This window comes from Haemaphysalis longicornis, unplaced genomic scaffold, assembly GCF_048455015.1.
Source record: "Haemaphysalis longicornis isolate Haplotype H1 unplaced genomic scaffold, Haemaphysalis longicornis Haplotype H1 scaffold_12, whole genome shotgun sequence".
Taxonomy (NCBI): domain Eukaryota; kingdom Metazoa; phylum Arthropoda; class Arachnida; order Ixodida; family Ixodidae; genus Haemaphysalis; species Haemaphysalis longicornis.
The window spans coordinates 41,556,794-41,845,151 of record NW_027526225.1 but is presented as its reverse complement, the minus strand read 5'-3'; the positions used below and the strand labels follow the sequence as shown (position 1 = coordinate 41,845,151).

General features: G+C 48.1%; 1 protein-coding gene and 1 non-coding gene across 2 annotated transcripts; one reads left to right on the top strand and one right to left on the bottom strand.

Moving 5' to 3' along the window:
* Positions 1 to 55,572: 55,572 nt before the first annotated feature.
* Trnap-cgg (transfer RNA proline (anticodon CGG)) lies at positions 55,573 to 55,647 on the bottom strand. The gene is given in 2 exon segments: positions 55,573 to 55,607; positions 55,611 to 55,647. It is a non-coding gene; the product is annotated as a tRNA-Pro (tRNA).
* Positions 55,648 to 123,496: 67,849 nt separating this feature from the next.
* LOC144162580 (MAM and LDL-receptor class A domain-containing protein 1-like) lies at positions 123,497 to 269,091 on the top strand. The gene is made up of 19 exons (XM_077693173.1): positions 123,497 to 124,016; positions 148,439 to 148,484; positions 150,276 to 150,449; positions 151,379 to 151,603; positions 169,939 to 170,120; positions 178,000 to 178,117; positions 181,718 to 181,864; positions 182,610 to 182,693; positions 201,656 to 201,843; positions 206,146 to 206,230; positions 206,352 to 206,381; positions 219,996 to 220,136; positions 238,300 to 238,619; positions 244,723 to 244,807; positions 247,192 to 247,221; positions 250,333 to 250,509; positions 262,229 to 262,554; positions 265,668 to 265,743; positions 267,519 to 269,091. Exons 1-19 carry the CDS (start codon positions 123,642 to 123,644, stop codon positions 267,563 to 267,565), a joined length of 2,856 nt encoding a protein of 951 aa, XP_077549299.1. The 5' UTR covers positions 123,497 to 123,641; the 3' UTR covers positions 267,566 to 269,091.
* Positions 269,092 to 288,358: the final 19,267 nt, after the last annotated feature.

The following is a 288,358-nucleotide window of genomic DNA, read 5'->3' as shown; positions in this document are numbered from 1 at the left end:
TTTTTTACGTAGATACTCGAAATGGATTAGTCACTATCTTACGATTATCTTTAATGCATCACTAGAACAGAAACGCGTTCCAGATGACTGGTTAGTGGCAAAGGTTGTCCCAATTTTCAAATCTGGAGACCGGCAAAAAGTTGAAAATTATCGCCCTATTTCCATATCCTGCGTATGCTGTAAACTTCTCGAGCATGTCATCTCGAAGGCCATATACACCCACTTAGAAGGTAAAAAACTGTTGTACTCCAATCAACATGGATTTAGGCAAAATCTCTCGACCGTGACGCAACTGGTAGAAACAATTGATGATTTTGCGAGGGCTTTGAACGACAAACGGCAAATCGATTGTATTTTTCTTGACGTGTCCAAAGCTTTCGACAGAGTACCTCATTCAGACCTAATTGACAAGTTGGTATATTTTGGTGTAAACTACAATATCACACAATGGATTCGCGCATACCTAACAGGCAGAACTCAGTACGTAGAAATTGATGGTTCCAAATCAGAATTACTAGACGTCACATCAGGTGTTCCGCACGGGTCTGTGCTGGGACCAGTCCTACTTCTTGTTTATATAAATGATATTGCCCGAAATATCAACAAAGACATTAAAGTACGACTCTTTGCGGATGATTGCCTGCTTTACAAAGAAATTAACAATGAAAACGATTCAAAAATCCTTAATGACGCCCTCAAGGTTGTAGACTGCTGGTGTGAAACTTCAAAAATGAAAATCAACAAGGAAAAAACTGTTGTTTTTCGAGTAACAAATAAAAGAAAGCATGTTATTGCCTGTACCTACACCCTGGGATCCTCTACACTTGCCGCAGTGAATAGCCTTAAATACTTAGGAGTGACTATTGCTTGTGATATTAGTTGGAAGGAACATGTAAAAAAGATTTGTTCGACTACAGAAATTAAACTACGATTATTGCGTAGGAAGCTTAAGCTCGCCTCGAAGGACGCCAAATTACCTGCCTATCTATACTTGGTCAGACCGGCACTAGAATATACTAGTGTCGAATGGGATCCTTGTGAAACAGGGTTAATCAATATGCTTGAAAGAGTCCAACGAAGAGCAGCGCGATTTATTTTGTCTCGTTACTCTCGGACCCATTCTGTTACTGAAATGTTGAAGTTACTTAATTTAACCTCCCTAGCCGAGCGATGCCGCCTAGCTAGACTAAGGTTTCTCTTCTTACTCTCGAAAAATCATTTTAAAATAGACACCTCTCAATACTTAGTACCACTACGAGGCAGAACCCTAAGACGTACACATGAACAAATTTTCCGGATCTCGCAACTACACATTAATGCATACGCCAATTCATTTTTCCCCAGAACAATAAAAGAATGGAACGCACTACCAACAACCGTTATCCAGAGTGACTCTGTCACACAGTTAGAGGACAAATTGAAGCCAGTGATGTCCTAAGCAAGAAGTGCATTGTGAAAAAAAAAATTCTATCAAAATGGTTGTGTTCGTTTGCTTATAGATATTGCTGTTAGGTGTGCTCTGTTGTGCTTCTGCGGTGTTAAATTCATACATACAAATTCATGGTGACAATACGGATGTATAGTTTGTATGCACTCTGTTTAATGTATTTCCTTAATGTTCTTCGATTTGTGCTGTAACCCCACCCCTGTAACGGCCTCCGGGCAAACAGTATGCCTAAATAAAATAAAAATAAATAAATATAACTAAGCCACTTTTTGCTTTGCCTTCTGTTTGCTAAAAAGGGCAGTGTTAAATACGAGAAATGTTGTGCTGTGTTTTAAAAAAAGAACATTAGCGGCTCGAGTCCGCGCCCGAAGTGACAGAGCCGTAAGCGATTAGGTTCCTATACCTGGAGGTGCAGGAAAGCGCTGGTAACACGTGCCACCAGCAGATAAGTCGCGATGAAGACTCGGTGTAGAAACTTTCGTATCATCATCGCAGTTGCACCGATGACATGATCATCATCATGAGTGCCGATCATCATCACGCGGGTGGCTCGCTCGAGGTGCTTCGGCCTTCTCATTTTCGCCATTAAAGCTACCGATCTCCACGGCCGCCCCTCTCTGCATAGAATTCATTGTCCCATGGGCTTAGATTCCGCCATTGGTGCCGTGAAACCCGGGAATTGACGTTGGAGAGGACGAGCAGCAGGACCGCTACCTGGATGGCATCATTCGGAACGTCGAAGAAGGCCTCCACACTGGACACCATACCACACAGATGGATATAGCTATTTCTCAGAAGGGGATCGAATTCCTATTTCGACTGATCGAAAAGTTGGACGAGGATATTTATCTGGACACCACCGACGACCTCGTTCCAGCGGAGACATCCTAATAAGCAGCCTTCAACGACAGAATCGTACAAATTACGTCGGAGCATGGCTTTCGGTCGCGAGACCATCCGAGCGGTGAGTCTAGTATCACACCTTCTCAGACAAGCTCACCGCCTTCCGGGACCGTAGCCATGCAAGCGAAGCTACCAACCCTGAAATTGACCAAATTCGACTGAGATCGATGAAAATGGTTCCAATTCTGGACCTAGTTCGAGAGTACGATTCATACGAACCCCGAACTTAGACCTACGGAGAAAGTCCAGCACTTAATCAACCTTTTAACTGGAAAAGCTGCTTCCGCCATATCAGGAATGCCTCCGACATAGAAATGCTACAAGGACGCGGTAGCGCTATTGAAACAACGGTTCGGAGATAAGGCGCTCCTTGTACAAGATCACATGCAAGCCCTCATCGAATTAAAACCGGTCGCTTCATCCTCCGACGTACAGAGATTGCGCCGACTCTATGAGTCAGTTCAAGTTCATTGCCGAAGCCTAAACACCCTCGGAACCAGTCCTACAACGTACTGCGCTATGCTATAGTATACGAGAAATTCTGCTTCGCACGCTACCAAGAGATCTGGTACTTCTATTTCATCAGTGGTCGAAGGTTCCTATGACAAACACTCCGAATGACGATTCTTCGATACCAACTACCATCCGCGAGAGAAATTTCGAACAGCTTATGAAATTTCTGGGGCAAGAACTGGAATGCCGGGAAGCGATGGTGCCAACTACGTCAAGATACGAGCTCAGCTATGCGAATTCGGTGCAGCAACATGCAAGTCCCCAACTGCCTTTCGTAGCATGCCTCCACTGCGCAAGAAGTGGGACTAAGAAGTGCACCTTCTGTACTTCCTAACACGACGCAGCTTCTTGCTCCTCTCAATCCATAACATTAAAAGAGAAGAAGGCGGGTCATACTTGACAGGGACGCTGCTTCCATTGTTTGATGGGCATATTGCTAGGCAATGCAGGAGAAAAATCCCCTGCCAGCGCTGCTCGTGGTGGCACCCGTGTTTGTTGTGTTGCGAAGACCAAGGGAAGGAAGTTTCGCGAGAGCGTCACCATTACACCAATCCTGCTTATGTCGAAAACAAAAATCCGTGGTGCTCCGCCAAACGCTGACTGCCAACGTGTCAGGACCGACGAGGAAGTTCAATGGCAGAATTCTTCTCGATGGAGGCAGTCAACGAAGCTTGATCATGACAAATTTCCCTAAGAAGCTGGGTTGCGAGTCGGTCGGAAAGGAAACCCTCACCTTAGGAGTATTTGGGGAAAAGAAATCAGAGTGCCTTTCAATAGAGTGAGAGTACACCTGAAAAGCTTGACGACCTATTCTACCGTATTAACAATAGAAGCGCTTGAAGTGAAGTCATTTCAAACCAGTTGATTCTTTCTCCAGACGAAACTGTGATTGGAGTTTTGAGAGAAAAGATAATCGACACTACAAGTCTCGATAACAAAACATAATTGCGCAGCAAATGGGAGATGCGGACGAAGTAAAGGAAGGACACACACGGCGCACATAAAAGTCTTGAGCGTGAGTACGGGGACCAAAGCGACATCACTATCCTAATTGGATCAGATTTTTATTGGGATTTTGTTATAGGAAACATTCAAGCTTAGGACGTAAGTTTAGGATTGACCGTACAAGAACTAGTGAAGCAACCATTCCCAAGAGGAGAGCGTTGCTCCAACGTCGTAGCACTCCATACGCTCATTGAGCAGTCACAAGTGATTCCATCGCTTGAACCAGATTTAGAGATGAAAATAAAGTATTGAGACTAAAAACAAAGCATCGACTCATTGAGATTAATCCGTTATATCTGAACTTGATGAATGCATCTGGAGCCACGATTGCCTACACAAGGTTACCCCTCCCTGCAAAAAAGATGCAGACCTTCCGGACAACCTTCTAGTTTCCGAGGAAAGGCTCGACCACCTCTGTGATCCTACAGGCAAAGCGACATCCAAGAGACTGATAAAGTTGTGGAAAAGGCGAAAATGAACTTTGCAGAAAATTTGTTTGAGGCGGAGAAGGGTATACTCGCAAGAACTTCTCCCCCACAGCGAGAACCTTCAAAAGGCAACCACCAAGCTAAAAACATAATCAATTGTACTCGACAACGGTGACATGTATCCGCGCGTGTTTTCGACTCCGGTTCGCAACGATATATGCCACGAAAACAAATTTAGTTCCTAAGCACTTCGTGGGTTTCCGAATGGAGCGATGGTAAGCCGGAAAGTGCAGCACCTCGGCAACTGGAAGTGGACTGACCGCTCTTCTTAGTGGTCTGGGGAACATGTGGAAACTTCCGTATCATCCTCGTATTTGCGCCGAAGACATCATCATCATCGGTGCCGATCATCACGCGGGCGTCTCTCTCGAGCTGCTTCATCCTTTTTGCATTCGCCATTAAAGCTAACGATCTCCACGGTCGCCCCTCTCTGCGTGGAAGTCTTTTTCCCTTGGGCTCAGATTCCTTACTCGGCAAGGCGTAATTCGGGCAGCTCTAAATTAGATGCAACAAGGGTTTTATACTCTGCCATGTTGCAGAGAATAAGAAACTAATGCGAACAAGGTGAGACACATCCTGAGTGTTCAAGTACAAAGGTTGAAACTAAGCGGTGATCGGAAAATGCCTTTAGCACCAGCGACCAAAAAAGCTTCGACAGGCTGAGAAAAAATTAGTCCAAAGAGCTAAATTATTAGCCCGAGGGAAAGATGCGGCGGTTCTACTGCAGTGCGTTCATGAAGTGGCACATGGCGAGAGCAAAGTGACCAGAAGACGTGCAGTGCCCGTAGCGTTCTATGATCTCTAAAAATTGATATTTATGTCTATCTATGTAATGATATTCATTTGTATTGATATTGATATTCATGTCTATTGATATTGATATCCATGCCTATCTATATAAAAACGTTCCCAACAACGCGAAAAGAGATCGCACCGCTTACGCAACAACGCACAAAAATAAGTTCGTTGAGTGCGATAAACAGTTCTGTAGAATGTGCCGTTGTAATGAGAGAGCCAATACATTGGTAAGACGGGCATATGCCTCAACACTCCACTTAGAAAGCATAGCTATAACTTCCCCATCAATGCTGTCAGTGCGCTTGCATTTCTGATTTCAATGGGGATAAGAGTCATTTGTCGAGGGAGGCATAGGAGGGAGTGACAGTTCTTGGAGGCCTTCTGATATAATAATCGCTTCCGGCCTTTGCCATAACTAAAGCCGGAACAGAAAATTATATCACCAAGGCTTTGGTCGCACTTCCAGAAAAGCAAGGTCAATATGAGTGCGGAAATGCAGAGGAAATGAGAGTTTGAGAACTGAGTTTGAGTCTTCAAGGTTTTTTGTAATTGCTTTCATAGAAATTCAGTATCATTGAACACGAGTATACGCTTGGTTAATGAGAGAATGTGTTGCACGAACAAAGCAGGTAGTTTGCTCATCGCCGTGTGTGTTGGTAACGTGTGCCCTGTATTGAAAGTAGCCCGTGCAGTATTGAAAGATGCATCTGACACGGCCGCCCAGCAGACTATTAATCATAAATGCCTTCCTTTATCAGTACCATTGTGGATATATATGGCACATTATTTGACAGTCTTGTCACTCTCATTGCATCCCATAACATTACATGGCGCAAAAACAGGGACTAAGGAGGAACGCGCACACACAACACATTGCCGAAACTGTGTTGTGAGTACGTGTTTGTTCTTCGTCCCTATTTTTGCGACGTGTAATTTGCAAGCCTAATGTACCAACTCTTCCATATCAACCTTTGGTTCTCATAACGTAAGTTTTATGTTGGTTCTGTCGGTAACTAACTACAGCCACCATAACGCGATTGTTACTTTGAGGAATTACGGCAACAAAATGGAACTTCGCGGCCATTCCAGAGTGGGAATCGGTAGTGCTGTGAAATTTAAAAAAAAATGTAAAGGAAAACAAATCCGGCAAGGGGTGATTCTCAAGAATGGAAATACAATAAACTCGGGCTGTGTACAGCGCTTCTGACCTGTGGCCTAGGCAGGATTGCCCTTACATGAGACTGGACCAAAGAGAAACAACCCCATACATCTAACCGGATAACGACTGCGGCCAATTTGAAAAAGCCCGGCAAAATGAATAGAACAATTAAAAACAAAATTTTCAGCAGAGAGCGGGCACGTAACTTTTCATTGTCCCTCAATTTTGTGGTCTTCAACGGTACTGCAGAATGGCTAAAAGTAGTGCTTAGAGCAGACGTCGATGCCAGGTTAACTTCGTGCATTCATGCTTCGCCTGCTACTGAAAAAGCATTATTTGCAGGCATCATTGAATGTTAGGCCCGACTTGGTGTCCTCACCCATACCCCTCCCCGTAACAGCACAACTCGGAAATTTTTAAGAGGGCCGTGGGTTCCCCGTCACCCTTCTTGATCACACTGTCGGCTCTAATTTTGTGAGCATAAGCCTCGAAGGCACTTAGCGATGCTGCAAAACACCGGTCCGCACTTAATAAAAAAAAAAACAACGTAAAAGCGCACGGATGTCCAGCCTTCAATATACGGTGTAGCTGGACCTGTTTGAAGCGATGTTTTTTTCTATTTTGGCTGTTTCTAGAGTGCCGTCCGAAGTTCCATAAAATTCCACTATATGGATATCTATCGGGGTTTCTTAAAACGGATGCCGCGTCCGGCACTACATCGCCCTCCCCAACGTAACGTAAGGTTCCGTAACCTAGCAGAACTTAACAAACAGAAAGTTCGCTTTGAATACACCAGCACCTATTCCACGCCATGAAAATTATAAATTTGAAAATTGAAAAATTTAAGTAGAAAAGAGACGATGTTGAACCACCGTCCTTGGCATTAGGAAGTGAAAACGGAACCTCTGCCCTCCCACTTTTTTATACCATCGAAAACCATACGAATTTTATGCGCTCACGAGGCGAACTTTATAAGCAGTCTGTAAACATTCAAAGTTCAAGAAGGGGAACAAGTGAAAAATCCCAGCTACAAGTCCAGGAGGCACAGAGACGCATCAAGAAGGTAAAGCCATCTGAAGGTCTCACTTTGGTAAGTGTACACGCCCCGTATCACCTCACATTGCTTTCATTGAATGAGGCGGGTCCGGATGACGATCGATCGTGAGGCACTTTCACAAACTATACTGATTAGTCATAGTTTTGAGATGAATAACGTTGGCTCCTATGGCAGGCGCGCGGTTGCAGAAGGTCCCAAAAGATGGTGAGCGCTATGGAAACGCAGTGAAATGGAACTGCATTCCACGTGAAGAGTGGTTTAGTTCAAACAAATCTCGCTGGCCTCTTTATGGGTGCGATACGACAAAATCATAAAATTGTCGTTTTGACAACTGTATGGGGAGCGTTTGTAAGCAAGAACGAATTGGATATATCAACGGTCTGTATAATTATTGAGGGATGTGTAAAAACACGCAGTTTTCCAGAGAACTTGATTGTCCGTTTCAGGTGGGTGTTCTGAGAAAATGGTGTAAAACAGTGTTTATATACCTGAGTAAGTTACCTGTATCAACAAATACCACTTCAATATCTCAAATAGCCTGCGATAAAAAATAATTATCTGGAAACCTATTTCACAGGTCTGCACACTCTCCAGGCTGTAATTATTTAAGATTTCCGCAATAGTGAGCTCTTACAAAATAATGACAATGTGCTCATGAATTTGAACCCGTTTCCACCACCAGTTTGGCCTGGAGTTGGCATCACCTGTTAGGCCCTCTCGGCTCGTCAGGCATGTCATTCAAATACAATTTTTGCCCTTTCACGGGCGTCGTAGGGGAAATCCTTAAAATTGCTTTTTTTGCATTTGTAATTAGCAAATAAATGGCAAAAACTATTTTTATAAATTATTCAGCGGATTTTTTTTCTGTTGGCCGCTAAAAACACCAATTTCGCTCTGAGATTGGTTAGGGAAAATCCTAAACCTATACTGTGTAGACATTACTAAGGCCTACATAATGCCGCGAACCATACATTGGGTTTGTTTATTTGTGTTTTGCTTTTGCCGCCCGGCTGCGCCGGTCTGTGTTATCTCCGTGCCAAGGGAAGCGCGTGTTCCATTCCTTCTTTCTGTGCCGCATGTGTTATCTGTTGTGATAGGGAGAGCATTCCGATTTACGTGAACAGCCCGGAATAATCTTCTTGCATCTACAATGTTCTCGATGCGAATCGACGGTTCCAGAACCACGCGCGCTGAAAGATAAAAGGCCTGCTGAGCTGACGCCGGGGCATTCGATTCTTCGACGCTCGCCGACGCACGTACGTCACTTTGTTGACCGCTGCCTCGCCGCCTCTGTATTCTTTTCAGTTGTTAGGGGAGCACAAGTTCGCTCCAATAAACTTGTTTCTTTTCCAAACAACTGCGTCGTCCTTGGCTTCGTGACATCTGGTGGAGGTGCGGGGTACGCAGCCTTCATGCCCACTACAACCTCTGGAAGCCGCCAAGCCAGTCCAACAAGAGCCAGCCTCCGCGTGGAAGATTTACCACCCGAGTTTGGTCTACTACCGGAGAAGACGAAGAAGAAAAACGTCGCAACCAGCACCATGCTCAACCAAGCCAATCCTCCTGTCGTTCTGCAGCAGCCACGGGAACCGCCATCATTCCGAGGAGCCCCCGCAGAAGACCCAGAAGAATGGTTGGAGAAACTGGAGCGCGTCCGGAAATTCAACAGGTGGGACGACGCAGAAACGTTCCGGCATGTTTTCTTTTACTTGGAAGATTCGGCTCGCACTTGGTTCGAAAACCACGAGAGCTCCTTGACAAACTGGGCTCAGTTCAAAAGCGAGTTCACTAAGACCTTCACTACCGTCGTGCGGAAAGAAAGAGCCGCCCTTTTGTTGGAAACGCGCACGCAACACCCCAATGAAGGCGTCTTGATCTTCGTTGAGGAGATGAAGCAGCTATTTCGCCGCGCGGATCCCGAAATGACGGAAGAAAAGAAATTGCGGTTCTTAATGCGCGGAGTGAAGGAGGAACTGTTTGCCGGACTTGTCCGAAATCCGCCCAAAACCGTCGCCGAATTCGTTACCGAAGCTAGCACCATTGAGAAAGCCCTCGAGATGCGTGCTAAGCAGTATGACCGCAACTTTGTTGGCGCGGCCAATGCGAACGACTTTGGCAGCACGCGGATCCCGGCCGACAGCCTACGCGAGACTATCCGCGAAATAGTGAGGGAGGAGCTGCGGAAACTGCTCCCGACGCCGCCGCAACCACAAGTCGCTTCTCTTACCGACGTCATTAGAGAAGAAGTGCAGCAAGCGCTGGGAACTTCAACGGCGCCAGTACCACCTCGCGAGCCGCATGCCATGACCTACGCAGCTGCTGTACATCGGCCTCGCCCACCTGCACCCTATCGTCACGAGGCTCCGTACCGTCGTCCCCTTTTGCCGGCCAGACCACCTGCGGCGCAACCCCCTGCCCCAAGGAAGACCGACGTGTGGCGAACGTCCGACAATCGTCCGCTGTGCTACCACTGCGGAGAGGCCGACCACGTCTACCGTCGCTGCCCCTACAGGAGGCTCGGTTTGCGAGGGTTCTCCGTCGACGCACCCCGCCCCCGAACTGGCCAGCGCCCATCGGAGATCGAACAGTACCTGTCCAACACCTGCCGTCGACCAGCCCGTTTCAACCGTTCGCCGTCGCCGTACCCATACCAATCGCCGAACCGCCGTAGCAACGCTGACTTCGCCCGTGGAAGGTCCCCCAGCCCACGCGGGGGAAACTAAAAGCAGCAACTTCTGGAGGTGAAGTTGCTCTACGGCGAAAAACTGGAAACCCTCCAACGACGCAAGGACGCGGTGAAGACAATGATTCACGACATGCCCTCATCAAGACGACCCCACCTAACCCTGACGAGACTCCCGAACACGACGACAGCTATACGCCGCGACGCGTACCCGACCTGACCGAGACGTCCGCTGAGAAGACGACGACAACGACGACGCACAGTGCCCGACCGCCAACACGCACAAGCCGAGATACGACGCCCCGACGAACCCGGAACTCGAGGAAGACTGCGTCTGACGTCAAGGTGTCCATCGACGGCATTGACGTAGTCGCCCTCGTAGACACGGGAGCTGACTATTCGGTAATGAGCGGACCATTTGCGTCTAAACTGAAGAAAGTTATGACCAGATGGGATGGTCCGCACATACGCACAGCAGGAGGCCACCTCGTGACGCCAAGTGGAACGTGCACATCGCGCGTCACCATAGACGGCACAACGTACCCTGCGGTGTTCGTCGTTTTGCCCAACTGCTCCCGCGACGTAATTCTCGGAATGGACTTTTTGACCGACAACGGCGCAATAATCGATCTGCAGACGAAGTCGATAACTTTTTCCTGCGACCACTCCATGACGACGGAATCGAACCCCGAACACCGTGCAGCTGTAAGGATCGCCGATGATCACGTCACCCTGCCACCCCGCGCAAGCTTGATGATCACCGTCCACTGTGAAGGTGCTGCTCCCGACGTCGACGCTATCGTGGAGAGTGACCAAAGGTTGCTTCTTGACCGCGGTGTGTCTGTCGCAAGAGGCATTGCACGGTTTAAGCAGCGCAAAGCCCACGTTTTGGTCACCAATTTCACCGAGGAGTACCAACATTTAAACAAGGGCGCTGCAATTGCGTTCGTCGAAGAAATGCAACAAGCAAGTGACGTGTTAGCAGTCGCCGACCTTGAACGCGCACCCGACGATACCTTCAAGCTTCCGCACCTCTTCGACGTGAATCCGGCGCTACCGCAAGATGAAAGAAACAAGTTATTGGCTTTGCTGCGTCGCTACAGCGAGTGTTTTTCGTCGAACTCAAAGTTACGTCAAACACCTCTGGCGAAGCACCGGATAATAACCGAGGATGGAGCACGACCTACCCGACAGTCACCGTACCGCGTCTCTTCACACGAGCGTGAAGCCATCCGGACTCAAGTCGACGACATGCTCAACGGCGACATTATACAGCCATCGAAAAGTCCGTGGGCTGCGCCGGTCGTACTCGTGAAGAAAAAAGACGGCACACTGAGGTTCTGCGTTGACTACCGGCGATTGAACAAGATCACCAAAAAGGACGTGTACCCCCTGCCACGAATCGACGACGCCCTCGACCACCTCTGCCATGCGAGGTACTTCTCATCGATGGATCTGAAGACAGGCTACTGGCAAATTGAAGTGGACGAGAGAGATCGAGAGAAGACTGCATTCATAACCCCGGATGGCCTATACGAGTTCAAGGTGATGCCGTTTGGGCTATGCACGGCACCAGCAACGTTCCAAAGAGTCATGGACACTGTGCTAGCTGGCCTGAAGTGGCACACCTGCCTCGTATACCTCGACGACGTTGTGGTATTCTCTAGAACTTTCGACGAACACCTCGCAAGGTTGCAGTCTGTACTCGAGGCCATCCGTACGTCGGGGTTAACGCTGAAGCCTGAAAAGTGCCGCTTCGCGTACGAGGAACTGAAGTTTTTGGGCCATGTCGTCAACGCCGCGGGAGTCCTGCCTGACCCGTCGAAAACTTCAGCCATAGCGAACTTCCCAAGGCCGAAAGATAAGAAGGGCGTGCGCAGGTTTCTTGGACTGTGCGCATACTACCGGCGCTTCGTCGCAAACTTCGCACGCATTGCAGAGCCGCTCACGCGCTTGAGGAAAGACAGCACCCCTTTCAGCTGGGAAGACGACCAAGAAAAGGCATTCTGCGAGCTGCAAAAACATCTGCAAAGCCCGCCCGTGCTCGCTCATTTCGACGAAAACGCCGACACGGAAATACACACGGACGCCAGTGATATAGGCTTGGGTGCCGTCCTTGTCCAAAAACAAAGAGGGTGCGAAAACGTAATCGCCTATGCCAGCCGTGGTCTGTCGAAGGAGGAGAAAAACTACTCTGCCTCCGAAAAAGAGTGCTTGGCTATTATATGGGCCATTTCAAAATTTCGCCCATACGTGTATGGCAGACCGTTCAAGGTTGTAACAGACCACCATGCGCTGTGTTGGCTCGCCAATTTGAAGGACCCCTCTGGCCGTCTTGGGCGGTGGAGCTTGCGCCTGCAGGAGTTCGACGTTACAGTCGTTTATAAATCCGGCAGGAAACACTCCGACGCCGACTGCCTGTCCCGCGCCCCCGTCGACCCACCACCAGAAGACTCTGATGAAGACAGCGCGTTCTTCGGGATCGTGACGGAGAGCGACCTAGCCGCCCAGCAGCGTGCCGACCCCGACTTACGCGTCATAATCGAGTACCTCGAGGGATGCAACGTTGTCGTTCCTAGGACCTTCAAACGCAGCTTACCAGCATTCAGCCTGAGAAACTCCGTCCTCGTGAAGAAGAATTTCAGCCCTGGAACAAGAGCGAATTACCTTCTCGTCATCCCCGCGGACCTTCGTGACGAAATTTTGGAAGCGTGCCACGACGACCCGTCTTCCGGACATCTCGGCACAGCCCGCACTATTGGAAAAATCAAGGCGAGGTACTACTGGCCCGGCCTTACCTTTGACGTCACCCACTACGTCCGGAGCTGCCGTGACTGCCAGCGACGAAAAACACCGCCGACAAGACCCGCCGGACTTCTGCAACCGATCGCCGTCCCAGCGAGACCATTTCAACAGATTGGAATGGACCTTTTAGGCCCGTTCCCTACGTCACGATCACAGAACAAGTGGATTGTTGGAGCGACAGACTACATGACGCGCTACGCAGAGACCGCCGCTCTTCCGAGGGGGACTGCACAAGAAGTGGCAAAGTTCTTTATAAGCCAAGTTGTGCTGCGACATGGAGCCCCGGAAGTCCTAATCACAGACCGCGGAACGGCATTTACTGCGGAGCTGATGCAAGGAGTATTACGCTACAGCAACACGGATCACCGAAGAACGACGGCGTACCACCCCCAAACGAACGGACTAACGGAACGTCTGAACAAGACGATTGCGGATATGCTGTCCATGTACGTCGACGTTGAACATAAGACTTGGGACGAAGTCCTCCCGTATGTCACGTTTGCGTACAATACAGCGACGCAGGAAACTACGCAGATGACACCGTTCGAGCTTGTCTACGGAAGACGACCGACTACGATGCTCGACGCCATGCTTCCGCATCTAGAAGACGACGACCTCAACGCCGACGTCCAAGGATACCTTCAACGTGCGGAGGAGGCCCGCCAGCTCGCTCGAGTTCGTATAAAGGACCAGCAGCTGGTGGATGCCGGCCGCTACAACCTCCGACGCCGAGACGCCGAGTACCAACCAGGGGATCGTGTGTGGGTTTGGACTCCCATCCGACGACGCGGACTGAGTGAGAAACTTCTGCGACGGTATTTCGGACCCTACCAGATTCTGCGACGTGTTGGCCAACTTACCTACGAAGTGATCCCCGATGGTGACTCCGGCACATCACGACGACGTACGCGGCCCGAAGTCGTCCACGTGGTTTGCTTAAAACCTTTCTACGGACGATGACGAACTTTTATTTTTATTTTCGGACTGTCGCTTATGTTAGCATCGGGTCGATGCACTCTTAGAGGGGGGGTAATGCCGCGAACCATACATTGGGTTTGTTTATTTGTGTTTTGCTTTTGCCGCCCGGCTGCGCCGGTCTGTGTTATCTCCGTGCCAAGGGAAGCGCGTGTTCCATTCCTTCTTTCTGTGCCGCATGTGTTATCTGTTGTGATAGGGAGAGCATTCCGATTTACGTGAACAGCCCGGAATAATCTTCTTGCATCTACAATGTTCTCGATGCGAATCGACGGTTCCAGAACCACGCGCGCTGAAAGATAAAAGGCCTGCTGAGCAGACGCCGGGGCATTCGATTCTGCGACGCTCGCCGACGCACGTACAGTGCGCGTCAGGCTTGTCTAGGGCAAACGAGCGCACGGCTCCGGAGCGTGCTAGCGACATCTGCTGATAGCCGCTTGGTTAGAGATAGCTTGCCATTGCGCGTGCGCGGATCTCGGGCAGGGTCGGGCCGGTCGTTGTTTCGCATATGCCACTCTAATTCGCAGAAGCCACCACCCACGAGGGGCGCTCATCTTCCAAAGTGCCAGCCGTGAGCGGTGACAGGCCAGATGGACGCGTCGTTTGACGCCGTGCTACGTCACCGCGGGCAGTCACGTATCTTCTGAATCACACGCGTACCAAAAGAAAATGACGCAACAAGAATGCACTGGAGTGCTTTCGGTCGAACCTTTTCTGCGATTACGTGACTTCCTGGTGTGATAATGCCCAGCTTCAAGTTATGCGCTTATCTCCGGTGCCACCACTTACGCCTGGCACTGCTGCACAAAAGCGCACCTAGCGGGCGAGGGCGTCTGCAAATTTGAGAGGCCCAAGCTAAATGACAACCCGCCCGAGCGTGTCCGAGATCCACGCACGCGCAAAGGCAAGCTATCTCTAACCCAGCGGCTATCAGCAGACGTCGCCAGCATGCTTCGAAGCCGCGCGTTCGCTTGCCCTAGACAAGCCTGACGCGCACTGTACGTCACTTTGTTGACCGCTGCCTCGCCGCCTCTGTATTCTTTTCAGTTGTTAGGGGAGCACAAGTTCGCTCCAATAAACTTGTTTCTTTTCCAAACAACTGCGTCGTCCTTGGCTTCGTGACAATATATCAGCCAAAAGCGCTTCGGTACGTGAACGGATGAGTAAGATAATCACCAATTTACGAAAACACAATTTCCCCTTTCCCTCGGCTAGGGTCACAATTTCGAAAAATCCCGCCTTAGAGAGCCCCGACGCCATGATCAAATATACTATCGAAATTTCAACTCCCTAGGTGTAGCAGTTTTGGCTGGGCGTTGATTAGTCAGTGAGTGAGTCAGTTAGCCGGGAAATTCTCTTTAAAGGTGTAGATTCTCTCCCCAATCGCGATTGCGTGAGGCCCAGTGCTAAGAGAAACCCCGAAGTACTGGTGTTCTTCACAACCCCATATATGTCCTCGAAAAACCCAGTACCGGGCAACCCACCGGCCGAGCCGAAATCGTTTTGACTTTTCAAGATTTTAGGGAACGCCAGACCAACAGGCAACGCAGCGGACATTTTTTGCCTTTGCTTTGTTTTTGACCCTGTTTTTTCTGGCTTGATTTTGTTCATGGAGAAAATAATCTCTCCGTGAAACATGGTGCTCGCTCGACAAGGTGCCGTCGCTTAGCCAATCGGCTACTGTCGTCTCAGACAACCCGAAAGAAGCGTAGTGCTGTGCAGCTAAAACAAGGATAGTGCACACAGCACCAACAACAGTACGCACTAGTTCATCTATATTTACGTATATTTTTGTAACTTACACTGTTTATCCCACCATTCTTACTGCTATAAAAAGAATGTGCCCCAAATTTAAACTCAAATACCTCGTTCGGCGAGTTTATAGGCTCTGCCTAATTTGCGTTTGCTTTTGCCGGCCTTGGTCAATCGCAGAGGTGGTGCGCATGACATCATGGGTTCTGTCACTTCTGTGTTTTGAAATGAGCTAGTGGATCGCATGACCATTCCCTTTTTTCCTAATTATATAGCTTATTTACATGACGTTTACGTTAAGAATGGTGTCAGCATGATTCTAATGAGGCAATCTTTTGAATGAACCAGACTTGTGTTATGCATGCATGTCCCCTTTACAGGAACCCAAGTAGCACTTATTCTCCGTGAACGGCAACAACGAACCGCGCCAACATTTACAGCGCGCCACAAGCGTAACGCACACCACAGCAACCATCAGCGCACAAACAATTGTTTGTGAGAAAATACAACAGCACCCCACAACTTTTTCTAAACGTATTTGGTGTACTCTCGCAGCTACGAGCCCACTGGAACGCTCCTGCAGGCTGAGCCCGGACGTTGACGCAGACCAGGGCGACCGGGTATTCACAAATTACTTGACTGCCGGGAAGCCGAGAAGTTATCATTGGCACTTTCAGTTCGTCAATATTGAGGTAACTTTTGGCGTCGCCAGAAGGGGGTGTGGTAATTTAGGCGGTGATTCCCTTTACGTCCGAAACTTCAGAAGACAGGGGGGGCGGGGGGGGTTAAGCAGCGGAGCTGTTGTACCTGGTCGTAATGTGTAGCCCGTAACCCGTAACGCGTGACACGAGAAAAATATCAAGAAAATGCCGAGCGCTCGTGAGCGTGTGCCCCACGGCGACGACCGAGCGTCCCCGGCATGCGGAGTGGCTGTAGAAAAAAACAAGAACTTGTGAAAACCCCGAGCAGCGACAAAATTCCGGGGAGCGAGAAAATGCCGAGCGCTCGTGAGCGCGTGCCTCGATGAATATGACGATGACTACGATTAGCTCAGTGCAAAGCGACGACGGAACATGTAAATAAACAGGTTAAGATTCTACAAATGCGTGGTGATGTGTCTACTGCCCACGTAAAATCAAATCCTGCAGCTTCGCTATGGTTCAAGCCTTGCGCGACTTAGTGCAGGTTTCCCCAGTTTTCGTTTTTAGGACGATAGATCTGCGCAAAGAACACAAAAGAGCCGATGATCGCACGGCGCGTGGATCTCAAGCGTATCGGAAACATGGAACACTTCCAGCCCATACCGGTTTGTTCGAGTGGATTCTTTTTCACCATTTCGTCTAACTTGAACAGGCAGGATATTTTCTTGGCAAGGAGTGTGAACTCTTATAACAGCGCCCTCTCTTCGTACAGTTTGAACTGAGCAGCGACACGAAGCCTGCTCGGGCTTTCATGCCTTCCCGGGCATTCACTATGGATGGCACTGGATTGGGTTGTGTGGTTTGACTCGCGGAATCCCCCATCTCGTTTGGGACTGCGGTGCACTGGATCGGCTTCGTGCAAAATATTGTCCCGCCTGGGTCCATCTCCAATGAGGACTGGATCAGGCCACGTGATCGGCTCCAAGCTACGTTGGCCGCGTTGTGGCACTTAGTTTGTGAGGCAGCCATTGCCGGACATTATTACCCCCTTCTTTAGCCCTGCGGCCTAGAGCCATCCCAAATAAAAATATTTGTCGTCTGAGTTTTGCAGGCACATAATAAAGTTTATTCCACTCCACTCTGTCTGTCGGACTCGCCGAAGCTACACATGGGCGATAAGGCGCGCCGTAGTGGAGGGCGCCGTATTAATTTTGACCACCTGGTGATCTTGAACGTGCACGGAAATCTCGACACAAGGGTGTTTTCGCTTTCCGCTTCCACCAGAAAAGCAGCCACCGCGGCCGGGACAGAACCCGTATCCTTGGACTCCGCAGCACAACGCTACAGCTTCCGAGGCACCACAGCGAGTTGGCTTTCACACGGCAATTCCGTGACCAGCACTTTCTGAAAGCGGCATCACTACAGAAGAGGGAATAGATAGAGCTTTCCCCCCCCCCCCCCCCCCCCCCTTAGTTGCTCATTTTACCTTCCTTTAATGGGCGCCTCTAAATGCGTATGACTCGTTCCCGCACGACTTGACTCGAGCGCGTGATCAAACTCACAAGTTTGTACTGGTGAGAAAAGGACTCATGTGTACAAAACTAACGAGTGCTATTCGCGGCTGCATATACTCGTAAGTACAGTATTCGCGAGTACTCTAATTGTGAGTGCTGTACTCGCGAGTACATGTACCCGTCTGTACTAACTCGTGATCGTGCTCACTTTCTTTCTGGGTCTGTACTCAGTCATCATTATATTTTTGGCGCAACAATTTGGCGGCCGCTACACTGGTTTGGGGGCGGCTTCGTAAACGTTCGAACGATTGGAAGACTGAAGACTGAAAGAAAGCGGAGGATAGCTTCGTGATATTGTAAGGGGTAAGGCGGTTTACGGAGGCGGCATGAGACGGTCCTCCGGAAGTGTGAAGAGGAGGGGAGTATGCCGAGCCCGCCCCAAACACGTGTCTGTAAACTACCCTCGGCGTCTTGTGGCGCCAGTGAAAGGAAACGCAAAATCAGACGTATTGGAAAGGAAGCGTCTTGGTCTTGCAACTTCACAAAAAGCTTAGAAGCCCAGCAAGCGCTGCATGCGTCATGTTCTTCTGTCCTTCGCGTCCTTCGCTGTCTTCCTCGTTGTTTGGCTCATCCGAACCACGTGACCTTTGCGCGGGAGAGGTTCAAACACGATGTACAAAACATGCTCGGCAGCGCCGACGCAATGTAGCACGCTCCGCTGTGCTGTGGCTGATCACGCGATCACTTGCTGAGAAACAGCCGCTACGCCCCTTGACCGATAAGACTGCAGTTTGAGCTGCTAACAAGTTTTTCATTATAGAGTATTGTAGCCGTCAGGCATTTTTTTTGTCTGGTTCTGTACTTTCTCATCATCGTACTCACTCGTGAGTTAAGAGTACAAATGATAGTACGCACGAGTGACTACGCCGACGTGTGAACACAAACAACGAACACAACCAGCGACATGCCCGTTTCAGCTGCGAAGCGTTCTCTTGGAAGGAAAACGTGCGTAAAAGGCGCTTACTTCCACTCAACGATCCTTGAATACGAATGTTGTGGCCGAAACCGCACACTCGGCTTTACTTCATTCGCCAAGCAACGAGAGACAGCGTCCCTTGCTATATACAAGCGGGAACGGGGAGGAATTGTTTCGCCGGGCTGTACTTTCTGCCAAGCGAGCTCGGGGTGCGGAGCGAAGCACTATTTTCTATGAGAAACCCACGCAAGGGCGATGTACGCACACGGGAACAAAGTACGGGAGGTATACCCACGGCTGCTTGCGGATGCGGGGTTGGCATACCGTGGGCCTCAGGAGGGAAGTGGGTAGAGATGGGGAAAGGAAGGCGAGATATAGACTCGAAGCTAAGCAGTTTGCTAGGAGAGGCGTACGCGCGCACTACTTGGAATCTCTTCGAGCGAGAAACGCGGCAATCCTATCAGCTTCCGCCACGTTTCCCGCTCAGGCTGTGCTCAGAAACTGCGGCGCTTGCGGAAGTTTCTGAGTTGCGGAAGAAATCTCTGCAGAATTATAGAGGTGGTATGTGATATTGCGACTGGCTCAGAAGGGAAGAATATCGGAAAGAGTAAAACGGCGATGCATTGCAAAATACCAGCTTGAACAGATACCGTTCACTGAGGACCAAGAACATCAAAACAGGAAGCAGTTACTGTTTTTATTTTCCTTTCCGAGTATCCATCACATCTTACCTTCCTTTATTAAGCATTGCGGATCTGCTGCCGCTTTCGTTTCGAGATATACGCGGCAAACAGAGATTCATTCCGACGTTTGTAAAGTGCTGTGGTTATTTTTCGTGACGTTCCCCCATTTTTATGCTTACAGTAAACAGGACCGGGAAAAATCGGCATAGGGGTAATCTCATATAAAAAAGAGCTTCACAACAGCTTGTTAAGTACAGCTGAATTACCCAGGGCAACTCCATGACACAAGTGGTTAATGTCAGATATTGACTGAAACAAACCTTTACTGAGGTAGAAAAATCAGCCCAGCTTCACTTGCGTAACGTGCCCAACACAAATGATTCTAAGTTCCTCCTCTTCACCAACGCTTTCATGAACAGCTTTGTGGAGCCCTGTAATGAGTGGTGAGTATCTCTGGTGTGGCCATTGGCATGGGAGGCGGGGAGCGAAGGCGCTTCTCTAGAAATAGGGATGGTGGATCGCTCAGTCCAAACGCCGTCATGACTAGGTATCGGCCAATTCCTGCTTCTAGGTGGAGCCAGATATTGACATGCTTTGCAAAATTCTACTTAAAATGCATTCATTTCGATCGGAACTACCCCAAACTTTTACAACAGAAATAAATCGAGTAAAGTGACTTTGTTGTAACAAAGACTTACTGTATCGAGCTGCAAAACCTTGTTGGACCGAATCATACCTGATAAAAAATTGCAGACTATGCCTGTGATACAAACTGTACCATCACCTACATTTGAAAGAAAATTTATTCGTGCGCCTAACTTCTCAGTTGAGCGATGCGACCATGTAAAAAATGTTTACCCTTAATGTCACAGCCGTTCTTACCCTTCTCCATTTCTTCTCTTTTGCAAACTTAGTACACTGAAACCGCCTTTTAACGCCGGCAGGTCCAATGGTTAACGTAACGATTTCCCAGCTGTACTCACCGGTAAAAATGAAACGGCTGGCAGTGTATAACTTGGACCCTTTGCTCTCAAACAAACTTGTTCTAAATGACGCTCTGCTCGTCGTTTGTAACTCGTGCTCCCTACCTATCTGGCTGTTTGGATATTACATTTTGAGCTATCTAAAAACGTACAACCACATCTTGGTCTCTTTCCATTGCCCTTGTAATGCTGTGCTGTGCGTAGCACTGCTTCCTCTAATTTGATTCGGTTCTGAGGGTTACGCGCAACAAACTAACTACCTACCAACATAACTAACTAACTAACTAACTAACTCACTAATACCTAACTATCTAACTAACGAACTAACTAAATTAATTACTAACAAAAATACTCAACCACCTGACTAACTAACCTACTAACTAACTAACCCACTACTTACCATCCTAAGAAACAAGCTATCAGACTGAATAACTAGCTAACAAAATTTACTCGTTCATTTTATCGGGTTAACTGTATTTTCCTTTATTGGGCCTGTGTTAGGAAACCGTAGAAAATTCACGCTAAGATTCCAAGTGGTACAGTCGAGACTAGTTTTTTTTTACATTCTTCAAGTTCACCCTTTTTAGTGGAAATTTAGGCGGAATGCTGTGAAACCACCATCCTCCTCCCTTTTCAAGCAGGCTATTGAGCCAAAATGCTTGTACACTAGCATTAGGCGGCAGCGCTGTGCGGTGACCGGATTTAAACAAAAAGGCTTCCGTAGGGTAATTGAACCCACACAGCATCCACCGCACACTGGTTTCTCCCACCGCATCGGCAGTTACAAGTTTGTAGACGCATCCTGCGACGCGTTTTCAGCTTTCTTCTAGCAGTAGTGAAGAAGTGCATCAAGTGCTTATAAATACGGTGTTACAAAGTATCCCAGATAATAATTACTGCTTTATGATCAGCGTATCTTAATATCTATTTCGAAAGATATTTCTTGCTTTCCCGGTGTTGGCCGTTTTTGATTGCTCGAATAGCGTACATATAGTGAATTCGTGGCTATTGGTCGGCTTCCGATCAGCTGAAACCGTGAACGCATTTGATATCTATGTTAAAGAAAATCGCAACCAAATCAAAGAAGCTACTGGAAGCCGTATGCTGGGACGAGCAAATCAGGCAGTGCAGCTCTGCGATAACGGTAGTTTTCGCAGTGCTCGAACGGAGGAAAAAGTGGATGCTTTTATCAGAACAATTGCGGTCCCTTTGAAGTGAAGCGTTCTATGTCTTGCTGACGGCGTACGCCCCGTCGAAAACGCACTGCAGAAGAGCCAGTTTCAAATAATGGGAGGGCATTTTATGATGATGAGGCCACAAGGAAATAAATAATTTGCGTGCGCCTCTCTCGACGTGAGACAGGACCGCAGCTGCATCCGCGCAGTTCGCACGCAGAAGCGTTACCATTGTTCACAGAGTCGACTCGCCCTCGATTGCGAAATGCGCCGGAAAGGGGGAAAATGCCGAAGAAGATCGCACCTCCACGAGACTGACGAAACTTGGAAAGAGGGAGGCAAGCGGAAACGCAGTCAACGCCAGGAGGAGCCTGTTCTTTTCCCGCGAAGAGCGCCATCTTTGAAAAAAAAAAAAATGCGGCATGCACACACACAGCTGGCTGGCGCCGCATCTTTTCAAAGTGCTACGAGTTGTGCCGCGCCTCCGCCAGATGGCGCCACGGGTCCCGCGACCGAGAGAAGAAGCAGTGAAACATCCCCCTCGCGAGGGGCACGATCAAATGCAGAGCATTTCCGGGGGCGCACGACGTTAAGTAGTTTGCGTTACGTTAATGTTGTTGCACTTGTGGCAACTGCTGACGAGAGAGCGCTCGTCAGCAGTAATTTAAATGAGTCAATGATATAAGGCGCGTTCGTAGCGTCCCATTCTGTGTCGGCTTTGTGGCGCAGTGGGTAGAGCACCATGTTCATTGCGTTCCGCCCGCAGGGTCGAGGGATCGAAACCCGGCGCCGGATAGTATTTTTTTATATAGTAGGGAGGTGCGGACTACGGACGTCAACGCGGGTGACATCGTGAGTTACTGAAATGCTCTGCATTTAAAATAGGATGCTTCCCTTGGTCGGATTTCAACATCGGTCTCTCGCGTTCTGAAGCCGACGTCAATGCGATCGCGCCATTTTGATTGAATCACTCCTACGTCTAACGACAACGATGGTCGGATGCAAAACTTTCTTGGTGCAAAATGAAATGGCAACAACTCAAAGACACTGCCGCCTAAAGGGAAAGTCGAAACTAAAGGGAAAGTCGAAAAGTCAAAGTCCAAGCTCAACGAGTCAACCCCAAACTCAGGTAACAACCAAGAAATCGCTCAGAAGAAAGTTTCGCGTTCGACCATTGTCGTCGTGAGACGGAGACGTGCTACGTTTTAACAGCAGAGCCGTTTCAAGTTTTAGTTCCGCCGTGCAGCGATAGGAGAAAAAAATTCAAGACAAAATACCGAGCTCACGCAAGCGAGCGCCTCGTGACGAGCATCCGGCATCGGGCAGGCTAGCGCGTGGGCTTGAGCCCCGTATGGAAATCGCAGAAATACCAAGAAATATACCGAGCTCATGTGAGCGTGCGCCTCGGGAGGAGCGCCAGCGTGGGCCAGCTCGACCTTCGGGAACACTCTGCCCAACGATCGTGCCGTGATTGCTTGCATACCGTTCTTCTCGGCAGTTCACGTACGTTCGCGCCTGAAGTTGGAAACACAGACGCCGAGTTCGCACTCACACCCCGAGTGGGCGACGAGGTTCGAGCGCCTGCTAACGCGGTCCACCTTGCAAGAGATGTGAAAGCTTGCGGACAAAACGATCCGGTCACGACAGTAATGGAGAACTTCAGCGGCAAGTTGCGATTTTTACGTGATGTGCAACAGCCGAGTCTCTGATGAAGGGACAGGAACCGCCAGCTGGGCTGTTTTTCCAGCCTTCCACCACTGGTGCAAGCGGCTGCAATTTCTAAAAAATATAATAGTGTCTTTTTTTTGGAAACACTACGACAAATTTAGCACGTTATACCTGCATCCGTGTAAAATAATTTCACATATGCACATCAAAGAATGGTAGCAGCGCGTTGGAGGTTAAACGGCCCACTCTCATTTAATTTTAATGCGGAGTAATCGCTCACACGTTACTTTGGGGAAACCCCGGAGCCCACAGATCGTTCCATTAAAAACGGTGATAGGGACCTCTCGTTTATGTTCATAAAAGCCTAAACTACCGGTGCAGTCATGTCCTCTGAGTAATTCGCTTGGGTGAAGCAGTAAAGCTGACCTAAAGCAGTCTTGGCGTGAAGCTCGATTTCTATAAAGCTAGCTTTCGCCGTTGTGACTTGCCGTAAGGCCTACTGAAGATAAATGAACTTGGAGCTACTACCTCCATACCAGACAGCAGAGGAAGGTCAAGAATAAGCGCTAATAATCCGGTTCCACCGAGACAGGTTAGTCACAAAAAATAAAGCAGTTCAGCTATACGTGAAAGCCATCAAGTGAGGAGCAGTGATTTGCCAAAGGGGATGTGGTGTCCTCTGCAGACTAGTTTCTGTATCAACCTGGTATTGATACTGAAAGTAATCAAGCGAAGGGCACCGCATCCCCTGAGATGGCTCATACAGATACGATTGATTGAGGTGTACGTATTTTTAAGTTGATAATGCATAAGTGATAGATTTTTTTATTATTCTAAATTATGGCGTACTTATTTTCGGCCTCCGGGGCAACGGCGCAGCGCATATATTACCCCGAACACTTTGCATATGAGTAACGTGTGACTGCATGGTGCACTGGAATTGACATCGGCTAACTCACGCGAGGGACCCAGATTCGATCCCGAACAGGGGAACGGTGAACTTTTTGAGGCATCTGATTGGGTGCGTGACGCCTCGTCACTGTAACGTTGGCGAGGTACCGTGACCCCGGAAGCCTGCCCCCTAAAGTGATCCGCAGTAAACACCGACTTACTTAAGTTACTACAGGTACGCCCGATGCAAATCGTCACCGGCCTACCTCACCCTTACCAGAAAAGAGGCAGTGACGTAGCGACAGCTGCGGACATGCTCACTGCAAAGTCCTATTTTCTCTCAATCTCTGTTCTCAAGATATTTACCGAAAGCTCAACACTCGGCTGAAACCTCAGCAGACCCGTTTCGGATGACATCGCCTTGCCATGAGCTGCAAAAAAAGTGCAACTAACGCTAATAGCAATGCAGATATCAATACACTCATAAAGTACAATATAAAGACAAGCGAGTGACGGGAGACTGTTCTTCACAGCGTCACCCCGAAGCTATCCACTCACAGCTGCCTTTATATCCGATTGCCGCCGTGGGGATTCACGACACTTTTACGTGAATCCGCTAGGATCCACGAAAAACCCATCTCGGGAATTTAATGACGCTATCTCTCTCTCTTAAGGGTTTCATGACATTAGATTCATGGTTGCACAAAACTCATCGAAATGAATGGGGCGACATAACCGGGTGACATAACTCTGCGAGAAGTGTTGTCCACGCACTCTAACGATGTAAGAGAAAGCTAACCTGCCCGTGGTGTTTTGTGTCTAAAACCAGAGACCGTAGAATATTTGTGTCGGCGAAGGGAACAGAAGCTTCCGGTTGATTTTGTGTAACCCCAGCTTTTTTGAAGCAACACTTCCTTTTCACCAAGGACCCGATGCAAAAAATAACGCTCCCTTTCTGATTGCGTCTGATTTGACACTTATACGGTTTTCGCCCTACATGGACAAGCAACGTCGAATGTAAAATACTACTCCTGCTAGATTTTAAGCGTTCCGTACGGTCACGCACGTGCTGCTCTCACGATGTGCGTAGAAACTGAGTGCCAGTGTGCACTCCTCGAAAAGCCATACACAAGTTTAAATACAGCAAGGAGAATATTGACGATCGCTGGAAATGGTCACGTGCTGGCGCCGCGACCATTCTACTGCCATGTGTGTAAAACAAGGGCTATGATGATTTATATCCTAGTTCGGGAAGCAGCAACGCGCATCTGGGTTGCCTTTGTTTCGTCCATTCGTTGTTTGGGGCTCAAAGAAAGCAGTCGGTCTAATCCCTGACAAAACTTTAACAAGACGTGGTAGAGCAGCGGTGGTAACGACCTTCCGTAAGCAACTTCAATACAAAGGCGTTGCTGATACTACGAGGCACAGTGAGGAACACTGCTGGAACCACAACGGCCACAGGCGATACACCGAAACGTAAGACAAATGACACTTGGACTACCATCTAGTGCAGCTGTCCTGCAAATGCGGGCGCAATGTCTGCTCATTGAGTTTTTTGTGTGGGCACACGAAAGGATTATCCGTAGGACAAGTAACAGGGACAATGAATACAGCAAAAGTACTGCGGTTTTGATGCCGTTATGTTCATTTTATTTAGAGTCTTGTTGTGACGTGCAAAAGGCTGAATTATCGAAGGCTGCAAGTATACAAAGATATGTCCGAAAAGTTCGGGGGTGATTTAAAGCAAGAAAACGGAACAAAGGAAAGAAAAGAAAGGAAGGGAACGAAATTACTTCGCTTTATATACATAAGGGTTCTGGCTCAAACTTTAGAGAGGGATAAAGTAATGAGTGTTGGGCAATGTTATAAGGAAGGTTTCAAGTGTTTGAAGCCTGCACCACCGTCGTGTTCACACCAGGAATAACCAAGAATAGCCAATAGAAGCGGCCTAGTGTGCAAATTCAATAAATGACATGGCCGAGCATTCAACTTCAGTGAAAAGAGACATTTGTGCAGAAACATGGCGCAGGGCGAAACGCCTTGCGTGTCGTCCCTGCACACGTGCATTTTTTAGTCAAATCGTTTTTTCCACTTCTTCAGTCGCCGCATTTGCACACTTAGCCACTACTATTGGCCATTCATAGGCATTCTGGTAATGACACCCTCCGGGAACTTAGAGTGCAGGCAAAAATAATGTTTATATTTTAAAAAAAGTTCTATGGTGGCCACATTCACTTCCGCATGATGAGCGAATAAATGTCTGTACTCTTCTGTCGCAGAAGCTTCCGCGAGTCACCGAATTAGTGCACTGAACGGAGAAACCGTGCTTCCTTAAGAACGCCCTCTGCAACGTTGCCTTACGTTTTCACACCATCTTACCTTCACATTTCGCCTGTCTCCGGGCAAGCTTCAAAATGAATGATGCTTGCCTGTGTATTTGGACCACCCTGTCATTGTTAAAGTGATACGTTTTTTTGTACATTCGTGCGAGCTCACGAAAGTTTAGTTCTTGAATCGGCGAAGCTTGCATAAAGAAATACGTTTACGGATTTTGTTGCATATCAAGAAATGCAAAACGAGTCCAAGTTGTCCGGTGCAGAAAATACTAATGACGAGGTGGCTTTCCTGGGGTATAAAAGTTGTCCCGCACTCAATTTCTGGCGGCACAACTCAGCTACGATATTAAGCACCATCTAGCCGACGTTCTGGCCCTTCTGTGAGAATATGCCCAGGAACGACGACGCAAAGAACCAAGACGCGTCAATATGTCACGTTCGCGCGTAATCTTGCAGACGAGGCAATGTGGTCAGTTCTGGACGCCACGAAGCAGCCATTCCGCCTCTGCTGTTTCCAAGCGCCGTGAAGTAATGCGGGAGCGGGAGCCCGAAACCCGTCGCGGGTTTACCGCAGCTGTTGCCACAATATCACGACAATAGTCAGGAAGCAATGTGTCGTGGCGTTGACAGAAAAACGGAAATGTTTCCTTCCACCTCACTTCCCTTGGGGACAACCAAGACGGCGGAAGGAACCACAGCGTCCAGCTTTAACGGCCAGCTGCGACCACCGTTTATATTACGCTCGCTTCGCGGGAGTTTATCTAGCATTCCTTAGGAAACACCTTTGTCGTCACTGAACGGGCTGGCGCAACCAAGTTTTCCGCAACAGAAGACTGAGATTTGTCGCTTCCGGGACAGTTATAACACAGCGTGAAAGCACGGACCAATCGATATAGCTGCTTTTCCGCAACTTCTCGCCTCTAAACAGCCGAAGTCTGTATTGAGGGGGCGGCAGCTGGAGAAGCAGCGATTAGTCTTCGGTCTGAGGCGTTAGAAACAAAATCGAAGTTTGGCTTTTTTGATGGTGTAAAGTAAAACGGTTGGCGTGACTTGGCTTTATCTAAAGGGGCTCGTGCTGGCGTAGCCAGCAGAACCTGCAATGAAGAATGAAAAGACCGAGTGAAGATGGTATGCGGCACGTGATGGTGTACTCAGGGGCATCGAAGCCGCACAGTCTATTTATCTATGTATTCAAACATACCTTACAGGCCCTGCAGGGTGTTGGGTGAGGAGGATTTGCACGAGAAGTTTTTAAAAATTACCAATGAACGTTATACAATTCCTAAATGTTTCAGTACACCTTCAGCAAGTCAATTTAAAAATTGGCACGTTTTTAAATGCAAAGAAGAGCAGTCACAGCAGGCAATTATACAATACGAAATAACACGCACCAAAAATATTGCAAACGCCAAAGAAGAAACATCGTGCAAGTAATAAGTAAAAGAAGAGTGAAAGATAATGCACCTGCGCAAAACCTCACAAGTATACCTGAGTACGAAAGATGATACGAGTGAAGGCAAGTTGTTGACAAATATTACGAAAAGTAAGGCAGCGAGAACGCGGCTTTGCGGAACACTGAAAATTGCAGAAAAAAGCGGCGAACTAATTTTATTAGCGACCGTGAACCATTCATGCATGGAAAAGTAGTTACGAAGCTGTGACAACATTAGAGAATGTAGTCGGAGGGCGGGTAACTTATAAATTAGGCGGCAATGAGCCACATGATGTGTTGCTCTTATATTGATAGGAAACACGCCACAGAATCAGTTCAAAGAACGCACATTGCAAACTAAAAAATAATGCTTCTGCTCGTGCAGAGGTTGAGATGGCGCTAAAATACGCTATGAATGGCGAACATGCAATCCTAATGTATGACTGTCATAAAACGAGCGTGCTTACCAACAAAACTGCAGCTCTATGGCTGCATTGTATTGATTGATTTGCTCAGATGCCATCGCTGGTTAGCTATCGACATATACGAATTTCAAGCCCGTGTTACTGTCTCTGCAGGTCAACTCAGTTTCCCTCTGGACGTATATCAGCGCAATATCCATGGATGGGAAGCTCTTCTCGTCTGCCGCCACCCTCCTAAAATTGTTCTCTGCGATTGCAGACGTGGCGTGGGCCTGAGCACAATTTAGCGCTGGGTACCCTTATATTTTCCAAATTAAAATTTCTCAAAGGTTCCCAAAAGAATCTTGTGCTGTAAGATGGCGGCTAACGCTCCGCCCACCACCATATGGAAAAGAAAAACTTCATTGTTTTAATCGTTTTGGATTATTCATTGCAGGTGTATTGTTTAATTATCGTGGTATGATGTATGTCTTTCTTAATCTATTGTGTTGTTCATAATTGCATGACTGGATGAAAATGTTTTGTATGAGCGGGAAAACCACACCTGTGAAATCTTAGAAACCGAAATATTATACATCAAAATATTCAATATAACAATGGTGCTGTTATGCACAGTTGAGAAGACTAGCTATAAACACATTACAGATTAGCATGAAGCCAAATATTTCCCCGTACATAGAGAGGCGCGTCATCCTTAATACTGCGCTACCCGCCGAATGTGAATGTTGGATTTGTTTCCAGATCCCATGGATACGGGAGAAGGTGTGCCGCGATTACGTTGGAGCACACACCGAGGTTCTAAGCCTAACAGGCTTTGGAACGTCATCTGTATGTAAGAGCAGCATTGGAGAGAACGTTCGGTGAAAAATGGGGAGAATAGAACTAGCGGCGTTTCAAGCGCTCATTTCCAGATCATAGCGAGAGCGAGGAGCGGCCCATTGTGTGATTCTAGGTTATTTTTGGTTTTTCGAGGTGATAGCAGGTATGAAGAAGTGAGCCAGCCTGGAGAAAGAAGAACGAAGAAGATCATGTTTATCGCGGAACAAGATTGCATATAGCGTGTTGTTGCTCCCCTCCAGAAAAAATTACACCAGGTTGTACGCCGACCCTAAATTTAGTCTCTATTCACTTCGCGTCTTCCCCATGTAGGCTAAGCGGCAGAACTTGTGAACGGTCGTAAACTGGTTATTTCTCGTGGTATATCATTCGTGTCCACCCGCAGCAAGAGGTCTTTGCGTTAAAAAAAAGGGCGTGTTCTACGGGCTCTACACGAAGCAGGGCGCCCTATATCAGCTTGTACAGCAATAAGTGTCCGGGTTCTTGCCGCTGCCAGCGAAGCTGACCACGCAGCAGCGCGCTGTGGTTCTTGCTCTTCGGTTGGAAGGAAACCATCCAGCCTGAACTCTAAGCCGCTACCCTCCAGCTTTTCGTGGGAAACAGAATTGGCGTCTAAAACGGTGGTGCGCCTCGTCTGTTCGTTATTTCTTGAAGTCCAACACATGTGGAGTGAAGTAGGAGGAATGCTGCCTGGCGGCAGTTTAGGGCAGCTTATAGAATACGCCCAGCAGTCGCTCGAAGTGCTTTTGTTACCTTTATTCACCTTCCGGCTTATTTTCGCGCGAAGGGGACTAGAGGACAGAATTGAGTTTGAGTTTCTTCCTTTTTAAAGAATTTATGTATACCTAAAAATACTGCCTTGGTTGGACCTAGCGAGTTGATCGTGGGATGGTAACGCTATGCATTCGTTTCTGTTATGCGCATAACTGAGAGCAACAATGCAATAAAGCACTTTACTGCATTGTTTGTCGACATTTGCGCAGTTATTTTCAAATTGGGATAGAAAACTTTTCCGGCACGGAAAATATTTTCATCCGTATTTGGGATAGCAAATAGGTCGTTTGTATTTAAAAAACAAGGACAACCAGAACAAACTCGCCTTTCCGAACTTTTGATGTAGTTCTAACCTTCCAAGGTGGCTCGTAGCAATGGCTCACCAGGGTATGCCGTGACCTCTTAGCATGTACCAGTACAGAGGTTTTCGGCTGGGGCAGTTGTGAACTATCCGTGTTTGTTTCCGTGGCAATTGCTATTCCTAAAAAATTCCTAATATATAGTCCCAGAACTGGTTCGGTGCAAATGTAGATAGCAGGAGACACCTAAATGCGCCATGAAGGTGAAAGACAAGTTTGTTTATATGTAAAAAAAAAACTAGGCTTCAGTACGTTACTCAGATCTATTCCAGCACCAACACAGGATTCTCAACCGGAAAACCGCAGGAAGTGTTGAAAAACTTTCAAATTTTCCGGGCAGGAAGGGTGTCGTATGGGCCGCCAGAAAAACAATTTTCAGTGTGTCAACTGCATCTCAGCGGTCGAGCGATGCGACCAAACGGATCCAGAGGTGTCACTAAAATCGCCGAGTCACGTGTGTTAGCGATGGGTTAAATTCGGCGGCCTTCAACCGCAGAAACAAGATTCTGTGACGTCGTAGAAAAGCTGCAGGAAGGTGGCTAGGCAATCGCCACTGGTTTATATGTTTTCATAATATCTCCATTGTTTTTGGAAGTATACGACAAGGTTTATATCATACTTATCGGGACAGGGCAGTCCTTCTAATCCACCAAGCTTTTATTTTGTCTTCATGGCCCTTTTAAATAGAGCGAGCGCATGGAGGACGTCTGAAGAGCTCTTTCCGACCTTGTATGGTGCAAGCAGCTGGTAGTAAAAAATAATCCGGTGTGTAGAATTGCGGTGGCCCGTATATTAGCCCTCGTTTATACAACTGTATTTTCTCCTTTCCACGTCTATTTGGTGAACAAGATAATCGGGCCCAACACAATTAAAACACTGGAGGACCTATTTGCGGTTCTTTCAGACTGCGCGCGAGTCCTCTCCCTTTTTCTGGCGAACATGAGGTTCGACTTGATGCGCCGAGTCCCTCCGACTTTGGAAGCCCTTCAGACGGCGGTTTTCTGACGTCCATAGCACACCATGCAAACAGCGGTTAGCGATAAAGCCATCTCAGTGCCTGTAGCTGCTTTTGCTCGCCTCTCGAATTGGCACCTAATCGCTCCCGCACAGATTCCATCTCTTTTTGCCGCCTAATCGGGTCAGCACTAGCCTGTGATTATGTATTGGGTGACCAGACATCCCGCTTTGGCCGGGACAGTCCCGTTTTTGATGTGCGGTTCTACCGTCCCGTCTTTTTGTTTCAATAGCACTTATGTCCCGTTTTTGCAATACGGCATACTTTCCAAACTAACGCCAAGCAAGATGATAAAAATAAAAATGTGCCGACTCGTGTATTTTATAAATATGACCTTGAGTACTTATAAATATTTACCGAGTGAGTAAACTTTACATCTCAAAGCCTTCGAAGAGCATTGAATATTTTGAAGAGAAGTAGGCTTCCCCCAAAATCAGACACCAGACCACTGCAAACCGCACCGGATCGGCACAACAAGAGCAGAACACCTTGCCTAAGAGAATTCCCCGGAAGCATTCCAACCGAAGATGGCAAGGAGGATACCCGGGCCGGAGTACAACTGCGGCGTAGAACTGCGGGAAGGTTTCATATATGCAGATTAGAGGAGGAGAGGGACGGGGTGTTCAGAGACAGGCGCGGGGTGCGGACACGGCAGGAAGCATCGACCCTCGCTGTGTGTAGTGTGTAGGCTCAACGTAGCCGAAGGAAATAAATCTGGTTTTGTTTTAAGTCCCCAACGTCATTTAACGACCCATTATTCTTGACAGACCGCTTTGAAGTTTCTTTGCTAAGACGAATTTGAAGAAGCATTATTTCGCCACAGGATCATTGTCAAGCGAATCACGGAAACAATCTAGAAAATTGGAATTCTTCAGGTATTTCGGTCTCCTACACATGGGTGCTAATATTTAAAGAGATGGCGATAGGTGTTGTACGCTGGGCTGAGATTTCTGGCCTCGACAGACGGGTGCTGCGTTTTCCTAAAACCACAGCTCTAGAGCAGCGCGTTTTTTTTTTCATATTATGGACTTGGACATCAACCTGCTTTCAATATTGCGTGCCATGTATCTTGTGCGGCTGAACTTTGTGTACAATTTGGAATAATTTTACAACCGAGAGTCTTGCGGCATAAAGTCGTTTCTAAAAAATTAATCGCCGGCAAAGTACACCCGATCGAACACCTCTCTTCCAATCTCACCTTGGGTCTTTTGTACACCTTCTCCCTCCCCCCCTCCTCCTTCTGGCGTGTCCCGTTTTGTGATCACTGGCGTGTCCCGTTTTGTGATTAGAGGAATGTGATCACTCTAATGATGCGTCGTGTGCACGCGGGCAGTGGGCGGGTCAAAGCCGGTCGACGTGCACCTTGGACGGAAGCAGTGGTTAAAGTGCCTTAAATCCAGTGCCGCCGTACAGTTTGAAGATACTCTTTGACAGGTCCGACGTTGGCGAGCTTTGCAAGTGACGCCATTTGGGGTGAAAGTGCTGAACGGTCTCGGACGCATCGTGTTCTGCGAGGCCGCTTCCCAAGTGACGGTATCGCGTAAGCTGTCCTTTCAAGATATGCTCGCTGCAGCTAGTACAGGCTACAGAGTTACGCTGTGGGCCAGATAGCGAATGACCTAAAATGGCAGCGCCAACGTATGTGTACACCCCCCCCCCCCCCTGTACGGGGGATACGGCAGTATAAACAGGAAGCCTAGCAATAATTCGAACGCAGCGCCACCACGTCAATGCCGTTTCCGGTTCTTGCGCTCTGTGCCCGCCGATGATGGAATTCCCCCGTACCTTGCTCACCTAATAAAAAATCGCGGTGGCCCTAGTGAGAAAAAAGCCGAGAGATTTGAATTGTGCAATTTAGTTTTGGTCTAGGAAAGGCGGCAACAAAATAGTCGAGGGAGAGAGAGAAACAACTTTATTGATACACAGGGATCAGGTGAGGGAGGGGGGGGGGGGGCAGTTCAGAGGGCCGACGTGACCGCCAGGGCCCGGGTGGTAACCAAGTCTTGACTCGATGCCTCGGGGTCACGCAGCGCCTGCTCCCAGAGGGAGGGGGAAGGAAGGGGGGAAAGGGATCTGCTGGGCACTCTGACAAGGAATGATAGTGCGGGTTGGGGCCCCGCAGGCAAGGCGTGTTGGGGAGTCAAAAAGGTGTGGGTGGCTGTGAATGAGCTGAGTGCGGTGGAGGAAGGTGTGGGTCTGGAGGACGCGCAGGCAGTGAGCTGCGTCTAGGGTGAGTTGGGGATGTGGTGGAGGGTACTGGCGGCGGGGGAGGCGGTAGGGAAGGGTGATGTCCCTGTAATGCAAGAGCCAGGCGGGGCTACCGAAAGGGGCACCGCGTGTAGGCGTAGATGAAGCGGTGGCCCGGTGTGCTAGTTCACGAGCTCGATACGTTCGCCACCTCATTAGCGCCTACGCCTGTGAGGGCTGGAGTCCACAACAGGCACACGGTGTCGGTTGGGGGATGGGTGGTCAGAATTTGCAGGGCTTGTGGGGAGATGTTGTCCCGGAGAAAATGGTGGATGGGTGTCTGCGAGTCGGAAAGGACGTAGAGGGGGGTGCGGCGCTGGGAAAGCGCGAGGGCAATAGCCGCCTCCCCCGCCGTCATGGTGTTAGAGGTTGGAATGGTGGCAGTGCTGTACGGTGAGGGGAGTGATGCCCGATGACTGCAACGCAGTGCGCGGGGCGGTTGGGGTACGGAGCGGCGTCGGTGTAGAGGGTGTGTGACGCTGGGGGGTATTTGTGGGAGTTGGCGACTGCTCTGGCATGCCGGCGAACTGCATGGTAGGTAGTAGGATGCATGTGTCTAGGGAGACGGCGGACTTTAATGTGTGTGCGGATGTGAGCCGAATGGGGGTGGGAGGGGTAGGGAGTGTGGGGGCGCGTGGTGTTAATAGCTTGTAGGATGTAGTGCCCTGTGGGAGACGAGGCTAGCTGCGTGCGTTCCGACGTGTGGTGAGCGTCTAGATGCTCTCTGATGGTATTGTGGATGCCTATTGCTAAGAATCAGTCATTCGGGGTATAGGGAGGAAGGAGTAGTGCATGGCTATACGCTTTCCGCAAAAGGGAATCAAGTGTGTTAAGTTGGGTGGGTGTGAGACGAAGGTAATGGAGGCGATACATCAGTCGGTTATCGAGAAGGCTGTGCGCGAGCCGTAGACGATCCTGCTCATTGAGGCCGTGCTGTTTGTTGGAGATACGGCGGATGATGTGTGTAGTCTGCGTGGTGTATCGTTTAATGTATTGGAGGGTGGGCACTGGGGAGCGGTTGGGGGTAAGAGTAAGCCCCAGGACGCGGAGTTGCGAGACGTGGGGGACTGGGGTAGAGTGGATGTAAAGCTGTATAGGAGGGCTCGGTGGTGGTTTGGAGTGGGGCGGGGTGAATATGAGAACGGCGGGTTTTTGGGGAGAGCAGCTAAGAGCGAAGGGCTCGATTTGGTGGAGAACTGTGTTGAGGCGAAGTTCCAGAGTTGGCTCAGTATGGTAGTCGGGGCCTGAGTGCACCCAGAGGTTAGTAATGTCATTTGCATAAAGCCTCCTGCGGAGAGTGGGAATGGTGAGGAGGGTGCGGGCAAGAGGTATGCGTGTTATATTAAAAAGCATGGGGGACAGAACAGCACTTTGCGGGGTGCCTATGTTTGGCATGGTGAAAGGAGCTGACTGTGTTTGTCCGAGGCGTATGTGCGGGCAGAGGGGAAGTTGTATACATAGTGGTAGAAATGGGTGCCTAAGTTGTAGCGTGAGACGGCTTCTAAGATGCTGTGGTTTTGGATGTTGTCGACGGCCTTTTGGAGATCAAGAGAGAGGAGCTACGTGTGATCGCGTTGGGGTGGCTGAAGATGGAAGTCGTGGTGTAGTTGAAGGAGAGCTTTGCGACATGCTTTAAGCTCTACAAACAGACGAACCCAAGAAAGAGGCGGTGGCGGAGGCTCTACTGCAAAAACTGAAGGGCAGCGCCAAAAGAAAAAAAACGCGGATACGGAAGTGCACAGCAACAAACCTGAAGTTGTATCATATGTACACAAGGTGTCACATAACCTAAAATGGTTGCAAATCGGCATGGTGTTCCACTGGTTTTTTGGCGCCAAACAAGCTAGCGCAGCTTTGCCCATGCACAACCAAGCCGGCAAGGAAAAAGGCTGGTTGCTCAAAGAAACATGCCACTCCGTATGTGCAGTGCGCAAAAGAAGTAGTGTACGAGATTCTGCTGAAATGCGGCAGGTCGTACATAGGGCAAACTGGCCGCTGCTTTAATGACTGGTTAAGGAAGCATGCGTAAAATGTAAAGAAACTTGATGGGGCCCACCTTTCGTGTCACTTCAATAAATGCACAACGTGGGAGCCGATGTTTCGCCAGGCGAACGTTCTAGGCAGAAGCCGGGACCAAACAGACCGTGAACTTTTAGAGGCCTATCACATACAGAAAAAAGCAGGCGACTGTGTTAGTGACACGTCTATATCTCTGTGTGCCAGCGAGGAGAGTTGGTTTGACACCACCCTTCCGCAGCCTCCTACATTGGTTAGTGAAGTTCTGCGCACACCTCTTCTGCGCATCTTGCTTCGTTATTTTCCTATAATTTCGTTGCCCGTCATGACAATAAAGTAGTTGTTAGTAGCGCCGGTCCCGTCCTCTTCCTTGTGCTCGTCCATTTGTAGCGCTAAAGCCATGTCGCAAAGTTCGCACCAACTCGCCAAGCAGCGAGTCCTCCTGTTGAAGAAGAGCGTCTCGGGTGGAGAGGTTCGCGCGAAAGACAAGCATGTTAGGTGGGTAGGCCTGCCTACTCTCTAGGTATGAGTTCATTCTGGTTTGGAGAACGTGTTCGAAGAGCTTGTCCAGGCAGAATGTAAGGGAAATGGGGCGGAAGTTGTGGATGGATGGGGGTTTGCCAGGTTTAGGTATAAGTGTGATATTGGACTGTTTCCAGGCAGGCGGAAGGGTGTGGTGTTTCCAATGGTGGTTGAATAGTTGTACGAGACGTTCTGTGGCGTTTCTGTAAGGTGGCGTAGAAGAGTGTTAGTGATTGGATCAGGGCCCGGCGCAGTGTTGCGTTGGAGTACTTGGACTGCGGTATGGAGTTCGGAATATGTGATAGGGGCATCAAGCTGTGAGTTGGGGGCGCCAGTGTAGTTGGGGGACTCGGTGGAATGAGAGGAGAGGGGTGGTATGTATGGATCCTTGAGGGAGGCACAGAGGGTGTCAGGGGGTAATTAGGATTCATGGATGATTTGAGGGGTGCGGTGGCGGATTGGATTTTGCTGGTAGCGGGGTCTAGTAGAGAGCAAAGTATACACCAAGTCTTCTTGGTAGAGAGTTGGCCAAGCATGTCATCACAGGTGTTATTCCAGTGATTTCGAGACAGGGTGGCCGCGTGCGCTTCGATTTTGGTGCGAAGGGTGGTGAGCTTTAGTTTAAGTTTTCAGCGGTGTTTGTGTTTCCGCCAAAGGCGTTCAACAATAGTGTAGGCTTCCCAGATATTGCGGACGTGGGTGTCGGCGTATTCAGAGGGTGATGTGCGGTCGAGAGTTTTTGCTGCGTTTCTTTGGCAGTAAGAAGTTGGGATGCCCAGTTCATGAGTTCCTCGTCGGAGGTGTTGGTGGGTGGACGATGGCATGCCGTGCGGAAGAGATCCCAATCACTGTGTGTAGGGCGAGGGTGGTGGGGGTTTGTGGGGTGCCTTTGACAGGGAGTTGAGTTTCGATAAGGAAATGATCGCTACCTAATGTGTGGGTGGTGGGAGTAGCGGTGATTGTAGGAAGGTGGCACTGAAGGTCAATTGAGGGGTGGTGTTGCGCTGGACACTATTGCCTATGCGAGTAGGGAAGGACGGGTCGGTGTGGAAGGTAAGATGAAGGGTGTGGACCAAGTCCGACAAAAGGCGACCTTTACGGGAGGAGAGGGAATAGCCCCATTCAGTGTATGGGGCATTGAAGTAGCCCACAATGTATGGGGGTTCCGTTTGGCTTCAAGGATAGCTTGGCGAAGAGGTATTTAAGGGATATGTGTTTGGTTTTGGGGGCCTGCATATGTTGAGGACATAGAGAGTACTAGGAGCAGTCCTGGGGAGAAGGAGGGTGGTGAGGAGGTGAGGAATTGGGGACGTAAAAGTGTTGTGCTGTGCTGTGAGGTTACCTTGCACAAGTTTGGCTATTTGGGGAAATTCAGTGGGGGAGTCGGTGGCGTGGTGTTTGAGTTCGGCAGGATGGTTGGTTTCCTCGAGGGTAATTAGGGCAGGGGGTGTTCCGTGTTGTCAATGGGGGCCTGTAGGTGTTCCTGCTTTGTTCGGGAGCCTCGGCAATTCTATTGCCAGATGTGAAAGGGGTTGGAGGTCTGGGTCACGTTCGGAAGAAGAGGATGGGGTGGGTGGGAGTGGAACCGTGTGTGGTGCGGTCATTTGCATCCGTTGGAGAACTCGGTGAAGGTCATGTACTGTGGTATGCATAGTTTGGATTTTGGCTTCGGTGTACAGGTGGTGAGAGTTGAAGGCCGATTCTATTTCCGAGTGAAGTGAGGTGATGGCAGAGAAAGTGGGTGAGGATGAGGGTGAGTGCGAGTCAGGATGCGAGGGGGTGCTCGTCTCTTTGCAGAGGACGGAATGGGGGACTGGGGGTCTCAGGAAAGTGGCGGTGGCGGGGTGGGGGGTGATAAAGTTGTTGTTTGAGCAGTCGATTCTCAGAGGCCAGACGCTCATTCACAGCGCGTAGGAGAGTGACTGTTTGGCGAAGCTGTTGCATTTCCGGCCGCATTTGCCTCATCTTGGTCTGCCAGTTTGTGTCGGGGGGAGGGGGAAGTGGGGTGGGGAGTAGCGATGCGCTCACCTGACACTGGACGACTTTGCTGTAGGTCCGTGGCCTGGTCTGGTCTGGGGTGGGGTGGTGGTGGAGGCGGTGAGGGTCTTCAGCGGTAAGCGCCGATGTTGAAAGCACTTGAGGCAGCCAATTTCTCCGGTGCGGTGGCCCTCGCCACAGAGGATGCAAGTGGAGCGACAGGGGTGGTTGGGGGCAGTGTCCATGACCCCGCAAATGGCGCAGTGAGGGCGAGGGGAGAGGTTGGGACAGACATCATTGCGGTGGCCGGCTGACCAGCAGGCCATGCAGACTTCGTCTTGTGCTTGTACGGGTAGCACTGCAGTGTGGCGGCGGCACGGTAGCGCACCCACAAGGGCACATGAGGGCCAAGAAAGAGGACCTGCACGGCGCCAGTGCCTTTCATTCGGCGGGCGTCGAGAATGGTGATGGTTGGATTGTGACGAGTGAGGCTCTCCATAATAAGAGGCTCAGGATCTTCTGCGGGGATTTGGAAGATGGCTCCAAAGGTTGCTGTGCTCAGTGGTGGTATATGGTTCTGGAATGGGTAGGTGGTACTGTGCCATTGCAGGGAGGCAAGTTGGAGGTATTGTTCCGCACGGGATTCAAATGCCATGCTGGCCACAATGAAATTATATCGGATATTGACCCGGATTTGGTCGTTTGGGTTGTTGGTTAGGTGAGTTTGCATGAATACGGCGTCGGCAAGGAGGGTGGCGTTTTCCTTGCTCAGGTCAAGGCCGCCTTGCGGGCGCATGACGGTTCTGTTGTCGTCAGTGGGGGAGGATGCCTTCACGCCGAATGGTTGGTTCTGCTTGTTTTGTTGGCGCTTCGGCTTGCGTTCTAGAAAGGTGGCTTCACTAGATGGTGGCGGCTCTTTGGAGGCTGCCGCGGAAATGCGGGCGTGGATAGTGCGCAGTCCGGGCTCTGGCCAAATATCGGTGTCAATCTTGTCGCCTTCCACCATATATTGCACCCCGCAGACGTGACGAGGACGGAGGTGTTGTCGGCTTGGAGCGGTTGGTCGGCCGTTGCACGGGCTTCGAAGGCAGGAGCGGCGCCGGAGGGGTGTTTAAATCGCCCGCCAGCTCATGGAGCGTAAGCGGCATGGGCGCACTCATGCTGGTGCGTTGAACGGAGCGCCCCGCCGTTGCACAAAGGTTTGGTGCGGGTCGGCCGAAGTGGCGCATTCCTCGTCAAAGTTAGGGCTGGCCGAAAGATAGGTGGGGTCAGGACGAAGATAGGGATAGAATAACTTACAGGGCGTGTTGGGGCGCAATCTCAGTGTCAAAATGTTCTACACAATACGTGGCGTGTGGTGGAACGCACGGGTGCTGTACACAGGAGGTTGGATAGGCTGAAGATGTGAGTTGTCGCGGAGCTGATGCGATTGTGTCTGGTCCAGTCGAAGACTAGCGCCTCCCACAAAATATTCGGACGGCCAAGTAAAGACGCACGCAGTTCCATAACTACACGGTACACTATTATATGTCGTTTGCAAATCTCCAACGTATTTGTGTCATGCGTTGCCATGTGTTGTGGTTCGTGGGCACGTCTCCTTTCTGCAAAGCAAGCATATCTTATGAGCCCCAGCGCGTTGTGTAGAGACGGTTTGTAAAGATGATAGACTTTCTAGGGCTGCTTAAACGCGCCAACATTGATCTGTCTCTCTGTCTGTGACTCGATTCAGCCACAAGGCCAAAGTGAAACAGCAGCTGCGCAATAGTCTTTTATACCCACAGTCAAATGTAAACGTCTAAGACCGGTGGCAATGTTCATACTTGTCAGCATTGTTGAACAAGAACAAGGGATTACGCAAATATAAGGCAGAAAATAAATTAATGAGTGATATTGGCAGGGATCTTTAATAAAAAATTCATGGATGCTTGGATTTTGATATAGTACATCCACTCCAGTAAAAGGATTCACTCCGTCGAATGGTGTCGCCCGCACCATTATATCTCCTGACGGCTATTTCAGAAACCAAACGGCCACAGTAACGAAAGGTTCCACTAAATACGTTCCGCGTTCCTCTTGGAACGCGCATGGAGATGGGCAACGTTGTTCTATGAACGCGCGAGTAGGGTGCCTGTATCCACTGGCGTCTCCCTCGTGCGGCAGCCCCAGCATCGATGCACCCGGACTGGAGCAGTGGAACGCGGTAAATTTAAATTGACTCGAGCCGATCTTGGGAGGAGGGCGACGGAAGAGGAAGAGCATGAGAGGTGAGCGGGAAAGAGAAGAGAAACATTTACTCGCCAGGGGTGCCAGTCAACTATCGTCTTTTGACGACATTCGCAGAGAAAGGAGCAGATACACGGCCAGATACGCGGCCAGAAGAGGGGAGGGCTATAGCAGCGGGAGGGAATACAAAAACGTGAATTCTGACTCAGAATACTAGAGGAAAACTGGTCAATACAAGGGGACAAAAGAGAGGATAAAAAATCCGAGCCAGCTTGCACAACGGAGCAACCTGATGTCTCAGAAGAGCAATGTTTTTCTTACTAGGCTTACTTCGACCTCTCCCGGAATTCTCGCTCAGAACGGCCGCTCGCGCCACTCAGGGATCGAGAGAACTGGCGCTGAAAGTTCTGTATGGCCTTCCTGGTATGCGGAGTCGTTTTGTCGACAGCGCTGATCTCTCAAACGCAACCTTGCACGCACCCGTTAGGAGTCCTAGGCTCCTCATCGTGGGTTATTCTCCCCTCGCAGCACGGCGTGCTTCCTGAAGCCGTCTCTCCTGTGGCGTCCTGATCTTCTTTGGTGCCCCCATCCCAGAAGTGCGCTGCCAGTCGTTGGAGATGGTTCTTTCGCCGCCAAATAGTCACGAGAAAGACGCATTTCCTTATTGAAGGAGCTTCTTTCAAAGCGAAGGTGGACGTAAAATAACCAGATGGAAGCAGCAGCCAACACATTTGAGCAGGACGACCCGCTGGCATTTTAAACCGAGAGAGAGAGAGAGAGAGAGAGAGAGAGAGAGAGAGAGAGAGAGAGAGAGAGAGAGAGAGAGAGAGAGAGAGAGAGAGAGAGAGAGAGAGAGAGAGAGAATGACCTAGAGAACATTTTATTTATTAAGCTCAAAAGTTGGCGGTGGTATCAACTGCCGGAGTATCGGCTTTATTAGGATGGAATGTGACGGCAGCAGCGGACGACAGGTGGGGCGCATGTTTCTGTTCATTGGCCGCGCAATGACTTCTGATTTGGGGTTATAGGCTGTTTATTCACTCAATGCTAAGTTTGTAATCTACAATTTTGTGTAGTGGGTGCATTAGCCCTCCTTACACCCGATTCCTCGCCAATTCCGCTCTTGGGCGCATGCCACGTTGCAAGGAACATCACAAGCCACACGATGACCCGCGCTCGAGATTTTCGTGATAGATTTTTAGCGTATGGACGGCGCAACCAAGAGTTTAACAGGTTCGCCGTTAAAATTTAAACAGAACAGTAAGTGTTGAGCTCCATGTAATAGGGAGATAACTTCAGTAGACGACATCCTGGGCAATGCTAGGAGGAAAATGATGTTTGGCTGGCTAGTGAAACTTACGACATTCACATGGTGGTCCACCTTATTAACAAAAGTCTAGAGAGACGGAACGGCAGGCAGCAGCACAGAGAAAACGATGCTGCGAAATTCTGGTGTAAAGAAGCGGCTTGTCAGACGCAAGTTGAGAGCGCTTCGAAAGCAATTGCAGGGACTTTCATCGTGGTGCGCTCGTCAACTGGTTGATGAGAATTGATTACTTTAATATAACACAAGTTGATGGGGACCGGTTCGCGTTAAATGGTAATTAGCAGTACCTCACGGTATCAGCAAGGCTAAGATATCAAACAAATGACTGTTTTTCCAAAATGCCCGAAGCAACCATCTTGTCTTTTTAGTAAATTATCTTCCAGATTTTTCGCTCTTTCGCTGTATTCTCCGGACGTAAGAGGCAAGAACATTCATTTGGGAAAGACTCATGAAGCAAAAGCTCTTGTCAAGACATTAGTTACTGCAGCTGCTTTGCGACGGAATAATTATTATTCTAAATAAGCAGTATTATTCTAAATGCTATTGGCATATTTAGCATCTTATACACCTAATAAAGCACATTTAGCCCAAAATTTAGGAAAGAAACTGGCATGATTTTTCCACGCTCAGCCGTTAAAATGCGCCAGAGAGTAAAATGACAACTTAAGGAAGAACAAAACCTTTCTTTTACCTTATCAATCTCGAGCGAATGTCCCATATGTCATGCGGAATAAGCTGTCATTTTGGAGCATATAAACGTGCAAGTACGCCCCCTCAAATTTAAGCATTTATGGAAAACAATTGACGGCTCCATGCAATCTTGTTGTTTTAAAAAAGGCCTACACGCAGAAAATATACGTACAGCTGTGTTGGGCAAACTGCTCGAGACCCACCGACGTCCTCACATGTCATAGATATGGTATTCAACTGCCAACGAACATATGCTGTGAAAATGCCTTCGAAGCTGCGCTTTACATGTCCGACATGTGACAGAACTCAGACCGCTCTCATACTGTTCTATCAGTATTAGATCGACCAAACGGTCAAAACGACCGTATTTGCAAAGCTGTTGTGTTGTTTTGCGGCCTTCAGGAGTCACACCAATGGGCAAATCGATCATTACATGGTAATTTCTAAGGAGGAACACTCCTTAATTTAATGCACAAGCTCCCATTCCCTTTTAGATGCGACGCATCTCTTGCTCTGAGGCATGTCCCTCTTGCGTCGGCGTAGTCCGGCGTCCGCACGCCAGCTGCGCATGCGCGGCTGTCCTCCCGTCTACTCTCCGACAGCTGTGCGCGCAACGCTCTCACTCCGTCTCATTATCATAAACAACAGCTGTGTGCGCGCGCTTCGCTCGCTTCGCTCCGCTCCTGTCGCGCAAGTGTGCGCACGCACGACTCTCCTCCGTTGTCTCCTCTCCTTCAGGCGCTGTGAATATAAAGCGGGTAGCGCGCTGCGGCGGTTCAGTCAGCGCTCGCTCTCGTTCGACTTCGCGTCACTTTGCTTGACAACTGCGTGCTTGACTTGATTCTTCCGATGAAGACGTGATGGAAGCGACGGTCCCTTCAGCGAGTGGTGTGACACAATTCAATACCAGCGTCACTCCAAACGAACCCCCGATGCGTCGCATCACACCAGGGTTCCCTCGCGGGAACATGGGCGTAATTTTACTTTTTCTTAGCTTTCTTTTCCGCCCTTTACTTTTCACGGCCGCGTCCACATTTTTACGGAGAATAAATGTGTGAGAATCAATCAGAAAATGGCACAGCAAAAAGCGCGCATTTCAAACGTTATCGGCACTGACAGTACGTTTGCAAGTGTGCGCTTGCACCTGCATTGGCATGACAAAATGGTCGATCTTTAAACAGCTGGAACTGTTCACGCTCCCTTATTTCAACAACTTCTGGGAACAAGCAAGTCGGTAATACGTCATAGGTAGTCGTAAAGCGCACCAAAAATAGACAAAGGACGTCGCATACAAAGAAAGGTGCTCCAACATTTACTCTAAAATAAACGAGGATGGATGTTAATGTACTGACCAGGGGAAAAATCCAAACTTGGCCTCGTCCGTATAGAACAGGAAAAGATACAAAAATCTATCTTGGTAAACAATCTGAAACATAAAATATTGACGCGAAAACACATTGAAACGAAGAGAGATTGAAATATGGATGTAATAAACGATGTAACTGCCAACATTGCTATTTCTTGATGGTCCCCCGTGTAAATCTGCACAAGCGGGATGTAGGCGTACAATGTGTGGCCCTGATTGTCAGAAAGAGATTCAATTTCCTTTTGGGACCCACCCACGGGAGGGAACGTTCCCACGTATCGTCGCCGTGAGGCAGAGACTCTCCGTTTGAGCTTCAATTAAGGTGAAAAGGAAGGGAACTGAGAAAAGCGTAGAGACATCCCCCCCCCTCACCCCCTAAAAACTCCTCCACCACCCCCAAAAAAACTAAGTGTATAAAAGCTTGCCCGGTGCAGCACACCTAAGGAACCAAACATTAAAGACGAATATAGAGCAGCACCTACAGAGTTGATGAAATGGAATGCAATGTAAGGATTCAGGTCTATAGGCAGCTAGGCAAGAAGGAAAGTTTTTATAGGCGTGAAAAAAACAAGAACAAAAGCAAATAAATGTAGTGGAACATACGCTTTAAAAGAATAAAAATGGCGTGATTCCGAACGTGTCTCTTGTTTCCGATAAATGTATAATCAAGAGAGGAAAAGCCGTTGTCATAAATGTCGTTTGGGCACGCCTACTTTACGAAGCCTGGTTGCCAGAAATTTAAAAAATCCTAACTATGTGTCGTAAAGTGGTGCTTTTGTTGGCTTATTGCGTTCTTCATTGTTTTTTGTAACACACTAAACTTTTTTACACCCTTTTGGCCAAAAAAGGTGTAAAATAATTGAAAAAAGGGTGTTGGGAGGCCCTTACACCCTTTTTCTTGAATCTCCACACCCTTTTTCGTAGCTCTCCACCTTTTTCGCGTGAAAAAAAGGGTGTTGACCAACGTCAACACCCTTTTATTTGGAAGGGTGTTGAAAGGGTGAGGAAAAGGTGTTCAGCTCTTCATTGATTGAGGCCATGCATGCAATATAATTTCAAAAATACACCCCATTGCACCATCCTCCCAACCTCGTCAAAAATGTTCAGAAGCAAAAAAAAAAAAGCTGCCAAATTCAATAAAAAGCAGCGGCAGCACCGACGTTGAAACAAGAAAAAATATCAGCCCTTGCTTATTACGACATCGACAGAATAACACTACCCCTCCCACTTTTTGTTTTCTACAGCCTTCCACGGAGCACAGCACAACCTTGAACTGTGACATTTGTATCATCATTCCGTCGTTCCCTGTTCTTCTCCTGCCCCACCAGCACAATCATAGCCCCCTCTGACAACAGTCATTCTCGTCGCTCAGTGGAGTTATAACGTATTAGCAATTACAATTTTATTCCATTCTTATTGTTAGCGACCGTAAATATTGTGTACAAATGCAATAAACAGACCACCTAGTTTCTCCTGCAGAAACAACTTTGGAGAACAAGGCAGATATCAAAAGAAAACAAAAGTTGGGGAGGGAGGGGCATGAAATCGGGCGCTAAATAAACAGGCGCCAAATAATAATACGATTACTTACAGTAGAACACTGCCAAATTTCATTGCGCAGTGTTATCTTACTATCTGCTGCTTTTTTTAATGTTCAAATCGAGCGCCAAAAGCTTCAGTTCGCGTTTTGTGTTTGTAAACTTTAAATATCTAAGCTTCTTTATTATAATACACACAATAAATAATAAACTTAAAGATTATGTTATATTCAGTAAAAGATGCAATTATTTATTGTTGTCGTTTTAATTTGTTTACGCAACTCCCTGCCAACGGCCGACACCCTGAGTACGGCGCGCGGCGGCGTGGCCGGATTCCGGAACAGATACCCCGTGACCCGTCTTTCATAGATTGTTTACTGTGGTGTGCGACCGTGCGGTTAAACAAGCGCAGTTATTATGTTTAATTGGACACCTCGTCGTCTTCGGTTATGTCTGTCGGGTTCGACTTCGCGATGAAGTATTTGAGAACAACTTTGCCACCTGAAGACGGCTAATTAAGTTTGGCGCTTGCCCCTGAACGTCGCTCGCTCCTATGCGTGGTCTCTGTCAGGTAAGCTGTCTCGTCACATTTGCCGCCTTTCTTGTCACTAGATGTCGTTTGTAGCTGTCATCGCCGCTTTAAGGATTCGTTAACAGGAGCCCGCGTGTGTGAATTGTTTGACTGAACTGGCTAGGTTGAACCTAGAGGGCTTGTCTCTAGAAAGGCGATGTGCGAAAGAACATTGTGGTGCTTGCATTGAGCGCTGAACGCACTGGCGCTCTGTAACGCAGTGGCGCTCAGTAACTCAGTAACGTTTCCCATTCCGCAGCACTATATTTAACAGCTTCAGAGTTCACCACTGCGAACCACGTCTTACGCGTAGTTTATCAGAACACGGGCGGCTACTTGTGCGGCGCAGCGTTTACGGCTTCGTTAATCACCGCTGTCGTTTGTGCCGTGTTGTAAATTGCGAGGGAAAATCGTTTGCGAGCGAACGTGCGCGCCTCGCAAGCTTCGTTGCGTTTGCGGCGAGCCACCTCACCATGTGTACGGTGCCGCTGTACGCGGGTATTGATTTTGGCTGAATGTTGTGTTGCCCGAGTTGTAACATTCGTGCACCCAATAATTTCCATTCTTGCCTGAGTGGTAATCATGTGTCATCCTGTTTTAGACCTCTGGACGGTCTGAGCACATCACGTCCCTCCATTCAACCGGACAAGAGCCACAACCATTGTCAACAGTGTTTGGCCGCCAGAACGTAAGTTTTCAAACAGTTTTGGTAGCACAGTGGGCTACCATACTTGAATAATGTTCGATCACTTGAATGTACAAGTTCTCGCCCCCGTAACAATTATTGGTGTTTCATGCATAACCTAATATGTAGCTGCTAAATGGCAACCTTTATTGTTAATTTCGGAAAACTCAGTTTCACCCAAAATCATAATGTGGGCATAGCAGTTAATCACCATGTATACGAATTTCCTGGTGTTAGTCATGTTTACGATGAAGCCATATTTCTTAGGTGGTGACACAAACATTAATCTGGAGCACTCCACTACGGCGCCCCTCAGTGTCTGTGTAGCGTCGTCGCGTTAAACCTAATAATCAATCATATATAACGAGAACAATTGGGCGGTACTGTAACAGTCTTATGGCGCTACTCGACCCAAAACAGGCGGGGGCAACTGAAGAAATAAAGCACGCGGGCAATTCCCATTGCATTTTTTTAAACAGCGGAGATGTTGTTGCTGGCCCCAAGTTCGCCGTTGCAGAAAAAAATACCAAGAAAATGCCGAGCACTCGTGAGTGCGTGCCTCGCGGCGACTGTGGAGTCCCCGGCTCGCGCAGTGGCTTTAGGAAAAAATGTGGGCGAATGGCGATCGCAGAAGACGAAACAGGGCGCACCTGCGAGCGATGCGGACAACTACGGACACCAAGAACGGGTGACATCGTGAGTTAAAGAAATGCTCTGCATTTAAAAGACGCCTCATTTGGTGGTCAACGTGGGATTAAAAAACAAAAAAATTCAAGGTGATATCAGTTGAAAACGTTCATACACTAACCTCGCAGTATGAAGCGTTGAAAAGCGAAATCCAGAGCGAGACCACAAAAAGATCCAGATTCCAGATCCAGCACTCTTCCAGTCAACAGACGGACACCTACTAAGGTAATAGGACGATGGAATTATATCAACTGGGAATCTACCTTGTAACAGTTGCAAAGGCACTGCCGCGCATTGCCGGCCTAGCAAACTATATATTGCAGCGGCGATAACCAAACATCCCCCTCGCGAGGGGCACGATCAAATGCACAGCATTTCCGAGGGGGTGCGCCGGCAAGTCGTATCTCTTGATCGCGGGACCCGTGTCGCCATCTTTTGGAAGCGCGGGACAACTTGTGGCGCTTTCGAAACAAACGAGAAATGAGTGAAGGATATAAGGCGCGTTCGGTGCAACGAAATCTGTGTCGGTTTCGTGGCTCGGTCGGTTGTGCGCCGGGCACCTTGCGTTCCGCCCGCGGCGTCATGGGTTCGAAACCGGGCGCCGGAAACTGTTATTTCTTCCTGGCTGCGGACTACGGCAAGGCGCGCCTGCGGACTACGACAAGGCGCGCATGCGGACTACGACAGCGCACGCCAACGCCGCGTGACATTGTGAGTTACTAAAATGCTATGCATTTAAAATGTTATTACCTTTGTAGTTGAGTCTTCGATAAAGCCTTACCAGTTCTGTTTTCAGCTATTTTCTGGATGTTTATCATGTGAATTGACAGTCCTTGCAGTCCACTTTTTCAAATAGTTAATGTAACTGCCTCTACCATTTACAGAGGCCTGATTGGGGTTCTGAAGGCTGCGATTTACGCACGCTAGTGCTGTACCGCCAATAAAGAAACATCCTTCCACAAAGAAAAAGATTTGAAAGTGTAAAGTATCAGCTGCATTATTCTTAACTGGAACATGCTAATTGCAAGGCCAGGGGCTTTTCCTGAAAGCACTGTGGATGTTATGAGAGAGGAAAACCACTCAAACACATCTGCTAAGGCCGTTGCTGCTCCAAGATGCGTGCAAGCATTGAGTCTTCTGAGCAATACATTACACCCTTTTTTTTAAACAACCGACGTGCATGCTGAACGTACTCCTGATTGTGCATGTGCCAGGCGCGTAGCCAGGAATTTTTTTCCGGGGGGAGGGGCTGAAGGTGCATGGTCGACCAAAAGATGGGACGGGGAAATATGTAGGCAAGGCATCTTGCGCGTTGTTTTGGAAACGAAGCTTGAAATAACTGACTTTAACATGCAATTTGTGTATGCTCAATGCTAACTGTAAAGCCCACCTTAAGGAGCTTAGATGGTGATGATCATGATGATCACCGAAATTGCCGTTCGCTGGTCTGTGGGCACACCACGGGCGATTCATTCGTCCACAGAGCAGGTGGTTAGGCGGACCCACGCTCGTGAGCGTGATCATGAGTGCGCTCGTGAGTGACGCGCGGTCCCTGAAGTTCGTCGGGCGGAAGTGCAGGCCAACACTGGGTGTTTACTATCAAGATTCGCGTGTTTTAGATTTTCCTTTAGAAAAGGGACTATGAAGTTTTCTTGTCAGCTATGAAGTACAGTCGAGCACGATTTGAAGGTTATCGCGCCAGCATCGAGCGGCCAAGCGGGCCACCAGCCCATGGTTTCGTTTCGGAACCATGAAAATCGAGATTTCGCACTCTTTGCTCCCTTGTTGGCTGTTCCATGATACAACAATGGCCCGCACGACTGACTTGCCACCCTTTGGGTTTCAAGCTGTACATTCGTTGTTATCAAGCACAGACTTGGACTTGGTTGCCCTTTATCTACGGTGACGATAACGAAACTTGCATGGAATATTTGCTAAAGCTGGTGTTCTTTCTGCTTCGTTTGAAAGAGTAGCTTTCCCGCGACAACCTTCGAATCGCAGTGGACTGTACATGCGGCGCATTCGTGTATTATGGCGGTGAAGCTAGCAAACGTGCGTCTTCGTCCTTAAAGGAGCCATGAAGAGAAAACACAAGTTTGGTTCATTCGAAAGATTGCCTCGTTAGAACCATAACGACACCACTTATAACGCAAACTTCGCTCAAATAAGCTACATAATTAGGAAAAAAGGAAATGATCACGCGACCCACCAGCTCATTTTCCGCAACAGAACCTATGATGTCACTCGAGAATGCTCTGCGATTTGCGGAGGCCGGCAAAAGCAAACGCATGTTAGGCAGGGCTTACAGTTTGCATAGCGAGCTAAATGCCCGTGAAACATACTGCACATTCTTTTTATGACAAAGAACGGTGGAGTAAACGGTTGAAGTTCCGAACGAACACGCAAGCGTGTATGCCAATCCGTACGAAACTACCGCCAGCCGAACTCGACATCTCGCCGTCGCCACCATCGCGCAGACGAATTTTCGGGTTCAAGGCTCTTCGGGGCCAACGAACCGTCCCAGCACGCACAGCCGTGACCTTGCTTGGTATCATAATCCCTTCACAGGAGGTTGGCCGTCATATCGCCAACCAGGAAAGGTAAAAATAGCAACAAGGGGAGTAAGGAACACAGAGCAGCAACGAGATAGTGCCACTCGTCGCACAGGTTTCGGTATGGAGGTCGTGTTGGCTTGCTGCTGTCGTTATGAGCTCGTTTACAGTTTACAACCACTGAAAACTTCAGTTTGTTCGAGCACTTTACAATGAAATTTCGTTGCTGTGTTTTGAAATGCCCATGTAGTACGGGCAAATCGTCGAGGGAGTGCGACATCCCCGCCGGTGAGATCTCCTTTCATGTGCTGCCCAACGACGAATCTCGGCGAAGCAAGTGGCTATGTTTTGTGAACTTTGCAAACGGATGAGAAAGAGAGCTAAAGGAAGTACGAGTGTGCTCGCTTCATTTCCGAGGAAGTGATTACGGCAGGGACCCGGACATGGTGGCGCTCGTCGCCGACTTCGTCAAATCGCCGCCAAAGCGCTCTGACCTTGGGGAAAAAAATTGCCGTACACACCGCGCATTGACGCTCAAATCTTTCTGGTCGGAGCAGAGAGCTCGAGCGAACAGCTTTCCATACACGACACCGGCCAACTGGCATAAGCGATACTGCTACTAAAATTGAAAATACGGCACATACGTACCAGTCTGTATTCATCCGTCGCGACGGGGCTGACGAGGCAGCGGTGCCGATGGCTGGGCGTTCGTCTGTTGTGGCTATCGCGGAATGGTCGCTTTCCCGTCCACCGCGTATCCCACAACTCTTGCCGCTCGTGCACTTAGAAGCATTGAGCGTTCAAGTGGTGTAAGGTTGTTAAATGCAAGCCCGAGCTCCTCGGCGAGAGTTTTGTTCTCCGGATCAGGTGATTCCATGACTAGGGCTGCGGGTGCACTAGGTTTTACTAGTATTTTTAAAATGGCCGCCGTCTCGGTCGACTCCCGCGTGTGGGTGCTATATGGAGTCTACATACTAAGTATATGTTTCATGGACCGGCTCGTATGACGCCATTGTTCACATGACGAAATGTGCAATTTTAGCGGGAGATTTAAAAGTTTGGCTTAAATTGCCTTATTTCTCAGTGAATAAAGCATCATTTGCTTCCGGAAAAGCGCTTGGGGTACTATGAAACACCTAATCTTTCGAATAAAACAAACTTTTGTTTTCTCTTGATGGCTCCTTTAAGTAATCGCCTTTTGTTATTTTTTGTGCTAGTAACGTGAGTAGTGAACTTGCGCTAAGCGGAACACCTTATTGCACTGCTGTTGAATGTTGAGCTTGTTGCACGTTTCTTATTAAATTTCGTTATTTCTATCTGTTAAATTGAAACAGACATGGCTTCAGTAAAATTCCGGTTAAGCAAATACAGAATGCTGATTCTAAAGGGAGGTCAAGGAAAGAGTGGAATAGTGCCAAAAAAACAAAGCTCCGCAATAAGGATAATTGTGTAGTTTTGTTGATGTGGAGGAAATACAAGATGGGCAGAGCAATGCTTTTTATGCAGCAGAAATTATGGAACTGCAATAGTCAATGAAATGCGATGTCGGTAGAAAAATAAACATATCAAGGATTGATAGTTGACTGAACAAAATACAGCGACATGCTCTGTCATGTGATTATCCTTTGTATCAGTGTAAAGACAAGGAATGACACGCTCCCGACCACATGTAAGCCTATATGAGGCTTTTTCTGCTGTTTTGCCATTCCCCGGCCGTGCTGTTCCGCCAGTGAAACAGTGGGGCTGTTTCGATCGGCTCGCGGCAGGTTCCCGGCGCTTGTCGGTGTATCCGGCGCGAAATGCAGCCGGGCTGTATATATTGACAGGTACAGCATCTGGAGCGGGCGCATGGATCAGACGTTGACATTGCCCTTGTTGTCAGCTTTATATGAGCAAGAATGTCCTTAAAACTGCAGGTTCCGCGCCTGCAGGTGACTTTAGGCGGTTTTTCAGGCTGCTTAAACTGCACCCCAGCCTTGGCATAAAACATTATGGGAGGGGCACCCCTACCTTCGGCTACGCCCTTGGCGTGTGCTTATTCTTTCTTCCATCCACCACATTCGGGTCGTCACGTTGATTTGGGAATGCTGGAATCCAGCATATGCTGGCAAGATACGAGAGCTTGAACACAACCCACTTGCCCGCAATGAGTTTTCAAAGATCTCCACCACCTGAAGGTACTGAAGTGAGATGTAAGCATTGCCTGAAAACCATACCAGATGAGGGTACCTACTCATAATTATGTATCTTTCTCGCCCATTTACGTGTTTTGAACGAAAAAAGTGCCATTTAAAGGTGACACGTCGTTATCTGCCAATTTCTGATGCCTGATTAAGTTTGTGGGCATTAATTTAGCAGCTTGCTCACATGTCTAACGTGTATGTGTGCTTGTTAGGAGTGAAGTAGGTAAAAATTGAAAGGTTTGATTGCAGTTGTGCATAGATTACCTACATTGTTTTCATTCCTAGAAAAGAAAAATTGAGGTAACCCTGCCAATTGTTCGGCATTGCTGCATTTTATTATGCTTGTATGATTCGTAGAACCTGCAGGAGTTCAGCTGCTTGTTAAAGGAGAAATAAACAGTGGTACAAAAAGAAGAGCATCTACTAAATAAAAATCTTCACAATCGCAGGATGCCAACGGTCCACCTACCAACTTGCGTCCTGCATTGTTTCTGCTGGCTGGAGCGGCGCATGGAGCATTTTTCAGCTTCTCGAAGTTTGTGATCAAGCGCTGCCCCAAGTGAAGGATGCCGCAGAGGGATCTTCTGTTTTAATTTTAATGCCACAATTTCATGTGCTGAGCACTTACTCGTAAGGCATTTTAAATATTCATCATCCCAGAGGGTATGTTACCTTCGTCTTGGGTGGAATGTGGCTGCAATCAGGTTATTTGTGACAGAAACAAGTGAACCATGTGGTGAGAGTCATTGAGGCCTTGTTGATTGCGCACGCATGCTTCTGAAATAACATTTTCATTCAGCTGAATACTTTCTAAATATTACAATATGTGTTCAAAATATAATAAAAGTCATGATTAGTTGTACTACAGTGCAGGAAAGAAATGCCAGCATATGTTTTAAGAGCCTCTGATATTTCAGGTCATTGGCTGGTGAGCAATAAAACAGAACTGAAAATTGTTTAAAGTGAAATCAATTATTTGTTCTCACCAGTGCATGACCCGTAGTAAAAGCTATCTGGTCTCCCAATTTCAAATGAGACAGGAAATGCCAAAAAAATAAGGAAATAAACAAGACAGCTTGCTACAATAAACCAATTCAAAGAATTGCTCAATGTCTAAAGTGGTGATTCAGGCGGGTTAGTTCGGTGTTGATGAAATACAAGCAGGCACTCGCCTGGTCAAAAACAAATAAACAAATAAAGACGTTTTGGGGCCCCTACTGGTCCCTTGATCACAATGAAAGGGGGGTGAAAGGTCGCGATTATTTATAGGTTCGGTGTCGCAGAGTGCGCATGTATATCTTGGGGAGATTACCCCGCGACCGGTTAATCGTGTTTTTAGTTGGTTGAATATGCACTGATTCTAAAAGTAGTCGTGTCGACAGGCGCTTCTCTGATGCGATTATGCATGCGGAATCCCAATCGATGATTGATTGATTGATTGTGGGGTTTAACGCGCCGACGCAACGTAGGCGATGAGGCGCGCCGTAGTGGAGGGCTCCGGATTAATTTTGACCACCTGGGGATCTTTAACGTGCGCCGAAATCTCGTACACACGGGCGTTTTTGCTTTTCGCCTCCATCAGAAAAGCGGCCGCCGCGGCCGGGAATCGAACCCGCAACCTCGTGCTCAGCAGCGCAACGCCTTAGCCACTGAGCCACCGCGGCGGGTTCCCAATCGATGACATGGTCAGTAGCCAGGTGATGATCCGTCAAGGCATTTCAGCTTGCATTGCCTTTTTTGACATCGTTCTGGTGCTATTGAATTCTTCTTTTAAAAATTTCCAGTTTCACCTGTAGGATGCGTTGCAATCCTTGCATGGAATTTTGTAGGCAACTCCGGGGAATCTTGATTTTTCTAAAGGGTCCTTCACGCATACCAGCTTCGGCTTAAGCCTGTTCGTTGGCACGTGTGCAATTTTAATGCCATATGTGCCAAACACCCTTGCAAGAGCTTCACTGATGTCTTGCGTGTAGGGGACGGCAGTGCGTTTTTGCCTGTCTTCTTGAGGAACCCTTTCGGAGGAGCAACTGAAGCCCGCAATTGTTGCGTCCTCACAAGCTTTGAAAGGTAGCCGTTGCTGCGAAGGTCCTTCCTTACCACGGCTAGCTCTTGCTTGCGTAGACCAGGCTCAGAGCAGATTCGTGATGCGCGTGAGAAGAGTGCAGCGGTGGCGGAGCGTTTTTGACCTATAGTCTAACCCCAGGTATCTACCCGTGCTGGTCGGCTTTCGATAGACACTGGTTGTAAATCCTTTGGCCGACCGTTTCAGAAGTACGTCGAGGAAGGCGATCTGTCCATTATTTTCCTGTTCCATGGTAAACTGGATGCTTGGAACACAAGAGTTTAGATGCTCAATTAAAGGCATTACGTCTCGGCGGTGGATCACACAAAAACAGTCGTCTACGTAGCAGACAAAATTCTTGGGGCCGTCTTGTACAAGCATAGCGCAGAATTTTCTAGAGCCTCTAAGGCAATATTCGCACAGACTGCTGAAACGGAAGCTCCCATCACTGTTCCAAACCGCTGCTTGTAACATTGTACATTGAAAACAAAACGTGTTCTGCAGGCCAAATTCCAGGCAAAATTACGCGGTCCGGAGTTGCAAGGATCTACTCGAGAACGATGTATCTCGGCCTTCATGGTCGACAATTGAGACGCAAAACTTATATCGTCTCCTGGAATTTGGCCTGCAGAACACATATTTTGTTTTCAGCGGACACTATTACAAGCAGCGGTTTCGAACAGCGATGTGAGCTTCCATTTCAGTAGTCTGTGCGAATATTGCCTTAGAGGCTATAGAAAATTCTGCGCTATGCTCGTACAAGACGGCCCCAAGATCTTTGTCTGCTACGTAGACGACTGTTTTTGTGTGATCCACCGCCGAGACGTAATGCCTTTATTTGAGCATCTAAACTCTTGTGTTCCAAGCATCCAGTTCACCACGGAACAAGAAAATAATGGACAGATCGCCTTCCTCGACATACTTGTGAGATGGTCGGCCAAAGGATTTACAACCAGTGTGTATCGAAAGCCGACCCACACGGGTATACCTGGGTTTCGACTCTGCGCATCCTATAGGCCAAAAACGCTCTGTCGCCGCTGCACTCTTCTCACGCGCATCACGAATCTGCTCTGAGCCTGGTCTGTGCAAGCAAGAGCTAGCCGTGGTAAGGAAGGACCTTTGCAGCAACGGCTACCCTTCAAAGCTTGTGAGGACGCAACAATTGCGGGCTTCAGTGTCCTCCCCCGAAAGGGTTCCTGAAGAATACAGGCAAAACTGCGCTGCCGTCCCCTACACGCAAGGCATCAGTGAAGCTCTTGCAAGGGTGTTTGGCACATATGGCGTTAAAATTGCACACGTGCCAACGAACAGGCTTAATCAGAAGCTGGTATGCGTGAAAGACCCTTTAGAAAAATCAAGATTCCCAGAGTTGCCTACAAAATTCCATGCAAGGATTGCAACGCATCCTACATAGGTAAAATCGAGATCATGACGGAATCCTGTCTGGCCGGAAGGGTACATTAGAAACGAAAAAGAGACGCCGACCAGTCCAAACAAAACGTACTGACGTTTCGGCTTCCAGCACGGAAGCCTTGTTGTGTGAAGGAAAGTTTGACATCCACCTAAATGCAGCCATACGGCTGCAAATGAAAGCTATACAGCTTTCTCAGAAACTTCGAAGTTGAAGAAAAATACGTCCTGGTCCAGGATTCGAACCCGGGACCACTGCTTTAACCGGAGCAGTCGCTCTACCAACTGAGCTAACCAGGAGGCTAGTCGTTAGTAGCGCGAAAGCAAATTGATCAACAACTCGAAGTGAGGACAGGTGTTAATCGACCAGATTTAGGGGAAATCCCCAAGGTGGAGTAAGTTTCTGTGAAGGAAAGTTTGCAGCCGTATGGCTGCATTTAGGTGGATGTCAAACTTTCCTTCACAGAAACTTACTCCACCTTGGGGATTTCCCCTAAATCTGGTCGATTAAGCCTTGTTCACAATAAATGCATCACCAGAAGTGGGTCGTTTAAGTGGGCTTGAATAATGGCTGCAAAGAGCGTGCGTAGATCGGGTTTAGATTTCAGTCGTTACGATTGACCGTGTTAGATGTGGTCTGAATGATTAGCGATTCCAGATGTAGCCGTGATGCGGTCACTTTTTCTGTAGCGACGATTCTTGCATTGTCCCAATCAATTTTGTGGTCATTCACGACGACGTGTTCGGCTAAAGCATTGTTGCGGATGCTTTTATTCTTTACGTTACATGCATGCTGCTGCAGACGATTCTTATAATTTCCTGATTCCCTGATATACACGCCGCTGCAGTCTGCACAAGGTATCTCGTATACCACACCGGGGAAGCGCTCCTTGGGCAAGCGGTCCTTGACTCTCACGAGCTCACGGCGCATCTTTTTGGCTGGAACGTGGGCCACCTGTCGAAGTTCCTGCACCAAGTTATGGCTCCGCTTGTCGGTAAAGGGACCACTCACGTTCGTAATTCTTTCGATTTTGTCGAGAAGACTCGCAACACCGTGATCGAGACAGACGACTTGATGGTGTCCTTCGACGTGAAGTCCCTTTTCACGAGCATTCCGATTGACCTGGCTGTCAACGTATGCACCGCTGCTCTCGAGGCTGATGAGACGTTGCCCGGGAGATCACCGATGGATGTGCCAGAGCTACGCAGGCTTCTAGATTTTTGCCTGAACAATATGTACTTCGTCTTTATGGGCCATTTTTACAAGCAAAGGCAGGGGACTCCAATGGGTGCCGCTATTTCGGTCACGGCGGCGAACCTGACCATGGAAGCGCTGGAAGCACGCGTGCTAGCCTCCTTTGCCCCTCAACCAAAAGTGTTCTTGCGTTATGTCGACGATTGTTTCTGCGTCGTTCAGAAAAACGCGGCGAACAGCTTGCTGGCCCACCTCAGCAGTATGGAACGTGCCATTCAGTTCACGTCAGAAGAGGAGGCCGATGGCAAACTTCCCTTCCTGGACGTCCTCGTGTCTCGGCAGGGCCAGAGGCTACGTTTCAGCGTATACCGCAAGGAAACGCACACAGGCCGCTACCTGAACTTCAACTCCGTGCACCCCGCTTCCCACAAGAGGGCTGTTGTTGGCACGCTACTGCAGCGTGCGAAAAGATTGTGCTCGAAGCCCGAGGATGCGGCGATGGACACGGCAAAGGGGTGGGACGACCTGGCTAGCTGCGGTTACCCGAGGCACTTTATAAATGCAACGGAAAGCCAACTGACCCGACGGGGACAGCTGGACGTGCCTCCTGCCCCGATGAAGCGAGCTCCTGTGCCCTACTTTCAAGGAACAAGTGAATGTTTGGCACGTGTCCTACGGGAATGTGACGTGCAGGTGGCCCACGTTCCAGCCAAAAAGATGCGCCATGAGCTCGTGAGAGTCAAGGACCGCTTGCCCAAGGAGCGCTTCCCCGGTGTGGTATACGAGATACCTTGTGCAGACTGCAGCGGCGTGTATATCGGGGAATCAGGAAATTATAAGAATCGTCTGCAGAAGCATGCTCGTCACGCAAAGAATAAAAGCATCCGCAACAATGCTTTAGCCAAACACGCCGTTGTGAGTGACCACAAGATTGATTGGGACAATGCAAGAATCGTCGCTACAGAAAAAGTGACCGCATCACGGCTACATCTGGAATCACTAATCATTCAGACCACATCTAACACAGTCCATCGTAACGACTGAAATCTAAACCCGATCTACGCACGCTCTTTGCAGCCATTATTCAAGCCCACTTAAACGACCCACTTCTGGTGATGCATTTATTGTGAACAAGGCTTCCGTGCTGGAAGCCGAAACGTCAGTACGTTTTGTTTGGACTGGTCGGCGTCTCTATTTCGTTCCTAATCCTACGTAGGTGAAACTGGAAATTTTTAAAAGAATTCAATAGCACCAGAACGATGTCAAAAAAAGGCAATGCAAGCTGAAATGCCTTGGCGGATCATCACCTGGCTACTGACCACGTCATCGATTTGGATTCCGCAACTATAATCACATCAGAGAAGCGCCTGTCGACACGACTACTTTTAGAATCAGTGCATATTCAACCAACTAAAAGCGTGATTAACCGGTCGCGGGGTAATCTCCCTGAGATATACATGCACACTCTGCGCCACCGAACCTATAAATAATCGCGACCTTTCACCCCGTTTCATTGTGATGAAGGGACCAGTAGGGGCCCCAAAACGTCTTTATTTGTTTATTTGTTTTTGACCAGGCGAGTGCCTGCTTGTATTTCATCAATAACTCACCCTCCCCTGACGAGTTTTCGTCGAACCTTGGACTCTGTTAGGTGTAAGTGGGTTTACACAGCCAACTTGTGGGGATGTACATAAGCTCTTAACAAATGAGCTGCGTGGTGGCTATGCACTAGCCATGGTTTTTATTAGTTGCCTTGATGAATATGATCTTCTGTCGCAGTGTTTTAGGTAGCTCACTCGCACATTATTCCTTTGTTTTTAGGACATTGTGGAGTGTCCAATGATTTTTCGTTTTATTTCTGATTTTTATTGCAACTGTAAATATATCAGGAGTCCCGTAATGAGTTTCTGGCAGTAATAGAGCACTAATGTGTGCATGAAGGCAGCCTATATAAAAAAATTGGCTGCCTTGCTTTTGCTCAGAGGGGCCATGCAGACAACACACAAGTTTCGTTCATTCGACAGATTGCCTCGTTAGAATCATACTGACACCATTTTTAACGCGCACTTCACTCGAATAAGCTATATAATTAGGAAAAATGGAATGGCCATGCGACGCACTAGCTCATTTCCCACAGCAGTATCTATGATGTCATATGTCCCCAGCTGTACGATTGGCTGAGGCCAGCAAAAGCAAACGCAAATGGGGCAGGCCTTATAAACATACCGAATGAGCTATTTGCGCTTAAATGTAATGCATATTCATTTTACAGCCGTAAAAATGGTGCAGTAAACAATGAAAGTTACGAAAATACGCGTAAACATACAAGTATCGATGTGCACTGTTGTTGGTACGGCGTGCACTATGCTTGTTTTAGCTGGACAGCACTACGCCGCTTTGGAGTTGGCTTGCACGGCACTGGCCGATTGGCATAGGCGATGTTGTCTTACGTGACCCTGTTTGTCGAGGATACCCCATGTTTCACAAAACCATTACTTTCTACAGTAACGAAAACAAGCCAGGTGCAGACGCAATCAAAAACAAAGCAATGGCAAACAACGGTTCGTGGATGAGTATGGTAGCTCCACCTGGGAGGACTGATGGCTAGCAAGGCTGCAGACCCGAGTGACGCAGTAGTTTGTTTGATTACACGCACTTATGGCTTCATTGCTGACATCCCAAAAACACACGATATGGTGGCAGAATGAGACTTTTAACCTAAATTAATTTCTCAGTGAATGCAGCATCATTTGCTGCCGGTCACGTGGTGGGGGCACTTATAAAACAGGAAATATGTCGAACGAAACGAAATTCTATGTTGTCCCAATGGCCCCTTTAATGCACTGTATTGTATTTTTGGTTGCTGTAGTGATGTCACCATGAAGGAACCGCAGTAGACAAAGTTAATGTCAGCGCTTTACCATGCATTTTTTTGTGTTTGATGGAAACAAATATAATACTCTAACCAAGGACTTTATCCAAAGCGTTCCCCGTTTCGGAACCTACTTGGCTCCGTCATTAGAACTGTCTATGTTTGACCAAGAGTAATACAGTCTACGCCAGTTACAACGGACCCTCTGAATCCAGAAAAAAACGTCCGCTGTAGCCGAAGTATGCAGTATCCGACGTGGGGGGGGGGGGGGGGGGGGGGGCTATGAGCCCTACAGTGGGTACTTTGACCGATATTGCATGCATAGTACATACACTTTGTTCTTTCTACATGCCTGCAGCACCTCTGCACAGTGTTCGCGCGAGGGCAAAGAATCGCGTGAACACCGTTTCCAAAACTTAGCACCGGCACTTCGAAAAGGCCTAGCGCATGTGGTCAAGCGTGTAAAGACGCAAGATGAGCTGAGCAAATAAAGCAAGAATATAACTAGGCGCAATTAAAAACCAGCTATAAAACATCAGTCGTGCCCATCAGCATTGGCGAGGCTCTTTTAAATCCCCTCACGACGAGGAAGGTTTTCCCGAAACCGTTCGTCAAACAAATCGGATCGCTGCCTGACGTTCCCTCAAGGCAGATTCCACATTTTTAGCGATTTTATTCTGGTCATTGAAACAGATGTAATGAAATAATCTGATGACGGTCAGCTGTAAAATCGAAAGTTAGACCAGTTGGACTGCGCACGGTTACCGGCAGATTGCACACAATGGATGGGGAACAACCCCTACTTGAGGCATTTCTTACCTTTTTCACCGAACGGAACGGGAACGGTGCATGCGTGGGAATAATAAAAGCCGAACTTCACTGAACCCAAGTTTTTTATTACATAAAAAAACTGACGAGGGCAGACTTGCCTCCGAGTGCACCACTTCGAGTATTCGATTGCCCTGTGTTCAATCTCACCGGAGTCGCGTTTATCCGCAGCGGCCTTGTTCTTGACGGTACAGCGGACACTGTGCTTAGGCCTGTACTTCTGGTGATGTCACCCTGTTTTTCCTCGTGTTCAACAGCGTTAATTACGATTAATTTACCCGACAGTGAAATCAGCTACCCTGCCGCTCATGCCGCTGGTCGCACAAAAAAAAAAGCCACTGGCTTGGCTTGGCTACGCCAACGACCCGGCTGCCAGCAATGTTGCCAGACATAATAGTTTTCTTGCGAAAATAAATGAAAAAGCACACCGGGCGCCGTCCCCGCGGAAGTCCGCTATAAACGTTCAGTCGAAACAATTTTCGCCTAACATTTAGTCTGTTGTAGCCGATAGTCTGCTCTAGCCGGGTCCGTTGTGAGCGGAGTGGACTCCATTTAAAATGCATGGGTACCAGACAAACCAACAGAAATGGTCTGTTGTAACCGAAAGTCCGTTGTTGCCGGATCCACTGTAACGAGCGCAGACCGTAGTTCTACATATAAACAATTTTTTTGTTTGCTGCAGCGGATCAGAGGCTAGGGCACAAATAGGGGGTAGGACAGCTAGATATCTGTTCATCTTTCGCCGGCTTGCTTGGGTGTGACAACTGTATCTAGTTGTCAATTCCAATTTGTTGTGGTCAGTTTTTCTCAACTAAATTGTAGCTTTTTTAAAGTATATGGTATGTTTTTGTGGGCCTAAAGGGTTGCCTCATTGCATGTTTGGCCTATGTAGCGTTGAAAGCGGATATTTTGCTTCAAAGTGGAATGTCGGCCTAGCATCATGGTCCTTTGGTTGCTGCTCACTTTCATTCATGCCATTATTTTTTATATTATCACTTAAAATTAAAAGTTAACCAATCTGCTGTCATTTTAATTTTGTCACCTGCTTTATACTTTCTTTTTTTTCAACTGTCTGTAAGGAGTGACAATTCGTCTTTTTATGATACCAAGGCATCGGACTGTGCTAGTTGGTACATGTTTGAATGGATGAAAAACCAGCGGAAAACACAGGGTACGGAAGAGAACGACGGGATAAGCTTGTCCCGTTGTTCTCTTTTAACTGTGTCCTGTGTTTACCGCTGGTTTTTCATCCATTCAATTTTCATGAATTTGTTGAACAGTGATCAGTTTAAGTGCTCAAGCAATTTTTGGCTTGAAGGTTCCCTGTAGCATTTATATAAGTGCTCTCTGCTCTTTTTTTACCCAAGACCTAATGAGATTGTCTTTTGTAGACATGAAGTTGAAATAAATGTTTGTTTGCATTGCTTTGCATATTTTGAAAGAATTGCTTGCTCACTTTCTTTCAACCCTGTTTCTTAATCCTGCTTAAAGCATTTTTCCATGTTTATTTTTTTTCAGAACCAGGAAGCGTGCTCATCCTCGGTTCTTGCTGAAGCACCAGTATCTGTACTTCACACGTGAGCTTTGAACACGCAGTAATTATGGTATGAAACATTTTACCAGTATTAGCTTGCTTTGTAGATGTCAAAGCTCTCGACAGTGTAGTACATTGTCTGGTGTAGTGCACAATCTCTCTATAACAGCACCCGCTGGGTGCTGTTGTAGAGAATAATTTTGTGGCTATAATACTTGAGATTATTTTAAAATGTACATCAAATACTAGTAAGAATAGCTCTCTAAATTGGTGGCCATTTTCCTGGTGGAGGCAGAAAGTGAAAATGCCCATGTGTGGAGATTTAAGTCCACAATAAATATCCCAAAGTTGCCAAAGCTAATCCAGAGCCCTCCTCGTGGTGCACTTAATATCCCATGTGCAGCTTTGTGTAAAAACAGCCAGAAATGTATGATCAATTTAAATTGATTTTAATGTTTCTAAATGCAAGTATTCTAAGTTTAAGCTGCCTTATTTAGTAAAATATTTTCTAACAATTGCATAGCTAAAAAGCTTTCATTGGTTATGCACCTTCTCAGCGAAACAAAAATGTCATTAAGAAAAGCAGAAAAAACCTAACTATGGAAAGTAGCAACACTAAAGCTACTAATAAAAAGATGCTAAACGTTTTATCGATAATATTGCTGATTTTACTTCTAGTCAACTCTAAAAAGGGCTATAGACGGGTTTGATGGTTCCCATGACGCACCTCGTAATACTAGACGAAACTAATGGGCACTGGCTGTTGGCTTTTCATTTGCAGCATCGAAAAATGACCCCACACCCACCAGCAGGGACATAATGCAAGGCACCATGCACAAGCTAGACTCATGACAAAATACTGCTATAACAACAATGTCATCACATTTCAACCAGGGAACTCATATGCATTGTTCTGTGATGTTTACAGTTCTTGGTATTGCTATGTGGGGTCATTTTTCATGAAGCAAAAAGAATAATGTAAAATAAAATAAGTGGCAGTGGGGACCCAACTTTTATGGGTAGAATAAAGCCACAGTAAGTAGGGAAGTATACATATTGTATTTGGTCTGCCTTAATATTGAGCTTTTCTGTTCAGCTCAAGAATAAGGCACTAAACATTGCGAGTAGCTACCGTGATTGGAAGTTTGATGCAGTGCTGAGAAGCCAAGGGTTTTAAGGTTCGAAGAACTTTTGTGCAGTTGATCTGTTGCACGCCTACTTGCTTTCACTGCATAACATCTTTATGCTGTGCAGTGAAGCTCGAAGGATGTGCGCTGCAGTTTAGCAAAATGAACATAAAATTGAATTTTTAACACCGTTTCGAATAATCAACATCCTCTAATGATACAACTTCTGTACTGCGATTTGGCTGTAATATTAGACTTTATAAATGGATGTTTCAAAAATCGGTGGGTCAAAAAGTTCAAGTAAATTATCAGCTGACATTGAGCTTTAATGGAATGTCTCATAGAACGGAGCTTGGAAAGCACGAATGTTTCATACCGTAATTGTGTGTCATACTGTGCCATATGTGGCTGCACACCTGCAGCGCCATTTGTGAACCGAGGATGATGCACCCTTTTTGTACCCCTTTAGGTGGGTGCTTTTGCAGGAAAAGCTCCTACCTATGATATTTTGGGCAGAAAAGGGTGCTCCTGCGGCGAAAGAATCCAAGCACCCTAAAGGGTGGGCTTGGATTCTGGCGGTACTTGTCCGTGCTAAGCGCATGATATGGTTCGGACATTCCAAGCTCTAGCCCGCCGAACGCAAAGTAATGCCTTGACTCCAACGCGAGTGCTTTTAATAACAACTTTGATGACACCACTGTTGAGAATCAGTTGAAACGGAGCAGGCGACGCACGTCGGTGTTATATTTTTCTTCGGCGTGCGGCCACAGTGGCACGAGCCGCGCGATCAGCCATGTTGTGGCTATTTCAGTGTTGCCAAACGAAGAAATTGACAGCTAAACTTTTCAATGAATACTGGCTATAGGATGGGTCAAAGATAAATGTTCTTTATAATTCAGACTGCTGTGTCCACCTCATTGCATTCGGAGGGAAGGAAGTTCATAATTGCTTGTATCTTAATATTTGGTATGTGCTTGGCTGTAAAGTTTTAAGGGAAGTTGCCAAAATGTTTATTAATAGACACCTCAATCATAGTTTATGGTTGTGAATTAGTTTTAGTCTCAGGATTCATGCACAGAATTTTGCAAACATTCTTGTTTCTTTTTTTTGTGTTGCAACATTTACTGTCGATTGTAAAAGTTTGTCCGGAAAACGTGGTTTCATTCGGCTTGAGTCTCAAGATTTTTGACACAAAAGAAATTTTGCAATTTATGGTCAATAGAACTTATAAATGTGATTGTCTGCCTTTTAAAAAAGTTGTGACGACAAATACCAATACAAGTTCTCTACGGGTGCACATCACATGGGATATTGTTTTTGGAAGCTACCACCAGAAAACATGATTGCAATTGCAGTGGGGGTCCAGTTCTGTCTAGTTGTATCACTTGAATGCTAATGTGTAGTGAGCACACTGATAACGGTTTTCAGTGGTCCCTCTAGTGCACCAATGTTGTGATCGTCACGAGCATGAAATTGTAAAGTTCTATTATTTCTTCTTTTTTGGTTCAGACTACTACGTTTTTTTTGTGTGTGTCATGTCAAGTTAACCGATATTTCAAGATATCCGAGTTTGATGCCACGAGGGATCACTGTATATATAACTTAAAATTGTGCCATTAGTCATAAATTGCCGCATTTCATTTACTTACAGAGCCTCCAGACATACACCTGTCGCCATGAATTGCATTAGGACACCATGGTGATAGGTCGCAAGCCTCCAAGGCTATGGTGATGACATGCGCAACACCATGGTACTGCGCATGCCATCACCTTTAAATAACGGTGTGAGGATGCTCAACACCCTTTATTTAGGGTGTTGAGCGTCCTCACCACCCTTTAAGGGTGTTGAGCGTCCTCACCACCCTTTAAGGGTGTTGAGCATCCTCAACACCTTTTTTTTGTTCTTACACCCTTTTTTCGTCCGTACACCCTTTTTTTGCGAAAGCACCTTTTAAAGGTGTTAGCCATGGGACAAGGATTTTACACCCTTTTCGGCCAAAAAGGGTGTAAAAAAGTTTAGTATGAAGAACAGAACAATCATTTCCACTGCAGCACGCCGTACTCCCCTGAAATTGTATAGTAGTGCCAGCTCTTTTTTCGTTGTTGTTTTAGTTTTTGGTTTGCCTAATTGCTGTACTTCATCCCTAGAACCACACAGTGAGACAGGTTTTATCCCGTCCCGGGGGCAATTCAGATTCTTGTTTCTCGTTTTTGTAATTTACGGCACCCAAAGAAGAGCGGGAGATTTCTCTGTGGATAGAGAAGTGACGTCATTGTTCAAGAACTCGTGGTCCTGGCTAGCACTCGAATCTATTCTTATTTGGATTCCGTGCCACGGTGGCAGCATAAAGTTTCATTGCATCCTTTACTGGTGCGTGCGCTGTAAGATGTACCACTGCGTACGCCTTGTGGATCGATTTGAGAATACGTGTCAAATATTCTGTGAGACTCCTTGCAGCGTAAAACACAAAGAAAGTTGTGTACTTATAAAAAAAATACATTTATTGGCAAAATCTACGTTGAGCTTTCGCCTTGCCTACAAAGAAGTAACTGCTGCATGTGAATATGAAAAACGATTCGTCATTTCTGGGTCACAGCCATGTATACCTATTATGTCTCAGGTTTTCTGAGGTATTCTTGAGCCATCTTATTCGCATGCAAGTTCAGTTACAATTTAAAAATTCCGCCGCAACAGAATAATTGAAACCGTGCATGAACAGAAACCGCGAAGCTTCAAACACGATCTCTGGACATGTAAAAGAGTGACAATATGCCATTAATGGTCATCGGTGAACCCTAAACAACCTAGAAAAAAAGAAACACGCTTTTGATTAGCGTTGTCCTATGAATAATATTTTGTAATTACGACTGCTTGTTTTACCAGAAGGTGCAAAGACATTCGAATCACTTTTCTTTCAGAATACAATTGTTATGGTCAGAACCACAGCTACCACTAGTGACTGCTTTCTTGCAGTGTTGCAGCTCAACACTGCAAGTTAGCTTTTATTTCATGTTGATTAACATAATAGCAAAGGGTAGAGAAGAAAATGTACATACCACTATCACGCAAGGTCCGAAAACCTTGCACAAGAGTCGGCAGTACATATCGGGAGCATTGTATGTACAAATTTGTATAACATTGCATGAATCTATCAGAGTAAAAGAAAGCTTTCTTAGCTACATCCTTTAAACGGATACCCCAAGCTACTTCAGGAACTTGCGACCAGAGCAGCAATGATGGAACGTAGGTCACAATCGTCCTATATAACGCACGCTGCAATGGTTCCAGCTAATCATGTCCCTTTAATAACAGGCCCCCTAATGAGGCCACTGGTGCAACAAGAACCGTTTAGAGGTAAAAGCAAGCCAAACACAATTTGGACTGACCCCCGCAGGTGACTGTACGGGGTCCAGAGCAACCAACGCAGGACACGGAGTACCCCAAGGTCACCTGTGGGCTGTGTAACTCAACGTATGAATATTAACCGGATCCAACTAGTGACACGACAAAAATTGGCCCACACCACGGGTCTCAACAAAGTGTCTGCAAGGATCGAATAGATTCGCACTGGCGGCAGAGAAACTGTAAAAGGTTAAATTTCTGCAACAGGTTAGTGCTGCCTGTACAAGCTTTGTTTCGCGAAGGATCCATGGTTTTGGGGTGAGTTTGATTGGAACACTGCATCTATTTTCTCGACAGCAACACAAAACAATGCTCCGATACATATTCTAGCTTAACATCCACCAATGGCTTCCGGTTTTGTCTTATTCCGCAAATGTTATAATTGTGCAATAAAAACTTAGAGCCACACCCACGCAAAGGAACGAGGATCATTAAGAATCTTTAGAGAGAGAAGGTCGTTCAAATTTACCCACCCGTTCAAGAGCGACAGCCTGAATTAACCTCATAGGAACACGGAATGATCGATACACGTAATGAGAACTGGGCTTAATTATTTTTCTTTCTCTTATTTTCGGCCACATCACTAGTAACGGGAAAGAAAATGCATTCAAAGCTACGAAAGGGTTCTTGAAGGGAATAAATTACTGTCTCATGTGTGTTTTTGTTTTGGTGAGTTCAAGAATCTCAGCCTTTTTAATCAGTGACGATGCTTCCAATTTTCTCCCCCCGGAAGAATTTACACTCAGCGCCACAGGGGCACCGCACATTAATCCCCCCTTCCTCATTAGCATGCTGCTGGGTCCGTTCTTCCTAAAGCCCCTTGGCGATTCTTTTGGGAGTTCTCCGTATGCTGGCCATATTAACTTTCCTTTAGAGCTCTGACTCTTCTTGGTTAGTCTTATACGGGGTTTTTCTTGTTCACGAAGCACAAGCTACAGTTAAGATATCGAAGGATTTTCAGCGCATTTTTTATGTATGAAGAACACTGTCACAGTTGCGAAGGGCTTCGGCGTTGCTGGAAAAGTTTCAAGTAAATAATGCAATCGTCATAATCTGCTAATGCATCTTTCTCATACCTCCCTCCGCCACTTCATGAAACACACTCGCTAACAGTTTTTACATGCTTGCTTGTGCGTAAAACTAAATAGATTGGAATATATTTATTGCATTGAATCCTCACGGAAAGTCTACTTTGGGTTCCGAGCACAGGTGTTGGTAAGTTCCACGTAGTCAATTTTGCTGCTTTTAAAGCAAAGCTTTTACCTCTACCCGCCAAGGGTTCTTTTGAGATTGTTGGTGTCAACAATAAACTCCCGCGAACAAATAAAAGAAATTTCTGGAGCCCCGCCAGGAATCTAACCTGAAACGATTAGAGTAACGGAGTGAGAGTCCGCTGTCTCGCCGATGGAGCTACGCGCCCATGCGGAGACGTGGAAGACAGGCAGTGGAGTCACCAAGCATATCTGCGGGTTTAGCCACTACGTTCTCGCTGAATGTCACGTGATAGCTTCACGCGACCTCTCCGGCCGCTGTGCGCTCTGCCCACGGAACGTGTAGCAGCCGTGTGCGCGCCTTGCGCATACGCTAGGAGTTACAAAAATAAAAACAAGCTGACATCAATGCACGGCATCTCACTTCTCCTCCGTCTCAGCCGCCGGTCTCGTCACCTCCATCGGCGGCAGCAGAGCATGTATAGTTGGTCGTGCGGCAGAGGCGGAGAAGTGAGATAGTCTAACACCAGATTTGGGCTTCCTTTAATTTTATAAAAAAAGCATTTCCACCCATCTGCTTCACCAATTCAACTGAACGAACCACCGATCGTGAATCATGCATTGATTTGACCTTAGCAAAGAATATCTCTGTGAAGTAATAAAGGGTGTGGTTAAGTGCATTTTACTTGTCTCTGGTTTCGCTATTTGCAGAGCCACGTGAATGAATTTACGTGACATAGCATGGGCAATCGTTGTGGGTGTCGTTTACAGCTTTGTTTTTCAACCACATTCACAGGGTGAACTGGAGCGGATGTTTTTTTTTTTTAATTTTCGGGATTTTTATCGTTTCTCAACACCTGAAAACAAAAATGGTGTGGCCGTTTACGTCAGTGTCTAAATTCGCATGTGCTAAAAGAAACAACAGCGGTAGAAATTACGACACCAGACAGGCAAATCGAACAATGGCTGGCCAACTCAAAAGCGCCTTTCCTTTCCTCCTTGCCGCATGTTTCTTCCACTGCAGGGCTGCATTTTGCGGAGACCAAATATATATTTCCATCTGGGTGGCACATAGTCCATCAGGTTGTTGCAGCAGCTGAAAAAGTCCGTTCAATGCGCTAACAGCTTTGAAGCGAAGATTTCTGTCTCACTCAAGGCGTACATCGCGTCGTAACGTACTTCAGGAAAGTCAACTTTCGCTGACGACGATAACGACCGTGGTTGAAATGAGAGTGAAACAAACGCTTACCCTGATCGGAATCAAAGCTGAGCGTCTAGCGTTATGCAGTCGACGTCTCTCCGTTTGCTCCATCGCGTCGTCATCAAGGCAGCGTGGATTTGGAGAGTGGTACGTGGACGAGCAAAGGAGGGAAAAAAAAGATGCGCCCCTCCGTCCAACGACGATGATAGTAGAAGACGAAGTTTTTATTCTTGCGAAATAAAATGGCGAAGGCTCAAAGTCAAAGCTCAACGAGTCATAGTCGAAACCGTTTACGAGTCGAAGTCTAAACTCAGCCGGCATCCCAGGAATTCTTCCCAACAATGCTTCGCGTTCGACCATCGTCGTCGTGAGACGGAGGGGTGCAGGACATTTTTTAAAGGCGACAGTACAAATCAGGTCAACATGCATAGGGAAGGAAAAATGGAAGCTGAACACGAAAATACGAACCAGAACACAGAAAGAGCGCGATTTCTTACCTTGCAAATAAAATGACGCGTGCCTTAGGTACGAAATCAAACTTGTAAAGTGTGGCTTTCCAAATGTACTAATAGCATGTCATTATGTGACCCCAACGACCAGTATTCTCCAATTGTGCGTGTTCAGGTTCACAATTTTGTTTTCGCATTTTATTTGTCAACGACAATACAAGTGCCATCAGAAGTAACTGGAACACCTGATCTGTGGTCGCACCGCATAGGAGCGCCCTGTAGCTGCCCCGAAGGTAAACGAAAGGACGAGAACACGCTTGCGCGCCTGCCAACGGCGATAGCACGTCACCTCTCAAACCACTTCTTTTAACCTAGATACGAGCGTTTTCGCAGCGTTCTGCTCTCGGCGATGGCGCTGTATAGGATAGCGTAATCGTAGGATAGCGTAGAATCGCGTTATCGTCTAATACGATAACGCTATCGTGTTTCACGTATAAAGGTGAAATCTAAGCGTCGTTAAGTTTATAAGGTGAGTGAAGGGGGATATGGTATGGTATCATGATATGGACATTTATTTCTTACTGCAGCCCAACTAATGGGGAGGCGTGAAAGGGGAACCCTCATTCCTGTTCCTCATAAACGACAAAAAAGAATACGGAGCGTCGAGCGTCGGACGAAGGTATTCGCTTCGTCCCTCTTAACAGCGGAGCTTGTTTATAGGTTCCCACTTTCAGTCGGTGATGCCCGTTACGCCAGGCGAAGGTACCCCGGTGGGCCTTGAGATGGCGCCATCGCCTCTACGGCGGTTCCATCAGGAGCTCGACACCCATAGGGACCAGAAACAGGAATGCCCTTTGAGCCCAATACTGTTTGTGCTTTACATGGCAGGGTTAGAAGAAAATATGGAAGAAAATCAACTAGGGTTCACCCTACCGTATATTCTGCAAGGCGAAGTGGTAAAACAGCGTATCCAAGGAATCTTTCACACAGACGACATTGTTCTTTTAGTTGATAGCCAGACCGATATGCACCCGCCGCGGTGGCTCAGTGGCTAAGGCATTGCGCTGCTGAGCACGAGGTCGCGGGTTCGATTCCCGGCCGTGGCGGCCGCTTTTCTGATGGAGCCGAAAAGCAAAAACGCCCGTGTGTACGAGATTTCGGCGCACGATAAAGATCCCCAGGTGGTCAAAATTAATCCGGAGCCCTCCACTACGGCGCGCCTCATCGCCTGCGTTGCGTCGGCGCGTTAAACCCCACAACCAATCAATCAGACCGATATGCAACGGCCCATAAATATTACCCGCCAGGAAGCCACCGACCTAGGGTTACATTTTAGCGCAGAAAAATCTGGAATAATGTTTTTTTAATCCCACTACCACTGACGCAGTGTCTATCGAGCATGGCGAATTACCCAGAGTGAAGCAATATAAATATATGGGAGTGTGGATAAACGTAGGGCATAACTTTTTAAGAAGTCGCGAGGAGCAACTTCAGGGTAAGGGAAAGCGAAACGCATCTATAATGAAGCATTGAGCTCTGGGGGTGGTATAACATTTATGAAAGAGGGAGAGGAATGTGGAAAGGAGTAAAGGTTCCGGGTCTCACATTGGGAATGCTGTACTCTGCTTAAAATCAGACGTTCGGCCAGGCCATGAAGTGAACCAGAGAACAGTAGGCCGCTTGGCCTTGGGCGCGCACGGAAAAACAACTAACGAAGCAGTGCAGGGAGACGTGGACAGGGAGTCGTTTGAAGTTCGAGAAGCGCCGAGTACAATATATTTTGAAAGGGGGGTTGAGAACAATGGATCAACGTAGGTGGGCAGCTAAGGTTTTTAGGTACCTATACTTGAAAAACGTGGACACGCCATGGTTACGGAAGACTAGAGGGCTAACGGTGAAATACGGAAACAGCAATGGAGAACCCAAAACAGCGCAGGTAACCAAAAAAGAGGCAAGGCAGGTAGAAACGGATAAATGGAGAAACAAATGGAAGCTAAAACATCGTTAGAGATGCACAGGGCTGAGAAGTTGGACATCAGAAAGGAAAATTTCTACGATAATTGCCAGGGCAGGGCTTTGCTTTTTTGAGGCTAGAGCAGGTTGCTTGCGAACTAAGAGCTTTGTGGGGAAGTATTCACAAAATGATGGGGTATGCGTGTTTTGCGGAAAAGAAACAGAAATTATGCGGAACATAGTGTTAGAACGCGAGGGTATCCACCCAATTCTACCCTAGGGAAATATTCGGCTTCCAGATGCCCTAGGACTTAAGGGTAGCACAGGGGAAGTTAACTTTCAGGCGGTCGAGACAACGAAAAGAAGATTGGAATGCTGGTGGACGAAAAGCAGAGGGGAATAATGCCTAGGACACCTACTACCTGTAACAGGAAAAAAGTATTTCGTGCCTAATATGTTTTTTGTGCCTGCCCTAAGCAAAGGTAGTATTAAAGCAAGATTATAAAATATAGGCATATCAGCCCTTTTTTATAAGATGACACGTCATCACCCCGCTACCATGGGGAAAGCAATAGCAATCATCATCATCATCATCATTATGTCATCATCAGCATCAGCATCGCTGCAGTGCAAGATCTCGACATGCGGCGCGTCCACCTCCCGCCCAATATATGCGCTGAAGAACGACCAGACCGGACATACAGTCCGTAGATGATACTACGTACATACGAGTACGTACAGTTATTTGCAAACGAATTGCGAACACAAAAATATCAACCAGAAAAGGCAAAATTCAAATAAAGTGCTCATTTCGGTCTAATAATGGCGCTCTATCCGTATACTTGGAAAGCCAGGTTTCCCAACTTTGTTTTTTCAACTAAGCCAGGCGTCATTTTGACCTGCATGGATGGAAATCCCGCGATTTGTGTGTTCTGATTCATAGTTCAGTGTCCGCATTTCATTTGTCCGTGGGTAAACACACGGCGGCGAGTGGCGTTGTGAGCCCCCCGCTCGCAAGAAGGAGGGACCCGTCAGCGTGCTGAAGTGAGCGCGGCTGTTGAAGCCCAATTCACAGGCGTGGAACTGTCTATAATTTTTTAGATCAAGACCAATACATGAGAAGCTAGTTCATTAGAACTTCATTCATTAAACGTCTTTGTATTTAGAACCCTACGATGTGGTCCAGACAAGCTCAATTGAAGCATATGCATGAAAAAGTCAGTACAGCCGAACGCGAGAAGTACGAACTTCGAACTTTTAATATTTCTTACTTAGGGACACTCACAACGCCGGTGATTGGCGCCTGGTACACAGCCAGAGAAACGTACCCGCTGCCCATAGACGAGGCTGTGTCGTCTTTGTGCTTAGAGGAGAACGGCGAGAGCTGGTCTGGCCCCTAAAACCGATAAATAGCCAACGACGGATGTTTTCAAGAACGTATTCTTTCGGACTTCCTCTATGTGGACGCGTGTACACTTGTTTGGGGTGCGCCGACAGGTGAGGGCATCGTATCTCGGGCCTTAAGTGGAGAATCTGTCGCTACCAGTGAAGATGACAAGCCCGAGCATGAAATCCCCACGGAACTACGCTTGCCGCGCCAGATTGGGAAATTATGCCAACATTTTTTTGCTTAACTCTCGCTGCTTCTAGGCAGCTAGACAGATGCTTTTGAAGGAACCACTCATCTCTTCTATTGGGCAACACACTTGGGTTACACCAAAAGGGATATATTTGTACAACTGTGTTAAACCTTAGCTTTCTGCTTCAGTTTGCAATAATTGCAAACAATACACACGTACTGGGGAATGGGGGTTTTAACGAAATGACTTTAATTTCGCAGCCTTATTTTTTCTGGTAATGAATCATCATTTTAACGTTGTAGGGAAGTATACAATGAATGATTTAGCTTTTGCCCTTGCATGTGGGTACGTGCCAAAAAAAATATAGAAGACATCATCATCAGCCCTCTCATTGTCATTGCGGCCATCCGCTCGGTTGTAATAACCGGGTGAAATGCCGACCACCTCTTTTAGTGGGGAGCCTCTTGGAGGCTCGGGGTGCCGCCGTCTCCTGTCGACGTCGCATCATGTAGTCCCGCTACACACTCGTTTGGTACACCGTAACACTCTTTTTCCAACGCCTCGCGCTAAAACGTAACACATACTAAAAGAACATACCAGGATACTCGTTTTCCAACTCCTTGCACTAGAACGTTTCATCTCCGTGGGTATAAACGTGTACTAAGAGAACACACCTGGACACTCGTTTTGCGGCGCTTCAGGCTAGAAAGCTTCGTGCTTCAAAGACACGGGACTTTTACGGCAAAGTTGTATAGCTCTACTCGCCAGCTGTGTCATCTCCGTGGGCGAAAACGCCAAGGTGCCAAGGATACAATTTTTCTTGCAGTGCATGCAGTGGGCATGCTTCGCCCCTCCTCAGGTTTTACGTGAGTAGAGATGGCCCGGGTTTTTTAAGTTTCGAAGGAGAAAGGGAGGCCTTTCATTACATCCTCCCGCTGGAGCAAAAAAGAGCTGGCTGGCGCCTACAAGGACAGAATACAGATTCCAGAAACAAACTTTTTCAAGCATTAGGTTGTCGAATAGCGCTACCTCTTCGAAATCGCAATGTGCTGATTATATGTTTCCCTTTAGTTCAGTATAACTATCCATAATTCGAACAGTGATGCCTCGCAATCTGAATTAACGAGCTATTGTTTATTGCATTAGCAAAACGGGATGCCAGATCACTATCCACTCTGTGCACGGAAGCAAGTGATGATGTCTGGGCACAGGTGCGAATATTTGATAAATAATTTGGTTCCGCAATTCTGACACGGGCTTTGTTCTACAATTAAAACCTTGGTGCCTTCGTCACAATAAGGGGGGGGGGGGGGGTTCTCTTGCCTTTATAGCTTAGTTCGTGGACTTCCCTCTCTTAAGCGAGCGACGCCAAAAAGCCAGTAAGGTAGCGAGCGACAGCGACCCCAACGAGTTCTTTGTGAGACGTGGTCTCAAGGACCACCAGGGATTAGCGAGCCTCTTTGTGACTGCCGTAATTCTTATTTTCATATTGTGCTCGCGGCCCCCAATGCGCTCCACCAAAAATTCTCAATTTAGAACGACGTTCGCTTCAACTCGCTGACCTCTTGACACGGGCTTAGCAATATCAACCTCGAGGGATAATAAGCTCCCCATGTCCTCCATACTAGTCAGTTCAGAGCTTCATTACGCGCGCGCATCTCGCCTCATCAGCCTGTTATTATGGAAGTAATTGCTTCGCAAAGCATTATTAGTACGATGATTAACTCTTCCGAGAGAGTGATCTGACTGCGTGCGATTATTTTACGTGTTCTTACGTGGCCCAATATTATGGGATTTTTAGTGAGGTCGTTCAGGCGCGTTTTCTATGAATGTTTTTTTTTTTTTCATTTCTACGTCCGTCCACTTTCTTTGAAATGGGGTCCCTATGTTAAAATTTTTGATACAGTGCTGGAATTCCTCATCTAGAAGTATTAATGTTGATAGGCCTAACTCTGAGAAGGAGAATGAATTAATGCTTATTTCACGAGCGCTGGTGCTGCTGTTAGGCATCCGCCCTGTGGGGAGGCGTCCCTAGTCCGGGATGCCTTGGCCTTGGCTGGCAGAGCAGGCCCTCTTCTCCAGTATGCCCTGGGTCCGAGGGTCCGGACTATGAAAAAAAAAAAAAACAATTTAGCACAGGTGCTATTATGTGCAGGGGACCAACGTCAAATCATAAGCGTTATCCCCTACGCCAGCACATGACTATGCCACTCAACCGTAAGCTTGTTCTCCGGAAGTAACATTTAAGCAAATTCCTATAGTCACCGCAACCATAAGCATAATAAATACTTCGAAGCGCACGCGGGACGCCATGAAATGATACAAGGAGGCCCTGGCTCCATTGACGTTCACTTTGCACGTTCCATAAACCGGTGACTGCACGATCACCGACTGTTTTGCCTTGAAGTGCAATTGTGTGCTCGTTTACAGCGCGTCTTCGGCTTGGAAAGCAACTTATCACTATGCAGACTTGGTGTAACTCCATTCAATCTCGGCGCATTTTTTTATTAAAAGGACCCCGCAACACTTTTCAGAACTTTTGTGTAAATCCTAAAGGCTTTCACACTTCAGTGAATAAGCAGATCCAGTACTTACAGGGGGGGGGGGGGGGGGGGTCACGAAGTACCTCAGCCCAAAATTACTTATCTACGCCCGTCACATAACTTAGAAACGTGCCCAAAAAATTTTTCTGTCTTTCCACGTATTGCCGTTCTCCGAGGGCCTGAATTACGTTACAGGGTGATGTAGCGGCCATTGACCGGATTCCTTGCAGTTGCAGCAGTGAACGCCTTCGCTCGCCACTTTACAAAAGTCGCCACAAAAGCAAAGCAAAAACAGAAGGTGCCTCAGATGCGACGAGCAAATCACTCAGTGCCGCTCTTTACTGCTGATAACTATATTTTTAACAATGCTTCCAGACTTGAAGGAAAGAGTGAAAGTGTTTATCGGAATTGTTGCAGAGTCCCTTTAGTATAATGAACATAGTTGTAAGCACGTGCGCGGAAGGGGGATTTTAACGGAGAATGTGATAATCCTTTGGCCCTGGGGAAAAATTTCATGGCACGTCATTATGGGGGGGGGTAAGGTTACATTTTTATATCCTTCCTCATGATGTACTCTTCACTAACTGGTGCATGGCACGCCCCGAACTAGCAGAATGTAATTATTAATGAATGGAGAGCCAGCAAGAGAAAGAGACACAGAGAGAGAAAGAGAATAAAATAAAATAATTAACCCATTGGAGCCTCGTAGGTGGCTTCCTCACGTATGCTGTTGATGCACACGCTGCATTAACAACCCTTTCGACCAGCTTACGCTGGCCCCCCCCGGGGGGGGGGGGGGGGGGGGGGAGGGGGGAGGAGGAGGGGTGGGAGGGAGCTCATGGGAGGGATAAGGATTGGGACGGGAAAGCGAAGCTTGGCCGCCGCCTTCCACATTTTAATAGAGGGTCCTGGGGCCTCGAAAAAGGAGCACTGCTGGGGGAAATAGGGAGGAGCGAAAATGTTACTTCTGGTGGGTTGGGGGAACGTGTTCGTCTTAAGGGCACGCAAGAGTCGCTCCATCTCTCTTGGGAGTTGTTCGCGTACTGTTCAGGCAATGTTGTCGCCCTAGTCTACAGTGCTGCGTATTCGGTGGTAACTCATCACTGAAAAAAAAATTCTGCAGAAATTCAGACCTATCTACTATGGCTTGGAATTCTTATGCCGCTTGTCTTGAGCGTGAGTTTTTTGCAGCCAATGTTCTTTGTTTTTACAATCGTGTCCGAACAATTACCTCCATTTAGGCTGATATGACGATTTGAAGTGGAACTTACGCAAAATATGCAATATTGTGGAAATTCGATGCCTTGAACGTTTTGCCATTTTCAGTCTTTTTTTATATTTTTCTCATGTTTTTTTATTTTGAAACTTTAATCCCGCCAATTATCTCCATTTACGTTATTGTAACGATTCGAGTGGAATTTTCGCGAAATCTCCAATATTATGGAAATGCAGGGCGTTACACGTTTCACCATTTCCCGTATTTCTTTTGTATTTTTCTTATTTTTCAGTTTTTCACAATTTCGTACTACCAGTTATTTCCATGACTATAGCAATTACAGCGGCAATTTTCCGCGATATCTGCATTATTGTGGAAAAGCACGGCGTTACACGGTCCTGGCTGTGGGGGTACTCGGCAAAGAATGCTACGCATTAATAGTATTACCAGAGCCCTTCAATGCTTTTCTGGTCACGAAACTTCTCCGTAAGGCTATGGGAGAGCTTCATATGGGGACCGAAGCTCCCGCGCGGTGGCGCTAAAAGTCCGGTGAAGGCGGCTTGGACGGTGGCGGCCGCATTTGCAGTGCGTTGGAGCGCGGGCTTGCTGGTGCTTGTTGTGTGATAAAGCTTTCTGCACTAATCACGAAGGGCAAACTACGTGAACTGTCATGCCTCTGACGTGCTGTGTACCTGATTGACGCTCTGGCTATCGGAGTACGACGGAAAAGGCTTCGCTGTTCTGCCTCCCAAGCGACCGCGAACAACGCGACAGGTGGAAGCGAGCCATTCACTCGACAGGAGACGGACGCTTTCAGCTTCGAGTGGAAGGCCGTTCGTGTGTGCGAGAAACATTTCGAGCCTACGGACATTATTCGAGCCGACGAGTTCAAAATAAGTGGGCAATCTGTGCTTCTGCAGTGCGAGAAGCTCAAGCTCCGAGTCGATGCCATACCCCGCGGGTATTTGAAAACCTGCCGGCGTATTTTACGAAGCCCAAGCCACGGTCGCGCTCACAACGAGAAAATCCGTCTGCAAAATGTCGTCGCGTTAAGCGCTGAACAACGATGGGACTGCAGCTACTGTGATTTTGGTTATCCAGTCAGACATTTTGAATTTGGAAAGCGGAGCATGGCTATCTTTGCCTGCATGCCGTAATTACCCGATTCTAACGCGCACCTTTTTTTCGGAAAAATAGGTCGAAAAATCGCATGCGCGTTAGAATCGGATACGAAACCGAAACTGCCGAAACAACGGAAATTTCGTCTCGCCCATCGCCATCTCCAGATGGCGCCAAAGCTTTTAGCAACAATTTTTCGGACGCAGGAAGCATAGGCGCCCAGGCTTTTCTATCGGCGTTCACACAAATCGTCAAATCGTTCCACTTGCGCACTTGATAACAGCAATGGCAGCAGCGGCTCTCGCGCGTTCAAAACGAGTGGTCGGCTGAAGCGAGCGCCTCTAGAGAAGTTCGCAGGATGGGCGTGCGAGGCGTGGGCCACGATCCCATCGATCATGGTTGAACGTTCGTTATGAAGTGTGGCATCGCGAACGCGCTTGACGGCACCAATGACGAGATGTTGCGGTCAGCGGAGAGCGACGATGAGGGAGATGGGTGAGATTACTTCGAGAAATAAATCGCCCGTTTATCTCGCATTCGTTTTTCTTGCTCACAAAGTTCCGTGCGCGTTACAATCGGAAGTTAAAGTTTTTTCGTTTTTTTGTGCCAGGAAAATAGGGTGCGCGTTAGAATGGGGGGCGCGTTAGAATCGGGTAATTACGGTATATATATATTTTTAACTTGACCGCTGTGTTTGCCCAGGGGCTAAGGCGTTGTGCTGATAAGTCCAAGGACGAGGGTTCCCAGCCGCTTTTCTGATGGAGGCGAAAAGAGAAAACGCTTGTGTGTTCGAGATTTCGGCGCAAGTTTAAGATACATGAGTGGTTAAAATTAATCTGGAGTGCTACACTACGGCGCGCGCCTCATTGCCGGTGTAGCGTCGGCACGTTAAACCTCATAATCAATCAATCAATGTTTTTTTACTTGCAGTTTGGGTGGGACGGGTGTGACAGGCACTGAGCGGCCGAGTTTTTATCTGTTGACACCCTATTCCTATGAGGACAGCAGAGAAAGTCGCTCAAGGCTGTGGCATTTACTCCTACCTTGGCCCCTCCGCGCGCCCATTATGCTGCTTCCATTTTGTGAGCGTTTTTTTTTTCTGCTGTCCACGCTCACTTTCCGCATCTGGAATATTTTTTTACATTACATAAAATAAATACATAAACATAAAATAGCGCAAGCACAGCGCTAACCCAACGTGCTGTATGTTTGCACACCTATTTGCTCAGCGCAGCATGTCGCCCAGGGCTGAATACACATTTAATGCTGGCACTAGGTAACTCAAATCATGCAGGCGGCTGCAAAGGCCAGTCGAAAATTGAAAACGTCAGATGTCCGCCTTCTCAAAGCGAGGACGTAGCGGTTCCTGTCGCAACGAACGAACACTGCAACATATACGCCTCAGTAACACCCGCGGTCTTGCCTCAACTTCACAGCTCAGCTACGCGACAACTGACTCAAAAACATGCACACTTCGCTCGCGTGTTTCCAAGTGGAAATGAAGAGCAGATGAAAGTAGGCGCGTTGCCGACGGAGAAACAGCCGGTCCGCAAGCGTCGTCGCCCGCCGGCGACGCCTTCACTTTAACAGGGGCGATCCTAGCGGCAGCTTTTGTCCCTGAATGAAACTTCGGCCCTAGCTTCGTGACCAGAAAAACATTGAAGGACTCTGGTATTTCGATCATCAGAGCCAGCGGCACTCATATTGATCTTCCATAAAGCGAGTCTTCTCAAGCGACGTGCAGAACTCTAAACGAGCTGGTTAGCGACAGTGATGAATGAGCGAAGAGTAATGTGCAATCGGGCGCCATTGCCCTTCTTGAACCATCTAAAGTTGTGCTATGTAATAGCGAGAGCGTAATAATGATGTTGATTATGATGAGAGCGTAATCTGGTAGTAGGCTCTGCACCAACTACTTATCAACGGTTGTCTTTACGGCTCCCTCGTCTGCAGGCAAAGCATTGCGACCGCGGGGAGAGGGATTCTTCACTTGCTGAAGTTGAAACGTTGCTAGAGTGCTGAAAGTACGAGTTTTTGATTGCTTATATAGATTGGGTAACAACCTCCTTGTTTTTAATTATATTATTTTAGGAGACGTGATCGTCCCAAGCATTCGAGTAAATCAAAAGATGGCGCTTTTAATCTTTTTAATGGAGAAGCGGCATCCTCACTAGTTTGTTTCGCCTAGCGATAAAGGTCTAGCAGGCCGCTGAAATACTCTACGAGCACGTAGGGACCACTATCAATCTGCGGTATTTATTTTTCTTTGAATAAGTTTATTAAAAGTATTTAAATCCATTCTCGTCTTTTCGCACACTAATATATAGCTTGAGACTATGTTTAGAAATAAAAATATTAGCACAGAAAAGATGAGAGAAGAAGCCTCAATAAAAACAGTAATTGCATTGAGGTGCAGTGACATATACTGGGCAGTATACGCAGACGAGCCGTGCGCAGAACTTAACAAGACCAATCAGGCTAAGGACGGGTGGAATCAAACAATCTCATTTCACACTCGTAAAGAGAGGAGGATATGCCGTTAACGAAATTCCTTTTTTTTTGTCTCTGCACGGTATGCCTGCTTCCGTTGGGATTATTGGGTTTATCGCGCCGTAACTACAACTGGGCAATCAGGCTTTTTTTGGATTACTACACATCACCTGGATACTTTTTTAGGTGCGTCGAAATAAGGCCACACAGGAATTTCGGCTTTTTGCCTGCATCAACACAGATAATGACCGATCCTGAGCCCACTAAGTTCCAATGCACTGTGTCAACGAGAACTGATTATCTCCCAACAAACTGTCACGTATCAGTACACCTTTGAGAACCTCGAGCATTTTGGTGGTTTTAAAGCTAGGCTTTGTAGGCCTCAGTGGAGGCGACCTTGCCCCGAAACGCGCTACAAGAAAGTCAATTTGATTGATTGTAAGGTTTAACGCGGCGACGCAACGCAGGCGATGAGGCGCGCCGTAGTGGAGGGCTCCGGATTAATTTTGACCACCTGGGGATTTTTAACGTGCGCCGAAATCTCGTACACACGGGCGTTTTGGCTTTTCACCTCCATCAGAAAAGTGGCCGCCGCGGCCAAGAATCGAACCCGCGACCTCGGGCTCAGCAGCGCAACGCCTTAGCCACTGAGCCACCGCGGCGGGTGCAAGAAAGTCAACCTTTTGTGCAGATGATGATGATCGTGTCGTGAGTGAAGTGAAAGATGGTTGCAACGCGGAACCTCGTCTGGACGAAAGCCAATGTGTCCCAAGTGCAAAGTCAAGAACCGAAATCAACATCGTTCCGTCCAAAACGCCCTGCAGGAAATCCAACTTACACAATTGGTTTCCAAAAAGGTACATCAAGTGCCTAAGAAAAAAATTCAGGGAAACTTGCACTCACGCGCAAGATTTGAATGGCGAAGCTGTGAGCATTGCCAGACACTTATTTAAGTTTTAGTATAATTGTTTATTTGCATAGTTACAGTGGTAGTAACCGTCGCCATATTCATTGAAAAGGTCGGCGTCTTCCGCGCAGTGACTGGTGTATGCAACGTCATCCTCAACATTGTAGAATTCCACCACATCTTCGTCATCGACTTGAGGCAGCCGTGCAGGGCTCTTCAAGACGTCTCTGGAAGGATTGGCACACTCGTAGCCGTGTCTCTAAGCACCCATATTGGCTTGTAGAGAGTTCAGCGGCCGCGGCAACCTGTCCCAAGGAGGGTGTCTTTTAAAATGTAGCATTAGTGCTGAAGCTTTTTTTTTTTTTTTTACCTTTGCGGAGCGCTTAAAGACAGCTGTGCAGTTTTTTTCTTGCTAGAGTCACCGCGCGAGCCCGGAACTCGGCGGTCGCGGTGAGACAGGCGCTCACAAGCGCTCTCGTTTTCTCCCTCCTCGAGGTTTTTGCCGTTTTTTCTTTTCTAATGCCACTTTGCGTGCCGGAGACGCTCGGCGGTCGTCGCTGGGCACGTGCCCATTAGCGCTCGGCATTTACTTGGTATTTGTTCGTCCAACGGCGAAATTACGGCTTGTAACTGTGAAGAGAATTTATTATAAAACCACATATCAGCACGCAGTGACTAGTGGTAACAGCGCTGCCCGAAAGAAAAACAAAATCCAATCAGTTTCCAAATACTCCGGGCAGTCAACACTTTGCACAACAAATGTCTATGGTGGTAAAACAAGCTACTCTAAAATCAATCCATAAAAAGTTCACATGCATTCTCAGAAAGAGTTCATAAACTCATTGAAAGTCAATACGGCACAATAGTGATGCTCAGGATGTTGTTCCTGGCCACTATAAAACGCGTGAACCAGCGTAACAGGAAGGCTTCTTCGCCTAGAACTGCCAACTCATTTTCCAAGTGACTTTTAAGGATTGACCGCGCACGCCACAACAATGGAAACATGCATTAAAGAACGCTTCCCCTGGTCGGAATCGATCGTTGGCCCCTCGGCATAGAAGCCGATATTTCTCCGATTGCGCCTGTCTGACACAGTGGAAGCGATTCGGATTTTGGACTTTGGCTTTGACTCTGGTTTCCCGGGAAAAGCCTCCCGTTTTAACCACCTTTCTCTTAAAAGGAGGCTTTGATTTTTTTTCCTCCCTAGTCGAATTGTTTCACTGATGAGAAATGGTTGGGGTGTTATAGATGCACCCTATGGAACGCCCGACCTTCTGTGTGCCATGGACATTGGTGGGTATTGATGGCGATGAATTGTAACCGATTTTCTAGAAAAGCCTTCCAACCAGTAAATGGCGCTGCATCAATTCTCCCTGCAGCGATTACACATTTTACTGCTTTCCTGAAAAATGGCCGAGAACCTAACTCCTAATGGTTCCTTTTTCCACCGGCTTGGAAATAACAAACAGCTTGAGGGAAGGATGACAAACGAGCAGGCGTCAAACGTTAAGCCACCTGGCACTCAAAGCGGTTTTTAAGGTGGCGTTCAGAAGTACATAAATAACTTCACAAGATATGAAGAAATAATTGCAAGAAACTGGGAACGAAAACGGAGCAAACAAAGTGGAGTAGGCAACAACTAAAAGAATTCATGCGTAGCGTTCACGCTCATCATTTTCCAGGTTCCAACTTCACGCGTACGTTATGGCTTATTTATGCCGCATTATCGTACTTTGTTTATCTTTTCGCTTGTAAAATGACGTTAGTTCTTTATTCCAACAAAATTCCTCCTTCCACGCTATACTGTAGTGTCTGTCTTTAGGTGCGCTTTCGAACAGGATGCTGTGCCTCAAGAAAAAGAAAGCTAGACGCAGCAGGAGCCTGCGGAAGGTTTTCGTCTATTTATCACTACCTTCCGGGCGAGGAAAGTTTTGAAGCTCACCTGTCTTCGTATATATGAAAACTGAGCGCTCGCTAGATGAGAAAAAATCTTTGCATTTAGAGTAATGGTTTCTGGAGCTCCTCAACCCGAAAGTGGGGTCGTCGGTTTTTGTGATGCGTTTTATGGTGTTTTATGGCGTTTAATGGTGTTTTTTGTGTGTTTGAGAGCCATGTACAAAAACATTGCCCTGTAAAATCCGATTAACCATTGAAAAAGATGGCAAAATTGCTCTAAGGCACGATGGTGTTGTGGACTTTCAATACGTGCAGTACAAATTGTTACATTAAGTAATCATTAGGAAGCTCACATTAAGTTATAAGACCCCTATACCCCCACAGCCGATTATATGCAGCGTTTCTAAGTGTATAAACGAAAGCCTGATGTTCAGGACACAAGAATAACATATCATTCGCCAAGAAGAGTTGGATGAGCAGGAATTGCCGGAGTAAACTTTACTGATGGAAGCCTTGGGTGCTGATGTCTGGGCACCCGCCTGGTAGGGGCTCTCCTCTAGTACGGCATACTCTGGCCTTTGCTGGCCACACGGACCCTCTCAACCAGGCTACAGTGGGAGAAGAAGGCAAAGCTGGTCAGCTGTGTCACCTGCTTGTATATAGGTTGAGGGTTCGGAGTACGGGACAAGGTTTGTTGACGCCCTCATATTTCCTATGGTAGAGGGGGCTAGGCTGTAGGCAATGTTTGCAAACGGCGAGGGGAACGGCAGGGTACAATACATGGAGTAGGGTATTGGGAAGGGGGGAGGGGGGGTCAGAGCTTGTCTGCAGTCGTCGGTAGGAAACAATAAATTTGTATCTTGCCAACCATGATTCTGCATTTGTATTGCTAAAAATTGATACCAGGTAATAATAAACAAGAGGAAGATTTTACTTGCGATTGTTTATTCCTCTCTCAGCCACTGAGTGGTTTTGAACCTGTAAAAGACATTCATTGCAACGAATATTTTTTTTTTGCTTCACTCCTGCATTGTCTCCAAAGACGACATTCTTTCTTCGGCTTCCAAAACGAAACAATTTAGTCTGTTCATCAGTTTGTCTCCGAAGGATTTTTTCTGGCTTTTCTGTAACTTAAGAACAATAAACAAAATATCCCCTTCGTTTTGTTGCACTACCAATAAAATTGGTGAACGCTCAACAGCACTTTCTAGTAGCGTCGGAAAGCCCTGTGCAGAGCGGGATCTCAAACAACACAGCCTTCGTAAGTGAACACGAGGATGAGTAGAGGCATAATTAGGTTCACATCGATCACGCTTTCTGCGCGAGAAGATTGAGTGAAACAAATAAGATCGTTTCGGCTACTCGAAAGGGAGGGCGCTATAGCTGCACGCAAAAATAGGTACTCGTGAGATTCCCTTTGCCAGATTCACAAACTTGCAGAAAGACGTGTTTACAATTCCAGAGGATTCCCTGCTATGGTTTATTATCATACGAAAGCAAGGCTTCATCTATTCAATGTGCTGCTTTCCAGGTGTTCAATACAGGTAGCTCTCTAGTTAGGCTGAACATCTATAATACGGAGCAGTACTTCGTGCAGTTGTTGTTTTGAAAGAAACAAAACGTGTGTTCAAATACCAGCTTTCCCAATTTAGTTCCCAGCTTTACATTTATTCCTTTAATCGTGAAAATAGTTTATTGATGCCGTGGTAACGCGACGCACACTTCAGTACAGCGTAGGCCGTGCATGTGGTTACAACCTAAATGAACCCGCCCGTTTTGTAGCGCATGAAAGGGCTGGACCATTTTCCTATATATTCCTCTATTCCTCAGGCGGAATGGTTTGCGTCGAAACAGACTGTTATAGCGTGCACATAAGTCAACAGAATCTACAGGTTTTGTTGAGGACATCTATATTTGATGGTATCTTGCCTATTTTCCAGAACACAAAAAAGCAGTCGTTATGGTGACGGTTGAGAGAGAGTGTTTCCGACACTTGACTCCCTCTAATAATTTTGGGAGGCGGACTTCTCTGTGCTCTATTGACTAAAAACTGTGACCTATAGTCACTGTGCAGTAAAGTAAGATATTTTCGTTTCACGTTTTTTTGTTATTATTAGATTTTCTTCGTCGACAATTGTTGACAATTCTTGACACGTGCCTTATTTTAGTACTTCTCCGGTGGCCACCCAAATTTTTTAAATGTTATGCAGGATTGGTTTAAATTTGGGATTGGTTGGTTCATAATTCAAACGTGGCAGCGGCAGTCTAACAATTGCAGCCTCACCGAGAACGCTGACGTTGCCTAAATCGCTTTGATAGGATTAGGTGTCGAATATTAGAAAGGAACCGAACGTGGGGGAAGTCTTTGCGTAGTCAAATACATGCACTCTAAGATAGGTGTATCTGGTTTGACGGCATAAAGCCAAAGCAACCTAGCATCAAACATTAAAACACAGAGTACAAGGGGGATGGAAGTCACATAATCCGAAAAACGTACACATGCTGCTACTACTGCAAAGAAAAAAACCTCCTGGAGCCTTACCAATTTTAGACGCTTTGGTAAAGACAGTAAAAACTCGCCAGAACGAAATGCCGACAAATAACACAGCATTTAAAACAAGATTGCCGCAGTGCTTAACCAGGTTATGTGCAAATGAGGAAAGAAATCGTGCAATAAATGTTTTTACAGTGCCGTGAGAAACTGTAAACTTTTTTTTGGTGTGTTTGTCTTAAGACAGCAGCTGATTCTGCCAAAAAAGCAGTGTTTGAAGTACAAGATGGAGATGTTCTTTAAAAAGCTTGATTTTCCTAAAATCTGTCTAAATGTACTTGCTGCACGCCATGTGCTGTCTGTAGATATTTTCAAGACACTCCTAACCACGTACACGCCTCCTTTATCGGCACTTTGGCGCACCAACACTAGAGCTGATCGCAGTGGTTGTCCTCCGGACGTGCAATTTCTGTGCCGGCTCAACTCTCAGCAAGTGGACCACGCATATATTTCTTAACACATTTTCATACTAGAATATCGCTTTCCCAGAACCAGCCGGCACTTTTTGCACAATCAGAAGGGCTGAAACTTCCGCTGGTTGGTACATAACTTTGAAGGTAAGGGGCAGCGCTAGAGACGGGACGAAACGAATACGAGAGAAACACTCGCGAAAAACACGAGACAAACAAGGTGGACGTGTTTGTCTCGTTTCCGTTTCGTTCCATTTGTACCGTCGCCCCTTGCCCTTAAAGTATTGTACAATGTTCGCGAACCTAATGTCCCATTGTATCAGAAAATATCTGATGTACTTATTCCATTTGCAATCGTCACAAAATGTCGTGAGGTATGACTGGTATACTAGGGGATGTAAGGACGTGAAAGCAACTTACATCATAGTGTTCGGTACCACTGGCGTTTGAGTAAAGGAGGCTCACTAAGCCCCTGCGACAAAGTTTTACGGCCAGAAATCAAAATCAGGTTTACCGACCCCTTTGTTTGGCGACAGTGATTTCGGACAACGTCTTGGTGCTCGTGCCGAATAACTCTACCACCTTGAGGTCGCAGCAGAAATCGCTTCACGCTCGTTAGTAGAAACGCGTGGTGACCCGCCGCGGTGGCTCAGTGGCTAAGGCGTTGCGCTGCTCAGCACGAGGTCACGGGTTCGATTCCCGGCCGTGGCGGCCGTTTTTCTGATGAAGGCGAAAAGCAAAAACGCCCGTGTGTTCGAGATTTCGGCGCACGTTAAAGATCCCCAGGTGGTCAAAATTAATCCGTAGCCCTCCACTATGGCGCGCCTCATCGCCTGCGTTGCGTCGGCGCGTTAAACACCACAATCAATCAAGCAAACGCGTGGTGGTAGTGATGGTGGCGGTGGTGTTTATTACCGGATGGACCTAGCCTTGCGTGGTATGTCAGCAGTTGCTCCCCCGATCAACACCTTTTTACCTGTATGCGCGGGAAATCCCCAGGAGTCACAGGGGCTTGTGCTCTTTAAAAACCAGAGGATCAGCCGCGTAATGTCGGCACTCGTGAGCCCATGGGCTTTACTGGGAAAATGGCATCGTTGTCATCGTCCATAGAGGCATGCGGAGCGGCTCTCTTTCGAAGTTTTCCAAGCAAAGCTATCCGCTCCGTCGCATGCTCTCGGCAGTCAATACGTAAAAGGGCTACGGCTTAGCTAACATTGGCTAGGCATAGCAGAAGCTTGGCTTAGACTGGTTGTGTCTTGGTTCCGCTTTGTTAAGCTTTGATGTAGCTGCATTGCCGACGATGGCTCAAGGTCGTTCGGCCCCGTGCAACGTTCACAGGAGGAGGCCCGGCCTTGCTTTCATTCTTGGCGAACGCGGCGTTCCTGTTTCACGGCGAACGCTGCGAAAGATGAGTCACATATCTCGAGATGAACCTGCGGCGCATGCGTGGAAGGCGGCTGCTTTGGTCGGCTGCCGATCATCCGAGCGGCCGCTCCCGTAGCGGCCGCCGCCGCAAAGTCGCAAAGCTACTTTAAACGGGTCATTGTGCGCAGCGCCGACAGGGGTCCCGGCGAATCAGACGATTCGCTGCGAGCAGTATTGCGCCGTGGGCGTGTCTCCGGTCAAAAGGTTAACTTCCGCATCCTCCGCGAAACCGCTAGACGAAAGGGTTAAACCTTCGCTCAAAAATGTCCCATGTCACCTGTCACACTACGGGAAGTCGAAGCGAAGATGGAAAGTCTAATGACGCGACCAGCGACCGCTTTCGAAGCACACCGCTAGATCGCTCTAGAGGAGCTGCTCGTGGCATAAAACGCGCTGCTGCGGAGGGCTACAACAACCTTGTATTCCTTATTGAGGGAGGTAATCTTGAGACACACAGAAGGTTTTCTTCCTTGCGACCATCACAAAGGGCGCTTCCGTCAGTGCAAGCAACCCAGCAACTTAGGATTCAGGAGCATAACGCCGTCACCAGAAAGCCACTTAGCATGAATGGTTAGGACTCTTTTCGAGAAATATATGAATCCCGTATGTGCCATGAATAAACATCTGTGTGAGAAGGCGGTTTCTATTTCAGCATAACGTAACGCACGTCCTTTCTCTAACGAAAAAAAAGTCCCTACGCCTGAATTTCAGGCAGTATATACAGACAGCTCTATTATCTTCCGGTTAAAAGTATTGCCATTGTTTTCTGTTATAAGCCGAGGAACTGTCCGCGAGTTAGACTTCCGCTGATGTCTTTTCTTAGGCGGAAGGTCTAAAAAACGCGAAAAGCGGCCGTGGTGGTAGTTGTCGACGGCGTCAATCCGAATAGTACCAAAATGGCCACTGCTGTCAAGAGAAAACAAATTCTAGTCGTGTGTTATTTGAACTCCGGTGGACAGAGCAGCCTCCAGACGTGCTAACCACAGGACCAACAAGGCATACTGCCAGAATGCAACTAGAATTTTCCCGATGCGTGTGCCGTGACATGTGCACCTGGCAGAACGTGCGTAGAGCGGCTGCGCGCCGAGGAGAGTTCTGATTCTGGAAAAGCTACCAGTCTGCTTGCCGTGGTATTTCGGGTCAAAAGACAAAGGAGCTAAAGAAAAGTAAGCGATGCCAACACGATGTAGAAGTATTTGGTTATCGCTATGCTTTCGCCGTCGAAGCACTTAAAGGGACTTTTCAACACTGCCTATCAACGCTTTCCCTCTTTTCTTCACTTCTGGAACCACTCTGATAGCTACAGTTGTTGCTTCCCTGTGGCGGCACTGCATTATTTGCACGTTGAAGCTGATGCGCGTTCTCTTCCCGCTTTGATTTTGTATCATTTTTTTTAAAGTGGCTATCGAATGCGTTTAATCGGTGCATCTGAAAGAAGGCCGGAAAATCGCCGCTACACCGCTATGATGATATAATTCGAGCGCTCGAAGAACAGCAACACCGGGAAAGAGAAAAAATTTCGGGGGCAAGTTTCTAAGACATCCGATCACACATAAAGAGCAATATTTGGATGAGGTACTTCCTGACCCCTTATTATAAGTAGTGAGCGAGTCTGTTGACTACGTTCTGAAAGCATCTATGATATGAGGGTGTTGCAAGGTCCCTTAGGCACACTTGAGTTTCCGAGGAAGCCTTTGGGGATGCTCGCTAATTTGAAGATACAAACATTATTTGCAGTATCTCTTCGGACCAATGGACCCGCCGCAGTGGCTCAGTGGCTAAGGCGTTGCGCTGCTGAGCACAAGTTCGCGGGTTCGATTCCCGGCCGCGGCGGCAGCTTTTCTGATGGAGGAAAAAAACAAAAACGCCCGTGTGTACGTGATTTCGGCGCACGTTAAAGAACCCCAGGTGGTCAAAATTAATCCGGAGCCCTCCACTACGGCGCGTCTCAGCGCCGGCGTTGCATCGGCGCGTTAAACCCTACAATCAATCAATCAATCAATCAATCATTTCTTCGGACCACTGGTGGGTAAATATTACCCTGTAATTTTTTCCTGTACCCTACTTTGTAAAATCAGGTGGCTACGTGCACGCATATACTACCCGCGAACGCCTGACAAAGATGGCTGTGCCTGTGCTCTTTTTCCCGTGGTCGGATTTGTTCGCACCTTCTAGGTTTTTTTTACATATACCAGCTAACGCGAGCTTCGTTTCATAGCACTGCTTAGCGTATTCCTTTGCCACTAAGGTTAAAGAGTTTTTTTTTACCACGATTGGACACAAAACGCATCCTCTGGAATAATAGAAAAGCGTTTCTCACGGCGGGACACCCGTGAAGCATCTCTTGGCCGCCTAAGCACTACGCACTTTGGCAACGTATGAAGCTATGTGCCCTGAAGGAGAAATCGCACTCGTAGGAACCCAAACACGTGCAAGGTGCAGTCACTGGCGGAAACGCATTAGTGGGATTGCCGAAATCCTCGTCGCCTAAAGGATGAGCAGCCCGAAAGCGAAGCGTTGAGTCGCATCCACGCGGTGGCTTCGCGAATCTTGCCGTCGCTGCTACAAGCCCATCTCACCGCCTCCACGGCTTCCAGCAGAACTCTCCAGAGAAACATTCACTTCACGCTCGCATTGCACCTCATCCATCACCATTTCCTCGTTGCTTCAGCTCTGCAACCACTGCTAGGTGCGACATAAGAAAAACGGAGTGTTTGTGGGGACCAACAATGCCCTTGACATTGCTACCTTTTCCTATTAGGTTTTTTAAGATCTTATAAAGTATCAAGTGCTCTGTAATCGATGAAATCCGCACGGAGAAGTCTTTTGCACAGCTCAGACCATGGGATATTTTTCTTAGGGAAGATTCCGTTCCTTTGTGGCTGCAAGTCCGGCATTTGATGTGCGGACCCAGTGCCATCTACGGCTTTGTTTGGAAAGCTTCTTCCATTCTTTCATCCAACTGCTACAACAGATCCGATGTTCTGTGTCAGTGACCTAAGGCTAGGATGGTGGGTTTTGGGGAGGACGTCCCGAATTCGATCCCTGCAATGTTAATATTTGTTTCCACGAACCATAATTTTTTATTGCAAAAGGTTCTCTTAGCTCAATTCTGCGCCGCATTTTGAGAAATAATAGAAGTGTGGTATTTTTGAGATCGGCTTTGAAGTGAGGCGGGTCATATCAATACCTTTAATTGACGTTTTGAATCGCACCAAAATTGCCAGGTTTGTAAGTGCTTACATATATCTTTGAACAGATATCACTCCGCTTCGTCCGCGCAGATTTATTCCCGTAGCTGCTGCCACCTATCGGTCGAGAGCATATGCGCATGCGTTGGCAATCGCTTATCACGTTTTTAGGGGCGAAGCTCCTTAAGTCATGGGTCTATCCATCCATTGTGTCTCGTGGTACGTGACCGCCGCATGCTTTCGGAGATGTCGCAAAGTGGGCCGCGTTGCACGCGCAAGAACCGGCAGCGCAAACTCGGCACCGGGAGCGCGAGCTTGTCTGTGTTCGCCAACGGAGGCGCGAGCGCACGTGCACTGCGAGGGGGAGATCACGCAAGAGATCACGCCACGAACGCAGGCAGTCGTTCTCGGAGATCGAACGAGACGTAAGGACCTTTCCTCGTTTCCTCTCGTCTTGTTCGGGCACAAGTTCGCCCTAAATAAAACGTCTTTCTTTACAGTTGTGTCCCATCCTACGTGACAAATTGTGGTGGAGGTGCGTGGTAGTCCTCGATGGCGCGGGGTCTTTCACCAGGTCTGGGCCTGGGAGCATTGACTCCGAAAATAAAAGTTGATTTGTACAATGTACGCACACAGTCTTACGTCTTTCTTAATGATGTAATGGGTGAACTTTCACGGGAGAGTTCCGGTTACCGATGATCTCCCCCTCTCGAGCTTCGCCCCACTTATCATCATTCATTCCGTGGATATGGCGTGATTTTTGTTTAGAGTGACTCACAGCATTCAGCGTTAGGTAGGCACTGCACCCTCTCAGCTGACACTATTAAGGAGCCCGTCCATGCATTTTCACCGGTGTGAGGTTGCCTGGTGTTGGGCGTTTTTAGGTGTAAACACGTTAAGAAATGTTTGCCGCTGGACGTACAATGCGCTTAACGCTGCTTGATAAGTCATTAGTCTTATTTTACGCGGCACTATTGATAAGCCCAACGAAGACGATGGCCCATAGTTAGGGTCTTTTGTTTTCGGGTTTTAATTTTTTTGATATCAAGGGGTTAAAAATGTGGTGCTTTTTTCAAAAAAATAATCGGGAATAAATTGTTTTTTGATTAGAATTCCATAAATCGTTTTTTTTTGGAGTTACATCTTCAGATGTGCTGAGCAATACACTATTTTTATCAGAGGTGTCACGAGCTTTTGTAATGCGTTAAAACTGGTGTTTGTGTCAAACTGGTAATCGGTGGGCATCAGGGTTTTTCTGGCAAATACTCTCTGAAATGTGGCCTTTATTTGGAAGTGAATCTAGCGATCGCACTAATGGGCAGTGGTAATTCGTTAGAAATTAAACATTTTGTTCACAAAAAAAAAACTGGTCATAGATTTTTTTATGCATCCTTGTTTACATTGGTTACCATCGGACACCGCAACATGGCGGTCTCTGATCGAGACCGGTCCGATAGTTGAACGCACCTCAGCCGGGAGAAAGTTCTCTCGACATCACAGCTTCCGTTAGCTAGGTACAGCAACGTCAGTGCAGCATTTGCCAGACTTAAATAACGAGAGGTAGAGTCACGCCAACACTCGATGAGTTCGACAGCTGTGTTGTTGTAATGTGCACTCGCGACTTCCATGGTTGCGTCAGGCACTGTAACCTCATAGCCGCATTCCTCGGCGTGCTCTGTCGTCACGTGTATTTCAATGCCGTCTTCGTCGCTCGAGATGGACGATTCATTCTCTTGAGCCGAATGCGCCAGAAGATCGCGGTGCGGTCTTTTTTCCGTTGCACTGCTGTCTGAGTGGTTCGAAGAGCCTCTCCTTGCGTGGCAGTTGCAATGAGCGGTGCGGCTTCTCCCATAGAGTTGCTTGTTTTTGATGCGAAGCATCTCATGGTCGGGGCTATGTCCCTTCTTCCACCGTGCGGCGTCCACACCACCACTGCGCATGTTCGCCTTGCTGAACGCCCGGTGGTGTCTTACCCTTTAAGGGCTCGTGGAGCGACAGTGTTGCCGGTGTCTTACTGGGCTGGCGCGAGACGAGCACGCTTCCCCTTTAAGGGCTCCTAGAGCGACAGTGTTGCCGGTGTCTTCCTGGGCCGGAACGAGACGAGCACGCTTCACGCGCCTTCAACGTTTCATCGTCATCGGCGGCGGCGTGCGTCGGCGAGTCTCGGAGGGCCGTGAATACAAGCAGCCCACAACCATCCGGGGAAAGTGCATGGACCTCATCTTCAGCAACTTTAGTGTTCATTCACTACAACAGCCCTTGATTTTACATTTCACAGACCATAAGGCGGTCATAATTACAGCGAAACGCCAACCACAGCTCGACGACACCTACGTTGAACATGATGATGATAATTGATAATGCCTAAATAAAGACAAACTCATACCACATACAACATCTCTCTCTCTGTCTCTCTCTCTTTATTGCCTCGCCACTCTAACACCCCCCCCCCCATCAATAAAATTACACCCTCTTCCCGTAGGGGTGCTCTGAGAAGTATGCGAAGCAGCCATGGGGTCAACGCAATTTCCCATTTCGTAGTTCCGGTAAGTGAAAAGTTTCGTAGTTACCATGGAAACCAAATGGTAAAAATAACTGTAGCTACGTACCTCAACCTAACGGAAACGACGAACTGAAAACTAATGGGCGCTTGAATCGACCCCATGGCTGCTTCGCATACTACTCAGGGTTCCCCTACGAGAAGATGGTGTAATTTTTTAAATGCAGAGCATTTCAGTAACTCACGATGTCACCCGCGTTGGCGTCCGTAGTCCGCATCGCTCGTAGTCCGCATCGCTCCCCCTACACTATATAAAGAAATAATACTTACCGGCGCCAGGTTTCGATCCCACGACTCTGCAGGCGGAACGCAAGGTGCACGTCGCTCTAACCACTGCGCCACAAAGCCGACACAGAGTACAAGGTTACGAACGCGCATTATATCCTTGACTCATTCAGCCGTCGGCCACAGGAGCGCCCTCTCCCCCGCGTCCTCCTCGCCTTCTCTGCGCTCGCAACACCCTCTCTCGCCGCGTTCGGTTCGCGCGCAAGAACAGGTGGGGGCGCTCGCATCGCGCTCTCTCGCCGCGGTCGGTTCGCGCTTAAACCACATATGTCGTTCGTGCGCTCTCCGGTCGCTAACATCTGTGGCGTGATCGTGACGTCAACATCACGCGTTCGTGTGGTGGCGCGATTTCGGCGCTATAACACTCTCTCGCGAGGAGCATTGGATTGGATTCGATTGGATTGGCTTGGATTGGCTTGGCTTGGATTGGCTTGGATTTGGATTGGATTAAAGTGGATTGTGTTGGATTGTGTTGCGTCATAGCCGCTCCACGTTGCGTCATAGCCGCGGCAGGGGGTTCACGGCACGTTTCACGTTTCACCATCGACTTCATCGACAATGTCTACGCTGGAAGACAACAATTACAACAACAACAACAACCAATACGTAATCCATACGACTTGCAGGCGCGCAACCCGCGGAAATGCTCTGCATGTGATCGTGCCCCTCGCGAGGGGGATGTTTGCAGAATGCGTCGACGCGGGCGACGACTGGATGGGAAACTTTTCCTCGAGCCTTCGCGCCCACCAATTGTGGTGGGGCCCTTCACCGCACGCCTCAGAGCTCGCGCCAGGAGTTGCTTCGAGATGGGCACGTGCTTTCCGTTCTTGTTGCAGTGGTAACCGCGGCGGCATTTCTGCTTGAATCGGCGTCACATGTTGTTGTCCGTAGTCAGCAGATGGCGGTGCTGTCGAAGCAACCTGACCGGCGGTCGTCCGCGGCGGTTCCATGGTGTAGGCTTAGCGAAGCCGTCGCCGGCGGCGAAAGAGGGTCAGTAAAACTGCCTTGAAACACGCTACCTGGTCGAGTGTCACCTCGATAGGCTCCTGGTGCAATGGCGAAAAGGATGAAACGTAGTACTGGAAGCAGGCGGAATGGTTTGCAACTGGTTGTAACGTGTATGACGGTGACGGTGTTGACACCGGAGGAGCCTACCAGGTTCAACAGCGGCGTAAACGTAAGCAACTAAATCCTAATTCTCAACCTCGCCTGGAAACGTATGTCCTCGTCATACGCCCGCGCGCCCACGAGAATCTCACCACTTTACCAACTAAGGACCTCCACTTCGCCCTCATTTCCGTAGCACCCTCAGAAAAAGTAACAAAACCCAAGACGTACGGAGTTCATCCTGCGTCGAACACAATCACGGTGCTGGTCCATGACAAAAAATCACGCCATATCCACGGAATGAATGATGATAAGTGGGGCGAAGCTCGAGAGGGAGAGATCATCGGTAACCGTAACTCTCCCGTGAAAGTTCGCCCATTACGTCATTAAGAAAGACGTAAGACTGTGTGCGTACATTGTACAAATCAACTTTTATTTTCGGAGTCAATGCTCCCAGGCCCAGACCTGGTGAAAGACCCCGCGCCATCGAGGACTACCCCGCACCTCTACCACAATTTGTCACGTAGGATGGGACACAACGGTAAAGAAAGAACTTTTATTTAGGGCGAACTTGTGCCCGAACAAGACGAGAGGAAACGAGCAAAGGTCCTTGCGTCTATTTCGATCTCCGAGAACGACTGCCTGCGTTCGTGGAGTGATCTCTTGCGTGATCTCCCCCTCGCAGTGCACGTGCGCTCGCGCCTCCGTTGGCGAACACAGACAAGCTCGCGCTCCCGGTGCCGAGTTTGCGCTGCCGGTTGCAGCCGGTTCTTGCGCGTGCAACGCGGCCCACTTTGCGATATCTCCGAAAGCATGCGGCGGTCACGTACCACGAGACACAAGGAATGGACAGACCCATGACTTAAGGAGCTTCGCCCCTAAAAACAAGCCGATGCCCTACTGAAACTGACGAATCTCGAAATTCGGGGTGAGCAGATTGCTGTGCAGGTCTAGCAGGCTCCTGGACGAGAAATGTGCAGTGGAGTGATCTATAATATCTACTGCAGAGAAAGCAAGGCTGAAATCAAGGCGGCGCTGTCGTGCAACCGTCAGCGAATACTTGACGCACGCCCAATGGGCAGTCCTGGAGCATGCCTGTTGACGTTTGAGAGGCGACGCCCGCCTAGATCGGTGATTTATTACGGCCGCATTTCCCGAGTCACGCTCTACGAACCCAAATCGGTCGTACGCAGTCGCTGTCACCGGTTCGGCCACAAGAAAGACGTGTGCCCTCACCAGGAAGTGTGCGACACATGCGGCAAGAACCACGAAAATGGTACTACTGCCGTCACTAAATGCAAGGAAGCAAATATATTGACCTGCCGCAACAATAACAAGGAGCGACATGTGCACGTGGCTACCGACCCAAAATTTCCGACTGAAATTAAGGCTGATGCTGAACTAGCCGCAAAACGCCGACCGCGGTCACAAACCCGAGGGAAGAGATACGGGCCCCTTTGATCACCGAGCGGTGGCAGAACACCCGGACAATGCGATGCGGAGTTAGCAGATCATGCCTCGCAAGAGCGTACCACTACAGCGCTGTCATCGTCAGCAAATGGCGCAGCGCACGGACGGCAGCAACGTTCGAGCTACTCTCAACCGGCGCATGTTGAGCGTAAACGGCACGTTTCCTACGCCGCGGCGGCCACAACACCCATCCAGTTCGAAGAGACTGCAAAGACATCAAGTAGTGCTACAAAGGAACAACCTCTGCTGAAGGGCATCCTGCAAGAGGAAGCCACTATTCAAGCCGAGTTGAAAAAGCTCGCGCAAGAAGCAGATGGCCTTTGACGACGACTTGAAGAAACGGAAGCGCGGCATACCACCCTCCTCAAGCGACCACGCGCTGCACGGCGGTAACAGCCGCACACCGGGCGACCACCTGCAAAGAGGGATTCCGCGGCGACGATGCAACCAATGGCCCTGTCACAGCTGATTCATCAACTGTTTCAACCACTGCTTCAAGCACAAGAAAAACACTACCAAGCATAAGAGCAACATTTCCGGCGTCAACATGAACTCGTTCAGCGGCTTGTCGAGTCCCGCGCTTAGCTACGCTGCCTTGTACCTGCCACCCGGCATTCACCCCCACCTGTTGTTCGTGAGACTATCAGGAACTGGCTACGTGACCTTTGATCCATCTACGGACTCCACAAAGACTGTTAACTGGACATGGCTCCGCCACTTATTGTGCAATGAACTGTCGCGGACTACTCCGTAAAATCTCTGCTTTTAGGCTCTACCTTCAGTCCCTCCCGCACCTTCCGTCTATCATACTCCTTCAGGAAACCCACGGTGTATAAAACATTTCAGGGTACGATCCATTCATACAGCCCAGTATACCGACTCCCCGCGATCCCAATCCTCGCGCCTATGTTGTAATATATGTCCTCCGTACATTACCAACTCACCAAGTAGATATTTGCGCATAGGACTCGACCACATCAGAATCGGTCCTTACTCTCACTCAATTTCCTGGGTGCTCTGAGCCACTACTTGTCATGAATTTGTATTGGCTTCCCAAGGTGAGATCCGCTTTGGGGTGGTTAGGTGAGCTCCTCCGCTCCTACCGCGATCATGTTGTTTTTTGGGCTGGGGATTTTAACGATCCACATTCATCAGGTCCACCCTTAAGGTGGGTCGCTCAGCAACTAAGATTCTCTGTGCTTGATGACCTAACCAGTCCCACACGACAAGGCAATAGCTGCCAAAGAGGTACGGCTCCCGATCGGATTTCGGCGATAGGCTTACCTTCGGGTATATGGGAGTCGAAGGTAATTCTCTAGGCAGTGATAATCAGATTATTCACACAACTGTACCCTTGAATGGTGCTTCAATTCCGTCACCTAGAAGTGCTCGCCTTACTAATTCGATTGGTTTACGAGACTCCATCGACACGGCTGCGATATGTGATTTAAATACCTGGAATTCCGCAATTATTGACGCCTCTCGACAGCACACCAAGCTTATTGCTCGCTCTGACACACTTAAGGCAGTTGATGCGCACCTCCTACGCATTTGTGATCAGCGCCATGCGTTTATGCGCCGATGGAAGCGGAATAAGCGCAATCGCTCCCACAAAGCACGCATCAGTGCACTCACAATCCAGGCTCTAGAATATGCGCGCACTCTTGAAACATCAAACTGGCTGTCCTTCTGTGGCTCTCTGCGTGGCCCACTGCATAGGACTCGAATTTGGCTACTTATCCGTTTGTCTGGACAGGCACGACGATCCACGCACATTACATCGTTGCGGCTGCAGACAGGTGTATACCCTTGGCTGATATGGCTGGCAAAGTTCAAGCTTCTTTCTTTCCTTTTCCTTCTTTGCCTCCTCCGCCACCTCCTGTCACTTGTCCCACTCAAGAACCCATTGACGCAGAATTTACGTTTGCTGAACTGCGCGCAGCACTCACCGCTTGCAAACGACACACAACACCAGGACCGGACATGATTGCATACTCCCCCTTGAGGAACCTTCCGGACCGCGCTCTAGAAATTCTTCTACATTTCATCAATGAAGCATGGCGAACAGGCTGTATTTCCCCTGAGTGGATGACGCCTAACATCCGCCCCATCGCCAAACCAGGCAAATCACTTGGTTTGAACAGTCTACGCCCAATTTCACTAATGTCCTGTGCTGGAAAACTGATGGAGCGTATGGTCCTGCATCGTCTCACCTGCCTTCTCGAATATAGCCAATTGTTTGACTACTGGGCTGTGACTGGGTTCCGCGCACACCGGTCAACACAGGATACAATGCTGCGAATCCAACAAGAGGTGTACGCATATCCGAGTGCAGCCCAACTTAGAGAAATCGTGAGCCTAGACTTCCAAAAGGCGTTTGATGCAGTTTCTCACCCTGCCATTCTTGAGCGAATCCGGATACTTACGCCTAGCTCCCGACTGTACAACTACAGTCACAATTTTCTGACCAGACGACTTCATTCTGGTGTTAGGTGACTACCGCCAAACCCCCTCGACCACTACAAGGGCGTTCCTCAGAGATCTGTCATTTCCCCTACTCTCTTCAATTTAGCACTTCGGTCCCTGCCTCCTCTGCTTTATTCCATTCCTGATCTCTCCTTTGGACTGTACGCTGACAATATAACCCTGTGGTGTTCTACAGGCAGCCCAGCTCAACTGTCCGACACACTTAAGGGTGGCATTGATACTGTGGCTCTTTCGGGTCAAGCGTAGGTCTCACACCTTCTCCGCAGAAGTCTGAGTACCTCGTGGTCACTGACGAGCGTTTGCGGGCTAAAGCTAGCGACAAACGTTCTCAAGTAGAACTCACGATTGTACAGATATTTATTTTGCTTTCAGAACCCCGGAATTTGGGGTATTTCTTTTGTGGGTTTTCAATTAGGTTTATCGACAACAACAACAATGACAGCTGTGTTTGTGCCGGGGACTGCTTGCAGCAAGTACTGGTTGAGAACGGCTTGACCGTCATCCAATAATTGTGCAGATGAATACTTTGAAAAGGTACATTCCTTGGGAAATCAGGTTTTACCCGATTGTGATGAAGCATGTTGCGGGAAGATAAATTCGCGTAAAATCAGGTTTTACCCGAAAACGAATGACCGTGCACATACTCATCGACGTGTGTTTACCGACGCTCACGCGCGGTATTTTTGTGTAGGTCCGTGCTACGCAGAGAGATGGTAAGACGCGGGTATTCGATGGCCTATTGTTACGCTTTGGTATTTAAAGGGGCCATGAAGAGAAAATACAAGTTCGATTCATTAAAAAGGCTGTTTTTTTTTCATAAGAACAACGCCCCTTTTTTCACAAACTTTAAATATTCGAGATAATAAAAAAAACATGTTCAACATTGAAACTCCCTGTCCACTTTGCCGGAACGTTTCTATGACGTCATAGAATGTTGTTCGTGTGATTGGCGTACGCCGACCTGAACCACCATTAAAAATAATGAGTCAAAAATAGTGGGTCCTCTAGTTCCGCTTCGTCGCATGACTTGAAAGCTCACACGCAGTTAACATACCAATAAAAGATGTTTTTGAGCGGGTCCACAACACCTCCCGCCTGCCGATATTTCGTCACTATTGCTCGAAATTTGAAAGTCGTTCATTATCACTTGCGTTTTCTCAATTTAAAAATGGACACAGTCACATAAGAGCGTGGGTACTGTTAGTTACGTAGTGCGCACATTGTGCCTCAAATGTGCCTCAGTTTTCTTCGCGCTCAGAAATGGGGACATGTACTTCAACTTTATTTCACATTTTTTCCTGTTACAGAACAAAGTAGAAAAAATGTTGGACAGGAACAAAAAGCTACAGCAAAGTAGCTTGACGGGGTTCCTACCCATTTCTTGGCATCGAGGAAAACAAGCAAAGATTTAAAAAAGAGCATAAAATACACGTGGGCGGCATGTTGCATTGTCAATAATATTCATAAAAACACCAAAAACATTCATTTTAAAAATGTAGAGGAGCACACGTATGATAGAACAATCTTACCTAGTTTACATTTCACATATACCAAGAAGGTGTACATACTGGGAAACGAGAAACATACTGGGAACGAGAAATAAATTTTTTTTTCACTAAATATACACGTATTAACAAGGCATCAACGAAATTCTTTCACGAACATAGATTTAATAGACATAATCTAAGTCATGAAAGATTGAACAAGAGATACTGCGCAAACATGCAATTTGCAAAAAAACAAAACAAAAACGTAATTATTTATTTTGCAGTGTAAGATATCTTTTTAACTCTTTTTTTTTTGTAATAGTGCACAAATCGATTTCCTGGCGTTGAAGGTGTTCTAAGTAAGTGGGCATGCAGTGCTCTAGTCTATCGAAACCGTGGTTTGTGCGAGAAAAAGGTAATAACCATGAGTGTCTGTACCTAACATTATATTGGTATTCATGAGGCGTCCTGAGATTACATAATTTTAAGAAAAGTTCATTTTTACATTTTAAACTGTGCTTATATTTCATGATTAGATTAAACTGAAAACTGTGTTGCAGGGAAAGCACGTTTAGCGTTTGGAATAACTCGGCCGTGTGCGCGTCATAAGAAGCGTTTGCGATGTGGCGGATGGCCTTTTTTTGCAGTAAAACAAGCTTGTTAATGTTGTTTTGTGATGTGTTTCCCCATACCAGGTTGCAGTAATTCATGTGAGGTGCAAACATAGAGTTGTAAAGTAACAGTTTAACTTTGGATGGAAGTACCTGCCGAAATTTACATAGGACACCGCATGCCTTTGACAATCGTTTAGCCACATGATCGACTTGTGTATTCCAGTTCAAGTGCTGATGAAAAATCACTCCCAATGTCTTCACCTCCTGCACAACTTCTATGTTTTCTGATCCTAAGTGTAAACTGAGGTTACGATTCACTATGTTCTGTACAGGTGTAAATAAAACAGCTTTTGTTTTGGATCAATTTATTTCCAAGCAATTTATTTCAGTCCACTTTAATATTTCTAGTAATTCAATATTAGCTGCGTAAGTGAGATCGTGAACATTTGTGGACTGAAGGAGGAGGGTAGTGTCATCTGCATACATAATACACTCGGCATTTTTATTCTTCTTGGTTATATCATTTACGTAAATATTAAAGAGTTAAATTAAAAATTAACGACCAGTATGGTCCCAGTATGCTACCCTGAGGAACTCCGGATGTTATTTCTAATAAGGAGGAGTGATTTTCATCAATTACGACACACTGCTTCCTATGGTTTAGGTACGACATTAAAAGCCCAAGTGAAATACCGCGGAAACCATAATGTTCAAGTTTAACAGCTAGTATTGTGTGATGATTCTATCGAAGGCCTTCGAGAAGTCAATATATACACCCGGGTAAGAAGCTTATTTTCGAAACCGCTAAGGATAAATTCTTTTTGTGTTAATAACGGCATTTCGGTACACATACCGCTACGAAAACCAAACTGTTTTGGGGATAATAAAGAGTGTTTCTGGCAAAAACATGAGACACGTTTGAATATAATTTTTTCTAGACCTTTAGAGATGACAGGTAATAGTGATATCGGCCTGTAATTTGAGAAACTGTTTCTGTCCCCGGATTTAAATATTACAGTTACTATTGCGCGTTGCATATTTGTCGGAAAAGTACCCGTAGATAGACGAAGGTTAAAAATAAACGAAAGTACTGGTGACAAGATGTCAAGGCTATATTTAATGGGCCTGATTTCTATATCGCCAGCAGATTTGGTAGCTTGGAACGGATATATATATACTTCTTTTTGCCGAGTGGTTTCAACTTTTGGCCGGAAGGCTGAATCTAGGGGCAGACAGGCATGCAGGCAGAGAGAAAAAAGGGGGCCGAGGACTGAGCCTTGCGGTACGCCAGACGCTACCGTGGTTGTGCGCTACTGACGTCCGGCGACGGTGGTGAACTGGGAGCGATCTATTAAAAACACCAGAATCCCGGGACGCTCGCCGCCGAGTCTGTACACAAAGCAGCCGCGTCGGCGGATTGCCTCGAAAGTGCGTCATCCCTATTTCCATATCCATATTTGGGTCATCCATATTTCCCGCGCTTTCGAGGCGCTTTTTCAAAGAAAGTGCTACGAGTTGTGCCGCGCATCCGCCAGATGGCGCCACGGGTCCCGCGACCGAGAGAAGACGCAGTGAAACATCCCCTCGTGAGGGGCACGATCAAATGCATTTCCGATCAGAGGGGCACGATCAGAGCATTTCCGGGGGCGCACGACGTTAAGTAGTTTGCGTTACGTTAATGTTGTTGCACTTGTGGCAACTGCTGACGAGAGAGCGCTCGTCAGCAGTAATTTGAATGTGTCAACTATATAAGGCGCGTTCGTAGCGTCCCATTCTGTGTCGGCTTTGTGGCGCAGTGGGTAGAGCACCATGTACACTGCGTTCCACCCGCAGGGTCGAGGGATCGAAACCGGCGCCCGGCGCACGATTAAGCATGCCCCGTACATAGCTTCACAGTAGTGCCGGATGGTCACGTAATGGCACAGTAACCACGAGGAAGCCAGGACGCGCTGTGGCGTGGCTCTGCTGCGGCCACTCCTGCTAAAACGAAACGGTTCATTGATTGTGGGGGTTTAACGCGCAAACGTACAGTGGGTCTTTAAGGCGCGCCGTAATGGAGGGATCCGTATTAATTAACACCACCTCGGAGTCTTTACCATGCGGCCAAATCTTGACGCAGAGACGTTTTCGCTTTTCGCCTCCATCAGAAACGCCGCCATTTCGACGGGTTTGTGTACGCATTTTTAGGCTCATCAGCACAACACCTTAGCGACTGAGCCACCGCGTCCGGTTCTAAAACAAAACAAAAGCCAGCCAATCTCCTCACGCCGCAGTCGTAGGAAGGACGCTGGAATGGGCTGGCCTGGCACTACGCTCAACTATACTCTTTCAGGCTAACGTTCATGAGCCAGTGCCACCAGCTTGACGTACTTTGGGCTTCACATTTCTCGGCACGCTGTTAGCATCTTGGTTTGGCCTACTAAACGTCAAGAGCACCTACAAGCTATAGCCGAGGGTTTCCGTCGTTTTGATGGTCAGAAAAAGAAAAGACGCGGAGAAATAGGATGATAATGGTGATGAACAGAGCGCCAGTTGTATTCAAGCACGCACGAGGCGAACAAGGGCACGTTGTTGCCACCCTCACACGCAAAAAGACCACGAACGACACAAAGCGAAACTTGCTCCATTTCAGACTTGCATAAAGAAAAACACGTCACCCACGCCGCTTCGGCGCAAGTGGCGAAAATGGCGGACGTCGTTAAAGCGTTATGGAATCTCAAGTGGTATATCACGCCGAACCCAGGTGGAGCCTGAGAAGGAGGTAAAAGCCGGACGTAAATACATGGCAATACAAAACACTCATTACGGTAGTAACCACAAAAGTCAACGCAGAAAGGGTACACGAACGCTAAGCACTCATCCTTTTCAGCCGCCTCCAAGTCGCTGATAGCTGCGTCACATCAAAGTCATATCATCTGTTTCCTAATGGCTTCACAAACGTCGAACTGATGGGAGCACTTTCAGTTTTTTTGGTAACATTTTTCTTGGCCAGTCTTGCCGCAGCTAGGAGACCGTAACACAGCTTGCAGCACAGAGCTAAATAAAGAAGAAAAAATAGGACCACCCCATGTAAAGCAGTTCTTTTGGTTTCGTTATGTTTGCGTGAGACGTGAGATAGAGGCAAAGAAAGAAAAACAGAGAAGGCGAAAATAAGAAACTAATGCTGCGGTACAATATGTTTACTTGCTTACTACGTCTTAAATGAAAGTCTTTGACCTGAGGTTCGACTTGTATGTATAATCGTGTGGTGGAGCACTGCTTCCTGTTCTCTTAACATACTGCCTAGCTTTGCATCCAACCTCGCAAGTGCCTGCTTTGAGAGCACAGACCCTCCCAGCCATTGCAGTTGACTTGCCAACTACAAGCCTATTAAGAAAAGGCGATATTAAATGCTGCTACGCCCTTTGTCTACGTGTCTTGTCACAACCAAATCTAAGTTCAAGCTCGGGTTTAAAGCGCAGGTTGTAAATGACATCATGTGCATAAGCAGTATTCTGAATGTTCACGTTCAATTGCATTAAGTGTACATACGAAATGATACGAACGGACAGGGACGAGGCGCAATCCGTTAGTGTCCTTTCGTTTGTACACTTAGCGCAAGTGAACATAAAGAACCACCAACTAGCCCCATTCTACGTCCTTTTGAGTATTCTGAACACCATAAGTGCCCGTTTTGTAGAAGAGTTGAACGCGCTCTCGTCCATACCACTGAAATCTTGCGCCACTACACGTGATTGGCCGCGGGTGTTATAATCGAGAAAAGTCCTAGTTCCTAACGTACTGGTCCGTTAAATATTACAATTAGTTTTAAAGCCCCAAGTTGCGTTTCTAGAAATGAACCTGGGAATCTCACGGCACAAGTTCTTTTCTTTATCGCTCTCGACTACTGTGTTGTTAATATTTCATTTGATTAATTATCGGGTTTAACGCGCCTATGCTACTCAGGCGATGAAGCGCGCCGTAGTAGAGCTCCCCAGATTAATTTTGACCACCTGGCGTCTCTTAACGTGTGCCAAATTTTAGAATACGCGGGCGTTTTCAATTTCGCCTCAATCAGAAAAGCGGCCGCTGCGGCCGGGAAGCAGCCGCCACGTTGTGGTTAATAGTGCTGCTGGCTTAACATGCAACCATGCACAAAGATACCCACGAGCATCCATCTCTCCCTGGGACGGTGACACAGGCCACGAATATTACATCATATATTCAGTCCAGCTAACAATACAGGGCTCTTTTGTAATTCTAGAACTACAGCGAAATCCCGTTATTGCGAACCAGAGATCAATATTTTTTTCATATTGACGAACATTTTGAAAATCCCCTACCAGATCCCCATTATTTCTATGTAAAAATATTTCACTACTACGAACTTCGGAACACCGATTATTTCAGAATAACGTGTGGAATTTTATCATCCTTATATGAAACAACACTTCAAAATAACGAATTCCGAGTGTACGATATTACTCGTGTTGGTGTGAAGTTGGGCATGTGCAACTATCATCCGCATACTAAATGCGCGTTAGCTCGATCGCCATCGACTCGCTCGGGGAGTCTTGCCGCCATGCTAGCCAGTGGCGGCGAGAAGACAGGGAAGAATGCGATGCATGGGATGAAGTCGCAGAAAAGCTCGCCGTGAACGCTGCAGTCACCTTTGAAGATCACGTGCCGTGCGACGATGAAGCATGCACGTGTGCTGAAATGACGACTGAAGACATCGTCAACATCGTTCGTCGCGATGACGGAACCAGCGACGACGACGACGCTGAGACAGGGCCCGCAAGCCAAGGAGAAGCCGTGTCTTACGCCGATGTTTTGCAGTGCGTAGCAAAAATCCGCACTTTTCTTAGGAGGTGCACCAATGCCACCGAGGCAGTGCACAAGAACGTGGGCAGCTTATAATCGTTCGTCGTGCAGCAGTTCAGTGATACACGTCAGGCAAAGATAACCGATTTCTTCAAATAAGCGTGCACCCAGACCCGCGTTAGAGGCTAACGCGATTGTGCACGTGTTCCCAGTAATGGTAGGTAGATGCTTTTGTTACGTTTACAATTTTTACCGCGCGTTTTTTAAGTGCGAATGCACTTTATAAGCGACCCTGAATTCCGGCGACCGTCCGTCCACATAGCAACAGCTGCGGGTGCGCGCGCTCCTCGTCTTCCTTGGCAACGGGGGGAGATGGGAACGCGCTGCCTGGCCGCTGACATGGCACATACCCACGTGAGGGATAGGCCAGGAATCGAGCATGAGAAGGGCTAATGCACCCGCTTAAAGGAGTACTGACACGAAATTTCAAAGCTGAGATCCGCTCTAGCAATCAAGTACAACGACAACACAAATAGCTACGCCACGTGACGTCATCGATAACACCGGCAGGTGCTGATGTGTAAATAAATACTGTGGCACTTTACTTGTGTGTGTGTGTGTGTGTGTGTGTGTGTGTGTGTGTGTGTGCGTGCGTGCGTGCGTGCGTGCGTGTGTGTGTGTGTGTGTGTGTGTGTGTGAGTGTGAGTGAGTGAGTGAGTGAGTGAGTGAGTGAGTGAGTGAGTGAGTGAGTGAGTGAGTGAGTGAGTGAGTGAGTGAGTGAGTGAGTGAGTGAGTGAGTGAGTGAGTGAGTGAGTGAGTGAGTGAGTGAGTGAGTGAGTGAGTGATTTCGAACATACACTTACTCGAACATACCCTCTCGAACATACACTTTAATTCACCAAGATTTCCAGAGAGGGACTAACGGGGTGTGTGAATCCCCACTTGATCACGCGGGGTGTTAAATGCAACTAACGGGCGAATGCCAACACAGTTCAACATAACTCCCCCCCATAGCATCACCCGTGCATTCGCACTTCCCCATGCTCCCCTTCGGGGAAATGCGGGTGAATTTTTTTAATTTTCACTACAACGAATATTCAAAATAACGGACTATTTTTAGCGGTTCCTTAAAATTCGTTGTATCGAGATTTCACTCTATGGTTTGCCTATATTACATGAAAGAACATGATTTTACTACGATGCGCAAAAATCCCGTGCCCAAGGTGCACAATGTGGGTCACCGCAAAAATAATCATGTAAGGAAGCGCTCAGCCACATTTCTCAAAGAATGTGCTCTAAAAAAACTAATGCAGATGAAATTACAAGTAGTTCGATTCTGCGCTCGGCGGAATTCGAACCAGGGTCTTCTGAATCCAAGACGAATAAGGAGTCCTTGCACCCCCAGAGCTGGATGATCCTAGCCGACTATACTGGTCTCAAGGTGAACGGCTCGTGCACTTTGAATTAAAAACTTGTGGCGATGACATGCACTCAGTAACGCAGAACAAATGTCGGAATGGTTAGTAAACAAGTACTAATAGGGTGCAGAAAAGCACGTTGCTGCTGTTAGCCTATATTCACAACTAACGAGGGCAATTGGCGAAGTCTCTCAGCCGTGGTAGCCAACACAGCTGGGAAACGGCGCGAAAGAAAATGCTGACGTTGGAAAAGATACGCACGTATCCCAATGGTGATACACACGTATCACCATTGTTGCGGAATGGGCAGCCCCATTTCATTCCAAATCCATTACGAGGAGTTAAGGCTTTCCGCCATTCCCTACCTTTCAATTCCGCGGAATGCCAAAATTTTACCCACTCCCATTCCAGGAATTTCCGGGAAGTTCAATTCCATTCCTGTAATTCTTAAACGTAGAACGTACCTCCTGGTACCTGTACCAAGTTTCCTATGACTGCAACATAGAGGTGGCATTTTCGGACGCGTTGAGAACTGGAAAAATATGCATGCACGCCGCCAATGTCGAGGGATGGTAGCAGCTTGGTGACACATCATGCAGAAAAACCGCCTTTCTAATTCACAAAGGGCCAGAATTCCATAATCCTATTATCATATATACATGATCAGCATGTTGTAGGCTTGCTCTTGCGCGGCACTGGAGGAAGAATCTATTATTTGATAATATATATTATTTGGAAGAAGGGGATCTAATGTCGCTGGTGTGGGAAGAGGGGTAGTAGATAACGTAGGCACGTACTAAATCACGAGCGCCAGGCCGCTAGCAATGGCGAACTGCGCTAATGTGACTAGGTGCTGAGGCTGTTGGAGCATGTTTTCATGCACAGCTTCAGTAACAGAATGTTGAAAAACGCTACCGTGTCGATCAAAATGAACAGCGGAGCAGTGCAAAATAGGATGTTTCATTTTAGCTTCACACACGGAGTGATAATAAGTGCATACGCGGGTGGCAGTGGCGTCCCCTGGACGCAGGTGCAGGTGGTGGCCCGGAGGGGGTATGGACACGTAGCCAGGGGTTACACGATCTTGCTAGCTCACAATCTGTGGTTGTATCTACTCATCGCTGGCCTCCCTGACAAAGATCTACGCGGCCGCGCCTATGCGCACTCGTCGTCCGGCGGCCAGTTTGAAATTGCGTAAGTACTACACTACATCCAGTTCCTTCACTCCAAGAGGCTGAAACGCATCACTCCTCCCTCATCTTTACGCCTTACCCCTCAGCCGACCTCAAGAAATATTTGTCGATATACTAGTTGTCAGCATGGCCATAGCCGGCAGTTGCTGACCAGTAGAGGATGAATAAAAAGAATAGGTTTGCTTGTTTTGTTTTGCGCAGCCTGTCACTTGTGATCTGGATATGCGCTTTGCGTATTATCACACTAGGCCCAATACACTGCAGTAGCTAACTCACAGGCGCGTCGTCCTCATCTTGCTCACCTCTACACGCACTCGTAATCCTTAGCTTTTCCGAGCCCTTACGGGGATTTGCTAGGGAGACAGAGCGACGGACAGCCGGGAACCGTATCGTCAAGAGACACTGCAGTTCTGCATTCACCGAGTGATAGTCTCCGCCTCTTGCTGATTAACATAATTTTGCTTTCTGGTTGTCTTCACACTAACATAACTCTTTGTTCAGCGCAGGACATTATTAAAACCCCTCTCGTTACTGGGGCAAAAGTTGGCACATTTTCTGCGTGTGTCCCTGAGGCTCATGCAACGCAGTAAACAATGCCTGCCGCGAGCCCTCAGCGGACGGTTTCGGAGGAAACTTGCGCTTGGTTTTAAAGACGATAGTCTTTCTTGGTCTACTTAAACCCAGAAATTTTGGTCAGTCTGTATGTCTATCTGTACGTCTGTCCGTCCGTCTGTCTGTAACTCGATTCAGCCACCCGGCCAAAGTAAAATGCTTACTGCGCAATAGTCTTATATCATCATCATCACCAGCCTATCTACGCCCACTGCAGGGCACAACTTTATATACTCTTATATATTAGGTTGTGAATATTATATATATTCACCGACCGAATATTATATATATTCACAACCGAATATTATATATATTCGGTTGCGAGTCTTATATACTCACAACCGAATGTAAACGCCTTGTCAACTTTGTTAAACAAGAACAAGACATTACGCAAATATAAGACAGGAAATTAGTACACAAGGAATATTTACAGTGTTCCTTTATAAAAATTCCTGGATGCTTGGTTTTTCAATAGAAAATGATATTGTACATCTATTGCAGAATAATGCGTACCGCCTGCTGTTGCCCGCGCCACCTCCTGGCAGCATGTGAGAAATCACGCGGCAACAGCAAAGAAAGGTTCCACTAGCTAGGCTTCACGTTCTGATTGGAACGCACGTGGAGCACGGCAACGCGGTTCTATAAACCTTGAAGTCGGCCGCCTCGATTCACGCGCGTCTCCGCCATACGGCAGCGCTGGCATCAAGAAACCGCGCCTGTAGCACTGGAACAAGGTAAATTCAAATCGCCTTGAGCTAACATTTAGTGTGTTTACCTTGGGATGAGAGCGACGGAACAGGAACAGCATGAGAGGTGAGCGGCAAAGAGAAGGGAGCATTTCCTTGGCTAATGTCTACAAACACTCTCGTCTTTTGACGACATTTTCAACGAAAGGAGCAGATACGCGGGCAATTTTTGTTGTGCGTTCGTTTGGTGGGGACTTCGGTGCACACTGGGGTGTCACAGGCAACCAGTTCGTGCACATGACTGCCCGAGAGTGTCTCTCACATCCTCCCATAAGTTCCGCAGACCCGCCCCCACAGGACAAAACTACCGCAAATCAAAGTTCATCAGCTGTCGACGTCAGCCGTCAATAATACCCCTACGGATTTCCCCACAACCTTAAAACCCCTCCCTACACAAGAGGTTATTGCAAAGTACGCAAACTGTGCTGGTTCAAGCACAAGCTTAGCTGAGTTGTAGATCCAATCTGAAAATCGACGCAGTTGAAAATCTGAAAATCGACACCTAAAAATCCAGCGCATTTAATTCCCAATTCATTCCGGGCAAAAGTGCCTAATTCCATCCCATTCAATTCTTAGAAGTATTATCGCCATTCCATTTCCATTCAAATCCGGGGTCGCGGAAAGGTAGAAGGGATCCGGTGTCATTGCAATTCTGGAGTGCTACCTCCGCAACACTGCTACTCACTACGTCGCTGAACCCGCCGCCATATACGTGGAACATTTTAAACAAATTTTGTCGATGTCCTACGGCCGGGTATGGGCTCTGAACCGTTTACATCAATCACAGCAGTTCACGATGGTGTCTCCAAAAAATATGGGCATATTTGTTCCACACTTGGAAATAATATTTTGCACTCACTACGTCATAGAACTTGCTGGATTGTCGACAATTGACAGCTTCTTCCGCTCACGGCAACCTGGGTAGCCTCGAGAAGCGTCTTGTGGAGGTAATTGTCTTTAGGTGTTCTCGTGTTTTCGGCACTATTTGTTGCTGCTTGAGGGTGAGCAAATACACAACTATTTTGTATCTTTTCGCAGCACAACACGTCTTCGCAGGGATCGACAGACCTTCGCGTATAGTCCGCGTGGTATTAAAAAAATGTAAGAGGTTGGTAAAATAAGTGAATCGGTATTTGGATAGGCTACTATTTATATTTCTGCCGCAATTGTTTCAAGTTATTTTATGTTACTGATTTTTTTATTTCTGTATTTTCTTCAAACGCACTTCAAAACTCCAAATTATAAAAAGACTATCGTTATTTCATAACTGCTTTGTACCAGCATCCGTATATTGTTTAGACGCGTTGGTGAGTTCCTTCGGCCCCCGCTCTAAGATGAGCGACGACCTCGGATCGGGGGACCGACGGTTTCCCTGACGGTACTTCCATTGCCAGTTCGGGCTTCTAGCTCACCGTTAAACTTCCAGATGACCAGAAGAAACAGTTCTGTTCTTCTTCTTGTTCTTCAACTTCTTGTTGTAAATAAAAATTGAATTAAATTGAATTGAACTGAAAGTTTCTCTTTCATGAAGAAAACCGTGCAGAGACTGGTGCGTAGCCCCAAACTCAAACACCCGAGATAAGGTTCCTCACAAAGAAAAGTGCGAACGCGTAAAGTGTATTTAAAGTGATATAATAATGCCGGCAAACGCACTTTGAGGCGGTGCTAAACAAGCATGCAACAAACCGCTATTTAAGAGAGCTTGATATAACGGCGCGTTTCCTGAAGAGTAAGCGTATTTTTCACGCTGAACTTTATTACGTCGCTCCACTTAACAAAGAGTTATGCCCACGAAAAACGCAGGCTAATAATTTATTTCAGGTGCGTGCTGTTAGGAAAAGGATCCAGGTTGTCACCAAGACCGAAACATTTGTCTTCATTCAACTGTTTCGCTATAGAGCTCAAGTTTTCCATCTTTGTTAGTATATTATGGCGAGAATGTGACGTTACTGTTCCGGAAATATTTCACCAGCGGCGCAATATTTGGATCCAGACTGCGAAGCAAACGGGACCATGCAGAATGGCCATTATTAAACAAAACATACTAGGCAGTTTTGGATACTTTTTCTGTCATTTTTGTTAAATAATAGTAAAGTCTGAATGTGAAGTCCTCAATAATATCTAGTTATTTGAAAGACAAGTGGCCGCGTACATTCGAGCCCTTCGTCAGCAGCACCGGATTCTGAATTTTATCACAGTGCAGCTGAACTGGCAAAAATATTTTAAGTCTTGGCGCTGTTATACAAAAGGCACAAGACGAGGCAAACACGCTGAAAACACCGCCCCTTTTCCCTCTTTACCCGCGTAGGGTCAGCTGTCGCTGAAATTGATCACACCACAAACAAACTAGTAATCCGTAGGCTGTCAACAACATATAAATCTTCAACTATAGACACTCTTATCCACGTAAATCCAGCTGAGACCTAAAGGAAACGTCTTGGGATGGGCGCCTTTCTCGCAGTAAAACGTTTGCTCCTTCCGTCCGCTGCGTAAGCCAGCCCCTGAGATAACTCATGGAGCATGGTTTTGTAACAGTTCCATAGACAAACAGCGCGTAAATTGTAACCCAAAGGTACCCTTCATCGGAAAGGAATTTGCATAAATTCTATATTTCGGCTTTGTAGATGGACTGTCGGGAATGTCAAACAATATATGAAGTCTGGGTTTATTTTAAAGCCACAAACTGCGTTTTAGTTTCAGCCCTCTGGAAAGTTTACGTAGAAAACGTTTTACTTCATTTCTGGCTTAATTTGGTCCTACATGGCAATGTTTAGATTTGGACCGAAAATATGATGGTCGGTCCACAAAGGGTAGCTCGAAACATTCATTCATTTGAACGGAGGAGGGTGAAAGGGACGGTGCTGCATCCCGGTTAAGTCGAGGAGAGAGGTGGCAGAAAATGGTTTACAAGGTGATTCTGGCCATTCTGATGGGAGTGCATGAAAGCTTAAATCCCGGGGTCTATAGACCTTGTGGTTTCATCTTATAGACACTATACGGTTTGCTCGTTTGTTTCCTTTAAGGCCACTGTGAACGGGGGCTCGTGTAACCGACCGGAAATGGCAAGGGAAGTAAAATCAGCTACTGGAACTTTGGCTATCTGTCTCATTGCAACCAGAACTGTGTTCAAGTCCGGGATTGAACCGGTGGTTGCAAATGAAATGTGATGTAATTTTGCAGTGCTCCGAGCAGCATAAATGCACGATTTGCAGAACCTTTCAATACGCTCTCCTCTGTACCACGGAAGTCTCGCGGACAGCGCTTTAGTTGACCGTTGGCCTTACGATAAAAAAAAACACCATTCTGTCTAACCGGCAGTTCCTTCACCGTCACTGAGGGAGAATTGAAGTCGTGTGTCAAATCGCCACGACTCATTTCTAGAGATGAACCTGGAATACTATCGGCACAAATGCCTTTCTCTATCGCAATCGGCCACTGTGTTCGTAATAGAGCTGCTGGTCTAACTGTCAACCGTGCGCAATGATGGCCGTAAGCAGCCATTGTCTGCAGGAACCGCAACAGATACCCGGATCTTAACTTCTATATTGCATTTCACTTCCGAAGCACTGTTATGCCTCCTGAGCCGGTAAATATACACATTTTAACGTGAAATCATTAGTTACCTATGTTCGGCAAACATCCGGCGTCTAAGGTGCACAAAACAACCGACCCCAGAAATGATAAAAACATGATCAAGGATGGTTTGAAGCGATGCAACATTTACGAAGGAAGCCGAAATGAACAAAGTAACTACTTGAGCGGATAAGAAGAAAGAGGCAATTTTTCGCTCGGCGAGATTCGAAGCAAGTTCCTCAGGGATGCGAGACGAGCACGGAGCCCTTGAACGACACCGGCTCCATGTTCTTACCTGACTACAGTAAAACTAAAAGCGAGTGGGTTGATTCCTTCCACTTAGAAGCGCGCGTTGAAGACGTTCTCGGTAGCACAGGAAAATTTAAAGTGCGGTTAGTACACAAGCTCAAATACGAGTGTAGATTAAGAGGTTGCCGCTCTTAGGGTACATTAAAAATGGCAATTGGACGACGCTCTTACTTGCGGCTGCCCACAGATACAAACACATCGCATCAGAGTAGAAGAAAAGCAAACTTCGAACAAGGTAGAAACCACGATTGTTGCCAACGTTTCAGCAAAGAGACTTGCCTTCGTCAGATCCAGAGAGTAGTTAATCAGAGGATACCTGCATACCCCTGGGAATGCGTGAACCACTGTAGGCCCGACATCATCACAGTGCGCAGAATGAACGCGCTGCATTCTATGCTACCGTGGTTCCAAACATTTATCGATTCGGTGTTTCCGGTGATGGAATCTGAAATGCTAACATGAACCACAGCTGTGAACCAACGCAGCGCAGAAGATACCAGCATATTTGTACCCCAATTAAAAAACTAAACCCGTTCCACTCAATGTGGAAACTGTCGGAAGTGCAGAGCAGTGATTCGCCGTAATGGGCTGTAGCGCCGTTGTCCACTCACTGCTACCACCCAATGCAATTCCAATTTCCCGCCTTCGCAGATCTTGCGTGCCACTGCATTAAACTGATTTAGCGGGAGTTCTGTTCTTTTTGTGCTTGCGTATCCTTCCGCACGTGCCGGCGTTGCAATGCCCCTTTTTTTTCGCTTGCTATTGTAAAAACCAACCCAACGAGCGTTCCTAACTAAATAAACGCGGGCGCTGCCGGTTAATTACGTACATTTTGCCTGAAATGTACCGGCATTTTTCTTTGCGCTAAACAACGGGGAGATGTATGGCAAGCGCCAGCGGTTCACGAGTTCCGAACGCTTGTGACTATACAAACCGCTTGGCGTTGGAAGCCTCTGGGTTACGCCAGTTACGCCGCGACGACAGCCGCTACGACGGAATGCCGTGGGGCTCTACTTGGGTCCAGCGAGTGAGCTACGACGTCAAGGCTACCGCTTAAACTGCTCTGCGGTTAAAAAAGATTTCTCACGAATCCCGTCTTAGTGAGTGCTCAGGTGTAGTGGATGTGCGTATTACCTTTTTTCTCCTGACTGCAAGTAGAATCGATTCAACAAGCGCCTTATTGCTGTAACTGTATTTCATGCCCTCGTATTTCTTACACGTATTCCTCGAGTCGGAGGGTGGCCAAATGCGTATTGCCGCGGACAATGAATTGGGTTTGTTTATTTATGTTTGGTTTTACCGCCCGGCTGCCCCGGTCTGCATTATCTGTGTGCCAAGTGAATTGCGTGTTCCATTCTTTATTTTTATGCCGCACGTTTTATATCTTCTGATAGGGAGAGCGTTTCGAACTAACGTCAACAGCCTAGAATAATGTTCTTTGGTGTTAAGTGTTCTGGATAAAATTCGACGGTTCAAGAAACACTCGCGTTCAAAGACAAATGCCCACAGATCAGACGGGTCGGCATTCTATTCGCCGACACTCGCTTGCGCACGTAACTTTGTTGACTGCTGCTGCGGCGCCTGTGTATTCTTTGAGTCGTTAGGCGAGCACGAGTTCGCTTCAATAAACTTGTTTTTCCTTCAAGCCAACTGCGTCATCTTTGGCTTCATGACAGTATCTATCTTGGGTATTTCCGCGGCCAGACACTCCTTCGCTGTGCCCAAGAGATCGCCCCGTACAGTGAGGGTAGCAATAAAGAAAACCCAGAGAGCCGTTAAAAAAATGGAATGGTATTCCAATAGCTTATTTCGATTCTGCGTAAATCATTTTCCAATAACTTATGTCACTGTTTGTCTAATCATTTCTGTTGTCTTCAAGCGCACTTCTAGAGCGCACATTATTTCACATCTATTGTCCACCAGTATCACCTGGTGTGTTGATGCATTGGCGAGCTCGTTCCGCCCACGCTTGACGTTGAGCGACGACTTCAAATCGGGATACCGACGTTGTTCCCGACGGTGCTTTCGTTGCCAGTTCGTGCTTCTAGCTCACCATTCAACTTCCAGATGACCATACCACATATCTCTTTTCTTCTCATTTCTCTTTCGGAAAAAAAAAAATGAGCTGAAACTGCCGCGCAGCGCGGTGCCCGCACGCGTGAGAGAAGATGTTTCAAAATGATGTGCGCCAACGCGTAAAATGCATTTAAAGTGACATTTCTGCCACGAATGCACTTTCGGGGGTGCGCTGAGTAAGGCTGCAATGAAGGTGTTTAGGAGAGCTTGATATAGGGGTGCATTTTCTTAAGAAAGCGCATTTTTCACGCTGAACTTTATTACCTAGCCCCACTTTAGGAAGAGTTATCTCCACGAAGAAAGCAAGCTAGTAGTTTATTTCAGGTCCGTGAATGAAGGCATTTTTCTTCATTCATCTGTTTCGCTCTAAAGCTCAAGTTTGCCCGGTTTGTGGGGTAACGGCTGCCAGAATTTCACGTTACTGAGCCGGAAATATTTCAAGAGCACCCCAATATTTTCTCCACAAAGTGAAGCAGACAGAACTCTTGTGGGTGACGCTTGGTGCTTCTGATGTCATGGCCATTATTAATAAAAAAATGCCAGGTAGTTTTGCCTCATATTCCCTCTCATTCTCGGTAAAGAAACAGAAATAATCAATACGGAGCCCCCAAATATATATTGTTATTAGAAAGACTCACGGCCGGCTTATTCTGAGCCCTTCGTAAGGAGCGTAACACCTTTCAGTCTCACGACAACTGAAAAGGAAAAAAATTCTTTTTCCAGATCCTTGCTCAACCATCTTGGCGCTTACACAAAAGTGACAGACACACGCAGAGGAACCCTCGCTGAAAATAAACCCCCCGCCTATAACCTTCGTAGGATCAGCTGCAGCTGAATTTGAAGAACAAGGTGTTGAAAGAGGGTGGAATAGGTGTACAGCTGCAAAAAAAACGAAAAAATAGCGCCAATCCTCCCTGTGAATGTGGTTGGAAAGCAAAGCTGCAAACGGAACCCACAGCAATTACCCATGTGACGTCCCTTAAATTCAGTCACGTCGCTCTACAAAGAATGGCCGAGACGGTGAGGAGGACGAGAAGGAGAAGGAGAAGAAAGAGAACGAGGAGCATGAGGAGGAGGATGATGTACTGCTTTTCAGATTTCTGAACGGCCCAGAGTGCGGCCCAGGGGCGTGGTTCTTTCTTAACTGGAGCCCGTATGCAGTTCGTGCCGCCTGTGCTGTCCAGCAACTGAAGCGGGGAGGCAGAAAGGGGCTGGAACACAGCATCTCCCATTTCTCTTGTTGGGTAGTTGACGGAAAGAGAGGAGGGTGCTCAGGGCTAAAGGCGCACGCCCCGATTATGTGGCAGAGTGTTCCTGCTTCTGAGCAGTATTTACATTCAGCATCGTAGCGATTCGGGTGCATTAAGTGCAGAGGCATTGGGTGTGGGAAAGAGCTGGATTGTATGTGCCGTAGGGCAGTTTGTTTTTCTCTGGAAAGATCAAGGTAAGGCAAAGGTATGGTCTGTCTCCGACGGCGATAATTCTGGGTTATGTCCCTGAGAAAGACAGGCGGGTGACTGTCCTCGTGCAGCTCCATAGCACGGGGGTGAAAGCGCAAGCTTGTTGGTGGCCGTATTCCTTGCCCTTCCTTCCTTCATTCCTTGCCCTTCCTTGTCCTCCCTTGCCGTATTCCTTGCCCTTCCTTGTCCAGATGAGCTGAATGGAACTGTTTGGGAAGTGGGTTTTTAACACGCGCAGTGCACGTCGGGACATCCAACTCGACTGGTAATTCCGGTAGGCTTGTTGGGAATCAGTTACTACCTTCCGAAGCACTGGTTGAGTGAGAGCCAAGGGGATGGCTTCCTCTTCTGCTGCCTTCATGTCTTATGACTTGAGTGGGGTACACGCAAGAAGGTTGGATCCGGAGGTAGCCACGATGATGGCGTACCACAGCCCTTGATGTTGGGTGGTGCCAGTGTAGATAACTGCATGATCCCCACAGAGGGTGGTGCCCGTGCTTGTCGGCGGCCCTCGCCGTGTGAGGGGTTTATATTTCTAAGCGAAGGGAGCATCTTTAGCTCTTGTCACCAAGAGTGCGGGAGTACATCAAGCGGAGTGGCATTCCGTGCTACCCAGCCAATCTGGTGAAGGATGCGGCGACCCACTGCTGTTCTGCTCATTCGGAGCTTCTGGTTAGAAAGATGGCCCTCTATCAGCTCTTCCACGTACTGTGGGGCCCCGTGCTGAGCAGCCTCTCTGTGGACGCTGTCGCGAAATTCGGGTCCCTCCATGGCTGTCTTTTTTTTTGCTCGCCATATTGGGACCGAGCGGGGGGATGCCGGCGTAGTAGGAATGTCTTCACCGCCATTTCGGCCCACGGGCCAGTGGGACATGTGTTTCGGCGAGAGAGGGGCGAGGGTGCCGCGGCCAACGGAGGTCCCACCCGCTTGGTTCTCGGAAGACGCGCTGTCCGAAAGACTGTGTGCTCGGTGCAGTGCTGGGTTCACGACTCGCGGGGAGGAGGAAATGAGAAGTGGCGGTGGAAGGGCGTCCGGTTGTGACGCGGCGGCCGGTTCTGAGGGCTGAGGTGTAGGCCCGCGTGCGACGACAGCGGCGACTTCAGGCCACGAGAATTCCCCTCGAGGAGGGGACTGTGCGGGGCCCAGGTGAACCCGAATTGCGTCGCCGATCAACGGGACTCACCGCAGACGACCGGCGGACCGGCGCATCTTCCCCGGCGAGAGACCGCCGACCAAACCGAGCTAAGACATCCTCCCCTTCTCCGCTCTTCTGCAGACTCTAAAATCGCCCTCTCTATTATCGTCCTCCTGTACGTAGACTGCGCGGACTTGATTATCTTCCTTTCTTAGTGTACCTTGTTGTGTGAACGGGTGTGTGTGTGTGTGTGTCTAGCGGGCCTATTGTTAGAGTAGTTGGGGGAAGCTTCCCAGCCCGCCTATTGTCCGCCTTACTCCTCCCCTCATGTTACTGTCGCCTGTTTCTTAAGCCGAGCTTCGTTTTCTTTCTCTGTATTACCCTCTGTGTCAGTCTGTATTTCCTGTGCGTGTGGAGGAAGTAAATGTGTTTTGTTTAAAACAGTTATCCCGTGCCCCGTCTCGTGCCTCACACCAGCGGCTAAACAGGCGTGCACCTATCGCCGGTTAGCAGGTCCGAACCACATTTTCGAATTCGCATGTAGGGGGGATTTGTTTGTCACTCCTCCCGTCCGAGACATGGGCCCCTAAATTACCTCGTTTAATTTTGTGACAGACGCACTCAGGGGAAGACCAATGGCCTGCTCAACCACCTCTTTAATTATTATATAAAGCATCTTTATGTCCTTTTTGCCGAGAAGACAGGGGGTTGACATAAGTGATTCTCGAGAGGTCAAAAGCTTCAATTAATCGAAAGGTATCGGATTCCTTGAGACTTCGGTTCTTCGTGGCAACTCGCCATATCGCGTGTATGATTTCATTGATGCTGTGTTTGAGGCGCTGCGCATATACAGGGTGTCCCAGCTATCATCCACGAAGATTTAAAAAAAGAGAAATTGCGTAACTCAAAGAAAACCTAGTGCATAATGTTTGCAGTACTGTGAAGAAGCGGAGAGTAATTTTTTCGTTAATGAGACTTAATTAATTAATGGTAATTAAATATATCTCGAGCAATACAGTCCTAATCACTAAATTGTCAATGAGGCACTTGTAGGTAACCACAAGGGGCATCTAACTGCGCTATTTTCAGCGACGAACTAATTGCGTACTCATTTATTCTGACTGATAAAGGAAACCCGCGAAATATGAAAAATACCACGTGACGACGCTTACGCGCGCATTGTAAAGCAGCGTCCCCAAACAAAGCTGATTGAAAGCAACTGCTTCGCGTGTTACCCGCCCGAAGAGACAACGCATCACCTTGATAATAGCATGCATGGAAGGAGCAGCAGCAGCAAGATTCGCGGGACGCGTGTGCAGATAAGGAACAAACTCGGTCGCGATTTCTTCTTTCTTTCTTTTGTCTATTTCATTCTGGCTAACTCAGAGGCAGCCTGTTTGAGGGCGTTGCTTTACGGTGCGCGCGGAGGCGCCGTCACGTGGTATTTACTTTAGGGGGTCGCAAAGTACCTCAGCCAAAAATTACTGCTCTATGCCCACCAGATAGCTTGGAAGCTCGATCAAAAGATTTTTCTCTCTTTCCCGGTCTTGACGTTCTTCGACGGCCCGAATTACGTAACTGACGCCATGTAGCGGCGGTTGGCCAGTTTTCCTTCAGTTGCAGCAATGAACGCTTTTCGATAGCAACTTTAAAAATCAAGCCACAAAAACAAAGCAGAAATGAAAACGTATCTGGTGGGACGAGCAAATCACGCAGTGCCGCTCCGTGCTAGCGATAACTACATGTAGCTTTCGCAGTGCTTCCAGACGCGAAAGAAAGAGTGAAAACGCTTATCAAAAGTGTTGCAGGGTCCCTTTAAAGGGACACTGAAGTGATATATAAACATTGCGGGATTACCAGCGCAAATTGTAGTCCGGAGTCCCCAGGCCATGTTTCGACCACTCTGGGTGCGTTTTGAGCGATTTTATTTAGTAGAAAAATTAATTCGAAAATGCTGTCCTCCTCTCTTTACGATCGCCCATTTTCTGTGGAGTTTTTGTGTGACGTCGGGAGGAGCCGACCTTGCAATTGGCTGCGCTACTGCATGGCTCCCCGGCCTTCAGACAGTCAGTCGGGCCAGCGTTTCGTCCGCCGGCCGCTGACAGGTCGTCGCAATTCATTCGCTGAGTTGAAACGAAGCCAGGACACGTTTGTGAATGGAAGAATGTGCCTTTCTTTACTTGGTTAGTTCGTACACTGTATCTAGCTCCAAGTCAAGGTCGCTTCACACAAGCGCTGCACAAGCGCACATGCGATGCTTCGCTGACTGGTACGCCAGTAGGACAATATAAGGCCTCTTGAAGGCGGGAGAAGAGTCAGCGAAGTCAATATAGGTACTAAGGAAATAAAATCAACTGATATTTTTACCGTACAGCGTAAAACTAGGGTGCGGAAAGCACTTTTTTGCGCTGGGCGAACAAGCACAGCGGCCAGCAGCACGACTACGCATCTGCGAAAGCTTTTCCGGCTAAGAAATGCAATTGCTAGACGTGAGATATTGTGGAAACTTGGGGGATGCTTACTGCACTAGCGCAAAACAACAAATAGTCACCTAGGCTGCTTGGAATGCTAAAACTAAATAAAAGTGTAAACTGGTTATACATTATATACCTTATATTTCCAAGGTCGGCAGCGCTCGCCCGTGGCCGAGTGCTTTGGAGCGCTAGGTATACGTCAGCGCAAGTGTTTAGCAAGTCGCAAGTTTGAATCCCCGCGGGTACGTGCTTTTTTTTTATAAGTTAACTTTTCCGTTTTCCGCGATGTTTTCTATACTGCGTACACCTTTTTTGGGCCACAACGTTCATTCCTTCATGAACTAGTTCACGGAACGCGCGCAGGCTGGCACTGGCGCGCTAGCGAGTTCTCGTTGGCGTGTTGTCGTCATAAGCACCGACTGCTTGCGGGCAGTGGGAAGACCAGAATCAGCAGACCCTTGGCCTGGTGCGAACACGCTTTTTACTATACAGGCATGAGTGAGGCAAGCTCCAAATATAGGGGAAAAGCGCATGGCATTTGAGCGTCTGCGGGGACGAGGAGGGCATTCATGCACTGCGTAGGCCTCGGCTAGTGAATGCTACGATTCCAAGCCGTCCTGGGAGGCTTATCTTATGCATTTTACAGCCGACAACATGGCAGAACCGCGGTACGATGATTACTGAGAAATTGAGAATGCCCATCCAACAACGCCATTGGTTGTGTTTTACAGGACCGAAACCGAAACCGAAACTTGTTCGATTGCTAACCTCGGGCATCGTCCAATCACGGTGCCGCCTCCTCCCAACGTCACAGCCTTAGTTTGTGCGGCCGCCGCAAACCGGGCGTGGTAGTTTTTCTTCTTTCGCGGTTTGTAAAATATTTACCGATTTGTCAACCGGATAAAGGATGAAAAATACATGTGCTAATTTGAGCCAGTCTACGCAGTGCAAGCAAAAACGGGAGCTTGACAAATTCACTTCAGTGTCCCTTTAAGCGACGGTTGTTTTTGGCTGTTCTGGCGTGCTTCGCGTCCAGTGCGCGCTTCCTTCGCACGGCTTGAGTAAATTGTTTGACAGCACCTCTTGGGTAACCCGGACGCGACGGAATTAGGTGGTCGTACGCCAAAGATACATTAGGATTCGTTTGCAGGCTGGGAAAACAACATGTAGGGACCACTTACAGGCATCCGGCCGCTAGCGGTACACTACCTTTTGCGCACTGCTTGCCACGAATTGGACCACGTTTCCTAAATTGGTGAATACCAATACGGTTGTGTTTTAACAGGTATTACAAAAGGCGAAAGGAGCAACTGGTTCTAATAACTAGCGATTATAAGAGTTCCCTCAGCTTTTTCACAGTTCTCAAACTTACTGAACTGACTAGTTTAAATCGGTATAAATGGGAATCACTAAGCTCATATTCCGAACTGTTTCGGCGTCCGGGCTAGTGTTGCGCGGTGGTGTAGCCCCGAGCTAGCACATGAGGATGGCTAGGTTCCGCTGTCTCAGCCTTCGATAGACACTCCTCTCCGTTTTCTCAATCTTCCGACTCACGGCCGGCCTACAGTGGCGTCGTCGTCCGCCGCTCCAGTACGGCCGTGGCCGACGCTCCTGCATTCGGGACGCCGCCCCGCAAATTACAGGTAAGCGCCGGCAGAATCTCTGGTTTCGCTCTTTCTAGCGCCGTTCAAGAGACGTCGCATGGGCATTTGTTGTGGTTGTCGTTTAAAGCTTTGCTTTCCAACCACCTGCACAGCGTGGATAGTATCCAATTTTTTTTTTTTGCACAGCACATTTTTTAGTGAAATAAGTAGCCTTAGTATTCAATAGCTCAGAGTGCAGGCCTAATGCACCCGAGCTTCTAGAAACTCTGCGTCGAATTTCCTTGTGGTAGTTGAGGTCGGCCCTCAAACTTTATCTAACAGCTGAATTTGACATGTGACCTTTTCTACAATCCTTTTTATACCTACACAAAACAGAATGCTTCCTGCGCACCTACTTTGCTTCCGATTTATTTATATGTACCTTCAAACTTACTGCCTCGCTATTGAATGCATGTCCCGAAGACTATTTCGCACGTGTTTTCCAAACAGAGGGTATTTACGAACTGTTGTTCGTAAATACCAATTGGCTGAAATAAATTGATTTAAAGTTGACATTTCGGCGTTTCGGTTTGACAAGATTAATAGATAAACAGTACAGATGAGACGCTGAAAGAAGGACGGCTAAAATTGGAGCACCCGCACTCCTATGTGTCTAGCCCACGACCAACTTGTCTAGCCTTACTTCGAAACCCGTCTCGGCTGCGCTGTTTTCACTATTAACTCTCCTAAATATCACCTAATAAGCCGTGTCACTGTATCTTTTCCAGACATGTTGCATATAATTTTGACGAGATGGTGTCTCCTTGTCTTACGTCTCTGTTTTCTGACCTCCGTGGAATTTCGAGGTTTTCTGCGGATTTTCTCGAGCGTTTGTCCTCGGCTGGCTCGCTGACATCACCTCGCCTGGGGAACTTCAAGCGGCAATTCGGATCCGGTTTTCACTTTTACGACAACGGGCCCGTTTTCGCTATCGATACAGGCACTAGGCTTAGCACGCTAAGGAGCAAGAAGCACGGAGAAAGCGGGCGGCGGGCGTTCACTCACTCGGTTCCTAGGGGCAACGTTGGGATTCGTGGCTTCTCGAACCACGGGCACCGGCGCTACGACTATCGGAGTCCGTGATTTCGAGACGGCCTCGAGCGACTCGGATATGCTTGCTGCCACACGGGGAAATACAGACTTCGCTTGCTTAAAGAGCTCCATCTTGCTTCAAGGGCTCATTTTATTGAGACACTTAATTCGACCATCTTGGTGCATTCCTATGGATGTTCCCCTCCGGCATTCTTCTGGACGCGGCCACACGTACTAAAAGGAGGCTCGGTGCCCCGCTTTCAGGACTGGGCGGCCAAACGGGCCAGCCGCAAGCCGGACGCAACCGCGTTGCCGCTCTCTCTCTGCATCACCGTTGATACAATTTTATTCATGAAAACATGCGGCTGCCACTGACGACGACGAAAGCGTGACACACGGGGCAGGAAGCAAACCCTTTTCGTCGCGCTCTCATTTCTGTGCGACTTCTTTGTCTCGTGTCGCGCGCGTCCGGCCCTTTGTCCGGCGCGCGTAGTTTCCACCTGCCGCAAATTAGGAGCTCGTCCCGTCGCGTCACCTGCGAGGTCACTCCATCTGGCCGCGCAACCAGGGGAGCTGGTCCACTCGGCCCGTATTTGTCGCCGCATGGGGAACCTGCACCCAAACCTGCGTGCATGCAGCTCCGGCAGCGCAATTTGTTCCGGCTAACAAACGGAGTACGGTAACGTGCTCGGATAGCGACTGACCAAGAATGTTCGTGCTCATCATCAGCTTCAGCGCCTGCTGCTGCGTGGTGCCGGCTGAAGACCCGGGTTGTGGGTTCGAGGTACCCGGAGATGACGTCACCCAAAGCATAGGAGCCGTCGTGCAGCGGCTCCCGGGAACCGAACAGGCGACCAAGCTACCGAGCAGGGCCACGCATGCCGAAACTTATCGGCGAGTGCAAAATGGAAGTAGCGTCACTGTAACCACGACTGAATTACTGCTGCAGGAGATTGGGACCACTGTGACGTCACTGCTCGAAAACCGGGAATCTGTGGTCCTATCGCTGGCCACTACGGAAGAGTCCACGTCGCCGGTACCCGAGAAGCCGCTGCCCAGTGCCACGTTAGAAAGGGACTTCCTGGTAAGTGCGTGTACCTGGGGTCCAATCAATTCCGAAAGATATACTTAGAGCGAAAACGAGAGAAATCGAAATAAACTACAACCGTTCTATTTCTACCTCAGCAGTATTTAGGTAAGACTCGCTTACACTAACAGCTGTTTTCAGATTCACTTCTTCGATAAATTTAGGCCGCGAATTCACGAGGTTTGCGCAAAAGGCGTGCTCTTGTCATTTAAATATTTTTAGCCGACACTTGCCCATATGAACCAGCCGAGCGGATGTTCTTCTACATAATAACTTGAGTGTTTGAAAATATTTAGAAGCAATATAATATAGCCTAACGCTCAGTGAATATGTGAAAGCTGTTAAATCGTTTGCGCTCATTCTTAAAACTGGTGTTTTTACCGAAACCTTATCTGAAATAAAAGCGATGCGAGTTCATGGAGAATACTTTCCTGCGAACCACAGGTTATCAACAGCTGCGCAGTATGTCATTCCATTCCTTGGCATTCTGACCTTCGGAGCTTGCAACTTGACATCGACGCAGTTCAGCTGTTTTGTTTAACATGACTAACCTTGAAAATACTGAATGCTTGGACATTTTATGCAGATTTCAAGAGTAATCCCTGTCTGTCCGCTCGTTGCGCGCGATGAGTCGCCCCTTTGCCGCATATGCGACAATGCTGTTTTCGAAATGCTGCAAACCCACCCCGGTGGCTCAGTGGCTAAGGCGTTGAGCTGCTGAGCAGGAGGACGTGGGTTCGACTCTCGGCCGCTTTTCTGACGGAGACGAAAAGGAAAAAACACCCGTGCGTACGACATTCCGGCGCACGTTAAAGATCGCCAGGTGGTCAAAATTAATCCGGAGCCCTCCGCCACGGCGCGCCTCAACGCCTGAGTTGCGTCGACGCGTTAAACCCTACAATCAATCAATCAATCAATCAATCAATCAATCAATCAATCAATCAATCAATCAATCAATCAATCAATCAATCAATCAATCAATCAATCAATCAATCAATCAATCAATCAATCAATCAATCAAACGCTGCAAGGCCTCCATATTTTGATTTTACACTCGGTATGTTATTCATAAAAAGGTTTTCCCAGAGGTGTATTGTGTCGCTGGAGTGTCGGCTTTATTGGGGCTCGGTGTATAAAGAGGTATGTCATTGAGGACCCGTTGGTTACCAAACTTTATTATGTGACGTCTTTTTGACAGCAGAAAATTATCTTCCCAATAGAGCATGTCCGTAAGGCGGGACGCTGACTCTAAAAGGGTCTCGGGTATGCCGCTGGTTAAATTCACGACGCGATGAGATCATGAATGACCCTATCGAAATAGATCGGACTGCTGATGATCGAAGCGATGATCGCTGAAACGATGACTCGCTGCCTCGGTGGCCGGCGGCACTTAGACGATGACGGTCCTTTCCAAGCAAACGCAAAACGTACAAAATGTACACTTTATTTGCACTACGTATTCACAACTCTGAAAGCTCATGATCTCATAAAAGAGGTCGGACAAGGATCGCGTCGAGCGAGACACGCCACTCTCAACCTCTCCTCTTAAAAACATCCAACTCTTCGGATTTACCACCAAAACCCCACCACAAAATAACGTCGCAATTTGAGAGTCAGGATGGCTCATTGATTAATCTACACTAGGTCACTCATCGGCCACAGTGGCCAACAATGCTAGGTGGGTACAAAATAGTCACGTGACCTTCTTTCTTACTCTTGTACCGAAACCCGAAGGTTTTACGCAAAACACAAATATACAACAAAATAAAAACCAACTAAACAAAAGCAAAGTTGTCGAAAGCCATCGGCTACCGGGCGGCTCGTCTTAAAGTATTGTACATACCATGCGCGCTTATAATTGTGCCCCGCACCGCCAAAATTCCGTTGCTTTGTAAGCGCGTCGAGCACATAACAATGCCTGGTCGCTTGCCCATTGACGCATCCCGGCCACCGAGGCGCCAGTGCCAGACGTGGAGCGAATGGTAGCTTCGCCGAGTAGCTTTGAGCAGTGCAACTGTCGTAGACGGTACGTCTGGTGCCTTCTTCCTATCGTTGACCCTTTGACTGACTTTCAGCTCCCGTCCGCTTCGGTCTTTCTCATGGCGGTAATCGCGGTCGTCAAAAATTTCAACGGTCCCCCTCCGCCGGTCTCCAGTCGAACTAGAGGAAAGCCTCCTTCAAAAGCTTACATCGCTTTAAGTATTCTGGGGAGACCGACGCATTTGTATACGTCCTCACCCGGCCCGCTCGTCCGGTGACCACGAAAGCGTCACGAACGAAAAAGAAGACTCCGCGGTTTCTCCTCACGCCCCTAGCACCCACGTCACCTCGGCCGGTGTGAAAACAAACGGTATAGGCAAACACGCTACACCAAAAGAAAGATTCTGAGTTGCCGGGCGGTATTAATTAAGTGAGGTGCGCGAACTTAACACCGCTGCTTCGGGGTTCGGTGTAGGCATCTATTAAACGCCATAAAGCTTTCGTATTTTATATGACCTCTTACATGACCACTCAAAAATGCATTTATTTGCAGAGCATTAGTGTGAAGGAGTGTTGTGGAATTTAAAGAGACTTCCTGCACTGTGCTTCATCAGACTACTGAAAATGCCATGAAGGGTGTTCATTTAAAGACATTGGGGCATAGAGTTTTATACTAATATATACTAGAGAAAAATCTGGCGCCACTGTCTCGGGCAGCTGCGCTTCGGCGAGCGTTCCGTCATGTACTGAGCAGGCACGTTCCACTTGTCCTTGGCATGGCTCACGAACAGGCTGAAAAGTTGGCTCTGGCTGCAAAAAAGGAACAATATTACTATAGGAGGTTCATAAAATTTGTTTGGTCATTATAAAATTGAACCTCCAAACATAATAATTTGTCAGTGATTATGTAGAAGCTTCATGCACGATGAACACGAACATTTTTTTACCTTTTTTGTTGATCGTGGCTTCGAGATACGAAAGAAGCCATATAGCTAGCTAAGCCAAGTAGGTGAGGAACGTCCCTAGCAGTAACGGTGCCATCCATGGTGGCCAGCGACTGCAGCGACAGATTTCCCTCTAGTGTATATTAGTATGAAACTCTATGCTTGGGGCCGTAGAGTCTCTTACAATATACACTAGAGAAGAATCTGGCGCTAGCGTCTATGCGGCTCACATCAAGGCCGTCTGTGTCGTCAAGGCCCGCCATTATACATTGCGCTCGCCTTAGTTTCATCATTGGCTTGGATTGAAACGTTTTAGTGACCGCCAATTTAAACAAAGTGCCACAAAAACGCGAAGAATAGTGTGCAATTATGTAAGTGGAAAATAAAAACAGGCTGTTTTAAAACTAAGGAGAAAGGAAGTAAAACGTATTTTTGTCAGAACGGTTGTGCCTGCTATTCCGCATGCCAGGGTTGTAGTTACGAACAAGTTTATTATTTGCTGGGGAAAACTCATTAGAGACTCTGATTTTATTAATTTTACCATTATTGCAAATGATAAGTTGCTTGAAGAGTTTGGAAAGTTCTTTGAGCGTGCCTACTAAGACGTTGCCTTCGTGGTGAAACGGTGCACCGACCGCCAACTAGTTTAACAAAAAAAACGTGGCGTTAAAGAGTCGTGCACGATGACAAGATCGGACGTATACAAGCGCCCCTACCTGTAGTATCCCCGTGGTCGTATCTTGTCTTCGTCGAAGTACGTTTTAGATGCGAAGCATCTCTTGCTCTCGGCTCCGTCGTCCGTCGTCCGTCCTTCCGCACCTCTCTCCGTGCACTATAAAAAAAAAGAAATAGTTCGCGTCGCCAGGTTTCGATCCCACGACTCTGGCCGCAACGGGAGGAACGTGGCGCTCTTCACACTACGGTACGAAACCGCTTTTTTTTTCTTTAATACATGGAAATTTTAGAGAGAAGTCAGCCGAGACATTGACACACAATATAAACACTAACAGACAGCAAAGGGTATGCACGTCAGTCTAACAATGGTCGGCACCAATTCAAAACTCAGGCAAGCAAACGCACGCATCCAAAAGATGCAGCCACTCTGGTGGATCACTCTGCGCAACATAAACGCGAGGGGAGCAACTGCTACGAACGCGCCTTATGTCCTTGACTCGTTCAAAGTACGTCAAGAAGCTACTGATACAACGAAGGCACGCAAATCTGAACGTCAACGGAAACGACGAACTGAAAACTTCAGAGGAGGATGTTGAATTTCCCGTGGGAAAGCTGTGGCGGGAAGCGCCACGCGCCTTGCAGCTCAACCAGAGAAGAGGACGAAGAGGGCGGGCAGCGGGGTAGGAGCTTGACCACGCAATAAAGAAAGACGAGAACCAGGAGGTGTTCGTTCAGGTAACGCCGGTGTCGGTCTCTTCATTGTCTCTACATTTCTCTACATTTCTCTGTCTCTACTTGGGGGTTTACACTATGTTCTCATTCGTGCTTCGATAAATAAAACAACATAACGGCAACACAATGGAACCTACACGGAACCGCTATGATGCTTCGCATCCTCATCATGGTTCCCCACGGGAAGATGGTGTAATTTTAAGTGCGAATGCACTTTATAAGCGACCCTGAATTCCGTTGACCGCCGTCCGTCCACATAGCAACAGCTGCGGGTGCGCGCGCTCCTCGTCTTCCTTGGCAACGGGGGGAGATGGGCGCGCGCTGCCTGGCCGCTGACATGGCACATACCCACGTGGGGGATTGGCCAGGAATCGGGCGTGAGAAGGGCTAATGCACCCGCTTAAAGGAGTACTGACACGAAATTTCAAAGCTGAGATCCGCTCTAGCAATCAAGTACAACGACAACACAAATAGGTGTCTGTGCATGACACATACCCACGTGGGGGATTGGCCAGGAATCGGGCGTGAGAAGGACTAATGCACCCGCTTAAAGGAGTACTGACACGAAATTTCAAAGCTGAGATCCGCTCTAGCAATCAAGTACAACGACAACACAAATAGGTGTCTGTGAATAAATGCATCTTTCTTTCTTTGTAGTTGTGTGTGTTTGTGTGATCTCTCTTTCGCGAACATTACCGAACCGCGCAAATTCAACTCGTGCATTCGCACTTTCACATTCTTCCCCTCGGGGAAATGCGGGGAAATTTGTTTGTTTATTCTTTTCGTCGACTGCAAATTTCGTGGTGGCATACTACCGGCTCAGTCATGCGTCTTTCGACTGCGGCATGAGCAATGTCGGGTGCGATCACGCACTGCCTGCTGTTTTACCGAAAACGGCTACCACAGAACAGGGAGCACTTCGGCTTCCTTGTAGCTCGTAGACGTGTAATACATAGTGAAGAATGCAAATCCCAAAATCGGTTAAGAATCCAATTTTCATGTCAAGCCCTAGCCAAAAAGGGGAGGTCTTCCCATGAACCCCCACGACGACATGGCTTACAAGGCGCAGTTTCCTCTCTAGTATACTTACTAAGAAACTCTATGTTTGGGCCCTTCCTACTTTCTTATCATGCTACTTATATGACCTGGAACAATGACTTTCCAATATCATGTGGGTGTAGCAGCGCCCCAAATTTACTAGATGGGCTCTATGTATGGCACGTCTGATAATACATTCTATTGACTATTGGCACTTTGGACGGCCTGAAAATACTTTTACTTTGTTCATTTTCTCACGTTAAGATTGCTTTCTAGGGTTATCACTGCCTGCATAACGAGGCGCTTGGGGTAAAGGGCCTCTGCAACAATTCCGATAAGCGCTTTCACTCTTTCGTTCACGCCTGGAAGCACTACGAAAGTTATGGTTATCGGTAGCACTGTGTGGTACGGCGGGATTTGATCGTCGCAGCAGATACGCCTTCCGTTTCTGATTTGCTTTTGTGGCTTCTGTTTTAAAGTGGCTTTCGAATGCGTTCATTGCTGCGACTTAACGAAAGCCGGCCAATAGTCGTTACACCGCTCTAACAAGAAATTACAGCGGTCGAAGAACGCCAAGACGGGGAAAGACAGAATGATCTATTGAACAAGTTTCTACGTTATCTGCTGGTTATAGAGCAGTGGTCTTTTGGCTGAGGTGCTTTGCGACCCCCTAATCTAGGAACTGGATGGGATAGTTTACCGCGTTTAGGAGATTTCCTTTAAGTTCTAAGCCAAGTACGCTGGCCTTCATTTACATCAGGAACAAATTTAGAGGAACATATTAGTTTTCGATCAACTGACTGTTCCTTCTGTTGTTTTTAAAGCACAACATAACAAGGTCTGCCCAATCAGGAGACCTTGCGTTTTTCTCTGTAATCGAATCCGACTTTCAATGAATCCACTGCCACCTGGTGCGCCTTAGGCAATACTGAATAACTTAACGCCTTGGCCTTTGGTACATATATTCCAAATATCTTTCTATTTAAGCGTCCAGCCTTCGGAAACCTTGCACGAAATGATAATGTTTCCTCTTAACAGGATATGCAGGGTGTCCCAGCTATCATGCACCAAGATTTAAAAAAAGAGGATAGGCGTAACTCGAGGAAAACCAAGTGCATATTGTTTGCAGTACTGTGGAGAACTGGGCAGCAATTTTTTCCCAAAGAGACCTAACTAATTGATTGTAATTATTATCTGACTCGAGAAGTAGTGTCTTAATCATTTAAGTGTCAATGAGGCATTTGTAGGTACTCAAGAGGGACATCTAACTGCGGTATTTTCAGCGACGAACTAATTGCGTACTCATTTATTCTGATTGATAAAGAAAACCCTCGAAATATAAAAAAATACCACGTGATGGCACCTCCGCGCATATCGTAAAGCAATGCCCTCAAACAGGCTGTCTTTGAGTTAGCCAGAATGAAAGAAACAATGAAAGAAAGAATAAATCGCGACCGGGTTTGTGCCTTATCTGCACACGTGCCCCGCGAATTTTTTTGTTGCTTCTCCTTCCAGGCATGCCATTATCAATGTGATGCATTGTCTCTTCAGGCGGGTGACAGGCGAAGCAGTTGCTTTCAATTAGCTTATTAGGGGACGCTGCTTTACAATGCACGCGGAAGCGCCGTCACATGGTATTTTTCATATTTCGCGGGTTTTCTTTATCCGTCATAATAAATGAGTACCCATGCTTTGTCGCCAAAAATACCGCAGTTAGAAGCCCCTCGTGAGTACCTACAAGTGCCTCATTGACACTTCATTGATTAGGACAGTAATTCTAGAGTTAGAGAACTAATTGCAATTCATTTATAGGTATCACTAACAAAAAATACTGTCTGCTTCTCCACAGTACTGCGAACATTACGCTCTAGGTTTTCTTCGAGTAACGCCAGTGCTCTTTTTTTAAATCTTGGTGCATGATAGCTGGGACACCCTGTATACTCCCTTAGCTCTCCTTTTCAAACCTACTCATATTCTACTGCCAATTATGACGTTTTCATTCACTGTACTGTTCCTTCCCACTCGGCGATGATATAGACAAAGTTAGGCGTCGACTCGGTCATTCGGTTCTTATCACTTAGCCATTATGCGCTAACCACGTCAGAGCCCCAGAAGGTGCTGCAGAAAAGAGTGCTAATTTCCACGAGCCCCCGTATGGTCGGGCTTTACGGGGGTATTTCATTCATTCATGTCAGCCTAAACTCTTGACGTGTCTGTCATCCCTACGAACTATGTCCGTCGGGAGGAGCAGAGAAAGCACAACCACCCATTTTCCAGAGCTCCGAGCTCCTGAGTATCCCAGCTATTCGCATCGTCCTGACAGTCAATATCCGCCATCGTCGCTTTAAAGGCCATCCAGCTATGATTAGGAAGCTGGGTCTTTTTTTTTTAGGGTACAGGCGACAAAAGTCTCCATCTTGCCGAGTCTTTGGCTAGCACTTTGTCAATTTTCGCTGAGGAATTCTTTTCGTGATCCTTGATTCCTTTTATTGCGGTTTCAGTTTCCTGAGGCCGTGATGTTGCTCTCACCGCTGTTGATATTTCTTGGGGAGACATGCGGATGTTTAAAGAAACCTGTGCTTATGTATGTCGGCGTCGCCAGCCTCAGGAGAACAGTGCCAAGGACTGGTTCCGCAGCCAGAGTGCCAGCAACCATACACGACGTGGACAAACTCAAAAAAGGTCCGCTTGGGCATTCAGTTGAAAGCATGATAGAAAAAGACACCAATTTGTTGTGGAGAACATGTCCTTAGATATGCTTCTATTGCCTTGAGTTTGCCATTTAATGATAATTGCGGGTGAAATTGTCGTGTGGTCAGGTGTGGTTTCCCGCTCAGGCTAGTGAAGCTCAACTCTGGTCGCTATCGAGGGTTCGTTTCTGAGATTGGGAGAGTTGAGTTCGAGGGCATGCAGTCAGAGTTTCGTCGTGAATCGGAGTCAGGGGATCTCTGTCGGCTACTTTCTGCATGAAGTCTCGTCCATTAATGCTTTATCTACGCAGATTCAGTGAAGAGAGCTGAGATATTTAATGGCATGTTCTCCAGCTTTTATTTTTTTTGTTTATTTATAAAATAGAGGAGGCATTGTGTGGGGCGGGTGGCATGTTATCAATAATGACAAAAAATGGTTCACATCAGGCTTACCACCACACCTAACATGATACTTACAATGGGTTACCAAAGTAGGCTATTAAACTAGAGGAGCCCCCAGAAAAAGAGAAAAACAACAGGTAGAAGAGCACAACACTGAAAGAAATCAAATGACCCATACAATAGAGGAAGAAAAAGGATGAGCTCCAAATCATTGTTACATTGGTAAACAAACGTTGATGTCAATAAAATTTGTCGCATGAAGGGCGCAAAAGGTAAATTGTTCCACTCGAGACCGTCCGCGAAACAAACAAAAACTTCACGATTTCTTGTGGAGAAATATGGAGACAACCCAAGCGCATGTGAAGGACGAACACCCCGAGTTAACACGGGACTAATGTAGAGATCGAATATAGTGAGAAGTTCCACTACACTAATTGATAGAAAATTTCGGCAGCGAGATTTACTTCTTTGCCCTAATTTTGGAGCAGCATTTCTTACAATTAACGCAGACATGGAATCGGTTCGCCCGTGCTTGCCGTAAATATAGTGGTCTGGTTATCCAGAAATTTTCTCAAGAGAACCAATGTTCATTTTCTTCCGGAGATTTCGAAATGCACGAGCGTTTTCAAGTTTTGCTCTTTTATTACTAGTGTATGCTAAGTACGAACGTTTTGAGGGTGCATCCGTGAGTTTGTGTCGCAATAAGCCATTCTTAGACAAAGTGGCAACGCATACATTGTTGATACTAGTGTCGAATTTAAGGTAATATTTGGTGGTTTGTCACAAAAATATTACAAATTTTCAGCGGGTGTTTCTTCCTAGTAATACGAAGAATTTCTTAACTTTCGATTTGCATGTCAGACATTCTCCTCGAAGAAAACATGTTGTCTAATGCGGAATTCAAGGCAAGCTGATTTTCGATGCCATTAATTTCATTCAAAAGGGTGCAGTCGTCTGCAAAAAGGCGCGTTTATATGGTGTTATTTGCTACATTACCGATGACATTACAAAGATTAGAAACATTAAAATCCTAGCACAGTTGCCCGGTCGATGCCAGATGTGAATTGAGGAGCTTCAGACGTACTTCTGTTATCGACATATGTGGTAGTCCAAGCAATCAGGACGGTTAAACGCCCATTTGTTGTATCTTTTCGATTAGTTTGTTATGCAAAACAGGATAAAACGTTGTGCTTACATATAAAAAACTGGTTCACATATTCTGCGTTTTCGAAAACCCAAGAGAACCGGTGGACAACTGTAACTAATTGTATGGGGGTCGGGAACTCAATGAGAAACACATGCTAGAACGGAGAGGGGATTAGATGCGCATCCAATCCAAAAAAATTGCGTTATGAACGTGGCAACGATATGCTCAACAACCTACAAAACGATGTTGCAGATGCAGCTCTGTAGCTGTGAATTAAGAAAGTGTCGGATTTGGGGTAATAGATGCAACACGAGCAATACTAAAATGAGATAGCAAAGTGGTCGATTGAATGGAAGACTGAAATAAAATTAAATCTGTGTTCCTCTCCGGAGTGAAAGCTGTCGGACGTGCAGAGCTGTAATTTGCCATAATGCGCTGTGGCGCCGTTATCCGCTCACTGCTACCACCCATCACGCTCTTCACCTCCCTGTCTCACTCAACTCTTGATGAATCGAAGAGAGGTTTGCTTAATGCAATTTAAATTTCCCGCCTTCGCACTGCTCGCATGCCTGCCTGGAAAAGCGTGAGGGGTATCTTGTAAGTACCGGTGCCTTACGGCGCACTCTAGAACGCGTCCTTTTTGGAGGCCACTTTTTTAGCTTACTATTGTAAAAACCAACCTAATGGGCGTTCCTATCAAATGTGCGCGGATGATGTCGGTTATATACACAGATTTTTTCCTGAAATCTTCCTGCAGTTTTCTGTGAGCTAAACCACGGGGAGATGTATTACAAGCGCCAGCGGTTCAAGAGATTCTAACCGTTATATATATATATATATATATATATATATATATATATATATATATATATATATATATATATATACAGAAAGATAGGGCAGCAGTCTACAACGCCAAAGGAGGCATAGGGGTGTGGTTAGGCTCCTATGCCTCCTTTGGCGTTGTAGACTGCTGCCCTATCTTTCTGTATTTCCTCAACGAGCCCCTCATTTCCTTACTATATATATATATACATATATACATATATATATATACCGCTCGCTTACGAGCCCTCGGTCTGGGTCCGTTAAGCCGTAACGCCTTGGGGCTCTACTTGGGTCCGCTATCTCGCTGCGCCGCCTGATTCCGGCAGTCACTTGGCAGCTGTTACAGTGAACGAGCTACGACTACAAGGCGGGTACCTAAAGAAAGGCGGGGTGCTCACCTCAGTTGCACCGTAGCACAGATGAAATGCGTTCAGCGGTATACTGCAATCGAGCTCCTGTGTGGACGTGCTTTTATTCGCACTAGCATATCTAAAACACTGCCGTGCGCGGCTATGCTAACATCACGACAGGCAGATACTGCGTCACACGTTCCTAACTGGTGATATGAAAATACGCTTTGTAATTAAAGTTATTCGCCATGACTTGGACGGGTCAATTTCAAGCAATTGTAGGAAATTTCGGTAACGCTTTCTCGCAGTTTAATGTAGTTCCAGAATATTTTTGGTTCACTCCGTATTAAGTTTAAACACTCAAAGAATGCATATGCTCAGCAGTACAAGCTGGAAACCTGGGACTAATGGCCACGAAAGCCTGGTACAGGTCCCAGCCCCTTCGCAGCACGTGCATTTTTAAACGGAGGAAACATTGCGCTACATGCATTTTGTAGAGATAAAATACAGATTAAGCATCTCGAAACAAACACACGGAAATGATAGCACGCATTCGTCAAGTTACACAGTACAGAAAAAGCAAAGTAAAAACGCAGTACAGGCTTGCTAACAGTCTTAGCTGTACATGCAGTGATCGACTGTGCAGTTCAGTTTTCGGGGATCGCTTTTTCCTTGAAAGAGGCACACGCTGCCCCCCATCATATCGGGCGACTTCCACCTCACGGTCATTCATTCGACTGTCATCAGCTGCGATTTAATCGGTATATAGCAGAGCATCGTAGACTTCTTGGTGGGGGTAGTTGGTACCTCTAGGAACCTTGTTGCAGCGTCGACGTACCAATCCTATGTTGCCGTTCTTCAATGAGCATCCGCAATGCCGTCGATCAAGCGCCCTTCATCACACCCGCCGCTGTGGCAGCGGCCGCCACGCAAGCAGCTCCCGCCACTCGGGAAAACTACGGCTAAAGAAGCTAGTGGCTTGAATTGCCCTCGACGGGTTAGGCCCAACCGTCGATTCAGAGGTTGTAAGTTCGTTTTGTAGGGCTGTGGTGTCCCAATAGGGCCCTAATTTTCGCTTCCAGGGGACGAGGAACTGTTTATGAAGACGAGGAGAAAAAATGGCTGACGAGTGCTATACTGCCTATTGCGAAATTTGTGCGCAGTGAGAGCTGCTGTCTTCTGGGTCGCGGCGCTCAGCTGCTGCGTCTCAGGAGAGAGAGAGAGAGAGAGAGAGAGAGAGAGAGAGAGAGAGAGAGAGAGAGAGAGAGAGAGAGAGAGAGAGAGAGAGAGAGAGAGAGAGAGAGAGAGAGAGAGAGAGAGAAGGGAGGCAGGGAAGGAGGGAGGGAGAGAAAGAGAGAGCGAGAGAGAAAGAGAGAGAGGTAAATAAACTGTATTGCGATGCGTAGTTAGGAGGTGGCAGTGACCGGCAGTTGCAGCTTGCCGGTGACCAAGGCAGCCCGTTTCGTCACTATTCTGCATCTGCGGGTCGGAGCTACCCAGCGCCGCCTCCCATTGCTCGGTGGTGCGGATAATGGGAAGGGATCTTTGGTATAAGCCCACATGGTATGAATTATGGAGTATTTCAAGCAACATGCGGGCTAGTTGGGGGGTTCATACAGGCTGGGGTGAATTAGGCGCAGTTTGGCGCGGCAGGGCAAAGTGTTTGAATTAGGTGCCATAAGCGTTCTTCAGAGTGAGAGAGGGTAGGGTCAGCTGGCGGAAATAGGCGGCGGGCGAGGTGGTAAAGCTCAGTTATTTCCGGATAGCTAAGCAAGTTGTCTCGAGCTGATCGTGCTCCGTGTAAAGGGACGAGGCTTGGGCCTGCTCGGACAGTGAGTTCTGGAGCTGCTTCGTCGGCTGCCTCATTGCACCCCAGTCCTGTATGGGCAGGAGACCAGATAAGCTCCACGGCGTCTGTAGGTGATTTTAAACAAAAATGTGGAGCGCCTGAGGAGAGATGGTACCTCTGGCAAAGTTTTGAATGGTCATTTTTGAATCAGCGATGATGATTGTGGGGTTGGCCGTAAGGTGATTGCCGCTTTCTCCGCCGTTTCCGGATGACGGTGCGTATTGTGGGGGATCTTAGGGGTGGGGAATGAATGAATGAATGAATGTGCTTTATATAAAGTAAGCACGAAGCCCTTTGGGGGGAAAGGAGGTAAGTAGGGAGGGAATGAAGAGGGATCCCACTAAAGTTCATTGCTGGATCATAGGTCCCTTTATGGGCATCTTTGTTCTTGGGGCCCGCCTAAAAACACATGGTCAGGCCCACTCTATATTGCTTTGTAAAGACCACTCTCTAATGGGTGTCGGCCTGTTGCTCCGAGTAAGGATGCGTTACTTCGGAGTAGCTGTAAGAGCGCGTGAGCGTCAGATGGCAGTGGCCACTTATCAAGCAGGGCGGCTCTGCCCTTGTCGAATGTCGTACAGTGCCATAATAAATGATACAGGTTAGGTGTTGTAGCCTGCCTACAAAAAGTACAAGTGGGTGCCGATAAGGGGAAAGTGGCACTGTTATACCATTTTCGGGTTACGTTGGGGGTATATGCCGCGTTTGCGTAGGCCTTGTTAATAAAAATTTCTGTAGTTTGTTCTGAATATTGCTGCCACAGCGTACGCGTCGTGATGCCTGTAGTCTGTCGCGTCTACGTAAAGCGTGGTCGGCTTAATGGGGCATTTCTCAGTCAAGGGCCGTGCTTGCTGTTGCCTGCGTGTCTTGTTATGCACTGGGTTCATATTGCGTGGGAGATGGCGCATTCAGAGGCGCGCGGGACTGCTTGGGGGATGGGAAATTTGGGATCAGCGATTAGCGGAGCTCGAAAATTTAATGTATGCATGATCTGTCGACCAGTGGGTGTTGTCGATAAGCGTTTAAGTGGATTGAGTTTATGGGCCTCCACTATTTCTTCTGTAGTGTTGTAGATGCGCAGCCGTTCCAGTCTGGCAATGGGAGTGCTGTGGGGTAACGGCAATGCCGTCTTGTATATCCGGCAAATGAGACAATTAATTTATGCCAACTCTGCTTGAGAGGGATTGAGGTATGGCAGAGAATACGCAATGCGGCCTATTACAAATGCCTTTATAAGGCGGATTCTCTACGCTTCTTTAAGGCCTCTGTGGCGAGCTGTAATCCTACGTAATATGCCTATGGTTTGAGTTACTTGGGATTCTAATTGCGTTATAAAGGAGTTGTTCGCGCGGTCGCACTGGAGAGTAAGACTTCCAATTTTAATGCTAGGCACCTCCAACACTTCCCCGTTCCCAACGTGAACTTTTATACTGGGAGGCCTTTTTTAACCCGATTTAGCTGGAAGGTCAACAAGTTGTGGTCTATGTGGGGGGCATTCTAATCCGACATTGGCAGCTTCGTCAGCGATGATTCGGGCACCCGTTTGTAGGGTGTCTTCGATTTGGCCGTCGCTGCCCCATGATACCACAGGGTAGTACCTTTGGCGTAGGTGCTGTGTTGTAAATGGGGAACCTGCGCAAGTAGCCGAGGGATGTTTACCAGAGCACGGTTTAAAAGAAGTGGAGACAGAACAGGAGATTAAGTCTCACGCTGCAGAGCTGGCGAATGCACAGCGGGGTGAATTCTGTTATCAGATGCGGGGTAATCTTAGCATGCGTCGCACCCGGGCCATGAAGGCTAAGGCGTTGCGCTGCTGAGCACGAGGTCGCGGGTTCTATTCCCGACCGCGGCGGCCGGTTTTGCGATAAGGGAAAAGCAAAAACGTCCATGTGTACGAGAATACGGCGCACGTTAAAGATACCCAGGTGGCCAAAACTAATCCGTAGCCCTCCACTACAGCGCGCCTCATCGCCTGTGGTGCGTCGGTGCGTTCAACCCCGCAATCAATCAATCAAAAACGGCACATCACCATCGCCTAACACAAATAATCAAGATGTGCATCTCCAATTGCTCCACGACGTAATCATCCACCTTTAATGGTCGATGCAGCGGCCATACTAGCACTAGACCTCACTAAAGCATTTGATAGAGTACCCCACTCACCTATACTTATGCTGTATTCGGGTGGTCGCTCAGATACTCCGACTCGGAGTACGCCGATGTGCCGCTTATTCCAATCCGAGCAAGAGTCACCACAACCGAACGCGTACCCGATCATCGAGCAGCACGCGACCGTGGCGCCGTCGCGCGGCCAACACGGCAACTGCAAACAGCCAGACTGGCCTATGCAGCCTAGGTGTTTCAATAAATTTCGGCCATGGAGGAAAGAAAAGATTAGGAGAGGCCCTGACGTCACATTTGTGAAGCCGAGTCCCGCCATTACTTGAGCCCACGGAGCCCAGCACTCTATCCCATCATCCTTTGCTATCTCCGGTTTGATTTGACTAACATGGCGTCGCCCTGCCCTCCCGCTTCGAAGCGAAAACAGCTTCGTCGCTAATTCCTCGGTGCGATGTCATGTTCTAAGCTGTTGATTTCGCCTTCAATTTGCCTATTCTAACCCTCACCCGAAGTTTCAATCGAAAAACGGCCTTCGTTTTTGTGATAGAAGGACGATTTTTCAGCTCTTAAGCCTGGCAAAGTAGCGTTTGTCGTCGTCATAGCAACAGGCTCGCGGGATGGCGAACGCAGACGACGGGAGCATTGTTTGGGGTGGTACATCACTGCGGTCTTTGCGCGCTACGTCTCAGCAGCGATAAATTTCACTTCACTTCACAACGAAGAAACACACAGTGAGCAAAGAATGAACTGTGGCACTTGCCAACGCTGAGCTGGATAATTAGCTGGAAGTGCTGGATAATGTCCCGGTACGAGACTAGAGCGTCCCGGAAGCTGGGGGTGCCGTGGGTAGAGCCAAAAGAAGGGCCTGCTCGGGTGACAAGAGCTCGAGCTATACGGTGGGCCGCTTCATTGGCTTCTGTTCCCGTGTGGGCCGGGGTCCACAGCAGAGCCACGGGGTGGGGTGGTGTTCTGCGGGAGAGAATTTTGAGGGCGAGTGGGGAGATTAGCCCTGCAGAGAAGCTGCGAATTGCCGACTGAGAATCCTAAAGGACAACTCTGGGTGTGGGAGACTGTCCTAGGGCGAGGGAGATAGCCGCCTCCTCCGCAGCGGTAGCTCATGTTGTATGTATCGTGAGTGCGTCCAAGGGAGGGCTGTCGAGCGATAAAATGACGGTTGTGGCGAAAGCCGGCTTATCGTGGTAGCTAGCTGCGTCGACGTATAAATGATGCTGGGAGGGAGGGAGTGTGCGCTGCAGATGTCTAGCCCTGGCCAGTCGGCGGTCGGCGTGGTGGTGGTGGTGGTGCATATTGCGAGGCAGTGGGCGTACATGCAAGAGTTGGCGTAACGTAGTGGGAATAAGGGAGGCCATAGGTGAGGGGAAAGGGGAGGTAAGGTGGGCCGCTGCGAGAAGGGCGCGGCCGGGATGCGTGCGCGATAGTCTGGCTATCTGGGCTGTGCGGTGGGCTTCGATGATTTCATCGACGGTGTTGTGAATGCCCAGGGCTCGATGAAAGCGCCGCTGCGCCCGGCGTATGAGTTAAGGCCGCCTCCGACGGCGGAGTTTTCAAACTGGCCTAATCTAAAAACGTTGGTCGTAGCGACTGCGCTGGTTTGCAAGCGTAGCGAGGCAGCCACATACCAAACGCCTTAAAAATTTGTCCGTTCTATTCGCCCACATTTGGCCGCCGCAGTTGTAAACAAGTATGCAACATTGTCCATGGGCTCAAGAAAAATGACATCACTTCCTCCACACTTTTCGCAATGCATTGGGATGCTAGGGGCCTCTCTTGAGTATTCTTTCCTCCATGATTTCGGCCTTCCAGATCGGACGCATTAGCTGCAAGCCAAAGTTGCGGACTTATTCCTGCCATTTGAACACAGGAAGCGGTGCGGTGAAGAGTTCGGCGAACTTTTTCGCGTAAACGTGCGAGTCGTCGTCGTCTGAGCTTATGACGTTCTCGGCGTCGATTTCGAGCTGCAGAAGCCGCGGACACGGTTCCCCTACACTCAATAGGCGTCTCCGTTTCCACATGATGCGGAGATGCCTTCAGTAATAGCACCAGAAGCAAAAACGTCGAAATACTCCCACAACAAACCGCTGGCTAGGCCTCAGCGAACGCCACCGACTAGGCAGGCGAGCGGGCGCGCCGCGGCGGCCTGGGTGACGGGGACCCGATCGCCTCCGGATTTCGGCGGCGCTCCCACTTCGGAGTCGGAGCAGTCGGAGGCGCTCGGAGTGGAGTGCGACGCTCTGAGACGACCAACCGAACATGCATCGAGCGCTCGATTTCGACCACCCGAACACCGAGACTCTTTCCGGAGTGCTCCAGAGCGCTCTAAAACGACCACCCGAATACACCATTAGCAACTCGGAATCACTAGCTCCGGGATCCCGCACGTACAATTAAGTCAAAAACCTCTTAAGGGCTCGAACGGCAATATTCCAGATAGGTGACATCGCCTGGGACGCCGTAACTCTTGCCTCTATATTCGTCTCGGGAGAGAGAGAGAGAGAGAGAGAGAGAGACAAAACTTTATTAAACCGAGCTTGTCTTTAGCGTGAGAAGTTGGTGGTCGTTGTTATCAGCCCAACGACGACCGAGGTGGCCCTTGCGATCAGGGAGGTCTGCACCTCCCTGTCGTGGGATGCCAGTGCTTCTCTCCACTGCTCAGCTGTGGTGATTCGGGGATAGGGGTTTTGGGGGCAGGCCCACAGAATGTGGGGTAGGCCCTGGGGCTGTACAGAGGGTGCAGTTCGGGGATGGGACTTGTGTTGGGTGGATTAGGTGCAGGCGAGTTGGGTGTGGGTATGTGTTTGTTTGTATGAGCCTCCAGTCTTGCTCTTGGGCTGTTGTGAGATCCGGGTGCGGGGGTGCTAGCTTTCGGCGGCACAGGCGGTAATGTTCCGTAGCCTAATATCGGTATAGTTAAGAAGACTTTGCCCCAGAGACAGTCTCCTTAACTATACCGATATTACGGAACATTACCGCCTGTGCCGCCGAAAGCTAGCACCCCCGCACCCGGAACTCACAACAGCCCAAGAGCAAGACTGGAGGCTCATACAAACAAACACATACCCACACCCAAAGTGATCGCACGATGAGCGAACGCGCGGCGGGGCGCTCCACTCCGCTGTTATCTCACAGCGCGTGGCCGCCGCCGGAAGAGAGGAGAGAGAAAGAGCTTATTTTGTGCAGTGTTTCTCCTGATAGAATCACAATGGTAGGGCCCTCGAGTCCTGTGATTGCGTTTGCCGAGGTGTTGCTTTCACTGCCCGGTCCGTGCGCCATTTGTGGCATGTGGATGCGGGTTGAGCAGGGTTGCCTCCCATTGGGCCGTGGATCTGTTGTTTGGTGTGATGCCCTTCATGTTCAGATTTTTTGCGGAGTACAACGTCGGGTAGAGTAAATCTTCCGTGTGATCGCAGTGCTGGCAATGCGGCGTTGTGTAGATGTCCGGGTGGTACGGTTGCGGGAACTCGAAGTGTGTTCGTATGAAGCTGTCGGAGTAACACCTCCTCCGTTCTTGTGAGCGAGGGATGTAGAGCCGGAAATCTCCTCCCGAACCTCTGTTCTAGCAGTATTCCTCTACTAAAGGTGGTACGAAATGAAGGGGGTGAAGGCGATCGGCTGGCTCCGTGCTTGGGGCAACCAGCGGGGGTGAACGCCCGGAATAAAGAATCGCGGCCTACGCGTGCGGGGTGACGTTCCCTCCAGGTCTTCCCGCTATGATCCGGAAACCATATGAGCTGTGCAACTTCAGGAGGATTATTCGCAATTATGCGAAAGGCCTGGTGACATACCCTGCCTCTGATAAAATTTCCGCAAGCCTCTTGGGGATCGGTCATTATTATTGCGAGAGGACGGGCAGGGAGGCCAGGGCGACGGCCACCTCTCCCGAGCGAATCTTGATGGATGCCATTGCTGTGGGGTTTACCGCTGGACGAGCAAGCTGCTGCTGTGGTTACACCATTGGTGGGGCGAGCCCCGTCTAAGTAGATTGTAGCAGGGTGGGAGTCCCATGTTTTGGATAAATATTGGGCTTGAAGTGTTCTGCGTGCTTGATCGTCTTCCCGTTGCATGTCTCTAGGTGGGGGGTGACAGGCGTGAATGGGTTGTCTTTTTTTCCCATTTCCCAGGGAATGTCGAACCGATCTTGTACCTTGGTCGTGGTGGTTATGTTCAGTCCGTTTAAGATGGATCTGCCTGTTTCCGTCCTCGTGAGGCACACTCGTTGCCCGATTCTTTGTGCATTTGCGATCGCTTTCGTGGTATTGTGGGCTCGAAGATCCATTAGGCGCTCGTAGACACTGGTAGGCCCAAATATTGTTTGATGCACTTACGGAGAGCTCGCTCTAGTCTGTCCTCCTGAGACGAACACGCTTCACGCGCCTTCGGTGTTTCATCGTCGTCGGCAGCGGCATGCGTCGGCGAGTCTCGGCGGGCCGTGATTACAAGCAGCGCACAACCATCCGGGAACGTGCATCGACCTCATCTTCAGCAACTTTAGGGTTGATCCACTACAACAGCCCTTGACTTTACATTTCACAGACCATAAGGCCGTCATATTCAAAGCGGAACGCCAACTACAGCTCGACTTCCGCTACGTTTAACATGGTGATTGTGCTCAAATAAAGACAAACTCATACCACGTGCAACGTCTCTCTCTCTCTCTCTCTCTCTCTCTCTTTAATGCCTCTTCACTCTAACACCCCCACCCCCCTCCAATAAAATTACACCATCTTCCCGTAGGGGAACTCTGAGTAGTATGTGAAACAGCCATGGGGTAAACGCAATTTCCCATTTCGTAGTTCCGGTAAGTGAAAGGTGTGTAGTTACCATGGAAACCAAACCGTAAATATAACGGTAGCTACGTACTTCAACCTGACGGAAAAGGTGAACTGAAAACTAATCGACCCCAACTTGAATCGACCCCAATCGACCCCAACTTGAAAAACTTGAATCGACCCCATGGCTGCTTCGCATGCTACTCAGGGTTCTCCTTCGGGAAAATGGTGTAATCTGTTTTAAGTGCAATGCACTTCTTAAGCGACCCTGAACCTGCGTCCACCGGCGATGTCCGCGCACGTGGAGATGGGCGCGCGCAGCCTGGCCGCTGACAAGGCACATACCCACGTGGGGGATTGGCCGGGAATCTCCTCGTCTTCCTTGGCAACGGGGGGAGATGGGCGCACGCTGCCTGGCCGCTGACATGACACATACCCACGTGGGGGATTGGCCAAGAATCGGGCGTGAGAAGGGCTAATGCACCTGCTTAAAGGAGTACTGACACGAAATTTCAAAGCTGAGATCCGCTCTAGCAATCAAGTACAACGACAACACAAATAGGTGTCTGTGAATAAATGCATCTTTCTTTCTTTGTAGTTGTGTGTGTGTGTGTGATCTCTCTTTCGCGAACATTACCGAACCGCGCAAATTCAACTCGTGCATTCGCACTTTCACATTCTTCCCCTCGGGGAAATGCGGGGAATTTTTATTGTGTGGTTTTTGGAGGTCACTCACCTGATCATGCGGGCTACCTGATTGGCCGCCGCTATAAGGCGACTCACCGCTTTGGTGTTGTGCGCCATGTTGGAAAAGTGTACGCCGAGGACACGGATTTATTGCGTGTTGGGGATAGGTATTAAATCCACCTGCAGTTTTATCGGGTCTTGTTTTTGGTATTTGGGCTTTTTGGGCTGGGGTACCAGTAGATCCGACAGATCCGGAGCAGACTCCAGGACGCGGGATCGAGCGAAGGTCTGCTCAATTTCTGTCGCTTGCTGGAAGGTGTCCTCTATGTCTGCCCTGGTTGCTTGATTTGACCATATGGCGATGCAGACCGCGTACATGTTGTGACGAATGCCAGGCCCGTGGTTTAGTCTGGGCGGCAGATCCTCCATCGCCAAGTTGAAGAGCACTGCCGCCGAGCATGTTGCAAATCATCTTTGAACCTCCCGCGCAAATGTCACGTGTTTCGATTGAGCCACGCAACGAGAAGGACGCGAATCATATCCGCCGTTTGCCTCATTCACTGTTCAGCACTCCCTCCTAATTGCTGTAGTGCGCTGAGGCAGCACTTGTGGGCTCTCTCGACGGCAGCGATGGTAAGCCTCTGCGTCGAAGGCATGAACTGCGTCTCAGGAAGTGGACATACGTCATCTTCGATTGCATGACGGTACGCGCTGCTGTAGCGTCATCGCGCAGCGCGTCGCCACCGCCCAGCATGTCTCTCTGCCTCCCGCTCTCACTTTCGCCATGCGTTGCCACCGTGGAGCGTCTCGTGCGGAGTCAGCTTGCGGCCGTCTCCCTCACACTTGGCAAGAGGTCAGGCGTGCGAAAATTAGTTCGCCAAAGGGAAATCTCCAGAGCCGATGTGAAATTGTCTAGGGCATGTTCCGCCTATGCTGCATTTGCTGGGGCGATGCGAGTGCGTTGCCCGGTACGGCCTCACCTCTTGCTGTTATTTTGAACGGTTTATTAGTTTAGTAGAAACCACTTATTGATAGATGCCACAGGAGAAAAGAGAACAGATGGGTTCACGAAAAATAACCTCTTGCTGCGTGTGCAACTCTAACTTGCAGCCCTGCCTGGGCCAGGAAGTTGTTACCGCATAGGGGAAAGAGCATATATATTTATTTATTTTATTTATTTTACAATACTGCAGGCCAAAAATTTCACCCAAGCAGGAGTGGGTACAACGTGGAATGCACGACATTATTCACATAAAGAAGCTTACACATGAATAAATGTTTGTCCTCAAAATTTAGTAGGAGAAATGCTTTTCTAACTCAGTGACGAAATTAGAACAAAGAAATAATTGCGTAGGAAGTGAATTCCATTCTTCAGTTGTTTGAGGGAAGAAGCTGTACTTGTAGCTTTTTGTTTTATCGAAGATTGGAGCCAATGATTGCTGGTGATTGTGACGAGTCCTACGCGTTGCGAGAGGAATTACATAATCGGGTATCTTTAATTTAATTTTTCCTGAGAGGCAATTGTGTAAGAATGCAAAACGACTATTTATCTTTAATTTAATTTTTCCTGAGAGACAATTGTGTAAGACTGCAAAACGACTGTTTTTTGACGAGTTTCCAAGGTATGAACGTGATTATCATGCATTAACTGGTCCTTCATTTTGTACTTTTCAAATATAGATCTCACGGATTTGCGGTTGACTCGTTCTAGTCTAATTTTATTTTTTTCGTATGTGGGTTCCATATTACCGCTGCATATTCTAGTTAACTCCTTACAAAAGTATTATAACTAAAATCTTAGCACTGGCCGGGGCGCTTGTGAGTTTTCTTCTGAAAAAATATAGCTTGCGCATTGCAGACGGGTAGGTTTTCGAGATATGAGCTAACCATTTTAAATCACTTGTGAATGTGACGCCAAGGTATTTGTAATCTGTGGCCTCAGGAATAATACGATCTTGAATTTTATGAAATATGTGCTCGGTACCTCTTTTATGGTTTTGCGATCTGTACAGTTTTTTCCCTGTTCAATTCCATGCCCCATTTTTCACAGCACCTGTCAATAGCACAAACAGCATCTTTTAGTGAACGATGATCATCTGGGGATAAAACCTGTTTAAGAACAACACAGTCATCCTCGAAAAACCGCAATGAAACGCCTACCGGAAAAAAAGAAGCCAAATCATTCACGTAAATAAAAATACAATGGTCCAAGTACGCCTCCTTGTGGAACTCCAGAGGAAACACCACACTCATTTCAAAAACAATTACGAACATCAACGAACTGTTTTATATTCATAAGATAAACTTGTACCAATCGTAAGACAGAGAAGGGAATAGATTCTTGTTTGCGGAGCAGTTTTACATGAGGTACCTTATCAAAAGCTTTGCTAAAATCCATTAAAATAACGTCAGCCTGACCAGATGCATCAAGAATACGCATTAAATAATTTACGGACGACAATACAAACATATCTGTTAAAAACCGGATAGCTGTTCTGCATTGCGCCTTAAAATGAAGTTTGGGATGTCATCTGGCCCAGCTGACGTTTTAGGATCCGCGTTCAATAAACATGGTAAGAACTCCTTCGTGCGTTATTTCAATTTGCTCATCGGAGACATCACAAGAGGGTACTATGTCATATTCGTTTACTTCCGCAAATACACTCCGAAAGGCGGAGTTAAAATGTTCCGCGATTTTGCGTGAATCACTTATTATGCCATTATATTTCATTTTGTCTATTTCTTCATGTCGTTCCCTTAGGTGTCCCCAGAATTTTACAGGACTAGATTTGAGAAAATCGGCTAAAGTGGGGGAAAATATGTCTCTGGGGCAGTGTTAATTTTCTTTTACAATTCTCTTTGAAGCTTGGCAATCATTTCGTTAGATACTCTATGCTTTTTCCTAAGTCGTTTTAACTTGCGTTTTGCATGAACAATATCACTGTTAATCCAGGGGTTTAAACGCCATTTGTAAATTTTTCTGTTAGGCACAAAATTTTTACTGCAATGCAGCACTGCCTTGGGAAACTGTTGCCAGGACCCTTCAACAGTTCCGTCAATATTTACCAGATTCTCATCAAGGTAGTCAATAATAGCAACATCATCTACACGTTTGTAATCTCCAATAACCGAGTTTTTGGGGACCTTTTATCCTGGATTGCGGGTTTTTTCTATGAGAAAAAAGATTCGCTTAGAATACGATATACCTGACTCTAGTGCAGGACGTCCCCCTGTAAATGATTAACTGACAAAGAGAAGGTCTAAGATGGCACTTTCGCGTTTGTTTTCACGTCCTAATTGTAAAATATTAGGAGCAAACGTGATATCAAGGAGTATGTTACAAAAGAACGAGTTAATTCCACTGAAGTATTTCCAACCTACTGACGGGAAAATAAAATCACCTGTTAGGATGATAGTTTTGTTTTTAAACTTAAAACGGTGGTCATGCAACTTGTTCATAAGACTGACCTCAGCATCTGGTGCACGTAAACTGCACATACAAAAAATGTAGCTGCATAAAATTAACCTTTAATGAACCCCTTTGCTTTCCCGCTCACCTCTCAAGCTGTTCCTGATCTGTCGCGCTCATCCGAAGGTAAACATTGTAAAGGTTTGCTCAAGGCGATTTGAATTTACCGCGTTCTACTGCTACAGGCCGGGTTCAAAAATGTAGCTGCATAGAAGTTAACAGGTGTCGATGCAAACAGGCAACAACGTAAAACAACTTAGATAAAAAAGTAACTCTGTCTGCGCACCTTCATTGCCAGTTTTCGATATGCCGCTCTCCCTTTTGCATGGCTACGTGAAATGACCGTTGCGCCGCACTCGTCTCTCTCTAAGTACCTTTCTTGTCCCGCCTCTGCTGTATTAGGGATAATTTTTCCAGTTTCCTGTGGTTTTACTTCAACATATTGCATATTTTAATTTGGCCTTGTGCAGGAAATAATGAAGTGTTTGTAGCGAGCGACCATGCGTGCCTGCATTCATGTTTTCTCTGGGTTCCATGCTGGTTGCGCTGCTGTATTTCTATCTTTCTAAGCTCTTATACGTTGGCCAAATACCCTTGCAATAATTGTCAACTTATAGAGATATGCGAAACATATTTCCGTTCGCAAAGTGCGAAATGTTTTAAATGGTTTTTGTGCTGTTTCTGCTCACTCGAACTACCATTTTTTTTCTCTATGTTCAGCAACGGGAAAAGCGGCAAGATGAAGAGGAAGAAGAAGAAGTGGAAAGTACGTGTTTTTTTTTTCAATTACCGCCGTATTGACACGTGAGCGTCGATACTAGGAGTTTCCTCTCTGTGTTTCAGTTACTACTGAAAGCCCATTTGCCCCTGTTAGTGTCTAGTTGCTGTAAGTCCATATAGAAATGTGCGTTAAGAAATATCAGGTCAGGAGCGTAATACAACATAACCTTTCGCTCTTTTTGCAAAGTATATGACCGCGTATGCTAGCGAGCATCGAAAAAGCCGTCATATCGACATGAGGTTTACTCCAGCACGGCAAAAGAGGTGTCTCAACACGTTGTAAGTGCGTAGCATTGTAGTGATATAAGGCATGCAGATCCCATTGAAGGAGTACAGTCCCGCACTATCGGGTGAATCTTTTCGAATGATGTGGCACCTTTGGGGTGCCAGGGAAAATACAGCTGTTTTATTTGTCATGCCGGATGCCGTTAAAAACTTGTGTTCTCTAAAAAAAGTAAAATCATGCTCTTTAGCTATTGGATCATGGTGCGTAGAACGCGTCATGAACAATGGATGAGCATGACGACCCTTCACAACAAAACGGCGTCACCCTTAGCTTAAGGTCTTCCGGCGCTGTTATAAACCCGCAACTTACACTCAACCATCCCTTCCTCTAGAGTATAAAATTGATATAAAACGCCCGCTAGTTATTCTTAAGGCTAGTGAATTCGCAGCCGAGGGTACCGAAACAACGTCGTTGACCATATAGGGCCTTGTGGGGAGCCGTGGGGGGCTGTGTCACCGTTCCCGTTTGGGTGGATCTACGCAGAGATTAAAGGAAAAGCGACACAGCCATGAAGGGGTGAAAACAGATAACCGTTTAGTTTAACTAATAATAGTTTAAACTGCGCCGACTCCCTCACCGGTACCGTAAACGGGGTAGCGTCGGTGCTCGTCCGGCTCCATGATCCAGGAGCGTGTCAGCAGCGTGTTAAGTGGGTGGCTCGGACCGGTCCGGGGAGGCCGGATCCCATGTTCTCGCGGGAGGAGCACGATCGGCGCTGGACCAGGGACTCGAGCTCTCCAGCTGGGGAACGTGTACTTCGCTGGGCTGACGAGGTGATCACGGAATGCAGGATTCCGAGCCAAGAGGTCAAACGAGTGAAAAGATCCAACGCGCAAAGGTCCAATATTGATTCTCTTAACTTGTTGGATCTGTTGACTCGTTGGGCCATCTTCCCTCGGCTGCCACGTGACTATTGGACCTTTCTACTCGTACCGTTTGACCAGAAGGGGGAGTGCAGCTGTGGGCCCGCTTGTCCGTGTTTGTGGAAGGTAAAGGGTGCGGCGTTCCTACCCGTCTCGCTCTCGGGCCGGACTGCAGAAGCACGCCATCGGATAACTCCTACGGCGGCTTCCTCCGTCGAGATCGCTTAGCGTCGGGTGGAGAAGGCGACGCGGGGGCTTGTTCCGGCGCCTTGTTATACCGTCCCCGGGTTGCGGGGAGAGAAGGGTTGGCGCACTGGGAACAAAAGAGGGTCCGGCCTGTCATTGCTTGCTTCCTGCACGTACGTCACCTTCACCAGCTCTGCGGGCGCTTCATGGACAGCTTGGACCCTTCCCCGTGAAGGACGTTCATTGCACGCACGCGGTATGGTACGAACGGTGGCACCAGTGGCAACATACAAACATTACAGCCTGTTGTCCCCTCGTTTCTGAAGAAAGTGCTCAATAGGATGAACGGATTGACTGAAATTACGTTTGCTGCAGGTGTGATAAAGTGTTGGCTGTTGATGAAGGCAAACGCTGTGCTGCTGTCCCCTGGTCCAACATGCAGAGTTTATCGCCAAGCCGGAGCCGTGCGATTTCGGTCAGGCTGAGGAGCTGAGCATCTGCGACTGGACCAACTACTTCAACGCGACGCCCAAGATGGCGTGGAAGGCCGGAAAGGGAGATACGGCTCTCTGGCTCGGTGGACCGCGTACAGATCACACGCTCAACACTGGCGAAGGTACGCATCGTTGCCTCCTCCGTAAAAAGGAAACACGCAATTGAGGTAGATGATGGAAGAAACATACTAGAAAAATGCTGAAGCAGAAAAAAGCATATGGCTGCGCAAAAGGGGAAACGAATAATATTTGGAGTCAAATCTAACAAAACTGAAGGTGGAGTTCATTGAACGCTGGTTTTTCTTCGTAGGCACCTGTAGAGTGAAGAGCTAAAAAAAAATCGCCTTTGTTCATTTGTGAAGGCAAATATATTTTTATACAGACTGTAGAGATATGAGACGATTAGCACTCACGCGGATGAATTTGTGAGAACCATTTTGTCCACATAACGGTCTCAAATATTCTCTAATGTGCGGAACACGGCCGATTTATGACAGCAAAATGCCGCGTATGTGAATACTTACAGCTATAACATATCCCGTATGGATACAAAGAGCCCTAAAGCTTTACAACACTTGTGCCAATATTAGCGCCCACTCCTGTTAATTTAAGGCGTTTCATTACGGACTGGAAGAGAAGAATTGCGAATATTCCAGACAGGTTGGAAGAAGTGATTACCTTTGCCTCACAATTATTCGGGCGAAGACACTATTTGTATTTTTATACCATAGTGTATGTCATCAACCACTAAATCCAAACTCGCGGATCCCTGACTAAATATTTTGGCCCCCGGACGACGGCCTTATCTTATTACCGTAACTGTCCAAACTCTGGCCAAGCTGCGTTTATTCCTTCACACTTTTGTGGATGAGGTTCGAATGCTAGATGCTTGCGAGCCAGGGTACCAAACCGAGATCCGTCTTTCACTCTTCTATTATAAGCAGTGGTCGGCCGGCACTGATAGTGTACTTATGTCCGAGCGTGTAGTACTTACTGCGAGAAAACCATGGGTCGTGTGCGTGAAGGTCAGCCGGCCAGTCCTGCTTTCCAGGGGGCTACATCTTCTTCGAGACGTCGTACCACGAGCGGCCGGGTCCGAGCATCGCTAGTGGCGCACCCGCTGACACTTCGGCGGCGGCCGGTGCATCCGACGGGGCTGTGGCTGCCGGTGGCACAGCGGAGACCCCCGCACCTACTGCGACCACCAGGATGCCGGCCCCGCGGCACTATCAGTACGAGTCGGTCGTCCTTGCCACGAGGAACATCACGCCCACGGGTGAGCGCCTGCGGGAAGAGAACCCCCCCCCCCCCCACCCCCCCACCCATGGGTGCAGTCCCAGAGTACCGGAGGACTCCCAAAATACGCTGTAGCCGCGTATTCTAAGCTCACGATTTAAATATCTGCTAGTTGCTACCAACCTCCACACAGGCCGATGACGTTGAGGCGCACTTGAATGGAAAAGTTTAGGTCGTCGGCTGGTGCCTGACGGCCTTGTTGCTTCAAGCTCAGGAAACAGTTATCGCGCAATGCGTAAGTTAACGGTATGTTTATGCTTTCCGCGTAGTTTTTTTTTCCAGTTTTATTTAGTGCAGCGCATGGGCTCCGCACGAGCCAACAATGTGACACAACCTATTTGTTTATACTAGTGGTAGTATCTTCCTCTACTGTATGGGCTAGTGCAGGATCGGAGCAACACCTAAGATATCTAGCGCTAGTTACTTTAAAGTTTTAGGTAATAAATGGGTGAACAAAACAGCAGAAGGATAAAACGTACTCATGACTGCAATGCAATTAGAAGACTCACAAAGGATAAAACAAAGTTTTAGCTACAACTATTAAGAAAGAAAGATTAAGACGTGCTATTTAACAGAGAACCGTCAACTTTTTAAAAATATACGCTATTGTTGGCTGATAACAAGTTGGCAAAATTATTACAACGAGAAAATAAAAAATGGCGAATTTCGGCGAGCCACTGGAAAATATTTTTTTCTATTCGTCGTGTTTCTTTTCTGTGCTCGTCTACAAATACTGAGTGATGAAACTATTACTTCCTACTTTTAGGCCACCATGCATGAGCTGAGACGGTGTTGGAGGCGGGAAACTTAAGCACGGTAACCGACAGCTAGGGAATCAGCTTTTCTTAGTACCCGCCGCGGTGGCTCAGTGGCTAAGGCGTTGCGCTTCTGAGCACGAGGTCGCGGGTTCGATTCCCGGCCGCGGCGGCCACTTTTCTGATGGAGGCAAAAAGCAAAAACGCCCGTGTGTACGAGATTTCGGCACACAGAAAAGATCCCCAGGTGGTCGAAATTAATACGGAGCCCGCCACTACGGCCTGCCTCAGCGCCTGCGTTGCGTCGGCGCGTTAAACCCTCCAATCAAATCGAATGAGATCAGCTCTTCTTAGTAATTTATGAGGGAGTCGTAACCATTATAATTACGGAACATAAAACGAACGGTTGTCTGTTCATTCCTTTCTAAATGAGCAATAAGCTGTTTTATGCGTGGAAGCCATCAATTTGTTCTATATTCAGGAATAGGTTGGGTGGGTTTTTTTTCTGAGAGAGCAAGTTTGCACCAGCTGCGATGCCGTTGATCTTTAGTGTGCATATCTGAGGTTAATTTGGAGAGTGCTCCAATAAAATGGGCAGCCATTTCACTCTTGGAAGACGGATGTCCAGCGAAGCGGTTTAGCAGACAACGTGACACAGAATTGAGCCAAAATAAATGAACACATTTAATTTTTAAATATATATATATTTTCTTCTCAGTTTATTGGTTTATTATATGTATTATGTTACTGACTAAGAGGTTAGCAAAATTTCAACACGTAGTGCTTAACTGCGGATGTTAGGTGGCAGCCGCACGTGTTGTTGGTGTGCATGGAGGTAACTTACATTCAAGCTGCCTAGTGGTCCTTGGGAAAATTTTATTGTGGGCTCGCAGAGCGCAGAGTAATTTTAGGAGATACAAGACCATGCTTAGATACCACTGTGAAGGCACTGCAACGGCGCTTGACTGAAAGCTTGTCACGTTTGGGGAAGGACTGGTTTAAGATCTTAAAGAAAGCTAATGTCGGAAACTTGACAAACGCCTCCGGTTATAAAGAGTCTTTGTAGCAAAGCAAAAGTTAACTAGGTCGCCTCTGACTTCTTCAAAAATAAAGGCAATATACAGAATAAACATCAAGACGAACACTACCTTCATTTTAAAGAAGCCATGCAGACAAAAAGCCAAATTTGTGTTTTCTTATGAGCGTTTATTTTGCCACATGGCATAGATAAGAGGTATGACTTGATAATGACAAAAGTTGATTAAATGAACATCAAAACGTTGGCTTCATTGATGAATTCTAGGAGGGAACGTTGAAGGAGCCATGTATTCATGCGGCGTACGCGGATGCTTCGTCTACGCCGAGGCCCGTCGTCGCAAGATGTCGCAGTCTCGCCGTAGGCAAGGCGAGGCAAGACCACAGCAAGTGGTGTATATCGGCTATTGCATCCCTGCGGTAGCAAAACTGGGCAACCTGGGATTGTAAAACAATGTCAAAAGTGTGTGTTTTTTGAAAGTTTTGGTGTTTTATAGTACCCCAGGGCTTGTCCAGCAGCAAACGGTGCTTTAATCACTGAGAAATCAAACAATTTAAGCCATACTTCTTATTCTCCCGCTAAATCGTGTGTTTCGTGACGGCTGCGATAAAATATCCAGGAAAAGTACCAACGCGAACGTGAGAATGCGGACTACGGCTGCGGGGAACAGCGAAACGCTGTGTTTGCTGTCAGTTCTCGGAGGAGGTGCCACCACACCGCTCAGGGCCTATGTCATCCCTCGCTTTGTTTTTGACCGTATTTGTACCTGCATAGTGTTTGTTACGGTTGATAGTAGTCGTTTCCTGAAACATTAGGTATGCTCGACAAAAAAAAAATGGGCCCATCTCCCCGCGAGGGGGACTCGAGTAAATGCGTCGCTAGGGGGTGGGTGTATTGCGGTAACGTTTAGTGTTTGGGGGTTTGGTGCTATCACGTGTACACCACGCAGCTATCACGCCGCTAGCACGCTGCTGAGTCGCCAACGCACGCCGCTGACGACGTAGTTTGGATGAGTCAAGGATATAAGGCGCGTTCGTAGCCTATCATTCTGTGTCGGTTTTGTTGCGCAGTGGGAAGAGCACCATGTACCTCGCGTTCCGCCCACAGGTAGTGAATGCGTTGTATCAGCAGCTTCTTGACGTGGTTTGAATGAGTCAAGGATATAAGGCGTGTTCGTAGCCTTTCATTCTGTGTCGGCTTTGTGGCGCAGTGGGTAGAGCACCACGTACCTTGCGTTCCGCCCGCAGGGTCGTGGGATCGAAACCAGGCGCCGGTAACTGTTATTTCTTTTTATAGTGTAGGGGGAGGCTGGCTGCTGCGACGCCGACGCACGGGTGACATCGTGAGTTATACAAATGCTCTGCATTTAAAAGAGTCACGGAAGACAATAGACAGTTTTAGCTGGCCGTTTTTGACGGTGAGCTCCGCTCTGATAGCAAGCGGGAGCTCCATTACGCATGCGTGGCGCACTCCGGTGCAAGCAGCCTTAGCGGAGCGTGACCCCGCTGCGCCCGCCAGGCTCTCTAAGTTGGCCGTCACGGCAGCTGACGGCCAACTTTATGATGAATAGCTTAAAGTCCAAGAGTATGTGCCTGAAGGGTGGGCATGGGTAGAACAACAGACCACGCTGAAAGAATATTTCAACGACAACGCCATCCGGTAGATCCGGTGGGGGCTTTGTATTAACTCCTGCTGTCTTGTGTTGTATGGTTTTTGTATGTCGAATTGCGGCTATAATAAAAACGAAATGAAGCAATCGGGTAGATGCCGGCTGCATAACGTGAGGGACGCAGGTTTAATACCGGCCACTGAAGCGCTTTTTTTCTTTCTCTGCAGCCACGATCATTCATCGTCATCGTTAGAGAAAGTTGGCATTCGTGCGGGTCGGTATCGCGCTACAGACACCATCAGGGACGCCACTAAAGCTTCGCTTTAAAATCTCGTGGCCCATGCGAAACCTCGACAGCATTTCTTCAAAGTTACGCTGACTAGATATCATATTACCTGCGTCTTCTGTTTGAAAAATCTTTAAGGGATACTTTAGTACCTCTGGGCTGCCGCGACGCGAACGTTGTTCCGATTTATAAAAGTGGAAAATAGCAGTCTATAATGAAATGTAGACCTTTCTCACTAATACTTGGGGGTTGTAAAGTATTGGCGCATATGATTGGTGGACACATTCTTAACTTTTTCGAAAAAACGATTTGCCATGCCCATTTCACCACGGCTTCCGATATGTCCGGTCGACAGTGACTCAATTATCCGAAATTGCCCGTAACCTTTGCGGGAATATGGATCAGTGCAAACAGGTAGACGTTGGATTTATTGAATTTGTGAAGGCATTCGACAAGGTTCCGCATCATAAACTGGTTTACAAATTGCGGAGGCCAGGAATTAGTGCGACTACTTTATCGTGGATCAAGGCGTATTTTAAAATCGTTGTCATAATCGGGACAAGCGTATCCGAATAGTGCGAATTTCTGTCTGGAGTGCCACAGCACTCCGTTATAGGACCGTTATTGTTCCCACTGTGTATTTATGATATTCCTGCCATTGTTAACCCATCGGTTAGGATGAAACTTTTTGCGCACGATTGCTTAATTTAATCTCGTGCGCTTCGCCCTAACGATCCCAACAGATTGAAGAGATGCCTGCAAGCATTAAATTTGTGGTGTCAACGCTATGGCATGGACATAAATTATACAAAATACTTCATTTACGCACCCAACAAGAAAGCGGAATGTTCTAAGATTTGAATATAATATAGAAGAAGTGCCTTGACCGAGGTACATAGCTTCCAGTACTTAGGGGTGACGGTGAAGCAACATCTTGACTGGCATATTTATATAGAAAATACCTGCACCAAAGCACATCGAAAGCGCTGCTTTCTTATCCGGAAGTTGCCAAACGCGGCTGAAGAAATCAAATTGATTGCCTGCAAGATGTTCATGCGGGGAATATGCTAATGTTGTATGCAGCCACATGACAAGGGTATAAAAAAGAAGGTAGAAAAAATACAGCGAATCGCAGCGCATTCTAGGTATCGCCGTACCTACTGGGTTACAGGTTTGCAGGCGGGTTTTAACTGCCGCAAAGCAGAAGAAGAAAGCAACGGCTGAAATGTTTGTTCAGATTATGCATGGACCAATAAAAGTAAAGAACTCTATAAGAAAGTACCTCTAAGACTCTAAGCAAAGAAAGATAAAGCACCTCTAAGCAAAGCTGTTTACCTCTACCCCCAACGGCTTCATCTCCGTGGGCAAAAACGCCATGAATACGCTTATTCAGTGCACGCTTCGCCCCACCCCAAGTCTCATATTAGTGGACGTGGCCCAGGAATTTTTAAAAGAGGTATGGTCTTCGCCAACGGTACGCCTTCGAAGTGATTACGAGCGGGAGGATTATGAATAATAACACATGACGGCGGGTACGTGACGTATATAAAGTCAAGAAGGCGGCTTTCGCTTTCGCCACAAGCAGCAGATCACATGTCAATGAGGCGTAAAAGCTTCGCTCGCTTGAACCCAGAGAGATGCCCAGTGAAAGCAGACGAACCACGCTTCCCCAGAAAGGGGTGCAGCCAACCGTGAAAACAGCAGCGCCGCTGCCGGCCCGTTCATTTGAGACCGCTCGTTATAGTTTCACCTGGGCATGGGCTGCGGGAAGTGAATGCTCTATTTCCGGTTCTTTCAGTTGCGGCCCGCAGCGCCGTTGTTTGTTGTGCTTACCTTTCGTTTTGTGTCTGGCATTCTGTGGGGTAGGTTTTATTGTGAACACCCCGCTGCAGATCTTTCGGTGCTAGCCTTCCACGCCCTGTGCGTGGTTGAACTCGCACGCGACGACGCCGGGGGTGAAAACAGTGGGGCAAGTACGACGCACACACACACACACGCACGCGCTCACACTCGTACACATGCGCGCACAAACAAACAAAAAATAACAAATCATCTTTCTTAGGAGGAAGATGGTTAAAACGTGGAACTTTCTCCCACGCAACCTGAGGCAAATTACAAAATACAAGCTGCTTCGACCGTGTCGGAATGGCGCAAAAGGGTTGACGTCGGCATCGAAAGGCGAAAGACCCGTGTATGTTCGATTCCTACCACGGGACGCGTTTTCATTTTTCTTCACTTCACACATGAAAAAACGCCCGTAGGGGCCGCGTCACGCATACATGCCTCCCATCGGCTACCGCCTCGATTGCTATATCGACCGGTAATTTCCAGTTATCGCGGTAAAACCTGTGCCACGAGCATTGCCACATCACGTGGATCACCTGTACCCCACCCACAAGAGGATCTGTACTCCTTCTGGTCAGCAATCACCCTTTGAAAATCTAGCCACGCCGCTCACCTCGCTAGGCCTATCAGGCCTAGCTGGCAAGACCAGGCTGCGTCGCGCTCTTGGCACGCGCTCTGCTTCCGGGATCTGCGCCGACAGCACATCTAGCGCAACGTACGCAGCCTCTTTCAAGCACTGTGACACCAGCTTCAGACGAAGCAGCATTTGACCCCCTCAGCGGACGCTCGTTGCCATGCGACCACCCCTGGGAGACAAGTACTGCGATCAAGCCAGCCCTCAAGAACCCCAACCCGCCGAGTACGCCTCAAGTATGCCCTGAACGCAGCAACCAGCCTGCCGCTTCCTGTGGGCAACTCATCCCTGAATGCACTCCAGTCTACAAGATCATTATTCGCCCGCGCTAGGGCCTTTGGGTCGGAGATTGGACCCCTAACCAAAGAACCAACAGCCTGCAAGTTCCAGCAACATACCAGCCGTGCATTTTTACTCCCAAGCCACTGTAAAATACCACGCCCAAAACAGCCTCATTGCGGTAAGTGCTCCCAATGAAGCCGTCGTTAACGGCCTCCGTTTCCTTGCTGCTGTCCAATTCGGCTCTGCAATATATGAAGTTCCGGCCAACATGAAGACTGCTCCGGGTACTTCCCGGGGCGTTGCACAGGGCGTCACCCCAGGCACCACTCCGCATGAACTCCACATGGTCATCCGTATCGCTGGACCATACATCTTGGACATCAGAATGCTGGGAAAGTCGCCTGCAGCCCTTAATTCTTTCAACGGGCCTCACGTTCCCTTCTATGTGAGGGCGTGCAGTGCTTTAACTCGCTGTCGCTCTTACGGCAATACGTATCAGTGCTGTGCTCAGTGCAGCGAACTTGGTCACCGTCAAGACATCTGTCCCGATCCCCACAGGAACATTTGCACACAGTGCCACACTCCGAACCCTGCTCCGACCCATGACTGTGTCCCCCATCAGCAAATTCTGTGGACTTACTCACACTACCGCCAGAGAAAAGTGCAGACGCAAGCGGAAGCCATCACCCTCACCTGCTTTCCGAAACGTCGTCACCCAACCCCTACCTGCACCCCCTCCGTTTACGCAAGCTAACTACCCTAGACTGGCTCCCGCTGCCTTAACAAACATGAGCTGGTCAGCATTTGTCTCTCCTCCCCTCACGACTGCTCCGCCACAAAATACTACTCCAACTACCACCCACGCAACCAACACCACGTCACTAGAACCTGAAGCAGTAACCACCCGCCGAGAAAAAAATGCACGCCTTAAAAATCAGCTTTATCAACAAACAGACCGGGTTAATGCATTGCGAACCCAAATCACCTAACTGAGTGAACTCATCATGAAAAACAACACTTCCAATTCATTTGTAACATTTGTAACATCTATGGGATGCCGGCGCAGGGCTACTAAAACACTGGAAAAACACCGTACTGATCGAAAACTAAAGCAACGCCTTGATGGCTTAACAAAGGAAGGAGCCGAGTAGGCCGCACACCTAAGCAGACTGAATGTGAATCAATTCGGTGACAAGCTGCAAAGTAGGCTTGGGACCCGCAAAACATGGCATATTATCCGCACTCTCATGTTCTCACGAAAACGAATCCAAGTACAGCTCATCAACTTCTTCGCCTCGTCCGTAATTACCTGGCTGGGAACAAGAGGTAGGCCACGACCCCACGCAACGCTATGCAAGCTCCCACTCTCACTCCCTTCCCTCCCTTTCGTGTACACATGACAACCTACCCCAATTGGACGCTATCCGAATCCGAATGCATCCTTCACAAACTCACGCGCAATACCACACCTGGCAAAGAAAAGATACCAAATAAACTCCTCAGACACCTTGACCATGTAAACGTTGATAACCTTCTGGACCACCTCAATGCGCAATGGAAACAAGGAACTATCCCCACAGAATAGAAACACGCAGACATAACCCTTATACTTAAGCCCAACAGACCTCTCAAGTTGGACAATCTCCGTCCCATCTCCTCACTTCTTGCCTGGGAACATTCTTTGGACACCTCGTTCACGACTGCATCTCTGGATACCTAAGATAACCACCACTTCTCCGCCACAGTTTGGTTTCCATCCCTACACCTCACAACGCAAGACATACTTATATGTCTAAAAGAAGACATTTTCGACAAGCTTATTTCTCACAATAGCTATACAATCCTGACACTTGATATTATGGATGCATTTGATAATTGTGTCCCGCAAAGCCATACTCGCCGGAATAAATTCGACAAACTGCGGACAACATACATACAACTATGTAAAGCATTCTCAACAAATCCTACAGCTACGGTACGGTGGGTTTAAGTCAGCTGCGCACTGCCCCTTGTCCTACACGACCACAAGGCACGCCCTAAGGATCGGTAATTTTCCTCCTTCTGTTCAACCTGGCAATGAAAGATCACCTCCGGTGCTGCAAGCCCTTCCGTACCTCAAACACGCCATTTATGGGGATGCTGTGACATTATGGACTTCCACTGGCTCCATTGGACAACAGCAAGACACATTACAACAAGCTGTCCACATCATTGAAGACTACATGCAACCAAGCGATCTGACATTTGCACAAGAAAAATCATCAATTTCTGACTTTCACAAAACGGACATCGCAGTGCCTCAAGGATAAAATTCCTCTTCTAATAGTTACCTTAAACGGACAAGCAATCTCCCATGCTTCTCAACTTCGCATATTAGATATCAATATTCCACAAGACTGCTCCGGGTGATAAACAATCTTAACAATATGAGTTACCGCGCCCAGTAACACAGCTAACACACCTTCTACATCGAACAGCACAAAGGAGACACAGCCTTGAAGAACATGACACCACAAGACTCATTCTCATCAACCTCATGGAAAGCGCAGATGTCTAACTGGGCTGATGCAAGGAAACAATACGCACCCTTTCACGTTATTGATCCCAAGTGCACCTTCAGAATGCCACCTGGGCTTAGAAAGCACAAAAAAGCCATTCTTCATTGGCTGTGCTTGAATGTGGCCTACACGGGACATTACCTGTACCAAATCCAGCAGGCATCCTGACCTCTCTATTCTACGTGGGACTGACGAGAAGACATTGATCGTGTTATATGCATAGGTTCAAAGTACACCATGCACAGACAGAAACTCATATTAACTTTGTTGATTGATTGATTGTAGGGTTTAACGCGCCGACACAACGACGACGATGAGGCGCGCCGTAGTGGGGGGCTCCGGATTAATTTTGACCACCTGGGGATCTTTATCGTGCGACGAAATCTCGTACACACGGGCGTTTTTGCTTTTCGCCTCCATCAGAAAAGCGGCCGCCGCGGCCGGGAATGAAACCCGCGACCATATTAACTTTGTGCAGGCAGCTTGGTGCGGGACTTGGGCTGAGGGCTATTTTGGGTCCTTGGTCGGGTACCAGTCAGGCTAAACAAGCAATCAAAGAGCTCTTGGATCTACTTCGGAGCCCAGAACTGGACAATGTTTTGGAATTGAAAATTTTGGGTGCATCAAATGACATGCTTTCGTTTTCACATTTTTTTATTTTTTGTTTTTCTTCTCTCATCTAACGTAGAAAGCCAACGCGATGCTAGCCTTCATTAAAGTTGTTCTCTCTCCCTCCCTCTCTAACAAGTCGCATCAGGTACGGAACACCATACCTAATCCTCAAGACTGCAGAAATCAAGAAACTCGACACTCTAATCCGCCAAACATACAAGACAGCACTAAGCCTTCCTTATACTACAGAGACCAAGCAATTACTCCAATTGGGCCTCCGCAATGCATGGCAAGAGCTCATCGAAGTTCACAAAGTCACGCAACTTCGTCTGCTCACCCTCACCCCAACTGGCCGCAACCTGCTCACCACACTCGGCTATTCAGCCCACCATATAATCGCTTGCACTTACAAAGCCTCGTCACCTATCTCAAACTGCAGTACACTCCCACATGCCAGCCACATGACAGTTTTGTCCAAACAAGAAAACTCTCTACCACATTCCCGTAGAATGCTCCAACACCCCCCAACCCAACCACCACTCCCCGACATCACCACACAGCAGTGGATGGAGTTTCTGGCCAGCTGCGACCCCTCTACCCCAGCGCATGCTGGTAGAGTGGGCAACGCGAGCGGTTCACCTGCAAAGCATTCTTGACTGGAGACGCCTCTCACCGGCCGGTCCGCCCCAATATTGCACTTGCTGTCTTGAATAAAGTTTATTCAATGAGTCATTTCACCTATGACCGTCATAGTCAGAGAAATTTGGCTTTTCTGCAGTGCGTCTTGGGACAACGCCTCTATAAGCCATGCATACAAATCTTCTATTTAACGCACGCACGAGCCGATAGAACTCCAAAGTTCACCAAGGCACCATAAGAAGGCCAAAATATGATGCACCTGCCGCAACCCAGCACTTCCCGGCTTCCCCCATGGCGAATGCGTAATTTCAGGGGGCGAAAGGATGCACCGATATGAGAAAGCCATTCCGAGGGGCAACTAAAGCCAGATTAGGACAACATATAATTACAGCCCCCACCCGCCCCCCTCCTTCAACCGTCGTTAGCGTTTTGGTGGCGCGGCGCAACTCAACAAAAAAATAGGCACCATTCAACGCGGTGGAGGTGGTCGGACTGCGAAGATGTAAACGACACCCTCAAAGGTTACCCTTGCGGCGTCACTTGAATTCACGCACGTGGCTCTAGAAAGAATGAAACAAAAGACTTTGCCGGTAGTTACCTTGGATTCGTGGGAGTGGCGTCCCGAACGCAGCAGCGTCGCCAGCCATAAAACGGAGAGTAGCGTCTTACGAAAGGTGAGGAGGGAGGCGGCACGCGCGGCTATGACGTTCTTATCACTACCTCCCGCTCACTCCTGAGTCGTGTGTCACCTCCAAAAAGCGCCCTCCCCCTTCTCAGATGCTGAATCCAAACCATCGTCTGTCTCCCCGTCTCTACTGTCTCCACGAGTGGGCGCTGCTTATTCGCAAGACGACGGGCTCTCGCTTCTTTTCTCTATGTGGGGGCGAGGTTCTATCCCTGGCAGTGCCAGTAGTTTGTGTATCCTGAGATGTTTATGTCGCCAGTAGTAACCCGGGAGTTTTCTCTTGACGAGGGCACAAAAGTTTTCTTGGCTAGTTGGAGGTATACTGCTTCACAGGAAAAAGAAAACACTCAACCGCACTTCACTGCGCTTCCCGATCCTCTAAGGAAGGTAGGATGAGGCAAGCTGTGCCCTCGGAAATGCGAAAAATTCGTTTTCCCAGACGCGGGAGAAAAGCAAGAAACGCGCCTCTTTCATAGTGTTTCTAATAAATGTTCCTGTATACGTTCAAATCTCGCTACTACAAACCCCACAGGAACATATTTATGAAATTTACGAATATTTTAAGAATCCTCGAGAGATTGCGTATATTTCCAATGTAAGAATATTTCAGAACACGAATTTAAACATACCGAATATTTCAGAATAACGCACGTAATTTATTCTCCCAATTGTTATGAAGGAGCACCTGTACTACGAATTCAGCTAAACGTAACGTCAGCGCAACACTCGCGTGAAACAAAACCGCTATTTCTCTGTGCATTCACCTAGTACAGTAGGTATCATCACCCGCATGTCGACGGCCAACAGCTAGCGCCATCACAAAGTTGTGGTTTATTGTGCAGTATCCTAGGAGGCATTCCCGCGGTTTCCTCTTTTCTTTCTCTATCTGTTGGGTGTCAGTGGCGGGTCGGTCGGCCTTCGCGCTAACCACGTGTGCGCGCAGGCATTTCTTTGTTTTTGGGAATTTTGCTGTGAAGCTCGCGCGACATCCAAACATGAATGCAGCTAGCGCCAAAGCAAAGGAAGAAGGGAGAGCAGTCTTCATTTTCAGTGAATATTACGACGCGAAGGAAGACGGCTGTGGTTCACCGAACACAGCAGATGAGGTAGTGTCAAACATTTCTGTTTCCGTGACCACGAACAAAGTACGCACTTTCATCGCTCGGTGCAATGACGCACCGATCAGGTTTTGCCCAAGGTGGAATGTGTAGAGGCATTCCTAATCGGTCGTGCGTACTTCACCCGCCAGAAGAAAATAAGTAATTTTTTCAAATAAAGAAGCCTTAAAGGAGCCATGAAGAGAAAACACAAGTTTGGTTCATTCGAAAGATTGCCTCGTTAGAACCATAACGACACCACTTATAACGCAAACTTCGCTCAAATAAGCTACATAATTAGGAAAAAAGGAAATGACCATGCGACCCACTAGCTCATTTTCCGCAACAGAACCTATGATGTCACTCGAGAATGCTCTGCGATTGGCGGGGGCCGGCAAAAGCAAACGTATGTTAGGCAGGGCTTACAGTTTGCATAGCGAGCTAAATGCCCCGTGAAACATACTGCACATTCTTTTTATGACAAAGAACGATGGAGTAAACGGTTGAAGTTCCGAACGAACACGCAAGCGTGTGCGCCAATGAGTACGAAACTACCGCCGGCCGAGCTCGACATCTCGCCGTCGCCACCGTCGCGCAGACGAATTTTCGGGTACAGGGCTCTTCGGGGCCAACGAACCGTCCCAGCACGCACAGCCGCGACCTTGCTTGGTATCGTAATCCCTTCACAGGAGGTTGGCCGTCATATCGCCAACCAACAAAGGTAAAAATAGAAACAAGGGGAGTAAGGAACACAGAGCAGCAACGAGATAGTGCCACTCGTCGCACAGGTTTCGGTATGGAGGTCGTGTTGGCTTGCTGCTGTCGTTACGAGCTCGTTTGCAGTTTACAACCACTGAAAACTTCAGTTTGTTCGAGTACTTTACAATGAAATTTCGTTGCTGTGTTTTGAAATGCCCATGTAGTACGGGCAAATCGTCGAGAGAGTGCGACATCCCCGCCGGTGAGATCTCCTTTCATGTGCAGCCCAACGACGAACCTCGGCGAAGCAAGTGCCTACGTTTTGTGAACTTTGCAAACGGAGGAGAAAGAGAGCTAAAGAAGTACGAGTGTGCTCGCTTCATTTCCGAGGAAGTGATTACGGCAGGGACCCGGACATGCTGGCGCTCGTCGCCGACTTCGTCAAATCGCTCTGACCTTGGGGAAACAAATGCCGTAAACACCGCGCATTGACGCTCGTATCTTTCTGGTCGAAGCAGAGAGCTCGCGCGAACGGCTTTCCATACACGACACCGGCCAACTGGCATAAGTGATACTGCTACTGAAATTGAACTATTATTAACCGTAATCAAAATACGGCACATACGTACCAGTCTCTATTCGTCCGTCGCGACGGGGCTGACGAGGCAGCGGTGCCGACGGCTGGGCGTTCGTCTGTTGTGGCTATCGCGGAATGGTCGCTTTCCCGTCCACCGCGTATCTCACAACTCTTGCCGCTCGTGCACTTATAAGCATTGAGCGTTCAAGTGGTGTGAGGTTGTTAAATGCAAGCCCGAGCTCCTCGGCGAGAGTTTTGTTCTCCGGATCAGGCGATTCCGTGACTAGGGCTGCGGGTGCACTAGGTTTTACTAGTATTTTTAAAATGGCCGCCGTCTCGGTCAACTCCCGCGTGTGGGTGCTATATGGAGTCGACATACTAAGTATCTATTTCATGGACCGGCTCGTATGACGCCATTGTTCACGTGACGAAATGTGCAATTTTAGCGGGAGATTTAAAATGTTGGCTTAAATTGCCTTATTTCTCAGTGAATAAAGCATCATTTGCTTCCGCGAAAGCGCTTGGGGTACTATGAAACACGTAATCTTTCGAATAAAACAAACTTTTGTTTTCTGTTCATGGCTCCTTTAAAGAGAGCGGAACGTTTTTATTTGAAACTATTCCTGTCTGCACACGCGCCTACTGCTGACGTGCGTCGTTTTGATTCCTAGGTTTGAGCACGGTCTTATAAACGCCAGTTTTTCATTGCAACGATATTTCCAAGTAACGAACAATTTTCCCCGGTCCCGCGTGATTTTCTTATATAGCTGTATGTGGCTGTATCTGGTGAGTTAAGATATTCTAAAAGTCGTGAAATTTTCGAGTTCTCTGTACATAATCGAAACTACCAAACACCACGACTGACGGGACGCAAGTAAGAAGAAGCAGAAACTTGCGCGGGCTAACAACCAAATGTTTTTTATTGATTCGGTGCACCGGCTTTATACGAGCGACGCAAACCGTACACAAAAAGAAAGAACGAAATAAAAGAGGGCGGAGGGAGCAGTAGAGTGATAAAGCACACACCGGGCAATGAGAGTAAACACGTCCCGGTTCAAAAGATATGCGATCTCTGTCACGTGAAGCGAGACAATGCTCATCACCGCACTGTGGCACAAAAAGCCACGTGAATCTCTCGTACCCATTGGTTTCGGTAGGGACATATGATGTGACTTTTTTCAAACCTCGTGAAGCAGCTGCATCCATGGCAGTGCGTAGCAAGGTGGCTGCCAAGAGATCCTCTGAGCAAGTTTGCATGTTCACGCGGGCGGTCATTAATGCAACTGCCTGTCTGCACAATGTAGCACGGTTTGTAAGACACCGCCATTAATTAATTTCATCCAGATAATACAAAAGAAGCTAATCGTCAACACACTGAAAACATTCAAAGATTTAAAGATTCAAAGATTTTATTTCCTCAGAAGTACGAGGAGGCAGGCTGGGACTAAAGGCTACAAATTCTGACCGAGGCCCCAGCCCCCTTTGGTACGGTACAATGGAGAAGCAAAATCAAACAAGCTGGAAATTCTAATGTTTGAGTTATAAAACTACAAGCAACATATAGAGGAGACGACATTGAAGAACAATATGGGAAAGGTACAGTAAAGTACATTACAGACAAAAGAGTAAAGTAAAACAAATTGCAAGCGGACAATCAGGGTAGAGCTATGATTGAGTTGTAAGATGGACACAACTACAAAACCTGGGCATTAAAAAAGTCTAAACAACATCCACAGTTCTAGCCATTGAAGCAGATATTCTGATTCAAGAGGTAATCTTTCGTTTGTGTTGTAAATATGTTTCTCCTGCATTTAAAATCAATGTAGTCTCCAACTTTGTTGACTATATCGGTGCGTTGAAACAGAAAAGACTGCCTGCCGTAGCTTGTTCGCAATTTCGGTGTATGTATTTTGGCACACCTAAAATAGTATATACTGCTAGTGTAGTTATGTTTGCCGTGGAGATTTCCTTTGTGTATAACTTGTAAAAGCTGCATATAATAAATTTGGTCAGCCGTAAGCATACCATACTGAACATATAGTGGACCCGTTCTAAGTCGGCATAGTGCCCATGAACATTGGAAATAGAGAGAGAACTCTTTTCTGTAAGACGATAAGCCGTTTGTAATTTGTTTTGTTTGTTGTTCCTCACGCTAATATTCCGTAGAAAAAACTAGAATAGACAAGAGCTGTTTTCAACCAAAGCGGTAGCAAACCTTTCAATCGGTTGAGAACGCCAATATTTTTTGAAATTTCTTTGCAATAAGTGTTCTATATGAGGCTTCCAAGATAATTCTTAATGAAATCATAGTCCTAAGAACTTCTCGTCTTTCACTTAGCTGATCATATTGCCCCGATATTCAATATGAATGCCTTCATCTATCTTCTTATTAATTGGTCGAAAAAGATATAGGTAGTCTTCGATGCGTTTAGCTGTAAGTTATTTTCGTGCAGCCACTTTGACAACATCTCTAAATATCTATTTACTTCATACTGAAATTCTGTTATACTGCTACCGGTGAAAAATACCCTCATATCATCTGCATACATGGCTATCTTGGGTGTAGAAGGAATGTTTGGAATATCATTCACATATATTAGGAATAACAACGGTCCTAGCTTTGACCCTTGCGGAACACCCTGTTCTATTGGCAATAACTCCGATGAAATACCGTTAAATTCAACAAATTGCTCCATATCACCTAAATAGCTCCTTAATTGGTCAGCCGCTATTCCGCGTATTCATAATTTTTTAGTTTTCTTAGCAATATTTCATGATTGATAGCGTCAAATGCTTTTGATCCCCTCCCACTTTCCCCAATGTTTGCGGTGCTGTTCGCGGTGCATCGCTGTTGCCTTGCTTGGATTGTATTATTCACGCGGCTGAGCACTACCCGGGTATTGAGCGGAGCTGGCTTGTCAGTGACCTCGTTCATTGCCCTCCGTGCCTTGGTGCCCAGGGATCCATTCCAGAAAAACGTGTGTGGGCATGAGGTTGCATATCATTGGTGGTAAAGTTTCGCCACCTGTTTCCATGGATCATTACAAGCCTGGCGTGGTTCCCCTTTTTATGGCAATCAGTGTCGCAAAAACGCTATTCGTTACAAGGAAACGGGAACATCTGAATGGGCACACCCCCTCCCTCCTCCCCTCCATGTTGCCTTATTGCCAACAGTACGAATCAGCGGACCTTCACAACATCACGTATGCGTGAAGTCACTTCGCGTCGAGCGACAGGAATTGTTCCACCAAGTCCCTCCAGACACAGACACTCTAGACTCTCTGTATTACGACAAATAATTTCTGAAAGCAATAGGCAACTATCATATACGCGGTGGTCTTGCGAGATTAGTGTATTCAGGAGGGGTGGGGGGAATACCCATTTGGAGAAGAGCGTTAGCACCACGAGAATGACGATAATTAGTGATCACACAGCCATTAGGGTACGTTCATTGCAGATGAAGTGTTGTCACCCGTTCATGGTGTATCGTCATAGTGACAGGTAAAGTGTAACTACAACTTACTACGTAGCAGGTTATAAGATTCACTGTACACCGCTGTACGCGTAAGTGGCGGGGAGTGCATTGCTGGGGTGTGCGGCTGCTCGATTTTAACGTGACTCTTATAACAACCACCCACACAATCCAGTTTGGATGTCATTGTAACGAGACCGCCTCAGAAATTCTTTCTTCATCTTGACGAAGGATTTTAGTTTTCGTTCTATGATGCACAGCATAACAAGACTTGCAGATTTATTTCCCCCAAAACACGCAATTTCCGTACTTCTCGCCCCAAGTGGTGAGTGGTGAAGAGTTTATTGCGCAGACCATAGAGGCCTGCGAAAACCTGCTTCATTATTCTCTTGCGTATTCGCACACTTGCTTGGGATAGTACACTTACTTCGTCTGCCAACATGCGCCCACAAAGCCAAATGTATAGTGTGCTAGCGTCATAACATCTTTGCAGCTGCCGGAAACATCGTTAGTTCTGCTTTAGAAGCTTCTATGGTATCACCCCAACTTCACGAAGTATTACACTGATGCAAGGGCTATAATTGTTATTCCCCTTATATTCCCCTTATTCTCTTGTTGCCCTTATTTCCCTTGTCCCACTTATTCCCCTTATTCCCCTTATTTTGAGGAAGGTAAAGGCAAGCATGCGAAACTGTTGTAAATAACAATTTTCAGTAAGGCGTTGTATATTGTTGCAGGACGAAAGCGATTGGCTATTTCTTTCCGTTTTTAAGCAATACGAAGGTAAAGGGCAGCTTAAGTTCTGTCTGGTGACGCTATAAATGCAACTACAAAAATTAACCACCGCGAGCAATATTTTTTCTCAACATAGTCTTGAAGACACTGCTGAATCTTGCAAAAGATAGGAACGTGTTTTCGACCATAATAAGCCAGTATTACTAAGTTCAAGGAGCTTAGGCCACAGTATAAATTCTGTGTGATTGAACGCTTTGCCGCCGTTTCCAGCAAAAAAGCTCAATTCGCGCGAAAGAGTAGTTCCCTTGTCTATTTAAAGAATTTCATTTTCTCCCCGAGACAACTCTGGGGGCGGTGGTGTGGGCGTCAAGAAACAGCAGATGGGACAATTCATTATCTTTTTTTCCTCGTCCCTCTTTGGGAAGGCTCTGTTTTTATTTTAGTTAGCGTAGCCGCAATGGCCAAGCCGGCCTTCATAATATATCTCATTTACATTAAGAAGAACTGCGAGTTAGGCGTGTTGGTATAGGTTCATGATTTGTACCGCGCAAACAAAACTCGGACAGCGTTCCGTTGTGTGTCCTAACTTGTCCGAGTTTTGTCTGCGCGGTAGCCATCATGAGCTCATTTACACCTACACTATTGCGTGTTGTGGGTCTTTGCAGTCGTCCTTTACAGGCTACTCGCAAGAGTGGCCCAAACAGTAGCGATAGCTTCCCCTATCAATAAAGTTGAGAATTTCTGCGAATGCAAAGCGTTGTTCTCCCTTCTCTGGCCACTGCAACGTTCGCCAGGTCCGCAGGGCTTCTGCGTGAGCTTCTTCTACGCGCTTGAAGGGCTGAGCGTGGACCGGCTGAAGGTGGTGATCATGGATGCCGAGACGCAGGAGAACATCACCGTATGGGAGAGCCAGGACAACTACGATGGTCGATGGACCAAGGGCGAGGTGGCCTACACTTATGGAGACATACACCAGGTGCGTGCAGTGCTTGTAGCAGGTACAAAATGCCCGCTGCATTGATGTCCCAGATTTCGCTGTTTGCTGACGAACGGCTGACTGAATGCAAGCTGCGTGCAAGCGTTACGCCGCAAGTCTTATGCAAGTCTTACGCATTTGTGGTACGTTAACAAACTGCCACTCGCTAAAAAGAGGAAAAAAATTGACCACATCTTTCCGCGGGGGGAAACCATGGGGTGATGCGACGCATCTGGGCGGTGCTTGTTACGGTTGCGCCGACCATCGCGGTAGCAGACCTGTTAGTCTCCATTCAAATCATCGGTGGTCATCGGTGGTCATCGGAGCGGCGGCGGTGGAGCGACTGAGCGTAGCGGCGCAGTTATCGCATTTATATGTACCGCGCGTTAACGGTGAGGGGAATGAGAGAGAGCAGCGCATGCGCATGTGCACGTAGCGCATGTGCACGAGCAGCGCATGCGCACGTAGCAGGTCAGATGTTTGACAGGAAGAATGGCCCAGCTATCGCAATCCATGGTGCAAAAAAGGTGCCGTGGAAATTCGGGGTGGCATCGCAAACCACCCCCACTCCTGCGGGCATAAGAGTGCTCAGGTACGATGCCCTAACATGGTGAAGCCAACGTAGTGCAAGATATGATGTGCGTAGCCTCTCATGCAATGACACGAGAGTGACGGGTGCTTTCTCAGGCGGGTTAAAACCATGACCACCCTTTGCTTCTGGCTATACACCATTTCTGGAGATCAATTGTCGCTCTTCCAGGTGCAGCGGGAGTCCGCTTAGCCGGGGTGGAAGGCGTACGGTAACCAATGATTGAACCGGGGTGCAGATTTTGTCCCCCTAACGGAAAGCGCACACCTGACATTTACCGGAACGAATTTTGGCCGTTTGCTCTCTCCTAATTTCTTCGAAGAAACACTGAAATTCTTTGTAAAATGACCAGATGATGGCAACAAGGACACAAGTTGGCTCGTATAATTGGTTAAAGGTGATGCTTGGGCGAGTTGGTGTTCCATTATCTTGAATTCCCAGCGCAAATAAGAAACGAGGACGATAGGACACGACGCACAGCGCCTGTTCGTCGAGCTCTCCCTATCGTCCTCGTTTTTTGTCTGGGCTGTGAATTCAAGATTAAGGCTCGTATAAGCTGAGTTAGCGTAGCGCGGGTTTGATTTATAACAGTCCTGATAACCACATCGCTCGGGGTTTTTCTATGCACGGTTAGCTCATCCATGCAGGAATATTTTGCGTGTCTTCTGGTGACTGCATTTCAGAGCGTTTTGTACAGAGATCTGTCAAAATATTTATTTCACTAGCAGCAGATATTTTTTACCGCCTTTCCCTAATCTGTAATGAATTTTTACCCACTGACTTCTTCAGAAGCCCATGTGCCCAAATAGACGTCGTAATGTTCCTGCGTTCCAGTTGGAAACACTCTCAGCTTGCTGTTGCATCAGTACTAGATACAAGTTTCATCGCATTGAGACGGATTCGAGAGAGAAACAGAAAAAGATGCCCCTTCGACAACCTACTGACAGTTTGTTGGAAGAGAGCCACAGTCTGTGTAAATTAAGTTTTATTATAATGGTGCGGCGAACGTGACAGGGAGACGAGCTGAGAAGCGTCTGAACTCTATGCCGAGCTCCCAAAAACTGGGGCCCCGTTTTATTCCGCGCTCGTAGCGTTCGTGGCTGCTTGCTCACCGGCGACGCGTGGCCTGCTCTCATTGGTTGTCGCTCAGCCCCAGCGCCATCACCGCTGGAGTGCTGCCACAATGGATACGTTTAAGTGTATGTAGGAAACTGTGTTGATGCACGGCCATTCAAAGTATTTACTAGAAAGAAACCAACTCTTCGTGCTTATAGGAAAGTGGGGCCAAGTCGCAGATGGGTTCCTTGTGCCGGAGATTACACTCTTTCCAAGTGGTCGCTGTGATGCGGAATGTTTTTTGAAATCAGTCCCAACGTAACTCAAGGAACTTTTCATTCATGCGCTTTTGGGGTTGTCTGCGCCATACCAATTATCGGCTTATGAAACTTCATTCTCATCAGCACCGGAAGAAAGGAACGCGATAGAACTGCATTCACGCCTCGTAGTGCTGGTGTCATGTTTTTTACCCCGCTAAATTCTCGTGCCTCTTTCGGCTGTTCATCACAGTGAAGCAAATACATCCACAACTTCAGTGGTCCATAAAATATTCACATGTGAATTCTAAACACGACGCCCGCATTCTTAAAAATAACTTTGGGAGGTTTGACGTAACGCTACTAAGACGCTTGGAAATTCCTGATGGCGCTTGGGCAGGGGTTGACAATAAATAACCCGATTCTTGAGGGCTGGGCTGTGCATCGTACTTTCTACCTACACACAGTAATAATAAATCTGCCATCATATACCGGTTAGTTACTTCACAATAAGCAAGAGCAAAAGCTCAAAAACGCGTCAAGGTGGATGGCTGTCGCAGTGGAGCCGTGGAGTCTTCGCCGGCGAAACTCCATGGCGAGTAAAGTGTCTGTACGGCGTCGGTTCAAGACTGTATCGCGTGTTCGCAATTAGACACCAGCATCAGTGGTGGCCGACACCTATTGCGAATAATGGTAAGCTTTTGACACTCTCAAAAGATGCAATACGCGTTGGTAGCACTGGCATACGCGTAGCCCTTTATTGGCGGTGGTCAGGGCAGGCGGCTTTTATCGTTTTGATGCTTCCACCACTTCCACAACCCGATAATATCTTGTTGCGTGGTGTAGCCACATCGCACATTATTCATGAAAACTTGCACTCCTCGAGACAGCCCTTGGGTACCGGGTCGTAGCGAGACAGTTTTATCCACGACGTTGCTCTTCTAATCCCTTTATTTTCATGGCTGTGAAGTAGAACCATTAGGGTTGACTGCCTGGGTTTTCGGGCGGAGATTGAGCTGTGTCTTGCTTTTCAGCACAAATGAGCCGTCCAGTTCCCAGAGTAGCCGGTGTCACCCGGCAGCCACTTGATGATGATTCAGATGGCGGTCGGAGTGTTCATCCGCGTGCCTTTTTATTTCTTGAGCTCTGCTGTAACGTTTCGGTAGTCCTTTCAACGAACTCTGCAACACTTCTTATAAACGCTTTCACCTTTTCGTTCCCGCCTGGAAGCACTACGAAAGCTATAGTAATCACAAGCGCTAAGCGGCACTGCGTTAATTTGTTCGTCGCAGCAGATCGCAGTTCCGTTTCTGCTTTGCTTTTGTGGTTTTTAAAGTAAAGCTTTCTAGCTCTACCTGCCAATGGTTCTGTCGTGGCGTGCGGGACCAGAAACTCCCAACGCGGCTGGGGATGGGAAGGCTGCTTTTCACTCACGGAACACAGTGTAGATGGCGCGGTGGTAAGGCACTATTACCCAGCGTTGCCCGCCTGCAATTGACTGCTCGCATCGGCGGGTGGTTCGGCGGTAGGGCTTTGTCGTCTGCTTTAGCGACAGTTGTTTTCGGCCTCTTTTGACGCTGTTTCGGTTCCATCGGGTGCTTTCTTCGCACAGCTTGATTAACTTTCTCGACAGCACCTGCTGTGCAACCCAGACCCGACGGAATTAGGTGAGCGAACGGCAAAGATACGTTAAGAATTTGTTTGCGAGGTGCGAAAACAAAATGTAGAGACTACATACAGGCATCTGGCCGCTCGATAAATCTATACGTTTTGCGTACTGCTTGCCACGAATGGGACTTTATTTCCTAAATTGGTGAATACCCATTCGGTTGTGGTTTAAGAGGTATTACAAAATGCGAAAGGAGCAACTGGATCTGATAAAAAGCCATTATAACAGTTTCTTCAGCTTTCTCGCAATTCTCAAACTTGCTAAACTAACTAGTTTAAATCTATGGAATCACTAAGCTCACATGCCGAATTGTTTCGGTGTCTGCGCATGTGTCACGCGGTGCTGTAACCACAAAGCTAGCACATCCGGATGGCTAGGTTCTGCTGTCTCAACATTCGAAAGGCGCTCCGCTCCCTTAACTTTCCACCGACGCGCGGCCGGGCTACAGCGGCGGCGTCCGCCGCTCTTGCCTTGCCGGGCCGGATGCTCCTGCGTTCGGGACTTCGCTCCGGCGAATTCAAGGTAACGGCTGGGAGAGTCTCTGGTTTCACTCTTTGTAGAGCGACGTATGCAAATTCAAGTGACGCCTCTTGGGCAATTGTTGTGGGTGTCGTTTAAAGCTCTGCTTTCCGACCCCCTCGGCAGCGTGGATTGGAGGCAATTTTTTCAGTGGCTGTTATGCGTGCAATGATGCAACTGAAAAAATTCCGACCAATAGCCGCTACACGGCTGTAATAACGTAAGTCTAGCCCTATAAGAACTCCAAGACGGGAAACGAAGAAACTTTGTCGGCAAGTTCTAAGTTTATCTAATCGGTATAGAGCGAAAGTTTCTGGCGGAGGCACTTTGTGACCCCCACTCTAAGTACTGCATCTGTTGGTTCAGTGTGTTCTGAAAGCGTTAGGGACTTTGAAAACAATTGAAATGCATGTTGCTGGGTCTCTTTCTCGTTTCAAATTTCCATAGCGCTGATCGAGGAAATGTTCAGTTCTTTGATTTCTCCTGACTTGAGGCTGTCGCCAGTTTGCTTTTCGAGTGTCTTCCAGGATGCCACGAGGTTCTGTGTTGCTGCAGGCCCTTTGCTTTGTTAAAGGGTACTAAAGGGTGGAAACAAGTTGACCTGCGTTGGTAGAGTACAATGCCGTGAATCTAAATACACCACTCGTGCTAGCAGAAGAGGTTTAATAAAACAGAAAACGCCAGAAACGTGAAAACAATGGGGCGAAGCGCCGTAGGCTTTTCAGTACTATGGTTTTGTGACGTAACAAGAGTGTTCAACAGTGAGAGCTCATTGGAGAAGCATCTATCGATGTTTTCCCGAAGTAAACAGTTTCGAAGTGGTTGAGCACATTAAATAAACATCAATCAAAGCTTTTAGTGAGCTCATCGCATCCAAATAATTGCCGTGGGTGAGCTTTGGTTAGCCCTGGTTGATAGCGAAAGCTTCACTGCCCTGGCTGGGCCCATTGTCGGGTGTGGTCGAAATGACATTTTGCAGTGATTTACAGACATGGTTGCAATAAGATCACTGCTTGTTTATCATCATCGTACAGCCTCGCCACTGTACGAGCTACCACAGCTGGATCTTCATCTTCCCACATCGCACACGGCTCTGCGCCGTACGTCACTTCCTGGACTTCCTTTGTGGCGCGCTTATCGCTGAGGTGGCGGCCTCCTCGCCGTCTTCCGCCAGGTGGTGACACAGGTTCCGCGCACGTCTCCGTTCCCTCCTCGCCTATCTCTCTCTCCCTGCCACCTATCGCTCCCCGCCATTGGGCCGCTGCTCCATGCCATGCGCTCCACAAGGTAGCGACTCGGGTTCCCCGCAAGGCTCTGTCTTCTTCCTGCCTCTGTTTGTTCATTTAGCGCAATTTTCGTAATTCATATAGCCCCAACTAGCCCAACAGCACATTTTACTCCGTTCCCTCTGCGCCTATCCCTTGGCAGAAGGGTTGCAAGCTGGACTGGGTGGTAAGACATATTCTTGGATGAAACTAGCGGGAACCTAAACAAAGACGAAGGAAGTGGAGCACAAGGTGTTTCAATGTGCGTTTGAGACAGCATGAATTGTCAATAAAGGGCTCCCATCATCCCACCTTTATTCACATATTGCTAAGTGCAGCGGATGTAAACCTAATTTTCCTGTCATAGACATTTTATTTAGGCCCGTGAACCAACGCCCCGTGAAATTATGGAGGCGTTCCGCGTAGCAGAAAGAGAACATAAGTGTGTCAGACAAGTAAGTGTGTGTCTTCATCCCAAAGAGATTGCACATCTGGGTGGGCCTTGACTGAAGCCGATGTTTATCTAGTTGCGTTATCACCATGGCTTTTGTTGAGTTGTTTTGCTCATGCGCAGTGTTCTTCATTGTTTAGGGTTAAGTGTTTACATTCCCCTTTCTTTATTTTAAACTTTACTTTTTAGATCATCGTCTACCCTTGTGTTCCGTTCCGTTGTCTTTGTTTAGGTTCGCGTTGGTTTCATCCAAGATTAAGCCTATTTGTCCCCTGGCGCCTATCTCTACCCGACATCGGGCCGCTGCTCCGTGCCCGGCGCTTGCTGAAGGGGGTGTGGTTTCACCTCTAGCTCTGAGAGCCAAAAGTGGTCAGCCCGCGAAGATGGCCCGAGGTAGCGTAGTGTAGCTTTCGCTACAAAACGTAGACTACAGATTTTATGCACTGCGAGGAAGGCAGCTTCGTTCGTTATTCAGTCAGTCCTCATGCTTTTAGTTTCGTTTAGAAAGGTGTTGGTGCGCAATTAGCGAGGTCAATAATAACCTACGACGATGAGCGTCCGAGCTTCTCCAAGTAATATACCCGGAAGGGAGCAGCCAGCTCCGTTCATTAGAAGCGGTACAAGGAACAAAGTGGCTTCTAACCTTCTAATCTCCCATTCTCCGCGCGCGGTTGAGGAGTAAGAGAAGGAGTATAGCACTTTATTTAAATGTTGCTACCCGTAAAGCACGCCCGGTTCGAACATATTGACCCGTGAAGTGAATTTACGGCACGTGGTAAGCTGACCGATCCTCCTGTTCGTCTCAGGCCGCCGTTGATAATCCGTAAAGCGTGCGTCACTGTCATTGTTATGTTTCAGCCATCGGGGAATGTAGGAAACGACGATTGCCGACACGGCTTCCGTGAAGATTGCTGATTTCGCGACAGGCTCGCGCCGAACTAGAGAACCTAATATGAGATGGCTTTGATCGCCAGACGAGGTTAAGGCACCGTTGTGAACGCTGCCAGGCGGGGGCGCGGGACGCAGCGCTTGATATTCTAACGGCACTTGCCTCGCTGTGGCACTTCACGCTCGCAGCTGCCTCGATGGGGTCTGGGACGCGGCAGTAGGCAAACACGCGGGCAGCTCGAACATCTAAACGCGTTTCTCATTCCGCCGTGAAAAATCACAAAAGCCCACGCCAGCCTCCTTGGCCAGAAAAACGTTGCCGTAGCAGGCCATCGCTTGGAGGCCTAAAAGCTACCGATGCCAGCGTTTGCGCTCTAGACCACCCCGGGGCTTCGCTGCTATTTTGTGGTGCAATGATTACGTCCCGAAAAAATGAAAGGGAAGCGGCTGCGGGAAATGCCGGCTTCGTTTTCCTATTCCCCAGCGTCGCTCGTCGATCAGAAGCCGAGAGAGCTTGGAAACTTCTGATCCCTCGCTTGAAACAAAATTTCACTCAGCCTTTAGTGTGCCTTTCAAGGACACTTTTGTTTTCCGCTCCCATATTTTCACCAGAAGCTGTCATCGCCCTCGTCGTACTGTGGGAGAGCCGGACGGAGGAGCCGGCAGCAACAGGGCGATGTTGGGTTCTTGTCTTCACCCTGTCTTGCTCTTGCACTGTTTTCAATTCTGCAAACTACTCACATTCGCTGTTTTCATTAGAGGGACGGTGCTTAGCAGTTGCCGTAGAATGCAAGCCCTGAATGCACGTCATTCCCTTCTTACACACTTCATAGGCTTAATCTGGTGTCTAGTTAACTATGCGCAAGGATTTACGGCGTCATTTCTAGCGGGGATGTAGACAAGCTGCCTATGTTTAAAGGTGATTTTGCGTGAATTATGCTTTTCCCGCATGCGACGCACGCGCCGTATGCGCTTTAGGTTTCTGCAGTCGTCGCATTGATTGTTAAAAGTCAATGCGCCTTCGTTGCGCTCTCCAGGCTGTGTTCCCTTTCGTTTCTGCTCAGTATGGGCGAAACCTGAGCTTTGATTTGTCTGACTCCTTTGGTTGGCTTTTTATGCTACCCAACTAAGAAAATGATTGGTCAGCCACAACATACCCATCTCTCCTGCTGTTTGCAATGGCAGGTATGGTTCGAGGCGGTGCCCAAAGGACGCGGTGACCCGGCGCGCAAATTTCGCGGCTACATCGCCCTGGACGACATCTTATTCGACAGGATGGAGGAAGCCGGCGATAACTGCCTGGGTATGTGCCGCAAAATGATCGTGTTCACTCATTTCTTCGCTATGATTTAAACAGTATGATCACCCGTTGTACATTATTACGCTTCCACCTCATTTAGAGTGAGTTATTGAAACTTGCTCTTCTTCGTTCGCAACGGATCAGTAAAAAGAGCACACCGCTATTGCTAATACAATGCAGACATCACAGTTACACTGTTTAATGTGTACGCATTCTTCACCGGAACAGCAAACAGAAGGTTCTTCGGGTACCTTACCTAAAAACGGGTTCTGGGCAAGAATATTCCGTAACCGCCGTATATTGAACATAAATTTATGAGCCAACGACGTTTGTCGAGATATAACGCAGGGTCCAAGCGGCTACAGCATCAAGGGATGTCGTAGCTCACTCCGGAGCTCGCGCCCCAGAGTACAGAACCATGTCCTGAGGAAAGTGCCAGGGAAAGTATGGAGTAGAAATAAATACCGCAACGTTTCTGAAACCACCCATGCATTCTAGTTTGTCAGTCTAAAAAATCCGCACGCATGATGGAACCAGACGCCATAATTCAGGACAGCTGAGTATTTTTTTTCTCGAACTGACCTAAATTCACAAATGGGAACTAAGTAAAATAAAAATGTAGTGACAAAAAAACTCGGGAACCCTCCCTTAGAAATGTGGTTGCAACAGAATAGATCAAATAACGCCTGGCGAACGTGTACGCAAATCCTATTCCGTATCGAAAATTCGCGAGATCCTGTCGCAGCAGGGATCAAGACGAGCTAAATTTATTTTCCTAATTCGAGTGTGTTTTTGGCGTGACGTCATATCAATAACAAGGCACCTTCGTTGCGAGTTCCCACCTGACAGCTCGGACTGTTTCGTGGATGTTTTCGCAAGTTATTTTTCCTGGGGGAAGTGGCTTATCGTGGATTCGGACGGCAGTGAAGAGGTCGACCAAGAGCTGTCCACAAGCGTTGACGAACAAGTGAACAGAAGAACAAGTGGACGAAATGGAACTAAGAGATGTGAAACAATAATTTTATCCTAGTATCACCGCCTATACTGAGGAATCTGGTTATGTTTGTTATTTTTAGATGCGACGCTCAGAGCATCTCTTGTCGGCGGGCCTGTCCTTCCTGCGTGCGTCCGTTGTTGTCCGCGTGCGTCCGTTGTTGTTGTCCGCAGCCACTCTCCTCCTATCCCCTCCGATAGCGAACACTCTCTCGCGAGGGGCATTGGATTGGATTCGATTGGATTGACTTGGCTTAGCTTGGCTTGGCTTGGCTTGGCTTGACTTGGATTGGATTGGATTTGTATGGGATTGGACTAAAGTGGATTGTTTTTGATTGTGTTGCCTCATAGCCGCGGCACTCTCTCTCTCCGCGGTCTCCTCTCCTTCGGACGCGCTGCGCATATAACCATTGTGCCGCTCTCCGGCGGCATTTCGGTCGACGGTTGCTCTCCGCTTGCGCTTGAACCCCCCTCAGCGTAGCATCACACCAGTGTTCCCGCGAGGGGAGGTGGGCGTAATTTTTTTCTTTTACATATATTATTTTATTTCTTAACTAAATAGCCACCGCTATGCCCTAGCCAGTTCCCCTTGTAGGCACGGGCCACTTCATTAAGGCGAAGAAGAAGGAGAAAAAGGAGATCTTGTCGAGCGTTTTGGAAATTAGCGGAGAGACAATGAAGAGCTTGCGTACTCTGTGGTTATGTTCAGGCATGCCCATGAAAATTATCCTGCGGAGAAATTTAAACAGAGACGATTATGCTGCCAAGAAGATCCACCTCCTCCTCTTGTATATTTCTACGCTTCTTGAAGCTCTGTTGCACATATTTCCTGGTTTTTCTACCACACCTCCATCGCAGCATTCTTGAAAGCCAATTTCAAAAATATCTCATCAGTATACCGCAAGAAATGCAGTGTTTCATACAGTACGAGCTAATAATATCGGTGCAATCCGCAGCATAGCCTTAAATACATATGACCGGAAATTTCCCTGGCTGCCATGTAAACCGTATCATATAATAGATTTGACAACGTCGCATTTAGATCTGGTAACCAATTTTCGCTTTCTTTTTTTCAAGTCTTGTTTAGGTGGGTGTTCTTTTCTCGCGGTTTCCAAGTATCCTCTTTGACACAATGGAAGCCCTGATTCAGACACACGCCATGCGTCTAAAGAACTTAGTTGATCTGTTCGGCCAAGGAACTTTGCAATGGGAAAATACATGACTCTCTTGACAGGAGACTATTGGTCCCACTAAGACAGCTTCCGCCTTAAAATACTCCTGGGCTGTTTAACAACATAACAACATGCACAACACCGTCACCAAAAGCGCGCACATACGCCGCGTCCACACACGAAATGCTTTCTTTTGTTTATTCCTTTCGAGGAAGTAAGAAAGAAAGGGTGTGCTGTGGACATTTTTCTTAGTGAGAGCGTACACCTGCACTCAATGGCGCGATGGGAGAGGAGAATGAAGAGAAAAAAGCACATCGCTGGTAGAAAAACACATCGTCTGCTAATAAACGGAGGTGACGCGCCTGTACAGGGGCCTAACTCGTGGGGTTTTATGTTCAGGGTGATGGCAGAGAAAAGGGTCTGATTTGAAAAAGAAAACCGAAGGATGCAGGAGAAAGAACATCCCGCAGGCAGTCGTGAACCTTGGTGGTTTTTTTTTTGTATTCTGAAAGACAGAAGGGCTGGGCGGCAAACTAGCTTGTAAATCGTCACTACGTGTTTTCTTATTATCTCGCCTAATTGCTAACGGTTGCATTTCAAATTTCACAACTTCTACAATGGAATTCAGTGTTTTGAATGTTCTAGTATTGCATTCAGTTTTTATGGTCGGTTTAAACTACGCAGCTTTTTTAGCACATCTATAATAATTGAACTTTGCGAACCGGTTCGCGATCCGGTGCGGGTTGCGTTTAGGTGAACCAGAACCGAACCAGAACGAAAAAATTTTCCCTAACCGTAACCGAACTGGTTCTTTTTAGGATCGACACACTAGAAAAACCGTACCATGATCTCTTGCAGAGATGTATTGAGGCGGTGGCACTAGTAGAAAGTTAGCAGCAACCGAATTCATGGTGGTTAAAGTAAGAACTTAGTAGCAGCATCTACGTCTCGAGAACTCTTATGAAATCAATCCCATGCCCTGCAGCCAGATTATATCGAAACATTCCCTTTCAAGGAGTTAAGCACGTCGTTGACATTTGGAGAGCCAAGGTTTAACCGCCAACCATTAGCCACGCAGGGGACACTTTCTCAGCGTTGTCTTCTCACAATACAGTCGGTATAGCTTACTTTTATTGAGAGAAAATAAGTATTTAGTATAAGCTCCGCCTTCTTCTTACCACGCCATGCTTTAATACAACTCAGTGGTGACCGAAAAAAGTTTAATTTTTGTCGGAATTACAAAGCTTCATGCGTCCCGAGGTATGCACAATTCAAATGCTCCGCTGAAAACCTTCAAGTCGCTACTCTTGTCTTTTCTTTTCACCGCTTCCTCCAATTTCTAAATTACGCGTACGTTTTTTCCCTACTAAGAAACCTTTGCTAGGGAAATGGTTGCGCAGAAATAAAAAACTAACGTATTGTTTTGATGAATCGACAGGCCACTGCACATTTGAAGGCGGCTACTGCGGCTGGCAAAATGCCGACACCGACGATGACTTCAACTGGGAACAAGGGCGCGGAAGCCAGAGCTTCCTCACTGGACCCTCTAGGGACTACAGCTCCTTCGGAAAAGACGAGATGACTGGTGAGTCCCCCCACTCGCACTCTGCTCTGCTCCCAACACGGCGGCGTGAAAGATTTGCTTTACGTGCCAGAAAACACGTCCCTATTATTAAAGCCACACTACGAAAGCCAGAGACTTGTAATGTCTGAGTGCTTTTGTTAGCGACCGTTCATACGAGCAGATGTGAGCCTGGCGCCCAATTCTCTAAAACGAGAGGCCGTCGTTGGGGTAGCGCCATGCAAATGCATGTGTATTCGGGACGTAAGAATCCAGGCACAAAAGCACCGCGGCAAGACGCGAACCGACAAGCGGAACGACGGGGACATTAAGTGTCGCTTTGCGCCCTTGCCACAGTGCTTTTCTGGAGGAATTCTCACGTCCCCACAGCACACGGCGTTTCGAAACGACGGAATGTCGTTTTAGAGAATTGGGCCTTTGTATTCCTACTCCTGACTAAAACCTGCAATCAGGCTGGAAGTATTCAGTAAATAAAAAAATGAAATAAAAAATAAATAAATAAATAAATAAAAAGGTAAAGATAAATAAATAAATATGAATGATTAAGATTGAGAACACGTTTTGCGCCGGGTGCTTCGAATACATTAACGTTGGACTAAATCACGCTTGGTTTGGAGCTGGGCATGCACTCTTGCTTTTCTTGTTCCATATATAGCCATCAGTCTACAAGTTGTGCCTGATGCACGCCCGTGGGGTGACGTACGAAGCACGCCAAGAGTTGACACCGCTTCTCGTTGACTCAATGCAGGCGGGTACATCTTCATCGACTCGTCCTTCCCCAGGCGGCCAATGGACCGGGCCAGACTGATCAGCCCGACGCTCAAGGCGACAGGTAACAGTAAGCTCTACGGCAATCGTCCCTGGCATTGGCAGAAAGTTTTCAGTTTCCCAGTTTCACCCAGAGAGGGAGCTGACGCCTATCGCTCTCTCTTTCTCTTTATATACATACATACATACATACATATATATATAAGAAAAGAAAACTTTCAACAAGGTAAAAGCACGATTGTTGTCAACGTTTCAGCAAAGAGACGGGCAACAATCGTGCTGTTACCTTGTTGAAAGTTTTCTTTTCTTGTGTTCTCTACCATCTCCAAAAGTTCAACTGCTCCCTATATATATATATATATATATATATATATATATATATATATATATATATATATATATATATATATATATAACAGTACAGGGCTTGGCATTGGCAGCTGAATAGTATATTAAATTAGAGTCACCACGAAAAACAACAATATTTAATACGACGTTTCGGCTGGGATGCAGCCTTTTTCAAGTGAAGTACAAGAGTCGAATACGGGGTATATGTAGGCTGGTAGGGAGCGCTGTGAGCACATATGGACACATGATTTCAAAAGTGTACAAGAAGGAAGTAGAGCAAGAAACAAGTGGAAAGAAACGTACTGCACGACTGGGCGCGCAGGTAATACATATCAATATACAACGCGGCGAAAAGCAAAAGCGAGGCACTTAGGAAGCTTGTTTCCTTCAGCCACCGCCCACCCACGCACAGCAATATTAGGAAAAGTAAACAAATAAGGAATGGGTACTGGGCATCTCACTCCAAAGGAGCGGAAACAACGTGCCGCAATAGGCGGAAGCGTAGAATCGACAATTAGTCATCCAGACACTGGGGAACGCAAAATGGCAGAAGGCGACGTTGAAGTTCAAGAACCCAGGCGGGCGGATTAGCGAGGGGGCCGCGTCCTCAAAGGAAAATGCCGCCGCTTCCCGAGGAGACCAGATAATAGCCACAAATGACTTATCCCCGGCCCGCGTCCCGTGCACAAGGCGAACAATGACGACCCAGCGATAAGCGCCGACGCCGACAGAGGTGTGCGTGAGCTCCCAAGAAGAGCACAGGTTGTGCGAGTGTCTTGAGAAATGACACACAAGGCAGGAAATAAACAAAAAAACAGCACACAGAAAAAAGCAGTTGAACGAGCCCCAGGCTCATGACAAGAAATGGATAGATACAACAAATTGTTAGCTTACATTTGATATTTTTGCAAGTTTCAAGGGCTTTCACATTATGAAAGAAGTAAAGCAAAGATGTGACGCACGTACGAGAACAAATCTCCAGTGATCTAGGAAACAAATGACACTTCGTAGCTAGTCATCAATGGCAGAATGAATTCCCACACAGCATTCTTTAAACAAACTGACAAACGAAAGAACAAAAAAAAGAATACACGCGTACAAATCGTAGGACATGGGTATCCATAGCAGTGAACAAAAATAGCTTACAAAGTGACATTTCGGGCAAAAGAGCAATGAAGCATACGGAGAAAATAACTTATTCACAACACTAGACCGAATAGTGCTTGGAAAGTGTAATCATGGGATACAGCAAAATTTCGTTTATGAGAAGCATTAAAACATACGGAAAAGTAACCTGCTGACAACGATGAACCGACCAACGCTTGAGAAGTGGTAACATGCGATATGTGCCGCTACAAGGTATAGGTTTGAAGGCACGACAGCCTCCCCGGAGACTCATTGATACCTCTTGTGAGAGTGTTGTATTTGTGGATCAGATAAGATTCGCAGGCTTCCCTGTCGAAATGGGTTTTAAATGCTGATTGGAGCACTGTGGCCTTAAATTGGTCGAACTGGTGTTTCAAAGAGTTGATATGTTTTGAAAGGGGGAGATAAGGTTTTGTTTTTGCATCGGATCTGTGATTATTGATGCGAGTTCTAAAAGAATTTTCAGTCTGTCCAATATATTGCGCACCACAAGCACCACATTCTAGGAGGTAAACTATATTTGAAGTGTCACAATTAAAGCTGCCGCTAATCTGCATGGAAAAGTCAGATCCCCTGCTCTGAGCGCTTGTTGTTGGTGTCATAATCAGACACAATCTGCACCGGGGTTTTCCACATGGTGTGGAACCTGTGAAACTAGTTTCTCTTGACGAGATGATGTTACAATGCCTCTGATGTTTCTTGCCCGGCGATACACCACGCGTGGTGGGTCTGGAATGACGTTCTTCATTCTTTCACTCTGGAGCAATATGTTGTGGTGTCTCCTTGAAATTGCATTGACGTTTGGGCCAGATGCTGAATATGTCAGAATCAGATTGGTTTGTGACATCAAAGTGGAGGTTTTATTGCCACTAACAAGTCTAGAACGCTCCTGTTGTGATGCCTTCCTGATTGAATCTTCAATGAGGGGTAGTGGGTATTTTTGTCATGCGAGGTCAATGCGGAGCTGATCACAATTAGAAGCGAAGTCATTTTGGTTAGAGCAAATTCTGCGCAAGCGTAGGGCTTGGCTGTATGCAATGGCCGCTTTGCAGTGTCTCACATGGCTGCTGTGAAAGTTCAAGTATTGGTGGCGGTTGGTGGGTTTTCTGTACACCGAAGTATTCAGTCTGCGTCCGTTAGTTGTTATCTTCACGTCAAGAAAATTTATTGTAGAAGTTGAATACTCATGTGAGAATGAGATATCACTGTGAGCACTGTTGAAATCGGATATGAATTGATTGAGGGTTTCCTCACCATGAGACCAAACCAACGAAATGTCGTCGATGTACCGCTAGTAAAACAGTGGTGTTAAAGGGAAGTTCTCTAAGAACTGTGTCTCAAGGGTTTCCATGAATATGTTTGCATAATTTGGGTCTATTTTTGTCCCCATAGATGTGGCACTTATTTGGGCGTAGTGCTGGTTATCGAATTCAAAATTGTTTAATCCAAATATTAAAGTTAATAGTTTGGGCAAAGTGTTGCTGTCAACAGGTTTGTCCCCTTCTGAATTTTCGTAGGCACTAATGACGGATTCGATTCCACAGGCGTGAGGTATGTTTGTATACAAAGAGGCTACATCTAATGTTACAAGGAAGGAGTTATCCGGTTTCATGAGGTCTTTTATTTAACTTAGAAAATGAGTAGTATACTTTATGTACGAATTGAATGTGGGCGGGATTTCCCTTATAATGTTGTTGACATAGCTAGAAATGTTCTCGGTCACGGTTTCTATGCCAGAGACTATGGGCCTGCCAGGATTGTTCAATTTGTGAATTTTGGGAAGGAGGTAAAAACGTCCTGGCGTGCAGTGCAATGGAATAAGAGCACGCGCAGTTTTTTTGTCTATCAGTTTTCCATCCCTAAGTTCAATTATGGTACTGCGGACTCGTTCTTTGTATTCTAATGTCGGATCGGCCGCAAGGGGCTGGTAGAAAGGCGTGTCACCTAATTTCCTTTGCGCTTCAGCGTTATAATCCGTTTGGTTCATGACAACAATGGCTCCTCCTTTATCAGCGGGCTTTATAATGATGGCACAGCGCCTGCTAAGGATTTCTAGTGCCCTCTGTTACTTTCCTTTGAGATTCGGTCGGTAAAACGTGCGCTTTCGATATTCTCCTATTACATCTTTTTGAACCGCCTTGATGTACGTATCCATATACTTGTCACGTTGCGGTAGTGGCGTCCAATGGCTAACCGATGGAAGTATATGGATACGTACATCAAGGCAGTTCAAAAAGATGTCATTGGAGAATATAGAAAGCGCACCTCCTACCGGCAGCACACGGGGCAGCACACCTCCTACCGGCAGCACAGCTGCCGTGGTCACGGCAGCACACGGGGCTGGCCGGTTGGACCGTGTGTCCGGGGACGTCGTGGAGGAGGATGGGCTGGAGGGGAGCAGAGGCAGCTGTGGGAAGTCATGGTCGTATGAGGCCCCTGCGCGAGCTTGGGCGGCGGTGCATGCGACCTCGCGCCACCCGGGAGGGTTGCAGCGCTTTTGCGTGAAGCAAAGCTCGCGGATGTGGCTAGCAAGCACAGCCACACCCTCGAAGCTGGGGTGCAAGCCCCAGCTTCGAGGTAGTATTTGTCTGCCGAGGTAGCTCCCATGGGTTTGAGGGTTAGACTGAGACCTGCAACTGCCGAACTGTCCCCTTCCAACAAAAAAAAGTGGCAACAAGTACTAGACAACGCATCCTTGCAATTAACGCAGATAATTCTAGATCACTACGAGACTATGTCCCATTCCCTCCGCCAGGAAGAGGAAATTCTTAGTAAGGATCTAAGCGAAAGAGAATCAGGCCTTCTACGCAGCTACGAATCCAAAAAGGCATCCGCTATATCCGAAACAAAAGTCCGTAAATTTTCCCGAGATAATATCCCTAGCAATGACAACATCCGCAAGAATAAAGTTAGCCCCATTACTAATGGCTGTCCATTATCTGGGAATGCACATGAAAATCGCCCCTTAAACGCGCCAAATACTAACCATTCACAAGCTCTCATTAGTGCCAGTACTAGCGAGTCTGCCAACGCAAACCCAAATTTTTATTCCCCTTCTGTAACCTCTCCCCAGGCTACTGAAACTAACAAAAATCTCACCGGAAATGTGATGAACCTCTCTAGTATTACCCTGTCACCAGATCAGATGAGCGCCTTGTCAAAAGGTCTGAATTTTTGCCCGGCAACTGGCGGTTTCAACGAATTTCAACTTTTTAAGGACTTAGACAACTTCGCCAGAAATATGAGACTGAGAGAGTACTTCCATGACCGTCCTCCAACCGACGAAGCCCGAACCGCATTACCTAGCCATAAGCACTGGACCCCTCCCACGCAGCGCGATACATGCCTCGACATGTATATTAAAGCCGTTCATCGCGATGTACGAGCAGCATACCAAAAGCAAATCCCTTTCCGCTGTAACATCACCAACAAGGAAAAGAAAGCCCTGGAGGAACTCGCAGGTTGCCCCGAAATAGTAATCAAACCGGCCGATAAAGGAGGCGCCATCGTGATCCTCGACAAAGCTGACTATGTCAACGAGGCTCATAGACAACTATCAGAATCTGCGTTCTACAAAGTACTCCCTAGCGATCCCACTAATGATTATAAGCTAATTGTAAAAGAAAAACTCACTGAACTTGTTCAAAATCAGGAAATAACTGAAACAACTGCTCGTTCTCTTATCCCCTTAAGCCCAGTAGCCGGTAGATTCTACCTTCTTCCTAAGATTCATAAAAATAACAACCCAGGTCGCCCCATTGTCTCTGGCATTGGTACTGTCACCGAGAACCTCTCGCGGTATGTCGACTCTCTCATTCGCGACATTCCCCCCAGCTTTCCATCCTTCATTAAGGATACAAATGATTTTCTCTCAGATATCATGAAGATGGAAATTCCCAACAACTGTTTACTTGTTACCCTAGATGTCGTGTCGCTGTACACTAACATTCCGCATGCCGATGGGATCACCGCTGTATCATGTGCGTATGAGGGGTCGGCGGGTGACAAACCTATCGATTCTCTCACCCTTGAAACTTTCCTTCACCTTATCCTTGAACTTAACTATTTTGAGTTTGATGGTGTCAATTACGTGCAAGTCAGCGGAACATCAATGGGAACCAAAATCGGGCCCAACTATGCGAACATCTTTATGGGATGTCTAGAGACAAACTTCCTCGCAACCCAAAGTTTGAAGCCATTGTACTACAAAAGGTATATAGATGATATATTCATGATTTGGCAGCACGGTGAAATGGAACTTCTTGCGTTTATTGAGGCTTTTAACCTTGCGCATCCTACCATCTCCCTCTCTCATTCCTACTCTACGCACAGCATAAATTTCCTGGATGTTACTGTCACAGTTTCTCAGGGCAGACTTCAGACTAATCTCTACAGGAAACCTACGGACACGCGCCAGTATTTGCACTTCCACAGCAGCCATGTCAGGCACTGCAAGACTGCAATACCTTACAGCCAATCTCACCGTTTTAGGCGAATCTGCACAAGCCAGGCGGATTTCGATTCCAACTGCAGAGAACTTAAAACCGCACTCTTAAATCAAAAATACCCAGAGCAGGTGATCGATGACGCGATTACACGAGCTAACCAGTTGAACCGCACCGAAATTCTCCGAAAAAAAGCTCCAAAACCCAATCAACAAACCAGCCTCGTTTTGACCCATTCGGCCTCTTCTCCGAAAGTTGATTCCATACTAAGGAAACATCACAATATCCTCGCTCACAGTGAACGCCTAAAGAGAATATTCCCCGAGCCACCAGGTGTTGTTTATAGACGCAGCAAAAATTTGGGCGACGTTCTCACTAAATCCAGCATCAGCCGACCACAGACTACTGGTTGCATGCCCTGTAACAAACCACGGTGTAAGGTATGCCCACAAATGACCACCACACAGCGCGCCGACAGCACAGCTTCAAACTATTATGTTAATGTAAAAGGGAACTTTAACTTTGATTCCGCCAACGTCGTATACCTGCTGGAATGCACCCTCTGCGGCAAACAATACATTGGCCAGACTGAAACACCCTTTCGTTTGAGGTTTAACAATCACCGCTCCCATGCAAAAACCTGCCCTTCTTTGCCTCTATCAAAGCATGTTAACACTCCTGGTCATTCTTTTGAACAACTGAAGGCCACAATTCTTGAATCTAGTTTTAAAACGCATCACGATCGCGAGGTTCGTGAGTCTTACCTTATCTATAAGTTTAAATCAGCGTCGTTTGGCATAAATGAAAGTTATGGGAAATTAACCTGTCTTTCCTCCGATTAAAATTTCGGCTGCATTTCTCAGGCTAGTGTTATGCCTGTTCATTTCTTTCCCTCAATTATATTCTCCCATTAGTTGGCGAGCTCTCGTAGTTGGGTATAGTTTCGTGCTAGCACGACGTTTTTTAGCACAATGGCTTCACTGAAGCAAATTTGATGAACAAGTCTGGACATTGTGTTCTGGGTAGAAGGCTGCAGTACCATTTTTAGCTTTGATATTCTCACCTTGCAATTAATTTGTGAACGCGAGCGTGTGCGATTGTTTTCGTGTCCTTTTTCTTTTTTGTATTGTTGTTTTCTAATATTCGTTGCTGACCGCCTCGGCATTCCCTGAACTGGCACCATGCGCCGGGCAGATGAATACCACTTGCTGCCGCGTCATACGCGTGCACCTGCCTGTTTTCTTTTTTTTTCTTTTAATGACCTTTTTTTTTTATGACTTGTTTGACCTTGTCTTTTTTCCCCTGTCAATGTACACTCATTTCGAGTCCAAACTACCTATCCTACTGCTTTTGGGCGCGACCCCCGCCTCCCACCAACAGAAGCCACGTGTCTCACGTTTCAATTACCTTACCAGGATTCTTAGAACGGGTGTGTATGGGCAGATGTTCATCCTTTGTGTGCATTTGCATATCTTCGTTTCCTTGTTCCGCGTGACTAATCTTTTTGCCAATGTCAAACACGTGCATGGGCATATCTTGTTTTGACCCCTCTTTCACCCCCGTTGCCACCAGGGAGGGGAAAATTACGTGGTTATTTTTCATTTATTTATTTTTTTTTTCGCTCTTTGTATACCAATGTACACTCTTTCCTGTCGAAACTGCCTGTCCTACTGCTTTTGGGCGCGACGCCCGCCTCCCACCAACAGAAGCCACGTGTCTCTTGTTTCAATGACCTTACTTGGATTCCTAGAACGGGTGTGAATGGGCAGATGTTCGCCCTTTGTGTGCATATCTTCTTTGGAACGTCTTCGTTCCGCGTGACTAATCTTTTTGCCCATGTCAAACACGGGCATGGGCCTATCTTGTTTTGACCCCTCTTTCACCCCCGTTGCAACGGGGGAGGAAAATTACCTTGTTATTTATTATTATTTTTATTTTTAATTATGGATTATTTTTTTCTCTGTGTTTGGTTCTTGTCTCTCTCTTTTTTTCCAAGTTCGTACCGCGTGACTGTGTGTTCTTATTATCCTTGTTGTAATTAATTTTCCCGCTCTCCCTTCATTCTTTTGCTACCCACCAACCATGAATCCATTTGTACAAACTCTCCCTCCTCTTACCTTGCCCTCGCGCTTGCTACATTTTCTGTATATATAGCTCTGAAACGAACTTATTTTGTACTCTGAAGAAAGGGAGTCCTCTCCCTGAAACGTCAGTAAACTTATTTTTATTTTCTAAGTCTTTCTCGTTTGTCTCTGTCTCTACTAACCTTATTTTTGTCGCGCTCTGTGTGAGTTTTTATCTTTTCAGTCTATATATATATATATATATATATATATATATATATATATATATATATATATATATATATATATATATATATATATATATATATAAGACAGAAATAAGAATTGCAAGTCAAAAAAACCTCGGAAAGCAAAGTGGAGGATGTAGTTGGTCAAGATAAAGAATTTGGAAAATAAGAAAGTGGAGAAAAAATGCCCGCCAGGTAGGATCCGAACCCATGACCTCCAGAATACCGGTCTGGTGCGATAACCACTACGCTACCGGCGGGGCTACTTTAGCCTCCACTTCCTGGGGTATTTATGTTCAGGTGTTTTTGTTTCCTGCGCTTGGGGGTGTTAGCCAGCGCCACTCCGACTACTCGGGGTGAAGGGGACCTTCTTTTTAACCCCCGGGCCGTGACTCGAGCGTCTACGACATGTCGAGAGTGGTCGACCAGCGTTGAACCCTCTTAAGCTCCCTATGGCACCAAGACTGCCAGAACAGAGGCCCTCGCTATGCATGTAGCGAATCAGAATAGGAAATGAGGGGCTCGTTGAAATAAGACAGAAATAACAATTGGCAGTCAAGAAAACCTCGGAAAGCAAAGGGGAGGATGTAGTTGGTCAAGATAAAGAATATGGAAAATAAGAAAGTGGAGAAAAAATGCCCGCCAGGTGGGATCCGAACCCACGACCTCCAGAATACCGGTCTCCACTTTCTCCACTTTCTTATTTTCCAAATTCAGAGAAGGTAGAGAAGGGGTGGAATAACTAGGTCAAGAAAAAAAAGGACAAAAGAAAAACAGAAAAAGGAAAAAGAGAAAAAGAAAAAAGAGAAGAGAAAAAAAGAAAACTCCTACGTCGCCTCGCGGGAACCCCTGTGTAGATGGGACGCATAGGCAGAGCGGGGAAGGGACCGCGTTTTATAGCGCGCATAACGTTGAGGGGACTGCGGTAGCCGGTTCCAGTCGATGACGACGTTGGCGTACTTGTAAAGCGGCGTGGACTGTAGGTGTTTGAGCCAAGCGTGGATGTTGCTTCGCCGGAGAACGGCACACCGATTATATGCGCAGCGCGCCCGAAGGAAAGGAAACCGCGGAAGAGAGAGTACTGCACATGCGCCGGCCCCAGCGCGTCTGCCGCGGCTATGACGCAACGTGCCGCGGCTATGACGTAATATAATCCAACACAATCCACTTTAATCCAATCCAAGCCAAGCCAAGCCAATCCAATCCAATCCAATCCAATCGAATCCAATCCAATGCCCCTCGCAAGAGAGTGTTCGCTATCGGAGAGGAGAGGGGGTGAGCGGCGAAGAGCTCAGCTGGCGCGGGGAGGAGAATGGGGGAGGGGTGGACAACGCCGACGACGACGACGACGACGCCTGAGGGACAAGGCGAGTGAATCAGATTCTCTGCATCTAAAAAACAGGGAGGGAAACCACACAAACCAACGCACAAAAGAAAAACCAATAACCCGACAACTGAAATGGCACGTGCCGCCACTGCATATATATATATATATATATTGTAACGAAGAAGAGAGGTCCGGGTCAAGGGATTAAAGCTCAGGCCGAAATTGAAGCTGAAGCAGGGCAATCCCCACGGACAATCCCCACGCATCAAGAGCGCAGCATACGCAGCGTGATCGAGTTCAGTTATGGCTGCCCCTGCTTCTTCGGCTCCTCGAGCTCCTTCGGTCTCCGTCGCTTGAGCCCCTCGGTTCCTTGGCTGTCTAAATAAACCCCAATACAATATATATATATATATATATATATATATATATATATATATATATATACATATATATATATATATATATATATATATATATATATATATATATATATATATATATATATATAGATATATATATATATATATATATATATATATATATATATATATATATATATATATATATATATATATATATATATATATATATATATATATATATATATAGGGAGCAGTAAAGCTTTGAAGATGGTAGAGAACGCATGCAAGGAAGGAAAACTTCGAACAAGGTAAAGCCACGATTGTTGCCAACGTTTCACCAAAGACACTTGCTTTCGTCAGGGCAACCTCTCGCCTTCCTGACACGGTTTATATAGGGGTAGGTCCCCAGGTGAGAGGAGAGAAGAAAAGAAGGAAGTGAAGTAGGTCACAGGGAAGTCAGCTGGAGGTTGATATTCCCGGCATTTTTGGAGGGAAAGGATGAGAGGGTGTTTGTTGACCCGCCGCACGTCATATCTAAAGGCTCTCAGAACCGCCGGAAGCAGAACAGGCGCTGAGAGTGGGGTCCTTATCAGAAACTATCGAGAAGCCTCTGGTCAAAAGAAAAGATAGAGACGGGGGGGAATAACTAGGTCAAGAAAAAAAGGACAAAAGAAAAAAAGAAAAAGAAAAAAAGGGGAAAAGAAGAAAGAGAACAGAAAAAAAACAGGGAGGGAAACCACACAAACCCACGCACAAAAGAAAAAGCAATAACCCGACAACTGAACGGCACGTGCCCCGCCACGGCATATATATATAGCCGAATTGGTAAGGCATTCGAGATCTAATCGAAAGGCGTGGGTTCGGTCCCCACTCTGGGCGCGTGTTTTTCTTTCTTTCTTTCTCATGTAATTAATAATAAAAAATAATGTAACGTCACTAACGGTAAAAAAATAGTCTAATCATTCCCCTATGCCTTCTTTGGCGTTGTAGACTGTCGGCATTTCTTTCTGTATATATATATATATATATATATATATATATATATATATATATATATATATATATATATATATATATATATATATATATATATATATATATATATATATATATATATATATATATATATATATATATATATATATATATATATATATATATATATATATATATAGTCTGAAAAGATAAAAATTCACACAGAGCGCGAAAAAAATAAGGTTCGTAGAGACAGAGACAAACGAGAAAGACGTAGAAAATAGAAATAAGTTTACTGACGTTTCAGGGAGAGGGCTCCCTTTCTTCAGAGTACTCTGAAGAAAGAGAGTCCTGTCAGCGCCTTATCATGTCAGCGCCTAGGATGTCAGCGCCTTAGCACGGTGTTCAGCAGCGAAATAGGTGACAGTATGCGCACGCGCATAGGGTTATCTGCAGTATGTGTGTCGTCTGCTACGGTGTTTCCTTGAGAGCGGTACACACCCTGCCGCTGAATCTGAATGACTTTGTGCCACACACTGCTTAGCCACCTTTGGCGGTAGCGAAACGGCCTTGGAAGACAAGAAAAACCGGTGTTGTGTTGCCCTGAGAAGAACAGCTGAACTCACGACATTTCCAAAACAGATGGTTCTATGCGCGTGCGCGTACCCTCGCCTATTTTGCCGGTGAACAGCGTGATAAGGCGCTGGCATGCCGATGGGTCGTCGCTCCCACTGTATTATTAAAAATTTGGGAGGCTGTACACGGCGTCCACAGTGAAAAGTAAAAAAATAAACAAAAATAAAGGTTCTGCACCCGCCGCTCGTGCTTCTATTGCACTTGTCCTGTGGTAACGATTTTAAGGCATAGATGGAAAGTATGAAAGTAAGCCGTGCACATCTGCGCCAACAATGATGCACTAAACCTTTAGCCACAATATAAATTTAACTGAAAAGGTGAACGCAACCTAAAGAAACCTCAACTGGCAATGGCACTGGCAATGGAACTTCGGGGAGTATTGGCGGAGGGGGGGGGGGGGGGGCATCAGCATGCATCGTTGTGGGGGGGGAGGCAGAGCCCCCCCCTACCGGTAACTTTCGGAGGGGCTCGGGCCCCGGATCCCCTCCGTAGTGGGCGGCTATGGTACCTTGTATGGTTCTTCAAGTGTCTTGCAACACTTGTGCGACAGCGAGCGCAATGCCTCGGAACAGTCAGAGCAGCTCGACGGAGTGCGGCTACAAAAGTGCTCGCAAGGGGACGTTAATTGCGTCCCAGTAATCATTGCGGTAGACCGATGGGGCTGCGATAGCCCCATGGGGCTGCAGTATGTAGAAATAAATTGCCTCCTATTTTTTGAACGGGTGGTATTTTTTTTTTCAGGACTGAAGCGGTGTTTTCACCCCCTGCCGCACATTCCCGAGCACCTATACCAGAATGATACTGGGAAATACGCTTATACACGTGTCTTTACGGGGCTCCCAATAGCATTGCAAGACGGATGCACTCGATCGCCATCCAGGCTGTGAGCTTTGTGTTCCTCCTCGTTCGCTTGTGAACCGCTGTATATGTTGGGTATTTCCCTCATCACCTCGAGTACCCACCATCTTTTTGCATAGCACAACTGCCTCAGTGCACAGCCGAGCTGCATCACAAATCCCCTCGCAAAAAAATACGCCCATCTTCCCGCGAGGGAACCCTGATGTGATGCGACACATCGGGGGGTTCAATTGGCGTTTCCATTGGGTCGGTATGACTGTACACCCAAGTCACGCAGAGTCGAACGAGAGCGAGCGCTGACTGAACCGCCGCAGCGCGCTACTCGCTTTATATTCACAGCGCCTGAAGGAGAGGAGACAGCGGAGGAGAGTCGCGCATGCGCGGACTTGCGCACCGGAGCAGACGCGAGTGGAACGAGCGCGCGCGCAGCTTTGTTGTTATGATAATGCGACGGAGTGAGAGTGTTGCGCACAGCTGTCGGAGAGAAGAACGGGGGAGAGTTGCACATGCGCAGTGAGCGTGCGGACAACGCCGACGCCGACAGCGACGCAGGAGGGACATACCCCAGAGCAAGAGATGCGTCGCATCTAAAATATTATTACAACGTAAATTTCCCACGACGATCTTTCAGTCATTATTTGCCGCCGCAAGGATAACACCAGCCCACCTATTCGGCTGAACACTCAGAAGGCTGTTATAATAATAATGAAACCCTTACTTTGCATCCAAAATGATTTATTTATTTATTTATTGATACTGCTAGCCTCAACTCTGGAGGCTGTTGCAGGATTGGGGGAATACATGAATAATAAGCGTGCTCTTTTTAAACAATTCACGAAAGCAGAAACAAGGGTCAAGGTGAAAACAACAATATCAGCCAAACAGACTACAAACATTAACACGTGGCAATTCAAGTGATAACAACGAGAAGCGCATGAAAGATTCAGCAATAGGGAGTACAGAACATATATCAAGAAGGATTATTAGGCAAAAACTTAGACAATTTAGAAGCAAAATTATCAAGGGATGAACTAGTAACAATTTCATTAGGAAGACAATTCCATTCTCTTATTACACATGGAAAATAAGAGTATTTAAAGGATTCATTGTGGAACCTGTACTCAATAAGATGTTTGTCGTGTTTTGTTCTTGTAGACCTGAAAACAGATGGAATAATGAATTTCTTACCAGGTATTTTTAGTCCGCCATGGATTAGTTGAAACAAAAATTTTAGGCGCAAAATTTTGGCGCGTTGATCTATTGTAGGTAGCTCAGCTCGTCTGAGTAATTCCGTGGGAGAGTCGTACCGTTTATATTTATTGAAGATGAACCGAATGGCCCTCCGCTGGACATTTTCTAGTTTAGCAATAAGGTGTTTTGTGTGAGGGAACCAGCAGATTATACTATATTCCAGGATCGGCCGTACAAGCGATTTGTAGGCAAGTAATTTTGTATCAGGTGAGGCCAAACAAATTGACCTTTTAAGAGAGTATAGCGAAGCAAGGGCTTTGTTGGTTACAAATTCTACTTGTTTATCCCACTTTAAGTTGTCTGTTATAATTATGCCGAGGTATTTATAGTCCTGAACCCTTTCTAATTGTGGTTGCTGAATTTCATAAGAAAAGATTAGTGTTTTTTTTCCTACTCACTGTCATGGCGACGGTTTTTTGTGCATTAATAGACATTTGCCATTCTTGGCACCAGCATGATATTTTGGAGAGGGCCTGGTTAAGTGCAATCTGATCGTCTTTGCTGCTAATTACTTTATAAATAATACAATCATCCGCGGACATGCGGACTGTAACATCAATATCGTAGGCAATATCATCGATATACAGAAGAAACAAAATAGGCGCAAGAACCATCGGAAAATATAGATGATCTCATATAGATAAGACGTCGGTGTAGATCAGATGTAGAAAATTACCTAGATAAGAGCATATTATGCTGAAAAGGAAGAGATCTTGCCTTTACCGGCGTATGCTGATTCCTTCGTCAAATTGAGGCACCTAATGACTGGGTACATCTACGTTTGCTTCCATTTGCTTCAGCTATTGCAGACTCAAGCGCTATGCTTATATGCTTATTAGAAACCAGCATGACAAGCATATTATGTAACCCCATACTAAGCCTTCGCGGTATTTAAAAATCCGTCTTTCGTGTGGGTATGTGAAGAGCAGTGTGTGGTCGTGTTGTTTGGCCTCCACAGCACGTGGCGTTCACGCATGGTCCGGCTCCACGACGATGTGGATGCGAGGCCGACAAGGCAGTGTTTTATAGAGACCATCTCGTAGTTTCAAGATGTACAAAAGCGCAAAAACTGCCTTCCTGAGTGAAATTTCGAGGTTGGAACCCTTGATGGCGCTTGAGGAATTTGAAACGACAGTGCCAGTCTAGGTCGGTCGGGCTGGTAGCCGCCCTTGTGATATTGTTACAGTGTGTCAGCAGCCGAAGAACGGGACTGTAGTACACAGCCCCATGCAGTGTGGACATGTGCTAGGGCTCAGCTGAGTAGAAGAAGAGGTTCGTGCTGGGTCCAACACTCTGCCCGCTTCCCTGTATATACGTGTGTGAAATACACCTTCATTTTCACGTATTCCACTCCGTAACATAATGTTTTACTATTGGTATTGTGTTCAACGTTATTCATTCCGCAGGTGAGTCAATAAAGCATGAAACGAGCTACTCAGTAGTAGTATACCCACTTGTAATTCAGCACTTGTTTTACGGCTTCAATTCCCGTTCCTGACAGGTTTTTTAGATGCAACGCATCACATGCTCGCCCTTCTGTCCTTCCTGCGTCTGTCCGGCGTTGTCCGCACAGCTGCGCCTCTCCTCTCTCCGATAGCGAACCCTCTCTCCCAAACAGCTGCGGGTTGGCGCAGCGCGCTATCACTCCGTTGCTAGGCGCCGGTGGGCGGCGCTGCGCTCGGCGCTGCGCATGTGCAGTACTCTCTCTCTCTCCGCGCTCTCCTCTCCTTCGGGCGGAGTGAATGTAAAGTTGCATGGCGCGCTCCGGAGGTCTCAGTCGAGGGTCGTCCGCGTTACGCTTGCACTCTATCACAGTACTCGACGATTGCGTCTAGCCCCTAATTGTGCACTTTACGGACCAGAAGGCACCTATTCTCGTCTGCAATGAAGACAGTACCTGAGCATACGTGTACTGCATGTGCATTGCAGTGTTGTACACGTTCCTCCAAAATAGGAACGAAAGCTCGTTCCTCGTTCCTTGCCAATTTTGAAACGAGTTCCCGTTACAAGTTCCTTTATTGCAAAAGGAACGCGTTCCAGTTCCACTTCGAAAATTGGAACGTGTCGTTACATTAACGTTACAATTAGGTTTTTAAATTAAAATATAGTGTCGGATAATCCTGGGTCGAAATTAAGTCAGACATTTAAAACTCACATCGAACTACGTATATTATACGAATATTAACACCACCGGCAGCAGATTATGTGGAGATAAAGATAATCAAAAGAAACGCTCCTAGGCGAATTTTTTCAGGGAGCACCGGACAAACTCCAGATGGCTCGAGGAGATTTCGGTGCATGATATTTCGGTGCGGAAATTTGGTTGTACGGACATATCGGTGTACGGATATATCGGTGTACGGGCGTTTCGGTGCACGCACATTTCGGTGTACGGACATTTCGGTGTACAGACGTTTCGGTGTACAGACGTTTCGGCGACCAAATTATCCGGTGCTTGCCTGTTTGCGACAGCCGTTATATTTTTATTTCCGCTTAACGTGGGTTATGGACAACAATCTGGAGCAGGGAATTTATTTTTTTGATTGATGCCATGTTCGATCTTTGCCAGGTATTTTTAGAAATTCTACATTTATATATTTTTGTTTAATACCTCTTCCTGGGGACACCTGTTATGCAGCCGATTGAATTCTTTAGCACACGTTTTTTTTTTTCATTTACGACAAATTGTTAATTTATATTCGCTCTTTTTTAGCTAAGATAATTACCCGTGTTTACGATGGTCTACCGCCTCTTTTGTATTTTTTTTAATTACACACCCTCAAATTACATAAATTACATGCACACTCTCAATATCCAGAAAGTCACAAACATTAGCTAGCCCCCCAGAATGAAGAAAAACCTTATGAAGGATATTACGTAGGCTGGGCTGCCTTGCTAAAATGAATTCGCGAACACTGGTCTAGGATATTGTCGGGGAGGAAAACGGCCCTTTTGGGAAACAGCCGCAGGTTCTAATGTCCTAAATGCTGATTAAGTGCGTACCGGTTGTGCATACAAATTCCACCCATTGTGTTCGGGACAACCAACCTTCGTTTAATGTTTACAAGCCTACATTGACCACATTTTAATTTGTTCTAGCGCCCCCCCCCCCCCCCCCCCCCCATCATACCTCCCGCCTGTACGATCGAATCTCGATCACATTTCTTTTTCAGCCATTATATTTTCGGTGTCCCCTGAAAATCCTACTGGCGTGGTGGAGTTCACGGTCTCCGAAGCGTCACCGCAGTGATTTTTTATTTTTTATTTAGAACATACTGCTAGCCTCTTAGTGGAGGCTTTTGCAGGAATTGGGTGATACATTCAGAACAATGACATAGCACACTTCGCGTTTAAAACAGAGAAAAAGCTTTACATTCACCATGGGCGCACGAATCCTCTATAATGCGACACAAAAAGCCACCCAAAAAGCCGCTGAGAACACAATGGCCACTATCGTTTGCTGGCTACGCCCTTCCGCGCATCGCGGTCATATCGACGGCACCCCCACTCCAGGAATCGCTCTTTCTGCGCCTTCAGTCGCCCCCTTGGTAATTAACTCATCAACTCGCGCATATGATGGACACCCCAGGTATACATCGCTTCCTCCCATTATAAGAAGCAAAAAAAAGAGGAATAGGCTAGTTCGACGAGAGCGGCAACAGTCGTCTTCAAGTTTTCGAAGTCCAGTCGACGCAATGGTGAAGCACAAGTGACACCCCTCTCTCTCTACTTAGGGGGATGATTGCCGGCGGGGCTCAGCTTTCCCCTCCCCTAAGTAACGCCACCGTAAGTGCGATCGTTTGTTTGTTAGTTTTAAGTAGAACTGACACCGAATGCAACGAAGGCGAGATTGATTGAGAGAATAATTAAAACGAAATGCACACGCGCCTAATAGACCTCGTTTTTCTGTTTTTTTTTTGTTTTTTTTTTTTTTGCGGACGTTTTGCTGGGGGGGGGGGGGGCGCAGGGAAGAATAGACTAAAAGCAGCAGCGTCTTGCGCCGTTGGGTGAAGTGAAAGGAAAGCGCTTTGGTAACACTTAAAGTATTAGCGTTGTTCACATAAATGTTAAAATAACAAAAAATGGTTGAACAGATCCGCACTAACAAAGTTAATTTTTACCATCTGCTGCAGAAATTGGGTTTCACGTGGCAATGCTCCGCCAGGGTTTAGCGTTCGTTTCCACGAGCGGCGGCGCAAGCACAAGTCTCGAACGTAAAATCATATCAAGTCACGAAATTACAATATTAAAGCTAAAATGTTCAAAGAATGCCTGGGACATCCCCTCACTCAAAATGTCTGGGCCAAGACGTCGGCACCAAAATGTCCGTACACAGAAATGTCCACACCGAAACGTCCTGGACCGAAATGTCCGACACCGAAATGTCCGGATTCCGTTTAGCAGTCCGTCCGTTTCGTTGGCTACGTTGTTACCAGGTTTACCGGGACCGGTCTCCTCCTGAACGCGGGGAAGGGCGAGTAGGAAGGGTGCGGAGGCACGGACATGGCGAAGGCAGGCCCGCGAAACTAATCCCCCTACCGTGACGAATTCCCAAGTGCCCAGCCGGGTCCCGGTCAACCCAGTAACAACGCATACGACAGAACGGACGGACTGCTAGAACTCTATTCTTTCCCCGCCAGGGAACAATTCTATCGGCCAGACGCGCATCCTGGCCTCCCCAGACAAACGATGAAGGGTGAAAAGCATTCTCGCGGCTACGCTATTCACCCGTTGAACACCGCGTAAGCAACCAGTATGAAAGCAAGCGCAAGCTGAGGCCTGCTGCGTGGTTATTCTTCTGCCTTTGACCTTCGAGGAAGCACGTACGGCTGAGGGACGGGCAAGCTGACCATCTTATAGGAAGAGAAACGCAGTAGCGCTTTGTGGATTTTTGTACTCGAGCCTTGGCATCAAAAACAGCCAAATCCTAGCGATGTAACGGCAGGAACGCCGTTCCTGCCGTTCCTTCAAAAACGTAACTAGTTACCGTTACAGTTCCACCAACCCTTAATGGAACGGTGGCGTTCCTCCGTTCCTCCAAAAAGGAACTAGTTCCAGGAACGCCGTTCCTTGTAACGCCGTTCCGTACAACACTGGTTCATTGCATGGTGAAAATGGAAAATTACGCCCACCTCCCCTTCGCGTGAGAATCCCTGCTATAAGCGTAATCAATACGATGAAAAACGCCAATGGAACCCCCCATGAGATGCGTTGCATCACACCAGGGTTCCCGCGAGGGGAGGTGGGCGTAATTTTTTTATTATTGAAGGCACGTGGAGCTTTAGGGCGCAGTGTTTTTCGCTCACTGAGGGGCATAGTGTTGTGGCCCTTGTTTATTTTTCTTTCCTGTGTTTGTCCTCTCTCCAGGCGCCAACTTGCCCATGTGCATGCGTTTCGCTACGCACATGTTCGGGAATGGAATCGGCACGCTGAGGGTTCTGCAGCACGCCGAGGGCGCTGAAACGCCGCCACGTCCCATCTGGGAGATATCGGGAGAAGCAGGGAACAGCTGGTACACCGCCCAGGTCCAGGTTGCTACTACGGAACCCTTCACGGTGACACTTTGTTTTCTTTTTTTGAATCGTTCTCTACTCGCGAGAAAGGCACAAACATTGTGTTTCTTTTCTGCAAGGCTACCGTATCTACGCGGCTGTATACTTTTCACATTATCTATGTTGTATACGTAGCTAGAAATACATCTCCCTAATTTTTTGTTGTCATAGCTTTCAAGTTTCCTCGAAAACAACTGAAGTCGAATAGTACCGCGTCTTGATAGCGTTATTCTAAGTCAGTGTTGTCGGTTGGCAACCATTGTTTTTCTACGCTGTCTAGTGTATTTCTACGGTGCTTGCACCGATCCGTTTATTTATTCATGTACTTCAGGGTACGCAATACCAGTTGCCTCACAAAAGCAAACGAGGGTTGTGGTTATGTCGCACTTTTTCTGAGAGGGTTACTGATGATAATCGTTGTTTTACGTAATCTCTCACATTAGTGTTAAAGGAGGACAAGCGGTACTGGAAAGCCACTTCCACTTCGCTAATAGTAGAGGTCACAAGCTTGTTGCAAGCAAGTGTTTGAACAGGAACGACGTCGTGCGTTGTTCCCGCAAGTGTTCTTTTGGAGCGGCACTATATTCGCGATTCCTGCTCTCAATAAGGGATCCATCCCGCGCACGTCGGCAATACACAAAGGTAAGTAGAGCTGCGTGAAGAAAACACGGGTTACAGAACCGGCAATTGTTGGTTTTATCAGCTGCGGCCAACAGACCGTTTCTGCCCTATTGTTTTGCCCATTCAGCGCTTTCAAGTGGGCCATTTTAACTTTCTCTTTTCAGAACGCGCGGAGAAGGTTTTGCATCCACGTAACAGACAGCAGCAACCCGAACGCAACCCGAACGTTTTTCGGTCGCGATCTGTGGTATGGCGTTTAGTGAATTTCAACACCTTCTCTAGCCCCCTAGCCTATCCAGACCTTTAGAGCAATGTATAAGGTGCTCGGAACGAGCTAACGTGCAACACATCGTATGGGCCTGTCCACAGAAACCGCTACACACATCACAAAATAGCGAGAAAATCGCTAGAGCAATAGGGGACTGTGCTGGTAAGCTCCGACCACGAGACTCATCACATCCTTGTCTATCTAGCCGAAGCTGCCGCTTATGCTCGCTAGCTCCTGGCCGCCCTTTGACGGGGAAGGATAGCCGAACCCTCCCATTCGTCCCCCTCCATCCCACATTTTCATCATCATCCTCATCAGTGGGTTATCCCATACCAGTGTGGTGCCTGTCACAGAAGGCATTTCAAGAATGCCACGACCGATCGCACAACAACCGGCTGACAATTTGATATTTAAGTCAAATACCCAAAGCACGTGTACTTCCCAACATTCACGGGAACTGCTATAATTTGAAGACAATTGCTCAGAAGGAAAAGGTGGAGGTTATTTTTCAGCCTCCAACATGCTTGGGAAGCTAGGTAAGATCACCGAGCCGAATGGCCCGCTTCCCGAGAAGTGCAACAAGCGCCAGCGGAATTAGTTTGCGTAGAGTGCGGACCGTGTCGTGCACAGTAGTGGTCTGTTTGTGATTATTGGCGCAAGGACCCGCCGCGGTGGCACAGTGGCTAAGGCGTTGCGATGCTAAGCACGAGATGGCGGGATAGAAACCCGGCCGAGGCGGTAGCTTTTCTGGTGGAGGAGAAAAGCAAAAACGCCCGTGTGTACGAGATTTCGGCGCACGTTAAAGATCCGCAGGTGGTCTAAATTAATCGGGAGCCCTCCACTATGACGCGCGTCATCGCCTGCGTTGCGTCGGTGCGCTAAACCCTACTATCAATCAATTAATCAATCAGTTATTGGCGCAAGGGTACGTATCGTTAAATGTCAGGTTTAGGCTTAAAATATGACGACGACTATGGTAATGCCTACCAATATTCTGCAAAATTCCGAGAATTATCTCCTAATTTATTGCTGTTTATAAACCCTGTCAGACCAACTATCTTAATTTACGCTATTAGAACGGTTCGAAGTGGAACATTCGCGAAATCTGCATTATTATGGAGATGCAGGGTACTGTACGGATTGCCATTTTCTGTAATTGCCTAATATTTGCCTTATTTTTTAATTTTCTAAAATTTCGTTCAACCAATTTTCTCCATTTACGCTATTACAAAGATTACATTTGCAACTTTTGCAAAATCTGCGTTACTGTGTAAATGCAGGGCGTAACACGGTTCATTCGCCCGTTTTTTTAATTGTTTTATAGTTTTATTTTTTTTATTTTTCAGAACTTCGTAATGGAAATTATCACCTATTACGCTATATACCGAGTACACGTGAAACGTTTGCGATATCTTCATTTTTGCGGTAATGCCACGCGTTAACGTTTTGACGTTTTTCGTAATTGTTTTTTATTTTTTTATTTTGAGTTTTTCGAAAACTTCTTCGACTAATTATCTCCACTGACGTTATTAAAAGGACTACATTCGGAACTTTACCGAAATCTGCAATATTGTAGAAATGCAGGACGTTACACAGTTCCCCAGTTCCCTTAAAAACTTTATATTTTTCGTGTTTTCTTAGTTTTTCAAAATTCCGTTCGACCAATTATCCGTATTTACCCAATTATAATAATTGCAGCTGGAACTTTCGCGAAATGTGCATTATGGAAATGCCGGGCGTTCGTTACACATTTCGGCTTTTTCCGCATTTTTTTGTATTTTCTTATTTTTATGTTTTTAAAAATTTCGTGCACCAGTTATCTCTCTTTACGCAAATATAGCGATTACAGGTGTAACTTCTGCGATATCTGCATTTTTGTGGAAATTCAGGGCGTCACACGGTCCCGGCTGTGGTACTCGGCAAGGAATGCTACTCATTAACAGCTGTATATTATGGGTGTAGAGGGCTCGTAGTCCAAAACATGGAGACCGTGTCGTGTACAACCTCCCGCTTTCGAGTGGGCGGCAATACTGGGCAGACCAGGCGTTGCCTCAGTGACCGGTTACGCGTACAGAACAATGTCAAATCTTTCAGCGGTGGTTCCTCGGCTAAATACAGCCAAACCTCGTTTGTACTGACCCGCTTAATGTGTAATGGCGTTTTAAACGCAGTTGCAACGATTCCCCCCACTCATCCCCCATTGAACCTCATATATTGGCTGCCCTCTTAAGCTGTAGCCGCTCATTGCCCATCAAACGGTTCGTGCCGACTATTTTAGATGGGACCGCACCTCATTCACTCGCCTTGTCCCTGCATCCGGCGTTGTCGTCGTCGGCGGCCGCCCCTCCCCCATTCTCCTCGCCATGCCAGCTGTGCGCTCCGCCGCTCACCCCCTTCCCTCTCCGATAGCAAACACTCCCTCGCGAGGAGCATTGGATTGGATTCGAATGGATTGGCTTGGCTTGGCTTGGCTTACATTGGATTGGATTGGATTTGGATTGGATTTGCATAAAGCGGATTGTGTTGGATTGTGTTGCGTCATAGCCGCGGCAGACGCACTGGCGCCGGCGCATGTGCAGTACTCTCTCTTCCGCGGTCTCCTCTCCTTCGGGCGCGCTCCGCATATAACCGGTGTGCCGCTCTCCGGCGGCCTTTCGGTCGACGGTTGCTCTCCGCTTTCGCTTGAACCCCCCTCAGCGTCGCATCACACCAGGGTTCCCGCGAGGAGAGGTGGGCGTACTTTTTCTTCTTCTACGCACGTAGGCACCAAATTAGGAAAATCTCATGTGCGCAGACGTTCTATGCTCGGGCTACAATGCCCGCACGACAGCCGCCAGCGATAGCGACGTTAAAACATGGTCACCACGACGCATTTCTTGCTAATACAGCTGTTCCCGATTGCAGCACACAAAAGCATGGCCTTCGATATTAGCTTCCCGTTAGGCTGCCACTGCGGCAAGTGAAGATGACGGCTTTTTTGCTGCTTATCCGCAAATACAGCCTGTGTGAGTGTGGGTGTTTCAGAGCAACGTGTCCTTTTCCGGCCGGTAAGTAGCCGCTCAACTTGCATTCGCAAATATTCCGTACATCGTTTAGTGCGTGCCAAAACGTCGTTCCCACGTATTAATGAGGTTTGACTGTATTGTCATAAATCCGACTGTAAATACGCTTGTGCCTGATTGCGTCCACTGGAAGGACGCCGCAGCTTCTGGGTCTTTTCTTTTTTTAATGCACACGCAAGTGTAAGAGGTGCTCCTTTAGTATAAAATATCCCACAATGGCCCAATTTTTTTTACTAGAAGTTTTTAGTGTGTGTGTATTCTTTCTCTGTTAACTGTATTTTTCGCGAAATCGTACTCAAGTTCTTTTTTTCTTCGTTCCAACCACGCGAAATCTTCTCCACTCACTCTACACAGCTCATTCTGGAGGCCACTGTTGGAGCAAACTCTCTGGGCAACATCGCCATCGACAACATCTCCTTTCGCGTAGGCACTTGCCCGAGTAAGTACTTTTCGATGTGTCAAATATGCCGGCGGTCCTCGGCAATTTTGCCCCTGTCCGCTGCCTCCGATAAACGTGAAAAGTTCAGATTAAACACTGAAGCTCTGCATTTTTCTTTCAGTATCTCCGCAGACGGCTGCAAGAAACTCAGGTAAGGCTCTAGTAGTAACGTTTACGTTTCTCGCTGGTCCCTCTCTTGTCGAAGGCTGCTGGGTAAAGTGGATGCGCTGCACGGCGATAGGCTTGGGCAACACCCACAGGGCCCTCGTGCATTAAATGGCGAAAGCAATCAAGGGGCCCTGCAACGCCAACACCGACTATTCCGAATGTATTTTTGGGTAAAATCTATTTTCCCAGCAACCTCCTCCCGCAAAAATCACAAAAATCCGTTCACTATGAAGAAGCTACGCGAGATTAAAAATAGCGCACAATCGTCCCCTCTCGACTCGACCGCGGATTACGCCACGAGAGCTGCGCGCTCTCTTCCCAAGAAGAAGGGGAGGGGGGGCGGGGAGGGGGAGGTTCGTCGCGCTTTTTTGTCTCGGGAGCCTTCAACATATCACATGCCAGGCAGTTCCCTCTTTTGCTCCGCAACGTGGAGGGGTGTATTCCCAGTCTGCTGCAACAAAACAGCAGGCAATTGTGCCTGCTCGGAAGCGCGCTCAGTCTGGTAAGGCGTTTTTGAATTAAAACATGAAGGAAGCTCACACAAGCGCGTATGACATGAAGGCAACCATCACGATCATCACGAAGGTTTACGTCCACGAATACAGTCGATTTCCTTCTTCTGCCCTGCCGCAACAACCTTTGATCCAGCATTGTTGCTATAAATGTGAGCTTCCTTCATTTTTTTTGGAAGTGATAATCATTGGCCATCACCTTGGAGATGCGTACGCTATGATGTGTCCTCGTTGTTACGGGCAAGTGTCTCCACGCTTACGCTGAACGCTGGAGTTCTTTTTTTTTTTTTTGAGGGGGGGGGGGGGGAATCCTGGCCAATCTCTCTAAATGGGCATGCTTGCTTTGCAAAGGTGCGCCAGGGACGCTGAGTGCACGTCGCGAGGCACGCATATAATAGCGCTCAGCATTTTCTTGGTTTTGATAAATTGATGACTTCCGTGCCGTCGCGCTCGGCAATTTCTTTGTTTTTTTTAAACTGTGGATACGAAAAATTACGATTTGCAAATCAGCTTCGTTGTAAATAAACGTTTGTTGTCGAGTGGTCTGGTTAAAAGGGTCGTGCTGAGTTTGTCACTCAAACTCCGCGCGCAATCAAAAGTGTTCCTACAGGTTTAGGCATAAAAGAGGTTAGTACGCAGCGCATACGACGGCGGATCGTCATAAGAAATGCGATAAATACACCGTGAAGTTCACCAGCAACAGCCAATGGGAGAGCCACCGCTGTAGTGACGTAATTACAGTGCGGCAGAATGCGGGAAATGAGCAGAGCGTGGTCAGTTTTTTTTTTCCGCGTCTTTCGCGGTTATTTGCGAGCTCCCCGCTTCACTTGCACCAGACATATAGAGCTCAGGTGTTCCTGGAAGTGTAATCTAAAAGTCACGCAGGTTTGTTTGCCTTCTCAAAGCGCGTTGCAGGTGTTCGCTTAAACGCGGACCAATAGACGCGGTTCCCACCGATGTGAATACGTAACCCTGTTATGATGAGAAAAATGGCTGCGGCTCAGCTCAGCCAACCCTGGATGTGAGAGCGAAAGCTCGGCTTCGCCTGGTTAAGACTTGGTTTAAATTGCTTAAGCTTCGATTTAGCTGCGATTGTTATACTATTTCCCAAAGCCTCCGTTTGTCTCCGGTTGTGGGTCCCCTCCTTGCGTTTTCCGAGCCGAAAGTCCCGCTCTTCCCGCTGTCTCCGACGCTAGCTTCGTGCGCATAACATTCCGGACCCTCTCCAGTGAAGCAGTTCACCGGGCGATATACGAGCGGTGGTCAGGCGCCGCTTGTCGACGACGCCTCAGTGCCTCTTGCTCACGCGCAACGCTCAGAGAAGACGGCGCCGCTCGCTCTCATCCACGGCGCCGCCAGGGGAGTGAAACTTCTTATACCTTGCATGGGGCGCGAAATTCGCTCGCAGCACTGGATAAACCCCTGGTGTTTGGGGGCGGTACTAAAAACATGGCGTTGCGTCGCAGACATGCACTGGGAGACGCCATCTTAATGAGGACTAAAAAGCCGAGCGCGGGGGGGGAGGGGGGCGGGGGCAATTCAACGCAAAATTCAATGGGGATGCACATGCAAGGTAAATTGAGAGAGTGGAAGATATTCAGATGGTCAGCGCCCGATCTTGTTCCTGTTGCGCAACCCGCCACATTATCAAAAGGGCAATTGTGTTTTTTTTTTGTTTGATAAAGTTTTGCGCGTCCACATCTTTTTGCATCACTTATTCTATGTACGAAGTTGTTTTCGTTTATTAGTACGCACAATCTAGACAAGAATAAAGAGTACAGTTATTTTATATTTATTGCCTAAATGTACCATTCAAACAGTAAAAACACAACTTGGATATTTTGCGCTTTTAGTCGCAAACAAAAGTGTATGGCACAGCCAGTGCATATGTGTCCACTGCCTTGTCTGGCCAAGGTCCGCGTAGTCTCTGCTCGTGAAATGGACAGGACACAGCCGGTAGCTGCTGTACATCTGTCGAGGTGGTAAATGAGCCTGGTCCTGCCTTCTCGCACACTGGAGTCAAACGCGAGATCTGGAACATCAACAAGCACGGTTGTATATTTGGTTAGAATGAATACCAGCTTTAAAGCAGCTTTCGGGCGCACATAGTTTTGAGTGAACACTGGCATCTGTATCCGAAATAAACGTTATCTGATATATAAGGTATATTTTTTTTCTGAAATTTATATTGGCTACAACGCCGACTTGTGACAACACCATTCGTAAAACAAATTCTAAAATAAATTAGCCTTTATTTTTAAGAGACGCGGATACGTTTTTTCTATTTGTGCGATCATAATGTTCGGTGGCAGCGACCCACCTTTCCTCCTAATCCAAAATACTTTTCTGCAGGCAAAGGCAGACACCCCTGACCAGAGTCACTAAGCAATTATTCATGCATATACACTTTCGCGCACTATGTATTCCTCAGTTATTTCTCAGGCCCTGAAGTAAACTGGTTATAAAAACCTTATTAAAAACATCCTATAAATTACTAGGGAAAGTTAAGCCTGCATTGTCTCATTAATTATCGGCTTATACCTGTAACTGCGTTCTCGTGAATATATCCGTTCTTGCGCTTAGAGGGACCCTGCAACACTCTTTGAGCAGTGCAAGTAAACCTGCGCGACGTTTAGATTACACTGCCAGGAATACCTGAGCCAAATATTACACGTGCACGTGAAGCGGTGAGCGCGCAAATCGATGTGAAAGACGCGGAAAAACCAACCGCTCTCTCTTCAGTTGTCCTCATTATGCAACCCCTGGCATGGCCTAAGGGACGTCACATTGGCCATAGCTGCCCGATTGGCTCTCACTGATCAACTTCGCGGCTAGATTCTCCCATTTGCGTCGTCGTCATCGCTGTGTACGAACCTTTTCTATGCCTGAACCTGTAGGCACAGTTTTGCCGCTTCTTTTGTGTTTTGAGTGTGCGCGGATCTTGAGTGATGAGCTCAATACTTCCCTTTCAACGGGACCACTCGACTACAAACGTTGATTGCTTCAAAAATGCCCTAACAGCCCGAGCGCGCACTTGCGAGCAGGCATGCCTGCTTTTTTGTGGCACCAGACCGTAAATAGGCCCCTCCGCGTTGCGGAGAAAAGGAGAAAACTACCCGGCATGTGATATATCGAAGGCCGCGGAAGAGAACGCCGCGAGCCGCCCCCCTCTCCAGGAGAGAGCGCGCAGCTTTCGTCGCGTTGTCCGCGGTCGAGTTGAGAGGGAACGTTTATGCGCGATTTCTCATCGCGCGTAGTTTCGTTAATTGTGAACTGATTTTCATAATTATTGCGGGAGGAGATTTCTGGGACAATAGACTTTATCCCAAAATACATTACTAGTAGTCGATGGCAAAGTGTTGCACGGTCCCTTTAAAGCTGAAATTCTAAGCACGGAACTGAAGCGTAAATTATAAATTTTAAGTGGCGGAATTATAGTTATGATTGTATTATAAACATATACAGTAATTGCTTATTTTGTATATTTATTGCTACAAATTCATTCTGCTATGTTTCGTTGATTCACGTGAAGAGAAAATGCAGAACACACAATTTAAACGCAATAAAATAATTTATGTAGTCACTACTTAGTTAACATAGTGCTAAAAATACGATATGAACCTACGGACCTACCCTTTGAGCCATAAGTGTATGGGAGATACATTCCTTCACCTGTACACATAAATAGGCTGATAATAATAACGATAACAATACTGATAATTATAATAATCAGAAAAAAAAATAATATAATAACAGCAACACAAGCTACTAAAACAAACTAAACGCAGGCAAGCAAAATATAGTAATCAAAATTGTGCACATAGGCTCACACTGTTCCATCAGTTATTGTATATGTTGCCTCGTATACATTTTGCTGCATACCGTGCACTCAATTGCTCTAAAATGCAAAACGCACGATCGAAACGCATTAAATCAGTAACGCACGTATAGACAAACGTGTGTAGCTAATGTAGACATTGGATCAATTACCAGATGCTCTGCCGCACATTTCATGCGCAATTCCTGAGCCAAAGAAGACAATCAGAATGTAATAAATAAATAGTGCACGTGTATGCTCACTTAAATTATAAAGCTGCTGCTGCAACCGCATCCTGCTATCTCGTGCAAGCGTAGAAAAGCAGAACGAGCAGCCTGCAGATCGTACATTTCGTCCGCCGGGATCCAACAAAAGAATTTTATGCGGCCTGGCGTGAATAATTTTGACTCCACTTCGTACAGCACGATCTGTGACGACGGCGCGAATCCATTCATGCGTTTGTTCATGGTTTCTCAAAGTGGGTTCCGCGGAACCTAGGGGTTCCGCAGGCCCTTCCTCAGGGTTCCGCGAGCCACTGATTAATTTTCCCTGGTTCCGCAGTCGCAAAGTCTTATATGGTGAACTTGAGGTGCGATCGATCTAAGGAACCTCCATTACTCACGCCCGAGTGTCAGTAAGCACATCTCGGCGCATAACAGAAACGCGCGATCTGCGCAATAAATCTCGCCAGCAGCTTGTAGCCAGCCAGACTCCGAAAACGGGTCACGTGGTTAAACTATTCCGCTTGAATCTCGGCCTTATATTGCCCCCATGCGCATTTCTCCTGTTTGGAGATAGGTGGCGCTAGCGTACGCATTCGCGTAAAGTCGACGGGGAAAAACGATACCCTTGCTTGCTTTTGAGTTTATTGCACGTGAATGTAGCATGAACGGAATTAAAAATGGCGGGAGGGGTGGGGGGGTTTCCTTGGCACTTAACGGAACTTAGCAGGGTTCCCTGGGGCCAACATGCTTGAGAACCCCTGGTTTAGACAAAACGAACTTACGGTGGTAAAACCGGCCCTCGGAACACGGTGGATCGTAGCATACCTGCGGACGCGACAAGAAACACCCCTTTTGAGCAGTGCGAAATAGAAAGGCGCGGTTCCCGTTTTCCACTCCGGGTGACGCTCGTATTTTCGCAATCTCGAACTGCAACTTTTAAGCACATTTGCATATTAAAAACTCTATAATTCATAAGTAACCTGGTAATCAATCTAGAATGCAACAACAACGTTCATTTACGCTCGTATGTAGTGCTGCCCCCAAACATTAGGGACGCTGCAGTCACGGGACAGAAAAACGGCGGAGTTTCATCCCCCTGTCCAAGCTCGCACGCAAGCGGCGAGTCATGCGATCAGGCGGTGACCCAGATGCGTCAAGCCGGCAGCCGCGGCGGCGGCGGCGGCTAGCGCGGCCGTCGGCGGAGCTCGGTACGGCGAGACACGTGATGCGTCGTCAAGGGAACGTGCAGCTGCGATGAAAAGAAGGCTGAAGTTCCTGGGATGGCGAGACCGCTCCACGAGCTTATTAAGTTAATAAAGTGCTTTGTTGCGCGAGTTAGTTCAGGGGTACAAAGAACTTAAAATGATCGTAATAGACACGGACAGATAAGCACCAGTAGACGAAGTCTATGTCTTAATTTCTTTGAAGGAGATTACTAAGGCCGGAGTCATGGTAAAGCTTTGCTTTAAAAGGCTGCTGTGAAGAGAATAGAGCCGCAAGAGAGCGTTGGCGCACCCTTGCGGAGCGAGTCACAGCGTGGATACCTAGGCATAGGAAACGTTACTGCAGGGTGTGGGATATATGTGGGGTTCCTCGGGGCGACTTAGCCAGTCCTGGCGTAAGCCACCACGCTAGCTCCCGGCGTGTCAACCACGCGGGCTCCCATGGCTACGGCAGCCCAGCGAGGTTCGCCGATACGAGAACACAGTAGACAGTAGTGCCGAAGCACAGCCGTTTATTTGGGGAATCCCAAAGCATGCGAGCACAAGGCTCGACGGCGTTCACGAATCACGCCGTCCGGGTCGTGACCGCGAACGGGAGGTAGGCACTCACGGCGCGCGACAAACAAAGCTCCCACCTGAGATACAAGTATCCGCCGCCACCGCGCTCCGCCGATCTCGTCCCGACCGGGTCTCCGCCCAGACTCTCCTTCTCCCGTGCGCGCACGCTCGCGCCGCCCGCGCCCGCGCGCCTATCCCCGCACACATCGGTGGCGCCATCTCTCGGGGGACGCCGACGAACCAGCGGAGCGCCGGACCGGTTCCAGCGCACAAGCGTCTCTCCCGAAGCGCGCGCTGGCTCGGGATCGCAGGTCGCGGTTCTCCACGATTCCCACACTCCTCCCCCCTAAAACTGGACGCCACTTGAGCTCGAGTGACGCCACGGTGCACCACACTCGTCACGTCTCAAGTCAGCAAAACAGCCACCGAACGCCACTCCACACCAAGGTTCGCCACACGATGCCGCCGTCGCGATGCTCGCCTCACAAACCCGCAAACACATTGCAATGGTTCCAAGTCTCTCGCGGTTGGGCAGCACAGCAGGTTGGCAGGCCCGGGGGTAGCTGCAGCCGCAGCCGACGAACGCCGGGGTCGCGCCATGATGCGACCCCCACTCCCAGCTCGAGGCGGCAACAGGAACGGCCGCGCCCACTGCGGCTGCCCGAAGGCTCGCGCCGCTCGCGTAGGCGCCAGATACCGCCGCCTCCTGGGTTCCGTGGCCGCTTCGGCCGCAGGTCCTCCCGAACGGTTGGCTGCCGCCCGGCAGGCCGGAGCAGCAACTGGAGTAGCAGCTCCACGAACCGCGCTCGGCCCCGCCGGTGGTTCAGCAGGCCATCCTCGCTGTCCGTGGCAGTGGTGACTGGCGTGGCTCCCGGTGGTATCCGTATGCTGCAGGTCTCGCTCTCACCGTCCAGTTTAAACGATTCCCAAACTTGACGTGGGGAGCAGCGGGACTCCGTAATCTCCTGTGACTGGCCGGAAACCTTATCGACGATCTCGCCAAATAGGGTAACAAAGATGCCCGAGGGGGCTCCCCCTTGCATGTTCGCTTGCTCGCGGAATCACGAGTCCGGCAACTGTGCTCCAGCAGCCACCCCCGCCTGAAGGCAACTCGCCTGACTATTACGGGTTGTCGGCATCGAAACGCCCGTCCGAGCTATTTCGGCCTGGTGCGTTGGTCGGCAAAGCAGCGTCAGCATCAAGCAGGCGGGCTCCTGCAACTCACTCGCAGCAATACAAGCTGCCGTAGAGCCAGCGCCAACCGCAATACCAGCGGCTTACGGGCGCACATCACCGGTATAGGTCGCCTGAGAGTCCGTCTCTTACTAAGACTGGCGATCTCTCGCGACCAACGAGCCCGCTGCCGAGCCGCGCGAAGCTCTTACTGCCTAAACGCAATCTCGAGCGGAGTCTTCACGGCATCGAGACGCACGCACTCCGGAAGCGCGGAGACAACGGTCCCATTGCTCCCGCTTCCCCCCGCAGTGAGAGGAGACTGATTCTTCAGCGATCCCCCTCGCTCTTTGTCAGGCGTCAAATCGGCAAACACTCCGCCTCGGACTCGAAGCGCAGTAGCGGCGGGCTCATCGTGCGGCTTGAGAACTCCCAAACACCCCACCCTCGCTCGGTAGTGTCCGCCGCGCCTGGGGGAAACTTCAACCGGCGCCGCCGGCGCGACTGCGCGGGGACGGCGCTACGAGGAAGGCGACCCGCCGCCATGTTGGAACAAGGCCTACGCACCTCCCGTCTCGCAAGCGGGCCGCGACTGCGGTGCTCGGAGGTATCCTACTGACTCACCGCCTGGTGCGTGTAGGAAGGTTTACGCATTTGCCGTCACGGCTGTATCGGGCATCATAACTGTCTGCCTGCAACCGACTGGCGCGAGGCGTTTCGTCCGAAGTCTTCCGGACAAAGGGTAGCGGGCTACGACTGCAGCAACGCATTTCTCGGAGAGCTAGCAACCTCGAATTCGTCCGAATACGAGACCCACGTTCGGGCGCCATGTGGGATACATGAGGGGTTCCTCGGGGCGACTTAGCCAGTCCTGGCGTAAGCCACCACGCTAGCTCCCGGCGTGTCAACCACGCGGGCTCCCATGGCTACGGCAGCCCAGCGAGGTTCGCCGATACGAGAACACAGTAGACAGTAGTGCCGAAGCACAGCCGTTTATTTGGGGAATCCCAAAGCATGCGAGCACAAGGCTCGACGGCGTTCACGAATCACGCCGTCCGGGTCGTGACCGCGAACGGGAGGTAGGCACTCACGGCGCGCGACAAACAAAGCTCCCACCTGAGATACAAGTATCCGCCGCCACCGCGCTCCGCCGATCTCGTCCCGACCGGGTCTCCGACGAGAGTTCCTCGTCTCCCGCGCGCGCACGCTCGCGCCGCCCGCGCCCGCGCGCCTATCCCCGCACACATCGGTGGCGCCATCTCTCGGGGGACGCCGACGAACCAGCGGAGCGCCGGACCGGTTTCAGCGCACAAGCGTCTCTCCCGAAGCGCGCGCTGGCTCGGGATCGCAGGTCGCGGTTCTCCACGATTCCCACAAGGGCCAGTTGCGTCAAGGCGCCCAGCGCGTGTTGTTACTTGGCTATGCCGTGGACCGAGGCGACCGGGCCACCGGGCGAATACAACGACGCCAAACTCGGCTTCTGAAACACCCACTGAACGCGAATTCCGCTAAAATGGGTATTGAGCGCCCAAGCCTTCATGTTCTGACAGCGATAAAAAACAAAGCAGCGTTCTGAATAGTAATGTAGAACGTCGGGCGTATTGTTAACACTTCGTGATGAAGGAAGCGTGAAGACAACGAGGAACTAGGAAGAGGCGTTAGCAGAGCCACTGCACTTGCAGCCGAATATTTAATGAGAAAACACGATATGCACACGTGACTCAACCAGTGAGCCTAAAAGCCAATCCTTCAGCCAATTTTCAACCTCGTGAGCGGCGTTTCTGACTTCGTGAATGTTGATTGAATTCGACATCGGCGATCAGCGGTGTATGTAGGCAGAGATATACAATGAAACGCCATGTAATTTGGAAAGCCTGCGACCAGTGGAAGGGAGACTGCACACAGAAGAGAAACCCACGGAAGGCCAGTGGCCTACGTGTACAGCTTACACTCCACCTGCTTTATACATTTTTCATAGAACGTAGCTCATCCGTCCACGTTAGCCACGTATTTCGACGCTTAGCTTGCAAACATTGCCGTGAAAAGTACGTGACCATGCGCACTAGGTGTGCAAAAACGTATCTATTCTAGCTAATGCAATGGCTCAGTACGCGATGGTTATTTTTGAGGGGGCTGATTAAAATTCGTAACTTCAGGTATTATACCTTATAACCAAACTCTTCATACTATTCATGAAGTTGTACATTCGTCTCCGGGAACGTCGTATCCCCTTATGTCTGTGCAGTGCTACACAGTGCATTACCCTTGATTTCTAACCGCGTGTATCGTGTGGCCGAGAGGAACCCTATAAACCGGGAACATGCTTTGCGGGAAATAATTGCTTTCGTTCGGGAATATGCAGCCTGTGTGAGTACGTGTATGGCGGATTTCAAAGTGCTCTGATTACGCACTGAACATTACTGCCCGAAATTATCCATCTTCTGCTACCTTGTTTTTTTTTTTTTTTTTGGTTGAGCTTCAATAGCCTGCCTTTAAAACTTTTTTTCACGCGTGCAATGCTGCTTTTATTGCTTTATGCTCCTTTGCGGTGTCTTCAGGGTGTCAGGTCCCCAGTCAGGCAGTTTTTTTTTCGCCCTCTAATATCAGACAATGTATGTGTAAGCAACATTTTGAAGTAAAATAAAAAGCCTCCCGCCAAGCCTGGCATCACTTCGCTTTTCGCGGAATTGAGGTAGAGCCGAAATTACTGTCAATTTAAGCTATGTCTGCACCTTAGCAATGCGACTCCTTTTCTCCTTGTCAAACAAAATGCGCGACACAATCACACTTGACCTCACGTGCGCACTCCGTTCCTTCGCACTGTAGGAAAGAACATTAGGTGTCGGGAGGGCCGTGATGTACACGTTCCGTGCAACAACATAGGTAGCTCGTCTCTTGACCTATGGGCTCCAAATTAAACTCGCTGTCGTACACATTATATGCATGGCAGCCATGTAGCAATGGAGCCCATGAAATATCATGTCATGTTAGGAAAAAGCGCTAAAGTATACATTAAAACGAAAAGAACTTCACAGGGAGAGCGCTTACTACCAACCATTCTTTTTTTGGCATCCGTCTATGGTCCCCATCTCTGCCCTCCTGCAAGACGAGCTTGCTTATCTTCACCAATCTAGTGCGCTGACACGTAGCTTAAGCGCGGAAATAATGGTTGTTCACTGATATAATTCAACACTCACTCAAACCAATTCGTTGAGCGGATGATGTATGCTTTTCACTAACTTTTCTTTTTTTTTTTAACGGCGGACCTGCTTAGGCGTGAGCTCTATCCGCGCCGATCGCTACCAGAGAACTATCATCATCGGCGAAGTGGAGAGGGGGAAAATTGTAGGCCAAGAAGTGTGAGGAAGTGGTGCGGAGGCATGAAGCCCAGGATCAGGTGTTGGTAGTGCGCGCCTGAAGAAGGAAATGTGGCTAGGGAAGTCCCGGGTATCGAACCCGGGACCTTTACGCGCTGAAACCTGCGACCTAACCACTGGGTGACCCCAAAAGACCGAAGGCGAGGTGTTAGCAGGGGCGGGTAGCAATAACGCGTGCAGCCAATCACACACAAAAAAAACCCTTCCCGCGGTCGGACCCTAATCTGGGTTTCTCGCGTAATAAAACTGGCGTCTATCCAGTTGCGCTATCGTTCGCATTCTGGGCGCTCGGGATTTCCTTTGGAATTGCAGAGGGGCGTTTGCTTTGGACTTTAGCTGAATTGAAGTGGACTTTAGCTCTAGACTCCGGCAGCTTCACTTTTGAACTTTGGGAGCGTGAGTAGTGGACTTTGATTTAACTCAGTTTACATAGAGAAAGCTTGGCTTTCCTCCTCAGTGTTCACATCTCCATTGCAAAGGTTGCCGAATTTGTAACTTCGTTATTTTATGTGCACCAAAAGTGTGCGCGATGGTATTGTTTGTGTGTTTTCCCTGCAGTAAACAATCAGTTGACAGGAAGCGCTGGTCTTGTGAAGTTATTTCCTTCGCCCTGTCTACTTAAGCGCTTTTTTCAACCTGGCCACATATCAATGTGCTTATCTTTCATTGCCTCTGAGAGATCGTGGTGGAAACATTGACGTCCGGTCACAGCGCGATGGAATAAACGCAAGAGGCTAATACGGGCGTAGGCGAACAGTCCCGCTAAGGGGCAGCACGTATGAAGGCACATCTGTGTTAGCGCGAGCACCCAAGGTTAGAGAGTGGCAAAAACAACTGAAGATGCGTCTAGGTATGGTGTGGGTGACCATGCGGCGCACAAACAGCGGCTGTAATTTTTTTAAAGCATTGCAGCGCAAGTTGAGTGTAACATCGCACTGTATTAACGTCTGCAAAGTAGACTTTCCAGCCGGAATTCAAGATTTAACGGTTTTAAGAGCGGAGCTTTTGTAAGTTGAGCTTTCCCGCCCGTATGCAGAAGGTCGTGCGTCTTATGGCCGACCTTCATGCAGCGAAGTTGCTCGGCGAACTTGGCGCGGCGGACGCCGCGGTTTGACGCGCCGCTCAGTTTTCGTCCACCCCAACCTCCATGCAACGTGATGCGGCGAACGCCGCCGATGGAAGACGGGACAGGAAGTACAAGGAAGTTCAAGGCTGTGATTGGCTGCATCTTCAAAATGCAGTTTGCCGCTTCCGGTCGCGTTCGCCGCCGCGCGTTCGGCATCTAGCTCGCGTAGATCGCCGGCGAACAGCCGTATTTTCGACGCCGGCGGTGGAGCGGCCGCCGCCCGGCGACGTTCGCCGCCTTTTCGTCGACATTTCTCTGCATGGAGGTCGGCCTTTATAGATCTAAGAGCGGGTTCCCAGGCGCGCCAGCGGCCTCACAGAAAGCGGTTCTCAGAACCACCGATGGAGGGTGCACTGGGCTTGCAGGTGGGCGTCCTATCTCTCTCGCTAGAGGAGTGACAGGAAAGGGCGACTCCCACCGTTCACATTTAGCGGCCGATTACTTTGCGCGAACCGTTGAATTTTTGCGGCGACAGTGCTGCCCTTTTCTGGCCAGCCCCCGTTGACGTTTGAGCCGACACAAGCGAACCATGCAGGTCCGCGCTTTTTGCAGATTTCACACTGGGCGGAGCTGGGATTAATTTTTTTTCTCTTATTCTTGAGCTGCTGTGTGTACAGTCAAACGCTGCCAGAGCGAACGTTTCTACTACAAAATAGAATGTAGAACAAAGCATGCCATAGGGGTCGGCCAGATTCCAATGTTTCTCATGTATTGTGACCGCCACTGCAGCGAAGAACACTACAGCGAATTTGCCTATTTAAGGAAGAAACTCATGCGTTCACCATCGCTGAATTGTGGTTAGATATCACGCAGCTGATAGGTGTGCCGAAGACCGTGAGTCGTCCAGTTCGGCCACGTAACTGTAGGAGTCGATAAACATGTAGAGTGCGTGTTGCGGCGCAGTAATCGCTTGTGACTGCCGCGAAAACGTCTCGGTGGGCGTCCAGGTCATGGTTCACTATGACCTGACAACTGACCAAATCGTAGATGCCATCATAGAAAAAAGGGACACCTGAAATGATGAGGCGAGCAGTGATGGAGAGCTTGCGGAGGAGCCAAGATTTGTGATTAACTGCGAAGCGGTGATGGGATTTGACGCACTGCGGATATAATATCACGTCTCTGCCTTACCTGGCGCCCCAGCCCGCCCTCAAGCTCGACAGCATTAGTTTGGTGGTGGTTGCGTATTCAGTACGTCATACTAGTGAGCAGAACAAAACTGTTTGTTTCTTTTGCCTTCGGCAGTCTAAATCTGATAATTGTTTCTCGCAGTATGCTTATCTGAAGTGCGCGACGCATCTAACGAAGGGATCTGTGTAATGAAGAATTGTCGCGGTGCCACATGCCTTGTTATACGGGCGTTTCACTGTAAACGCTTCTCAATATTCAAGTACCGCACTTCCATCTGGCCACCCTCATTGGGGAAAAAGAACCCGTAGCTTACTTGCTGTGAAGTACGCGGCGGCCGGATGGCTTGCGACGTTCCCTTACGTATACGCTATCGCAAAAGTGAAAATATGGAGATTAAGCGCCACCAAAAAACGATGACACTCGGTTGTGATGCGCATGTTCCCAATGTACGCTCAGGTGACTGCAACTTTGAAGAAGACACGTGCGGCTGGACGAACCCGCACCCTGCAGACGGACTTGACGACCTAGACTGGACGCGTCAGTACAGCTACGGCCTCAACGGGCCCCCCGCCGACCACACAAAGCGCAAGCCGGATGGTCAGTACTGAAAAAGTTTTGAATGTTGATTTATAATTATGTAACATTTCTTTTCACATTTGTAAAGGACCGATAGTCGATGGCTAGTGTCGGGCCCATCGTAACTTGTAAACACCGTTCTATTGCGGGGAGTGGAGATATAATGTCTGGTGTCCATAACAGAAATACCCTTAATGGCATCACCAAATAATAAACGAATCATAGACGCAGTTAATTCACAAATCCACACTCATGCCAGAGAAACGCAAAAAACCCGAGCGCTCCGCATCAACGTCCCCGCAAATACCTATTTCAGAAACAGCTTTCCCATGGATTGAACTTCTCGCTGGCACAAGAGAATACCCAAATCGCTAATACCGTAAACCAAATGATGTTCATGTTAAAGCAAACCACGCAACATTAAATAAAGTAGACATGCAGGTACACTCAACCACTCCTCCCACTCTCGCCGAGACCTCAAGCCCTACATCACACCTACCAGAGGATGCCACCTCTCAAGATGGCAACTCACCAGAATAGGCTTACTAAAACTGGCAATATTGCGATAAAACTGTACGGTCTTCAAGAACAAGGCCAGGTCATTGGTTCAATACATTACCGCGGCCCAGGAGGTAGCAGATATCATTACTCTTCATGAAACAAACTCCCCCCAAAACTTCCCGGCTCCATCGCACATGATTACGGACCCACCAGTTCTATCGCGACGCTAATAAGCAAGCGAAGCACAGCTATATAGCAACCACCCAAGCAGTCGAACAAAATTAGAATACGAAAGGGAATCGTTCCGAGTAACGTGCAAATGGTGAAGAGCCTATACTTACTAAACACTTTTTGCTGTCACAAAGGCCAAGATGTAAGCCTCTATTTCGTGATCAAGAACACAAAGCCCATTGCATTGTCTAACCCCTTACCATCGTGTGATATTTCAACGCGGCACACCCCTTACGGGAATACAGCTACACCAATGAGAGAGGAACCGCTTTGCATTCCATCCTTGAAGAGGAATAATTCACCCTGCTGTCGGCCCCAAATTCTCTCACGCGCATGGGCAACAGTGTCTCCAAAGACGCGTCCCCTGATCTTGCCATCACCACGGGAAACGCTGCGGCCATATGGTCTCACACAAGGGAAAACCTAGGAAGCGACCATTCGATCCTGGCCGCGACTATACTTGGAGACGAATACGCTATACCGCTGGGCTGAGCGAACCTCACAGATTCACCCAAATTTTCTGAATGAAGGGACCCAGCCCGACTTTACAGTTCAACCATCCCGTCGCTCACTCTAGAAGAATGGACCATCTAACTGCGCGAGGATGCGAATTGGGCCACAAAAAGTTCAGATAACCGGTACGACCTGCTGTGTACGTCTACACCTCTTGCAATTATGAGAAGCGAGTAGAAGCGTCATCAAACGCTGCAAATTACAGCGCCTAGATCGTCGTTTGAAAAAGAGGATATGCCTGGTAACAAAGAACCAGCCCGCTATGCTGTGCACCTGGGCAAAGAAAGCTGTCTATCCCTTTTAAACACTTTCCAGGGCCAACCCACTACGTCAAAGACCTGCAGTCTGCTTATATATTTCATGGAACCTTCAAAAAGCGAGACCGAATCAAGTCATTCCATGAAAAATAATTCATTCTCATCCAGCAGATTACAGTACCCTCATGAAGTCCCTCCGCGGCAAATAACTCCCCGTCCATCCCAAAACTCATTTACCCTCGTATTCGGGACAACCAAATCTCAAACTGGATGAAGGCATTTACGTCCATGCAGTAAATGCGACATTAAAGGCCACCATACGCAACTCCGCCCCAGGGGAGGACGGCATAACTAACAAGCTTCTAGCGAACTTGGATGGTGACTATTATTGACCTGACCGTCCATCCCAACTCCCTATAAAGGTACGGGCAACTTCCTGAAGAATGGAAGACGGCAGAGGTGCGCTTTATTCCGAAGCCTGGTAGACCACCGAGCACAAAGACTCTGTGCCCTGTATCACTGACCTCGTGTTTGGGAAAGCTTCTAGAGCATGTCATCCAAAAAAGACTGCAGCACTATACCTCGAACAAGATATGTTCACAATTACTGCATACCATGCGTGGATTTCGGGTTCACCTCTACACGCGAGGCATCCTTCTTCAACTAAAGGAAGAGGTTAGGCTCAAAGCCGCGTACGATAACCCGAAACCCATCTTGATCCTGTATTTGAAAGGGGTGTTTGCCAATACCAGCCACAAGGCCGTGCTCAAAAAGCTCAATGATCTTACTGCGGCGACCACACCTTCAAATACATTCCAGACTGCCTCCACGGCAGAAAAACCATTCCGAAGTTGGGAGACAAAGTAAAATAGTTTTTTTCGGCAACAAGGGCACACCCGAGGTTGCAGAGCTGTCCTCTTCTCTCTTTAGTATAGACCTCGGAGGCCTCCTGGCTGTCTTACAAGTCATACGCCATAGATTATACATATTCGGATGACATAACTCTTGTGCCACTCATGGGTCACAAAGGAACCTACAACAAGCGGCCGGCATTCTAAGACAATACACACGGCAGTGCGGCCTAGTGCGTCCGCCGCAAAAACCTGAACTCCTGATTGTCTCACCGCGTAAGAAACACTTTCCAAGTCGCCATCCATCTCCCTACAAGTGGATGGCCGCCCGATTGTTGTAACTCAGCAGGTGAGATTCTAGGGCATGCATTTAAACGCGGATCGCTCAAACAACAAACTACCGGACAGACTTAAGCACACCACAGAGAAAGTATCCCGCATGATCCGCAGGATCACAACAAAAACTAGAGGTATGCGAGAGGCGGATGTGCTAAGACTAGTCGAAGCCTTTGCCATCTCTAGGGTTACTTACACCCTCCCCTACGCTGTGCTCTCGAAGGCTTAAAAAGACCAGGTAGAAGCTCTCATACGCGAGGCATACAAGCATTGGGGCTACCTGTCAGCACCTCGACGCAGAAAATCCTACATTTGGGAGTTTATAATACCCTGGATGAACTCCTAGAAGCGCATCATATTAACCAATTATTACGCCTCAGCTCCGCGTCCACCGGCAAAACACTTTTGACCGAACTGTGCCTCAGCGCACCACTTTAATACCTCCTGGCTGATACGACTCAGCTTCCACATCCACACGGAATTCGCCAATTCAATGATTCGGCACCAGTGCTACCGAACACGCATCAGACACACCACAAGGATCGCAGAGACGCAAGAGCAAGAGTAACAGTCAAACAGAACGGCCACCACTAGCGCACACTGTATACAAAAGCAGCCTCCTACCCAGGAACAAGAGCCATGACAATTGTTGTGACTGGAACCCAAACCCTCCTCACAAGTACATCTATAACAACCACCCATGCACTACATGCTGACGAAGTGGCCATCGCCCTAGCAATTTCGCAGACTCCTGCGGAGGTAATTATCGGGGACTGCCAACAAGCGTGTAGTAATATATATATATATATATATATATATATATATATATATATATATATATATATATATATATATATATATATATATATATATATATATATATATATATATATATATATATATATATATATATATATATATATATATATATATATATATATGTATATATATATATATATATATATATATATATATATATATATATATATATATATATATATTGCTACGGACGTAACAAATGGATGAAGGGTTTATTTACAAGTCGTGCGGAGCCACAGGCAAGACGTGCTACCACAGATGCCGGTCAGCGGCGAGCCGGGGAAAAACTCTTCTTCGCCCTCCTCTTCTACGTGTCAGCATACCCCCTGGATCCCGCTCCACTGGAACATACCCTACACAGGCGATTGACTGCCGACTAACGTAACAGACAACCTAGTGATTGTCCTGTACCTAACACTGTAACAATTTCCCCCCGTGGAGACGAAGCGCACCGAGCGAGTTAAGGAGTGCGGCTATGACAACGCTTCAACCGAGCTACATGCACGACCTGGGTCTTGCGGGAGCGACGGTCCCGAGCAGTAACTTTTGCGATAACATAGTTCACGGTTCTCAGCTGAGACAGCACTACAAAGGGGCCAGAGTACGTAGGCAAAAACTTTTGGTAGCGGCCTCGTTGGCGAACTGGAGTCCACAACCAAACGAGTTCGCCCGGGTAGTAGGAGACTGGTGGGTGCCGCTGATCGTAGCGTGCTTTGGTTCGCCCCTGGGAGCTGAGGGTGCGCAGTCGAGCCAGTCGCCGGGCTTCTTCAGCGAGGCACAAAGTTTCAGCCAGAGACATATCTTTAGGCGAGGAGAATGGAAGGATGGTGTCTAGGAAGCTTTGAGGAAGGCGGACGTACAGAAGGAAGAACGGAGAATAGCCTGTGACCTCGTGTTTGGCGGTATTGTACGCGTAGGTTATGAATGGAAGAACAGTGTCCCAATTGTTTTGTTCTGAATCGATGTACATAGACAGCATGTTAGTTAGCGTGCGGTTTGTGCGTTCAGTGAGTCCGTTCGTCTGCGGGTGGTATGGTGTGGAATGTCGATACTCGGAGCCACAAAGCCGAAGAAGCGCTTCCACAACGTCCGCCGTAAACTGGCGGCCACGGTCACTTATCACAACGCGAGGAGCTCCATGACGTAGAATGACACGATTCAAGAGGAAAGATGCGACATCCGCGGCCGTTGCAGTGCAAAGAGGAGCAGTCTCAACGTAGCGGGTCAAAAAATCCACACAGACGATGATCCAACGGTGACCTGCCTTGGACTTCGGTAGTGGCCCCACCAGATCAATACCCACTTTGTCAAAGGGCGACATGGGAGGATTCACCGGTTGCAAAGGGCCCGGAGACGGAGACGTAGGACGCTTGTAACGCTGGCATTGAGGGCAGCTGGCGACATATTTCTGCGCTGCTGTCTGCATACGAGGCCAGTAGAAGCGTTCCCGAAGCCGATGTAGGGTGCGGGAAAGGCCAAAGTGACCTGATGTTACGTCGTCGTGCATTGCGCGGAGAACCAGATGTCGGAGCGTAGTGGGGACGACAAGAAGCAAACGCGCGCCATCAGCAGAGTAATTCTTTTTGAACAGAACGCCGTCGCGGACAATAAAGGGTGTCGACATTGTGTCCTCCGCAGTTGCAAAAAGCCTGCGCAGCGTTGGATCTTTCCGTTGTTCGGCCCGAAAAAGTGGGGCGTCTGGGAATTCTGGTGACACGGAAGCCAGACAGTCCTCGAAGGTGTCGTCGTCGGTCGATGTGCCCGGTTGAGGTAAGCGGGACAAACAGTCCGCATCGGTATGACGGCGCCCACTCTTGTAAGAGACTGTGAAGTCGTATTCTTGTAAGCGTAAGGCCCATCGAGCTAAGCGACCGGAGGGGTCGCGCAGTCCGACAAGCCAGCATAACGAGTGGTGGTCCGTGACCAAAGTGAAGTGGCGTCCATACAGATAGCAGCGAAACTTTTGTACAGCGAACACAACGGCGAGGCATTCCAATTCCGTGATGGTGTAGTTGCGCTCGGCTCTGGACAGGGTACGGCTGGCGTAAGCGACGACGTGTTGTGCCCCTTCGTGTAACTGGACGAGAACAGCTCCAACGCCCACGCCACTCGCATCGGAGTGGAGCTCGGTGGGTGCCGTGGGATCAAAGTGGCGCAAAATTGGGCCAGAAGTTAACAAAAATTTAAGCTGCTGGAAAGAGGACTCACAGTCGGACGTCCAAGAAAAAGGGCTGTCTTTACAGAGTAAGGACGTCAGGGGATGAGCAATTTGCGCGAAGCCTTGAATGAATCGTCGGAAATAGGAGCACAGACCCAGGAAGCTCCTCAGCTCTTTCAGGGATCGTGGGGCTTGGAAATCGCGCACGGCGGAGATCTTCTTGGGATCCGGCCTGATGCCTTCCTTATCTACGAGGAAGCCTAGTACGAGGGCTTGGCGCTCCCCGAAATGACATTTTTTTGAGTTCAACACCAATCCCGCTTCCTCGATGCGGTCCAGGACAATGGCAAGCCTGCTATTGTGCTCTTCAAATGACCTCCCGAAAATAATGACATCGTCGAGATAGCACATGCAGATGTCCCATTTTAAGCCACGCAGAATGGTGTCCATAAAGCGCTCAAATGTAGCGGGCGCATTACATAATCCAAAAGGCATCACATTGAACTCAAAGAGCCCATCAGGCGTCACGAAGGCCGTCTTCTCTTTGTCGGATGGGTGCACTGGAATTTGCCAGTAGCCCGACCGAAGGTCGACCGAAGAAAAGTACGACGCTGAATGTAAGCAGTCGACGGCGTCATCAATGCGCGGAAGCGGATACACATCTTTTTTTGTCACAGCATTGAGTCGACGATAATCTACACAAAAGCGCCAAGAGTTATCTTTCTTCTTTACAAGAATCACAGGAGCTGCCCACGGACTTGAAGACTCCCGGATTACCCCTTTTTTCAGCATCTCCTGCGTCTGTTCGGTTATTACCTTGCGCTCAGAAGGGGACACACGGTATGGCTTTTGGCGAATCGGTGCCGTATTCTCAGTGATAATCCGATGTTGCATGCGTGACGCCGGCAGTGAAGTTTCGTGGTCATCCCGAGCAAAATCAAATACCGCAGCATGTCGGGTAAGCACCTCAAGTAACACCTGCTGCTTATGAGAAGGAAGCGAGGTATTTATCATGCGCTTGAGCTGGGTGGTGTAGTCTGTGTTGTTGGTAGTCGCGTCTTGCGTCCTATTCACCGCATGAATGGTTACGGCAACGTCTTCGTCGGAACGAGCGAGTTTAAGTCCACGGGGCAAAAGTACGGGTTCACTGGAAGCGTTCACCGTCCAAACGCAGCTGCACCCATCAACGATATCAACCAAAGCACGGGGTATCAGCACATTCTTCTTAACTGCGTTTGTTGCATCCGCCTCCACCAGAACTTCGTAGCTCCCTCGAAGAAATGTTTCGGACTTCACAGAGACAAACATAGCCGTCATGGGAGGTAGCAGGACGTCATCGGTGACCGAAAACAGGCCTTTAGTGTCATTACACCCTTCTTCAACATAAGTAGGTAGAGTTTCGTTTCGGAACGAAATTTCGCCAGTTCCGCAGTCCAACATCGCACCGCAATCACGTAAAAAGTCGATCCCCAATATAACGTCATGAGTTGCCTGGGCTAAAACAATGAACTCCGTTCGAAAGCTGTCTTCGCCAAGAAAAACCGTCGCTGAACAGATTCCAACTGGAAACAAACGCTCGCCTCCGACTCCACGATACTGAATCTTTCGGTCACAGAAAAACATAACTTTTGGCCCAAGACGGGTTTTGAAAGCGAAACTCATGACTGAAACCGCAGCTCCAGTATCTACCAAAGCTTCCGTGTTCACACCATCTACAGAAACAGTCACTTTGTTCTTTGACATAACGACGGGCAGGGGAATTGGCGAAAATGACCGGCCCGCGACCTCACCCCTGTCGGCCGCAGCATCTAGTTTCCCTCGGGTGGTGAGCTCATACGGCGGCGTGGCGTTGGAGATCGCGGCCGTCGAGTGGTCGGAGGAGGAGTGAAGCTCCTGTCGGAACCCGGGGAATTATTGCGCATTGCAGTTGGCTGGAACGACCGCTGGAAGGGTGCGTTGGTCTGGTTATCCGTGTATGGCCGTCGAGGTGGCGGTTCGTAATGCTGGGGAGGCCGACGGCAAAAGCGGGAAATGTGGCCGCGGATACCACAGTTGAAGCAGGTGCGCTGTTCACGGAATGCGACCGGTTGACCTAAGGAACGGCGTGGTCGGGAGTAGGCGACAGGTGCGTAACGGATTGGCTCCTCGAAGTAATTTTCATACTCCCGAGGTGGAGGACTGAAAGATGTACGCCTGGTATGGTCTTCATTGTAAGCGGTACGCTCATTCCTATTCCCTGCTCGAACCCAAGGCACCGCAGAGTGACTCTGCACGGCTTGCACTGTGCATTGACGAAATACTGGGTCAGGAACAGCGCACTGGTGAAAGCTTTTGTCACGACACAAACCTTGCTGTGCGAGTTCTTCTCTAATGATGCGGCGCACCACCGAAGCTATGTCCTCGGAAGGGGACGAGCCGACGTCCACGCTGGCAACAGTAGTCACGTTTGCCAGGCGTCCAAACTTGGGGGTGATACGTCGCATTTTCAGGGTTTCGAACGCGCGGCAATGGCGAATTACATCCAGAGCTGACGCCAGGTTTTCCTTAGTTATGAGGTAGTTATAAACATCCTCAGCGATACCTTTAAGCAGGTGACCTACTTTGTCCTCGTCTGGCATCGAAGGATTAACGAGGCTGCACAGTTTGAGGACTTCTTCAATATATGTGGTACAAGTTTCGCCCGGAACTTGAGCTCTCTGCGCAAGAGTCTGCTCTGCCTTCTTCTTTCGGGCAGCCGTGTCGCCGAAGCTCGCCCGGAATTCGTTGACGAAACTGTCCCATGTATCAAATCTGTGCTCATTATTGTCATACCACATTAATGCAGTAAGGTCCAAGGAGAAGACCACGTTCTCGAGCTGTTCGCGAGCGCCCCACCTGTTATACTTGCTGACTCGCTGGTAGTGCTTGAGCCAGTCCTCGGCGTCTTCCTCAATAGTTCCGTTAAACTTGCGTGGTTCTCTCTGATGAGGCCAGACACCGACCCTTCCAGGGGAGGTGGCACCCGTCGGCCCCGTTGGCATTGTCGCTTCTTCCGGAGGTAGCCCGGCTGCACGCCTGCTGCGTAGAAAATAGGGTGGTTCCGCCTCTTCCAGGACGACGAATTACCCAGCACCTCCACCAGATGCTACGGACGTAACAAATGGATGAAGGGTTTATTTACAAGTCGTGCGGAGCCACAGGCAAGACGTGCTACCACAGATGCCGGTCAGCAGCGAGCCGGGGAAAAACTCTTCTTCGCCCTCCTCTTCTACGTGTCAGCATACCCCCTGGATCCCGCTCCACTGGAACATACCCTACACAGGCGATTGACTGCCGACTAACGTAACAGACAACCTAGTGATTGTCCTGTACCTAACACTGTAACAATATATATATATATATATATATATATATATATATATATATATATATATATATATATATATATATATATATATATATATATATATATATATATATATATATTTCCAAACGGCGTAATCTCACAGCCTACCACACAAATTCCAGTGAACGATACTGAAGCCGAGTGTTGAGCGGACAGTGGGAGGTCTGTCCCCTCTTGTCCTTAAAGAAATCCCGCAGAACTAACGGCTGGAACAAAAACATCTCCCGCTCCACACAAAAAAACGTCACTAAGAAACAAGAACTTCACCCGGGAGGAATGCAAACTAACACCTTTTTCGACCCCACCAGAGCCCAGATTCTGGCTCCCACCCTGTACTCTCAATGCCGCTACTTCGAGACTCTGGGACACCTTTACTATATCATGCGGGCCTGTGTTCAAAAGGCCCACCTACGCCGCTTGCGCTTCTCCACTGAGCACTGGGAGAGAGCAATGCCCAGCTGGGACCCTGAAGACAAGCTTTGGCTGGTGAAGAGAGCCCAAGAAGCCGGGCGGACTCGAGGGTTCCTGGAATAAGGGCCCTTCCCCGAGGCTAACAGCTTCATAGAGGTGCTTGCTCCTCCTCCTGAGGAATCAAGTAACCTATCCACGTATGCATTGTGGAAAGGGGGAATCGCGGAAGCACGTGAGCGGCCGGCGGGGAGCCGCCTTCCCTCTCCCCCCGCAGCAAGGTGCGGTTTCACGATCACGTGATGGGTCCCGTTGAAACCCGGCCGCCCAATTGGACGCCGGGGCGAGTTACACGCCGTCATTCGAAGAGGTGACAACGGATGCGGAAAGCCGGCGCTGCGAGGACGGGGGTTCGATTCCCGGCCGCGGCGGCCTCTTTTCTGATGGCGGCGTAAAAAAAAAAAGCGCCTGTATGTACGAGATTTCGGTACACGTTAAACATCTGCAGGTGGTCAAAATTAATCTGGAGCCCTCCACTACGGCACCTGATCGCCGGCGTTGCGTCGGCGCGTTAAACCCTTCAATCAATCAAGTCGGCGCCGCGGAGTCTACGAGGCGACGGCCAGAGGACGAGTTGCGAAGGGAACTGGCTCGCCCCTTCTAGCTTCGACCAATCCTTTGCGGCCGAGCCAAACGGCTTTGGACGCAAACCAATGAATGACCCTGGAAGAAAGGAGCGAAGGTGGTTTGGGTATTAAACGGCCTTGATGATTTCAGCCCATGGCCTTACCTCTTGCCTTCTTCCCAATTCGGCACCGTAGGCATGGCTGCCTTGTATCAGGAATTCTCTGAGTGTAGCCCACGCCACAATTTGCTACCCTTGGGGTATACGTCAGAATAAAACGCTAGGTCACATTATTTTGACCTGTAATTAAATTATCTTTCCTATTGACATTGCAAAGTCAGCAAACAAAATTTTAGGTGACGTTCTACACCTGTCACGGGAGGATAACTGCAATACTGAGATGCACCGCAAATATTAGTATTCTTTGAAGCGATACCGAAAGCAAAAAAAGTTGCAAAGGATTTCTTCGTATTTCGCGTATTCTTTTGAGCTGAGAACTCGAAAGAGGGCGACCAAATAAGGTACCGACGATGAAACCTCCAGAAATATCGGCCGGTTGAGGCGTCGGCGTAACGCCAGACAGTTATCGGTCCCTATCTCCCCTTACCCCCCCCCCCCCCCCCCAACAACCACTTTCTCCTTCTTCCCTCCATAAATAGTGTTGACCGTGGCACCCCTCCTATCAGGAGGTGAGTTTGCTTACCTCGGATTCAAAGGACGCGCTTTGATTAGCTTGCTCCATCCAGTGAATCGCTCACGAGGCAGCACCAAAACACATGAAAAGCGCCATGCTTATAGGGTGTGAACCTTACAGGGTGTATAGGGGCGGTAGTGTAAAGCACTATTGAACACCTCATCACGGCTGGCGTAGAGATGACGCACAAATGTATGAGTGATCTGTGTATTCAGTGTAACGTACTTCGCGTGTGTTAAAGGGGCCCTGAAAGGCGTTTTGAGCACACTAAATTGACTAGCGCAATCGTTAGATTGGGTCGTCAACATCATCTATGCCAAGTATTACTCTTTTACGCGCAGCGGAAAGCTCACACTTTTGTTGCAAAGTTTGTCGCTTTTTTCTCACCCTTTCCTTCGTGTTTTTGGACGCCGCCATCTTCACATGTCTACATCATCGATTCCCAGATGTTCGTCATGAGCTAGACATCCTGCTATTGGGCGGCTTTTTCACGCACTTCCGGCAAAGAGATGAGTCGTCTGCTCAGCGTCGGCTCGCCGGCTGATCTGCCAGCGGAGTGCCGGAGTGCTTGGACATTTTACGACAAACGAAACAAGTGCAAACAAACGCTTAACCGTTTGTATTGAATGCAACAGGGCCATAACACGATATGAATATTCTCTTACTTGAGTACGTTCCATGCCCGTGGAACTTCTTTCTTGCAATCGCAGAGAACGCCCTGAGCCGAATGCCCGGGTTTGACGCATACATTTTATTCAACTTCCAAACAATCCAGAGATGTGTTTCGAACGAACACAACGTCACAACATGCGTTGCAAGTCCGAACCGCGATTGACAGACGATGGGTTGCCTCCTCCTGCCCCTCGTAAATTCGGCACTCACCTCGCGCGCGGTTTGCGGGGACGAACAGCAAGTCACTTAACTCTGGCGCACAAGCCGAGATGGCTTTTAGCCAAGCACACTGCACATAGCCCATGCGAGGTTGAGTCGTACGCCGCTTGAGAAAGATAATCCAGACCATGGGAAGCACTATCCACGCGCAGAAGCACAACGTCGCATTTTATGGCGAAACAAAGGCGTCCACAACACACACACCATCGCCTCCTGTAATGCCAAACGCATCTCGCACTTCCAAATGGGAGTGAGTAGTATGCCTGCAGTGCCCATATGCCGCGAGGTGGGGCCGCAAGCTGAACCGGGATCACGCAACCGTAACTGACTTCTAGAGCGGTTTGTGCCTTGTTTCTAGGGCAACCGATGTTTGATATTGTCGAAGAAATGGTGCTCGCTCCAGCGCTAGAAAGCTCAGAGCCGCGGAGGAGCATGTTTTGCCAACGTTGCCGCTCTCCACCACGCGTCGCCCCAAGCTGAACTGGCGTTTTGTGCACGGGTTCTGTATCGGTTTAAAATGTCTTTTCACATGCCGCCGCCAGGAATTACCACCGCCACAAAATAAGACCCGGCACCAGCGGGGCCACATCTGATACGGCGCTTTTTGGATAAACAGTGCGCTGTGCATCCAAGGGAGCGAGCGCAGGATCCTCCCCGTGCGGCTGCGAGTTCGCCGCCGATAAAGAGTCGCGTGCCGCCGATAGCAAAGTTCTGCAGCAACGTACACCGCGAAAGGGCAAGGCCAGGCCGCCGCACACATGCGGCCAGATTTTTCGTTCGCTTTTCCAGCCTTGAGCGGAGAGCGGGATTCATGGTGTCAACAAAGCTTGCCCGTAGCAGACGGCTGTGTGAGCAGCGCAATAGCGGAAGTACGTTACCGCCGAGGAGCGCAGCATCATGGGAGGGAAGGCTTGTTCGCCGTCAACAGCGGAGAGTAAGTTGAAAGGAGGAGGAAACGCGGCGCGACGATAATACGCGGTTTTTGATTTACGATTTCTCAGCTAATACTCATCGCTTCAACAAAATTTTTGCGGGAGGAGATTGCTAATACATTGCTTTATTTGGTTACATGTACATCCACGCATCGGCGGAATGTATTTCAGGACCCCTTTAAAAATGTTCTTGTTTTAAAGCAGCCGCACCTTCATATATAGCAAAATATCTTAATAACTTTTTTGCATGGTTTGTTTTAAAGCAAACTGAATCAAAGCGTAAATGCTGAATACATCATCCAGCTGTGTTTTCTTCTCCCATGAAGAAATCAAGTAAGGGAGTTGCAGTGAATTGTACATTTCCTGCGGTCTTGGTGGTGGTAAGGAACTTCTCTACAGTGAACTGTCGTTAAGGCTAACCTATTTAAGGGAAGATGAACAGAACTGTAGCTTTTTTAAAGTCCGCAACGGAGAAAACGTCAACTGAAGATGAATTTCTCACAATGCGAACACATTTTTACAGCCCCTTCGAGTTCATCTTAACGGGAGTTTACGGCAAACTGCGTATGGAAACATTTGGACAGGCTCTTGTGACTGATGTGCTTAAAAATGCGCATCTTTTCGCTTTAAATAGTGAAATAAAGGTGCGTAATACCTGCTTACTTTGTTTACTAAACTGAGTAAGTGCTCTGATACTTCCCTCTAACTGCGGGTTCCTGTCCGTCCCGAGGTTTGTAAGTGCAATGCACTTCTTAAGCGACCCTGAACCTGCGTCCACCGGCGATGTCCGCGCACGTGGAGATGGGCGCGCGCAGCCTGGCCGCTGACATGGCACATACCCACGTGGGGGATTGGCCAGGAATCTCCTCGTCTTCCTTGGCAACGGGGGGAGATGGGCGCGCGCTGCCTGGCCGCTGACATGACACATACCCACGTGGGGGATTGGCCAAGAATCGGGCGTGAGAAGGGCTAATGCACCCGCTTAAAGGAGTACTGACACGAAATTTCCAAGCTGAGATCCGCTCTAGCAATCAAGTACAACGACAACACAAATAGGTGTCTGTGAATAAATGCATCTTTCTTTCTTTGTAGTTGTGTGTGTGTGTGTGTGATCTCTCTTTCGCGAACATTACCGAACCGCGAAAATTCAACTCGTGCATTCGCACTTTCACATTCTTCCCCTCGGGGAAATGCGGGGAATTTTTTTATAATTTTATGACGCCATTTGTGTTCGCTTTTGTAAACGCATTTTGGGTACGCCTGCTGATTCGGCGCCTTCGCCAACCCAGGGAAGAAAATCGTGGGTTAAAATCCCAGCTTGCCCTGGGCGTAGTACGCAGTGGGAGTGACCTGCCAGCGGCGTTGCCAGTGCGCGTGTTGGAAATTTTGATTTATGAGACGTCGTTTGGACACAAACACTCGCTTATTTAAAAGTTATACGGAGTTACAATAAAGCGTGCGTCTTGTTAGGCTTTCGTTTACGCTATTTCCTCTTCCTGTCCCTCCCTTCTTCTCCTCTTCTCTTGGCTTGTATTGTTCCGGTAGCGTGTCTTGGGCTAGCCGAACGAAGCTCATTGTTTAAAGGTTCGGTTTCGGTTTCGGTTTTTCCACATATGCACCCCGAAAATGACGGGAGCCATTTTTTTTACGTTTACGTTATTTCCAATGGTACACTAGCTTCAAAAATTATAAAGAGTGCCATGAACGAGGAGAGAGAAAGACGGTAGACTGGACGAGCGCTCGTCCAGTCTACTGTGTTTCTCTGTCCTCGACCATTGCGATCTTCTTATTTTGTGAAGCCATGCACGAACTCGCCAAACAAAGCATTCCATTAAGGAACGCTAGCTGTATCGGTCGCTTGAGCGTGGACCCTTCGGGCACTCTCAGGAGGCACGATCGGATGTCCAGAAGTATGCCTCTACCCGCCGCGGTGGCTCAGTGGCTAAGGCGTTGCGCTGCTGAGCACGAGGTCGCGGGTTCGATTCCCGGCCGCGGCGGCCGCTTTTCTGATGGAGGCGAAAAGCAAAAACGCCCGTGTGTGCGAGATTTCGGCGCACGATAAAGATCCCCAGGTGGTCAAAATTAATCCGGAGCCCTCCACTACGGCGCGCCTCATCGCCTGCGTTGCGTCGGCGCGTTAAACCCTACAATCAATCAATCAAGAAGTATGCCTCTGCCACGCCCTCAGTACAGTTCTGCCGGATGAGGGCATCGCAAATTTGCAGCAGGTCCGGGACTTTCCTGAGACGATGTGTTAGCTGCACCAAACCTTTTTCAGCGACTTTCCTGTTGTTCTTGAGTTTGATGTTTTCCTTCCAGGGAAGGGCAACTTCATATCTGGACCTAAATGGCTCAATGATTTCGCCAGACCAATTAAGTAATTGTTTTTCTGGACAGCCGGCAACATCGTCCATTCAACTCCAACGTCCAGAAACGTTCCAAATAGTTCGCATCACCAGAGCCATCCAGCGATACCTTCAGTGAAATTGCTCGAATACATTGTGCTTCGTCGACCCTAGTTCCAACTGAGCCTTGTATGCAGCATCGAAAAGCTGTTTCAACCACTCTAAGTTTTCCATTAAAAGGCTTGCGTCTTTCGGTCACAACGTCCCAGTAATATTCTTGGGCTTGGTCATTTGTACGATCAGCCACAGTCAGTTATCCCATGACATCTCGCAGGCAGGCTTCTTAAACTGGGACCTTCTGGCCCCAGATCACCTGCGTTTCCAAAACTTCAAGGGGTGAACTTTATTGTTCTGCGCCGTCACGGAAACTAGCACTTTCTGAAAGTATCTTGCGGTCTGACTTCCACAGAACACACAGTGCTTTAGCGTTTCGTATACCACGACTTTGCACCCGAGCTTTTTTAGATTGTCCATTGCGCCAGCAGTTTTGCTTTCCTTTTTTTCCTAGGGCCTTTGGTTCGCTCCCACGTGTATTAAGATAGACACAATCAACTAAAAAGCCGTTTTTACCATACACTTGCCTCTTCGAATATTATGAGTTTTAGCATAGCGGCTTACGTACGCTTCGTCGGCGGCGGTGGGCACCGGGCACCGAACTGCGCATGCGCGTATCGGTTCAGAGGACGGGAGGCCCACCGAGTCGCGCTTGGAACTATTTTTTCTCAATACGCATTGCAATTTCTTTACAATGCGTATTGAGAAAAAATAATTCGTGCAGGTGAACAAACGAACACAGAAGGTACAGCCACAGGAGCGTAGGAGTGAATTCATAGGAAACAATAACATTTAACCGACCAGACTTAGGGGGAAATCCCCAAGGTGGAGTAAGTTTCTATGAAGGAAAGTTTGACATTCACCTGAGTGCAGCCATACCGATACAAAGGAAAACTATACAGCTTTCCGAGAAACTTCGCAGTTCAAGAAAAATTCGTCCTGGTCCAGGATTCGAACCCGGGACCACCGCTCAACCGGAGCAGTCCCTCTACCAACTGAGCTAACAAGGAGGCCAGCAGTCTGTAGCGCGAGAGTGAATTCAGTTCACTTCGAATTGTTTATCAATTCGCTCTCGCTCTACAAACTGCTAGCCTACTGGTTAGCTCAGTTGGTAGAGGGACTGCTCCGGTTAATCGGTGGTCCCGGGTTCGAATCCTGGACCAGGGCGAATTTTTATTCAACTGCGACGTTTATGAGAAACCTGTATAGCTTTACTTTTGTAGCCGTATGGCTGCACTCAGGTGGATGTCAAACTGTCCTTCATCAAAAAATTTAGGATCTGGTAATGGATTATAAAAAATGCATATATGAACCTCTATTATGTTCCTTTCTTTTGCTATGTTTGTAGTAAGCTCGCCAGGTACGAATGAAAAGCACTCGGAACAGTCTTGTTGGGCGAATTCCACATTTTGGGGGGAACGGAAGAGGGCGGAATACAAAAGATCAACGGCAGCCCTCACGAGACAGCGCGTGTGTCCCCTTTCCATGGGCACACCAGGGCCCCGGCCACTTGCGGCTCGACGTTGCTTCTGCACGGCAGCCACTGGCTGCACCGTGGCAGTCATGCTCTAGGCCTGCACGGCGTCCACGGGCGGTAGTCCGAGTTTTTCCCGTTTCGAAAAATTCCCGCTTCGTGTCCGCTTCAGTGGGGACGTAGTTGAAATTGCGAGACCCCAGAACAGTGGATGTGCTGCGTAACATCCCTGTCGTCTGATTTCGGCAAATGAAGGTTCGCTCGAAACGGGGGCCCCTTGAAACGGTGGACAGAACCTACAATTCCGTTCCAGTTTTCTCCAGAGGAGAGCGCCTACGTGCCATTGCTGGCTCCAGCGATTTCGGCGTAGCCAATGTACCACATCGAACGAAGCCAACACGAAGGGTAGTAGCGAGAACAGCGTGACGAGGAAAGCGAAGGAAGGAAGGCCGGGCATGCGGGAATGGCGGGGCCGCCAGCATGCAGGAAAGCGCAGACACAACGTACGGTGAGCGGTGATCCTTCTGTGGCGTCTGCTCTGTGACACGCAGCCCGAGGGGAAGTTTGCGGGTGGGGCGCAAAAGTGTCGTGAAGTCTACGTGCAGCACAGAGGCTACTGCTCCCTTTGGCGTAAAGCGTCCAGGTAAGTCATGGTGATACGAAAATCAGAGCTCCTTTCTTGAATTAGAGATGGTTAAAACTCCAAGCTTCCCGCCATAATGTCTGAGACAAAGTGTAAGTCCAAAATCAATTCGGCTTCGACCGTGTAGGAACCCCAAGCGCTTGCTGCAATTAACGGAGCTCGAACTGCGAACACACTTGGAATATCGTTAATTGGTGTAAGTGCTTGTGGTTCTGCTGGGTAACTGGGACTTTACTCCCAGTGTGTTTGAGAACATCAACTGGCAGGTTACGCCAGCCGTGTAATTAGGAGTTCTTGAAAAACATTGCCAAGATACCGACCTCTACTGGATAAGCCGAACAAGTGCGCTGCGAGATAACGCGTAAAAGTGCAAGGAGAAGGGTAAAGCACTGCCTGTGTTTGCGCGCGCGACCGTTTGTAATACAATTTCAATTGCAAAACCGCGGTATGCTTTCACTAACACAAGGGTTCTTTCTACTCAGCTGCGCTCAAAATTTGCATTCCGCAGACTTGGTACCGTCTAGTGTTTTTACCCTGTCACTTTAAGCGACTTTCAGCCGTGTGAAATTGCCGGAGGTTACTTTGGGTAGCTTCAGGCTCAGTTGCTTCGGCCTCTTACGGGACCGGGACCTACGATAGTGGCACTAGATTGACGAGTGTGCATTCCCCCACTTAATTTCTCCCTCTCCTTGTCTATTCCTCGGCCGTCGCTAGTGGGTGCCACCCCGCCGCATCGCTCCGACACCCATGTTGTCGTTGTCCGTATCCCGATATACTGGAGACCTTGCACAACTATGCTGGACCCTGCACCACGCAAGCGACAAAGCTACGCGAAAAACACCACGCACAAGCTCCAACGTGAAACCGGTGCCCCGTTGTCCCTTTTCCCGATAGCTGTTTTTGTCGGCTTGCACGGGTCATTGAGGAGCCCGCACAACGCGGGGCATGGCCGCAGGAGACAGTGTTGGCACTGCAGCTGCGCCGTGCGGCGGCCGCCACTTGCGCAGGCTACTACATGAACCTGGCCAGCTCGAGCCAGCTCCCGCAGCGAGGCGGCTCCAAGGCGTGGCTGGTGAGCCCCAAGCTGGGGCCGGACTCGGCGCTGCCGCGCTGCATCTCGTTCGCCTACTACATGTTCGAGCGCACCATCGACCCGGCGGGGCCGAGTCTCGGCTCGCTGCGCGTGCACGTGCTGCGAGATGCGGCGCCGGGCCTCTTCTCGCTGCAGACCGTCTGGAGGCTCAACAACCACCAGGGGCACCGCTGGCTCGTCGCCCGCTGCCCCATCAAGCTGCCCGACGGAAACCCCATCGGCGAGCCGTACCAGGTGAGCGCGGGGCGCCGCTGAGCCGACGTCGGGCCCGAGCCAGCTACGGCCTTGTCCCCAGTGAGGGTACAACGAGAGCTGTAAAGGTCGGCTCCCAAATAAGGCGGCCTGAAAGAGAGCACGCAACCCAGAGGCGTGATTAAGAAATCTGCCGCCTAGGCTCACTTTCATTATACGTCTCGAGACCTGCCTGTAAAAGCGTCACTAAAATCTCCCTTGCGGCCCGTTTCTGAAGTAGCCGCGGTAGGCTCCAGCCCGCTCCCCAATGTCGGCGTTGCTTTTCTTGCACGTTCACAACTGAGATTTTCTGTTTTAATGCATTGGAAATACATATTTATGTGGAGCAGCCTCTGTGTTCTCAAATGTGGTGAATTTACGGGAGTGTAAATGTTTCTTACGCCATCGTTGTGAGATACATTCGGTCTGTCTAAGCGCCAAGAGTGCCACAGGCAGCCGTTGCGAAACCGGCATATGCATGGAGCTGGTCGTCATTCCCCTTGTCTGAAGTTTACTAACAGTGTCTCGCTAAGCAGCCTTTCCTCAGATCGTTCGCGGGTTCAGACGAGAACGCAGAAGCGGGCGAGGAGGCGGGTTCGATGACGGTTCAGACGAGGACTCGGATTCGATTCCCCGCCACGGCGGTCGCTTTTGTGATGGAGGCGAAAGCAAAAACGCCAATATGTACGACATTTCGGCGCACGTCAAGGATCCCCAGGTGGTCAAAACTAATCCGGGGCCCTCCACTGCGGCGCACATCATCGCCTGCACTGCGTAGGCACGTTACACCCTACAATCAATGAATCGTCAGCTAGTCATGCTACGGCTATTCACTACGGTGTAAATCGGTTTTGTGTGCTTACATAATCTAGCGGATCACTCATACGTGACCGAACGTCGGTTATGCTTGCAAATCGCATACCTCAGGTATTGATCACTACTCTGGACAAGCAAATTTTGCGTAAATTTCACGAACATTCTGCGAAAGAAGTACGACGGATAATGCAAAATTATACTCTGGAATCTGCACAGGACAAAATATTTATTGCGGGTCGTTTAATCGCTTGATCAGCGCTCGCAAACATTAATATATTTCCTCCGTGAGCAGCGCGGAGGCGGGCTTATAGAGTGATCCGCGTCCACGACTAAACGCTTCTTCGAAACATCATCATATGACACAGGGAGCTTGCAGAATTTAGAACAAACTGAAATCGGAGGGCTCAGACACCACACTTTTCCCACGACACCTTTTATCGCTTGTTAAATGCGCCTAGTCTGTATACTTCGAAAAATGCGTCTATTCAGTGATCAGGTGGTCGTTATAGTAAAAAAACAGATGGAAAGCGAACGCGCAGATTGTGTGCACATGTGATTACTAAAGCATTTATTGCTTGAGTTCGCTCCGCATTTGTACACAACGCTAGATAAGCACCCCTGCCCTGCTCCTCCACTCCCCCCATGTCTTGCTAAATCGAATTTCATTTCGCATCAAGTAGGTATACGGTGAGCCCTACCAGACGAACGACTTACCGTTTTCGAAACTGCACTGTTTTTTTTATTCCCATGCGGACTATTCTGTTTCTTCCGCACTTCCGTTATGTCATTAGCTTTCCTTGTATCTTGCTATAAAATGTGAGTGGATTGGTATTAATTTAACGACGCGCAGCCTTGCAATAGACTTGACATTTTCGTGTGGCTTATAATTCCCATAATAGGCACAAGTTATTGTCAGGAATAACGTTATAACATCCCCAAATCATATTTTTCTACGGCGTATATCTTCGAAACAAATCCGCATACGTTGTCCGCGCTGAAAAACGAAACCAACCTCTCAGTGGGCCAGTATCAGGTCTAAACGAGTGCGAGGCGACAATAGGATTAACTTGCCCCTGGCGTATTCTGAGGTGACAGTGGTGATATGCTGCTGCCGTCGCCGGCGCCCGTAAGAGCGGCCAAGAAGTGAACAGGACCGCATCCCCGGATACCTCTCTTCTTGGTGTTCGAGCACTCTAGTCACAGCTGCTGTTTGAACTGCCTTAAACGTACTATTTGCTTACAGATGTCACCATAAAAAGTTTTTGAGGGCAGGGAAAGGCAAAAAAAAATACACCATCTCCCGGAAGGGAACTATGTGGTGATGCAAAGCATGGAGGTTCCGTGTAGGTTCCACAAAGGAGCAGAACCGGAGCAGGTGTCTCGGAGCAGATTGAAGGCCGCGTAGCGCGCACACGTGCTTTTATACAGCTGGAGGAGAAGAGAATGGAGGAGAGACGGGCATGCGCATTTGGGGTGTGGACGGCGCAACAACAAGGGAGGGACATAGCCCCGACCATGAGATGGCTTCTGGAAAGACAGTGTCGCCTGTGCCTTCCTGGGCCGGCACGAGACGAGCACGCTTCCCCTTTAAGGGCTCCTTGAGCGACAGTGTTGCCGGTGTCTTCCTGAGCCGGCACGAGACGAGCCGAGCTGTGCGGAGGACAGCGGCGTTATGACAGCTGGTTAGGGCTCCTGGAGCGACAGTATTGCCGGTGTCTTCCTGAGCCGGCACGAGACGAGCCGATCGGCGAGGAGGAGAGCGGCGTTATCACAGCTGGCGTGGAGAGGGGGACGACGTGGAGAGGTGCGGACGCCGGACGCCGACGGACGACGGAGGGTCGACTAAGAGATGCTCTGCATCTAAAAAAGCAAAAGAGAACCAAAACACTGCGAGAGAACCCATTAGCCAAGCGGCTCCTACCGTAATAGCCACGGAGAAGCGGCGGCAGGTGGCGCAGCAATCGCGAAGCTCAAGGCGCATACTCGGGTACAAGTTCCGGAATACCACGGAAGTTGCCGCTGCATCACCGCAGCCGGCGGTTCCTCCGCGCGGCGCAAAGTGCGCCTTACTGCGGGTATTTTGAAACCTGACGCGAGTGTTTTTAGTACTTTTAAGAGGAAAGTGTTTTATGCCCGGGTACACCAAGATCTCTATGATACACGCTTCATTCGGGAACACCGTTCCCTCACCGCTAGCGTCATCGTGCACCAATGATAAAGCAGGTAAATACAATGCAAAACATTCGGCGCAAAGTATTTATCAGGATGCGAGGCGCACTTGCGCCAAAGCCGCCGCAATCGCCACATCAGGCCGCGAATTCACCATCGGGATGGAAGGAACGCTGCAAAGGCGTCGCTCTGCGGTGCTTCAGTGAATATCGCAACACAGCCGCAGGAAGCGAGAAAATCAGAGTGCCTGCGAGCAAAAAGGACGCGCATGCGCGACGCCCTGGTCTCAACAAGAGGCGCCAGGCCTCCAGAGCGCGCATCGGTGGCTTTTGTCACGCGCTCGCGATGCCCGGAATGGGAAGTTTCCGCCTGTACAAGGGTAACAAAAGAATAACGTGGCTCGCACAAAGGCGACAGCATGTCTCCACTCGGTGCCTCCGAAAAGCGCCGCCCTCGCCATGCTTCCTGGCGGATTTTATACCCCCGGGAGTCCGTTGCAGCCGCGAGAAGTTGTAATCACTTCAATCAGGACTCTTGCCGGCCAAAGTTTGAATCCGACGAATGGAGGTGAAGCGATTGAGTCAGCCGGGCCGTCCCGTCGGGGAAAGGGAAGGCATGTCGCTGCGCGTGCGCCGCGTGCCGGTCGTCCGAGGCATGATTCGGACCAGCCTCGGAGAAGGGAAAAGGACAGGCGACTCTGCGGCGCCTTCAAGTTTGGGCATGTCTACCGCGGGCGGTTTGCTCGAGGCGCGAAGCTGTTCGCTGCCGGCGCGTAGCCCCGTGCAGCGAATGAGGGCTGGGTTCTCCAGCACAACAGTGGGCATATTAAGTACAGAGTACTTTAGGGGCTGGCTTTGTTGTCGTAGCTTGCTCGCTCGACCGAAGTATAGCCACACGGCGTTCGGACGTAACGGCTGTCATGTCGGGGTAACCCAGAGGTTTCGAAAGCCAAGAGGTTTACATAGTCATAACTATTCGAAACTTGTGAACCGCTTGCTCTAGTCTTACATTTCCCTGTTGTTTAGGGCAAAGAAAACTGCAGGTACATTTGAGGCAAAATACAGGCAACTAACCGACAGCACACACGTTCATATAGTTAGGAACGCTCGTTGGGTAGGTTTTTAGGATAGTAAGCGAAAAAAAGTGGCAGTGCAACGCCGGCACATGCGGAAGGAAAAACGAGCACGAAAAGAACAGAACTCCCGCTGGCGCAGTTTTAGGCAGGGGGCGCGCGAGCATTGCGAAGGCGGGAAATTTGAATTGTATGGGGTGGTAGTAGGGAGCGGATAACTGGGATACTGCCCGTTATAGCGAATCAGTGCTGTGCGCTTCCGACACCTTTCACATTGAGTGGAACGGCTTAAAATTTTTTAAATGCGATACCCGCTAATCTGCTTAATTGAAAAAGGAGAAATGCATGTAGGCAGTTGGTGCAAAGTGATGTATGTTTACCACTTTTCACAGAACGTTTTTTCTTCCACTTGATGTTTTTTTTGGGGGGCCTCTGACGGCTCAAAAAATTTTAATGAAACCTGGTGTACGGAAAGTAGTGCAGAAGGCTGCATGCGGCAGTGTAGGCACAAATATGGCTTAGATACGCGCCAATTCTAGAAAATGTTTCCGTCGTTTAGTTTTAATTTTAATTTAAATTACTGGACCACGAACGAGAGGGACGGAGATCTTAGCTGAGACACGCCCAGGCATGGTATGGTCCCATTTTAGCCCTTTTGTTAAAACACCCCATCGTTGAGCGAATGGAGTAGGCGAGTCGTAAGCTCGGTTAAAATACTGTTTTTTCTTCCTTGGGGGGCGCGGGGAAGGAAGTTTTTTGGCCCATATTTCGAAACTGTCTTTCCACAACTAGCCTTTTCCTGCACATCCTGCAGACGTCCGTAGGGGGCTACCCGAGCCGAGAAAGGCCAGCGCACAGAACGTGCAAGCAGAAATCCGGGTACGCGGGTAGGACGCCGTGCGACAGAAGGCGAAACTCAAGAGGGCGTCGAAAGTGCCATCGGCGCTGCATTATCATCATCGTCATCATCACCATCATCTCTAGCCTACCTACACACAGGCTTCTCATTAATCTCCAATTATCCCGGTCTTGTGCTAACTGTGACCACTTTATCTTTGCAAACTTCTTGACCTGATCTGCCCATCTAACTTTCTGCCACACCCTGCCACGCTTGCCTTCTCTAGGGATCCACTCTTAATGACCAACGGTTATCTTGCCTTCCCATTACATGCCCAGTCCACGTCCATTTCTTCCTAATATCTACCAATATGTCCTTAGCACGCGTTTATTCTCTGATCCACTCCGCTCTGTTCTTGTCCCTTAATGTTACACATATTCACCTTCCATTCCATTGCTGACAGAGTCGTCGTCAATTTTAGTTGAACCATCTTAATTATTGAGCCTCCAAATTTCTGCCCCATAGGTTAGTACCGGCAACATGCAGCTGTCATACACTTTCTTCTGCAGGGACAATGGTGGGCTGCTATTCATTATCTGAGAATGTGTGTCATATGCACCCCACCCCATTCTGATCCTTCTAATTATCTCTGCCTCATGGCTGGGATCTGGGGTCACAACTTGGCCTAAGTAGATATATTCGCTTACCACTTCCACTGCCTCGCCACCTATCTCAAATCGCTGTGCTTTCCCGAGGTTATTGAGCATTACTTTAGTTTTCTACATATTAATTTTCAGGCCCACGGTTCTACTCTGTTCATCCAGTGCGGAAAGCATGCTTTGCAATTCGTCCCCCGAGTTACTTACAACGGGCGTGTTATATAAACTTCCCGACTATGCTACATTGCACTTCGTAATAGGCGACCCTTTGGCGTTACTATCTTGCAAACAAGCACTCATCAAAATGAACTTAACCTGCCGAGGTATATACAAAGGATGTAAAGATAAAAACCCGGACCATGACAATCCGTCAGTTTTACCATTCAGCTCTTTCACGCATCTAGGAAACCGTTTGAGGAAATACTAAATGACAACTCAACAATACTAACAACATCAGGAGTGCTACTTCTAGGGGTCAATTAGCTTGTGCTAATTATCCGTTTGCGGGCGTTGACGTATTTTGTTGTGACAACTCTTTTCTGTTGTGCCAAGGTCGTGCTCGAAGGCATCTGGGGCCACGGCAGGGTCGGCTACGTGGCAGTGGACGACGTGAGCTTCTTCGACGGCGACTGCAATCGTTGAGTGGATTTTTGTTTTCAGTCTGCATAACAAAAGCTTCATACCTCATCTTCCCACCCCCGTAACAATTAAATGAAAACGTTATACACGACCATAAACGCCTGTTCTGTCATGAAAACAAGAGTATGATGGAAGCCCGTTTGGTCGGCGAAAAACATAACAATAATAAAAAACTTACACCGAGCATGAAAGGGCGTAGAAACAATTCGTTTCAATCGTCGTGGACAACCCAAAGCGGCTCTTAGACGGTTACTGGTCGTGAACGCAGAAAGCAACAAAGTACCTTGTGCAATTTCCTTACATTTGTGTACCTTACCTTCTGAAATTCGTTGACCTTCATGCTTGGTTTCATAGACGTCTTATTTTCATGATAGGGATGGTATGTGAATTCAGCTTATAGGATGCTGCGCGGACGTTCCGCGTTTTTTCATCCTACTCAAACTGTTCGGAATAAACATGAAGATCTGCACTATTATTGTTACTTGCTTGTTATGACATCATTTCTGGTGAGATTTTCCTGCCACCTCGGTTTCTCCAGAAGTAAAAACCAACGCTAATACACTTTTTCGAACTGCGCCCAGAATATTCAAAAACAGGAAGAATTATAAACTTTTTCCCGGTATATTTCCGATATAATTCCGGTTTAATTCCGGTATACATCAAAGGTGAAGCTCCATCTGGAAAGCGTTTTACCACCTTACGAATTTTTGAAATACTATTTCATAAACTTTTTCTTTAATATACCGCAGTTAAAACCTGCATGAAAACTAAAGCCAATTAACAGTCGTAAGGAAGTTTATCGCTTGCAGGTTTCATTTCATTTCATTTCATTTATTGTACCTTCAAGACCCGAAGGCGTTACAGGAGGGAGTGGAATTATTACATAATGCAAACACAGGAAAGGATATCAAAAACAGGAAATATCGAGAGAGAAAAACAAAACAAAAATGCGAATTAGCTAAAGTGTTTTTCTATAGCATTTTTAAATGCAGACAAATCGGTTATGCGAGTAATTGAGCCGGGGAGGTGGTTCCACGCAGTGATGGTTTTTGGAATAAATGAGTAGAAAAATAAATTAGAGCGGCACTGTGGAACGAACAATTTATGTAGGTGATCAGTTCGAGACGATATATAGGAAGGTGCAGAGAAAAGCTGACTTCTTAATTTCGGATTGTAATAGTAAATTTTTTGGAGTAGAACTAATCGTGCTAGTTTCCTACGATGCGAGAGGAGAGGAAGGTTTAAGGTAGTCTTCATAGATGTTACACTAGCTGTCCGAGAGTAGTTAGCAAGAATAAAACGTACACTACTATTTTGAAGAGCTTCTATTGCATTTGTTAGATATTCTACTCCAGGGTCCCAGACAGAAGAGGCATATTCAAGCTTATGTCGTATTAGTATTTTGTAGAGAAGTAGCTTTATGTTAACTGGGGCCATTGAGAAATTGCGATGGAGGTAACCAAGCATGCGGTTGGCGTTGTTAGTGATATGGTTATTGTGAGTTTGCCAGGAAAGGTTACATGTTATGTAGACGCCAAAGTATTTATAAGAGGTGACCTCTTCGATTGCAGAATCCATAATGCGACAATTGTGTAAGTGCGGCGGAGCAGTACTGCAGGAAATTCTCATTATTTTACACTTTTGGCTGTTAAGACGCATCTTCCAAGTATCACACCAAGTAGAAATCTTATCTATGTCAGACTGTAATGTTAGAGTGTCTGAATTTGATGATATTACACGGTAAATGACACAATAATCGGCAAATAACCTTATTGAGGATGTTACGAAGTTAGTTAAGTCATTAATATAGATAAGAAAAAGCAAAGGTCTGAGAACAGAGCCTTGCGGAACCCCAGAGGTGACAGGACAAAGAGCAGAATCAGAGTTGTTAGCAGAGACATATTGTGTTCGGTTGGACAAAAAGTTTTAAATAAAAAAGATAATATTACGGTCAATGTTGAGGGCACTTAATTTATTCTCACCAATTACTTAAAAAGTAATTGGTGAGGAACAAGATCAGATGCTTTAGAAAAGTCTAAGAAAATGGTGTCAATATGAAATCCATTACCTAACGCGGCACAAATGTCATGTGAGGAAAACGGAACGTGAAAGGAATTCATCCTATCGTCCACTGCGATAAGCACACCGCCACCTAATCTAGTACGCCAGGTAGATTAGTCAGGCAGGTAGTAGCCACCTAATCTAGTACCCAGGTGAACAGAGTAAGCGCGTTCCCATTGGGAAATCGGCGGCCACGCTGTTGATTTAGCTGTTTTCAGAAGGTCATGCAACCGGAAAGTTTCCCAATCTCTAAATGACGGATACGGGAGTGTGCAACGTATGTGTCAGTTTGACCTTGCATCTTTTCCCTACTCTTCGCAGCGTTCCCGGAAAAGGCCAAGGCTATTCCAGGTAAGCATTAACAGGACCCAGTATTCTCTCACAATCAAACTTCTCTGTGTGCATGCGTGTGTGCGTACGTGCCTGATGCTACTTCGGAAAATACAAGTCCTTTATTTATTACCGATGGCGTTTATATAGGCTTTTATTGAGACTCATTGGCCTTAGTAGCTAAGTCGGCTTTGGTGTGTATTGCGTCCTGTGATTTTCCTCAAGTGCAGCACTGCACGACAAGACTAAGCTACTTTTGTGTGAGTTACACCAGCGCACAGTAGTGGGCTCAGGTGCTGTGTCTGTTGTCCTGGATCCCTGGAGTCCCCTCCACCTTTACGGCACCGGAGCAGCACTCCTACCGGAACTCCGAAGATCTATCTCACAGCTGACTAGCGCCATACGCAAGATGATACGCATTCGGAATCATTCCTCAGGAAACTGGCAAAATGCCGACAAGTACTGCTCTCTTACTTAGCAGAATAACATATGCTTCACCGCGCCCTAACCTTCGTTACAAGAAGTCGCCAGTACCGAACCTTTATTCCGCAAGGCCTACAAAACTGCACCCATTCTGCCACCTATGCATCACGTGATAAAATGCTAAAGCTGGGCCTACACAATACCCCTGCCGAGCATATCGAGGCACAACGCAGCTCTCAACTACGAAAGCTAGCGCTCACACGGGCCGGTCAAGGAGGGCTACAAGCACTGGTATGGCCACCAACAAACGTTGTGGACAAGCCCCAACCCTTCGCGGCCACCACCATCAGGCCAAGACCGCGTAGCCCCCATTCCACACCGTATGCACCCCACCTACACCCGAGGAAGGGGGAAGGAACGAATCCGCTACCTCAACAAGAAATATGAGACTGACCCACAGGTTCGCTTATGGACGTCGCCCATGACCTCGCATAGTCACACACCACACTTGTCGCTCTCAAGTCCGCAGGGCAGATTGCAACTGCGGCTACGTGCCGCTCATGCAATGCAAACACTGCCGAAGCCCTAGGAATCACACTACTCAAGCCCTCCATCCGAAAACACATTCTCCAACTGACAGCAGGCTTGCCGTCTGAACCAGGCAGGCTTCGCCCCATTTCGCTCCTACAACGGCTGCCTAATATCTCACCCTAACACTCATCTGGGCCACGTCGTACTGCCGGGTAACGAATTCGTGGATGCTGCGACCCGAGGGCTTCACCCCTGGGAATTATCCACCCGATGAACCGGCCTGACGGGCGCTGCAGTTGCCCCCCCCCCTCCCCCCAACCCTTGACTTTTTTACACCCCTAGACGCCACTTGTGACGCCTTTTTCCGTCATTGAGCCAATACACAAATTCCAAGCTGTAATATTGGCTTCTTTCCTATATGAGGAACTTTGTTTTGGACAAAAGTGTCTTTCTGCATGGGAAGCGCTTATGCCTGCAGCTCTGGCTACGTGCATCAGTTCGTGAACGCGCACCCCGTAGTCCCCGCTTGCCGTGCCGCGCATATGAAGTGACTTCACGAGTTCCTGCCAAAAATAGGAGGCATTCGACTACGTCACCTCCGTTCCCTAACTGCGGATTGATGTCGTGTTGATGTCCATTTGCTGCGCGACACCCCGCGTGCTGTTCCGCCGGCGCAATGAGTGGTGTAAAATAAAGCATGCTCCACGCGTTGCGGGCCGCCCACATTTCAGCCAGGGTATTCTGTCGAGTAAAGAAAGCGAGCCGCGTAAAACAATTACCACCGAGCATTTCGTGTCAGTTCCCCTTTAAGTTGGAAGTGGCGTTTTGTTTTAACGCAGAGCTGTTTCGGCGTTTATTTCCGTCATATAGCGTTACCAGAAAAGAACACCAAGAAAAAATACCGCGCGCCCGTCAGTATGCGCTTCGAGAGGAGCGCCCGGGGTCGGCCAGCTAGACCTTCGAGAACACTTCGCCCATAGTTCTCGGCGTGATCTTTAGCGTGCTCTTCTACTTGCCAGTTAGCGTGCGTTCGCGCCTGAAATGTGAAGCACAGACGCCGAGTTCGCGAAGCCGGTTGCCGCTGGTTCTAGCACGTCCTAACGCGGTCCACTTTGGGAGAGATGGGAAAGGCTTCGGACAGAAAGGTTCGCGCCAGCCAGTGATGGAGAACTTTCAGGGGCAAGATCGGAAATCCATGTGAGGTGAGCTTTGCTGTTCGTCCAGCCTTGCACTGCTAGTGCAAGTTGCACCAGTGTTTTTTTCGCGTTCGCTTCTTTCGTTTGTGGTTCTAAGAAATAAATGAACTTCCTTCTATAAATGAGCTTGTAGAGTCCGAGTAGTATACATTTAAGCGAGAATTAGCCCAGGTTCACTGACAACGTCGAGAACACTGATGTTAACAGCGATGTACGAGGCGTTCCTTAATCGCGAGGCTAAAAACTTCATAAAACTTCTCAAAGCCAGCAGATGGAGTCCCATTCGCGCCACTTCAGTTTTGTCGTGTTCCGCTGCTAGCGCCATCTATTGGAAGCTTTTTTTACTTTGGACTTTGAACACTGCCACAAGGGGGCGCCGCAAGCACTTTCTGTATTTTGAGGTTAGAAGATATTTTCAAGGCGTAATTTTTCATTTGCTCCGTCAACAACTAAGTAGCAATGTATTCTTAATTGAAAGAACAAAGCAGTTATCACTTATGCATTGGTGTCTTGCCTTGAATATGCATGTTTGCTTTTGCTCAACAAGTGTAGACCAGTAACTATGAACATTTCCGCCAGATTTAGTAGATTAGATATGATTGCCCATATAAACGTCTCCTACAATACATTTAACAATATTGGCAGTTAGAAAGTCCACCATGCCATACAAAAGTGCCTGAAAAAAATTAGCAGTCGCAGGAGCTGACGTTGCCGTTAGAATTCATAAGGACGAATTCTGTTTTGCTGGGTTACCATGCCGCCAACGGGGTGACCAAGGTTGGCTTGGAAGGGCTTATATTCAGAACGCCGAAGTGGTAAAAAGAGCAGGTAGACTAGGATCAGCACGCAAGCAAACCTGACCACTTTATTTGCAGAGGTCTCGATTTTACTTGAATTATTATTCAGGCCATGCTGAAGTTTGGACAACTGTCTGGTACCCGCGGTCTTTGGGACCACAGGAAGGGCCTTGTTTTTTCTGCAGGCGAGTGCTCCTTCGAGCGCGACATGTGCGGCTGGACGAACCACACGGGTGGCGACGGTCCCACAACCAACCTGGTGGGTCGAGTGGGCTCAGCTCCCCGAGACTCGCTCACCTGGCGCCTGGCGTCGGTGGTGAGCCGGCCGGCAAACCTCCAGGACCACACGTACCGGGCGCCGAGTGAGTGGCCGCTATTCTTGTTGCTTCGTTGCAGAGGCCGTCCTGGCGTTTTGAAGACAAACAAAAGCGCGACTACATAAAAGGAAAGCAGCTTCTCTGCGAGCAATTGTAAAGCGTAATAAGCCTTTGAGGGCCGTATTTACCCAATTCCAACGCGCCCCGGATTCCAGCGCACAACCGATTTACATGACTGAAAGAAAAAGGAAGACTTTGTGCTTGTACCCGAAGACAACGCTCATGCCGTTTTCAGGCCTATGTTTTCCCAAAAGAGGTGTGCGTTGGAATTGGGTAAATACGGTACTAGAAATTATGTACCACGCTCAAGAGAGTGGGTGAGTTGTTTGCAAGCCGGCGGACCATAGCTTAGCGATGCGTGCAGGAAATTGCTCCGCCCGAGTGGCACAATTTAGAACTACTAGCAGGCGATCACCGAAAGTCACCGAGGTTTGTGTCCTTCAAAAAGTTCGGGACAAGGCGTCAGATGTTCCCCCCAGCACCTTGCGAGAATAGTTTGTTGTCTAAGACGAATGAAGAGATGTGAAAAGGTGTATTCTTCCCAACGAAATCCACACTCCCTTCAAATTGTAAATCGCGATTGTTATCGCTAAGTCCCTGTTTTAGTACCACATATTTCACGTATGTCACCATAATTACCGTCATCATCCCGTTCTTTTGCAAGCTGTTCAGTTTTATCCTCGCTGCGGAAAAAACAGTTTCAGTGAACTAGAACTGTAGCACGGGGATTATTTCTCAACGCAGAGCGCTCCGCGTTTCAAAGCTATAAACGCTGGCAGCATCAGGTAGGGTGGCCAATGCGCATCCCCAATGCCAAATAAGGGGAATAATGCAGAGATGCTGAGGAGGCCGGAAGCACGTTGGTATATGTGCCTTGCGCTCTGTTAGAAATAAAGAATTCTCGTGCACAAGAAACGCAAGGATTGATTAGAAGTGGCTCGGTAGCCTACTTTACAAGTTTACAAAAGCCACGGTGATAAGACAACTAGAGAGACACCGGCGACAGTCAAGGCCCTCGCAGATATGCAACCACTCTAGGATGAAGACACACGCTTGCTTGGATGACACACTTGTCTCCACTTTCTGCTAAGTGGAACGGTTCCATATATTTAGCGGGGCGTTGGTTCACGGTGCCTAAATAAAATGGAAGTGGCAGAAGAATTAGGCTTACATCCGCGGCGCTTAGTACAATGTGAAGAAAGATGGGATGATGGGGGCCTTTTTATGACAATTCATGCTCTCTCAAAAGCACGTTGATACAACTTGTGTTCCACCTAATTTATCTTTGTTTAATTTTGCGCAGACGAATCCAGGAATAAGTCTTTCCAACTAGCCCAGCTTGCAACCCTTCCGCCGAGAGATAGGCCAGGAGGGCACAGAGGGCATCCGACTAAACTCCGACCACAACCGTTGCCAAATCGGCCTAAACGAACGCACATATGCTGGGAGCGCGGTCTCTGTCGCCTCGAAACGTCTCCAACTTAGTGTAAAAAGAAAGGGACCATCTCCCCGCGAGGGGGACTCGAGTAAATGCGTTGCATAGGGGGTGGGTGTATTGCGTTAACGTTTAGTGTTTGGGGGGTTGGTGGTAGTGAATGCGTTGTATCAGCAGCTTCTTGACGTAGTTTGAATGAGTCAAGGATATAAGGCGCGTTCGTAGCCTTTCATTCTGTGTCGGCTTTGTGGCGCAGTGGGTAGAGCACCATGTACCTTGCGTTCCGCCCCCAGGGTCGTGGGATCGAAACCAGGCGCAGGTAGGTATTATTTTTTTATATACTGTAGGGGGAGGGGTGCGGACCTGTTTTGAGAGCGAGGAGGGTAGCGTGATGCGGTAGAGGAAGAGTGGGGGAGAGGGCGCACCTGCAACGGCTGTTGCGGACGCCGAGGCCCGCCAACGCCGGGTGACATCGTGAGTTAAAGAAATGCTCTGCATTTAAAAAGCGAAGGGCTTTGGCCATCCATGCTTACAACAGTGTTTGCGAATTTATTGCTCGTCCGTCCGTGCTTCTCCAGCGGGTTCCTTCTCCGGCACCGTTTTGACTGGACGGAATGACGGCCTGTCCATGTCGTGGATTGAAATGACAGCTTTAATCGAGCTGAAGTTCCTAGAGGGCTCCCGAGCGTCACGTCAATCCGCGCCTCAGTTTCGAACATTCAGCTTCCACGTCGCAAAGGTCGGATACTTAGCTAGCTCGGTGTTGTGACCATCCACGCTGGTGGTAGCGACAAGCTCATGAGGAGGTAAGTGTTTATGCATGTCATATCGCACTTTTCACACTCAAAAGAAAAAACACAAGCAGCGGTTGACTTAAGTGTTCGTGGTGTGAGTGTAGGCTAATGGGTAGGCTAATTTCAAAGTGGGTAAGATACCTGCCGTTTCTTGCGAAAGCACTCCCAAAACGTATTTAGTTACACACGTACAGTGCTCACGGATTGAAACGCGACACTGAGAGCGCGTGGCCGCCGGCACATGCAGCGCCGCCCGTCAACGCCCCAGGAAGCGAGGTGTTGCATTGTGGTATACCGCGAGAGTGAGAGCGGTTTGACCGTAGGCTGACTGCTTCCGGTTGTCAATGAGCGGGAGTGTGGTTGTCAATGAGCGGCGGAGCGGGAGACAGCGGGGCGCTGTAAGCCCGGAGCGCTGGGTCGCGTTTGTGCGCCGACGGTGGTCGTCCGGCGGTGCGCGCAGCCAATTTCGCGACATCGTCTGCTCGCGCGCTCGTGTTACGCCGGCCCTTCCGATGCGGCTCAGATAATGCGCATGTAGGGCTCGGTCACGCTCATCCGAATAAAACTAACGTCTTCTGCACAAAGGAACAGCAAACTTTATTCCAGGATGTAAACTAACAAAAAGGAAAGACGCATTTGCAGTCACGTTCTCGTGTAGTGCGGGGCATTAGTACTTCGTCGGCTGTCCTCTCGCGGCCACGGCGGCAGCCATTCTGCGTGGCAGACTGTCGTACAGGCTGGTGTTAAAGGTAGAGCAAGCCGCCAGCCTCTGCCATCCCGCGTAAACCGCCGCCCACAGGCCGTCCGCGGATCACCGTTGCGGTGGACGGCGAGAAAGGGCTTTCTTTATTTCCCCCCAGACGTTTTCAATGATGTTCATGTCCGCACCTTGCGGCGGCCAGTAAAGCACCATTACACACCTATCCTCCACGAGGTTAGTGACGCATGCAGCAATGTGGCTGCCGTCGTGGCTGCGAGAGGAGTGCTGGCGAAGTACTACAGACGGGCGTGCCTGCTAATGCGTCTTTCTATTTTGTTGGTTTACATTCCGGAATCACGTTTTCTGTTGCTTCGTGTAGAAGATGTTAGTTTTGTTCAGATGAGCGTGACCGTGCCTTACATGCGCATTATCTGTGCAACATCGGAAGGGCCCGCGTAACAAGAGCGCGCGAGCAGACGATGTCGCGAAATTGGCTGCGCGCACCGCCGGGCGACTACCGTCGGCGCACAAACGCGATCCAGCGCTCCGGGCTTACAGCGCCCCGCTGTCTCTGCGGGGAACCACACTCCCGCTGATTGGCAACCGGAAGCAGCAAGCCTACAGTCAAACCGCTCTCACCCTCGCAGTATACCATAATGCCACACCTCACTTCCACGGGCGTCTACGGGCGGCGCAGCGTGTGCCAACAGCCACGCGCGCGCAGTGTCGCGTTTCGATCCGTGAGCACTGTGCAATACAGTGTCGTGATTTTTTTACCTGCAGGCTCATATGCTAATTGGGGGCCCTATTCTGCTATGGTGTCACTTCGCTTACAACTGGTGATAGCTTTACATCGAGGTAAAGGTTAATTGCCGTAGTAAGCAGAAAGAACTCTACGATTACATGCATAAATGTCGAGCGGGCACTGTTTTCGAGGTATTTATTTGGGTATCATTTGTCATGGAAACGTCGCTCACGGCGCTTTTATTACAGGGGCTGGTAGAAAATATCCACCACAGCGCGTGCGTGTGTCCGAGTGCCCGAGGGGGGACCTGCTCCCTTTCTATAGAGGCAGACCTACCTTAAGTGACTGCTTATCGATGAGTTGGCCTGCAGGGGGCCACAGTTGTCATGGCGGGTGTAAGTATTGTTACCAGGCGTGGTCATGTGTTTGGCAAACAGGACACATCATATAAGGTTAACAATATACGCGACTAACTGCTATTATCATCGTTCCACCCGGTCATGGTAATCACGGCTCTCTCGCAATCAGCCTTGTTCGTCTTGCCCGGTGCCTGTATCCTGCTGTACGAATCCTCGAAATATAGTCCCTAACCCGTAACATTTTGGTGGGAGGTGCGGGGTGAAGCTTTGCGCACAACGGAGCTTCGCAGCGGACGTCACCTTGCTCAACCACCAACGATCATGGCCAACATTGGGGCCTCCGGCTCAACCACCACACTTATCGTCGCTTCTCAACAACGCCGTGACCCAGGTACGTTCACTGGAGCCGACGACGTGGACGCTGAGGACTGAATCTACTCGTTCGAGCAGGGTCAGCGCCTATAATCGGTGGGACGCAACCATCATGCTGGCCAGCGTCGATTACAATCTGGACCGACCGGCCAGTGCCTGGTTCCGAAGTTATGAGGCGGAGGTAACCAGCTGGGACATCTGCAAGGAAAGGCTGTTCGGCAGCCCAGCCGGTCGCCAACTTGCAGCCAAGAAAACGCTAGACACACGCGCACAGACCTCCACCGAATCATACGTGGCTTACATTCAAGACATCCTGTCCCTTTGAAAAAAACCTGAAGCCCAAATGACTCAGCCCGACAACGTGGGACACGTACTCAAAAGGTAGCAGATGCTGCTTTTCACCTCCTTATCTGCAAAGACTGTGCTACCATCGAGGCTATCACCACCGAGTGCCGCCGGTTCAATCAGGTGAAGAGCCGCCGAATTACATCGCAGTTCACCCGTCTCCCATACACTGCCGCCACATCATCTTGCGAAGACTTTCCGCCACGGGCACGTTCACCTCCGATGGCATCTGGCGTGACCACGGCTACACCTGAAAGTTTGACGAGAATAGTACGTAGGGAGCTCGACGCCCTGGACCCAGCCGTTCTTCTCCAATACGTTATCGAAGACAGCAGACCTCCCGTACCAATATTTCAAGCTGTCGTGCGTGAAGAACTTTCCAAGCTGGGCGTTCAATTTGTCTGCGCCGTTAGCCGCCCTAACTTCCCATCTAGCCTCCTTCCACCTACTAGCGATGGGCGAGTACCTATACTCGTACTTTCAACTTTCTGATCAGAAACCCTGCCTGTTGGAGAACGCCTGGCGACCGACCCATATGATTCCACTGTCACCGTGTTGGCCACGTGGCGCGATACTCCCACAGTCATTGATTTTTGCCACCCGACCCCAATTTACTCTTTATAACAACCCGGAAGAAGGTCCTGCTCGCTTCTCTCCCCGTCCTGAGCCACCCTCCAGAGATGATGACGCCCCACCACGCCGATACAATCGCTTGCCGTCACCGCAGCGCCGCCAGTCCCGTTCGCCGCAGCCCCGCCGCTTCCTGTCCCCGACCCCGTATGACCGCTCCTCCCCGGAACACTAAGTGGATGGAGCTTCCGGAGGTGACGCTGCATCTATGACCCGGCCACCAAATCCTCTGCTAACTTTGCCCACCAGACGAAATTAACTAGAAGTTACTGTCGATGGTGTTCCAGTAAGTGCTCTGATTGACACCGGAGCCCATATTTCAGTTATGAGCTCGACAAAAGCGCTGCTGTGTTTTCTAAAAACGACGGAATTGCACAAAAGTCTGTAGCGCAAAAGAATAGCCTCTATGAACTCACTGAACTTGTTTGGCTATAGTGTCCTACTGCTAGGCACACCACTCTACCTATGTGTGTTCCTCTTCCCCTTCTTTTTCTATTTTCCTCTTTTTCTGTATTGTTCCCCTTTCGCGGTGCAGGATAGCAATCTAGGCCGTAGCCTCGTTAGCATTCCTGCCTTTCCTACACCTTTTCTCTCTCTCAAACCTCCGCCGCCGCGTGCGCAAAGTTCTTACTCCAGTGGTGCCCATTGTTGTACAGGTCACCGATGGAGGAACGCTAGCCGTCGCCGGAATGTGTGCTGTCCGAATTCGCATTGCTGGCCACGACACTGTCGTTGTGTTTGCCGTATTGGAGCAATGCGCTCATGACGTTATCCTAGGCCATGATTCCTGTCGGAGAATTCGCTCTTATCGGTTGCTCCATGGGTGTCCTCCACGTTTACTTGCCCGCTCCCAATTCGACCTCTGAAGAACCCGTCCAGATGCCTTCAGATGGGCTCAACGCCGAAGAACCTTTATGCCGTATTGTCTCCATGCATGATGTTCGCTTACGGCCACAAGCAGCAACCTCCATTCACTTGCTGTCGAGCCCTCCGGTTTCTGATGGCGACTACGTGCTTTTGCTCGTGCTGACAGTGTTGCTGTCGCGAGAAGTGAAACTTCCACATGCCGTTATGCCAGTTGTGCACAGCAGCATTCAACTACCAATCCTCAACTTTGGATCCTCCCCTCAAGTTCTACCAAAGGGTATAAATCTGGCTACACAGCGGCCGATAGGTGACCACCAAGTTTTAGCTTTGTGCGTGGACCCACGCCCGATTTCTGATGCCCAAACCACTTCAATTCTTTATGTCGAGGATTTTGCCAATATGATGACCTCCGATCTTCCCGCAGACCAAGCTGCCGCTCAACGCCATCTTTTGAGCAACTATGGAGACACTTTCGACTTCGAAAACAGTCCATTGGGTCAGACTACTGCTGTTCAACATCCTATCGACACCGGTGATGCCAGCCCTGTCCACAACCGTCTATACCGTGCGCCCCATGCTGAAGGACTGCTCATTCAGCAGAAAGTCCAAAGCATTCTCCGCAAGGACATCATCGAAACTTCGTCGAGCCCCTTGGCGTCGCCTGTCGTCTTAGTCAAAAAGAACGATGGAAGCTGGCGGTTTTGCGTAGATTACCGACACATAAACCAGATCACCAAGAAGGACGTTTATCCACTGCCCCGCATTGATCCCCCACTGGACTCAGGTGTTGATATTGGCAGACCTCAGGTGTCGATATTGGCAAATTTGTGTTCATGAATCCGACGGCGAAAAAACGGCGTTTGTTACACCCGACGGCCTCTACCAATGTAAGGTAATGCCATTTGGCCTATGTGAGAGGATGATGGATGAACCCGCCGCGGTGGCTCAGTGGCTAAGGCGTTGCGCTGCTGAGCACGAGGTCGCGGGTTCGATTCCCGGCCGTGGCGGCCGCTTTTCTGATGGAGGCGAAAAGCAAAAACGCCCGTGTGTACGAGATTTCGGCGCACGTTAAAGATACCCAGGTGGTCGAAATTAATCCGGAGCCCTCCACTACGGGCGCCTCATCGCCTGCGTTGCGTCGGCGCGTTAAACCCTACAATCAATCAGGATGATGGATGAAGAGAGGATGGCTTTGAGCTTTGAGAGGATGATGGACTGGATACTCCATGGATTCAAGTGGTCGACATGTCTATGCTACCTCGATGATGTAATTGTTTTTCCCCTACATTCGACACCCACCTCAAGAAGCTTTCGGCAATCTTGGAAGTGTTTTGATGTGCAGGCCTTCAGCAAAACTAAAGGAAACGTCACTTTAGTCACCGCCAATTTAAGCTTCTTGGACACCTTGTCGACCCCAACGCTGTTCAACCCGACCCCGAAAAAGTTCGCACTGTGCCTGACTTCCCAAATCCACAGTCATCAAAAGGTGCCCGGAGCTTCGTAGGCCTCTGTTCCTACTTTCATCGCTTCATTGCGAATTTCGCCGGCATTTCCCATGCTCCGACAGACCTTCATAAAAAGAATGTCACCTACGCAAGGGGCACCAAACAAGATGAAGCATTCGCTACGCTCATCACTCAGCTTACGTCGCCACCTGTTTTAGGCCACTTTGATCCGTCGGCACCAACCGAAGTCTGCACCGACGCAAGCCGCCATGGTATAGGGGCAGTTTTGGCACAACAACAGGCCGGCCAGAACCGCGTCATCGCCTATGCCAGGAGTCTCCTGTCTCCAGCCGAATGCAGTTTCTCCATCACGGAACAGGAGTGTCTTGCGCTTGTCGGGGCTGTCTCTTAATTCCGCCCTTACCTTTACGGTAGGCACTATAGGGTTATTACAGACCCCCACGCTCTGTGCTGGCTTTCGTCTTCGAAAGATCCCACGAGCAGGCTTTGTCTATGGGCTTTCCACCTTCAAGAGTACACTTTCTCTGTGCTCTACAAATCTTCCCCCCTACACCAGGACGCCGACAGCCTGAAACGCAATCCTGTGGACCGTCCAGACCTGAGCGGAGCAAGTTCTGATGTCTCCCTTTTTGCCATCTCCGACCTCCTGAACATTGCTGAAGAACAGCGCCGGCCCGCATCATTACGCCTAATCTTCGACGGTCTCGAATGCGCAACACCTGACCCTTCTGTACGTGCCTATGCAATTCATGATGGCACCCTCTATCGTCGCAACCTCCGCGCCCATGGTCCCGAATTGCTCCTTGTTATTCCTGAACACTTTTGTGCGGCCATCCTGCACCAGCTTAACGATGTTCGAATGGCTGGCCATCTCGGAATAACCCGTACGTACGGCCGTGTGCGGCGTCTCTTCTTTTGAACCTACCTATACAAATCCGTGCGACGATAGGTGACCGACTGCAACCTCTGCCAACGGCGGAAAACACCGACCACGCTCCCCGTCGGTCCGCTTCAACCTATCCAAATTCCCTTTGAGCCATTTTTTTGTGTAGGTCTGGACTTACTACCCTTGTCCTCTATCCAAGTACGGAAACAATTTGGTGGCCATCGCGACAGACCATACAACACGTGTTGCAATCACCCGTGCCCTGCCGACATGTTGCGCGACCGATGTTGCCGATTTTCTCCTTGCCAACGTGAGTCTGCTCCACGGAGCTCCCCGTCAATTGCTCACCGATCGTGGCCGACGGATACTTCTTATCCAAAGCTGTTGATGACCTGCGCTCCTACTCTAATCAGCACAAATTTGCCACAGCATATCATCCGCAAACAAACGGACTCACAGAACGCCTCAACCGGACCCTTAAGGACATGCCATCTGCCTACTTCTCAGCCGACCATGGCGATTAGGAGATTGCCCTTCCCTACATTACTTTCGCCTACAATTCTTCGCGTCACGCCACCATGTGATTTTCCCCTTTCTCTCTTTTTTACGGCCGTGAGCCTGCTTTGCCACTGGACACCTTACTGCCCCCTTCTGCCCCCTTTCCCACCAAATACGATCACGATAAGATCACCCGAGCTACTTTGGACCGGCTGGACCTGCGGCCAATAGCAACACAGTTAGGTGAACGTGACAGCGTCATCATCGGCACACTTGGCAACCAGATGGCGTTTCTTGCATAAGCGCTACATAAGCGTGGGCGCACCAGAGCAAACGCACGTGCGTTCGCAACACGATTTCACGCGCCGTTTTCTACAAATGCTTAATCAGTGAAGCCGGAAAACAGGCCTATAGAATACGGAAGAACTGAAGTGCAGAAGAGCCCAAGAAGAACCGCCCGAGGTATGCCGAGGTGGGCTAGGCACGCACAACAAGCGTTCCCAGCATTGCTTGATGTGCTTGCCTTCTCTGCTATGTGTGCGTATATTAATAAATTATTGGCGATTGCTATGTCAAACCGCAAATAAACTCATATTTACTGCAAAACAGTCTGAAACAACTTGCCCACAAAGTAAAATACAACCTGTTTTTTTAAATCCCGAAAAGTTTTGCTCGACAGCAGACTTAATTCGGTCTGCAAACAATGTGCCTCTGAAATGCAAAAACTGCGGCGTTCACAGGCCATGTAGACGACGCTTCGAGGCATCGCGAGCTTCGTAAGGGCGAATGTTTGTTCCATCGAATTCACAGACGAAAAACGTACCACGTAAAATGGGCTTTAGCACAGCATCTCAACAGCCGTAGCAGCTGAACAATCTTTGCCTCTGCGGCATCCGTCGCTTGGAAATTCCAGACCCTATTGCTAAACCTCCTCGCAGGCTATTAGGAGCAGTAAGAATAAGTTAGGGATGGTATGTGGTACATTACAATTTTTTACTGCGGACAGGCATGCATTTTATTTCTTACCACATATTTTCTATGCCAGCGGAAGTACCGATCTGTAGCCGTCCTCAACTTCAGAATTAAAAAGGACTGCTAAAGGGGTCGATGGAAATTATGCTGTAGCACGTGCTGGTGAACGCACCTCAGTGTCATCATCATGGCCTGGTCGTCAATAAACGAATAAGTAGACGGGGAGACAGCCGGTTCAGACAGCTGAGGTTGAGGCTATGCTAATGTGTGACAGGGGTGTGACAAAGCGGTGTGAAAGAGGCGCGTGTGAGAAGCTCAGTACTTTAAAGAGGGTAGTCTTTGTTAGGCTACTTAATCGCAGAAATTTTGGTCTGTCTTTATGTCTCTCTGCCTGTCTGTCACTGGATTCAGCCACCCGGCCAAAGTGAAACTGAAGTTGCACAATAATTTCATATACCCACACCCAAATGAAAATGCCTCATTGCGGTGGCATTGTTCATGCTCGTCAAAACTGTTGAGCAAGAACAAAGGATTACGCAAATATGAGGCAGAAAATCAATACGTCAGTAATATTTCCAGTTTTCTCGTATTAAAAAATTCATAGATGCTTGATTTTGCGATGGCAAACGAAATACTACATCCACAGCAGAAAAAAATACTCCGTCACCTGCTGCTGTCCGCGCCACAATAGCTCTTGGAGGCATTTTAAGAAATCTAATAGCAAGAGTAATGCAAGGTTCCACAAGATAGATCCCCCGTTCCGCTTGAAACGCACGTGGAGTAGGACAACGTGGTTCTATAAACGTTGGGTAGGGTACCTCGATATATGCGCGTCTCCACCGTACGGCAGCGCTGGAATCGAGGCACTTCGCCTGGAGCAATGGAAGGCGGTAATTTTAAATTTGCTTGAGCAAACCTCTAGCGTGATTATCTTGGAAGGGGCAAGACGGAAGAGGAACCGAATGAGGGGAGTGGGAAAGAGAAAGGAGGCATTTACTTAGCAGGGGCGGCCGACGACTGTCGTCTTTCATCGACACTTGCACCGAAAGGAGCAGATAAGGGGCCAATTCTTTTATTGCACCATTTTGCCCTAGGGCATCAAAGGAACGGAGAAATATATACTCATGCCGACGTACCTGTATGTATAAAGACAGGTATAAGGAAAAGAAGTCAAAGAAAGCAGGCTGCTTTATGCAGTAAAAACACCGTATAAGCTAGCCTCAGCAATAAACTCCAACAGCTGCTTGTGGAGGGCACCATGCGTCCACCAATGAATGTCGGGAAAATGTCCTGTATCATGTCCTCTGGCTACCATGTGCCGTGGTTGGGCTGGTTGGAGCCCTGTGCATCTTCCTAGGATTTGGTCCATTGTCGCTTCTCCAGCGGAGGCAGAACAGCTAAGTACTTATTCCACAGATAAGTGATAGCATGCTTTTTATTTAGGCGAGAAGTAGATTGAAGGGCGCGCGTGGGAATTACGGAATTACATCAACTGCCTGTGCATACGTTCTATGTTCCCACCACTAAAAAGTGAAATTTCTTAGCGTGCCGCACAGCTTGGCGAAACTGCGACTGGCGATATTCCCAAGGACTCAATTCTGTTTCTCGCCCTCCCTCTCTTCTTTGTGCCGGCAGCGGGGTACATCTTCTTCGACATCTTCAACCAGAACTCGGTGCAGAACCCCGTCCTGCGCAGCGCGCCCATTCCGGCGCTCGAGGGCGAGACGGAGCGATGCCTGAGCTTCTGGTTCGCCCCGTTTGGCCGCGGAGAGTCGTCCACGCTGAGCGTCTTCCGGGCGGCCGAGATGCCGCCGTCCGGGGACGACGCGGCGCCCTCCAGCTCTGGCGGCGCCGCGGCTGCCCGCACCCTCCTGTGGAGGCTGTCCACTCGTCGAATGGACACCAGCAGGCCCGACTGGCGATACGGACAGGTCAAGGTGCCGGCCGATGCCCCTTTCAAGGTGGGCGCGCACCCGCGATATTCCGTTCAGAGATTGGTAGAAACCTGCCACTACCGCTACAATGCAGAACGCTGATGAAACGCGCTGATATGGAGCGTCCTTCATCTAAAACAACCTAAAGGATACAAAACTCTCCTTATTTACGAAAACAATGCAGGCAATTCTGCTTAAAAGAGATAACTGTACCACAAAAAACGTAGAGTCTTGGAATAAAATAGTGGCATTGCTAGGGCTCGCATTGAGGTCATTGGTTCCAAAACCCATCGCTCTACTAGTCTGCTGAGGCCCAACAGCGGTGATCTTTTAGCAGTTGCATAAAAGACTAGAGGCAGTGTCCCAAGCAAAGCAGCAAGTGGCACTGGACGGCCTCAGGAAACGCCCGGCTTGTACCCAAGAGGGAATTGAGCCGCTCAACCACATAGCACTCGCATAGTACACTCCAACAACAACCACAAACGAACATTCATTGAACGGGATGGCTCTAGGCCGCATGGGGAAACAAAGGGAGGGGAGACAGTACACTCCGAAATACAGTTTTACATTGGTGTGCAATAGCCATGCCATTTATTATTCCATCTACGTAGCATATTTGCCCGTTCGGTACCGCATGCTGATGAACCAACATAAGAGGGACGATGAAGCACCCCGGCCACCCACAAAAAAGAACATGACGGGGCATTCAGACCCGACATTGATGTTGCTTCGTCTCCAACTTGCGCGAGAAAATTAGGTCATGTCAACGAACGTAGTAGAAGTGAACGACAAAACGTTCTAAAAAAATTAGAGTCCTTTTACTACTGTGAAGCTGAAAGACCAGCGAAGTTCTTTGGTGGATAAGTTTATTAAATTCTGTATGTAATGTTATCTGGAATGTTAGAGCCATCTTATCGGCTAATTATCATATTATTTGTTTCACAATAGTTTCGATCAAACAAAAGCTACAGCTTTTTCCTGCAACCATACCGCCGCCACAGGCAGCCATGTATTGAGAGCAGAATGAAACTGCAACGTTATCCGCCGCGGTGGCTTAGTGGCCAACGCGTTCTGTAGCTAAGCCCAGGGGCGCGGGTTTCGGCCCCGATCGTGGTTGTCGCTATTCAGGTAGAGGCTACAAGTGAAAACACCCGTGTGGTGACGCTTCCCCGCAAGTTAAGGATCAGCACGTGGTCAAAAATATGGCATATAGCCCTCCACTAAGGTGCGCCTGATAGCCCAGATGTTGCTTCCGCGCGTAAAACACCACAAAATAAATTCTTTTGGGTACTTTGAAGCCATCTTCAGTGATGAGAACCTTCCCCCCACCTCACGTAATTCATATGGTATCACACGGCCACCGCAACTTTAGTTAATTTGTACGAACGATAATAAAAACGTATAACAAGAACGCGAAAAGAACAGCGCAGGGAATTAGTCTGCAAGTGCACGACATGAGACAAGGTCTTTCACAAAATTAGGGGGTTTAGAAGTCAACATAGCAAGGTTACAGGAATGGCTTAGATCTTCGAGGTCAACCTAGGCTCTTTCTAGGAGCTAAATGTACAATGTGCATTTGCCACAGGTATACATTGAATTTCTCCGTTGCGCAACTGTCGTTTTGCAATTCATTGACGTTATCTTCTAATTTTAGTTGATACGCACCCAATTCTTAATGCTTTGTCTGTGGTTTTTATGCGAGATTCCAGCTCAGCGATGCCACATAGGTGTCAGGGTTGTACAAACAAACGCAATTATCAGCAGTGATTAAACATCGGCGTGTGCCATGTTTCGCTTCGTATTTTACACGCAGATGCGCAGAGCAGCATGGGAGTCAGTGCATACCCTTGCAAGTAGCATGTATACCTTTGCGTACATGTGGTTGACTGTATATCAGTGCATGCCGGCTGCTTTGCTAGCCTATCATAGCCTTCTTTCTAGTGCCTTTTCCAAGCAGTCGAACGGAAACAGTGGCAAAACGGCTTCTTCCGGCTACTCTAACAAAACAACTGAGTCTGGTTTTGAGCGTAGCTGTGCCCTCCCTGATTCCAATGCAGGGTCGCACATTTGGCAAGAAGATTCTTCGGAACACATGCAACGTGTTGTGTGTTTGAAGTACGGCGGTTCCCCGCACGCGGAGCGAGATTTGCACTCCCTGCTTTGCGAAGACTTATTTGCCTTCAGCCAACTTGTATTAGTCAACAAACGACCCACAACGCACACAGAATGTAAGTGAAGAGAAGGAAGCTAATCCAGTCTGTAAATTCGAAGCAGGGTACTACATAATGCAAATCCAAACCACATTTCGTGCGTTATCGCTTTGCCTTGGCTTTACTAGCCATGGCAGAGTGGCTAGTAGCTACCTACTAGTCAAGTAAAGTTGTACTAGCCAACATGCGTACACCTAGTGAATGCGTTGTGCGTTGTGGCTTTCGAATGAAAAAGGTGAGTCAGACACATGTATTCAGGCTTGATTAAAGGAGATTAGCATGCTAATTATACAGATAGTAAATAACATTTGCCCTGGTTGCAAGTCTGTAGAGCTTGGGTGGACGACAAAGAAAACAAAAACGTACAATTAAACAATAGAGAAAACAGCTGCCGTTGATAAGTATTGTCAGCAGGCTACTCAGTGAAAGAAAGCTTCGCAGCTTCGGAGATTTTGTACTATTCACCATCAATTTGCACTAAATACATAGCAGAAACTGCTGGGCAAATAGCCGGAGCAAGTTTAGGCACAGTAAATAAATATACAATACAGCAGCAAACATGATACCGTTGTGCCGAAAGATATTAGGTAGGTGCGCGCGTATTGTACAGCTGACAGTTCAAACGAAGCAGTAAACGAGCCCAGTTGTCGCTATTTCAACCTACACTTTTGAATCAAACAAAGGCACGCATCCTCGGCCTGGCTTTCAGGCTGTGACTTTTTCCCAAAGTTGTACACGCACGATCATTACGCAGCGTCTTGCGTACCCGACGATTTACGGTGCCTGCTATTCTCTTCTTGTAAGCGTCGTCTCTAAATTTTGGAGCCGCCCTTGAAATCGAGCAATTACAATGGTATCAGAATGCAGCGAGCACAATCACATCACAGTCGGCTTACATCGTTCGCATGTGCTGTACCGTCACTGCTGCAGATACACTTCGAAGGGGAAGCCACAGACGGCGGATTTGCGCTGGACGACATCACCATGTACGACGGGAACTGCGAAAGTATGTGTTTTGGTATTTCGGCATTTGGCCTACAACGTGCCGGGTGTTTTCAAGTAACGTCCAACGAGCATAAAAAGAACCAGGTAGCTCATAGGGCCAATTTGTGCGTTTGAGGCAAAACATTGAACTTCCGCACCTTTCTCTAGTTTTTTTGGTGCCTTGCTGTGGCCGAAGCAAGAAGTCCTCCAGCATAACAGCATAAGCTGACTCACGGCTTATAGCAGCTACGCTCTATCTAAAGGCAACCAAACTGGCCGTACTTGAGGGTTTGTAATTCCAACTTCTGTGAGCCGGCCCCGTTCATACAAGAGAGCCGGATTACGTGCAGCTCCGATGTGCTAATCTTTGAGTGTAACTAATTCTTACTGGGGCACTGACGTATCCTACAAAGTCCAAACGTAATACGTACTTCATTTGCAGGAGTTGGCGCAGCTGTAAATAATTTTGCTTCACTCAAGTATCATAAATCCAACCATATCGGTGCAGCAAGATAGTTTGGCGACTTTTTATACGTGGATCTTGAAATTGAGCGCAATAAACGAGAACAGAATAAAAGTGGGCTACAATCCACGCGGTGAAGGTGGTTGGAAAGCAAAGCTTTAAACGACACCCACAACAATTGCGATTCGACGTCACTTTAATTCACACATGTGGCTCCGCAAAGAGTGAAACCAGAGATTCTGCCAGCCGTTACCTGGAATTCACGGGCGCGGCGTCCCGAACGCAGCAGCAGCGTCGGCCGCGGCCGGGCTGGAGCCGCGAACGCCGTCGCTGTAGCCCAGCCGTGAGTCGGGAGAAAGAAAATGGAAAAGGCGTCTTTCGAAGCGTGAGGCAGCGGAACCTCGCCATCCTGATGTGCTAGCTTGTGGCTACACTACCGCGCGACACAAGCGCAGACACCGAAAAATTTCGGCATGTGAGCTTAGTGATTCCCATTTACACCGATTTAAAGTAGTTTAGTAAGCTTGGGAACTGAGAGAAAGCTGAACGAACTTATAGAATGGCTGTTTATTAGAAGTATTTGCTATTCTTGCGATTTGTAATACCTCTTAAGACACAACCGAATTTGTATTCACACACTTACAAAACGGAGTTCCATTCGGCGCAAGCAGTGCGCAAAAGGTAGCGTTTCTCTAGTGGCCAGATGTCTGTATGTGGTTTGTACGTTTTGGTTTCCCGTCCCGCAAACCAATCCTTAACGGGTGTTTGCCGTACGAACACTTAATTCTGTCGGGTGCCGGTTACCCTGGAGGTGCTGCCGAACAAGTTAATCAAGCCGTGCAAAGGTAGCTCGCAATGGATGCTAAGCTGCGCCAAAACAGGCCCGAAACAACCCTAGCTAAAGCAGACGACAAAGCGGTACCGCCGACGCACCCACCGGTGAACAGGCACCTCCGCGCTGGGAACGCTGGGTAAATTCGCCGTGCCTTTTACAGTGTGCTCCGTAAGTGAAACCCGCCAACACCCCTAACCCCCCGCTCAGCCTCCGTGGCGTGGGGAGTTTATTGGCCCCCACGCCGCTAAAGAACCGTTGGCTGGCGGAGGTAGAGCGCTTTGCTTTAAACTGCCGAATGGGGAGCAACGACTAATGCGGGTCTTTGCACCAACCCGTATTATTCGTTGCTCCCTGCTGCCACTTCCTTCTTGCACTTCGCCGTAACGCACTGCTGTTGACGTTGAATGCAAACATTGGGTTAATTTATAATCGCTGATTCTGCACACAGTAGTACTTACCAGTTTAGAATAAACAGTTATTCGTCCTGTCCCCATTTCAGCTCGACCACCAACGGCGATCCTTCCAGCAGCGCCAACGGACGTCTGAACCTGCCGCTACGTGAACCAGCCACATATAGTGTTATTTCGGCCTTGTTTGATGTTCTTGCAATCGAACAGATGATAGGGGAAAACACTCCCAGGCAACGGATCGTCTTCTTTTGGGGCTCAAAACTTAACGGCTTTCGGCGAAAACAAGCACAGCAGGGACGAAGGATATACAAATACGGTGGAAAGCGGTACAGGCTCTACTGTAACGCACAATCTATGCACTACATTAATGGTGATATAAAAATAAAACCAGTTCCACGCCTGTGAAATTTGCTGAAGCAGCGGAGGACACTTCGACACGCTGGCAGCAACCTCCAGAAGGGGCAGGGGTCGCTCACAACGCGATCGCCCCGTTATGTACGTACCCGAGACTGACCCATAGAGGTCTGGTAGTTTATCAGTACATATATGTGGGGTGATAGTACGCCGCGTGACGGGGCGCACGAGCCAGGATCGCGCACCGGATGGCCGTGCATTTTATTGGGAGCACTTCGGGGTCCGGGGTAACGTTCCGAAAGTGGCGGGCTGGCGGTGGGCGCGCATGGGCGAAGCAGTGCGGCCCGTCGCGATCGTGTACGACAACGTTTCCTTTCACTACGGCAGTGGTATTTGGGGGCTTCGCAACGCTGGCGGCCACCTTCCGCCGAGGCGGCGGTCGCTCACAACGCCATTCGCCGCAGTATATCTGCGTACATTGATAATTACAACGGTGCAATAATACAGGGACGAAAAAGAAACCCGCACAACAACAAAGTGCGGAACTCGCTTGTTCGAACTAGCTAGTTGGAAGTTCGCCATTCTGCTGTGGAGCGTATTTCTTCTTCGTCCCTGTTCTATTGCGCCGCCGTAGTTATCAAGCACAATGGACCAACTCGCCCATATCAAGCTTTTGTTACGTACGTACCCGAAGATCACCCACGGATTTGCGGTAGTTGATTGGTGCATACATGGGGCGGGAGATGGAGGTGCGCCGGGTGCGAAGGTCTTGCACTGTAGCGCCGTTGAGGCGGTGGTCCCATCTGTCGGCCCAGCGGTGTACCTTTGCCTGGTGTACCGCCGTACATTGCCAGCCCCTACACGGTTTCGCTGTTAAAAGTTTCGTACAAAGTTTCTTTTCATCTTTAACACGGCAAATTTATTAAGCGTTCCAGTCGCCTCAAGGCTATAGGTTCAAACTCCTCTTAATTAACCCACCTTTTAGACTTTTAACTTCCAATTATCCAGCATTATTCTCAGAAGTACACGCAGAGCTGACTGTACCCTCACTTTACTTCCGGTTAACCGACAATTTTAATTAAGCGACTTCGAATTATTGGGAGTCGACTGTATGAGGTGTTACTTAATTAAATCAGATGAAATGAACTTAGGAAACCGGAATTATGTAAATAATGTAAGTCGTGTTAGTTACTTAGCAACGCAGCTTTTTCGAGTAATGACGTTCCCAGAGACGTTTCGCTCTCGAGTAATCTCCTGGAGGAGCACCGGATGCACTGTGCATGAATGGCGGTGAATAAAAGCAACCAAAACCAAATTAAATATACCCCTTCTGTGAACATCATTAGAAACGCGCCACAACGTTTCTTTTTTTCCAAGCGCAGAATTGTTATTTTCTTACTCTTTCGCATCGTATCACAATGGACAGCCAAGCTCTACAATCATCTTCCCGAACCAGGAAATCATCGCCTGACTTTCCGGCCTCCAAACTTTTCATCTCTGTCACAACACAGTTACGTACTCAAGAGGAGACTCTACTCATCGAAACCATGTCGGCAGTTTGCCCTAATGCGTCAAAAGGTAAGAAAAATTCTGCCCAGTGCTCTGTGTACGTGCAAAACACCCAACAAAATGTTTTATCTCAGGATAAAACTATGCAACTTTATGTGGTCATTTCCCGTGGCCTTCCCGCCTAAGGCGAACCATAGTGTTTTACGCTGCTCTCACGAAAAAAAAACAGCATCATTGGCAGAGTAAATAGCCAGTCTTGCAAGCATGGCGCATCTTCACTCCGAACCACATCAGCAATTCGAAGTATAGGGACCGGGCAGCTGGACGGGTGGCGCCACCACTCGGCGCTCCCCTCGTCAGTGGAATGAACCGGTGCATTGTACTACACAGCCTTCCGTTGTTTTTGTCGTGTTTGCTTCGGTGCTTTGAATGTTTTGGTGGTGTTGTGAGCGCATATGTGCGGTGAAACAAAGTCTAGACAGATGTGTTGGGTTCTTAGATGCAGTAATGACTACGTAAACTTGTCGGACGCTGCTAAAGTTGGGTATCGGCTGCAATGGCATGAGCGCTTTTTGCAGCGATCTGCGCTTGGCCACGGCCGCTCGATGGAAACTAGGTCCCATCGAGCGGCCGTGGCTTGGCTACACCCGTTCCGAGTACGAATAAAACTACTATTAGTAGTATTATTTTCTTCTTAAATGTACTAACGGCTACGCAAACTTATTGGATGCTTGTAAGGTTGGGAATGGGCTACATTGACACCAGTGCTTTTTGCAGCGCTCTGCACCTGGCTCCGCGCGATCTGAGTAGGAATAAAACTATTAGCAACATTATTATTCGTTTATACCACTTTAAATTATCTTCACTGGTTTCAATGACTACGGTTTCCACGTCAGCCTTACCGCTGGGATACCTCGATACGTATGCTTTAAATAGAAAGGCACCTGCATACGAGATGGATTACGGTGTAACCGTAGAAATGTTGCGGTACTTTACACTTTCTGTAACCATGAGCTTTGTGCCTTCGGTTTTCTTGAGCGACACTGCGACAGCATGGGAGTCTGAAAGCCGAAGTGGAACTCCCACGTTTGTGGTGGTCGTTTTATCAAGTCCCAAGTTATTCACCCACCCAACAGCCCAAGCCACAAACCATCCCTCCTCCTCTTCCCGTTTTACCACCTGCGTGGAATAAAGGGTGGCACCGATAGTTAAAAAATGTGGCAATGTTAACGTCAGCCGGTGTTTTTAATGCTTAAGTATTCTTTAAAGAGTACCTAAATAAATCGTGTAATGCCTTGCGAAGACACCAAAAACGCGCGATTAGTTGCCTCAAATATGGGTGCATCAGCCCGAGTCCTCCAGCACAGAAACATTTCCGACACGCTGGACAAAGTTTAGATTTGGAGAGGGGGGCATGGAAGTTCAAAATTAAACAGCAAAATCATATAGCCCTCCTTCTAATGATTATGATGGTTGAACGCAAAGCTTTCTTCCTGCGAAATCGAATGGGAAATGGTCAAAGTGAAGACGCTACTATCAAAAGACCAAACTGCTTGCTGGTCAAATTCGGCGCTCAACTAGCCCAGAAGGCAACCAAGGAAACCAAGGAGGCAAGGAGGCAGAAGGCAACCAAGGAAACCCAGAAGGCAACCAAGGAAACCCATACGATAGAGCTTTGCGATAAACCCTCATCGTCGTTAGACGAAGGTGTGCATGATTTTTCAAGCGCAGGTGGCAGCTTGTAAACCGACCGCAGCATTCAGTTGTGAAGCTGAGTAAAGGTTTCGGGCACCCTCCTGTCCTGCGTCCTTCAGCCACGCAGGAATTGGTTTTTCAAAAACCATTTACCAACTAGCCAGCAACCATTGAATGCTTCTCCACGACAAGCAATAACGTTCTACTATCATGCTGTATTTATTCTATCAACGATTCCCGATGACTGTAGTAAGAGCATTTCTGTGAAATTAAACACGTTTCAGCCGTAGGTAATGAAGTTACGGAAGCGTCGTCCATCCCAATTTCTGTTTTGAGGTAAATCTTAGAAGACATCCCCCAACTTTGTCTTTCGCTTGTGCACGACGTCGACGCCGTTTCGTCATCTGCCCAAGGCCAGCGCCGCATCATTCCTAGATCGGTTGCACACACCGGCTTTGTGGGAGCATTTAGCTGCAGTATACTCCTCGATACGCGAAACTGCATGCAGGCATAAAAAAATTGCATGAAGCAACGAACTTTCACTTCCAGCTTGACTTCCAGCTTGGCGCATTGAGCGTCGTCTGCTATTTGTAAATACTCAGTATGGGCGTAAATCACACACATGGCATGCCTCGCAACCTTCACATCCACGCTCAAGATTTACCGATCTGAAAAATGCAAGTGGGGTTACGTATGCTTTGCAAGCCGCACCGCAGAAAAACGACAGACAGCCATCCACAGTTACGCTGCGCTGACCTCCACCGGCATTCCACTGACGAGCGGTTCGCCACGGGCGGCGCTGTTCGCTGAAGCGATGGTGGTGCCATACAACGGCCGCCCGGTCCCTATACAACGCGTCAACTTCGAAGCACCTTGCAGATAAGACATTTCGATGTAAAGCGGTGGCTGAATCACAGTAATCCAGGAGGCCACAGATGAAAATGGATTGGTTTCTGCCCAGCCATCACCCTGCGAAAACTGACTCATCATTTTTAGGCCCCATTTTTTCCTCTTATGTTCGAGTTTTTAAGCGACGCTTACATGGCCATAGTATCAAGTACCATTCGATGCCCGCGAACAAAACTCGCCAGGACTAGACAGGTCCCCGTAACCCTATCAAGAAGCCGAGCAATCCTTTGGAAACATGCTCCAAAATAGTTTTCTCTCTCTTTCTGCCTGTTCCAAGTATCCACGTGTTCCTGTAGAGCGAAACGTTCAATGATGCCAGCTGTTCAAAGACGAATGTTCCGGTTCATGGGGCATTACACGCTTTCACTAGAAATTTCGAAAACGTTCGAAACACAGTTTGGACCACACGCCTATAACTCGAACGTGCGCGTTGAGTGGAATTGACCCATAAACGGGGCACCACATGCAAGACCAAAAAAACGCATCCAATCTTACTACTAGAATATGCATCTTGTGTATATTTGTAAACAAAAGGCGCCACATTCAATCCCTTGAAGTCAAATAAAAGTGTGTGCCTATATGCATGCGTTTTGGGAAGCCCATCGTCAACGCTCTATAGAAATAAAATTGAGCCCATATTATGTCCCCAAATTGTATATTACTTTGATGGCGTGTGTGTTAAAAAGACAACTTCACCATCCTTTGCTAAAGCAAGCTGAGAGAAGCACGAAAGCTTTCTCACATCAAAACTGCGTCGAACTTCCGTCAAAGCCTTCGCTGAAAGTGCCGCCAATAGATCGTCAAGACTTCTAAGCCCCAAATCGCAAAAGAAGTGTGAATCTCTGAGGAAGATTTATCACGTATAAGTAACTGCACCTACGAACGAGCTACATGTACAAAGATACGTGGTGATGAGATAAAGATATATACTCCTTCTTCATGATCAGTGCGTGTATTGTCTTCTCTAGAACTCTACCGGTTTCGCGATTTTCAAACAACCGTTTTACCAAAACGGAAGCCTGGTGTCACGCACGCGCCGTGTGTCTAGAGATCTTACCAGATATTTTTGTCTATGGGGAAGAGCATTACTTTTTTGAAAGGACGCCATCGTTGCCACTAAGAAAGCCTTCGTTGTAAAAACGCGCACTAAACGGAAGTTAACTCAAAAGAAAACTGCAAACTGCTGTATACGTGAGAGCAGAGTTAATCGTCCCCCCTGCGTGCTCGACCCAGCCGGGCAAGGCGATGACTCTGGTGATCTGACGGGGAGTAAGAAATTACTGAGTTTGCTCCGCTTACGGGGCTCAACCGGGGACCACTAGTGAACTTGATCACACACTGACCATAACGCATCACCCCTTTTTAAGTTTATTCTCTGTTACGTTTAAGCGTCTCCTGTTGGAACTTGGTTCTTGGAGGAAAAAGAAGTGACATTGAATGCTAGAGCTGGGCCTGCGCTGCATGACTAGAATATGGGCCCGGCTCCTGCACTTCGTCGTTACCTCTTCTTGTTCGGTCATGGACGCCGACTGAGGGTGCTCTGGGAGACGCTCAATAAAGCCGCCTGTTGACCTTGAAGGGCGCCGTCTTCTTGTCAAGCGTGGTGCTCAAATCCATGGGAACGACGAACCAGCGACGGCATCCACATCACCGAAAGGTGGATGACCGTTTCAAGGCCACCGCAACCGTGCCAGCGAGTCCTTCCGAACACTTCGGCCGGCACCATCACGGATCAGCTGAAAAGCAAGCGAAAGTCGCAACGCTCTCTACTAACAAAGCTGATTTCTGAAACCGAGGCTGCGTTGGACCGAGACGGGGTGGGTCTGAAAGACTACATTACCTTCCATGACCGCGTTAGTGCGATGTCTACCGAGCTGAAGCAGACCGACGGCGACATCGAGCCTCATTTGACGGGACAAGATATGGAGCAAGAATATCTTCGCACCGCAGGTTACAACGACAAAACCGTCACGTGTTTGTCTAAGCTAAGCCAACGCATAAACGAGTTGATAGCCGCAGCCGCTGTATGTTCGGCCGCCTCGACAGAACCAGTTCCGCCGCTTGGGGCCAGCCACCGTATCAAGCTTCCACGCATCGACTTACCAAAAGCTGATGGCCGTCCGCGCAACTGGAACCCATTCTGGGAGCAATTTGAGTCTACTATACACAACAATCCGACGCTTACCGACAGCGATAAGTTCGCGTACCTCAAGTCGTCGCTTATATAGGAGCCGCATCGGCTGCCATAGCAGGCCTTACCGCAACGTCTCGATCTGTCTCGCAACGTCGACAGATTGGCGAAGGCGGACCTGATCGTGCAAGATCAAATCGAGAACCTTATTGATCTGCAGCCCGTCCGCTCATCGGAGGACGCCCGGGGTCTGCGTCGTCTCTACGACACACTTCAGACACATATCCGTGGATTAAAGGCCTTACGTCGCAGAGGACTCTTTTTCTACTGTGCTCCGCCCCTTGATGTTTCGGCGACTTCCAAAAGACCTCATTTTGGAGTTTAATCGGCGCTCGGACCACCAGGACAACGCAGCTACTTCTGGTGAGGCAACTGCTTCTAATCCTGTGATTATGGCTCCTCTACTTGATTTCCTCAAAGCAGAGGTAGAGTCGAGAGAACGCACGGATGGTTGCTTGCGTGCGAACGAACCAAAACTTCCGGGTAGTAGCGAAGGACCTCAAAATATGTCGAAGAGTTTTCGACCTTCCAAAACTCGAGAATCAGCTTCAGTGACATAAGGAATTCGCGAAACATTTCCTTGTTTCTTCTGGAAATCAAAGGATCACTGTACGCACAGGTGCGACACTCCCATTACAGTCTGGGAAAAGAAGGCAATGCTTAAGCAAGACGGTCGATGTTTCCGCTGCACAGCCAGGAATCATATGGCCCGAACCTGCAGGAAAAAGGTCAACTGCACCAAATGCCACTGCCGGCATGCCTCGACGATGTGCGAGCCCGAAGTAACTTCCAGTTCACGACATCAAGGACCGCAGGCTTCTCCCTTTGAAATAAAAACGGCCGCATCGCCAACTGCCGCCAGAAGGAAAACCGTTTACTTGCAAACTGCCGTGGTACACGCGTCTTCACAGAGGAAAGAAATTATGGCACGAATCCTATTTGACGGGGGCAGCCAACGAACCTTTGTTACGGCTGGATTAGCCAGAAGATTAGCCTGCCCCACAGTTGACCGTGAAAAGCTTTCCGTGGGTTTCTTCGGTGGACACGGCAAACCAAAGACATTCCGTAGAGTTGAGATTTGTCTGCGTGGAATCAAGAAAGGCCGTCCTTTTAAGATCGACGCCCTTGTTACAGAACAAATCTGTGACAGGCCTATTCCTGTACTTACCGAAAATGCCTTGAAAGAGCTACGCGAATGTGGTTGCACTCTAGCAGCGATGGATTTACACACCCGTAATGCGGTTCCAGATGAAATCCATATCCTCGTCGACACTGAGCATTAGTGGGACTTTATCACAGGCTGTACAAAGACCTTCAGAAATGGCCTGAAAGCTGTCGAGACAGTTTTTGGGTGGACTCTATACGGACCTACTTCTGAGTCAACAGCCGCAGCACTTTGTTCACAAACCGTAGTACTGAAATCTCATGCGGCCACCACCGAACGTTTCCTCGAATGGTTCTGGCACCTTGATACCATCGAGATTGCTCGGAGGTGTGTGAGCAACCGGAAGACGAGGCAACACTGGCTTAGTTCAACACCTCTATAGGGAAAATCAATGGTCGGTACGAAGTACGACTTCCCTGGAAGCCATCAGTCGAGCTGGGCAATAACAAAGCGAACGCTGAACGACGGCTGACTCAACTTGTTCGAAGGCTTCGATAAAATTTCGACCTCTTGTGTGCGTATCCCACAGCGATCTCGAAATACGCTAACGATGACATGGCTGAGAGGGTGGCTATAGACAGCACTGAAGGCCCAGTTTATTACATGCCTCACCACGCAGTCATCAGGGAGGAGCGGACAACGAAGACTCGCGTTGTGTTTGCCGCATCGGTGCACGCACGTGGACATGTATCTCTAAACGAAAGCCCCTACAGCGGTCCCAGCCTGAATGCAGACCTATTAGGTGTGCTCCTGAAGTTTCGAACGCACCGTATAGCATTGGTGGCAGACATAGAAAAGGCTTTTTTGCAAATCGGCGTTCACAAATGTGACAGAGTCGCTCTGCGTTACCTCCGGTTCGAAAGAGCGCCTGTTCAAAACGAACGCCTACCGAGAGTAAGGGAGTGGCGAATGAAACGGTGCCCTTTGGTACTACTTCAAGTCCGTTCTTATTTGCCGCCACAATTAACTACCACCTGCACAAAATGTCATCACAGCTTCCTGACACCGTTGCACGGTTAGAATGCTGCATTTTCGTGGATGACATTTTAACACGAGCCGAAACCATTTCCGAGGCACTGCAACTTTCCACCCAAGCTACAACACTCTTCGCAACCGCTTTAATGAAATCGCACAAGTGGGCATCAAATGACAAAACTATCCTCGAAAACCTTCAACAAAAGCGAACCTGCGAAGAGCTTCCCCTCGGACAAGCTCTCGGATTAATCAAGGTTCTCGGCTTGGTTTGGCGTGCAGACACTGATGAACTGGCCTTTTCCCCTGAAAGCGTGACCGATTTCGTTCAGCGTCGCAACGACATCAAGCGTTTCGCGCTACATGCAACGAGCAGGTTGTATGACCCGCTGGGATTTCTGCCACCTTTTACCATAAGAGCCAAACTCTGTTTCCAACGAATTTGGAAATTGAAAACGGATTGGGACACAGCGGTACCACGAGAAATATTGTCAGAGTGGCAGAATTGGTGCAACGAGCTTCCCGCATTGAGCACAATCGTGGTTCCACGGTTTTACCGACACAATCTTTTACCACGAAGCATAGGAGGAGCTCTTCATTTATTCGCAGATGCCAGCGCTCTAGCTTATGAATCCGAAGCGTACTTGTGTAGTTTCGACCAGCATGGACCAGCATGGACCAGCATAGACCAGCATGGACCAGCATCTTACTCAACACTCCTGCTCAGCAAGTCTCGGATCGCTCCTATCAAGGAGATAAGCCTGGCGAGATTGGAGCTGCTGGCTTGTCTTGTGGCCGAACGACTCTATGTGTTTATAAAGACTCACTTTCCTGCGCCTTCAGTGACGTACATTTATGGACTGACTCCATGATTGCGCTTCACTTCATAAAGGGAGATGTAAACCGATGGAAACAATTCGCGCGAAACTGAGTCACCAAAATTAACGCCAAGACCAAAACAGACTGGTGGGCACATTGCCCAGGAAAGGAGAACCCGCCCGATATGGTGACGCGATGCATCACGTCACAACAGCTAATGTCATCGGACTTATGGTTGCATAGACGCCAGTGGTTAAAAGGTACCGAAGAATGGCCGCCACAACCAATGTGCGATACAGACTTCACGACCGAAGCCGAAAGGGAAGCGGTTTTCAACGATGCACTAAAAGCACTCGTGCCTACATCTCAGACACACCCGCCGGTCATCGAAATAGCACGTTTCAGTTCCATTGTTCGTTTAATCAGAACGACGGCATGGACTCTCCGCTTTCTCGACAAGCTACGTCACAAAAGCTTGCTGAAACGACCCCTTACTCCAAAGGAGTTCGATAACGCGGAGAAGTTCTGGCTTAGAACCGTTCAAGCAGAAGCTTTCCACGACAGCATCATAGCGGTACAGATAGGAGAATTGCCACCTCGAGCTTCTCCCCTTCGAAACACTACCATTTTTCTCGATGACAAGGCTCTTCTACGTGTATCTGGAAGAATACACCACAGTCAGCGGTTGTATTCGTAGAGCCATCCCATTATTTTGCCGAAGCAACCCTTCTACTCTAAGCTTCTTGTGCAGAAACATCATCGTAAGCTTCTATACGTCGGTGTGAGAGACACGCTCCTAGACCTTCGACAGCGGTACTGGATTCTTCAGGGACGACAGCTTGTGAAGAAAGTTATTTCTGAATGTACTGTTTGTCGACGGCACCATGCAAAACCCATGGAGGAAGTGGTTCCCCCTTTGCCAAAGGACAGAATGACAGAAACCGACCCGTTTACCGTTGTCGGAATTGACTTCACGGTACCGTTGTTTGTACGCACGGCACGCAAGTTCACAAAGGTGTACCTGGTGCTGTTTACTTGCGCTGTAATCAGGGCTATACATCTCGAACTCATAGACGACCAGACAGCTTCATCCTTCTTGAATGCGTTTCGTCGCTTTGTTTCACGTACAGGTTTTCCCTCTGTGGTGTACACCGATAACGCCCTCACCTTCAAACGCAGCAAAAAGGAAGTCACACAACTTTGGAGACAATTAGCGATCCACAAGTGAAAAACGCCTTTGCAAACCGCAAAATTGAAGGGAAATTCATCTTGATGCGGGCGCCGTGGTGGGGTGGAGTTTAGGAGCGCCTCATCCGTCCGTTGAAGCTAGCACTGAAAAAGACTCTGGGACAACAATGTGTGACAAGAGATGAACTTGTTCCTGTCCTCATGGAAGGGAGGCCGTTATAAACTCCAGGCCACTCACATACGTTTTCAACAATATCCAGGAATCCCAGCCACTAACTCCAGCCCACTTTATAACAGGGAACCGGCTTACCTCTGTTTTTGCCCAACATCATCAGGACTCTGTCGTTTCCAACATCCGCATCGTCATAACCTGTGAGCAAAAAGGCAAGATCTCCTGGAAACCTTCTGGCGAAGATGGGCAACCGAGTACCTGCTGGAGCTGTCGTCTCGTCCCGTCAAGTCCACAGCAGCTGTCAGAGAAGGAGACATCGTATTACTCGAGTATCCTCTCACGCCTCGCCAAACGTGGAGACTGGCGCGCATCACAGATCTTCACGTTTGACGCGACGGAAAGATTAGAGCCTGCTCCGTCAAACTCCCTGATGAATCACAGTTACAGCGTTCCATTCGGATGCTGTACCCCTTAGAAGTGCGGTCTGAGGAAAACTCATATACCCCGCCCTGTCAATTTCGTGGGGGGCAGGTTGTTGGAACTTTCGGAAAAAGAAGTGACATTGAATGGTGGCGCTGGGCCTGCACGGCATGCTTGGGGCATGGGCCCAGCTCGTACACGTCGTCTTCACTTCTTCATGTTTGGTCATAAACGCGGACTGAGGCTGGTCTGGGAGACGCTCAATAAAGCCGCCTGTTGTACTTGAAGGGCGCCGTATTCTAGTCATCTCCTTTTTTTCGGCTGCAAGAGCAACAGCGATACCAGACCGCATTGCGGACCTCGTATTAAGGCATTCCGTTAGCCCTAGCAATTGATGACTGAGCGCTTACACGGGCGATTTGTTTAACCTGGGTACTATAAATGATCATTTAGAGAATAGTTGTGAAAGTAGTTAGGCATCTCCAGTGTTTTTTCATCAACTCAAGTGCAGTAGACAAGAAATTGTATACTGAAGAAGCATACAAGTATTTTAAGACAGAAGTAATGAGAAACGTTGTGCTTCTTGAAAACGCAACTTTTCTATTGCTCTTAGGCTTTTTAGTGCTATAAAGCCACAATGTTTATCGTTTACCTCCAGCCAGTGAGTGATTACCCGAACACCCGAGTACCCAAAAGCCCAGCAACAGACACACCACCAGACGCGGGAAAGATAAATGTAGCAGAGTTGCTTTGTTTTATTTAGACTCTTCGGCAGCGTAGTGAGAGCTTCTCACCCCAAGTTTACCTGCTTGGGGGGGGGGGCGGGCTTTTGCGAGACAGAACTTGAAACGCTGCAAAAAGTGCTGTGCAATTTTCGGATGCACACCGGGGAAAAGGGGAGAGCGCCTCCAGGGTTTCGACTTGGGCGCAAAGCGAGGCAACAAGTCGAACAGGGTGCATCATTAGGATTACACATGGCTTTGCCAAGATAAAACGAAGTCAGTTCCGCCGCTGCCTGGCTTCTTTTTGTAGCTAATCAAGCTGCGGGAATTGTTTTCTAGCTTGGTCGGACGTACACTCGAGCACGGTGCCTTCGAATTCCGATTGAGTGGTTTCTCGCATGGTAAGCGAGCAATACGCGCCACCGGCAGTTTCTCCATAAGGCCTCTTTACGGAAGAAAAATGGCGGGTTCTTTGTTTTTGGCGTGCGGTGACCACCGTTTTCATATTTTCTTTTTACAGAGAAATCTGCAGTGTTGGAAGCAAAGCGGAGGAAAACTGCGTCATTTCAAGCCATATTTCATGAGCAGTACACGCGTTGGAACTTAATCCCTTCTGGAAGAGATTCCTATGTTTCGCATCTGTAACAACGAACTGTTTTGGAATTTTAGCATCTTCAGGAACGACAATATAGAGCGGCGGCTGCTATCATAGTCTACTCCCGTTGATACGAAGTCCACGGGGTCAAGAAAAGCAATGGAATCAACCGAAATTCCAGAACAAAAAGCACAAGAATACCGCTGTTATTAGCCGGAAGCACATATGCTTTCTTAATTTCGTCCAGAATCTTGACTTTCGTCGTCTATTGCGTGCCTTGATAGCCAAGACGTGTGGCTCAAATGTAAACATGAAGCGTCAACCGCAGATATTGCTCACAGGGCGCCATGCGCAACAAAAACTGTTGAGGACATCAAAAGAGAGAGATGCATACAGTGGTCCCGCTCTTAACTGGTCCTCCGCTTTATCAACTCAGTTCCGCCTCAGTTGGCGATTGCGCCGACACCAGTACAGAACATGGAGCTGTATATGCGCTAGAAGTTATTGAAGTTTACAGAGAAATGTCGGTCACTTCGATGCTTGGTATTCAGAAAAACTTCGAATTAGGCGATATATATTGAGCTTTAGCTTTGAATTATCGAGCAATTTTTAGATGCAAAGCATCTCTTAGTCGACCCTCCGTCGTCCGTCGTCCGCACCTCTCCTTCTCGTCCCCCTCTCCACGCCAGCTGTGATAACGCCGCTCTCCTCCTCGCCGCTCGGCTCGTCTCGTGCCTGCTCAGGAAGACACCGGCAACACTGTCGCTCCAGGAGCCCTTAAAGGGCAAGCCTGCTCGTCTCGTGCCGGCCCAGGAACACACCGGCGACACTGTCCCTCCAGGAGCCATCTCATGGTCGGGGCTATGTTCCTCCCTTCTTGTTGCCCCATCCACACCCCCATAGCGCATGCGCATCTCTCCTCCATTCTCCTCTCCTCCAGCTGTATAAATGCAGGTGCGCGCGCTGCGCGGCGTTCAGTCTGCTCCGAGACACCGCCTGCACCGGTTCTGCTCCGGTGTGGAACCTACACGGCACCCCCATGCTTTGCATCACCACATAGTTCCCTTAGGGGAGATTGTGTAATTTTTTTCCCTTCAATTTCTTGTAAGCTTGCCGGGACAAGGTCATCCCTTGCAATTCTGATTAAGCGACTTCGAATTATCGATAGTAGACTGCATTTATTCTTAGTCACCTTTCAGCGCACGCTAGCGCTACGCGGTTTCCTATGATGTGCTCTGCATAGCTGTATCAGTGTGAAATGACGTCCCAGAAGGCACTGGAAATTTCAAAGAAAAAAATCCTGTCATCTCCAGGAAGTGAATGATGATGAGAGGGGCGAAGCTAAAATGCTTATTGGTAAAACCGTGAAACATTCGCCCACACATCATATAAAGACTCGACACGTTGTTATAGGTCTTCTTGACGGCGCGCACCATATGAATAAGTGAAGGACATAAGGCGCGTTCGTAGCCAGGCTCGCGTCTCGGTTTGTAGCGCAGTGGAAAGAGCGCCACGTATCTCCCGCCGCGGCCAAAAAGTTGTGGGATCGAAACCGGGCGCCGCCGCGGCACTGGCACTCGACACGTTGTTATAGGTCTTCGTGACGGCGCGCGCCATCTGAATGAGTGAAGGACATAAGGCGCGTTAGTAGCCATGCTGGCGTCTCGGTTTTTAGCGCAGTAGGAAGAGCACCACGTACTTCCCGCCGGGGCCAGAGAGTCGTGGAATCGAAACCGGGCGCCGCCGCGTCAAGGCCACCACTCCTCGCTCGCAAAGCTTGAGATTTCCCACCGCTCCGTTGACAAGCCCGTCGGCGACGTCGATATTTGTGCTGATCATGGAGGGCTCGTTTGAGACGATGAGAATCTCCATGGGTAAGTTGGCAAATTCGGTGTGTGACATTTTAGCCACCTTGGCCGTCGCAGAGTGTCTTGTGTCGCGTACCCCTGGTACGTGTCTTGAGCTCGCAGACGACGAACAACAACCGCTTCTTCTTCCTCTCCTCCTTGTTGGGTAGCAACGAACGCGTTGAACGTTTTCACCTCTTCGTCCAATCTTTGGTTGGCCAATCCCTAGGGGCATCGTGCCACAATCATCATCAGTGGTATGTACACGGCGCTACAAGGGACGGGACAGGGCCCGAGCAAGAGGAGCTTCGCCCCTAAAATATGCGAAGTGGTTGGCCATCCAGACACCGGAGTACACACTTAATTGCAATTACAGCAGCTTCCCACACATGTAGGCACGTGGCTTACGTCACATCTTGAATCCAACATAACCATAATCACATTCGCCCCCTCAGCTCATTCGGAACCAAACTCCCGTACGGGAGCCAAAAAATCCCGCCATCGCCACGAAGTGAATGATGATGAGAGGGGCGAAGCTAAAATGCATATCGGTGAAACCGTGAAACTTCATGAAATGAAACTATTTGAGTTTTCATTTTAACCAAACGCACTAAAATCCTCATCCACAATATGCGCCATTGGTGTACACTATGTCGGGCGTATAACCGTCGCGTTGTGAAGATTACGGTGCTGTCGGCTGGTTTTAACTGCAGTGAGCCTGTCTCCGAGTGCAGTGCGTAATGGTTGTATTCCCTTGCATGTTGTTCTGTGGCGTATGTTTGTTGGTTCTACCGTGACGTGGGAGTAGACCTGTGCGGCTGGAATGTTGCTGGTGACTGGCAGGCTGTTAGTTATTTGGTTGGTGGCCCAAGCTCCGATCCGAAGGCCCGAGCGCGGGCGAATAATTATCTTGTAGTCTGTGGCAGGCAGTCGGAGAACAGGCGGTGCACGGGAAACGGCCGGGGGAACGCTGCGTTCATTGCTTACGTGAGGCGTACTCGGAGGGTGGTGGTTCTTGAGGGCTGGTCTTTGGTGTTGTACTTGTCTCCAAGGGTCGTCGCGTGGCAACGACCGTCCGCTGAGGGGGTCAAATGCTGGTGCGTTGGATGCTGGTGCCATAGTGCTTGAAGAGGGCTGCATACGAGGAGCTAGATGTGCTGCCGGCGCAGCTGCCGGGAGCCTAGCGTGTGCCAAGAGCGCGACGCAGATGGGGCTTGCGAGGTAAGCCTGATAGGCTTAGCGAAGTGAGCGGCGTGTTCCGATTTCAAAGGGTGATTGCTGACCAGTGGAAGTACGGATCCTGTTGTGAGTGGTGTACAGGTGATGCGCGTGATGTGGCGATGCTCGTGGCACAGGTTTTTACCGGGTTAACTGGAAATTACCGGTCAATATAGCAATCGAGGCGCTGGCCGAAGGTGAGCATGTATACATGACGCGGCACCCTAGCGGCCAGTAAAATGAAATAAAATAAAATAAAAAAATGTTTTCGAGGTTTGTTTACGGGATCGGCAGTGTTATATTCTTTGTACGATAAATATTTTCGTGCTTGGACTGCTCCGAATAAAAGTTTATACTCTCTCTCCCTCCATCCAAACCTGCATTACCAAGCCTTTAGAGTAATTTTTGAGTTGAAGATTCCCTACTGTTCACCAACACATAAAGAATAATACGCGGCAAAAACTCACCCCGAGTACCTTTTCGGATGGCGGCATTTTGTCAGCAGTACTACTTCGCCGACGAAAGCCACATACGCCTGCCTCCAAATATTTCGCACGCTCTCATACAACTCAGAAAGAGGGTGAAACTCAAGCACAAACGCGAAAGGGCTGAATGAAGACAAATGCCATCGCTACGGTGACAGCCCACATTCTTTCCGCCCACTCAAGCGCGTGAAATAAACGTCTAGCCGCCTGTACAAGTGACAGCACAACGTTTTCAACAAGTGAGCCAGGTAATAAAGCTTGCGTCAAAATATGCTTTTTCTTTATCGAGAGTATTTTTAAGAGGGCTCTCCGAAGCCGCTCTAATACATCGTGAGCCAACCCATTTACAAGGCGAAGTTCTCTGGCCTGTATCGACATCACGTTACAGCGTTCTTAAGGCGGGCTCACGGCTCATAGTGTCAACGCTATTCCCTGCTGCTCTCTAAAAAGGGCAAATTGTATGTTCTATAAAAAAAAGTAAGTAGAAAAGGTTAGACTCATCAGGGTTCGTTTCTTTTGCTGTTGATAAACGTTTATTGAAGAGGAGATTAGGGCGCATAGGAGAGGGAAACATCAATGCAATTTTATCAACAGCATTTCACACAGATACGTGAGACTCCGTAAGTACCGCTGCCGTCGGAAGGGACATAATAAAAAATCAGTTGCCGTACCACGACGACAAATTATGTTGATGTCAAGTGCGAGATTTAAATACACTCTGCAGAAATGGAGAAAATTGTTTTTTTATTGCGAAATCCTTTTTCCGCCACAAGTGTTCAGTGGGTGTCTTTTATAGCCAGATTGTCTATTAGTAGCCAATACGCTTGGTTATTTTACTGGGTTCAGGTTTTCGTTTTTCTTTTGGCTTATAATGTACATACGCACTGTTGGCGCGAATAAACGCATTTACTTCACTAATTCCGCGTTTATCTGCAAATGCGAGGCGTAATGCCCGAATAATGCTTTCTTTGCAGTGTTGTTATTTGTATTACAATGTTTTTTGGGGCTTTTTATTTTTGTCTGGAACCTGTGAGAGTGGTGTAGTAGATATGTTTATTGCATGAACTCCTCTGGAAGATTTTGTATTTTGTTGCAATCCGGGTTTTTTTATTTTGCTTTGAATAATTAGTTTTGTTTACGCAAATAAAATGGTAAAACGTTGAAAGTTGTGCTTTAATCAAAAGTATCCTGAGAGAGAGAGACAACCTTTAATAGAAAAGGATGACCACTGGTCACGATGGGGGAAAGGAATGGGGAGGGAGGGTAAGAGAAAATAAAGAAATGCTGGTCGTCCTCAGTAGACTCAATAACTGGGCCAGTTCTTGGAACCTGCAATTCATGTGCCAGTTAATGGTGATCGCAATAGGGTTTGTGCACGTTCACCAGTTCGTTCGGGGGAGGACCCGTTCAAACAACCCGTGCCAGACCGCTTTTAATTGAATAAACTGCTATTTCATGTAATAGTTGTGCATCAGTTTGTTGTGGATCGAAATGGGGTTGGGGTGATTTGAATGTACGGTGCGTGGCGAATGCTGGGCACCACCTATGTAATTGGAATAAAACATTGCAAACTTCTGATTTAATAAAACTTCCCTTTGTAATTGGAATGTGGTCTTCTTAAGGTGCATAACTGATAATTAAGAAAATGTCAAGCAGTTTGCCATTTCGTGCCCATAGTGAACCGAAATATAGTGGCATGTAAAAGAACGAACGTTCTCCTAGAGCTCTTTCTCTTGTGCTAAAAATTCATTCATATGGGTTAGGGGATAAATAGTCAGGTACAAAGTGACAATAATATTCACAAAAAGGGCCAAATGATGTACAATGGGCGAATGCTGATTTACTTAATGTATCCCTAAAACAAGAGGTGTTTGAAAACTGAAAGCAGAGGTGAAAGAATATATTGCAGTATATAGAAAATGAGACAATTTGGAATACGTAAATTTATGGAGCCTGAAGATCTTTCCGGCGCCATTTTTACAGTGTTATACATGCTTGACGCGCAGAATAGTTATTTATTTTCCCATTGTTATTTTTCGTTTCCGATGCTGATATTATCGCCCGTTGTTCGCGATGGTGAAACTAGTTACACATTGTTGAGTGGGACTGACCCGCCACGAATTACGTCACACTTTACTTACAGAGACTGCCGAAAATTCGAGATTTTGCAGTATTTTCTGATCGCCGCCAACAACAGACCCCTCGTACCCAACGGAACAATCTTGCGGATGACTCGTCCTTTCTCTGTGAAGAACAACTCTCAGCCCAGGTAGCGTGACATGTGGCCACGAAGGAGTTCAAAACCTGACGCCGCGTAGCAACCAGCAGATGCACGATGGGTAAGGTGATAATAAAAATGGGAGGGAAGGATACAGCGTGTATGTTGCTATTCCGCCTACAATGTTGTCTTCCGGGGGCTGCGCTCTACTGGGCAAGAATTAGCATCGGCAACCTGTTCAATATTTACTTTTGGAAGCTACAGAGCTACAGCTAAATAGGGGGACGGAGAAAACTGGATCAACCGCGCCAGTGGTCTATTACTCCCACGACTTTCGCGTTCCCGCGCCAGTATCGCTAATGCCGCGGGCCGACCGGAGCCGCTGATCAGTCGAACCGTCCAATACAACCATTGGTGCGTTAAGGGTGTGGTAGAACACTGCGGAATGGAGCGGAAGGACCCCGCGTGCTTTTTCGCTGCTAGCCGAACGTATTTCAGCAGCTGGCAGCCGTAGTAATCGTTTGCAGCGAAGCCAGGGCTGCAGATCTTTCGGGTGATTACCGTTTCACGCACGTACCGATCGCGACAGCTGGGGAGCAAGAGACCCGATTTTTTTTTCCAAATCGTGGGAATGGAAGGATGTTGAAAGAAGGCAGCAAAGTTTAACTGGCTAGTGCCTCGTTTGCTACCCTGCACGTGGGAGAGGGGAAATAGGCAGAAAAGAGAAAGGGGAGAATGAAGAAAAGCTGGAGCAGACAGGTATGTCCAGGGCTGAAGCACTAAACGTTCAAGTTCAGTAATTGCAACTGGAGGCTTTCAGTCTAAAGTCTGGTGTTTAATTTCGTCCCCCGTGGAAAGCGTAAGAGCTCCTTAGTCGCCTTCTGAGTGGGTGACAGAGAAGGCCAGTGACACAGAGCCTTCTCCGAAAATAGATGCCGAGAGTCCAGGTTCTGCAGTGCTGACGACAACTTATTTCTTTCAGGCGGGTAGCACGGGCACTCGCATAAGACGCGGCGTATCGCCTCCGGCGTGCCGCATGTTTCGCACTCCTCACTTGCTTGCATTGCTATTAAGTATGAGTGAGCATTTCGGAATGCCGCTCCCAGCCAGAGACGGCAAAGAAGAGTTGCGTCCGACCGTAGTAGGCCTAGTGGAAGGGGACGTTGCAGGGGCAGGTCAAAGGCACCAATACGTGCACATGTCAATTCTTCTGTAGACCATTGCGAGATTGGACAAGTATGCGGAGGGCCCTAGCTGCGTCCGTCCTAGGCAATGGAACGTTTCTAAGTTATCGGGTGGGAATAGAGCAGTAACGTTTTTCTGAGGTTCTTTCTGACCGCCTAATCTAAGTACTAGTTTGAATCTCAGCTGGCCAAAAAGGCCGCTGACGAAATTGCGAAAATTTGTACAGCTCCGTTAAAAAGCGTCCCGCGCCATGATTGAAAGCGTCTTGAACATAAGCAGGCCTGGAAGTTAACATTCCGGCATTTGGTTATAACATTACCAGAAGCGCGGCTATCGAGCTGATTTAACTTGTCAAACTATCGGAACAGCATCTAGATGGCGCGAGTATGGCATTTAAGGGATCATCAGTCGCGGATCACCCTGTCGCCAGCGACCATCCTGTCGCCAGCTGAAACCAGGCTACATACATTGTGTCTCTTACCTTCGATGATGATGATGGTGGGATGTTTACGGCGCAAGGCCAACTGGGGCAAAGAGCGCCAAAATGATAGTCATATGTGAGAGGTGAAACCATAAACACTAAGATAAGTCAGCAAAAACAAAAGCAAAATAACAAAACGACAATGAGAATCGCTGGTGTATAGGGCCAGGGAGTGATCACGCGTGGTATGAAATGAGGTCTAAAAATTTAACTTCTTCTAGAATCTAGATATTTAAAAACGCACTTCATAGAAAACATAGGATCGTCAGACTGGAAAAACGATGGGTGCAGTGGGACGTATAGTCTCTATAGCTGTGGGAAGTGTTTGCGTTGTGTTGTGCGAAGTGCTTTGCATTGAATACGTATGTGAACTACGGATAGGGCCTCTCCACACCTGTCTCTTACCTTCGATATATTCGCATACGATCCAGGTGTGGCCCGTGTATGTTTTATCTCGGTTGTTCAGTAACACCTATTGCAGTATTTCTGAATAACAGCATCTCAAACAAATTGCATAGACTGCCTTTATTGGTTTTTACATATATTACATATATTTTTTATTACATATATTATATAATATATTATATTCTTATAGTATATATATTATTAATATATATATTATATATTATATATATTATAATATATAAATTACAGATTTTACATATATATTAATGGCCTCTGGGGCCCCGTCAAGCAGCGTAACGCAGCTTTTACCCCTGGGAGCTTTTCCAGTTTGTTTCTGGAATAAAGATTTTTTGATTGATTGATTGTTTGATAACTATAA

Bases quoted from the DNA above. Each gene is read 5' to 3' on its own strand.
- LOC144162580 (XM_077693173.1), top strand. From the start codon at position 123,642: ATGTTCGTGCTCATCATCAGCTTCAGCGCCTGCTGCTGCGTGGTGCCG. The intron at 247,222-250,332 runs GTAAGCATTAAC...TTTTTTCTGCAG, and splicing joins AAAGGCCAAGGCTATTCCAG to GCGAGTGCTCCTTCGAGCGC. The intron at 262,555-265,667 runs GTGGGCGCGCAC...TCACTGCTGCAG, and splicing joins CGGCCGATGCCCCTTTCAAG to ATACACTTCGAAGGGGAAGC.